We start from the raw sequence: 242,536 nt of genomic DNA, 5'->3' as shown, positions 1-242,536 counted from the left end.
TACCCTTTCTGCTTCATGCATTGGCCACCTTCTCCTCCCTGGCCCAACTCCCCAAATAAACTACTTGCACCCAGATCCTTGGTGATGTATGCTGGGGAGGAAGGTCACTCCCATTCAGGCTTATGTGTGTCAGGAATGTGGAATTTATCCTAAGAGCAGTCGGTGGGTGTACCGGGTGTATAAAGAGGGGCATGGCAGGATCTCATTTGCACCCTTGCAGAATCCCTTCTGGCTGCACTGAGGAATGAGCAGAGGGAGCCATGGGTCTGTCCAGGGTCAAGGGTACTGTGACCTAGAGGGGGCTGAAGAAGGATACCAGTGCCCAGACTAAGCAGAGGTCCCTGGGAGGGGAGGAAGAACAGGAGGCAATATGCGCCTAAGCCCACAGGAAGAGCATGGCCAGGAGCCACAAGAGGACATATGAACCTGGCCCAAGCTGTGTAGATAAAGCAGCACTAGTAAGCAAGCGACAGACTGACCCCAAAATAGGTGGGAGCTTGGTGTACCATAAAAACACTTAAAATCAGCAGAGACATAAATTACTCCAAAATAGCATCTCGGAGCCATTGGTTAACTGTGTGGGGGAGGGGGACGTGGTACTTGAACTTGTCAGATTTAAAAAGCTATGTCAGTATTGGGAATGTCATGGAACCACCAGAAGTGAGCTGAATCACTGCACAAAATGGGACTTGCAAGTCACACACATTCTGTACTAAGGTAGGAAATGCTAAGATAACCAGATATCCTTTAAAATAACTCTCCAGTGGGGACACCGCACCCTCCTCTACCTGGTTGGTGTTTGGTCCTTCCTCCTGTTCAGACTCCATGTCTGTGTCAGTACAGGCCGGCTTTGCAGCAATGGCATGAGTCTTACTGGCCTGGGATGCGCCACCTGCCAGCCATGGTGCACCGTGGCTTCTCTTTTAAGAACTGCAATGACTAAAAAAAGTCAAAGCAACATTTTCCCCACTATATTTGTGCCTTTCCAACCCTCTCTCCCTTCGTCTCATGCTCTAATTCAGAATTTGTATAATAGATTGGTCAGGAGTCTCCTGCTTAGTGATGTCAAGGGTTAGCAGAAAACCGGGCATTCTGGTCTTCTTCCAGCTGCACCATACAGGTGCTGTCTGTAAGTGGCCTCTCCCGCATGTGGCTGTTCATATTTATATTACTTAAAATGAGATGAAGTGAAAAAATCCAGTCCCCCTGTTATACCAGCTGTTTCAATGCCCACACCTGGCCAGTGGCTACCTTTCAGATAGTGATGGGACAGAACATGGCTACCACTGCGGAAAGTTCTATTGGACAGAGTCATGCTGTGTCTGAGGGAGGGAGGGAAAGGCGAGTCCAGTTGCAGCAGAGTGAGAAAGGTCCGTTTCCTGAGTGAGTGAGGAGGAGGGTTGCCTGACAAGAGCCAAGGGGGAGGCACCGGGCAGGAGGAGGCTGGAGGAGAATTCAAAGGAGTTGCTATGGTGAGCAAGAGCAGAGAGCCAGCAGGAAAAGCAGGAACTCCAGGCAGCATTGAGACTTAGAGACCTGGCATTTGTTACAACAGTCTCTGGGATGAGATGATGACAGGGGCCTGGGCCTACCCACACAATCCACTGCCCACCTCTGCACCCAGTCACCCTCCAGGACTTGCCAAGTGGTTCAGCTGGTTTAGGATTTGTGATCTCTGGTGTCATCTGTGTTTCTTATAGTTATTTACATTTGTTCCTGGAACAGTGTAAACCAAGTTACGTCCCTCAACTAGCCAGGGCCAAGACAAAGGAGCAGAAGGCTGGCTGTATTTCTCTGCCTCCCTTCCCCCCAGAGTCACCTTTCTCTGAGTCTTGCCATCCCCACAACACAGGGTAGAGCACTCCTCTTTGTCCCCTAACTCCACCCAGGCATAGGGAATGACTTGGCTCATGCAGATTATTCTGGGTATAATTGCTCTCTCCTTCCTGTGAATGCTGAATTTATCCTAACCCCAAGATCTCTCCTCCACTCCTCGCCACGTGAGCCAGATCCACGTGCTAGCCTTGGGAACTTAAGCAAATCTATCTCCTAGTCAAGACAGCCGTGTCACACAATAACTGAGGCATTCTGCAACCCTAAACACCAAGTCTGGGGATGGACAGGGGAACTGAGGCTTTCCTGCCAATGGTGGAGGTCAGAGAGGCATCTGACATTTCTAGGGGATGAAGGGCCTGTGGTTTTCTTCATCTGTCTATGAAGGAAAGGTAGGAAAACAGAATAAAAGGAAACTTATATTGATCCAGGATTGGGTTTTTGGTGCAAATTGAAAACGATGTTATTTTGTATGTTTTTGTCCGAAGGAGCCAACTGCTTGACACAAGTAAAATGTGAAATAAGGTATTACCATATGGAATAGGATATCCTGGGGGAAATTAGTTAAACTAATTTCAGGGGGGTTGCTTTAGTGGCTTGACCACATGATCAATGACCCAGGACTTTCTGTCCCTCTGCCCTGTCACCCCCTTACTGTTGAGTTCATCCTCAAAAAGAACGATCATCTATTATTCTGTCTTTACCTTGGGAGATCTTTCAGAATCCTTCTCTCTCCCATCACCCTACCCTCTAGTGCTAAAGCCAGTCACACCCTCTTCCTCTCCTGGCAAGAGCCAGGAAATGACCCCAACCAGCTTGGACTGGACTATTGAAGAGTCACTCACAATGTCCATCATCTAGGGACTGGCAGGAAAATGGCCTAAGTAAGGAGCATGGAATCTATACTGGACAGGGAAGGAAGTAGAAGGAGCAGAGTACTGAGAGGGAGAAGGGGAAGGGCCAGGGGCCTCTGGAGCTCAAAGAATGAGGCTATAATAATGGAAAGAACGGAGGATCCAAGCCTGTGGTTAGGCAAATAGAAGAATTTAGAGAAGGTTAGTCCCAAGAGAAACTGGGGCCAGGCTCTGATCAAGAGAGGTGGTAGTTAAGGTAGAATGGAGACAAAGGTCATTGGAATGAGGAAGGACAAGAGTAGGGACCAGGAGGTTGGCTGGGTCTTGGGTCAGCTTCATAGTCACCAATGTCATCGATGAGGTGGGAGGAAGGATGGGCCAGAGGATGGGCCATCTGAGTGAAAGGGTTGATGGTTGGTTGATTGGTTGAAAGTGGACATCATCAAAGAGAAGGTATAGAAGGTGGTGCAGCCAGGAGCCATAAGCCTCAGAGTTTACTCAAGATAGAGGACCGTGGCTCTGCAGGTACACTTGTGGAGCAGAGAGGACACCAAGGGAGTGGGAGAGGGATAGCATCCTCTAAGTGGGGGGGCTGTTAGGGAAGACCCAGGTCTTAAAAGAACAGGAGCTAGAGAGAACTCCATGTGCAGAGGCCACTCCCGTCTCTTTCTTCATCTCACCAGCTGGATAGACAAGCTGTCTCTGAGAAGCTCATACTCTTAACCCACAGCAAGTACAAAAGAGCCCTTCCCAAGTATCCATGAATCGCTGAAGCTCATCAGTAGCAGATGCTCCTTGGGGCCCATCTGAGACCCCTTCTCCTTTTCTTTGATAACAGAATCCCCAAAATCATTCAGGTTTCAACCTTGGGAAACATGACCATTCCGATTTAGGAGTGTCATGCTAACCCCATTCTCCTGCGGGCAGCGGTAGGCAATGCGTATGAAGGCTGGTGTGGCCACTGAAGCTTGAGAGGATCCCACTCCAAATGCAGGCACCTTAAGTCAGGACCTGATGCACCACAGAGATCTGAACGAACACTGTAGCTGGAGGTAGTGCCACGACTCTTCCCTGGCTGGGATAACAAGGCGTGGCCCTAGAATAGGCGGCACCCACAGGGGTGGAGCTGCACTCCCCTGTACCTTTGTAATCCCACCCCTTGCCTCATTTGAATGGCTTCTCCCCATAAAAGGGTTCAGCATGTGCTCCTCCCTCTCTTTCCATGGATCCCTAAGGTCAGAGGAGCCGTCACAGGACCCAAAGAAAAAGTAATTTCTCTGTCTCTGTGTGATTATTTTATGCCAGCCCAGTTCACCTGAAGTGTTTAGTTGTGGAACGTTGACAAGAGGAGTTTGTTAGGGGACTTCCAAAGGAAGAGGTCACTCCTAAGAAAGAGTCCAGAGAAGGGACAGTCTTTCTAATGCTGCACGCTCTGGATAGCAGAGCAGAATGATCCCCAGTCCTCAGATGGCCCATCCTCTGGAAAGAACTTGGATGAAGTTAACTGACTCTGATGCTACCCTACCTCGGGACTTCTGTTTTCACATTAAGTCATTTTGACTTGACTTATTTTTTAAACAATGCATTTTGAGATCCGTCCAGACAGATGGACAAACAGCATCCATGCAGAGATAGGCAAGAACCTCACTTCTGAGAGGCAGTTTTCCTGGGTTCTGGGTGGATCTTTAGTCCAGCACCTGGCAGGTCACCCCTGTCATCCTTCCCTTGGTACACTCGCCCTGGCAGCTCCTGGTGATAGATGGGCCCTGGAACATGCCCATACTGGAGTGTGTCTCAGGCATCTGCTTTTGTGTGGACCCAAAGCCTAGATCCCTTTTCTTTCTCCCCCCTGAGAGTTCTGCCAGCTTCTCCCGCAGTCCAACTAACAGAGAGTCTGTCACTCAAATGGCAGATGGGCTGGCTATCTCCAACTTTCCGAAAACCAAAAGCTTTTTTAAAATTGTGGGGGCTGGGGATGTGGCTCAAGTGGTAGCACGCTCGCCTAGCATGCGTGCGGCCTGTGTTCGATCCTCAGCACCACATACAAAGATGTTGTGTCCGCCGAAAACTGAAAAATAAATATTAAAGAAAGAAAATCTCTCTCTCTCTCTAAAAAAAAAAATTGTGGTCAATACACATAATGTAATCTTTACTGTTATAATTTAGTATACATTTCAGTAATGCCAAGCACATTCCCACTGTTGTGCAACCATCACCACTGTCTGTCATTGTCCATTTTCTGTTGTGATAACAAAATACCTGGGACTGGGTAATTTATAAAGAATACAACAACAACAACAAAAAAAAAATACAAGTTCATTTAGCTCACAGTCCTGGAGGCCGGGAAATCCAAGAACATGGCGCTGGCATCTGGTTGGATCCTGTGGATCTTCCCATGCTTCATAACATAGCAGAGGGCATCACATGACAAGACAGAGTGAGTGTGCTAGCTTGGATCACTCCTCCTCTTCTTATAAAGCCACTGATGAGATCACAGAGTCCCCACCTCTTGACTTCCTCTAACCCTAACAGTCTCCAAATACCATATGAATCTGGGGATTAGGGTGGATGTGTCTCCCACCATGAGCCCTGGGAGACACATCCAAACCGTAGCACCACACATCTCCAGATTTTTTGGGGAGCAGTACCAGGGATTGAACTCAGGGGCACTCAACCACTGAGCCACAGCCCTGTTTTGTATTTTTTTTTTTTTTTTTTAGAGGCAGGGTCTCAGTGAGTTGCTTAGCGCCTCACTATTACTTAGGCTGGCTTTGAACATGTGATCCTCCTGCCTCATCCTTCCAAGGAGGAGCTGGGATTACAGGCATGCGCCACTGCACCTGGCTCCAGATCTTTTTTTATTACCCCAAACTGCAACTTAATACCCTCTGTTCCTCTGCCCCATACCATCCTGGTACCCACAACTTCACCTTCTGCCTCTATGAATTTGACAATTTTAGGAGCCTCACATAATTGGAATTATGCAATATTTGTGCTTTTGTATCTGGGTGGGTGCTTCACTTCCAGGCTCATCTAGGTGGTAGCATATATTGTTAGAATTCAACTTCTTTTAAACGTGGAATAATAACATGCCACTGTGTGGATATTCCACATTACGTTTATCCATTCATCTGTCCACGGACATTCTGTTTCTGCTTTTTGTGGCTGTTGTGGACAAAGATGTACAAATTTCTGTTCTTGTCCCTGCTTTCAATTCTTTGGGGGACATATAGAACTGCTAGATCATATGATGATTCAATATTTCAAGTTTTTGAGGAAACAAGTGTAGTTTTTCTTTTCTTATTTCATCCACCACAGTGTCCACGTGCTCCTCACAGCATCTCCTTTTTTTAACCCCAAAGCTGAACACCTTGCCCTGGGGAGAGGACATGTCTTCCCTGAATAATGAGACACCTCCTCTCTCATTAGAGCAGAGATGAAAGCCATCAAATCCCAGCGGGACATTCTGCTAAGGAGCACAGAGGGGAAAGCAGAGGAAAGTCACGCTGAAGAGATGGGAATTGAGGCCAAGAGAGGGAGAGGAGGGGGAGGGGAGCTGGGGCGGGAAGGCTCCCTGGAGAGGTGCTCCTAGAAAGTGCCCCCAAGTTCTGGACTCCAGAGCCCAACTGCAGCTTCCCTCTTATTCTTCCATGAGATCCCATCTTCTACAGTTCCCTCTGGGCACCCACCCAACAGGCCCTCGTTGTGTGATGTATGGTTCTGGAGCATCTGTGCCTTGCAATCAAACCTCACTAAAGCCCAGCCTTACTCTGTGACACCCCCAAATGTACAGCACCTTCCCATCAATGATGCTGACGTGCTGGGGATTGTTTTGTTAAATCAGTGACGTCACATTCATCCGAATACCTCAGTCCAGCTCAAGGGCTCTAGGCCAGATGCAGAAGCCAGTGGAAGAGGCAGGATCGGGGTGATGTCACCAAGGCCGGGCACAGAGATGGTACCCTGGGATAAAGCAGGTTCAGCAAACAGGAAGAGAGACCAGAGCCAAAGAGCCAGAGGAAGCCAAGTTTGGGATCCCTGGAGGCCCCAGGAAGGGGTGCAGCAAGGACCTGGGCTCTGGCCAAAGGCTGGGAGGGGAGGGTGGCCCGGGAGCCCAGGTGTCCATCTCTGCACTGTCCCCTGCTCTTTGCAACACTCCATTTTTCTAATGGTTTCTTCTCCAATCAGATCAAGTTCCCCTCAGCGCTTTCCTCTCTCTCTGGCTTTTTCCCTACGCACCCCCATTTCCCTTGTGCCTGGAATCGTCTCCCACTTAGCATCTGCCTGTGGGTCCCTCACCTCCGTCCTCAGCTCCACCTGGTGCTCAGTTTCTCTGACTGAGAGCAAGCCCAGTGATCCTAGGTACTGCTTTGCCCAAAGTGCACCTCTGAAATCTCAAATGAAGAAAGGTCCCTGGCCACCAGTTTTCATTAAGGGAAATATGAGATGATCAATTCGAAGCCCCATGCCTGCTCCCCAATAGTGTTCGGTGAACTGCAGCTGTTAACAAATAAAGATCTGATGATAATGATGACAGGACAGAGGAAGTCAGAAGACAAGGACGCACCCAGGTTCAACAACCTGACTTTCCAATATTGAATTATAGCAAAGAAGAGTAGATTTCCTGCCATGCCCAACTTCCCCTTCCAGCTCAGTCTGAAACAAACTCCGTCCACATCCTTAGTCCTGGTTCATTGGACCAGAGTGGACATCCACCCACAGAGCCAGACTGTTGGCCACTGGTGGCCAATTGGGACTTCACTATGGAGAATGCAGATTAAGAGACAAGACTGCAAAGGGATCACATAAAAGGGGAACATAAGAGTGAAGGGGCCTCTAACTGATTGTTGATGTCCCTGGAACTGCTCTGATTCTTGCCCTACCCAGTGCTACAGTCTTTCTGGAAGATTCCATGGGTGCTGTGTCCTTATTATAAACATTGTTTGCTGGAGCTAATTTGAATAAGTGGTTCTGAGCTCACATCTCAACCCAGCCACTTCTGTGTGACAAAGAAAGTTATTTAACTTCCCTCAACCTCACTTTCCTCATCTGTAAAGGGACAGTAATGCCGACCTTATGGTGTGTCTCAATGATGAAATGAGGTAGCACAGCCTCATAACCAGCTTTTATCAAGGGGTGGCATCTTTATGTCTTACTTTTCTTTTCCCTAAGGACAGTGGGAGTGTTTGGACACAGCACTCCATTAGCTAGGCTGTGAGCTCAACCATACGCCGTACACACCACAAGTAACCGTGGCCTAAGTAAGGTAGAGGTGGCTTTCTTTCTCACGTAGAGTCTCGATAAAGATGGTCCAGGGGTGATATGGCAGCTGTAGGCAATGAATTCATCCAAGGACCCAGCTCTGGCATCTCTAGGGTGATGCTCTCAGATGCATAGTCCAAAATGGCTCCCTACCAGGACCAGATTCAAACAGAAGACTGGAAGGAGAAAAGGGGAAGGAAAGGGCATGTTCCCTATTTCAAGGCCATGACCTGTCACTTCCACTTGCAGCTCATTGGTCAGAACTAGTCATACAGTTCTACCTACCTGCAATTCAAGGTGGGAAATGCAGTTCTTTTTAATATTTTTTAGTTTTGGATGGACCTTAATTTTATTTATTTGTATATGGTGCTGAGAATCGAACCCAGTGCATCATACGTGCTAGGCAAGTGCACTACCACTGAGTCACAACCTCAGCTCCGGAAATGCAGTTCTTATTGTGTTGATCATGTTCTCTGATGAAAGCAGGGATCCACACAGTGAGGATGACCAAGAACTCCTGCCACCAATACCAAGGAAACAGGAAGAGTTGGGGCTAGGGTTGTAGCTCAGTGGTAGAGCGCTTGCCTAGCACGTGTGAGGCAATGGGTTCAATCCTCAGCATGACATAAAAATAAATAAATAAAATAAAGATATTGTGTCCATTTGAAACTTTTTTTTTTAAAGAAAGAGTTCCTGATGACATCATTTGAACATTCTGATCAAGCCATACCTGAAACCTGTGCTCCAGCCTGACCAGGCTACCATATACTTTCCCCTAATTATGTTGTTGCTTTTTTGTTTGTTCATTATTTGGTACCAGGAATTGAACCCAGGGATACTTTACCACTGAGCCACATACCCAGCCATTTTTATTTTGAGACAGGGTCTCTTTAAGTTTCTTAAGGCCTTGCTAAGTTGCTGAGGCTGAACTCGAACTTGTGATCCTGTCTCAGTCTCCAAAGCCTCTGAGATTACAGGCGTGTGCCACTGTGTCTGGCTTCTTTACTTATGTTTTTAAGAGCATAATATTTTCAGATACTGACACTAAGCAGAGGAATTAGAGTCTAAATCCCAGCTTATTTCACTGAGTTACTTTGGGCAAATTTCTTAACCTTTTTATTATTTTGCAGGGCTGGAGATTAAACCCAGGGCCTCATTCATACTAGGCAATCACTCTGCTACTGAGCTATATCCTCAGCCTTCTTAACCTCTTTAAACTCAGTTTTCTCATCTGTGCCTCTGTACCAGGGACAGGTTTCAAGATCACATTTGAGCCAGTAGGAGAATTAATGAAGAGAATATACAAGAATATCATCAGCATATAATAGGTGTTCAAAAAAGTCTTCCTTCTACTATCTATCTTTTCATCATGTGTCCGCCCAGCAAATACCAGTTGGGGCACTCAAAAACCACAGATTCTTCTAAATCACATATTCAATACAAGTTGCCATGATGTTTTGCTTTGTTTTTGGTTTTTGGTGGTAGAATGCGGACCCTGAGGTCTCAAGCAAGAGTTCAGATCCCAGCTTAAGTACTTACTAGCTGTTAGACCTCAGGCAAGTGTCTTAACCTCTCTGAGCTTTAGTTTCCTGGCCTCCCTTACAAAGTAAGAATCCATGATAATTTTTAAAAGTTTTTTAATTAAATTTTAAAATTTGTTTTAGTTATACATGACAGTAGAATATACTTTGATACACCATATATAATGGAGTATAATTTCTCATTCTTCTGATTAAACATGATGTAGAATCCCAGTCGTATAGTTATGTATGTACAAAAATAATGTCTGATTTATTCTACTCTCCTTCCTACCCCATTCCCCTCCCCTCCCCTCATTCCACTCTTCCTAATCTCAAGTAACTCTATTCTTCTGGAGCAACCCCCTCCCCCCCATTTTTTGTAAAGCACTCAGCATTGGACAGGACTTTGGACCTCAGGGCCCCGAGTGGCTACCATGGCATGAAGAAAAAGAGAAGAAGCCAAATCAGTTTGCGTTTCAAAGGAGACAAAAATCGCCATCACTATTTGGAAAACCCCCAAGAGCATAATCAAAATGACAACATAATGGAGAATTTCCAGAAAAAGCAAAGTGGAGAGCGCCATTTTCAAAACTCCTATCTGTCCCTGACCAGCCCTGTGCCCTGGGGCTAATCCCTTGCTTTGCTGTGAGTTTCCCTGTCCAAGAAGCCTGTCCTCTCCGTAACCCTCTGTGGCACCAGTACAGACCAGCAGAGGGCAGCAACGCACCAACATTGACTATGGCGTCTGCGCTGCTGTTGCCTGACCCTGGGCAAAAAAATTGTGGTGAAATAATATTCAAAGAGTCTTGGTTTTATCCTCAGAGCATAATCAGAACAAGTTCTTGCCATGATGTACAGCTGAGAAAGCAGCCCTAGAGGCATAAACTTAAAAATGTTTCATATAAACCATTGAGTGGTATGCTGGTCACACCTCGTCCTAAATGTAGACCATTTGAATCATAAGAGCACATCCCTGTGGGTCTGGGTTGCATAGCATCGATAATGCCATACCTCCTTTATGGTTCATGAAGCACGTCTGCTCCTCAATATCAGGAAATTCTCATCTCATTCTTCCCAGTTTTCAGGGGGTGGGGAACAGGCTTCTAGAAGTTGTGATACTTGGCTTTGCACTTTCTTAATCGACTCCATCTTAGAGGCTGTTTAGTGGACTCTGAGAAATATTTGCTTAATGACAACAGAACTTGGTGCTTTGCAGCAGTTTTGGTGTGATGAAGTGTTAGAAGGTTCTGGTCCACATTACTGTTCCTTGCTTTACAAAAGGAATGGAGCCTCTTTCACCGTTTCAGAACCTGCCCCAGTTATTAGCAATTCTTTATGGTGCTAGAATAGCCTTAGATTAGCAGTGGTTCTCGAGAAAAAGATTATCAGGGAATACCCTCTCCCCAACTCCAGATTCCCACACCCACAATCACAGCCCAGTCACTATTTTTGGTGGTTGTTTGATCTGCTTTTGTGCACAGTGTCTCCAACAGATTCCTGCATTCGGTAAGAGACTGTAACAGAAAACCAGGACTCAAGTGAGTTAAAGCACTTGAACTTAAGGAACATCCAGAAAACAGCAAGGTGCTCCCCACAGCCACTCAACAACATCAGCAGATTCTCTGTGTCTCATCTTCATTCTGAAGCCTTTGTCCTTGAGTGAACTCCCCACTGGCTGCAAAACGGTAACTGCATTTCCAGCCATCACACCCAAGGAAGCTAAACCCTGAGGACCACCAGACACCATCTTCCTGCTTTGCTTTACCAAAGCATTGACAATCCCCAGCCCGTTTGCTCTCGGGTCTCACTGGCCAGAAGTGGATCGTGTAGCCCTGCCTAAGCAACCGCTCACCAAGGCATTGAGATCGGCATGCAGACTTCGGACTTCTTGTTCTCTTAGACTTGACCCCAGGGTGATCCTTAATAATGTCTGGGCACATCTTTGGTCATCACAAGTTGGTGGGGGGCAGAGGCAATGCTACAGGCATCTACTGGATAGAGGCCAGGGACACTGCTAGACACCCTCCACTGCACAGGAGACCTGGCTGGGTGCACCTCTAGCACAGGTTTGGGCCTCACAGCTGCTTCTAAGAAGCACATGGCCACAGGAGAAGGAAAGATGCATCAATAGTGGGGCTCAGAGAATATGAAAGAGAGGAAAGGGAGACTGGCTTTGGGGAAGGTAGTCAGTAGGCCCTCATCTTGCTCATAATTCAGCTGTATTGCTGCTGGCTTGCTAATGCCTTTTTTTTTTTGAGGGGGGCGGTACCAGGGATTGAACTCAGGGGCACTTGATCACTGAACCACATGCCCAGCCCTATTTTGTATTTTATAAGAGACAGGGTCTCACTGAGTTGCTTAGCTCCTCACCATTGCTGAGGCTGGCTTTGAACTCATGATCCTCCTGCTTCAGCCTCCCAAGCCACTGGGATTACAGGTGTGAGCCACCAGCTCGGCTTGCTGGAAGCCTTTTTGCTACCAGAGTCCTAGGGCAGGCTCTAGGCTTCCAACAAATTATGCCTGGCCACTCACCCTAAAAATCAAGCAGAAAAGGTAACGGTGAAAATATGAAGAGAACTTTAATCAATGTGGCTACAACAGAAAGAAAAGGGGACCCACATCCTTATGTTGTGCTCAGCCCATCCTCAAGGAGCTGATGATGACTTTGAAGATTTATAGGGAGGAAAGGAGGGCAAGGGTTGGAGGTTTGCACAGCTGGAGACTTTTCGTAGCTGCCAAACAGGTGATCTCCATCAGGTGTGGTCTGGTTCATTGTGACTGGGTAATTGGCCTGGCAGGGCCCTGTCCATGATAAGAAAGTGGCTGTTGCCTGCCGGGTAGCTTCCACTCCCCACAGGATGCTCATCCATCAGGCCTTTATCCCAGAATCCAAGGTGCAAAGGACACAGGTGCAAAATGGAAGCAGAGATGCCAAGTCTTTAATCCTGCTTTTGGCCACCTAGATTCTTACATGAAATATCTTAATTTTTAATGCTGGATCCTTTTTAAAAAATCCGTGATTCAATACTATTTAGCTATCTGTCAAATTTAGGGCATGGAATTGCCCATTAGTGCTTCCTTGTGTAGATGCAGAGATGACTCCGAGTTGGAAGGGGGAGAGAATGGCCGGCTGGAAAACGTTCTTATAATATTGAGGAATGGACACAGTTCATCTACCCTCATCTGGAAAGAGATGTGCGGTCATTCCACACACTTTCACACGCAATCATTCAGTCCTCCCGACATCGGGTGGGTTAGCCCCCGACATGCAGATGGGAACGAAGGCTCACCAAGTGCCCTTCTGTCCAGGCTACTGGTAAGTCGTCCCTGGAGACTGTATTCTTCACTGCTCACTGGTGACCATCGAGCTGGAGCTGGCTCTAAAGGTCATGCAGAGGCTCGGGACAGCCCAGGTATGGTGGAGGCTAGGAGAGGGCACTAGGGATGGGCACTAGGGATGGGCACTAGGGATGTTCCTCAGTCGTAAAGTACTGAAAAAAAAAACCCTCAAGACAGTGCTTCAAGGTGCCCACTGTCCCTGTCACCCACCACATCGTGGGTGCCTTTTTAGTCTCCTTGCCTAAAGGTGAACGTAGCTAATGAACAACGCTTTGGTGATGTGGCCTAGTGGCCACGGTCCTTCCTCCTGTCTCTCTGGATCTGCTAACTTCATGCCAAGGCTACGCTTTCCAGGCTGCTACCAGCCAAGGACCGAGCACAGGGCAAGTCCTTGTGCAGCCCCTTTGCTGCCCCATCTTGGATTCCTCTTAGGGGTGCCTGCCCCCCAGGGCCTGGCCAAAACCTTCTCTGCACAGCGCTGCTGTGGGAGGCTCCGACCACCCACTGCTTCCTTCCTCCGGCTTCCCAGGTGCAGCCTGCATGGCAGTCTCGGGCTCTCCCACTCACTCCTGCTTCCACCCAGCGCTCACAGGCATTCCCTCAGTGGGTTCCTGCAAGTGGAAGCCCATCTTGACATCTGCTTTTCAGAGGATCCTGATGAATACAGAATGTGTGTTTTGTGGAATGAGATAAAGAAGTTGACAGCCACCCAAGCTCACAGCCATCTGTCGTGAAGGGAACGGGGCTTCACACTGTCATGGTGAGGATCATAGGTTCTGAAATCAGATAATGCGGGTGTGGATCCTACCCACCAGTGGAATGGCCTGTAAGAGGTTTCTTCACCCACACTGAGTCTCTGCTTCCTCATCAACGAAATCAGTGATTTTCAGCTGGAAGCCACTTTGCCCCCAGGAGACACTTGGCAATATATGGAGGCATTTTTTTTTTTGTTTGTCACAACTGGGAGAAAAGGAGGTGGCTGCTACTGATCCTGCCAAATACCCTGTGACGCACAGAGCAGCACGTGCATGGCCAGGACCCAGCCAGCTGTCTGTAGGGTGAGGCCAAAAACCCCTGGGTTCAGTGGAGACCATGATGGGACCAGCACAGAGCCACTGTGAGATCCCAGTAGGGCCGTTTGCTCAACATCTGATGTTGCCGGCTTCTCTCACTCTCCTTCTAAACCCCATGGGGGTGGACCTGCGTCTGGTATCATCAATGACTGGACCATGGAAGGTACTAAGGAAATCATTACGAATTGTTGAAATATGGATCAAATAAGAGCAGATCAAGGAGCCATAACTATCATTACCATCATTAATACCGCATTTCCAACTCCTGGCTCCAGACATGAGGATCAGTCCTCTGTATTTGTTGAATGAATGAATGAGAAATGAAAAGTCATCTAATCAAGAACCACTCACTTGTGTGCTTTGGAGAGAAATTGAAAACTCTTGACCAATAGGTCTTTTCCTTTTGCTTTGCAATGAGGAATTTGGTTTGTCAAAGAGATGGACTGAGATCTCTGCCAGCCAGGCCACGGAGCCGGGGTCTTAATCAAAGCCCTGTGGAGTTTGGGACACACATTTTGCTGGCTTAGGCAAAAAAATGAAACCGGGCCAGGCTTTGTGGGGCCATGCTGTGAAACAAGAGCTGTTTTCAGGGCCGGGGAACACGCTCTGTCCATGTTTAATTTCTTCCATCTGTCTGGTATCTGACCTGTGCTGCCCTCTCAGCCCTTGCCACATATTGTCTGCGCATGTTCCCATATAAGGTGATCTCTCTCCCTCTCCTCCCTCTCCTCCCTCTCCTCCCTCTCCCTCCCTCTCTCCCTCTCTTTCTCAGGGCTGGACAGCAACACCACTTGCTTCCTCCACCCGGTTCTCCCTCTCTGCCTTCCCTGGCAGACTCTGCTGCCCGGATGGATGGCTGCAGAGAGGGAAGGGGCAGGGGGCTGCCAAAGAATGTGGCAGGTTTATTTTTACCCAGGCTGCATTCTTTACCGGGCCTGCAGGCCCCAGCCACTTGGGGATGTCACATGTTGATAAGACAGTGGGGGTGACTGAGATCTGTGGCTCAAATCTGCAACACCCCAGGTGTGAGCCATCGTCATGGATGGGGGGGCACTCGGGGGGAGCACAGACTTCTGAGGTCATGAGACTTTCTCGTTCCCACTGCCCTGGGTCTGATTCCCAGAAGTACGAGTTTGATCCTTCCGAGAAGCAAGAGCAGGAGTTGAGACCCGTAACAATGTAAGACCATTTCTGGGTGAAACCCAACAACCACAGCAGAGTGAAGGGGATCCAGGTGTCAGGGTAAAGGTATTAGCTGTGCGACCTTGGACAAGGTGCCTGACCACTCTGACAGTTTCCTTGTCTGTTCAATACTCCCCTGGTGTTACAGTGAATCTATATTAAGTGTCTCTTTTATTCCCTGTTGTTGCAACAGTAGCTCAAATAATGCCTGGCATACAGTAGGCACTCAAATATGTACAGAACAAGTTACATGAGATTATACTTTTCAGTTCTTAGCACCCAAGAAATGATAACTGATCCAACAACAACCTACTCAAGAACAACAGAGGTTTATTAAGCACCTATTAAGTGCTAATTAATCCTTGTTAGGTGTTGGAAATACGGCAATGAACAAGACAAGATCTTGCCTTCAGGAAGTTTCTATTCCAATGGGTGAGACATATAATAAAGTAAACAAGGTTCAGAGAACGCTCAGTGCTATGAAAAAAAAAATTTAAAGAAATGTTTATCATGTGTCACAGCGCACACACATGCATGTCCATTAGACTGAAATAAAACTTTCACAAAACAATCGACATAGATCATTAGCAAAGGTAGCTGTAGTCAGGCTGCTCTGTCATCAAGAGGTGGGGGCCGGCTCTCCTTCCCTGGAATCTGGTCAGCTCTTGTGAACTTACCTTGGCCACTACAACGCAGCAGAAGCCACTCTGTGCCTGGTCTGGGCCTTGGCTTGAGGAGGCCTGGCGGCTTCCACTTTCATGCTCATGATACAAGTACAGAGCTCGGCTCAGACCATGGAATGATGGGGGATGAGAATGTTCCCTGAAACCGAAATAGCAGCCAGCACTAAGCTGGGACAGGAGGGAAGCCTGACCCCAGCAGAGTTCACAGTGGATGCCTGTGAGTGACCCCAGAAGATCCGTGAGGAGCAGAAGAGCAGCCCAGCTGAGCCTGGCTCACCCACAGACTTGGGGCTGGGGCTCAGGAAATTGTCGATTAAGTCAAAACATTTGGAGCAATTTATTAGGAAGCAAAAAACGTCTTCTCCCTTCCCTCTTTTCTTTCTTTTTTTTTTTTTTTTCAAACTAGGAATTGAACCCAGAGGTGCTCTACCATTGAGCTACGTCCCCAGACCTTTATAAAATTTTATATTTTGCCACGTTCAGTGGTACATACCTATATTCCTGGTGACTTAGGAGGCTGAGATAGGAGGATCACAAGCTCAAGACCAGACTCAGTAACTTAACAAGGCCCTAAGCAACTTAGCAAGACTCTGTTATAAAGTAAAAAAGGCTGGGAATGTGTCTTTAGTGGTTAAGTGACCCTGGGTTCAATCTCTCTCTCTCTCTCTCTCTCTCTCTCTCTCTCTCTCTCTATATATATATATATATATATATATATATATATATATACACACACACACATACATACACACACACACATACACACACACATACACACATATATACACACACACATATATATATATTTTGAGACAGGGTCTCACTAAGTTGCCCAGGTTGATTTCGAACTTGTCATACTTGCAATTCTCTGCCTCAGCCTCTTTAGTAGCTGGGATTACAGGTGTGCACCACGATGCTTGGCCTTGTTTGATTTTTAAAAATGTTAATCAAGACCCACCAAATTGATTTCCATATCCTCTAAGAGGCCAGCAAGGTGACCAATATAGAGATGGAGAATGACTGGTGGGGTGGACTTTCCTGAACCTCTTTCAGTAAGAGGTTCAGGAAAGTCCTCACTGGAAAAGAAAACTTTGAGCTGAGATCTGAATGAGCAGAAGGAGCCAGCCAGGCTAATGGAGACCTGGTGAAAGATGAAAAAACAGCAGTGCAAAGGTCCTGAGGCTGGGACAGCTTCAAGGTGTTCCTGCAACATAAAGGACGCCATTATTTGGGGAGGTGAAAGAAAACAAAGAAAGTCATGAAATTAGGTGAATGTCACCCAGTGCCTGGGACTTCAGCTGTAGGGAGTAAAGACAGTGTGGAAGGCCTGAGGTACCCTGCTTGACCTCCTGGGACCCTGTCTACCTTTTATTTTTTTTAATTGAGGTAAGATTCCTGTGACATAAAATCAACCATTTTAAAGGGAACAATTCAGTGTCATCAAATACATTCATGATATTATGTAACCATCACCTCTACTTCCAGAGGTGAAAGAAAACAAAGAAAGTAATGTTTTTGTCACCTCAAGAGGAAATTCGGCTCCCCTTAAGCACTTGTTCTGCGTTACCCCTCCACCTGTTCCCCAGAAACCACCAATCTGTTTTCTGCTCTATGAATTTGCCTACTCTACGTATTTCATGCCATGGAGTCACACAACACGTGCCCCATTGCGCCCCTTCTTTCCCTCAGCCGAGCGTCTTCAAGGATTGCGTGTGGTGTGGCCCGGTATCAATGCCTCAGTCACCTTCTACTTGGTGCACCGGCCATGACTTGTTTATCCACCCATCCACTTGCCCATCCTTTTGATTGTATAATTCCATCTATGGCCCTGTCACAGACCTTGATTTGACGTCACCAGCCCAGGAGGATGAGAAGGTCTTGGCAGCATGAAGGACAAAGCCGTTTGTGTCCTGCTGTTCTTGGCCTTTTCTTGTCCCCTCCCATCAACCTTTTCCTGCATGATCCTGAGTTTCCTGATGGCCCAAAATGCAGCTCCACTGCCGGTTACCCTTAAGTACTCCCCCTGAATTCTATAAATACACCAGACATTCAGCTGGGAAAAAGCCCTTGAAAGGCATCTGAAATGAAAATACACTTTTTTTTTCCCCCATCCTGGGCTAAGTGTTTTCTCTCCATCTTTTCCTGCTTTGACTTTGGGTATGTGTTTGGATTTCAAACCATTAGCCCGACCTGGGTAGAGACTAGGCACCTAGGCAAAGAGCAAACCAGCCAGCTGTTGACCACAGTCCTCCTGAGTGAGATCCCCTCCCCTGCTTGCTCAGGGGTCTCATTCAGTCTTTCTTCCAGACTGTGGAACCGGTTTGGAGCCAGTTTAATGGGTTAGTAAAAATGGCCTTGAAGTTCGATGGATTCCTGTCCGAATCTTAGCTCAGCCAGCTACTAGCTCTGTGGCTTTACAATTTCCCAGGCCTCAATTTCCTTAATCATAAAATGGAGGGGAAACACAGGGTCCGGGCAGGTTTGTTGTGAAGATTTACTGAGATGCTGCACAGGCGAAGGTGGTCTGATGGATTTAAGCCCACCCACTGTGATGCCTGGAACTTCAGCTACCAGAGAGAAAGGGGAAGATGTGGGGTGGATGGACTGACCTTGCAAGGCCTCATGGCCCATTGTTCTGACCACAGAACTCAGTCTTTAGAGGATCAGCCCGCCCTCCAGATCCCTGCTCTGAGTTCTTCTTCCCTCCTCTTTGTCCCAGGAGGCATCTGCATGGGTGGCCTCGGAGGAGTGCCCTTCCCCTTTGGCTGGCTGTGGGTTTCACTAAGACCAGGCAAGAGATCAGAGAGGGTGTGAGGAGGCAGGGCAGGACTGGCTACCTGCAGAGTCTCCTAGGGCTGCTCCCTCCTTTCAGGGGCTCTTTTGACCCTCTGGTGCCTGTCCCTTCTCTTCTTGCTTCAGGCTCAGGGGCAGCGATGGCTGCCTTTGTTGCTGGTCCATTGTTAGTAGCCCTATGCCCTGCCCACACCATATAAATAGTGCTTTATTAAGTTCTCCTCGGTTTCCCGGAGAGTGTCATGTCCCTGGACGGATGCCTACGGAGGTAATCAATTTTAGTCAATGACTCAAATTTTCAAGAAGAATGACATTATTTTATAATGTACTGAAATCCATTTCTGAGCCCCTGTCCTGCTAGGGTGGAGAGGAACGTAATCCCATTTATTACCACCCACCACCACACCCCCCCACACACACACACACCTTGGACACACGTTGGGAGATGCCAAGTCCCTGGGCTCTTTTGCAGTGGCAAAGCTTTGGGGCACTACTCGGTGGCCCATCCTTGTGGCTGTTTGGTCACCCATCATCCCAGGCTGCAGGCCCTTTTAGGTTGAATGTCATTGAGGTCTCCATGTCAGACCTAGGACAACAAAAGCTTCTACTAGACTGGAAGCCCCTGAACTCATGGTGTGGCCTGCTTGGAGTATTTCTGCCTTCTTAGGGGTCCCTCTGCATTTATCAAGTTGCATCCCTTTCCTGGGAAGCTTCGTAGCATCTCTCTTCTCTCTTTACCTGAAGGTCCTCCCCTCTCTCTTCTCCACCTTGAGGACAACCAGTACATTATTTCCGAAAGACAGGCTTTCACAGGCCTGCAGCTTCTGTAGAAGTGTGGAATTACTACCTGAAATACAGCTTCATGTGATTTTCCACCTGCAAAAGGCAAGGCAATGGAAATTGTTTCAAAAGATAGGGTAACAGGAATACACACAGACATTAGTATGTGGATAAATTCTGACACATGTGAAGCATTTAGCAAAGCTCCTGATATATGGTAAGCACTCAGCAAGTGATGACATGATTCTGGCTTGATCCCAGTGGCAATGTGAGGGGTACCCTGCATACCTCCAGACTGATAACCAAGGAATCAATACGAACTGCAGGTTGTCTTGACAACTGTATAGTGCCCATTAATCTCATCAGTGATTTCCAGTCTTTGCAAACCAAAGTCTATTTGCAATTACAAAAGCCATTAAAAAAAAAAAAACTATTTGACAAAGATGTAATACCAGGAATGCCCTTAAAAAGGCCTCTGGAATTGCATCCATTAATTTGAATGTTTCACATATTGTTTATCTTTTTACCTTTTAAGAAAGCACATTCTGCTACCAAACATATCCACAGGATTAAATTGCCAGGGCAGAGATGATTTAGGATATCTGTAAACCTCAATTCGGATTTCCGTTTAAATTTAATTTCTTTCATCTCCAGGTAGCCTAGACGGCAAAGGCATTAAATAACAATTAAAGGATACTGGAATAACCCACTTCTGAATTTGTTTCTGCGTTTGGGTCATTTTCCCCATGTCTTGAAAGAATGAGATATCAGAGATGAGATATCGTGGGTAGTGTGCAGAGCCACCCAGATGGGACAGCATCTTGAACACTGGCATTCGCTGAATGCTCGTGCAGGATCCAGAAATATCTCATGGTCAAGATGAAAGGTCTAAATTTAATACCAAAAACAGAAAATTGGCTTGGCTTCCCTGTACTCTGCACAGGAAAGTTCTTGTTTGGAAGTTCTGAAAGGAGAAGGGGCTGGACACATGAAGTTCATGGCATCCTCAGATTACCATGGGAAGCAGGGGGCGGGGCATATCTACTGTTGCACCAAGACCTCATCTGGCCCACAATGGAGGCTTGATGGAAGACAGAGAATTCACTGGAAGGAAATCAAAAAGGAAGAAAGTTCTCATTAATACAGATATGCCCACAATCAGAGCACATTTGTATCATTTAACTTTAAATGATACATTTCTTCTTCTTCTGAATTTTCTTATTCAGCTTTTAAGATACAACAGCTTACCCTGGCCACCTGGATGGGACACCTCATGATTTTGTTTGAACAGCATCCCTACCTCTGGTAACAAATCTGGGCCTTCCTTTGGAGGAGTCACCCTCACCCAGTATATTATCCTGGCCATCAGAATTATAGCAATTGATTCAAAAGTGGTCTGACATAACTCTCACTGGCCCTGGGAATTTGCTGGAATTACGGGACAAAAGATTTTACTTTTACAGTGATTGCTAGGCTGACAGAAAGTAGAACTGTTGCTCCTAGCAACCTATTCAGAGGAAAGTAGAGATGAGAGGCAGAGAGAAGGAGAAAGAATATAAAGATGATATCACTGAACTTCTAGATCAAGCCAAACCTGAAGGAAGTAATAACACCAGATTTCACAGTTACAGAAAAATTCTACCCCTTATCTGATTTTTTTCTTATATCAGACTAAGTCTTGAAAAGCACTGTGACCAGGAGTGATTTTGCACCCTCTAAATAACCAGAGCAGAGGTTCACAATTTTGGATAATCCTTGCAGTATCTACAGTTAAATAAGGAGGTTAGAGGGGTAGCTTCTAGCCTCTCCAAACTTTTCCACATTCTCTTCACCCTTTCTGCTACTAAAAGATGGTCAATGTTTTAAGTCCATTCTGCACAAGCAGCATTATCTTATCCGAGAGCTTCTGTTGAAAAATGGAATAAGAATTATAGTGTTTCAATAGCAAGGGAAGAGCAGGTTTCAAGCAGGTCTGTTATTACAACCAGAAAATGCTGAAGAATCCACATCTTGGTCTGGGGCTATAGCTCAGTTGATAGAGTGCTAGCCTTGCATGCACAAGGGTGTTCAATCCCCAGCACCACCACCAAAAAAAGGAAAAAAATCCATGTCTTGGGCGTTTCCCACAACATTTCCTATTTCTAGTTCTTGCAGTATCTACATAGTTAAGGAGGTTGAAAGAGGAAGTCCGTCTGACTAAGCCAATAGAATCCTTATCCATAAGAAGGTGAAGGTATATACGGGTATCCATCAACAGATATGTGGATAAACAAATGTAGTTTATCCATTCAGTGGAACATGATTTTGTCATAAAAAGTAATGAAGTGCTATGCATCCTACACTATGGAGGGGCCTTAAAAACATTATACTTAGTGAAAGAAGCCAGACACAAAAGGCCACATGTTTTATGATTGCATTTATATGAAATGTCCAGAAGAGGCAAATCTGTAGAGGCAGAAAATAAATTAGTAGTTGCTGGGGGCTGGAGAGGGGGAGTTTTTCCATTGCACACCTCGGGGTGATGGTGGGAGCGTACAGAGTTTCTGTCTAGAGTAATAAACATCTTCTGGGATTGGACAGGGGCAACGTTTGCACACCTTTGTGCACACGCTTCAAGAAACCACTGAATTTATATTCTGGGCAAATTGTGTATCTCAATAAAACTGGTTAAAAGAAGAGAACGAGTGGAGTGGAAAGGGAAGCTTTCAGAACAGCTGTCACTTGTCTAGAATTTCCCTGCATCTATTTAAAAATGTCAGATACAGTTCAGCCAAAAGGCATCACTGGGGGCTTACACAGATGACAACGTAGCACTTAAAGGAAGAATCTTCACTTGGGTGGCTGAACTTGAGATGCAGTCAGCAATGTCCCCTTTACATGGAATTGTAGCTGAGTAGACTCCCCCTACCCAGTGAATTCACTCGAGGTTTCATCTTAAATGAATCACAGGTGGTAGTAAATCTTTCTTTGACTTGTATCTGGTCCCTATAGATAGGCAGGGACCCCAGTGTGTGCAGGTCTCTCTCTTTCTCTTTTTTGCTTCAAATTGGAATAAAAATTTTTCAACTTAGGATCCCAGGAAGCATGCTGAACACCCTCACATTCTTCCCTGTGTCCCTGAGAAACCCTATTGACCATATAATCCATTTAAGTTTGAGTGCAAAGAGTGGATTCCATTGCTTACTAAAAATTTACATAGGATTGTAGACAAGTGGAGGATGACTAAAAACTGCTGGATAAGCTATTTTTTCTATTGCCTATATCTTGTAGACCTTTTAGAAGGAGCGAATCTAACCACCTCATTTTTTAAAAAAGAAAAGCAAAAAATTCAAAAATGGCTTCAGTGTTTACCTGTATCAACTCAGTCTTGACATGGTCCTTATTGAGGAAAGCATTATTTTAGTCACATTTTACAGATGGGAAAACTCAAGAGTGGTTAGGAAATTTCCCAAGGCCAACACAATGGCAGACCCAGGATTCAAACCCAGGAAGCCAGGAGTGTCTCCTAACATACTCAACATCATCAGTTAATTAGTAATCCCTTGTACAAATTTGGTATTCTTTCTCCCAGGATTATTTCGATTAAATTTTCAAGGATTTCACTGCTGCCTCCCCTAATTGGTCATGAGCATCTGTGAACTGGGAACAGTTTCAGTTTTTCTCTAAGCACCCTGCAGGATATCTTCCTTTGATAAATCCTCAATACTCAGAAAGCAGCCAGCAATGGGACCAGTCCTGGAATGTTCTGTTCCCCCTACCTGAAAAACTCTCCCTTATTCTGTCTGGACATTTTTTAATGAACTTAAACAGCTGTGTCTGACGGAAGCTTTCCCAATGGTACTGTCCCTTTGACCTTACCTCCCCAAATAAATACGGGGTCCTTCAGTGGGGGCTTTGTCATCTCTGGCTCCTTTTGTTACAGCATTTTCTAAGTTGTAGCCCATCTAATCATTTCTTTTCCTGCACCAGACCGTCGACTTCATGAAGGCAGGAGCCAGGGGAATCCTAAACTCCCTTGCATTCCCAGCAACCAGCACAGAGCAGGACATGTTAAGAAGATGCCCAATGCACATATATTTTTTTAGTTTTGGTTATTGTAAGTCTGATGCTAAATCTACAATTGGTTTCTCTTAAGATATTTGAGCAGGAAATACAGTTTTCAGGGTAGGAGGAATTTCATTTTTTCCCCTTCTCTTTAATTGCCAATGGGCATCACAAAGCACAGAGGTCTCCAGTCTAATAGGGATAAGTTCAAAATACTATTCACTAACTAAATCTCCCCTAAAACAGCCAATGCAGTTTTGGGGTCTATTTTAGTATATCTTGTAGACCCTATAGAAGACTTTCATTAGACTTACAAACCTCATCAATGATCTTGGTATAAAGATCTCCCTGCACATGGCACAGGATGTGAACCACCAAGACTGCAAGAACTATTCTGTTTCTGCATGTGCCCAAAGGAAGCCTCTCAGAGGTGAAAGGAAACTGTAAGCCATTTATTCTTGCCTTTTCTTTTCAGGCTCTCATTAAAGAAGTTACTGGATTAAAAAAAAATCAAATTCCCATATAGGCAATGTGGCCCAATAACGTGACACAGGCTGAAATCTCCATGATGAATGTGTTTTGTTTTAATCCTGCCAGACTCTCTATGGTTGTTCCTATGAATAACCTACTTTGGAAACGCTTATGTCAAAAACCTAAATTTGAAGCTGGGACCAAATGCTTCAAATCCAAATCGTCACCCTACCAGCCCTGCTTCAAAGAAGGCATCACCCAGGTTTGATGAATGAATGAATGAATGAGTGAATGAATGAAATAGCACAGGCATTCAGCATGAGTTAATCTTATCAGAGTACTTTATAAACTGCAGGACGTTCGGGAAGGTTACTGCAGGATTTCTAACTGGGCTAAGCGCCCCAAACGCCCTCTCTTCCCTGCAGTGGCTCAAACTTGGCGAACCCACTTTGCACGTGGGCCGGACACTTGTCCATCCTTTCCCGCCCGAGCCCCGCCCCCAGCGCGCGCCTCCCCCGCCCCAGCCGCCGGAAGTGACGTCCGTCACGGCCTAGCAACCGTTGCCAAGGAGCTTGTCTCTAGGAACTCGCTGGAGCCCGGGTGCCTCTTAGGGGGGTGGGGAAGTGGTTTCGTGAGGAGAATTTGAGGTAACCTCGCCAACTCGCGGTCGGAAGCTCCCCCGAACCCTGAAACGGGAGAGAACTCCCGCTCCCTTCCGGGCCCGGCGCCGCCCCTCGCCCGCCGGGGGTCGCAGCGGTTCAGTCCGCCGTCGCGGGTCGGGCCCCGCTGGGCCTCGCGGGGATGCAGGCCGCTGCCCCGCAGGCGGATCTCGGGGGCGCCCTCGGCAGCCCGGCGCAGGGCCTGGCCGGGCGCGGGTTCTTGGTCCCCTCTCCGCTGCCCGCGGCGCCGGGGACGCTGTTTCTGGGGCTCCACCAGGCGGCGGGTCAACCGGGTCGGTCCGGGCGGGTGCTGCGCCCGATGAGACGCACGCCCTGGTTTTCATTCTCCGCACGGCCCTCGGTGCCCGCGTGGGTGACACTCGTGAACCGCGCGGCCACTCGGCTTGGAGGAGCCGCAGTAATTGCGTTTGCTCATTTTGGAGCGCAGAGCCCGCCGGGCTCAGGCTGCCTGCCTGGATGCTGCGCCTTTGCCCCCCGCGAGCGAGCGGGTGGGCGACGAGGGTGGGGGAAACCCGGGAACGTCTGGCTCGTTTACCCAGAGTATTTATTTGGTTGTTGAAGGAGGAAACAAAGACTAGCCATGTCGATAATTTTCAAGTCATTAAAAATTATGCCCGCGTGAAGATTTCGGCGTGGAATTTTACTTAATGTACTTTGAACCGTGGAAAAAGTGAGCCTCCAATGTATGTATGTATGTATGTATATATATATATATATATATATATATATATATATACACATACATACATACACACACACACACACACACATATACACACTCCCTTTTTTTCCCTTTTATAGCTTAAAGGAAATCTCAAATTTATAAGCCACACGTAGGTCCTATCTGTCCTCTTTTGGCTTATTGTTATTACTCTAATTTTTAGTTTTAACTATAGTTGGTAATATCTTTATCTTTTGATGTATTTTGAAGATCCAGCTCCACACCCCCAATTAAATCCATTTCAGAACAACGTGCTTATGTCTTGAGTAAAATGGCATCTTTCCATTTCATGGTTTTTACTTATAAGGAGCACTGAAGTAACTTGTTCTTTTTAGCAGTTCATTTTGTAATTGCTAAGTTAAAGCAACTTACCTTGGTAAAGTTGTTTCAGCAATTAAGAAATCAAATATTCAATTTTTTGCAAAGTTGTGATCATTTTTCCACTAGCCTGATTTATTTTAGACTTAGTCTTCCATTTTTTTTTTCCTGACCTTAGGCCTGTGAACAAGTTCATTCAGTCTAGTGGAAGGAAGTCAGTTTTAGATACAGGGAGTGTTCACAAGAGGAATTGGACAGAAACACCACCCTCATGGAATTTACAGTTTTGCAGAAAGGAAAAATGTATACATAGAAACTAGTACAAGATAAAAGGTTACCCAGAGAGTGAAGTGCCAGGGAAGTGTGGTCTGCTTGGCAACAGGCACTGTTTGTTCTGCTGCAGAATCTAAGATAACTTGAGAAAGTTGAACTTGAATTTCATGGGCAGTGCTTGAAAGATGGTTGAGATTTGCACCCCAGGATTTGGGGAAAAGGGGGGAGCATTCTAGGTAAAGAATACATTAATTGAAGATAGAGAAGTAGAAAAACTATATAAGGAGCAATGACTATTTCAAGGGGCTGAAGTTTGAAAGGGTGAAAGTTAACAATTTGGAAATGAAGTTGGAAAAGTTAAGTAGAGCTTGGTTTTACAAGTCTTGAAGACCAAGAAGTTGGACTTTTATTTTGTATGTGAGAAGCCTACAAATGATTTGTAATGGAGAGAAGGGGAGACTAGTGACTTTCCTCATTGAAAGCAAAAGAAAATGAAGGCTTGAATTACTCAGGGTGGCAGAGTTGATGCCTACCAGGCTAAACTGATAACAGAAACCGGTGAAGAGTGCTTGGTGGATACTGACACTAAAGAGTGCGTGCTGAGGCTACAGCATGTAGCCCTCACTCAGCTTCAGTTGGTCAGAGCTAAGCATGAATGTGGGCTCAGGCAAGTCAGATCTGATTTTCAAGAGAAATTGGACATCTAGACTTCAATGTAAAAATCTCCCTATTTTAAAAATGTGAACTGCTAATAATAAAAAAATAATAATTAGAAGAATGTCTGTAACCAAATGCTAACCCCTCAATGGAAGTTGTACAGCTGTGTAGGAGATGAATGTAGGTAGGATTTATTAGTCATTTGTCCATGTTAATTCTGGTGATTATTATCATATCTGAGGCATATGCCAAAACATTTGATGTTAAAAATAGTATATACTGCAGCTTTTTAAATAAAGCCTTCAGACTCCAATTTCTTTCAACAAAATAGCCCTGAATTTATAGTGTTTTACATGCCCTGCAGAATTATACCTTTTATGTCTACTTTGTATGAACTTAATTCTGATTTTCCCCCAGAACTTTTGCTAACAATATTGAGACATTGTTTCCTCTATTTTTTACTCTTTAGTTTAATGTTATAAGACACAATTATGAGTGATCAAATCAAATTCATTGTGGACAATCTCAATAAGGAGCCTTTTAAGAAGAACTATAATTTAATCACATTTGATTCCCTGGAACCTATGCAACTTTTACAAGTTCTCAATGATGTTCTGGCTGAGATTGACCCAAAGGTAAGAGTTTTCTCTTTCTCTATAATGGAAAAGTTGGCAAGACAGACAGTTTCTGCCACTAAATAGCTGTGAGTCTTGGACAAATTACTTAACCTCTCTGGGTCTTATTTTCCATGCCTATAAAGTAATAATAAATGATCTTTAAGGTTTCTCTACCAACTTAAATTTTAAATGATTTACTTGTACCTTATTTAGAAATTGTTTCTCTGTTCTAGACATAAATAGATTTGGCCCTGGAATGAAAACACTTTTACAAAAGGTTTTATTGTATTGCAAGTTAGCTCATGTCTCTCATACACTGGTCTTTTCCACTGGAGACTTTTTTTTTTTTAAGCTTAATGTTCCTAATATGGATCCTGATCTGACTGTGTGTGCTTTCATTGAATCTGGGGGCTTCCATACTGTTTTGTGAAGAGACCAGTGTGCCTGTTATACTCTAGCAAAACAATTTTGTCAGCAAGTTTAAATATTGTTCTTTGTTAAATGTGTAACAATGACATATTTTTTAATTTCTTTATTTGTTAGCAAGTTGTTGATATCAGAGAGGAGATGCCAGAGCAGACAGCCAAACGGATGTTGAGCCTTCTTGGTATCCTTAAATACAAACCTCCGGGAAATGCCACAGACATGTAAGAATCTGCTCAAGTATTGCTTTTCTTTTTTAGTGGTGCTGGGGATTGAATCAAGGGCCTCACACATGCCAGGCAAGCTCTCTGCCACTGAGCTACATCCCTATCCCCTTTTTTTTTTTAAATATTTTTAGTTGTAGATGGACACAATACCTTTATTATTTATTTATTTTTATGTGGTACTGAAAATTGAACCTAGTGCTTCACATTTGCTAGGCAAGTGTTCTACCACTGAGCTACAACAACCCCAGACCCTCATCCCTTTTTATTTTATCTTGAGACAGGGTCTTGCTCCCTTGACCAGGCTGACCCTGAACTTACAGCAGGGATTACTGGCATGTGCCACTGTGTCCAGCCTCACATATTGCTTCTTTCATTGCTCCCAGCCATTTTTATTCATTTACTTTTTAAATTTTGAGACAGGCTATCACTAAGTTGCCAGGACTGGTCTTGAACTTGTGATTCTCCTGCTTCAGCTCTCAGAGTCATTGGGATTATAGGTGGGCACCACTGTACCCAATTATATATTGCTTTCTTAAAATCATGCTTTAATCTGACTTTCAGGTGTCACAATCAGTTATTTTAGACAATACTTGATCTCCCTGATTCAATGGCCCAAGGATGTCACTGAATTTTAAAATAGTCTTAAACCTTCTAATACCACTTTGTCATGCAAAAGTCTTAAGTGGGTCAGTTCTTTGCTCTAACCAAAAAAAGTCAGGTAGAGGCTGGGATTGTGGTTTAGCGGTAGAGCACTCCCCTAGCATGGGCAGACCCGTTCGATTCTCAGCACCACATAAAAATAAAGGCATTGTGTTGTGTCCATCTACCCAAAAAAAAAAAAAAAAAGATTCTCTAAAAAAGAAAAAAAAAAAGTCAGGTAAATCCATTATACGATTTTATCATTATCTGTCATCCTAGATAAAAAACAAACACTGCCCAGTCAATGAAGTCTGACTATGCCTATGAATAGTTTCAACACAACTTCCTTGGATACTTTGGTGATATATTGGGGGCTCAAATTTCTGAATATAAGATTAACTTCAGAATAGCCTTGAGGTTATCTTTTTAAAGTAGTTGTAGAAAACAACCAGGATGTTGTAAATCAGATTTTCAGCAAAAACTGACTCTTCCAGTTTCACTGATAAGCATTTGTGTGTGCATCTTTCTTAGGAGTACCTTCCGTCAGGGTTTAGTGATTGGAAGTAAACCTGTAATTTACCCAGTGCTCCACTGGCTTCTCCAGAGAACTAGTGAACTGAAGAAAAGAGCATATTTAGCTCGTTTTTTAATAAAACTTGAGGTACCAAATGAGTTTCTTCAGGATGAAACTGTGGCTGACACCAATAAACAGGTATGTATTACATGAATGGTATTTTGAAACTATCTGTAATGGATTTCAAGATTTGCATATTCAAATACACGTTAATTTCTCTTTAATTGTTGTCTCTGTATTTCCAGGTGGCACAAAGGTAGAACAATATCAGCTAAAGTCAGCTGCAGTCACATCTTAAAATAATGACTTTTGTACACAAATACCTTTTTAGTAATAAGAGGAGTATATGGATAGGAAGTAAAAACCCTGAAATTAAGATTTCAGAATCTGCCATGTCTACACAATATTACTTAGTAGTTGTAAGTAGACAGGATCCTGGGCTTGAAATTGCAGAGAGCTTTGTTCATCAGTAAGGTAACTATACATTTTGTCATCCAAATTTGATAGAAACAGGCTATCATAATGATTGCATCAGGATAAATGGTATAAATCGACCTTATCCTAGGCTATTTGGAACTGCTGAGCCCCTGCAAGGAGGTAGGTAAAGAAGCCACACTGCAGCCTCAAAAGATGTAAAGATAGGCTGGGAGTTTGAAGTTTCAGTGCATTTTTCTCACAGAGTTTTGTAGTAACACTGGGTTCTGGACTATGCTCTTAAAGCTCTTGATTACCGAGGATTCTGGCTAGTCTCGTTCCTGGTCCTGAGAACCAAGAGCACATTGCTGGTGAAAGACTGCAGAAAGAAACCAGTCTTTTAATCAAAAGGAGTTTGATTAAAAAAAAAAAAAAAAGGTCTCCATTTAGTGTTTTGAACTTTTATAGCAAAGCACTCATTTGGACTGACTTGTGCCAGTTTGTTATGAGTAGTTTGGCAGCCTGTCTGTCCCAGTAGATTGTGAGGTCCGGTGAGACGGGTATCATGTATTATCCATCTTTGTTTTCCCCCAGGATTCTGTGTAGTGGCTTGTGTATGTTGCTCAACATTTGGATTTAATCAAAATAATCAACTGAGTGTTTTTCTTTTTCATCCATGTTTCATTTTTTTGGGTAGACATAGTAGTCACTCAAAATAGAGTCAGTATTGATCTCTTAAGACAATAGTTATGCAGATAATGTCAGATGTCATAGTAAATGCTCAGCAGAATGAGACACCACCCCTTCTCTACTTTTTGAAGATTCCATGTAATATAGAGGAAAAACAGAAGTATAAATATTAAATATTTTCTTCTCCCTTCCACTCCCCAATTAATAAATTTGATAAGAACTAATTTCCTTAGAGGAATTTTATTCATAGTTTTTACTAAATTTGCTCAGCTAATTAATGAAAGAATGGCAATGAGGACATGTTTATTTATATATAAAATAATTTATACATTTAACTGGTCATTTAGCAAAGACTAAAAAATGCATACTTTCTTTCTGAATGAATAGTTTTAGAACAAATAATTTGTAGATATATAGGATATGAACAGTCAAGAAAAATATTATTAATTTTCTGACATTGTCCAGGAAATTATCATTTAAAAACTACTATTCACTACTATTCTTTTTTTTTTTTTGGTTTTGGGGTTTCAACCCAGGGTCTTGTACATTCTAGGCAAAGTGTTCTACCACTGATTGCACACCTGGACCCTCCAAAGTCCTATTCTTTTTTTTTTTTCTTTCTTTCTTTGTGCTACTGGCGATTGACCCCACAGGTGCTCTATCACTGAGCTATATTCCCAGCCCTTTTTATTTTTGAGACTGTCTTGCTAAATTGCCAATCCTGGCTTGAACTTGCCATCCTCCTACCTCAGCCTCTTGAATAGCTGGAATTATAGGCATGTGCCACCATACCTGGTCCCAAAGTATTATTGTTCAAAAAAATTGGATTAAGTTGTGATTTTTTTCATTTGACTATTTATTAAACACCTGTATGAATTATGCTCTGTGGTAAGTCCCAGGAGTACAAAGGTGTACATAATGGATTCTTGTCTTCCTGATTCTCACTGTCTAATGGAAGAAGACAAACAAGTAACTTGTCTGTTATAACTTTATATGCTATCTACTCTGATAGGATAGGTACAGGGCTAAAGAAGGCTGTTCTGAGAATTACGATATTTATGCTGAGACCTGCAGGATGAATCAGAGTTATTCAACTTAGGGATGAGGACATAGAGTTTCTCAGAGCGAGAGGGTGTGTAAGCTGGAAATAAGATCATGTAATGTTCTGGGGGCTGAAAAAAGATTATCATAGGTAGAGTATAAAGTGTGAGGTAGGAAAGTAACCAGAGATGAAGCCAGAGAGGTATTTATTGGCCACATTGTACAAATGTACTTTTCTGTGTCCTATATAAATGTTTGAGAATGTGTTTTTAATGTTGTTGTTTACAATGGTTTAATAATCACTACAAGTTTAAACGCTTGATTAAGAAATCCCCACTGGCTTGGTGTAATGCCTATAATCCCAGCAGTTTGGAAGGCTGAGGCAGGAGGTTTGAGTTCAAAGCCAGCCTCAGCAACTAAATGAGGCCATAAGCAACTTATATCCTGTTTCTAAATTTAAAAAGAAAGAAAGAAAAGGGATGTTGCTCAGTGGTTGAGTGCCCCTAGGTTCAGTCTCTGGCGCCATAAAAAAAAAAAAAAAGAAAGTAATCCTATTATAGAATTTATGATTTAATGACATTCTTCTTTTAGTATGAAGAGTTGATGGAAGCCTTTAAAACTTTGCATAAAGAATGTGAGCAGCTGAAAACATCTGGATTTTCTACAGCAGAAATCAGAAAGGTAAAGGAAAAAAACATAATTTTTTGGATTTGGATAATATTGGATTTTGCATTTTCATTTGTGGTTAATTCAGTATGAGTTTTAAGATTTTATGGAAACTAATGACAGCAAATGGTCAGGGTAAATTTACAGCAAGTTCTATGTACTGGTAAATCACTAGAAGGGGTTTTAAAAGATTGTTGAGTCTTTATGTGGTGGAAAATATACAGAAAAACAAAAAAAGGAAAAAAAACATCTTGTATGTATTGGGGATCACATGATACATACTTATTTATATCTTGCCTTTTAATTATTACATTGTGGATACAGTCTCTTTGTTATTTTTCTAAAAAAAATGATTTTTCATGATAAACCTATATTCCCAAATGTGGGTAACTTAACTATTTTTAGTTTTTTGTTTTCAATTTTTGCTCTTATGGATTATGCTATGATTATCTTCCACATAATGTTTTTGGCATGTCTATGATTATTTCCTTAGAATAAATTCTAGAAATGGAATTGTTTATTAAATCATATGAAAAATTTGACAACTTTTGATGCATGTTATTAATGTTCCCTAGAAAATATTTTTATATTTTCACCAAGCATTTTAAGTTCTTTCCCCAAACTATTCCCATACTGACTTGTATGGATTTTGTGCTTTTAGAATTCCTGAGTTATCAATGCCATTTTTATATTCTCATTCAGACACATTAGAAGTTGCTTCCTCAGGGAAACCTTCTCTAATTCATTAAATAGATTAGTTACCTCTATTATTTTTTTATAGCACTCATTACACTTATTAATTACTTTAATATCTGTCTTCCAATTATCTGTCTTTGATAAATATATTTTTAAGGGCTATGATGGTAAGTACTATATATCTTATTTGCCCCTATATTCCTAGTCTCTATCACAGTGCTTGGCACAGAGTAGGTTCTCAATAGGAGTTTATTGAATATTAGGAATGAAGATGAACTCAGATGTAGTAAGGGAGAAAAGACCAATAAGTACATACTTAAAATAGCATGGAAGAGTGATTGATATTCCTCTCCTGTTCTTCATTATGTCCTATGAATAAACCAAAATGTTAAAAAAACCTGGAGTTTATATATTTTAATTTCACTCATTATTACCAAAGTATTCTTAAATATATTCTTTGTAGTAAGTTTAGAAAATGTGATTAAATAAGAAATAGAAATAGAAAATAATTCACTCATAATCCCATGTTCTAGAGATAACCACTGTTGACATTTTGATAAATATATTTAAATCTTTTCCTTGATATTATACTGTACATACATACAATTTATAATTTACTTCTTTCAAGTAATGTCATATCATGACTTTTTCTCATGCCATTAAACATTCTTCTACATAATATTTAATAATTTTCATTATATAATGTAGTTTATTTAATAATTCTCAGACATTTAGATTTTTTTCAAATTTTAGATATAGTTAGTAAGAATCCTTTTTTAAAAGTCTGTGAAAAAAAACTCTGTGGCTTTTCATGAATATTTTATTAGGATAGATTCCCCAGATGTAGCATTATTGAGCTAGAAGGGATACACATTTATTTTATCTTATATTATTTTTTAGTAATAATAAAAAATAATAATAATATAATAACTGCCACCAGTAGTGAGTGAGAGTGCCCATTTTCTCAAATTTTGCCAATACTGACTAATATGTATATTTTACCTTTGGTATTATTGTATTAGTTTTTTCAGGTTTAGGAAGGATTTTTGTTTTCACTGCAAAATATTATGGAACTGGTTAAGAGGAAGGTAATTTATTTATTACTTACTTATTTTTAATTATCTTGATTTTATTCTTACTTGGAATGTATCGTCCATTCCCACATTTCTTTCTCTTTAATTTTGGATTTTTAATGTAATATTTTAAAAAGTTTAATAATCAGAGGTGATTTATTTTTAGGGAGAGAATTGGTTAGTTGGCAAAAACAGATATAATTTATGTCTTAAAATCACCATAGCCTTAAAAATAATTTTGATGGAAAATTGGCAGAATACATGGTTTGGCATTTAACAGAGCAGATGGGATGTCAGCAGCTGTTGTTCATGTATTTAGACCTGCACACTTTCCATTATAGAGGATCTTTAAAAAATCATGTGCCCATATTTGGAATCAGAACACAGATGTGTCAGTTGGCAGCTTCACCTTGCTGCGTTTTAACCTGCTTTAGTTGCTTTTCTAGATGAAAACCAAGTTGCCAAAAAAATTACCCTTCATAAAGAACCCAAGGGAAAAATAGAAATGCCCTTTGTCCAAAAGAGAATTTTTATTCCTTACTGCTCTGGTTCTAAATGATGAAAATGGTAGATGCATAATCGTATAAAAATCTTATCTCATTTCTAAGTTTTTAATGTCCTTTTTACTACTTTTTAGGATATTAGTGCAATGGAAGAAGAAAAGGATCAGCTCATTAAGAGAGTTGAACGTTTGAAGAAAAGGGTAAGGAAAGAATTAGCACTGTAGAATTTGGCCCGAAGTCCCAAGGACTGGCAAAGATTTAGGAATGCAAATAAAGATTAAGCCAGGCATGGTTGTACATCTGAGGATGAACTCAAATGACATTGAGGGAAAGGGAATCTCCGTAGGCAGTAGCCCAAAACTTTTAAGGACCTGGAGTCTAGAGCTTTGCTGTCATCTCTAGGGAGTACTGTTTACCAAAAGGAAATGATAAGTGGATGTCTGTGTCACGTGACATGCTAATTTATTTCTCAAACCTGACAGTAACATGTACTACTTATTCCCTTACTGTAGGTGGAGACAGTTCAGAATCATCAACGGATGCTTAAAATAGCAAGGCAACTTCGAGTTGAAAAAGAGAGAGAAGAATTTCTTGCACAACAGAAACAGGAACAAAAGAATCAGGTATCCACGAAAAGTTTGTATTCTCAGGATGAAAGAAATTGCTCCTTCTGGTAATTCAAATGTAAAGAGCAAAGAGTTTTAGAATTGTATTTTGTGGCACCAACAGCAACAACAATACCTCCTTTTGGGTGCTATACTTTGTATCTATATTTTTTTGGTTGATGCTTAGCTCATGTTCCAGTATTACAGAAGATTTATTATAATGTTAAGCAGTAAGATTAACTGCTCATGAAATTTACAGAATTTCTTTTTTTTTATTTTTTAATTTTTTTAATTTTTTTTTATTGTTGGTTGTTCAAAACATTACATAGTTCTTGACATATCATATTTCACACTTACAGAATTTCTAAAGGATGTCTTTAGATTCTGGGACTATAGGAACATCCTTTTTGTTCCACTGATCTACATTTTACTCTAGTGGCAAATAAGTGAATCATGAACAGGCTCAAAATCACAAGAAAAAAATAATCTGGCCAGAAAGTATTACTTTTATTTATTAAAAATCTATCTTGATGGGCTGGGGATGTGGCTCAAGCGGTAGCGCGTTCGCCTGGCATGCGTGCGGCCCGGGTTCGATCCTCAGCACCACATACCAACAAAGATGTTGTGTCCGCCGAGAACTAAAAAATAAATATTAAAAATTAAAAAAAAAATCTATCTTGAAATCTGAGTAGACTTGTACATTAAAAATATACTATAGGGGCTAATATAAAAATATATTATAGTGGTACAGCACTTGCCTAGCAAGTATGAGACACTGGGTTCAATCCTCAGCACCACATAAAAATAAATAAATAGAACAAAGATTAAAAAAAAATAATATATATATATTACAGGAGCTAGGGTTGTGGCTCAGTGGTAGAGTGCTTGCCTGGGTTTGAGTCTCAGCACCACATATAAATAAATAAAATAAAGGTACCTTTAAATCTAAAATAAATATACATTTAAAAAATATATATTCAAATCAATTTTATTTTTGACTACATTGGAAGTTTAGATATTTAGTTGTATTGGAGCTTGATTTGGCAGCATAGTACTTTCTCTGCATCAGTAATCTGCATTTTCTAAGCCTGGAATGGTTATTTAGCATTAGTTTTTGATTCTGAAATAGCAATTGTTAGCATTTCTTAGGATTAAGAAAACCTGCTATAATGAGAAAAGCCTGATGCATTTATTTCTTAACAAATATTTTTCCTTAATCCCCAAATTCAACAAATAACTAAAGAAAAACATTTAAATATTTATTTTTTAGTTACAGATGGGCACAATATCTTTACTTTTTATTTTATGTGGTGCTGAGGATTGAACCCAGTGCCTCACGCTAAGCAAGTGCTCCACCTCTGAGCCACAACTCCAGCCCTACAGAAAATTTTTCTGAAAGATTTTTTTTACATATATTTTTGGTTGTAGATGGGCACAATAACTTTATTTATTTTTATGTTGTGCTGAGGATCTAACCCAGTGCCTCACATGTGCAAGGCGCGTGCTCTACCACTGAGCCACAACCCCAGCCCTGAAAGATTAAAAAAAAAAAATTTACATGAAAAGGAATTGAGAGAACCAGTTACATTTTTTATTTAACAGTAATTTTCTTAGCTCTTAATATTTGTTCCTTTTATATTATAAGAAGTATATGTAGAGGCTGAGGCTGGGGCTCAGTGGTGGAGTACTCGCTTAGCATGCATGAGGCACTGAGTTCAATCCTCAGTACCACATAAGAATAAATAAATAAAATAAAGATGTTGTGTCCATCTACAACTAAAATCCATTTTAAAAAAGAAAGAATTATGTGTATTTCCTATTGTTTGCCTATGTGAGTGATAAGTTTTTAATACATTAAGCAAGTCATAAATCTAATTGTATTTTAAAGCTATTTCATGCAGTGCAGAGATTGCAAAGAGTACAAAACCAGCTGAAAAGTATGCGCCATGCTGCAGCAGATGCAAAGCCTGAAAGTAAGTGGAATATTATATAATATCTGTCATTATAAAATATTATTTAAAAAATATTCCTGAAAGTGGTAGATTAATGGGAATTAATTATTATCAAGTGATAGCTCAGTATTTTGGAGCATCATTTTCCAACTATAAGGTTTCATCTTTGTTTTTTTTTTATTTTTTTTTTTAAGAGAGAGTGAGGAGAGAGAGAGAGAGAGAGAGAGAGAGAGAGAGAATTTTTTTAATATTTATTTTTTAGTTCTCGGCAGACACAACATCTTTGTTTGTATGTGGTGCTGAGGATCAAACCCAGGCCGCACGCATGCCAGGCGAGCGCGCTACTGCTTGAGCCACATCCCCAGCCCAAGGTTTCATCTTTGTAAAAAAAAAAAAATTCATACCCACCCCTCAAAAAAAATAAATAAATAAAAATTGACCAGTTTTTCAGTTAGGGCAAAGAAAATGATAATGATTGGCAAGGAAAGCCCTCCAGTGTACACTTATATAAGTACTTGGAATGGATGTTATGAAAAAGATGAATGGAAAAATGGGAATGGTTGCTTTAGAACCAGGGCTATAAAGAAAAAAAAGATACTAGGCCCTTAAAACTGAGTGTTTTTCATGTTTTGGTTTGTAGAATAACAGTACCAATGATGTGGGCATTCCTGGCTCTGTTACATAGGTCTACACAAATGATACATTGTTCTGATACCCCAGATCATACCACCAAACCCATCCTAGGTACATTGAAAGTTTTTAGCTCATTAGGAGGGAGGACGCACACATTGGAAGAGTAGTACAAAGTTATCATTTGTATTTGAGAGATATTACAACATAAATATCTAGCTGATAGAGGGTTAATTCATCTTTCTATAGTAATCTATAAAATATTACAGATGCAATACGTAAAGTGTCTGTAATAAAAAGGCATATACAATTACAAGTGTTGACAAGAATGTGGAAAAATTGGGACCCTCATGTATTGCTTTGTGGGAATGCAAAATGATGCAGTGGCTTTGGGAAACAGCTTAGCAGTTCCTCAAAATGTTAAACATAAAGTTACCATATGAACCAGCATTTCCATTCTTAGGTATATACCCAAGAGAATTGAAAACACATGTCCACACAAAAACTTCAACACAAATGTTCATAGCAACATTATTCATAATAGCCAAAAAAAAAAAAGAGAGAGAGAGAGAGAGAGAAAGAAACAACCCTTATGTCCCTAAGATAATGAATGAATTAACAAAATGTGGCATATCTACACAATGGAGTATTATTCTTCCACAAAAAAAGAATGAAACGTTGATATATCCATGAAGCTTATGGCATGTATGAACCTCAAAAACATGGCTAAGTAAAAGATATCAGTCACATACATATTGTGTGAACCCATTTATATGAAGTGTCCAAAATAAGCAAATTCATAAAGACAGAAATCAAATTAGTGGCTGTCTAGAGCTCGGAGAGAGAGGAAATAACTGCTGTAGCGTTTGGAGACTTCTCTTGGAATTGATAATGTTCTAAAATTGATGGCACTTATAGTTGCACGATTGTGCTATACTGAAAGCCATTAAATCATACATTAAATGGGTGAATTTTATGGCATGTAAATTATATTTCAATAATATGGTGTTTCCCTAATTCTAGACACCAGTTTTTTCTTATTTTAGTTGTTTTTGTGGTTGGTATATATCTTAACTTTTTTTTTTTTTTTTTTTTTTGTGGTGCTGGGGATTGAACCCAAGGCCTAATGCATGTGAGGCAAGCACTCTATCAACTGAATTATATCCTCAGCCCATATATCTTACTTTTAACATGGTATTTGTAATCTACTTCATGGTATCTTACAGTTGAGACACCTAAAAATCAAGGAAAAAAGACATGCGTAATTGATATTTTAAGAAAGTAGGACAATATTTCTTATATGATGAATAGTTGATATATGTCAACTTTTTACTTTCCACATAATCTCACTCAGTGCAGTCATAAATTCTAATTCAAGCAATAACTGAAAGTAAGCATGCACTTAATTGTTGGTATCACTTGATTCTTTATTTATTTTCTATTTTTTTATAACTTTATTTAATTTATTTATTCTTTTATGTGGTTCTCGAACCCATTGCTTCACACATGCAAGGCAAGCCTTTTGGTTACCACTGAGCTATAACCCCAGCCCCTAAGTTTCTTCTGCTTTTAGGAGAATGTTAATTTTCAACACAAAAGTAAAATTTTTTTCTATAGGACAACTTATATCTTTTTTTTTTTAGAGAGAGAGAGAGAGAATTTTAATATTTATTTTTTTTAGTTTTTGGCAGACACAACATCTTTGTGTGTATGTGGTGCTGGGGATCGAACCCAGGCCTCACGCATGCCAGGCGAGCGCGCTACTGCTTGAGCCACATCCCCAGCCCCAACAACTTATATCTGTTTAGTATATGTTCTTTGATTTTGATGTAAGGTTACTTTACATCTTTATTATAAAAAATTAAGATGAATCTTCAAAAGAAATCCATTAAAGTACAGCTGTTTTAAAATTAATACCAATAAGTTTTACAAATAGTACCTATTATTGATAATACCTATTGATAATTTTTCTTTCCATTCAAAATTAAGTCTCAACTCTCAACTCCCAAATACTTAATAGAATATTTATTAAATCTGTGGATACAAAGAAAAATCATCTTTCCCATTGTTAGGAGGCCAAGTGAGAAAAAATGGCTGAAAATATAGATAGAAATGCATTATGTATGTGATATATGTATTTTGTGGGTGGATAGGGAGTGGGGATAGGAGGTTAAGGAGTTCCTGCTTTGTTTACATCTTTCTGGAAAATGGATAAGAGTTTTGTTCAGTAGCCTAGGGAAAGAATAAATTAATCAGATGTTTGTCTAATTTTGGTATTTAGTGTCTAATTTTTGTAATAACAACAAAAAATGGTTTGCAGAGTTTATTTCTATTTACTTAATTAACATAAAAATAGTTTTAGTATGACAATGTAATTTGTGATTTTGTAGCATAACAGCCATATTATAAAGCATTCACTGAAGTTAATATAACTGTACATACTATTATACACTCATGAGATTTATTACATAAGAGAAACCTATTCAGTAAATTACACAGGATCAGTGAGAAGCTTTCAGAGCATTTTTAATCTAAAAGTTTGCTGTGATCTTGGTGACTTTATATTTCTTTTCTCCAGGATATTTAAAGATAATGATTTAAAAATTTTGCATAGAAACATTTGACTAGTTTCAGCTCTATAAAAGAATTTAAATTTTAAAAAATTGTTTATTTTTTTTACCTTTATTTTATTTATTTATTTTTGTGTTTTGCTGAGGATCAAACCCAGTGTCTCACACATGCTAGGCAAGCACTCTGCCACTGAGCTACAGCCTCAGCTCAAAAACTTAAAGTTTGATGTTAACTCTGCGTTAGTATTTTAACAGCTTTATTGAGGTAAAATTAATATAACAAACTGCACACATAAAGTGTATACTTGGTAAGTTTTAATATAGGTATACATTGATGAAGATATCAACTCTTAATGAAAATAATTATCTATTACCCCCCTTTGCCTCTTTTTAATGTCTTTTGTCCTCCCCATCACCAGGCAACCATTTTTAGAAAAAAATATAATTGAAAAATTTTATGTTTTAAAAACATTTTAGCAGGCTGGGGTTGTGGCTCAGAGGTAGAGCGCTCGCCTACCATGCGTGAGGCACTGGATTCTATCCTCAGCACCACATAAAAATAAAATATTGTGTCCACCTATAACTAAAAAATAAATATTAAAAAAATTTTAGGCTTTGATTTATGCATCTCTAGTTACATGAGGTATATTTAAGAACCTGAAGATGGAGGAGCTAGTCATCTAACAACCCAGACAGCCAGAGGAACTGGAATGTAGATTTAATTGGAAACCACCTAGGAATAATTACCTGATTTTTATTATAGTGTGATTCATTAAACACTTTTCTTTCTCTCCCTTTCTTCAATCCTGAAAAAGGGGGAACGTTGAAGGCATGAATAGAAAACTTGTAAATTTGCCATTAGTGCATTTTTATATGTTTTATTGGTACAACAGAACTTAAAATATTTGAAGGTTTTGGGCCATATTTATTATGCAATTTACATACATAGATTACTTAAACAGGAAACCCAGCATTTTAAAAAGTCAAGCCAGGGGTTGGGGTTGTGACTCAGTGGTAGAGTGATTCTTGCCTAGCATGTGCAAGGCCCTGGGTTTGATCCTCAGCATCATATAAAAATAAATAAATAAATAAAATAAAGATATTTGTCCAACTACAACTAAAAAGCAAAATATTAAAAAAAAGTCGAGCCAGATTTTATAAATGTATAATAAAGATATGAAATAAACTTTATAAAGCTTTCTAGACTGGGAATTTATATAACAAATTCATTATTCACTGAAAATCCATATAGTCATACATCTGACCAAAGTAAGAAAAGTATTAACTCTTAAAAATACAATTTAAGTTGACACTTAACTGTAAACTAATACATTAAAATATAAAAGCTACCAAACCTAAAATATTAATGAATGTAGATAATTTATTTTTCTTTTCTAGATTTTATACCTATAGCAATGTCTTCATTGGTTTGAAACTGATAAATTATAATATATTAATTACTGCTAGTGATGAATTAGAATAGAAATATAAACTGCGTCAGAAGTATTACAAAAGAAAAAAAAGCATTTATAACTGCTTGTATAAAAGAGCACCTGGGTTAGATTTCATTTACATGTTAGTTCGTGGATTTCTTTTTCTGTTTTGTGGTGTTGGGAATTGAACCCTGGGCTTCCCATATGGTATGCAAGTCCTTTACCACTGAGCTACATTTCCAGCCCTGGTTCATGGATTTCTTAAAAACTTAGAAGGCAAAATATGATCCAACAATATGTCTAGTTCTGCAAATGTCATTTTTGCATATTGAGGGATATTAAAAAATTAGTTTATAAAGTTTGAAAGATCCTAATATCACACTTTTATAATTATAATTATTTGTTCTTCCATTCAGATTGTTGCTTTCATAATCATTTTAATTAGCATCAAAATATTTCAGTGACCCATCTTTTTTAAAATAATTTTTTATACCTTTATTTTTTTAAACATGTATTTTTTAGGTGTTGATGGACCTTTATTTTATTCATTTATTTATATGTGGTGCTGAGAGTCGAACCCAGGCAAGTGCTCTACCACTGAGCCACAAATCCAGCCCCACTTTATTTTTTATTTATTTGTTTTTATGTGGTACTGAAGATCAGACCCAGTGCCTTACATGTGCCAGGCAAGTGCTCTACCCCTGAGCTCCAACTGCAGCCCGGTGACCAATCTTTTAATGCACCATACTAGATATACAGAATGCTTTCAATAGATATGTCATACTGTCCAGGTCTTACATTTAAAAGTGTACAGACTATCACTATACCTACTCTTTCAGGCTGATTATTCACTAATTTTGTTTTTGAAAGGTTTAATGAAGAGACTAGAGGAGGAGATAAAATTTAACTCATATATGGTAACTGAAAAATTTCCTAAAGAAATAGAGAGCAAGAAAAAGGAATTGCATTTTTTACAAAAAGTGGTTTCAGAGCCAGCTATGGACCATTCTGATCTTCTTGAACTTGAATCTAAAGTAAGTGACAATCATCTTTTTATAGCTCCAATTTTATCTCATCCCCAGATCTGTGAAAATTAAATGAACTGCTTTCTTTAGTGTCCCAGTTAGGACTAAAGTCAACCATGCTAAGAGTTGACAGCTCTTTTGAGGAGTTGTCCTTTATGAGGAATTATAGAATGTTATGTTCCTTAATCTCCATGATGTTATAAAAACCCAGTCAACTGATAAGGAAGCTAAATAACTTCAATATGTAAATTAATACATATGAATTGACTTATGGGCTTATGTCTTGATAATATATCATTTACATGACAAATTTTAGAGTACTTTGAATATCATTAATTTTTTTTCTTTAATATTTATTTTTTAGTTTTTGGCGGACACAACATCTTTGCCAGGCGAGTGCGCTACTGCTTGAGCCACATTCCCCAGCCCGAATATCATTAATTTTTATTTCTAAACATAATATTATGGTAATTCTATACTTAAAGCTGATTTTCTTTTTTCTTTTTTTGGTTCTGGGGATTGAACTCAGGGGCACTCAACCACTGAGCCACATTCCCAGCCCTAATTTTGTATTTTATTTAGCGATAGGGTCTCACTGAGTTGCTTAGTGCCTTGCTTTTGCTAGGCTGGCTTTGAACCTGTAATCTTCCTGCCTCAGCCTCCCGAGCCACTGGGATTATAGGTGTGCACTTCCTGGCTGATTTCTTTCTTTCTTTCTTTCTTTCTTTCTTTCTTTCTTTCTTTCTTTCTTTCTTTCTTTCTTTCTTTTACTTTTCAGTGCTGAGAATTGAACTCAAGGTCTAGTACATATCAGGCAAATGCTCTATCACAGAGCTGCACTCTCAGCTCTCTAAAGCTGATATTTTTTATTAGCCTTTTTTGCCAGTCTTGGAATTACCAAACTTTCTTGAAACCTGTTATTATTTTACATTTTTATTTCCTAGAAATAAAACATTAATCAAATGTATATTTTTAAAAATTAATTAACATGAAAAGGTTTTGACTTGCTAATCTTTGAATGTGCTTAATAACCACTACAATTAAATATGTGATTCTGATCATTTTACTATTTTAATTCACTTAGAGAAATTAGATGTGCGGGTCAGATTTGGATCAAATTTAAAGTCATACAATTAACAGAATTCCAACCCTTCAAAGGATAGATATACTGAAAGCCATGTTTTTGTTTTTGTTTTTTAATGTGGTTTGGGGGATCAAACCCAGTGCCTCATGCATGCTAAGCAAGTGCTCTACCACTGAGCCACAACCCCAGCCCCATGTCTTGATTTTATTTGTTGAAGAATTATATGCTTCTATAGTATTTATTCAGTTTTATTACATTTTGAAAAGGTTTAATGGCTAGGATAGAAGATAGCTATCAAAGAATGACAGATCTAAGTGCATAAAAGGTTTTAAATGTCATACATGTCAGCTCTCAGCTGAGTTCATGAATTCCTATTAGCTTTATCATTTAATAACGACTTGAAAGTCATGATCCAGGTGAGGGGATAACTTCAGATTTTTAGAAAGCATCTTTTTAATAATAATGAATAAATATTTCATGTAAAATACTTCATGATAGTTTAGATATGAAAAGTAATCAAATTGTACAAATATATATCATGAAATATAAATGTTTCTAAAAGTAATCCTAACAATACACTCATAACATTAATGAAACTGTTTCTCCCATCAAATCACTGATGGTAAGAGCTAAAAATTCAAAGCTTTTAGCCAGATTTCACTTTGTGTAGTAACAGGGAGAGTTTTTTTCTTTGTAGGGAGAGTTTTAACATTTTTTACTTTCATACTGTTTTAGATAAATGAAATAAACACACAAATTAATCAGCTGATTGAAAAGAAGATGATGAGAAATGAGCCAATTGAAGGCAAACTCTCACTATATAGGCAACAGGTAAGACCACACTTGGACCCACTCACTGAAATCTGTAATCTTATTGGTGAACATCTTCATCAAATCCCCTGGATGTATTATCTATAGTCTTAAAGTTAGAAGGAAGAGTAAATGTTCTTTGGTCATTGTTGATCTCCAGATTATAAGTAAGAATTAGTGGGGAAGCTACAATGATACCAGTTCAAGTTTGAAATGCAGTATACCTGAAGAAGCTGTTTCCTTAGTGCCTTTTAAAAATGAAAAAGCTCTGTCACCACATTTGATATATAAATATATATATATTTTTAGTTGTTGATGGACCTTTAATTAATTAATTAATTTATTTATTTATTTATATGGGGTGCTGAGAATTGAACCTAGTGCCTCATACATGCGAGGCAATCACTGTATCACTGAGCTACAACTGCAGCCCTGATAGAGCACTTTTTGTCTTTTTTGTTTAATCTGTAAATGTGGAATTCCATTTTTAAATTAAAGCTTATATTAGGTGGTTTAAATGAAATATTTATAATCTTTAATGAGTCAAAAACAATATACTTTTCAGATTTAAAGTTAGTTTGCAAGGACTCTCCTCTTATTGTCTTCTGACTAATTTTGTTTTTCTATAAAAGCTACTGCTTGTTTGCTATAGTTTTCCCTTTGATTTTTTTACATATATTTTTAGTTGTAGATGGACACAATACCTTTATTTTATTTATTTATTTTTATATATAAAACTATATGACAGGAGAGGGAGAATCTCTAGTGCAAATCCTTTAAAAAAATTCTACTGTATTTCCTGTTTGAAAAATGACATCAGGTGATAAAAGAATATTTCTTTTTTTCTTTCTTTTTTTTTAGAGGGGGGAGACAATTTGGCTGTTGTTTTTCTTAAACTAGTATGGTCATGATTCATTAAGGAAAATCCCCCAAGAGTTGCTAGCTAATATAAAATGCTGCATTCATGGCTAAGAGCAGCCATTTGGATTAGGTTAACAAAACATAATTCTGATGAGTCAGACTTTGATTTTGAATCTGCATTTTATTTATTAGAATACTCCAAATATAATAAATGGCTTTAACCTTTCTTTTAAAAAGTCTGGATATTGAGGGGCTGAGGTTGTGGCTCGGTGGTAGAGCGCTTGCCTAGCACATTTGAGGCACTGGGTTCGATCCTCAGCACCACATAAAAATAAGTAAATAAAATAAAGGTATACATACGTGGAGTATAACTCATTTTAAAAAGAAGGTATGGATATTGAATTTGGTAAGATGACCTGTGTAATAATTCTGAAAATAAAGCATTCTTGTTTTCTTCCAGTGAAAGGGAAAACAATTGACAGTGTTAGCTTCTGTTTACTTACCTAGAATGTATTTTCATTTGCACTTGAGAAGACTTTAATGTTTTTATTAGTACATTTTTGTTTCTTTGTTGATGATGTCTGTCAGGCCTTTTGTCTTCTGAAATGTTTTTCGGTTGGTATTTGATATATATTATATGCTCATGCTAAATACATAATTGATGATGATGGGGAGTAGGAAAAGGGTACTGGTCAGGAGAAGCCAAACTAAAAATTTAGCTTGATAAGATCTAAAAGATAGGTGATTTCACAAGATAATGGAAAATTTATTATATGTCTTTTGTTCATAATAAATGCCCAATTAGGCATCCATCATTTCTCGTAAAAAAGAAGCCAAAGCTGAGGAACTGCAGGATGCCAAGGAGAAGTTAGCCAACCTAGAAAGAGAAGTATCATTAAAGACAAATCAGACCCGTGAATTTGATGGCACCGAAGTTTTGAAAGGAGATGAGGTAAGTTAAGGTATCTCATGGAACAAGGGTATGAATATTGGATTTTCTTTAAACCATTAATGTCTTTGACTTTCTTAGTTCAAATGTTGATAGTAGTTAATCTCATTTTATAAAACTTATTTAAAACTGAAAAAATAATTTGCAGTAATATTAAGACATTTCTTTATATAAAATAGGAGAAATCTTAGTGATTTTGTGAGAAAATATTCCAAGTTTTCACTTTTTTATATTGGAATTTTTTATTATAAGCATTAAATTATAAAAGACAAACAAGAGTAGTAGAAACTAGCAGGCAATATAAAAGTTCATTTTTGCTTATAAATGTATTTCCATAAAGAGTTAAGAAAATATCACTGAGTTAATATGGTCAATAATGTATATTTGGAGTTGATTGCTGTGGCACACACCTGTAATCCTAGCAGCTCTGGAGGGTGAGGTAGGAGAATCGAAAGTTCAAAGCCAGCCTCAGCAAAAAGCAAGGCACTAAGCAAGTCAGTGAGATCTCTAAATAAAATGTAAAAAATGGCTGGGGATGTGGCTCAGTGGTTAAACATCCCTGGGCTCAATCCCTAATACCAAATAAAATAATAATAATGTGTATTTGGCCAATGAGGCTGGCACAATAAAATGACCTCATAATAGATGCTTACAAGTTAAAAAACAATGCAGTTATATCTTACATTGCTGTGTACTTTAAATTTTAAACAGTGCTTTAATAGCTGCTGTTGCATTTATCCACTGTCAGACTTATAAGATTAGAAGGAAAAATAATATTGTTTATTGTTAGCTAAACTCAAGCAACAAAAATATAATTCCTCATCCTCTTTTCATAAAATTAGCTCAAGAAAAACTGAGTGAATAAAGCCAAATAGCTTGTCTTAGCTTGGTGCTTTTTTAGAAAATCATATGATGGGTCACATTTGAATTCCTAAACATTACCTGTACTCAACCAACTCTTAAAGGTTTTTGAAATTTTATGTTAACTACTAACCCTCAGCAAAAGCTACTTTGAAAAGCTGCTCATGTCCAAAGCTCATTTTTAGCTTTGGAAAGTTAATGAATTCATACTGTTAAAAATTGGCAGTGAACCTTCACTGTGCCAAACATAAATGAATTGTTTCCATGGTACCATTTTTCTCTGTGGTGTTTCTGATTGTAACCTCCTAAAATGCCTTTTGGCTTGTAGGGGAAGTACTAGATCTAGGAAAGCAACACTCGATTGAAAAATTCCTTTGGGTTTTAACATCCACTTCCAGATTGCTTTACGACATGAGAATGTTTCAAATGATACTTGGAGGATAGCAGCATGTGCTTCATGGTATCTTTGCTTTCTGTGGGGGGAGAAAAATTAATTATACAGCAATTTTGCTTTACAGGAGACGATGCTGCTTCCTAGCAGTTTTATCTTAAGAAAATCCTGCCCAGTTGACAAGAAATACTAATTGTGGCCACATTTCACATATGACATCTAGTACAGTATTAGATGTTCTTACGTGTAAATATGAAGGAAAAGAAACCAGTGTCCATTGTTAACCTTTACTTTTGAGAAATCATCTGAATAGAAGTATTTGATGAGAGATAAAAGACTACTTTTTTTTTTTAAGGGGAAGAATTACAACTTTGGAAATGGTAAGGTCAACTTAATGTTTTGAGTAATGTCTGATCGAAAACTAGAAAAGTAAATTATTTGGCAGTTACCTAAAAGAACAGAAGGTATTGGGGAACATTATGTATAGTTTTATAAAGAACAAATCTTGGTAGGCCAGTTTTATTTTCAACTTTGATAGAATGGTAGGCCATATGGACAAAAGGGAGGAAGTTTATTATACTAAAACTATGTAAGATAGCTGGACTTTACTGAGGTTTCTGATTTGGTATTACATGGCAATCACCAGAAAATCATCAATGATGTTTGGAAAAAATGCTCTGCCAGGAATCACATGCAGAATAAGAAAAAGGAGGATTAATATTTATTGAGACTTTTTACGTAAAACTCTATACTAGGTGCTTTACGTATACGTCTTTGCTTCTTGTAAGAGGTGTTTTTAGTATTTTTGTTTCACAGTTGAGTGAGGGAAATTAGAAAATTACACAGCTAATAAGTGGCCAAGCTAAGATCCAGATCTCTCCCATCTTTCTTTTGACCTTGAACAAATTATTTAATTTTTTTGTTTTTCATATGTAAAGTAGGAAAAATTGCTCTTCATTGTCTCTAGGACAATGAAATAATGGATATTAAAGCTTCTGAAAAACTCAAAGGTTCCATCAACCCAAACATCTGACATCCTTTCAAAATCACTCCTGTGGGTGGTATTATATGCCTAGAGGCAGTATGGCAGAATGGTTTAAGAGCACAGGTTCTAGAACTCAATTGTTTGAATACAGTTCCTGGCCTTGTCATTTATCAACTGGGTAACTGTTTTAAATTTCTTAATCTCTTTGTACTCAGCTGTGAAATGTGAATGTTGCTGTATATACACCTCCTAGAAGGACTACACCTCTAACACTCTTAGAACAGTGATAGGCATTTGTAAGCTCAATGTGTTGACTTCTTTTTTTTTTTTTTAAGTTGTAGTTGGACAAAATACCTTTATTTTATTTATTTATTTTTATATGGTGCTGAGGATCAAACCCAGCATCTCACATGTGCTAGGCGAGCACTCTACCACTGAGCCACAACCCCAGCCCTCAATGTGTTGACTTCTAATGTTTTTATGTTTATGTTACTCACTTGAATGAAGAATTTGAAAGTTAGAAATATAGTTTATAGCTAAACAATTGAAACCAGAGTTTCAGTTGTTAAGCTATAATTAGGAGCAGTTCAGCAGAAATAACTATGATGTGGTTTCTGTTTAGGACTAAATAATTTACACAGATCCAAGATGGAATATGATAGCACTAATTCACATTATTTTAGCAGCCATTTACTGAGCAGTTCCTATGTACTCAGTCTCGAGTATGTCCAAAACATCCTTGTTAATGGATGCACAATAATATGACTGTACCTAATGCTACAGAACTGTAATTCTAAAATGATTTAAGCAGTAAATTTATTTTATATATTATACAATCTATTCTAATTCATCCTCCCAGAATGCCTATGAAGTAAGTATTATTTCTATTTTATAAGTGAAGAAACAAAGGAATTTAATAACTTGCCCAAAGTCCCAAAGTTAGTATGCTGTAGAGATCTGAAGTAGTAGACCTGAATGCTTTTGCAGCTGTGCTACTGTACACTGTGGTACCCTGACTCCTCTAAGGCACAGTTAGAATGGATAAGGTGTGTAAGGTTCACAAGACTATGTTGTAGTTGCAATCAACTGAAAATGTTGACTTGTTAGAAACTGTGTAACAGCCATTTGTTTGGATCTAAAACTTCATTCCTTGATTTAGGAATATGACTTGTTGATAAGGATAAATTTCACAAGCCCTAGACATATTACAGTGATTTATATTCCTTTGTCATTTTTTTTCCAGAGGTCAGTGAGGAGTTTTTGAAGTTTGGTAATGAAGTTTATACATTTTTTAAAAATATTTTTAGGGCTGGGGATGTGGCTCAAGCGGTAGCGTGCTCGCCTGGCATGCGTGTGGCCCGGGTTCGATCCTCAGCACCACATACCAACAAAGATGTTGTATCCGCCGAGAACTAAAAAATAAATATTGAAAATTCTCTCTCTCTCTCTCTCTCTCTCTCTCTCTCTCTCTCTCTCTCTCTCCTCTCTCACTCTCTCTTAAAAAAAAAATATTTTTAGTTGTCAATGGACCTTTATTTATTTTATGTGGTGCTAAGAATCGAACCAAGTGCCTCACAATGCTAGGCAAGTGCTCTATCACTGAGCCACAACCCCAGCCCCAGTATATACATTTTGATACTTCCTACTGTCACTAAAGCTAATATTCTTTTTTTTTTTAGAGAGAGAGAGAGAGAGAGAGAGAGAGAGAGAGAGAGAGAAGAGAGAGAGAGAAAGAATTTTTTAATATTTGTTTTTTCAGTGGACACAACATCTTTATTTTATTTTTATGTGGTGCTGAGGATCGAACCCAGTGCCCTGCTCATGCCCGGCGAGCGTATTACCACTTGAGCCACATCCCCAGCCCTAAAGCTAATATTCTTGATGTGACATTTTACCTCCAAATTTTAGTTCTGACTGTAGATGAAAAGTGCTATACATATTTGTTCTTCACTAAACCTTTGAATTAGTAGCTCTTTGATTTTCCTTATTGATAAAAGAAGTGTCTAAAAATGCTTGTTTTTTCTCATTGTACTTTGGTGATCATTCGAACATTTTATTTTCATTGTATTGATATGCTTGAGGCAGTACTCAAGAATATGCCCAGGAATGTATTTATCTCCTATTCTGCTAATATTCTGATAAAGGAATTTCTTGAACAGTTGAAATTAAATTCTTAGTGGTAGAGATACTTTTTTTTTAACCAGTCTAGTCTATCTTGATTTTTCTTCACACTAGTGTTTGAGAAATGATAAAAAGTTTAGAGATTATGCTTTCTTAACGTAACTAAAAATTGATAATTATGAATATTTAACTTGTATTATCTTGAAGTGTTTTTTTTTTTTTTGTACCTGGGTTTGAATTTGAGGTATTTGACCACCGAGCCACATCCCCAGCCCTATTTTGTGTTTTATTTAGAGAGGGGGTCTCACTGAGTTGTTTAGTGCCTCGCTTTCTGCTAAGGCTGACTTTGAACTCCTGATCCTCCTGTCTTAGTCTCTTAAGCCACTGGGTTTACAGTCATGTGCCATCACGCCCAGCTTCTTGAAAGTTTTTATAATGGACTTTAAATATAAACTGATTAAAGATCTGATTGAGTCAGCAGTCTCAAAAATATTTGATTACTGTTGTCTCTGAGAGAAGTACACTGGCACTTTGCCCTTGATCCTAACTTATTTGTTACTGTTAATAGTTTAATAGGATTTTTTTAATATTTATTTTTTAGTTGTAGTTCAACAAAATACCTTTATTTTAATGTGGTACTGAGGATCAAACCCAGAGCCTCGCATGTACTAGGCGAGCACTCTACTGCTGAGCCACAACGCCAGCCCACTGTCAATAGTTTATATAATTAATAATAATAAAGTTTATTATATAATTACAATGTGCCAGACACCAAAGAAGAGTTCTGGCATGTACTATCTCATTTGTTTCATTGTATAATGCTGAAAGATACAATTATTATTCCAATTTTTTACAAATAAGAGAATTGAGGCACACAGAGTTTAAGCTAATTTGCTCAAGATGTTATTGCTATTATATAGTACCAGAATTTGAATTGAGGCAATCTGGCTCTGGAGCCTTTACTAATTTTTACATGATAGAAATCTAGAAAGAATAGTCAACCTGAGCCAGATGAAATTACAATTTAAAATCATCTTGGTAGGTAGGAATGCTGTTATACTTAAGCAAACAAAAGACCATTAATGGGATTATAAATATAATGTGATAGAATTGAAAGTTTGTCTGCGTGGGTCAACACAAAACCCATTAGGAATGCAGCTTTATAAAAATAAATAAAATAGCCAGGCGCAGTGGTGCATGCCTATAATCCCAGGGACTTGGGAGATTGAGGCAGGGGGAATCACAAGTTCAAGGCCAGCCCCAGAAACTTAGTGGGATCCTGTATCAAAATAAAAGTGGGAGGAGGGCTAGGGATGTGGCTAAGTGGTAAAGTCCCTCTGGGTTTAATCCTCAGTACCAAAAGCAATAACGATATATATGTGTGTATATATATGTACTACATTTAGAAAATGTTGAATCCTATTTGTGGTCAAATTATTCCTGGAATAATATTTTACATCTTTGGCTTCATGTCTTAAGAGATACATAGTCATGCCAGAGTACCAGATGAGGGTGACTAAAATGGATAAAAGTCTGAAAACTTTCATGGCAAGAAGGAAAAGATGGTGGGCAGAAAAGAGTTAATATAGCAGGCCTGGGATGCTATCCCTAGAAAATCCTTCTTGCAAGGTTGGCCCTTGGCAGATATCTGGAAACTTGGACTTTGGAATAATTCCTACCTTTCCCTGATAAGAATGGCTCTCTATGCCTAATGTGAATGAAGAATGTGGTTTATGTTGAATACCTGTTTTTCTTTGAGGAGTCTGGAATTTTGGTACAGGCTAGGCAGAGGGTACCTGCAGGATCAGCCCTGGAGGTAAAAATCCTGGACCCTAAGTCTCTAATGATCTTCTCTGGTTGGCATCATCTCACACATGCTGCTATAACTCATTGCTGGAGGAATTAAGCATTCTAATGTAATTTTGCTGGGAGAGGACTCTGGAAGCTTGCAGCTGGTTTCCTCTGAGCTTCACCCCCTAGGCCTTTTTCCTTTGCTGATTTTGCATTGTACCTTTCAGTGTAATAAATAATAACAAAGAGGGTGACTATATTTTGAGTCCTGTGAATTTTCCTAGCAAATCATTGAACCCGGGAGTGGTCTTGGGACCCCCAACACAGATGGATTAGTGGATATTCTTGTTTATGAGAAGGCAGAATTAGGATTAGTAGATGGGTATTAGAAGAAATAGTTGATTGACTGTAAGGATAATTTTCTGCCACTTAAGCTTTCTTCAGTAGTGGATCAGGCTGCTTTGGGGAAACAGATCGTTCCACTGTTTAAAATGTTCTAACAAGCTCAGCAAGGGATACATTAGAAGTAATGTGTGCATTTGAGAAGAAGAACCAGTGGGTCAATGTTTTGGCCTTTTTAATCTTAAAAAAAATCTGATTACACAAGCAGTACCTAAATAGATTATCATGATATGAAAAACAAACAATACCAGTCCTTTAATATTCTTTCTGGACAGAAACCACTGATATACACCAGTTCTGTATATCCTTTCCCTCTTTTCTCTGGAGATAGATACAGATATGTAGATAGTAGTGTTTTGTAGATTTTAAAAATACAAATAGCACTATTCTGTGTGTATTGTACAACTTGCTTTTAATAACATGTCTTAAGAGACTTCTGTGTCAGAAGTACATGAAGAAGCTGTTCAGTATCAGCTCTGGGCCCAGAACAACTATGTAAAGATCCCTGCCCCTCCCCTTTTCTCCCCTTCATTTCCTTCTTTAAGTGCTGGAGATATTAAACCAAGGGCTTTGAGCATGCAAGTGAAGTGCTCTACGATCCCCAGCCCACTACTACTTCTTTCTAAAATAACAATAAAATGTATTCTGATGTATTCTAAAGTAATTATCTCTGTTCTAATAACATAAATAGTTATAACTTCTCTTAGAATTTAAAATTCCTTCACAGTGTTGGGTGTTTTGTTTTCTACAAATATTTGGTAATTTGGGAGTGTGTGCATTTTTTTCTATTACTTTTAAATTAAAAAAAAAATCTTTGTAGTTGTAGATGGACAGAATGCCATATTTTTTTATTTTTTATTTTTATGTATGCTGAGGATTGAACCCAGTGCCTCACACATGCTAGGCAAACACTCTGCTGCTGAGCTAGAGCCCCAGCCCCTTATTACTTTAAAAAAAAAAACTTTTTTAGTTGTTGTGGATCTATATTTATTTATTTATATGTGATGCTGAGAATCAAATCCAGTGCTTCATACATGATAGGCAGGTACTCTACTTCTGAGCCACAACCCCAGCCCTTTCCTATTATTTTAATTTTGAGTGGCCAGAAATTTCTTGGGTGTTTCTTGAACAGTCTTCCATCTAGCTCAAAATTCTTTTTTTTTTAATATTTATTTTTTAGTTGTACACAATACCTTTATTTTGTTTATTTATTTTTATGTGGTGTTGAGGATGGATCCCAGGGCCTCGCGCATGCCAGGCGAGCGCTCTACTGCTGAGCCACAACCCCAGCCCCATAGCTCAAAATTCTTATTAGAGGTTTTTACATTGGACAGAGAGGTACCTGGGATCTGAAGAAGTGCCTCAATGGCAATTGGGAAGTGTTCTATACCCCTTTTCTGACTCCACCCATATCAGTTCTGCTTTTATCTGAATAATATATTAGGGTTTCAGGTAAAAATTTGCTTGAAAACAAAATTCCACTGTTAAAAAAATTTGATCTAAATGATCAATCTAGAGTCCCTTCTAGTACTAAGAAGCCATCATTTCTGGATATTTATTGTGAATCATGGCCTAAGAATGTGTGACTATCAATCTCTTTTTTATTATTATTATTAGTTGTTCAAAATATTACATAGCTCTTGACATATCATATTTCATACATTTGATTCAAGTGGGTTATGAACTCCCATTTTTTCTCTGTATACAGATTGCAGAATCACATCGGTTACACATCCACGTTTTTACATACTGCCATACTAGTGTCTGTTGTATTCTTCTGCTTTTCCTATCCTCTACTATCCCCCCTCCCCTCCCCTCCCATCTTCTCTCTCTACCCCATCTACTGTAATTCATTTCTCTCCCTTGTTTTTTTTTTCCCTTTCCCCTCATCTACCACGCGGCCTGCGCAGTGGTTTCATTAATGAGGTTCTAGGCATAAAGTTAGTTAGAAGAGATCGAAATAAAACACACAAACCAGTTACCTTATTTATATTGCTAGGTCCGAGATGGCTCACCTCTCTGGTTCCCACCTCTAGCCGCCCAGCAGGGCAGCGAGGATTACTCTGGGCTAGCAGGAGAGAGAGAGAGCGAACACGCCTGGGAGTAGCCTTTTATTTGGGGAACAAGAGATTCAGGGGAGAATTCCATCCAATGAAGGTTGAGGGGGGGCTGCACTCCAAGGTCAGGGTCAGTGATTGGGTCCCCGGGGTCAGTGGTCAGGCACACCCCCACATGGATGGGCTCTCTCATCAGGAAAGGGTCGGGAAAGCTTTGACAGAGCCAAAGCGCCTCAGGCCCTTAACGGGAGTCACCCAATCACGCGTCAGAATGGCTCCCCACACCCTCACTTCCTCTTGTATGTAATTTTGTATAACGATGAGGGTGAATATCAATCTCTATGTGTGTTTTTTTAGTCACCTGTAAGAGACACCAAACTTAAGTTTGTAAGTGAATTTGATATTAGATTCTAATTAGAATCTAGTCTACTCATGTATAGTTATTTTAGACATGTGATTGTCTCTTAGGAGTTTATAAATGCAAATTATTATTAATCCACTTAAAATAATTTCAAGTTATTAGAACAGGGTTTTAATATTAAATAATCTTAGTTTTCCATAGTTGAAGTGTTTTAAAAATATTTTACATAGGAATATCTTCAGTGTGAGAGGAGATAGAGAAACAGTATTTTAGCATACTATATAGTTAATAGTCATGATTATGGCTTGGGTCATAAGTAAAAGATTTACTGCCATCAGTATGCTTTTTTAATAATTATTTTTTAATTGTTGTAGGACACAATACCTTTATTTATGTGGTGCTGAGGATCGAACCAGGGCCTCTCATGTGCTAGGTCAGTGCTCTACCACTGAGCCACAACCCCAGCCCCATCAGTGTGCTTTTTAATGATAGCAGAAAGAGGGGCTGGGGTTGTGGCTCAGCGGTAGAGTGCTCACCTAGCATGTGCAAGGCCCTGGGTTTGAACCTCAGCACCACATAAAAATAAATAAATAAAATAAATATATTTAAAAACAAAAAGATAGCAGAAAGATTGTACCTTAAGTAACATCTCTTCCAGGAAGCACATCCTGAAAGTTTTCCCATCCCACACCCTGCCACCCTGCTCCTCCTCCTCGAATGTATTCTCATAGCATGTTCTCTTGCATGCCAATAATGCATAGCTCTCTAAAGATTGCTTGTTCAGTTTCAGCTGCCCCTAAGAAACTAGTTCATTTCCACGATGACAGGCATATATTTTGTTTACTGGTGTTTACTTAGAAACTGGGCACTTGTGTAAACTAACCTAGAGGTATAGTTTTTCTTTAGAAAAGTGATAATATTACTAATCTCTTGGCTGTTCCTATAGGCTTCAGTTGATAAGAAAAATTAATTTAAGGTAACTCTTCATTCTACCCATAATGTTTATTTCTACCCATAATGTTTATTTCATTGTATAGATAGTTATTTTTAAACTCTTGACCACAAATTTAAATTTGCCATTTAATCTGGTACCATTCAGCCAGGATTTTAATTAATTAATTTATTGATTGATTGATTGTACTGGGGATTAAACTCAGGGACACTCGACCACTGAGTCACATCCCTACCCAATTTTGTATTTTATTTAGAGACAGGGTCTCACAGAGTAGCTTAGTGCCTTGCTTTTGCTAGGCTAGCTTTGAACTCGAGATCCTCCTGCCTCAGCCTCCCAAGCAGCTGGGATTACAGGCATGTGCTACCATGACTGGCTTCAGCCAGTTTTTTTTTTTTTTTTGCTATAATTTTTGCCATTTCATAGGCAGCAATCAAAGCTTAAAGACTTTCTTGTGAAAGACAATCTGTGCCTGTTCGTCAGTGCCATATGGCAACGGATAATGTCCTAGCCTGAGATATCTCTCTGGTTTAATAATTTGAAAATATAAAATCAGCCCCAATGATGCAATATTAATACCCTTCCCAGAGCTTTCATTCAAATGAATGTAAGCCTTTTGGGTACACTTTTTTAAAGCAACAAATGAACCTCCTGTTAAGGTTCCATTGGCACTTCATACATTGGGAGGTCACTCCTGGTTTATGGTATATGGGTCTAAAAGACTCCTTGTATTTTTTCCCCTAACCTTTACAAGAAGCTCAGCTGTTGTGCAGTTATAGCTACTTGAAAAATGTGCTTGGTCAAATAATATTTATAAGCAGTTTCAGAAAGGACCAACCAATTCATTCTATAGCTACCAACAGAAATCCTAGAGCTAAATTGGAAAGATTATGAAATCTTCTTTAAATACTTCAAGGAGAAACACAATGAAGATAAGGGAATCCTGGCAAGATTTGCTGCAGCTGTCAGGTCTCAAAAAATAAGGAATCAAATTTTGACACTTGTAATTGAATCATCCACCCTTCGAAGTGAGCCCAGGAAAACCGGTGATATTTTTAGAACCTTTCAAATCACATTGTACTCTTTTAGAGTTCATAGCAGGACCCGAAGCCCCTAACATTTCCCAAGAGGTGGAACAAAACAGAATCAAATAAATTTGACTCAATTTGCTATAATAAGAGAAGTATATTATGCATGCAGTTTAAGTAATGCCATGATTTTAACCCAATATTTTAAAACTCTTCATAGTTTTTTTTGTTTGTTTGTTTGGTCTTCTGGAGTGCTAACTGCTTGGAGCAGCAGTTGAGATACCCATTAGAGATAGTAACAGCTGTGTGGTGGTGATTTGATTTATAATAGAAGTATAGAAATCTTGAATGTGTGATTGTGTTTCACAGATGGATATTCCTGGGCTACCAGTTTCATCTAAGACAGATTTCTACCAGCATATATCATATTGCTTATTATAGAGTCTCTCAAAAGAAGGAGCAATTAACTAGCTGCTTCCATATGTATGTAATTGCATTGTTCATGCTTGGCTTGCTGAGATTTTCTAATTTGAAAGTTAAAAACATAATACTAACAGGTTGGAAAAGGGTAGAATAGTATTTGTATGTGTTTATATAGCATTAATTATGATGGGTGTTTTGAAAAGATTCATTTTAACAAAAAGCAGAGTTGCTTTGAAACATTTTTCTCTTGCCTTAAAACAGATAGCAATCCAAATGATTTTTTTTTTTGAGCATGACATGAAAAGTTAGCCTTTTCAGTTTCTGCAAAGTACTAATTCAGAATATAAGAGAGACATGACAGGTGGACAAAAAGTATGGCCTTTGGGCATATTCATGCTACTCTTCGATAGCTGGTGATATCTGTAACTCTCTTATTTCCCTCAAGCCTATTCCGTAGTTTTCTATACTTAAAATAATTTGATAAAATAACTGAAAGAGATGTGACTTAATTAAAGAAAGAAAGTAGCATGGATGTTGGACTAATAGGAGTTGAGGTCAAAAGTACTCATTCTAGTCCAGTTGTTCTAACTAGAAAGTCAGAAACATTGATAAAATTAATGATTTCTCTCTAGTTTCACATAGCCTTAAAAATATTAAAAATATATATGTAGAGAGAAAGAGAGTGCCAGGTGTAGTGGTACATGTCTGTGATCTCAGCAGCTTTGGAGTCTGAGGCAGAAGGATCACAAGTTCAAGGCCAGCCTCAGCAATTTAGCAAGGCCCTAAGCAATTTAATGAGAACCTGTCTCAAAAAAACTTTGGTGGGGAATAAGACAGACATCATTACCCTAGGTACATTTATGATTGCACGAATGGTGTAACTCTACTTCATATACAACGAGAGAATTGAAAAATTCTGCTCAATTTGTGTATAATGAATCGAATAGCTTTCTATTGTCATGTATAACTGATTAGAACTAAATTTTTAAAAAAAGCTTTGGTGGGGGCTGGGATTGTGGCTTAGTGGTAGAGCACTTGCGTAGCATGTACTAGGCGCTGGGTTCGATTCTCAGCATTGCATGAAATAAATCTTAAAAAAAAAAAAGGTCCATCAACAACTAAAAAAGTATTTTAAAAAATAAATAAAATTTAAAAAAGGTTTGAGGATCTACCTCAGTGGTATTTCCAGGGGTTCAATCCCCAGAACCAAATATATGTATATACATTTATTTACATTTACATACATAAATATACGTACATATATTTATATGCATATATCTATTTTATATGTATTTATTTGTTCTTGAATAATATAAATTGCCTATGTGGTTGTCTTGTAAAATCTTCCCAGCTAATTACTTTGAATATAATCTTTAGGGAGATATTAAAGTGGAAATTTTGCAGCAGGAACAGAGATTCTTGGTTTTCACATAAATATCTGTAATGAAGTCAGTAATTCCTTTGAGTTCTCAATAAGCTTGAAAAGCATTAGGGAAGTAAGCTGCCCCATCTATTTAAAAAGGTAACCCAGATTTTAATCAATACCATTGAAAGTTCTGAAACACATTTAAGTGGATAAAAAGAGAAAGAACATCTGTCATATTCCATTTTGATCACAAAGGAGCTGATTCTGTGAAATTGGTCCTGAAACCAGAAACTAATGCTGTAACACATTAATTAATTCATTTCCAAAACCAAACGCAGAGAGATAAAAGAGCTTCACAGTTGAGTACTCTCTCAGCACCTACTGGCATAAACCAGAAAACATTAATCTTATTGATCTAAGCATCTAGAAGGATGGCTGTTCTTTCATAAATGACAAATTTAGATTATATATGTATATTGGTACAAATAATTAGTAATAGCCATTGTAATAGGCTTTTCTGCCTAGTGGCAAACTTTGTAGTTCACTTTAATGACAAATTTGTTTGATTGACAATAGGAAGCTTTTATCTTAGTGTTCCAAGGATTTATTTTTATATCTTTATTTTATTTATTTTTATGTGGTACTGAGGATCAAACCCAGTGCCTCACACATGCTAGATAAGTGTACCACTGAACTACAACCTCAGCCCCTCCAAGGATTTATTGCTTATTTCCTGTGCCTTTAAAAATTATTTTCTTTTAGTTTGCTCTTATAAGTTGCTTTCTGTGGTAATGTTTTTATGCAGTTACTGAATTAATACAGTGTATGACAGAGTCAATGCTCAAATATATTAGCTATTATTGTCACTATTATGATTATTATTGTAAATTGTTGAAATCAGCTAACAATATTTAATTTTGAATATTTGGTGAATAAATGAAGATGGTGTTTTTATTCTGAAAAAATTATTTTCTTTTAAATAATTCCTTTTAAGTTATTTAAAAATTATTCCTGTAAATATTTATTTAAAAATTCTTTTCTTTTAAAGTAAAGTTCATTAAAAATTTTTTAATTCTTTTAAAAATTATTTTTAAATTCCCTTAAAATTATTTTTAAATATTTCTTTTAAATTATTTTTAAATGTCTTTTTAAAATATTTTAAAATTTTTTATGACTAAGTAAAGAACTTCTATTTGTTTCCCCACTATCCACCTGCTGCTAGGGAGCCAACCTAGGAATCCAACCCAGAGATGTACTAGACAAGTGTTCTACCACTGAGCTACATTCCCAGCCCTAGTTTTTATTTTTCTTTTCCAAATGTTTTAAATTTTTATTTATTTAGTACTGGGAATTGATCCAGGATCTCATGGATGCTGGGCAGGTTCTTTATCACTGAAATGTGTCCCCCAGTCCCTTAGTATTTATTTTTCAGACATTATTTAACAACAAGAATAGTCAACCAATTTTTTAAAAATTAAGATGGATTAATTTGCAATAAAATAATCACCTTAAAATTTCAGACTTTTCAGCTGGGGATATAGCTCAGGTGATAGAGTGCTTGCCTTGCATGCACAAGCCCTGGGTTCCATCCCCAGCATCAAAATACAAAAAAGAAAAAAAAATTTAGACTTTTCATTTAGGGCCATGGAGGTAAATAGTTTCTGTTTAAACAGCAGAATTACATAATTGATGTTTTTACTTATATTTGACAGCACAAAAATATAAAAGTCAAACAGCTTCCTTTCCTTTGACAGTAGAGTTCATAGACTTACTTCTTAGGTCAGTATTCTGGATTTTAAAAATCAATTATATTTTGAAATATATTTACAACCACTCTGAAGAGAACACTTTTTTTTTTTTTTTTTTGGTATGGGGATTGAACCCAGGGGAATTGACCACTTAGCCACATCCCCAGCTCCCCCCTATGTTTTTTTAAATTTATTTATTTATTTATTTTTTAAAGAGAGAGAGAATGAATTTTAATATTTATGTTTTTAGTTTTCAGCGGACGCAACATCTTTGTTTGTATGTGGTGCTGAGGATCGAACCCGGGCCGCACGCATGCCAGGCCAGCACGCTACCGCTTGAGCCACATCCCCAGCCCCCGTTTTTTTAAATTTAGAGACAGGGTCTCACTAAGTTGCTTAGGGCCTTGCTAAGTTGCTGAGGCTTGTTTTGAACTCATGATCCTCCAGCCTCAGCCTCCCCAGTCACTGGAATTGCTAGTGTGTGCACCATGTCCAGCTAATAATAACACTTTTAAAATATTTCTTCTAAAGAACAATTACTATACAATGATTTTGTGGCATATTAGACTGCTTAAAGAAACAGAAAAGGTATAAAATAATGTATAAGAATTATAATCATTTGTTTATAGAAACCATCCAAATACAATATTTTCCCTAATTAATTATTTTTTCTTCTCATAATTTATGAGAAGAGATAAATTAGAAGAAGTAGAATGCACAATTCATTGGTTCTTGGTTGTAGCTGACAGCTTAAGAGTTCATGATTATAAAAATAAAGCAAAATCCTATGCTCTTTAAAGGTTTTGTCTTACTGCTTTCAAATCATGACAAAATATTCACAGCAGTTTAAAGAATGGTGAAGATTAAACATGGGGCCTACTCAAATAAAATTTAGATGAATTTTACCTATTATACTCCTAAAGTAAAAATTGTAATAAGTATGATACCGAATTACCAAATAACATTCTATAGTAAGCTGCTGGAACAAATACAACATTTGATAAATTAGTTTTCAGGTTTGGACTGGATGCAGTGGTACATGCCTATAATCCCAGCGACTTGAGAGGCTGTCACAGAAGGATCACAAGTTTGAGGCCAGCCTTGGCACCTTAGTAGGACTCCAAAAAAGATGAGTGGGGGTGTGGGTGGTGGGCTGGGACTAGGAATATAGCTCAGTGGTAAAGCACCCCTGGTTTCAAGCTCTGGTACTCAAAAAAGCAAGCAACCAACCAACCTACAGATTAGGCATAGAAATGTGTAGGCAGAACATCTTATTTTCACACTCTCAAATGTTCAACTTTTGAAAAGCAAATCAAAGAGACATAAAGGAATCTGTAATTTATGATAGCTGACCAGGCACTTAACCTGTTTTGTTTTATTTTTACCAACAATCTCTTGGTAATAGAGATTGAACCCAGGGATGCTCTCCCACTGAGCTATGTCCTCAGCCCTTTTGAGATGGGGTCTTGCTAAATTACTGAGGCTGGTCTCAAACTTGGAGTCTTCCTGCTCAGCTTCTCCAGTTGCTGGGGTTACAGGTTTGGCTACCTTACCTAGCAACTTTGATTCTGAAGTAAACTAGAATTATTTTCAGCAATCACAAACTATTGGTTTACATATAGAAATGAAGTGAACTTTTGCCATTGACTTCATATCCAGCAAACTTACTAAATTGTCTTATTAACTATAGTCATTTAAATCATTTTTAATTTCTCCCCTAAGATAACAATAGCATATGTGTTAATGAGAATTTTTTATTTCTGTCCAAACCTTATGCTTTTTATTTATTTTTCTTCTCTAGCTACTTTGGCTAGTTCTTTCAGTACAAAAACAAATGGACATATGTATATATTATATATATATTTATATTCACATATGGCTATTTCTATAACTATCTGTGTGTGTGTGTGTGTGTGTGTGTGTGTATAAACAAACTGTGGATTCTAACCAGTAAACCTATACCTCAGCATTCTTTCTAGCTTCCCCCTTTGCTAGTTTTAAAATATCATTTCTATTATTGATAAATGTGGCTTCCTTTGTCCCCACTGTATTTACTTATTTGCACCGTCGGTTAACTTTTTTGCTCAGTTTAGCCAACCTACCAATTATTCTGGCCTCACACCATGTTTCTATCCCCATCCCACTAACCCTCATCTTCCTCAGTGCCAATGTTTCCTGTGGCTCCCCACTACCCTCTGTCCTCAGCTATTGTGTCTGCTAGCCTGTGTCTCCATGTTTCTCGGCCCCCAGCCCCATCATTCCACATTGTTATCTGTTCATCATACTGATTTGTACTTCCATAACCCACCCCTTGCTCTACTGTGCCCTTGGTTACCACTCAGTGGTCCATTCCCTCCATAATTCCCAAAGCCTCTCATGTCCTTACATTCTTGATCTCTGGGCCTGCTGGCCCATGCCTGTGTATAGCTCCTGGTCCTCCTCATTGCCACCTTTCCAACCCACTACTGTTACTCCTGTGAACCAGTAGGGGAAGGAGAGGCAGTTTTTATTCTATTCTTGTATGAGTGTACAGTAGTGTGTAGTAGACATTACCAGAGGCTCAAGTGTGATTATGCTATCACTCTGGCAGCCAATGGAATGTGTACCTGTGTTTTCTTATATTTTAAAATTTTCTCAATTTTCATTGTTAATGTGATAGTGATAAAAATTTACATAAACAAAATTTCTTTGAGATCCTAAATAATTTTAAGAATATATAAAAGGTTCATGAGATTAGAAAGTTTGAGAATCACTCTTTCAGATGGGTAAGAAAAAGACAAAAACCCCAATAAAAATGTGGGCCAAAGACAAGCAAATCATTTTTTCAAAATTCCCACAGATACACAATAAACATAACTAAAAAGTGAAGTTTCCTAAAAAGAAAAATGCAAATAAAAAGCAAGATACTATTTTGCTTGATTGATTATAAAAGTATTATAAATAGCCGGTTGAAGGGCATTTTGGCAGAATATATCAGAAGTTTATGTTTCTTTTGATCATTTTTGGAAATATGTTCTATAGAAATTATTGAATATGTCTGAAGAGTGAATGTACTTATCATGGTTTGTTTCTTTTGTATACTTTTAAAAATTAAGAAGTATCCTAAAATTCAAATGATATTTAGGAGAAACTTCCAGTAGAAGAAAAGCATTGCCAATGTGTTTCCTTTCTTCTAATTAGTTCTGGGACAGTAGAGCCCTTAGCTGTTTTGATGGCCACCTATTGCTTAATTGTGTGGAACTATGATTAATCTGAACCTGACTACCCTTTCCTTAGATAGTATGTATAATGAATGTCAAATAATAACCAGTCAGATACAACACATTGAGTAATTTGTGGGTTTGTTCTTTCACCAAAAACATTTCTAGCTTTTAGCTTTTAAAAATAGTTTTGGACCACAGCAAGACAGAGAAGGGGAGATTGGCCTAGATGTTCCAGAGACGACTAGCAGATGCACAGGGTTGATTTCATTTTGGGCACTTTGCCCAGGACACTTTTAATAGAACATATAGTTACTCTAGGGATTCTGAGGCTGTGGTTATATTGGGAGTACACATTCTTTAAAAGGAAAATTTGCAAGTTATTAGACTCTTAGTACACGGGTATACTTAAAATTTTAGAGCAGTTTTTGTAATTCAGCCATTGAAAATTTACTGTGTGTGGGCTGGTTTCCTTAGTATTAAAACTGACTTACTCAGTGTTTTAACTTCCTCTAAAACACAATTCTTTCAAAGTTAAAGTCAAGTATTAAACAAAAAAAATTATCTGAACTAGAGACTGGGGGATTATTTTTATGTGAAGAATTTTTAATCTTAATATTTTTTATGGACACAATATCTTTATTTATTTATTTATTTTTATGTGGTGCTAAGGGTTAAACCCAAGGCCTCACATGTGTGAGGCAAGTGCTCTACCACTGAACTACAACCCCATCCATAATCTTACTATTTTTAAGGCGTTTCTTTGAATATTCAGGAAACATTCTAGTCTTTAAGAAAAATAAATTTTAGGGCTGGGGCTGTAGCTGAGTGGCAGAGTGCTTGCCTGGCACATGTGAGGCACTGGGTTCCATCCTTAGCACCACATAAAATAAAGACAGACTGTTCAGCTACAACTACAAAAATATAATAATAATAATAAAAGAAAAGAAAATGTTAAAAAAGAAAAACATTTTAGAAATGCTCTAATCTATTTTACTACCTTGTAACTTAGAATTACTCATCTAAGGGCTGGGGATGTGGCTCAAGCGGTAGCGCGCTCGCCTGGCATGCGTGCGGCTCAGGTTCGATCCTCAGCACCACATACAAAGATGTTGTGTCCGCTGAAAACTTAAAAAAATAAATAAATATTAAAATTCTCTCTCTCTCTAAAAAAAAAGGGAAAAACTCATTGAGTTTATTTTTTTAAAAAATTACTCATCTAATAATTATCCTTAAAAGGAAAAATGTCAACATGGTAACAGAGCTTGAATTCAACTTTGAGTGATGTTTTTTTTCCTTTTTTCCCCAAAATTTCAATAATATGTTCATCACTTTATTATTTATAATATTATTTATTAACCCCCCCCCAACCAAGTAGCTTTAAAAAGCATTGGGCATTAAAAAGGATAAGAAGAAGGGGGATATGGCTCAGTTGGTAGAGTGCTTGCCTTGCACGCACAAGGCCCTGGGTTTAATCCCCAGCACTACAAAACAACCAAATAAATAAAAGAGGAAAAGTGCTGTCTTTCAAAAAAAGAAAGAATAAGAAAATTCCCAAAGAATTATCTCATGTACAGTATTATAGTCGCTTGCTTTGGTTTTGAAGTGATTTAAATATGGTAGGCCAGGTTCTTCCTATAGTGTTTTTTTTTTAACATATATACATATTTTTTAGTTGTCTATGGACCTTTTTTTAAAAAAATTATTTATATGTGGTGCTGAGAATTGAACCCAGCACCTCAAACCTGAGAGGCAAGCACTCTACCACTGAGCCACAACCCCAACCCCCTATAGTGTTTTAATTGAGCAGTTAATCATTCCAAGTTTCCTAATAAAACTAAGTTGTTATTATATGTTTGTGACCCATGTATTGGTGAGTAAAGAAGAACAGATTTATAATACATTAAGATTATGTATAATACTTAGCTACCGGTCTACTCATTGAATTACATATTATGTTTTTTTATAGTTCAAACGATATGTCAGTAAACTTCGAAGCAAGAGTACAGTTTTCAAAAAGAAACATCAAATAATAGCTGAATTTAAAGCTGAATTTGGCCTCTTGCAGAGGACAGAAGAACTTCTTAAGCAACGTCATGAAAATATTCAACATCAAATGGTAATATGGTATTATCTTGGGCTGCTGTAAATAAAAATGTCATCTGGTTTATGGTTTACAGCTTTGTATTAAGGTCATTGTTTTTACTGGGAAGAAAACAAAATTATTAGATTTCTCTGATTAACTACAGAGGTGTCATATAAGCTGATTCATTTAATGTAGCAGTAAGCACAACACTGCTACATTAAAATATGTGTACTCACTTTAGAGTTATTAATAGGAGTTGAAGTCCAAATAGGTTTCTCTTTTGGTTAGCTAGTTAATATGAGTATAATTATCATACCAAGAGAATGGCTGTAAGATATTTATTTATCATGGCTTCTTAGGTAGAAATTTCTAAGTATGCGCTTCCAAGGAGCTTTGGAAAGAAATATTCAGAAAGGGTGCTCTACGGAATTTTGCCTGCAGGCTTATTCCTTATGTGTTTATGATGTAGTTATCAGAAAAAAAATTGAACCTGGAGTAGTAATCGGCAAAGCTGTTGTCATTGTGGATGCGAGTGCCTCTAAGTTTTCTTGGTTTGACTTTTTTTTTCCACCACAGGAAATTAGTTTCATCAGGATTCTACTTACCAGCTAACAATAGCTGGTAGAGATAAATGAACTTTCAACCAGTTGAAAGTTAGCTGACAATCTGAACTTTTCTGTTTCATGCTGTTTAATAACTGTTTCCTTCTAGAAAACTTAAACGTGAAAATTACTGTTAATCAAACATGGATTCTAACAGCACTAAAATTGGTAGTAGCAACTGCATTGTTATCACTTCAAATTATTTTCTTATTTCCATTATGGTTTGTTTGTTTGCTTTGTTGTTTTACCTAGTAATTATTTTTTAAAGGCAAACATTTGGAGATTTTCAAGTTACCTTTCTGTTATGGATGTCTAGCTCATTTCTACTAACCAGAGGACATACTTTATTATTTCAGTCCTTGGAAATTTGTTTAGTCTTGCATTATAGCCCAGCATATGATCTGCACTGGTAACTACTTTTATGTGCAGTTGAAAAGAATGTATGTTTTACAGTTGTGGGAATCATATTCTGTATATGTAAATTCCAACAAGTGTGTTAACCATGATATTCAAATCTTCCGTACTCCTTTTGATTTTTTTGTCAGCTTCTTCCATCAGTATTGAGAGAAATTTGTTAAGATCTTTAGCTATAATTATTGCTTATCTATTTCTACTTTAAGTTCTATCAGTCTTTGTTTTATAATTTTTTCTTACATTGGGTTTCCTTGAAGTAGAGCCTGAGAAGGAAATTTCTCAAGTGATTCTTCAGGGAGCACCTCCTGAAGTAAGGGAGTGGATCAGCACAAAACGGCTAACAGGGATGGGGCTGTAGCTCAGAGGCAGAGCGCTGGCCTAGCATGCATCAGGCACTGGGTTCAATTTTCAGCACCACATAAAAATAAATAAATAAAATAAAGACATGCTGTTTATCTACACCCAAATACCACACACACACACACACACACACAAAAAAAAAAAAAAAAAAAAAGCCAAGCAAGGACCAGTCTCAGTTGGTGTCAGATTCATTCTTATCCCAAGAGGAAATCAAGCAAATTGCACCATGGAGTTGATTTTACCTTGAGGCAAGGAGGCTGGCCTTTCATAGCCCCATGTCAGTCAGTCGTTGGTTTTGGTAGGGCACTCTTAAGTGAGGTGATTCCCAGTTGACTGAGTGTATACTCTGGAGAAGGAACAGCTGTGAACCATTAGCAACCAAAACTTACAACAGTTTGCAAATAAGATATGAGTGGAAAACAATATCCACTATAGCCCACCCCTTCCACTTTTGCAATCTGCTTATTTCTCACTTTAAATTTATTCCACACAAGTATACCTTCTACAAAATTCTTATTGGTGAAAATTTCTAGTAGGAAGATTAGTGGACAGATTGAAACTTTCATTGTTGTAACAGTGTTGAGAAACATACCTTTGCAAGGTGATTAGGTCGTTTATGAGGACTTTGCTTTCATGACTGGATTAATGTTGTTATTACTGGTTCACTTAGGGAATTATGCTTCCCTTCCAGACAACTTGAAGCTCTGTGGGTATAGATGTTCTTGTTCCCAGAGTAGGTATGCTTCCATTAGAAGGCTTTCAAAACTTAATGCTCTGACTACCATCTGATTACTTGGGCTCTTCGTACCAGCAAACCAGCCAGCAAAGGAAAGAGTTATATTGGCCAGACATTATAAGGTGATACAGACACTGCTAAATAATGGGGACAGAAATAAATCATTTGGCACGTATGTAATTTATTAAGACCCATCTTGTTACTGCCATACACAGTGATAGCTGTCAGTGGGCACATATACCAATCATAGCCTGATAAAGGCACAGTTCCTAGAGTCTCACACCTCCCAACGAGGAAGGACTGGGTCATCCTACCAGTAAGTCATCTAGATCAGAGGAAGTTCTAGCTGAAGGTGAGGGAAGTCTAGAACAAGTGCCTTAATCCATTTTCTACTACTCGAACAGTAGCTAAATGAGCATTGGTGAGAAAAGAGAGCCCAACATAGCTATTCTGTTCATGAGCCCATTTTTTAAGCTTTGAGTGGTCAAAGACAGAAATTGGTTGCTATCACTGGCCAAATCATCCTTTCCTTTTTGTTGTTAATTGTCTTTTCTGACACTAAAAACATTCTCTGATGGACATGTGATGAAAAGGTGATCACACTTAGTCTCTACTCCCGTAAGTCCATTCACATGCCCATTCCCTAGATGTTCTTGTCCTTAGACTTTCAACATTGCTGTCTTGCTTCTTCTAAACCAACATCATGGCCCAGAGGATACAGGTTGCATTGGGAGTTGAAGCATTTCAAGTAAATCTATCCAGATATCCTCCTTCCAGACTCAGCACCTGTCCTCTTCTCCATCAAGGCTCTGATTTGGGCATGGAATGTTTTCTTAGACTTACATAATTTGACCTTCTTTGAAATTTTACCTATCTTATAGGTATAAGTTCTGTGCCTGGTTTTCAGTTCCCTTTGCCCTTTAACAGTGGGAAATGAGGGCTTATTTAAACCTCCTAAGGAAGCTATCTGACTTTATTACTTTGCTTTAAATTACTGATTAGTGGATCTGAGCCTGTCATCTTATTTCTTCACTGTCAGTGGACCTTAGCAACAAATTCTATTGTCCTTAGTGTTACTCTTTCCCCTCAAAGGCCAGTTCACGCATCTTCATGTCAGTTCAAGTCCTCTAAGAAGCAGACACCAAAATAGGATTAGATGTTTATGGAAGGAAACACTTGTGAAGAATAAAGGGAAAGGAACAGAAAGAGAGCAGGAGAGCCTTCAGATTGTGATACAGGTACAATATCTGTGCAGGGAGAGGGAGGAGGAAAGAGAATTGGGTAGGAAGAGCCTAGTCTGTTATTTGGTCCATTTGTTGAATTCTTAACATCAGTTATGTTTCTCAGTTCTAGAATTTCCATTTGGTTCTATTTTATAGATTTCAGTTGTTTGTAATCTCCAGCTTTTATTTTCTTGAATATATTAATCATACTATTTTAAAGTACCTAATTAATTTACTTGAGCATCTATTTATATTGTTTATACTTTTCTCTTGATTTTCATTTGACCATGTTACTTTGCTTACCTACTAATTTTTATTGAATTCCAAGCATTAAATGTGATTAAAATTTCAGGGTCCTGGCTGTATTTGTCTTTTTTTTTTTCTTTTTGTGCTGGTGATTGAGTGAAGGGCCTTGCAAATGCTAAGCAAGTGCTCTACCACCTGAGCTACATCCCAGCCTTTTGTCTTCTTTGAAGAGAATTCATTTTTTTTTTTCCTGGTAGATCATCTTTATCCCTTTAGGGGTGGTTTTACTAGAACTGACATTTTTCTGGTTTTTGCTTACTCCTAAGATAGAGTCCCCAAACCTATAGCAGAAGCTTTACTCCAAGAAAGTGGTTTTTACTTGCAGAGCTTAGCTCTTACTCCTAGGTTATACCCATACTTCTAAGGAAGTAGCCCTTCTGAGACTTTACCTTGACAAGTCTTGAATTCCTACCTCCATTTCCCTAACAATGTGAAACTGTTGAAATCCTTACTCAGATCTTCAGCAATCATCTGCTGATTTCCAACTTGGTTTCTGAGAGTCTTACTCTGCTTGTGCACAGGTTAGGATTTTGGCAATGCCTAAATTGTACCAGAATTTTGGGCTAATTCTTTGTAATTCCCTTTATTCCTCTAAATCCCAGTTCTGTTGGCAGCCCAAAATTCCAACTGGACAAGGGTTCTGTCCTGCATTTATCTTCTTTATCTTTATCTTTCTTCTTTATCTTTCTCCTTGTCTTTCTATTCTGGTTCTTCCATTTTCTTGGAACCCTTGCCAGAAAGGTTTCCAAAGCAGTCATTCCATTGCAGTTTTTCTTGTGAGATCACCAGTACTTTTTCATTGCTAATTCCAATGATCAATTCTTAGTCTTTTTCTTACTTTACCTTTTAGCAATATTTGACATAGTCTGTGGGAGGCCAACCTTACGGGTGACTGAGTTACACTCCCCAGCTGGGTGCTGAGGCGCTCAGTCACAGAAATGGGTGTGTCTTGTTACAGCCCCATGGGTGAAGCTGTGCTCACCTGTTCCTTTGTAATATAACCCCATGCCCCATTTAGGATAAAATCTTCCATGGAAGTGCCTTGTGTCCCCTCCTCTTACTGTGCCCTTGGGTGTGGCCTACCCAGGTGTCAGTCAACCTGCTGACAGTGGACATCATGAAGATAGACTCAGCCCCTGAAACCTGACCTCTTGCCTCATTTGAATAGCTTCTCCTCAATAAAAGGGGTCAGCGCGTGCTCTCGCTCTCTCTCTTTCTGCGGACCCTTAAGGTCAGAGGAGCCGTCACAGCAACCCCAAAGAAAAAGGTATTTGTGTCTCTTGTGTGGTTATTTTGTGCAGCCCAGTTAGTCCAGTTTAACTAGAGTGACCCCTGAGCCTTTTAGTTGCCAGAACAGAAACCCAGCAATTGGCGCCCAACGTGGGGCGTGCCTGTCAATCTACATAAGCAAGATAATATCCATAAGCCAATCATCTTCTGCCTAATGTAACCATACTGTGAGGAAACTCTATATGTTCGTTCAGTTGCAACTGAAGGCTATTCTAACATTTTCTCCTCTTATATTAAATTTATTGTCAAAGGAGAACCCTGATGAGAAAAGAAAGGAAAAGGAAAGGCATAGAAAAAAAAATGAGTACCAAGAAAGAGAAAAGCATCCAGACATGGCCCATTCCAGTAGCTGCAGTTGTCTCCTGCTGTGTGAGCAGGCAGTCACTGTTGACTAGGTCTCTGTCACTAGGGTTCTGATCTGAGCTGGATGTGGGGAGCAAAGCAACCATGGGGCAGGAGACCTCTCTCAGAAGGGGAGAAGAATTAGGCCTTTGCACCAGTGGGGGGGTGAGGTTCTTTGCCTCACCTCTGTTGGCCCCCAAATTTTCTCCTGATGGCCCCTAGTTTTCCTAGCCGATTGCATTTTGTTTGATTTTGTCTGCATTTTCCCACGCCTGGCCAAGATCTTACTGCGGTAGCAGCTTGTTCTGTCTCTGCGACCTGCGGTTGCAGCTCGTGTACATCCTGCACTTTTTTCTGTGGCACGTGGGTGCTCCAAAGGTTTTTTAGCAGCGAACGCTAGCATTACCATCAGATCTTAAGTTAGTCTGTGTTTGGCATTTAGGTCAAGTAATTCAAGGGTTAAAAGCACTGCCGGCCGCAGGGGCTAGGACCCCATAGTGAGCTGCTTCCCCATAGTGAGCAGCAAGCAGCAGAGGCTAAAGTCTCTTGTCCCCAGTGGCTGAGTTACAGCCAATCTGATTCATAGGACAATCATGTAGTAAAAAGGTCCGTACATACTTTCTGAGTATTGACAAAAACAATAGAAAATTGAAACTTATTTCTCTCCAGGTAAACATCACATTTTCTCTCCCTTTTTCTCTCCTAGCGCAAACTTCTAGAACATAAAGGCCAAAAAAATCTCTCTCTCTTTTTTTTTTTTTTTTTTTATGTGATGCTGAGGATCAAACTCAGGTTCCAACGCCCATGCTAGGCAAGCACTCTACCGCTGAGCAACAATCCTAGCCCCCAAAAAATCTTTTATAAAGTTTTATAAAAACAATTTTAAAAAATCCACAAAAGCGCGCTTTTCATGGAGAGGACTCAACAAGATAGCCCATCAATCATCTTAATAACTGTATTTATTTAGAGTCTCTACAATTATACCCCAGTATTAAAAATTTTAACGTCACAGATTTTCCTTTTGTCTAATTCACTTACTTTCTACAATTCTGCCCACAATACTCTGCAATCCTAAGCATGCTTAACTTCTGGAGAGAACTTTCAACTTCACTAACTTTCTTTAATATTTAAATTGGAGTCCCCTTAGGAGCCAGCATTTGTCGCTTTTGTCCCGGCAGCTTAAAGACCTTTCGCCCCACGTTGGGCGCCAATTGCCGGGTTTCTGTTCTCGCAACTAAAAGGCTCAGGGGTCACTCTAGTTAAACTGGGCTAACTGGGCTGCACAAAATAACCACACAAGAGACACAAATACCTTTTTCTTTGGGGTTGCTGTGACGGCTCCTCTGACCTTAAGGGTCCGCAGAAAGAGAGAGAGCGAGAGCACGCGCTGACCCCTTTTATTGAGGAGAAGCTATTCAAATGAGGCAAGGGGTCAGGTTTCAGGGGCTGAGTCTATCTTCATGATGTCCACTGTCAGCAGGTTGACTGACACCTGGGTAGACCACACCCAAGGGCACAGTAAGAGGAGGGGACACAAGGCACTTCCATGGAAGATTCTATCCTAAATGGGGCAAGGGGTTATATTACAAAGGAACAGGTGAGCACAGCTTCACCCATGGGGCTGTAACAAGACACACCCATTTCTGTGACTGAGCGCCTCAGCACCCAGCTGGGGAGTGTAACTCAGTCACCCGTAAGGTTGGCCTCCCACAATAGTCAATCGCTACTTCTTCCTATAAAATTTTTCTTCTCTTGTCTCTAGGGTGCTCCATTCTCCAGATTTTCTCCTAAAGTTAACACTCCTGTTTCTATTCCTTTGTCACTTCCTTGTTTCCTTCAGGACTTTTCTCAGATGTCACTTCGGGAAAACTTCTCTAATCACTTTATGATTTAAGATTCCAACCCCATTCTTACCTCATACCAAATGTATTTTATTTATTTACATTGCTTATTTTTTCCACAAGTAGGCTCTGTGAGGGAAGGAATCCCCCCCTTTTTGTGCACTGCTATATTCTGGTGCCTGGAACTGTGCTTTGCACAGATAGACATATAATAAATATTGGATAAGTGACCAAATACAAGAACCACTTACCACCTGAGAATTCGTTCATTTATTAAATATTTATTGAGTATAACCTATGTTTCAGGTTCTGTACTAAATACATAGCATTATTACTATGCACCTGAAGATACCATAGTGAAGTCTAGTATAGGTTGGTAACATGGAAAGGCATGTAATTGGATGAAGTAATATTCAAAGTCATTTGAGATTGTCCTTTAGAATTCTAAACAAATTTAGTATATATAACTTTTTTGTAAAGTATGAAGTCTGCTTTACTTCATACGTAAACCAGCAAAATTTTGATACCCATTTTGTGACCTTTTTATGCCTTTCTTACAGCAAACTATTGAGGAAAAAAAAGGTATATCTGGATATAGTTATACCCAAGAAGAGCTAGAAAGGGTATCAGCACTGAAGAGTGAAGTTGATGAAATGAAAGGACGAACCTTAGATGACATGTCTGAAATGGTGATTACACTTTCTTTTTAGTTCTTTTATTTTCTTCTATTGCTAGAAAACAGATGTTTTTGTGTTTGTTTTATTTTCAGTGAAACATTCAGATTTTCTTTTCTGTACAGTGTGTTTTATATTCTTTGGTCTGTTCTTATCAGTCTCTCTCTCTTTTTTTGTTGAGGATGGGTGGTACTGGGGGTTGAACCCAGGGTGTTTTACTACTGAGTCACATTCCCAGACCTTTATTTATTTATTTATTTAAATTTTGAGACAGGGTCTCACTAAGTTCTGAGACTGGCCTTGAACTTGCTGGCCTCCTGCCTCTGGGATCACAGGGATATGACACTGTGCCTAGCTCTATTTTTGTCAATCTCTTTTGAATTTTTCCATTTTAATAAGGATGTTCAACTTCTAATAGTTTATGTATGATTTTTAGATACATATATATAGCAAAAGAATAAATTTTTTTACAAAAAAATAAGTTTTCCCAAATTATACTACCCTGCCTAATAAAATTATTTCCTTTTAATGTATGTCCTTAGTGTCTTTTCATATTCAGGGCTCTTGTTCAGTTAAAATGAACTGGCACATTTTCATCAGGCATTATAATATTGAAAGTTTTCCTTGTTGATAAATAGCTGCTGTGCCCCAAACTCTTCGAGTACCCTTGTCTACATTGGATATTCCCCTAGAATCTTCTGAATTTTACCAAAATCTAACTTGTTAAAAAACTAGCATTTAGTACAGAGGCAGCCTCCAGGGCTCTGTCCCTATGACTGGTGTCTATTCTGATTGGTCATTAGTTGTGCCATTCAGTTATTAATTATTTTTAATATCATGCTGTTCATATTTATGTATATCTTATATAACTTACAAACCATATATTTAAATAGTACAACATGATTATAGTTTGTATAGGCAACTTTGGAATGTATTTTATTCATTTAATATTTTCCCATAATGATTTACAGTCTTGATAATTTACACTTTGAATGATTAAATAGTATTCCATCTTGTTGAGGAATCAAAATTTACTAAGTCCCTTTCCCATTGTTTGGCCCTGAAGTAATTTATAGTTTTTATACTCTTTAACACTGCAACATATTTTTATGCAAGCAATATTTTCTTTTGAAATTTTTTAAAATGTTGTGTTTTTTGTTTAAATGACAGGTAAAAAAATTGAATTCCCTGGTATCTGAAAAGAAGTCAGCTTTAGCCCCAGTCATAAAAGAACTTCGACAATTGCGTCAAAAATGTCAAGTAAGGGAATATGATTTTGTGACATTTTTAATGTTCTGTCTTGTTCAGATGTACTAGGTAGACTACTGAATATTTTATTTGTGTATTATAGAAAACAAATAATAATAATAATAATAATGTTATCTTTGAAGTTTTTGGATTAATTTATGGTACTAAGTTTGTCATAAAGCTGGGAAAGGAAGAGAAGCAGGAATTTAAACTGAAATCCACAGATGCAACCAGATGAGACTTTTTCCTTTAAATCATATGCATACCATATCTGTAAATATTAAGCCACATCCTTCTATAGCCAAGTAAAGCTCAAGAGTCTGCCAACAAGTAGTGACAAATTAACTTTGAAACTCACTTTGCTGGGAGGCATGAAAAGTGATGAAACACCATTACTTGGAAGCAAATTCTAACCACTGCTTTAAAGATAAACAGGAGGGTTAGTCTTAGCCAGGTGCAGTGGAGCATACCTATAATCCCAGCTAGTTAGGAGGCTGAATCAAGAAGATCCCAAGTTCAGCCTGACCAGCCTGACAGTTTAGCAAGACCCTGTCTCAAAATTCAAAGGGCTGGCCGTGTAGCTCAGTGATAGAGGGCTCTGGGCCCACTCCCCAGAACCATAAAAAGAAAAGAAGTTAATGCCTTCCACAAATCTAGGTCAGGTGGCCTCCACCATTTTACAGTTGCAATTATTTCATCACTCTTCCTGTAGTATTGTTAAGTTTGAAGGTGAGCTGTGCTGCACATACCTGATGTGGAACTAAAAAACTCTTCTTCAGAGTTGGAGAAGCAAAATGAAAAATCATATCAACTTGAAATCACTTAGACATAATTTCCTTTTAATAGAAAATGCCAGAGTCTCAGATAGGTTTAGTGGCTTATCCAAGTAGATTAGTAGTAAGTTAGAGACTTGGGGCTTGATTCTAGCATGTGTATCATTTTATTTCAAATCTGCTTATACCATTACATACCACTGCTATCACAATGGAAGAGACAACAAGTTCCTGCTCCCTGGAGTTCATGCACTAATGGATGAGATGTAAAGAAATTCAAGGAAAACAACAGATAATCCATCTTAAGAAAAATATATAATCAGAATTATATACCTAACTGGTGAGAAAAGAAGCAGAGATGACGTGATGTCAGGGAGAAGTTTCAGAAAGATGATTTTTTAAAAATTTTTTTGTACAGGGGATTGAACCCAGGTACACTTAATCACTGAGCCACATCCCTGGCCCATTTTATATTTTTTATCCAGAGACAGGGTCTTGCTAAGTTGCTTAGGGCCTTGCTGAGTTGCTGAGGCTGATTATGGCTTGTAATCTTTCTGCCTCAGCCTTCTGAGCTCCTGGGATTACAAGCATGTGCCACCATGCCTGGCCAGAAAGAAAATTTTGAACAATCTTTTCACATTGAGAACATCAGTAGTTGTTTTCATGGATGCATTCCAATTCATTCATTTTCTTAATGGTTTCCCTAAGTAAGCAACTTAAAGACAAAAGGACTGGTTATATGTATTTCCAGTTATGATAAGATGTCTTCCTGCTAGTAAGCCAATAAATCTATTTGTAACTAGTTTTTTATTAAATCCATTTACATTTTAAATGAAGAGTTTATTGAAAGGTTACTTAGGACAATGAAGGAAGTGGACTTTCAGGGAAATCCAAGAATCAGAACCATAGTATATCTGAAACAAGTAGAGAGGCACTATAATCAGAGAACATTTTGGTTCAGGAAAGTTTCAGCAACCTCACTCAGCAGTGGTAACTTGGGGATAACGATGAATTCGATAATAATCATAATTATTAAGTACTAGCCATGTGCCATACACTGTGACATTACTCATTTAACAATCCAATAAAGTAGGGACTCCCCTTTATGCAGATGAACAAATGAAGGCACAGAGAGGTTAGGGATGTGCCCTAGGTCACATAGTTGGCAGATTGCACAGGCAAGTTCTCTTGATTTGTGGTTTTATTCTAACAATTACATTTCCAACACTATCATTAATCGATAATGGTATCTATTAATCTTTATTGTAAAATGATGAAGTTAATATTTTTTTTCTTACTTTTCCCTCCCCATACTCCTCAAGTACCTAATTTTAGTTGATTATATTACCTTTCTTAGTATTTGCTTTTGTACCTTGGATATGCTTATACTATGACTTGATTTGTTAGCTTTAAATGATGTCATTTGACAGTCCCTCACCTACTTCCAGCAATTAAAAAAATGAGAGAGCTGGGGTTGTGGCTCAGCAGTAGAGTGCTCGCCTCGTACATGCGATACCCTGAGTTCCATCCTCAGCACCACATACAAAAGTAAACAAGTGAAATAAAGGTGCTGTGTCCAACTACAACTAAAAAAAACTAAATATAAAAAAATTAGAAAACCAGCTTACTTAATTATGTCTTCCACCTTCTTTTCCCTTTTTCTTCCCTGCAGTTTTTGTTCGATCATTTCTACCTTGTCAGGGAAATAACAGTTATTTTCTGTTTTGTTACCCCAGTTTCCCCTCTGTTTTTGGCTTTAAGCCTTAATTATTAGATCCAGTAGTTCTTACCAGTCCTTGAATTATTCTTTATCTCACTTCTCTTTGATTGTCTGGACTTGTCTTCCAGAGGTCCTCAAAAAAGCCTTAGAAGAAAATGCTCCCTGATTAGTTTTTACATGAGTTTGCAGTCTACATATTTCTTCCCCACCCCCCACATTTTCATTGGGACATTATAGTTGTATTTAGTGATGGGATTTGTTGTTGCATATTCATACATGTATGTAATATAACACTATAATTTGGCCAATATCATTCTCCAGCACTTCCCCCTTCCCTACCCACCCCTTACTCCTTTTCTCTACTGATCTCCCTTTGATTTTTTGGAGATCCATCCCCACCTTTGTTTTCTTCTTTCTTCTCTAGCTTCTGCATATGGAAAGAAAACATACAACCCTTAACCTTCTGAGTTTGACTTATTTCACTTAACATGATGGTCTCTGGTTCCATTCATTTTCCTGCAAATGACAAAATTTCATTTTTCTTTATGGCTGAATTAAACTCCATTGTATATATACACCACATTTTCTTTATTTATCCCTTGATGGACACCAAGGTGCAACTTACATATTTCAACAGCAGCTTACTAGATCATGCTTTCTTTCCGTGAAGAGTTTTAAAGCATAGCTATATAGTCTTCTAGAGTTAAAGGTAGCTATCAAGAGGTCTGAGGCCAGCCTAATTTTTTTTTAGTGACTTGATCTTATCAAGAGTGTCTATTTTCCATTTGTATTCCATGTGTTCAACAGATCAGGCTTTTTTGCTATGTTATTCAAAACTTCCTGATGAATGAAGAGTTGTTGTTTAATGGACAAAAAGTCTCAGTGAAAGTTTTTCAGTTGAAAAGGGTTCTAGAGATTGATGGTGGTGATGGTTGCCCAACATTGTAAATGAACTTAATGCCACTGAACTCTGTACTTAAACATAGTGAAGATGGTAAATCTTATGTGTATTTTACTATACCCAAAAGAAAATACACCTTATTTTAAAAAAAAGTTTCCTAGTAAATTATATATTTTATTTGTATTTGTTAACCCTCTTGGCTCTTGGTAATGCTTTTTTGCCTCAGAGGCTTATTTTGCCTACTATTAAAGCAGGTATGCCAACTTTCTTATCATTAGCATTATTTGGTACATCTTTTTATATGTTCCCTTTGAGTTTTATGTGTCCTTAGTTTTGTCCTATATGTGCCTCATAAATAGCATATAACTAGATTTTTATACCTTTATTTATTTATTTATTTGTTTGTTTATTTATTTATTTATGTGGTGCTAGGGATTGAACCCAGTGCCCTATGCATGGTAGGCAAGCGCTGTACCACTGAGCCACAACCCCAGCCCCGTATAGCTAAATTTTATGTGAATGGGGTTTCTTACATCCACTTTGAGAATCTTTTAATTGGAGAACTTAGTCCCATTTGCACTTACTGGTTATTGATACATTTGGATTCTTAAAAATTCTGTTCATTCTATTTACTGTTTCAGTTTAATTTCTTTTTTTCAACCCCCCATTGTACCAATCCTATTTTGTTTCTCTTTTACATCTTTTTTTTTCTTCTACTTTGATTCTGATATGATTTACTCTTAAGTTTTTAACATCTAGTCCAGATCTAACAAAGTCAAGAGTTAGTCAGCATCTCCTAGCAATATAGGACAGCAGAGTAACTTAACACCCTCTCCTATCTTGAATGGATGTTGTTAGTCTCTGGCATTTTATTTCCTTCTTATTTCTATCTCTAAAAGTAGTTGTCATTGTTATTATAATTGCTATTTTATACAATCATTTCCTGTTTAGATTTATCCAGACCCATAGTTAGCAGTTCTCACCATTGCTGCTTATATTCTACTCCTTCCTTCTGGATCCTGTTTTCTTCTTCCTGAATTTCAGCTTTCCTTGTTTTGTATTCTTTAGTAGTTCTCTCAGTAAAGAATCACTACAACAAATAATGTAACCTTTTGGGGGGATGTTTGTGTGAATAATGGCTTGGTCAGAAAAAATATCTTTTCACTGCTTTCTCTTAATGCATTGAAGGGTCTGCTATCAGTTTATCTTTTCTTTTGGGGCCATTTTGCTCATATAATTGGTTTTAATGTCTTTATCTTTTTCTTCAATGGTGTCTAATTTTGCTACCATAATCTAAGTGTATATCTAGAATTTATTTTGTGTCTTTATTTCTGTAAAAATTGTATATAATACATTCAAATATTCTCTCCTCCCTTTTTTTCTAGTCTGTTTTCCATTTAGACATGTGTTATACATGTCTATTCTGTTCCTTATTGCTTAACCTCAGTTTCATGATTTTCATCTTTTTGTTTATGTTGCATGTTGAGTAATTTCTTCAGTTCTCTTTTCTAATTCAATATTTTTATTGTCACTGGTGTCTAATCTTAGATCTATTCTATCCACTTTAATTTCTGTGACTATGTTTTTCATTTTGATTTTTTTCAGTGTGATATTTCTAATCCTTTCTATTTGTTTTTTAAATTTTAAGCATATTTATTTAATGAGCTTATTTCTAGGATCCAAAGTTCCTGAGGTGTGATCCTACTGTAATTTATATCTTCTGATTCTTACTCCTTAATGTATTAATTGTTTGCTTACATGTTTTCTGCTTTGAGACTGTCAGCCTGCCATTAACATGATTTTGTCTCTTGAATCTTGGCAGCTAAGGTGGAATATGTGTCCCTCCAGAATGGATTTGCAGTTATTCTGCCAGGGTTTTTAGAAATAACACAAGCTTGGAGCTAATTTTGAGCTTATCTTGGGAGTTCCTAGACCATGAGGTGGGGTAAATACTAACCTCAGGCCTACCTGATTTCAGGCCTCCTTTCCTTGTCTGCTGTCTCTGCAGCACTAGAGTTGCATAATGATCAGCTTGACTATAAGACTGACCAACCAAAAAGGCTTTCATCAACTATAGCATCTTCATCTCTTCAAGAGGCCCAGCAGCTACCTAAGTAAAGAACATCTGCTGCTCCTTCTCCCACTTAGGGTGTATATGACTGTTACCCTTGAGAGTCATAGCTATAGCTGTAGGTCACTTTGATAAATGAAAGCCACAGCCCCTTTTCCCACACTATCTTTTATATTAGTCACCCCAAGTCAGATACAATTCTTTGTTGTATGGACAACAAAGGCTACACAACATTACTAATCTATGGTAAGTCTTCCATTTCCAAGGAAACTGTATTATGTGAAACCAGAGTCATTCTCAGGGACTGGTATTAACCCTTTACTTACAAGGTCCTAAGTTGAAGGCAGTTTGGATTTATTACAGGACCCTCAGTTCTAACTTCCTGCATAGGCCCAAGGTATTCTTCTGTCCTGTCTGGACATCAAAAATCATTCTATTACCAGGATTGACTCCCTTCAACTCCTTTCAACAAGAGTAGCCCTGCGTCATCTGTTGTTTACGACCCTGGTGATTCCTCTTACTTCCTTAAGAATTTAGTTCAGCTCTGTATTTAAAAGAATATGTACCTAATCAAGTACTTTTTCAATACTTTAATCATTTCTAGGTTTTGCAGCAGATTTTCAGATAATCTCCTTCAAAATATTACATTAGAATAAACATTGAAACTACTGAAAATGGCCTGAACTCAAATTCTGTCACCACCCCTTTCTTGCAGTATATCTTTGGCAAGGTATATGCCCCCCCTGAATGTTCTCCAAGCATTGTATGGGATAGTAATAGCCCTTCAAGGAACTTTTATGAGATTCACTTATTGTTAAGGGTCCAGTTCAAACACCCTAGAAAATTCTTCTGATCAGGCCCTTATCTAAGCCTTCATCCTCCCTTCTCACTACTTCCCAGACCCACTCCAGCCTAATAAACAGTTTGTAAGTTCCTTAATTGTTCTTGTTCTTTCTTCCAATCCTTCATACATAGTGTTCCTTTTTTAAAAATATCCTCTTCCCCTTGTTCACCTTTCCCCTGACTAATCTTACTAATCCTTATGCTCAGTTTCTCCAGGAAGTTGTCACATTCACTGATCCCTAAGCCTGAGCTGGGGTGTGTGAGAGTCCTCTGTGCTCCTATGCACCTTGCATTTGCCCATCAGAGCACCCAGCAGCCTGTTTACTTGTTTGAATGTTACTTGAGGGGAAGAATTTGGGGCTATTTTGTTCACTGTTTGTGTCCCAAGCTCCTAATAAAGAGCCTGGCACACAACTCACTACATGGTAGCTATTATTCTTATCAGCATTTCCATCTGTCATAATTCTCAAATGTCTGATTGTTGTATAAATAACTCTTAAGTATGCCAAGAAGCTTAGAGTTAAGTTACAAGACTGACAAGGGCACACATTGTTTCAGAGCCACATTTTAGGCCTTTGTTTTTCACTTACTCAATCATTTGCCCTTTTCATACTAGGAACTAACCCAGGAGTGTGACGAAAAGAAATCCCAGTATGATAGTTGTGCAGCAGGCCTGGAAAGCAATCGGTCCAAATTAGAACAGGTAAGAAGAGAATTTTTATTATAACAATTTAGCAAAAACTGCTATGTATGCACATTTTTACTATATCAGTGTCAGAAGATTCCCAAATCTTTATCATCATCTTCTGACCTGTCTTTCAAGCTTCAGAAGTGTTTCTTTAAACTTTATATGTACACACTGAATTTTTTCATCTATACCACTACTGCCAAAGTCCAGAGTCCATTGTCACTTGCAAGGTTTCCCACAGTAATCTTCTACCTGCCCTCCTGCTTCCACTCTTGCTTTCCTAAGTTTCATTCTCCATAGAGTAGTCAAAGAAACCTGTCTAAAATTTAAACCATCCTCCATTGGCTTCCTGTAGCACTTAAAATCTGACTTCCAGCTGGGTGCAGTGGCACACGCCTTGTAATTACAGGCTCAGGAAGCTGAGGCAGAAGGATTGCAAGTTTCAAAACTAGCCTTTGCTAGTTTTAATGAGGGCCTAAGCAACTTAGTGAGACCCCCATCTCTAAAAAAATTTTCAAATTAAAAAAGAGCTGATGATGTGGCACAGTGGTTGAGTGTCCTTGGTACCAAATAAATAAATAAATAAATAAGATCTGACTTCCAAACTGGTATACAAGGCCCCACCTGCCTCATTAACTTCATATCCATGTGCTGTGATTCTCATCCATGTGGGTAGCCACACGGGCTTTCTTCCTGAACTCCAAACAGGTCCAGCTCATTTTCACCTCCAGGCTTTTGCATGTGCTCTTCCCTCTGCCTGGGGCACTCTACCCTCACTCTTTGTTTTACTCTCTTCTTTCATCAAGCAGGTTTTAGCCTACAAATCATTTCCTCTTAAACATCTCTTAGCACCCTATACTCCTTCCCAACCTGGCCCACCCTGTCTCCATATCACATTCTACTGTTGAGTTTTCTTTGTAGCACTAATTCCCATCTACAATCACTTTCACTTCATGTTTTTGTTGTTGTTGTTGTTGTTGTTGTTGTTTACATCAGCCTATCTCCTTTACTTAAATAAGAGCAAGGACCTGTCTGGCTTATTCCCTGCTGTGTCCCCAGCACTGAGGACAGTGCTGGACGCAGTAGAACTTAATAAATGAACAACTGAATCCTCAAGTTTTGGAGTAATATGCATCATCTCTAAAAATAAAAAATAAAAACCTGTTCTGTCAGTAAAAAAAGATTTATAATTGCAGAAGAAGAAATGGCTCTCTGGTGTTTCTTTTATTGTACATTTAAAGTCATCCTTTTTTATCTGTCTTATTCTTTCAATAATGTTGCCCATTTAAACTAATTGTAGGAAGTTAGAGGACTCCGTGAAGAATGTCTTCAAGAAGAGAGTAAATACCATTATACAAATTGTATGATTAAGGTAAGACAAAGAAAGTGGATCAGAAACTTTTCTGAGTTTTTTTTTTTTTTTTTAATCAAAGATTTCCCTGAAACTTGTCTTTCTATTTAGAACCTAGAAGTTCAGCTTCGACGTGCTACTGATGAGATGAAGGCATATGTCTCTTCTGATCAACAAGAAAAAAGGAAGGCATTTAGGCAAGTGATATTTTTTTATATTGAGTTTTTAATTTCTTACTTATAGAAGTTTAATAAATAAAATAGAATTATACATATTTAGAATATTTAAATAAGCAGATGGTAAGCTATTGTTTAGGACTAAATTTTATTAAACATCTTCTGGATATTCCAGCCCTGCTACTAAATAGAAATACTTGTATTTTATTTCTTGCTTATTTGCTTTTTTTAATATGGTAAAATATGTATAATAAAATTTACTATTTTAACCATTTCGTAAGCATACAATCCCATTAGCACTTATTATATTGAAAATGCTTTGCAACCATCACTACTATATATTTTCAAAACTGATTCCTCATTGCAAACACAAACTTTTATAACCATTAAGCAAAACTCCTCATTTCCAGAAATACATATTTTTTTTAAATATTTTTTTAGTTGTAGATGGACACAGTAGCTTTATTTATTTTTATATGGTGCTGAAGATCAAATCCAGTGCCTCACACATGTGAGGCAGGCACTCTACTGCTGAGCTACAGCCCAGCCCCAAATATGTATAATTTTATAGTTGCTTTTGTGTGTGTGTGTGTGTGTGTGTGTGTGTGTGTGTGTGTGTGTGTTGGTGCTGGTGATGGAACCCAGGGCCTCACGTACAATGAGCAAGCTCTCTACCACTGAGCTACATCCCAATCCTATAGTTGCTTTTTTATAAGCATTAACATTCGTTTCTTTTTAAAGCCCCACATGGCTGGGACTCTTATCATCTGCCTGTTAATTGTGCAGTGTGATGACTGCATTTTAGCTAGAAACAATGTGATTGCAGTGTGCCAGCATTTAAAGTGAGAAGAGTGTATAAATACTACTTAGTCCTTATATGGTGATTCTTTTTGTAATCCTAGCTTGTGGCATACTTTAATAAATCAAATCATATCTTTAAAAAATTCATTTATAGTTGAATTGCCAGCTATAATAAAATTCAGTCATTGAACAACGTAAGCTTTATTTGCCCCTCATCACAATTCAAATGTTTTTGCTCTCACAATCCAATAAGATCTTGATGTTTAGGATTCACATTTATTTGAGATTATATTTAAGATTTTGATGGGGGTTGGGATGTAACTCAGTGGCAAAGTGTTGCCTTGCATTCGCAAAGCCCTGGGTTCGACCCCCAGTTCCAAAAAAGACAAAAAAAAAAAAAAAACACCAAAAAAAATAAGATTTTAAAAATTTATTTATTTTTTTTGAGTGGCATATACATTAATATTACAAAAATAAATCTAAGAAATAGTGTCTTTGCAGAGTCTGAATGTTTATATGTATATAGTACACTGGAATGCAAGCCAGACTGAAAATGTCCTATAAACAGAGCAATGTTTTTTTCTAATATATACTCTCACACATTAAACTAAAAATGTCCTCATTCAGATTCTTTTGCTGAATGCAAATTTTGCTTTATAAATCTATATGGTCAATGCTAAGATACGAGAATAGTTCTTAAAAAATAAAAAGGTTACAGAAATTAAGTTCCATTTCTTTCAGAATTATCAATATAAATAGTAAAGAAAGAAATAATTGCTCCTGAACTATCAATTTTTATTTTTATTTTTTGGTTGTGCTGGGGATTGAACCCAGGGCCTTCATGCAAGGCAAGCACTCTACCAACTGAGCTATACCCCCATTCCGCTCTCAACTATTGATTTTCTAATCATTTTTCTAGCAAGATGTTCTTTTTCATCATTAAAAAATCATTATAAACCTTCACTGTTCCCTACTTTTGCTGTGGAAAAATATTGTGCAATGATTATAGCAATATATAAGAATATTATGATATTCTTTTTTTAAGAGAGAGAAAGAGAGATTTTAATTTTTTAATATTTATTTTTTAGTTTTTGGCAAACACAACATCTTTGTTTGTATGTGGTGCTGAGGATCGAACCCGGGCCGCATGCATGCCAGGCGAGCGCACTACCGCTTGAGCCACATCCCCAGTCCAGAATATTATGATATTCTAACCCTATTAATACGTATCTAAAATATCAGCATGGACACAGCATTTTTAAAAAATATTTTTTAGTTGTCAATGGACTTTTATTTTATTTATTTATATGTGGTGCTGAGAATTGAACCCAGTGCTTCACATGTGCAAGGCAAACGATCTACCACTAAGCCACATTGTTATTCCATTTTCAAATTTTACAGTTCTTTCGGTGAGCCCCAAAGTATAAGAAATTAGCTTGGCTTTGAAAAATTGTTTGCTCTTAATGCTACTTAAGAAGGCAACATATCTTAGCTCAGGATACTGGAGAAGGAATCATAAAACTTTCTTCTAATATGGTTTTTCACTTTCTAGTTGTGTGACCTTGGACAGATCACTCTATTGTCTATAAAATGAGAGCATCATTTATAGAATCAAGTAATAGAATATACACAGCAGTGCTTTGGCAACTGTATAGCTTGATACCTAGAGAGCAAAGGCCCTGTCTGTCCTGTTTTGTACTTGAAACCCAGAGCACACCTAATACCTAATATTCTATAATATTCTCTCTCTCTCTCTCTCTCCCTCCCTCCCTCTTTTTTATTTAATCCAGGTCCTTTTTTTTTTTTTAAGTTGTAGATGGACACAATACCTTTATTTTATTTTTATGTGGTGCTGAGGATCAAACCCAGTGCCTCACACAAGCTAGGCAAGTGCTCTACCACTGAGCCACAACCCCAGACCCCCATAATTATTTCTTAAATAACTATTGGATTAATTTAGATTTTAGTATGTATATCATATTAATAAGCCTATTAATATATTGAAAAATTTTTACATAATTGGAAATGTAGGAATAATTTGAACAATTCTGAGGCCTAGAAGAATAAATAAATTATCTAAAGCAATCTGAGCTATACATTCTTGTTGAGTAATATGTCATTTATATCCTTCTAGCTGTTTTTCTTTGGCAAACTGGAAAACCAAACAGTTTGACTTAGTGTCTCATAAATTTTAAGAGTAAAATTAAGTTCATCAGGAATATATTTATTCTCTTCCACCCTCATTCCTGTGCATAAATTCTACCTTGACTTAAGCTCTGTAAGGATCTTGGGTACTTTTGATTGCCATTCTCTCTATTCTACTCACTTTTGTATCCCTTTTTTGCACAAATGCATAATGATCTTTCTCTTCATTTAGGCTGCTATATTTTCTCTTATGGTTTATTATTTCTTAGAGTCTCAATTTTGTATTGTTTACTTTTGTTAAATACAATCTATTTACATTCAAATATAAGGTCTACAGTCTCTCTTATATTCTTTGTCATTTGTTTTTTTGTCCTCTATTCTTCAATTTTTGTCCTTGACATGTCACCCACTTTATATCTTATTTTTGTCTTGTATGGTCAAGACAATTTTTTTTAATTTTTGACATTTTAAAAAATGTTTACATTAAAACTTATTTTTCTGTCATGTGCAAGATGAACAAATGAGAACTTACTTGAAATATCCAATCTCTCTAGATGATTAAAATGCCCATGCATGTTAAATATAGATAGTAAAATATGTGAATTTGTGAATTTCTTTTTGCTAAAATTCATATGAAATGCTGTCTTTTGGAAATGGAACTGTTAAACCACCTCTGAGCAGTATAGTACTATCTATACTTTTTCAGTGATGTGGAAGAGGTGGGAGGGAAGCAATTACAAAAGGTAATGTGTGCGGGGTACAGTGGCACACACCTGTAATTCCAGTGGCTCAGGAGGCTGAGACAGGAGGATTGCAAGTTCAAAGCTAGCTTCAGCAACTTAGTGAGGCCCTAAGCAATTCAGTGAGACCCTGACTCTAAATAAAATACAAAAAAGATATGGGGGTATGGGTCAGTGGTTGAATGCCCCTGAGTTCAATCCCTACTACCCCCTCCCCAGGGGGGAAAAAAAAGGAAATGTGTTAGTGTATTCATACTTAGGCGTTTTAAGACATCATTTTCCTGTATTTTTTTTTTGCATTTTGTTTTGCTGGGTAAACAGTGCATATAATGAACAAATGAGTCCAAATTTTGCAACACCTAGTCTGTAGATGTTAAAGAGGTTGCCAGTGTATGACCAAGTAGTTAGTAAAATTAGCACATTTTGTACATTTGTGTTGAAATTTATAGGAAACCTTGTCCTTTGTAAATGACTTCTGGATATGAATTTGTTCAACCATCTCTAAGCATGACATATGCTTGTGCTTGTCCACTGAACTGAAAGTAGAGAGGAAGGAAGTGAGAAGGAAAAGCTTCAAGGACAAAATGGTCATTATTAGAAGATACATCAGATTATAACCATTGCTAGGTGTGCAATTGTATTTACCAGTGCTGTGAATAATAGTATCTATGTTAAATGAATCAATGTTTAGGGTTCTTATGTATATATACATATATATACATATGTATATATAAAATATTTAGAAGTATTTGATATATTTAAAAGTAATAGAATAAAACTTTTTGTAAATAGGTTTTAAAAACTTATTTTTATTTAGCTTACAAAAGAAAAACTTATAAAAACAAAAAGTAATCATTATGAAACAATGTGCACAGAAATTTATGCTGTCCACATGGCCGCGCCTTTTTGGTGTATGTTATGCCATATTTTTTTCACAGACATTTGCTAATACATCTGTATAAACATTTTCCCCTCTATAGGCATTTAGTTTGTTTGTATGCAGATTTATTTCTATTCTAAGCACTGGAGGGAGTTTTTTTGTCATGTGATTTCCTAGAAATAGAATTGCAGAATTATATACTATTTAATGTTTAAAATGGGTATTCTTTCTCCTTCCTGCAAGCCTTGTTAAAGTATAATTTAAAATAGGTTGCCATTGTTTTAAGGGTATAATAACCAGAAAAGCACTTAACATCTTAATTCTCTTAATTACCTGTGCAATGTTTTGTCTTCTTTTTTTTTTTTTTTTCCTTGAATTACTGTTTGCTAGAACTGATTGAAGACAGGGAAACAAAAAGTATTTGAAAATGGATTTCATTCTGACTCTAGTACCCATTTTAAACTATTTTGACTAATATATTTAGATAGGTCTGTTAATTTATAATTTAGTTGTATGATTAAATCAATTGAAGTAAATTGAAACTAAATCATTATGTTGACTCCTTAGGGAACAGTATACCAAAAATATTGCTGAACAAGAAAACCTTGGAAAGGTGAGAATTATTTTTTTCTTTTTAATATATCTAACTAATTCAGGCTTTTAGTTCATGGTTATGATGTTGTTCTTTTTAAAAGGTTATAGTATAGTTTTTTTTTTTTAAGGGAAATTGTTAATTTTTTTTATAGATGAAGACCATTCCTTAGGAAGTCAGGGGCTGGAGGTGTAGTTCAGTGCTAGAGCACTTGCCTAGCATGCATGAGGCCCTGAGTTCAATTCCCAGCACAAAAACAACAACAAAAAAAAAAAAAAAAAAAAAAAAAAAAAAAAAGAAAGAAAGAAAGAAAATCCATTGTGCCTTCTTTTATTTTTATTTATTTATTTATTTATTTATTTATTTATTTATTGGTGCTGGGAATCAAATTCAGGGCCTTGTGCATGCTAGTCAAGCACTCTACCACTGAGCTACAGTCCTAACTCTACAGCAGAATTTTGGGGGGAAAAAATCATCTAGCTTTAAATAACAGTTCATAATAAGGTTCTTATTATAGTTTTCAGATTATTCTCACATTTTTCTATTTATGAAATATACATATAGTTATTCATTTATTTTATTTAATAAAGACAAAGCCTTCTATGTACTGGTTTAAGCCCTTTACAAACATTGATTCATTTAAGATAGACAACTGAAAAACCTTATGGATTAGCTATTGACAAAACAAAATACCTGAAAAAAAACTATTGGTTTCAGGCCTGTGATGAGAGTACTAGATGACAATGGCAGGGAGTCTATAGCAGAGCAAACTGCTAACCTCATGAGGAAGCAATAGAGAAAGACTAGAACTAGGTCCCACAGTCTCCTTTAAGAGCATGCCTCTGGTGTCCTACTTCCTAAAGGTTTTACCACCTCCCAATAACACTACCCTAGGGAACCAAGGCTTTAACACATGGACCGTTGGGGGAATATTCAAGATCTAAACTACAGCACCTTACTTAAAATATTCAGCTCCCAAAATTATCTGAGGACTACTAAAATAGGAGTTTATGACTGAGTCTTGTTTTCTCAGTTCTCTGAGCCATTCCTACTAAAAGAAGTGGTAGGTACTAAAGGCCTTGACCATCAGGATTAAATAACTAACCAATTAATTATTGGAATTGACTTCATATAGCAACATGGCTTTAACAACACTAACCATGTCATTCTTAGAGGAAAAAAAGACCTCTGTCAGAAGAAAGATGACCAATTATTGACTGGGGTCCTGGATAAGCCCCCTAACAACTTTATTTCTTCATGTTTAAACTGAAATAGGTAGATGAGAAACTTTTTTAAGGTCATCATCAGTGATTTTAAGCCTGTTGTACGATGAAGGCTAACCATGTTTCATAATCCCCATATCTTCTCTTTCTTTAAATATCCAATCAATGTTCAGATTTCACCACTTGTCTCTTATATGAGTCAGCATCCTAATAAGAGTTCATATATTTTTATTAGTTGATTAATTTCTTGAGTTTCTTCTTCTCTAGGGTTATTTTAGTTTCACTATTGAAAATCAAGTTTTCTTAGATTTTCTAATTATCAAGTTTGTAGCATCATCATTGTTCAGCTGCAATTTTTCTTTTACAATGCTGACCATGTATGGGTATCTAATTTCACTGTAAAAATTCTTGAGTGTGCAACATGGAAATAATTTCATTTATACACTATATATATATGTAAAATTGAAGCTTGTCCATTCTTAAAGTACAAATGAGAAAAGTATGGCTTTGTTTCAGTCTTAATGCATTTATACTGACTAGCTGTTGATCTGACTCAGTAAATTGCTCATGGAAAAATTATTTGTCCTTATTTACATTTTCTGGTCTGAATTATTATAAAATATACATGTGTCTATGATTTTACATAAAAGCTAAATTAGCTCCTAGAAACTGATAAGTAATATTCTAAAGGTGATCTTTAGAAAAACAAATGTTATAGAAAACAGTAGAGTAGTTGCTAAATAGGTAGATGTAGTCTTCATTGTTAAAAAAAATCTTATTATAGAAAATTTCAAAACTATATAAAAAGTGGAGAAAATATCCATGTATACCCATTACTTATCTTCAATAATTAAACTCCTGGCCAGTCTTGCTTTATATATAGTCTTACCCATTGCCCCCAATTTTTTCATCTGGTCATATTTTAGTATGTGTCATAAAGACTCCTTTTGAAGATAACTATAAAACATTCTCATACCAAAAATAATTTAACAATAGTTTCATAATATCCAGTAATCTATTTCAGACTTCACCAGTTTTTTTTAATATCTTTATTTTATTTATTTATTTATTTATTTATTTTTGTATGTGGTGCTGAGGATTGAACCCTGTGCCTCACACATGCCAGGCAAGCGTTCTACCACTGAGCTGCAACCTCAGCCCCTGTTTCTTTGTTTTTTTAATGGCTCATTTGTTTGAATCAAGATCTAATAAAACTCCTTGCATTGCTATGTAATCTCTTCTTCACCAATTTATTCATCCATCTTTTTTCCTTGGAGTTTGTTGGAAGAAAAAAAAAGTCTAGTCATTGGTCCTGATGAGTTTCCAACACTTTGAATTTTGCTGTGATATCAATCAGAATGTTTTTCTGTCCCCAGTATATCCTGTGAATTTTTAAATGTTTTTTGATATTTGACAAGAATACTTCATAGGTTGTGGTTCTTCTATCAGAAGGCTTTCTTCTTGTGATATAGGCAGACATTCATAATCAATTCCTAGATACATAATTCATGATGGGCAAAATGGTGGCATTCTAATTAAGTTGTTCCCTCTCCATTTAATTATATAAAGTGCAACTAATCTTTATCAACCATTTAGTTAACTTGAGGTACAGATCATATAAGAAAGGCAGAATAACGACTTGACTCACTTTTTTTTTCTTGAAGCTTGTCCATTCTTAAAGTACAAATGAGAAAAGCTTTGTTTCAGTCTTAATGCATTTATACTGACTAGCTGTCATTTTTCTGGTTTTCAAAATGATGAATTGATTTTGTTTATCATCCTTCAAAAGTATCTATGACTTCCACATTGACTATCTTTGGTATATTTCTGTTGTAATTATTATTATTATAAGTGCTCAAATTATCACCTATTTGGGCAGTGAGAGTTTCTAGAATTCAGTTTCTGAATCCTTTTGAAATAACAGTAGACTTTGATGGCTTCTTTATTTTCTGGTGTGACAAAGGTGAACCTAGAGTTCTTCTTATACATATCCTGTTCCAAACCTAGACTCAGCCATTTCTTTAAGAAGCACTTATTTGTTCTGGTTTGTGATTTGTAAATAAATGGCTAATAGCCATTTTTAATTATTACATTAATGAGAGTAAAGAAATTAAAGGATTCCTCATTTACAAGACAACTTATGAATTCTATGTGTGCAATTCCTTTATAGAATTCCTTAGGGAAAAAAAGGAATAATGTTCATGTTTAAAGACATGTTTTTGAATAAAGTTATAAACAATAATTTGTGTTTGGGATTCAGTATGATTGTGAATAATTGACTTGCATCCAAAGAGTTCATTTTAAATAATATGAAAATATTCTTTTAATTCTTTTATTTTGAAAAATATCTGAATGGATGCCAATGTGCACAGAAATGTTTGTCAAGCCTTGAATCCTATTAAAGACCCAAACTAAATTAACAAATCTAATTAAAGATTATTCTTTGATTGGAGAGGTGTGCCTCAGTGGTAGAGCACATGCTTAGCATGTGCAGGGTCCTGAGTTTGATCTCCAGCACCAAAAAAAAAAAAAAAAAAAAAAATTATTTTACCCTTCCAATGTAGTGTTCTGCTGCAAATCTTTGAGGATAGTGAGACCCCGTCTCCAAATAAAAAGTGGTAGCAGCAATTTGTCATTTAAGCAAAATGAGCCAATGACTAGGTTTTCCCCAGTTTCCATACAGTGGCATTTAAAAAACAAAGCTCCTTTATCTTAAACAAAGGTTCTAGAATAGATCTAAGTTTTCAAGGCAAACACAGATTAATTAGTAGACAGGACATTCATAGACATCCTCAGGCTAATTGAGTCTCCCCTTTTCCTTTAAAGAACAATGAAACCCAATTTAGCAAGGCCCTAAGCAACTCAGTGAGACCCTATCTCCAAATAAAAATTCAAAAAGGGCTAGGGATGTGGCTCAGTGTTTGAGCCCCCTTAGGTCAATCCCTGGTACAAAACAAAACAATTTCTTGTACTTCATAATTAAAAACAAAATAAATCTGTATTAAATGACAATAAGCTTTCAAATATATTATATACTAAAGTCAGTTGTACTCAGGAAGTTACAGGTTTCAAACATACATACAGTTGTATAGCAAATTAAATTTAATATTTCTTACACAAAATAGTATCCACATTCTGTCTTTGGTTCTTTAAATAACTTTTACAGGTTATTAGGATTTTTGACAAGGGAATTATTCCAATAATACAAAAAAGTTACAGTTTAAGTTGTATCTTAATTTAAAATCATGCTCAGAACTCTTAAAATTCTTGGTTTGCTTTAATGTCCTTTCCAAATACTTTTAAGAGGATAAAAATGTTTGTTGTAAGATACATTATGTATAACATATAAACTTAAATAGATGTATTCATATGCTAGGTATGGCATAAAAATTATGCTGGTTATATTTTAAATTTACACATTTTAAATTCTACTTTGTTTTCTCTTGCTATTTACTGTTAACTTTGCTTTCATTATCCATAGCTGAGGTGGGTAGTATTTAATAAGTGACTTGAATCTTCAGCTTAGTTTATCCTCTTATTTGGGCGAGTACCTACCACCATTCTCATTTGTCCTTAGATTAGCTAGTAGATCTACCCTGTGCTAAAAGAGGAAAAGATGAGGATGTTCCTGTGTAACCTGCTTCCATGTCTTTGCGTGTTTTTCTCTCCCTCTTGGTGATTTTCCTCATACTCCATGTCAGTGTAGATATTTCTGTCACACTGTTTCCTTATATGTACACTGTTGTTGTCTTCTCTCTGTTTGCCTCCTTCTTCCTTCCCCCATCCCTCCTCTCCTTCCTCCCTCTCACCTCACCTCCTCTCTACCACATCTTTCATTGTCTTTTGAGTTTGTGTTGACCTTCCTTTCAGTCAGCCTTCCTTAATATCCCATAATGTAGAATCTAAATTATTTTGTAATTAATTGAAAAAAATTTTTTTACTTATGTTTATAGTTTTAGAATCAACAAGTAAAACAGTTTTGGCAACTGGAATTTTCTAGTCTGTTAGTAACAAAATAAATTCTGAGAAGGATTCTGGCCTACTAAATGCTATGTTTTTTTTTTGTTGTTGTTGTCGTTGTTTTTTAAATAATCCCTATGTCTTCCCCTTAGGAATATGTATATAATTGATTAGTTTGAACATACAGAGAGCATATACTGTTTCAGGATAGAATATAACATCTAGTAATAACAGCAACATACATAATACATGATAGCTTAGCAAGTATTTTCATATATATTGACATGTGAAAAATATTATAAGGGCCAGATAATTTTATTGTCCACTAATATTAGCCATAATTGACAACTGAGAAAACAGGTTCAAAGAACTTGCTTCCTCTAGTGACAAAGCTAAAGTTAAGACTCATCTTTTGACTTCCAAAATCTGTATTCTATACCATGACACTATTCTATTTTCCTAATTCCCTTTATTTTCCCCTCTCTTTTTTTTATATTGTTCTGTTTAATATAAGGTTGTTCTACATCTACCTTAAACTTAATTAGCTTTAATAATCTCAGTTTTGACATGTTGTAGGAGAACCTTGTTCTTTAACTATTACTCATCAAATGTACAAAGCATTCCATATTCCTCTGACTTACAACAATAGAAATAAATTCCTATAACTGATATTTAATTATTCTTGATTTTTTTTAAATGATAGAAACTCCGGGAAAAACAAAAAGCTGTACGAGAAAGTCATGGTCCAAACATGAAGCAAGCAAAAATGTGGCGTGATTTTGAACAATTGATGGAATGTAAAAAACAGTGCTTTCTGAAACAACAAAGCCAAACCTCCATTGGTCAGGTAATTCAGGAGGGAGGAGAGGATCGACTGATCCTCTGAATATGTATGTCATCTTTTGGGATTTTTGTTGAAGTTACCAGAAATAAGTATAATCTCATAATGTATTTCTTTTCTTGAAAGTGATTTGTACAACATTTTGCTTTCTGATTAGCCATTCATTATTAAGTTTTCTTGGGAAATAAAATTAGGATATATTTAGGTTTCAAAGTTTTTTTAATATAAAAAAAAGACTTTTATAGTTTTGCTTAGTTTAGACGTCAATGGTGTCTTCTGAGTTTTATGAGACAGGAGACTAAGTTAACTATCTGTAAATGTAAACATATATCCATTAAGAAACATGTAGTTTTTTAAAACTGTAATAACCCCAATGGCTTAATGTTTCTCTTAATCTTTTTTTAACTTTAGAGGAATCTTTTAGGAACTAATATCTCTTGTTTTGAAGAAACATTTATCTGAAGTTCAGCAATTCCTACAGTTTCACTTCACTTTCTTTTTCTTCTGTATAATGCAAGAAAATTTAATATTTTGACTAACGTATTTGTTCTATTCATGTAATTTGAAGGCAAATAAAACTTGGTGCATATATCATGGTTATTTATTTTAAAACTGTATAGTTGTCTTGTGTCAAAATTTATTCTTTTTAATTAGGTACTCACATTCTAATACTAAAGGATTATTATTTCCACAAAAATCTATTTAAAAATTTAATATAATCTGATAGTTTGGGATGGTTATTTTATGAATAAAAATGTAGTTGTTATCATGTGCTAAAAAAATTAGCATAAGATTCCTGGTGAAATTCAAGAATTCAAAATGCTTCCAGCCTCTGGATAAGGTACTTGAAGATTTCTTTGGTTTTTCTTAAAGAAAGATAATAAATTCATATGCTTTGCTTGACTTCATTTTGATTTCAGTATATTTTTCAAAATATCTTGCCTTTAGATTTGAAAACTTAGATTTCATATTGTTAGTATGTCCATCTTAGGCCAGTTCTTTTTAACTATCCTAAAAAAAAATAAATAAAATAAATATATACATTTCTATATTGGTGTGTGTTTTGTTTCTACCCTAAGTAAAGTACATAAGCTTTGATCTCTTTGCTCCAAGTGTGCTCTGCTTTTTTAGTTATAGATGGACACAATATCTCTATTTATTTATTTTTATGTGGTGCTAAGGATTGAACCCAGTGCCTCACATGTGCAGGGCAGGTGCTCTATCACTGAGCCACAAACCCAGCCGTACTTTTTTTTTTATTGTGGTTGGATACAATATCTTTATTTATTTATTTATCTTTATGCGGTACTGAGGATCTATCCCAGGTCCTCACACATGCGAGACGATAGGTCTACCACTGAGCCACAACCCCAGCCCCATGGTCTATTTTTTTTTAATATTTATTTTTTAGTTGTGGTTGACACAATACCTTTATTTTATTTATTTTTTTTATGTGATGCTAAGGATCGAACCCAGGGCCCCACATGTGCTAGGCAAGCACTTTATTTTGAGTCACAACCCAGCAGCCCCCCAACCCAACCTGTGATCTACTTTTAATATTTGTTTGAAAGCTGCTTTTTTTAATATTTATTTTTTAGTTGGACACAATATCTTTATTTATTTATTTTTATGTGGTGCTGAGGATCGAACCCAAGGCCTCGCACATGCTAGACGACCACTCTTGCTGAGCCACAACCCCAGCCCCTCTCTTTTTTAAAATACTTTTTTTAGTTGTAGATGGACTCAATACCTTTATTTTATTTATGTATTTGTTTGTTTTATGTGGTGCTAAGGGTCGAACCCAGTGCCTCACACATGCTAGGCAAGCACTCTACCACTGAGCTACAATCCCAGCCCCAAAACCTTCTTAATTCAATTATCATTTTTGGACATTGAGATAGTATTTGTGTAGTATTGGCTACAGGCTTATTTTTTTAAGCCAGTAGAAAGTGATGTTTCAATAATCAGAATGTTAATTTCTTTGTAATATTTAAAAGACTAGATGCTGGGGCTTGGGATTGCATATAAATAAATGAATAAAATAAAAGTCCGGGGCTGGAGATGTGGCTCAAGCGGTAGCACACTTGCCTGGCATGCGTGTGGCCCGGGTTCGATCCTCAGCACCACATACCAACAAAGATGTTGTGTCCGCCGAGAACTAAAAAATAAATATTAAAAAAAAATTCTCTCTCTCTCTCTCTCTCTTTCTCTCTCTCTCTCTCTCTCTCTCTCGTCTCTCACTCTCTCTTTAAAAAAAAAAGTCCATCAACATCTAAAAAATATTTTTTAAAAAGAATAGATCCTTTTTACAGAAGTAGCGTTTCATTTTATTCCCCCAAAAGAGTCAATTCAAAAGCTTATTAAACATAGTGATTTTTTTTTGATCCCTCCTCTATCTTTGGTGATCCTCTCAAGTTTTAAAATTTTTAACAACAGATATTCCAAAGAATGCTTACAATTCTACCTATTTGATCATTACTTGCCATCTTTATATTCTACACAGAAAGAGTATGTGGATTAAACATGAAGACAGCTCCAAAATTACTTTATTAACTGAAGCAGAATATCATTATTACTTCAAGGAAAGCAAATTGAAAAGAAAACTCTGAAAGTACAAAGTTATTTATAGTTTTTATGTAACAGTGGACATTTAGTAATGCAGCTTAATGGGTTTCGTGCAGTGACTTTCCACTCTTGTGATTTGATTGGAACATTAAAGAGCTTTGACTAACTCTGACAGTTTTTGACAGCTGGCACTTATGGAAGAAGAGCTTATTACATTTTTCCTTCAGGATTAATACTCTAGCTGGCTAATTGATGAGAGCACTTAATCACTTTAGAAAATAATTTATCTTTCACATGATGGCCCAAATAAAGGAAAAAAATGTAGCCTGAGAAATCTGCCTCTATGTTCACAGATTTCCTTCTCTTAGGGCTTGGTGCTGCCAACTGTTGCCTAGGACTGACTGTGTCAACTGTGACTCAAAAGGCCATTGCTGCTTTTGCTCTCTGTTGGTTCAGGAAACAGTCCAACTTTAAAGGTTATCTTTTAAGAAGAATCTTATAGTAGGAAGGTATATTTTCTGTTAACAACTGATTCAAGGTCATGTATTTTCCAGGTCCAGAGAGTGTACCAGAGGATTTTAGAACATTGTACAAAGGCACATGAAAATCAACTCAGCAATTACAGAACAGCTGCCTTTTTCTTTAATAATTCTATCATTTTGCTTTAATTCAATAGGCAGTAATATTAAAATAAGTCATTTAATTAAACTGTCAAATAAATGCAAATAACCAGACATGGTAGTACATACCTGTAATCCTTGGGATTACTCAGGAGGCTGAGGCAGGAGGATGGCAAGTTTGAAGCCAGCCTCAGCAACTTAGTGAGACTCTGTTTCAAAATAAAAAGTAAAAAAGGACTGGGTATGTAGCTCAATGGTAGAGTGCCCTGGGTTTAATCTCTAGTACCATAAATAAATGCAAATATATTATTCTTCCTGATTATTAGCATATAGGACATGTATACATTTTTTGAAAATTTTTAATCTCTGCATCTTTCAGGTGTATTTAAGTTTTTAAATTAAGAAATACATATCTCTTTTTGATAATTTTTTTTTAAAGAGAGAGAGAGAGAATTTTTTAATATTTATTTTATTTTTTTTTAGTTTTCGGGGGACACAACATCTTTCTTTGTATGTGGTGCTGAGGATCGAACCTGGGCGGCACGCATGCCAGGTGAGCGCGCTACCGCTTGAGCCACATCCCCAGCCCTCTTTTTGATAATTTAAGGAAAAAAGGCTGGATATGTATTCTAATTGAAAACAGAAATTAGCAGAATTATCCAGAACTGAGTATAAAATATGTACAAATGGGTAACTTACCAAAACTGCCTTTACAAAGGCAAAGTTTATATTGAAAAATGACTTTGTATGGAGGTGTGTGTCTTGCAGAAACTTTATATAAAACATTCACTCAATGTTAGTAACTGACGAATGTGAATAAAAAGACTTGTTTCCGCAAAGAGTTCTAGATGCTTACATCATTCCTCTTGCTTGACCTGAAGGAGTCTAGCCCTAGGAAGTGGGTGAGATGGCACCCTGATGATTAAATGACCTTAATCTTGATTGTATCAGTAGTCTCTCCCATTGTTGTAGGGTGGTGAGATTTAGATTGTATATACAGGTCCTTCTTTTTTAGATAATCCATGGCAGCAGAAGAATAAAGTATGTCTTTAGTAAATATGTAATTGTGGGCTGGGATTGTAGCCCAGTGGTCGAGAGCTTGCCTAGCATGTGAGAGGTCCTGGGTTCAATTCTCAGTACCACATATTAATAAATAAAATAAAGGTCCATTGGCAACTAAAAATATATATTTAATATATACATGTACATATAATTTTTTCTCCACTCAGACTAGCTTAGCTCTTCCTTCCCTTCCTTTTTTTTATTTATTTTTTTAGTTGTAGATGGACACAATACCTTTATTTTGTTTATTTATTTTTATGTGGTACTGAGAATCCAACCCAGTGCTTCACACGTGCTAGGCAAGTACTCTACCTCTGAGCCATAACCCCAGCCCTCCTTCCCTTCCTTTCAATGACAGCAATTTAATTAGAGCTGTTTCGTGTGTGGCCCCCTAGCATGAGGCGAGTATTTTGTCTGGAGAGATTGGAGAGGGATCATTAAAAGTTATCTATGTGTTTTTGATCTTTGACTATCCTGTCTTAAGACGTCTTAAAAGAGAAAGTTGACTATAATTATGGTTTAGTCCTACAACCTTGCAAAAGAAGTCAAAATAAGGATCAAGGAAGCATTTTTTAGAGTCTTGGACAACCACATACTTTCTGCTCCCATGCTCCCTCTTTTGGCAAACTGGAAGTACTTTCTTGGCAAACTGATAATTTCACAATTTTCTTTCTAGAATTGCCGAGAGGCTTGAGTCACCACTCTTGGGTTTACTGCTATGGAAAATCACTATTCAGAACAAAGGAAGAAATTAAAGATTTCTGTTTTTCAGTGAAAGTCTGAGCTTGCACCTTAGTTCAGGGCCTAACAGTAGGTTCCTGGCAAGGCTACTGCTTAATACCACACATGATAACCTGGTATATGATGTAGAATTTTGGAGCTTCAAAGGATCCGAAGAATGATTCATGTAATTGTTTATTAGATGTGGACCTTTGAGAGGTTTCTCTCACCTCTCTCCAGCAGAAAATCAGTTCTGTAGTGCTTGTGGCAAATTGCTTTCTAGCCTCAGAGAAACCACAGTGCAGCTCATTCCTCATGAGGGAGCCTGTTCCGTTGTTAAAGAGCACACACAGCCTGAATGGTGCTTGGTCTGAAAGTGAAGCAAACTTACAGAGGAAGAACTTTGTTAAAACTTCAATAGGTAGGGCTGGGGATGTGGCTCAAGCGGTAGCGCGCTCGCCTGGCATGTGTGCCGCCCAGGTTCCATCCTCAGCACCACATACAAACAAAGATGTTGTGTCCGCTGAAAACTAAAAAATAAATATTAAAAATTCTCTCTCTCTCTCTCTCTCTCTCTCTCTCTCTCTCTCTCTCTCTTTCACCCTCTCAAAAAAAAAGAAAAAAACTTCAATATGTAAAGCAGGACTTAACAAATTTTATTTTCTGAAGCTCTGAATGATGATGATGATGATAAATAAGAAAGCAACTGGCTCGTTATTAAGCATTCAGTGTGTACCAGGCACAGTGATAAGTGCTTTATGTGCATGACCCAATGGAAATATCACAACCTATGAGGAAAGTACAATTATTTCCATTTTACAGATGAGGAAACTAAAGCACAGAGTCTATACTGGGTGTATATTTGCAAAAAGGTAATGCTCACTTATGATCTATAATATAGCATGAAATTATTTTAGTGCTTAGAATAACTTTTTTTAATTTATTTTTCAGTTTTCGGTGGACACGACATCTTTATTTTATTTTTATGTGGTGTTGAGGATCAAACCCAGTGCCCCACGCGTGCCAGGCGAGCACGCTACCGCTTGAGCCACATCCCCAGCCCCTAGAATAACTTTTGAAAAATGTGTTCGCTGGGCTGGGGCTGTGGCTTAGTGGTAGAGTGCTTGCCTAGCATGTGTGAGGCTCTGGGTTTGAATCTCACCACCTCATAAAAATAAATAAATAAAACAAAAGTATCTATCTACAACTATAAAAAATAAAAATAAAAAATGTGTTTGCTTACTGTAGCTAAAGAACAAACTGTACTAAATGATTAAAATAAGCACTACCACCCAGATAAGTAAGTTATACTGAAAATGAATGACAAATAAATGCATACAAGAAATGAGTTTTAATACAGGGCAAACTGAAGCCTTATAAGTTATTGTTTAAATCTCTGTGAAACAAAATTCAAAGTAGATCAAGTACTTAGGCATTAGACTACAAACACTGTGCCTAATAGAAGAAAAAGTGGGCCCAAATCTACATCATGTCAGCTTAAGATCTGACTTCCTTACTAAGACCCCAAAGGCACAAGAAATAGAGTCAACAAATGGGATGGAATCAAACTAAAAAGCTGATTCATAACAAAGGAAACAAGAATGTGACAAGAGAGCCTGCAGAATGGGAGAAAATATTTACCACCTCTACCTCAGATAGAGCATTAATCTAGGATATATAAAGAACTCAAAAAACTTAATAGCAAACAAACAATTAATAAATGGGCAAAGGAACTGAACAGGCACTTCACAAAATAAATATGATCAGTCAAAAATACATGAAAAAGGGCTGGGGATGTGGCTCAAGCGGTAGCGCGCTCGCCTGGCATGCGTGCGGCCCGGGTTCGATCCTCAGCACCACATACAAACAAAGATGTTGTGTCCGCCAATAACTAAAAAATAAATATGAAAATTCTCTCTCTCTCTCTCTCTCTCCTCTCTCTTTCTCTTTAAAAAGAAAAAAAATACATGAAAAAATGTTCAACATCTCTATCAGAGAAATGCAAATTAAAACCAAACTGAGATTTCATCTAATTCCAGAATGGCAAGTATCAAGAATACAAGCAACAATAAATGTTGATGAGGACGTGGGGGAAAAGGTATACTCAATACAATGCTGGTGGGACTGCAAATTGGTGCAACCATTATGGAAATTCTTCAGAATTTTAGTATGGAGATTCTTCAGAAAACTTGGAATGGAACCATTTGACCTAGCTATCCCACTCCTCAGTTTATTCCCAAAGGACTTAAAATCAGCATACTACAGTAATGAAGCCATATCAATGTGTACAGCAGCTCAATTCACAATAGCTAAACTATGGAATCAACCTAGGTGCCCTTCAACAGATGAATGGATAAAGAAAATGTGGCATGTATATATTTGACCTTAAAGAAGAATGACATTATGGCATTTGCTGGTAAATGGAGAGATCTGGAGAATATCATGCTAAGTGAAATAAGCCAATCCCCCAAAACCAAAGGCTGAATGTTTTCTCTGATATGCAGATGCTAATTCACAATAAGTGGGTAGGTAGGAAAGAATAGAAGTACTTTGGATTAGACAAAGAAGAATGAAGGAAAAGGAGAGGAATGGGAATAGAATAATAGAATGAATTGGACATTACTATCCTATGTGCATATATGATTACGTGACCAATGTAACTCTGCATCACATAAAACCAGAAGAATGAGAAGTTGTACTCCATATATGTATAATATATCAAAATACATTCTACTGTCATGTATAATAAGAACAAAAAATAATTAAAAATCTCTGTGAAAGTGTTAAAATTATGCCTTCTCTGTATGAATCCAGTTTTTCACTCTATGAACAATGCTACAGTGAAACGTGAAGATGGGAATGCAATAAGAGGGGAGGAGCTATGTGCTAACCTCTTGATCTATATAGTTGTTCCCCCTTATCCACAGTTTCTCTTTTTGAGGCTTTAGTTACCTTCAGCCAGCTGCAGTCTGAAAATAATAAATGGGAAATTCCAAAAAGAATTCATAAGTTTCAAATAACTTTTAATATAGTCTTATTTCTAGAATTGTTCTATTTTTAGTTACTGTTGTTAATCTCTTGTTAACTTCATCATGAGTATGTATGTATAGGAAAAAATATAGTATACTGAATATAGGGTTTAGTACTACCCTTGATTTCAGGACCCCAGTAGGGATTGCTCTTCTGATTTAATGTGCTAGACTTTCTGAAAAGCTAGACTTTCCAAAAAGGCACAGTGGAAGTATAAGATACGGCCCCTATCATTAACTGGACTTAAAATACATTAAATAATAGTAAACATATCAAATGTAATAATCCAAGTGCTGAATAGGTCAATCAAAATAATAACCCAGGTGCTGTAGGTCAATCAAAACTTGGATCTAGGCTGGCCCAATGGTGTGTGCCTGTAGTCCTAGCATTTGGAAGGGTGAAAGGGGAGGATCACTTGAGCCTAGGATTAAGACCAGCCTGGGCAACACTGTGGAACCCTTTCATCAAAATACAGGGATCAGCTGGGCATGGTGGCACATGCCTGTAATCCCAGCGGCTTGGGAGGCGGAGGATCGTGAGTTCAAAACCAGCCTCAGCAATTTAGCAAGGCACTAAGCAACTCAGTGAGACCCTGTCTCTAAAAAAAAAAAATACAAAAATTGGGCTGGGGATGTAGCTCAGTTGTTGAGTGCCCCTGAGTTCAATCACCAGTACAAAAAAAAAAAAAAAAAAATTACAGGGACCTAAGGAAGACCAGAAAATCAAGGAAAAGTGAAGGAGGCTTCATCAAAGAGGAATTAATCTGGTCCTGGAAGGATGTAGTGAATGGGAGGGAGCACAGGAGTAAAAGCAAGTATTTACTGCCTACCTCTCCCATCTCCAGCTATATTTGAAACCTGCTGAACAGGAAAGGAATGGCTGCTACTTTGAAGGAGCAGAAAATCTAGTTATCAAGATGAGGAACATAACCAACTTTAAAGCAGTTGCAATGCTGGATTATCCTGCAAGCAAAAGGTTCACCCCAGATTTCTGGAAGTATTTGCTATTTCAGAAATCAAAGACATTTTTATTAGAAAAAAGTAGAACTCTATTACTGTCATACTCAATTTATGGCCTAGTTTTTGTTTCATGATAATAGTATAGAGGGGCATTGTAATATTTTCAAAGTTTATTATTTCTGAAGTCTCAATTCAGAATTCAAAAAGGAAGAAAGCAATTTAGGCTGGAGCAGTTCAACAGCTGGAGGAAGAAGTGTACAAAGTTAAAATGCTTCTATAGGTATGCACAGAATTGGGCAGAGAGGGAACAAGGACTCATTGGGAACATGTAAAACCTTAAAAAAAAAAAAAAAGCCCTGAAGTATGAAACAGACCAGACTAGAGGAATAAGGACAAGTTGCTTAAAAGGGAGTTGGATATCAAAGTGCCGAAGGTTTCTAGTGGATTGCAATTGTGAATCGTGTGTTTGTGTGTTGGTATATAATGATCAGTCTTCCTCACTGCTCTTGTTCCCATGCAGACCATTGATGAAATGGGAGCCACACTACATTTAGAAAATGACAAATGATCATCCCCATGGAAGACTACTGTCATGAACTTAATTTGGGTTATTTTTTGTGATAGGAGTACGGTATAAACAGTAAGCCAGTTAGGTGTTTTATTGTATTTCACAGGATTTTTTTTACACTAATTCAAAAACTCAGCATTTTAATCTCTGACTTAGTTTCTTTTTTTTTAAAGAACTTTATTTTATTTGTTTATTTTTTTTATGTGGTGCTTAGAATTGAACCCAGTGCCTCACACATGCTAGGGAAGGGCTCTACCACTGAACCCCAACCCCAGCCCTCTGACTTAGTTTTTAACTTGATACCATCATCTATATCATCGCTTTTTTGTTACATGTTATATTTTTACATTTGTGGAAAAGATTTGATAATTCCAAGGAATTTAGCTGAGGAACAGAATATTTAAAAGTGATATTTCTGTTGAGAGACATTTATAAATTTATATGATTTCCTATATTATAAAAAATGTGAGGAAACAATTCAAAGCTGGTGTTTCACTTGGTTTCTTTTTCTTCATAGTGGGAAAAGAGCTTTTACTGTGATAATTGCCAGGTTGTCAAGGAGAGCCTCAGTCCTCAGAAACCCACTTGCCGTTGACTTGGCCATGTCAAACAAATGTTCAGCTTTTATTCTGACACTTCTTGAAGAATTTGATTGAAACTATATATGTCCAGATAACACTCAGCAAAGTGCCCTTCTTGCATTTGTTTCAAGATATATTTGGAAACAAGAGAGATGACCTTGGACTCAGCTGCTTTTCCAATTTAGGACTTCTCTCTGGGTCTACTGAATAATATTCCCCAACATTGAAAATTCAACAAATGGAAAAACATTTCAGTTACCCTATGCCATAAGTTCTGTGTTAGAGGACTTTTTCCTCCCAGCAATATGTTCTGCCTCTAAAAGAAATGATATATTTAGCCCACAAACTAGTTCTATATTAGTTTTCTAACTATCTACTTCAGAATACATTTAGGAACACATTTGCCTTTCATCAGAGTGTCTTTTTGTAATCTAAATTGAGCTGTCCTTGCTTTTTAAAATATTTTAGCCTCTAAAAAATAAAAAACCAACAGTTAACCCTTTTCCTTTGCCTTCTGACATTCAAAATTTGGTTTGAAGCCAGAGTTCATTGTAGCTTGATGTAAGATCTAAAAGAGGACTTTGGAGGCACTGATATCCCCTTCTAAGGTTTTTGCCACCTGTCCAGATGACAATAGAAGTCCTGTGAGTCCAACCTCAAGCTTGAATGCCAGAATTAGCTTTCAGTTGTATCTACATTTAGCCCATGGATGACTTTAACTCTCATTTAAGTGACATCCTTTCAGTTATCGTTTTGCATATTATGGAGGTTTAAGCAGTTCCATTTTTAATTTGTTGACACCATCCCAGGACAAGACTTAGGTAACTTTTCAATAAGGCAGCTTTCATTTTAAGCAAGTAAATAAGAATTATAGTTTGATTATTGTCCTATATATATATTTCCAGGAATAGTAACATTTCCCATTTTATGTGGTTTCCTTTGATGTTAGAAGCAATCAGCATTTATAGAGATGATTATGTTGTTAGCAACATCGTCTTCAGCATGCACAATATATTAATTCCTAATAAAGTGCTGTTACACATGTGCACACACATACCACATGTGAATAAATAAATATACCAAATTATAATACTTTAAAGGAGAGATTGTTTTTAAGAATTCCTTGTTGCTTTATTTGGAATCAAGTATTACGTCATTTGGTAGCCACAGTGTGAATGATCTTGAGCAAATAGTCAAAAGAGTTTTTAAAATTAGTACCACCTAAGATAATTTTAAAGATAACCTGCCCCCCCCCCCCGGGCATGATGGTACACGCCTGTAATCCCAGGGGATCAGGAGGCTGAGGCAGGAGGAACGTGAGTTCAAAGCCAGCTTCAGCAACTTAGACCCTAAGCAATTCAGCGAGACTGTCTCTGATAAAATATAAAAAGGGGCTGGGGATGTGGCTCAGTGGTTAAACGCCCCTGAGTACGAAAAAAAAAAAAAAGATGACCTGTCCCATCAGATGACAGATTGCTCTTAAATTTTTAATTATTGTAAGTTATTGAATAAGTATTACTTTGTAGTTCTCTACCTCAAAAACTGGTGACTTTCATTTTTAATCTGACATTTACTCCTATATAAAAACAGGTTTTGCGTGGGTGTGGTTGTTCTGTGTACATTTCCATTATTTTATTGATGTTGAACTATAGCAATTGCTAAAGTTACCACACTGCCCTAATTAAGTAAATAAGAGCTCATAGTACCCAAGCTGATTTATTTTACAGGGTAAGCAGTAAAGTTTGCTTTTCCTGGTGCAAGAGATTCCTCCAACTGCATAACTGTTGAACTGTGATTTTAAAGATATGGAAGAGAAAGCCAAGCATGGTAGTGCACGCCTGTGATCCCAGCGGTCGGGATGCTGAGGCAGGAAGATCATAAATTCAAAGCCAGCCTTAGCAACATTGAGGCACTAAGTAATTCAGTGAGACCCTATCTCTAAATGAAATACAAAGTAGGGCTGGGGAATGTGGATCAGTGGCCAAGTGCTCCTGAGTTCAATCCCTGGTACATCCCACCCCCCAAAAAAGTGTTTATTTAAAATTTAATATTACCAAATTGCCCTCCAAATTCTAGTATTCAGCTCCCATTAATTATTTTTTTTGAGAGAGAGAATTTTAATATTTTTTTATTTTTAGTTTTCGGCGGACACAACATCTTTATTTGTATGTGGTGCTGAGGATCGAACCCGGGCCCCACGCATGCCAGGCGACTGCGCTACCGCTTGAGCCACATCCCCAGCCCAGCTCCCATTAATTATGACAGCACTTCATTTGCTGTCCCCTTGCGTGGACTCCATATATTAGCTTTACAATATCCTTGGCAGTGTAATGGATTTAAAGAATTGTTTTAGGGTTGGGGTGTGGCTCAAGCAGTGGCGCAGTCGCCTGGCATGCATGGGGCGCTGGGTTCGATCCTCAGCACCAAATAAAAATAAAATAAAGATGTTGTGTCCACCAAAAACTAAAAAATAAATATTAAAAAATTCTCTCTCTCTCTCTTAAAAAAAAAGAATTGTTGTAATTAATTTTTTTAAAGTTTTGAGTGAAGTTGAGTTTTTCATTGCCCATTTTTAATTTATACTAGATTTTTCTCTAACTGAAAAGGAAGTCCTTAACAATCATTGTAGAAAGTTTGAATGATGAAGACGATAAAGTCATCTATAGTCTCACCCAGACATTGTCATTGATTACATATTTGCTTCTTCCTGGTCTTCTTTTTATGATATATGTCGTTATTTTTAACAAATAATGAAAACGAGTTTATTTCTTAATATGCATTTTTTAAAATGATATTAAGAGGCTCCTAGGCAGCTCAGTAGTGGAGCATGTGCCCAGCGTGCATGAAGCCCTGGGTTTGATCTGCAGCACCAAAAAATAAAAAATAAAAGAGAGAGAGATTATAATTCAGCTACTTGGAGTACTACTTTGACCTCTTTTACTCAAGGTGCTATATAAATATTCAGTGAACTGAGTTCCCCTCTGCCAAGCCTTTGAGATCAGCTAGTGGAAAAAACATTAACATTCTTTCCTTGAGACTGTCCTGTCACTACTAGATCTCAAGCTGGATGAGATTTCCTAGGAACTAATAGGTCTCTTAGTGGTAAAGATGAAGGTCTGTAATCCCTAGTGGCATGGAAGAGAGAGGAAGCTTGTACCTTAAAACACACACACAGCACACACAAACATTTCCTATTAAATACGGATGTATTTACATAGATATTACATAATATACATATATAAAATTATATACACATACATAGTCAAAACAGGAGGTGAGATTAGTGAGCGAAAACAAAACACACACAAAATGTGGTAAACACCTACGGAACCATAAAATGACTGGACAGGGGATCAGCCCTTCCTGTGTGGTGATCATGTTTCCTTATCTGGTTCTCCTTTTGGACTGTAAGAGCATGGAATCAGGATTGGTTTCTATTCGTTGGTGTATTCCCTATGCCTACTTAGACAGTTAGGCTACTTTGGTCAATAAAAACTAGTTGAATGAAGAATGAAAGAACGAAGGTAAAAGGATATGGCCTTGAGTAAATCACTTGATTACTCCTGACTTCACTGTCTTTCAATGAGCACTTCAAAGAATTATTGCATAAAGTCAGGCAATATATGAAGATGGGGAGACCTTTCCAAGCAGATTGTCTTCTCAGTCTTCTTTTTTTAGTTGTTGATGGAGCTTTATTTTTATTTATTTGTTTATTTATATGTGGTGCTGAGAATTGAACCCAGGGCCTCACACATGCTAGGCAAGTGCTCTACCACTGAACTACAGCCCCAGCCCTCCTTAGTATTTTTATACAGCTAAGCACCATTCTCATTCAGGTACCTGTCAAGAAGATCTTACCATATGCCAATTGACTATTATTTTCTTGCTTACCTAGATAGAGAATGAAGCAAATAAAAGGCAGTTTCATCACTGCAAATAATCATCCCCAGTCTTTATAGTGTATCCTAGATGGAAACACATTTTTGTCCTCTTACACAGAGGCAGCCCATGATCTTGTCACACAATTTACTAGAGAACAATTTAAGGGATCCTGATTGTAGTGGTAAAATTTGATATTGGTAGTGTATCTATGGACTTTGATATCTTAGTCACTGCCTTTTTCTCAGTGTCCAGCAGTCTAATAGTAGAGTACCCTCCAGGATAAAGTTATAAAAAATGGATGTTACCATGTCTTTAAGACACTTAGAAACACATCTGTATGATTATTGTTTAAAGTAGAAATAACAAAGAAAATCAGATGGCACATGTATGGAATAGTCAGTAGCTATTTCTAGAGTGGACATTTTATAAATAATTGTAATGAACATTTGTCCTTTTTAGTATATCTTAAATTGTCAGTTGGAAGAAATGGTTATACTTTGAAGTTAATGTATAAATTTCTTTAAATTTATCACATTTTAAGTTTGTCAAAAGAGGAAGCTAATGTAATATAAAACCAGTTAAAATAAGGTTACATTTGAGGCTGGGCTGCAGCTCAGTGGTAGAGCACTTGCCTAGCATGTGTGAGGTACTAGGTTTGATCCTCAGCACCACATATGAATTAAAAAAAAAAAAAGAGGATACATTTGAAATATAAAGTAGCATCATCTTATAGATTTTAGGATACCTTATCTAGTTGCCCAGGTCCAAAAAATCAAATTTACTTTAAAATTAGTTTTATAAAAACTTGAAATAGGGGGCTGGAGTTGTGGCTCAGAAGTAGAGTGCTTGCCTAGCATGTGTGAGGCACTGAGTTCAATCCTTAGTACCACATAAAAAATAAAATAAAGGCATTCTGTCCACCTACAACTTAAAAAAAAAAAAAAACGTGAAATAGGGCTGGGGTTGAAGCTCAGTGGTAGAATGCTTGCGGCACATATGAGGCACTGGATTCAATCCTCAGTACCACATAAAAATAAATAAAATAAAGGTATTATGTCCATCTACAACTTAAAAAAAAAAAACTTGAAGTAAGTAGAAACATTTTTTTCTTCCTTAATGTAATATCATAAAAATGATAGACTAGCATTTCTTTTTTTCCATTTGTAACAAAAAGAATTACATAATCAGGCAGAAATCAGGAAGTAAAAATTATTACAAAATTAAAGTAAGTGGTCTATTTTCACTGCTCCACCCAGAATAAAAGAATAAAGATAAACATAGCAAGATTATCAAATTTGAGAATTCTTTCCATGTAAATTATATATTAATAAAAATTTCATTTAAATTAAGGTTTTAATTCAATGTTGTCCTTTTAAATTTTAAGTTTAAATTATAGCAAATACAAAATTTGTCATCTTAACCATTTTTAGCCATATATACATTGTACAGATCTTCAGAACTTTCTCATCTTGCAAAAGTGAAATTTTATATCCATTAAACAACTCCTCATTTTCCTCTCCCCAGTGCAAGTCTTCCACCTTTCCATCTTCTGCCTCTATGATTTTGTCTACTTGAGGCACCTCATGTAAGTGGAATCATTGTTTTTTTCTTTTTTGTGATTGACTTATTTCACTTAGCATAAATCAAAATTTATCCACATGGTAGGCTGTGATAGGATTTCTTTCCTTTTTTAGGCTGAACTCTATCCTTTTTAATTTCATTTTTATGGTATAATCTATTTATTCCACTCTTAAACATTTTTACATTCAGTCCCCAGCACCAAAAAAAATTGTTTACAGCTATTGTCTATTTTAATGTCCCAGATCATGATTACATACAGAATGATGGAAAAGCAAGTTAAAATGCACATTTGGCTTTCCAAACTCTTAGCAAGAAATAGAGGTTTATAAAATGATCGAACAATCTAGGACTTCCTCAGTAGGGGGGAAGAACAATATGTGATGCTACATCAGTTATCAGGTCTTAAAGGCCTTTTTTGTTGGATTTGTTCCTGCATGCATAGAATATACCAATATAATTTGGCCAATATCATTCTCCTGTATTTCCTTTTCTACTTCTTTCCCCTCCCCTGGGTTCTTAAGGGCCTTTTTGTAAACCCTTTTTATTAAAGATTTTCAGTTGTTTTTCTAGAGATGTATAACTTTTTTTGAAGTACCTTGTAATATGGCTCTTTCTTTCTAACCTCTTCAGGTTGAGTTAGCTGTATGTCTTCCCTATTTGTGAATAACATTCTTCCCCTAGAGATGTATAACTTTTTTTGAAGTACCTTGTAATATGGCTCTTTCTTTCTAACCTCTTGAGGTTGAGTTAGCTGTATGTCTTCCCTATTTGTGAATAACATTCTTCCCCTATTCTGTCATCGCAACAGCCTCATGTTCCACAGTTCATTAAGAGACTGCAAATGTCAACTAATTTTTAAAAAGCATAGAATTCATTTTCAGTCCTCCTACCTTAATTTTTTTGGGGGGTGGGTACTGAGAATTGAACTCAGAAGCACTTGATCACATCCTCAGCCCTGTTTTTTTGTATTTCATTTATAATAGATAGGGTCTCACTGAGTTGCTTAGAGCTCAATGTTGCTGAGGCTGGCTTTGAACTCTCAATCCTCCTGCCTCAGCCTCCTGCCTCAGCCTCCTGAGCCGCTGGGATTACAGGCATGCACCACCACACTTGGCCTCCTACATTAATTTTTTAAACAGCTTTATGAGACAATTCACATACCATGCAATTCAACCATTTAAACTTTAAACTTCAGTGGTTTTTAAAATATCCCCAGTGTTATGCAATCATCACTACTTTCACTTTTAGAACGTTTTTCCACCACCAAAAAGAAAGCCCACAGTCACTCCCCACTTCTCCCATGTCCCCTAGCCTTAGGTAACCACTAACGTACTTTCATTCTCTATAGATCTGCCTATTCATCTAAATGGAATTGTGTAACATGTAACCTTTTGTGTCTAGCTTTTTTCACTTACACCTTTTTCAAGATCATGTTCATTTCTTTTTTAAAAAAATGTGGCTAAATAAGCTGGTCATGTTGACATATATCTGTAACCCCAGCTACTTGAAAGGCTGAAGCAAGAAGGGAGGCTGAAGCATGAGGATCTCCTGGGCAACTTAACAAGACTCTGTCTTAAAATAAATTAAAAAAAAAAAGGGAGCTGGGGACATAGCTCAGTTTTAGAACCCCCACCCCCAGGTTTAATCCCATACCAAGGTATAGGGAGTGGTAAAGTTAGCTGTGCATATAATATAATGCACATAACATAAAAGTGCCCATCTTAACTACTTTTAAATGTTATATTTCAGTAGTGTGAAATAGTGTAAATATCATTATACATCAAAGCTCCATAATTTTTCATCTTGCAAAACTGAAACTCTATAGCCATAAAATAACAATTCCCCATTTCCTCCTCCTGTATGCCTCTTAACCATCATTCACCTTTTTGTATGAATTTTATTACTCAAGTACCTCATATAAGTAGAATTGTGCAGTACTTTTTTTTTGTAACTAGCTTATTTCACTTAGCATAATGACCTCAAGAACCCTTGCCATCCATGCTGTAAGACATGTCAGAATTTCCTTCCTACTCCATTCCTTTTTATGTCTGAATATACCATTGTATAGCTGCCACACTAAATTTTGTTTATCTTTTCAACAGTTGACAGGCATTTGAGTTGTTTCCACTTTTTGACTACTATGAATAATGCTGCTGTGAACATTCATGTACAAGTTTTTGTGTGGACATGTTTTCAGTTCTCTCAGTTATACACCTAGGAGTGGAATTACTGAGTCATATGGTAACTCCACGGTTAACTTTTTAAAGAACTGGGAAACTTTCAAAGCTCTTATATTCTCACAAGCAAAGTATGAAGGTTCCAATTTCTTCACATAATTGCCACCACTTGTTATTATCCATTGCTTTGTTATAGCTAACCTAGTAGGTGAAATAGTATCTCATTATGGTTTCGACTTATATTTCCCTGAAAATTGCTAACTTTTCTGTGCTTCTTGGCCACTTACATACCTTCTTTGGAGAAATGTCTATTCAGATCCTTTGCCCATTATTTTAATTTAATTCTTTGTCTTTTATTATTGAGTCATTAGAGTTCTTAAAATATATTCTGTATACGAGCTCCTTATCAAACATGATTAATAAATATTTATCTTTTTCTTTTTGCTCCTGTCCCCACTCAGGGATTTTTTCATATTTTTACTTGGTACACCATAGTTGTACATAATAGTGGGATTTGATGCTATGTATTTTGTTCGTGCTCACAAATATAACAATATAATTTGGGCATATGTTTCCCCAGTATTTCCCCTTCCCTCACCTCTTCCCTCCCCTCTTGTCCTTTCCTCTACTGTTTTCCCTTTGATTTTCATATCCGCCCTTTTCTTTTTCCTCTCTGGCTTCCACATCTGAGAGAAAACATGTGACTCTCTTCTGAATTTGGCTTATTTCACTTAACATGGTGTCCTCAACTTCCATCCATTTTCCTGCAAATGACATAATTTCATTCTTTTTACGGTTGAATAAAACTCCATTGTGTATATAGTGTATATATACCACATTTCAAAACAGCTAGGCTGGTTCTTTTGTGTGTGTGTGTGAGTGTGTGGTGCTGGGGATTGAACCCAGGGCCTTGTGCATGTGAGGCAAGCGCTCTACCAACTGAGCTATATCCCCAGCCCTATGCTGACTGTCATTCTTTATTTCTCCTATTCTTGGGTCTCCTGTTTCTCCATGGTTTCCTTTGAAGCAAAAAGATTTTTTAATTTTATTGGGGTACAAATGATCTATTTTTTTTCTTTCTTTCTTTTTTTTTTTTTTTTTTTTTTTTGCTTTTGGTGTTATAACCCAAGGGTACAATGGTTTACTTCTAAGAGCTTTTAGTAGTTTTAGCTGTTCTATTTGGGCCTGTGATCTATTTGAGTTCATTTTTTGTGTATGATGTAAGACAGAGATCCAGCTTCATTCTTTTGTTTGTGGAGACCCATTTGTCACAGCACTGTTTGTAGAAAGACCATTCTTCGCGCTGTTGAATTATCTTGACTCACTTGTCCAAATCAATTCACCATAATTGTGAGAATTTATTTCTGGATTTCCAGTTCTGTCCTGTTGTTGTCTATATCTATCTGTATGCCAGCATCACATACTTCTTAATTTTGGAAAAAGTTTTGATATCAGGAAGATTGACTTTGTTCAATTTTTGACTTTGATCCTCCTTTTCAAGATTTTTTGGCTATTTCGGGTCCTATGCATTTCTATGTGAGTTTTAATATCAACTTCTACAGAATGATAAAGATTGCTTTGACTGCGTAGATCATCTTGGGGAATATTACCATCTTAACAATTTAAGTATCCCAATCCGGGGAATGTCTTTGTATTTGTCTTTTATTTCTTCCAACAATTTTGTAGTTTTCAGAGTTCAAGACTTCTTTTTTATGGGGGGGAAGGGCACAAGGAATTGAACCCAGAGTCACCTTACTACTGAGCTACATCTGCAGTGCTTTTTAGTCTGAGACAGGTTCTCACTCAGCTGCCAAAGCTAACCTTGAACTTGGCAATCCTCCTGCCTCAGCCTCCCACATCACTGGAATTAAGGCATGTGACTCTGCTCCTGGTTTTTGCTTCTTTTGTTAATTTTTTAAAAACTATTTTATTTCCTTTGAAGCTACTATAGATAGAATTGTTCTCTTAATTTCTTTTCCAGGTTGTCCATTGCTGATATACCAAAATATGGCCGGCGGGGGGGTATTGATCTTTTACCTTGGAACCTTACTTAATCCATTTATTAGTTCCAATAGTTTTTAATGAATTCCTTAGGACTTTCTTTATGAAAACTCATGTCAACTACAAATAGAAATAGATTTACTTCTTTCTTTCCAATATGGAGGCCTTTTGTTTCTTTTTTCTTGCCTAATTGCCCTGGCTAATTGTCCTTGCAGTACAATGTTGAAAACAAGTGATCCTGATCTTCAGGAGAAAGTATTAAATCTTTCACTATTAAGTATGAAATTAGGTTTCTAGTGGATGCCTTTGTCAGATTGGGGACACTCCCTTCTATTCCTTGTCTGTTGAGTCTCTTTCTCATAAAACAGTGTTGCATTTTGTTCAGAGTTTTTTCTGTATCTATTAGAAGATCATGTGGGGCTTGTAGTTTATTCCATTATTATGGTGTGTGTGTGTGTGTGTGTGTGTGTGTGTGTGTGCGCGCGCACGCGCATTGGTTTTCAGATGTTAAACTACCCTGTTAGTCATGAGATAAATAACAATTGGTTATGGTGAATAATTATTTTTATATGTTGCTGGATTATGTTTGCTAGTATTGTATTGAGAATTTTTTGCTTCAGTCTTCCTAAGAGGCATTGGTTTGTAGTTTTCTTATTATGTTTTTGGTTTCCTACCTTATTTTTTATTCTATCCTGTTCCTTTTAAACATTGGCTTACATAGAATGATTATATTTCTCACTCTTTTATACATCTTTTTTTTATTGAACTCTTATTCTATTCCAGATACTATTTCAGGCACTTAAGATCCCCTATAGGAAAAACAAAGTCCTTTACTCTTATGGAGCTTGTATTCTAGTGAAGTAAGACACTAAAAAAAAAATAAGGAAGAAAAATGTCACAGTACTAAATTAGTCTCTTGCTCACTTTAGATGAGATATACAGGGAAAGTTTCTCTGAAAATATGTCATTTAAACCAAGATATAAGAGATGAGAAGGAGCCAGTCATGGACAGATATGATGAGCCTACCAGACTGAGCACACTACTAGTACAGAGTCTACCAGGTCAGAAGAAGCTCTTTGTGTCTGAAGACCAGCAAGATGCCCAATATGTCCAAGGACACAGTTGTCAGAAGAATGATCTAAGCTCAGATGGGAGAAATATGCAGGGTACAAAATATGAAAGATTTTGAAGTTAGGGTAAGGAAATTGTATTTTATTCTTAAAGTACTGAGAAGACCTTGAAAACTATTAAGCAAGGAATATAACATGATCTAATTTGAATTTGAATTTTAAAAGAGCATTAATTAGCCTGGGGCAGTGGCACATGCCGGTAATCCCAGTGACTAAGTAGGCTGAGGCAGGAGAATTGCAAGTTCATACCCAGCCTCCAGCAATTTGGCAAGGCCCTAAGCAACTTAGTGAGACCTTGGTCTCAAAATAAAAAATAAAACAGGGCTGGTGATGTGGCTCAGTGTTTAAGAGCCCCTGGGTTTAATCCCTGTTACAAAAAAAATTTTAAAAAAAGAGAGCATTAGTTATTGAGTCACAAACAAATTGTAGAATTGTATAGGAGTTGCAGAATGGAAATGAGAAGGCCATTGTAGAAAGATGAGATATCACGATGGCTTAGATGAAGACAGTGCCAGTAAGAATGGAAAACAGTGGACAGTATGTGGTTTGGAAATAGAATCTGTAAGATGTTCTGCAGATGGTGGGGGTGGGGGTGTCAGGGAAAGGGACATCAAGAATGACTCTCAGAGGGCTGGGGTTTTGGCTCAGCAGTAGAGCACTCATCTAGCACATGAAAGGCCCTGGGTTCCATCTTCAGCACCACATAAAAATAAACAAATAAATAAAATAAAGGTATTGTGTCCAACTACAACTAAAAATAAATATTTTAAAAAAGGATGACTTTCAGAGACTGAGACAGAAGGATCACGAGTTCAAAGCCAGCCTCAGCAACTTAGAGAGGCTCTTAAGCAACTCAGCAAGACCCTGTCTCTTAAAAAAAAAAAAAATATATATATATATATATATATATATAAAAGGGCTGAGGATGTGGCTCTGTGGTTAAGTGCCCCTGGGTTCATCCCCAGTACCCCCCCCAAAAAATGGATTTCAGATCTTGTTATATATTCAGTTAAAAAAAAATTGAAGGTGGGCTGGAGCTGTAGTTCAGTGGTAGAATACTTGCCTAGCATGTGTGAGGCTCTGGATTTGATCCTCAGCACCACATAAAAATAAATAAAATAAAGATATTGTGTCCAACTACAACTAAAAAATAAATATTTTTTTAAAAACTGGAGGCAAAAGCAGACTTAGGTAGGGTGGCTCAAACCATGAATTCTGCTTGTCCATGTTTAGTTTGAAGTACCTTTTGGGTATCCAGAGGAATTGTCAGATAGGAACTACATCTAGGAATCTGGCATTCCAGGGAGAGGTCAGAACTGAAGATAAAGATAAAGATAAAGATAAAGATTCAGGAATCAATAGCATGTGGGTCTCTCCACCCCTTCCCACCCACAGCCCTTCATCCCTGGATACTTGCAGTTTCCCCTCACCAGACTTTCCTTTATTTATTTCGTCACAGCTTCATATTTCCTCAGAGCAGGCAGTTTTTTTCCATGGTGTCATTCTCTGGGAACCTTTCCAATATGGAACTTGCCCACACCAAGACTAAAAACCTTTCATTTGTTCTTTTTCATTCACATATTAAAATGTGCAGTTACCCAGAGGATGAATAGGTTCGGGGAAATTGGACTTTGTAGACGTCAAGGACCTTATGAAACTGCTTTGGATTTGGATTGCTAAGTGGTGAGGTCAATGCAGCCTGAAAAGAAAGTGGAAAAGGAAAATGGTACAGAAAAGGGCTTGTTACTACTCTTTAAGACACAAAGGATTTGTTGGTATCTTTTGCAGGGACGCTGTAGTTTAAGAGAGAAGTCATGAAGAAGTTCTAGGGACGGCCTTCACATGGAAGTCACCATTGTGATCATCTGATTAAAAATTGTGTAGGGGAGGCTGGGGATATAGCTCAGTTGGTAGAGCGCTTGCTTCAAATGCACAAGGTCCTGGGTCAATCCCCAGTACTAAACAAAATAAAACAAAACAACAACAACAACAAAAAAAAAAACATTGTGCAGATGTAAGATTATAGTACAGGTTGCAGGACAGGATAAATATATTATGCAGTTTTGCCCCAGTTTATTTAAAATTTTATAGATCCAAAAACTAGATCATAGGACCTGGAATATTTTATCTGGTCCCCAAGCTACCCGATTTCCTGTTATCAAGGGATCTCAGATACTCAGTTGGTAGTCAGATTTCGTTACAGTGATCCTGGAAAGTAGCTGCAGACCTGAATATTTTTACTTCTTAGAATGTAAGTATGAGCAGAATACAACAGACACTAGTATGGCAATATGTAAATCAATGGATGTGTAACCAATGTGATTCTGCAATCTGTATACGGGGTAAAAATGGGAGTTCATAACCCACTTGAATCAAAGTGTGAAATATGATATATCAAGAACTATGTAATGTTTTGAACAACCAATAAAAAAAAGAAAAAAAAGAATGTAAGTATGATCTGTCACAGCTAGAAAATTGTGTCTCCGTTCTGATTTGCATGATACTATGCAAATATCACCAAGTTCTTGGGTGGAGGGTAGAAGGTCTTCTGTCAGGACCTTGCAAACTAACACTCCATTTGTTGATACACACTCTTTAGTCTGATTAGAAGCTAATTGAGTTATTTACAGTGTTCTTGGGTCGGCCATGGTGGGGGTGGGATGCAAGAGCACCAGGTACCATGTATAAAAAGACTCAAGGATGGGTGGAAGGCAGGCCAGTAGTGGGGGGCTCCTAGTGCCTCAGCTACATGTCTTTCATGTTGTACCTGCCTGTAGGTGGTAGAGCTTATTGTTCTCAGATTCTTAGTAGGAGTCTTACAGACTTTAACTGAATTTTCTCTAATTTATTTACCATGTTGGTATGGTATATGTATGTATATGTGTGTGTGTATGTGTATATAGCACCAGGGAAGGACAATCAGGGGCATAGATTAATTTTACTTTAGATCTAGTATAAATTTGGAGGTTAGTCAACTAAACCCAACCCTGAGCCAACTTGTAGTCCAGATTTTATTTTTTAATTTTTTTATCTTTGGTACTAGGGATTGAACCCAGGGGTGATTAACCACTGAGCCACATCCCCAACCCTTTTTCATTTTGAGTCCAGGTTTTGCTACACTGGTTAGGGCCTCACTAAGTTGCTGAGGCTGGCCTGGAACTTGTGATCCTTCTGCCTCAGCCTCCTGAGTTACTAGGGTTCCAGGTGTGCACCACTGTGCCCAGCTGGTAGCTCAGATTTTAAAGAGCACTAACCTGTCCTCCCAAGTGCCATCAGTCCTCCCTTTCATCCTATTTTGTCATCTTCAGACCCTCGTGATGATGTCGTATCACCTTCCCCCATTCACATTGTGAGGCCATTGACTTTGTCAGCTGCTGTTTCCTGCCCCCTGCCTAAGATGATGCAGGATCCACAGTGCAGCTCTTACCACTCTGGACCCTTCAGGGAGGCACCTAACAACATCAACCTAATGTCTACACCCACTTAACACACTTAAAATACTTAAGACCCCACAGTATCATTTGAAGCCAAATCACTCCATTCCTCTCTTTTTTTTTTAAAGAGAGAGAGTGAGAGAGAGAGAGAGAGAGAGAGAGAGAGAGAGAGAGAGAGAGAGAGAATTTTTAATATTTATTTATTTTTTAGTTATCGGCGGACACAACATCTTTGTTGGTATGTGGTGCTGAGGATCGAACCCGGGCCGCACGCATGCCAGGCGAGCACGCTACCGCTTGAGCCACATCCCCAGCCCCCATTCCTCTCTTTTTATACTTTAAAGAAAACAGAGAGACACCCTCTCGTGGTCTGAGAGTCACAAAATTGGGGTGGCAAGAAATGAGAGTGGCCGTACAGAGGCCCCCTCATGTGCAGGGGCAGCAGAGCTGTAGGCAGTGTGGAGTTTCTGGGCATCCGTGCAGAGCTGTGGGTGCTGATGGTGCTGGTCCTGAGGGCTCAGCAGCTGTTCGATATAAGCCAGCTCAATATCTTGGCAGAGACTTTGGGGTCTCTATGGGCTTTGCTCCAATTCCAGGCTCTCAGAAGAATGGTAAGGGGAGGGAGAACAGAGGAGATGAATGAGAGAAAAACTAGAAAAAGGGTTGTGTTGATACTAGAAAAAAATGAAAGCTGTCCGGGAGTTTATGTTTGCATGGTAGAATACAAATACCTTGACCTGGTGCTGTTTAGCATCCTTCTCTGACTACCTTCCAAAATCTCACACACACACACACCAGACACAGCAACGCAAAACCCTGGTCTGGAAAATCTTTCCACTGGAGCATCAGCAGCATGCCTTGTGATGACAGGTTTAATGGTTTTATATCTCTGCATTCCACTGAGACCACCTACCAAGAGGCCACAGCCCACTGACCTGCCTAGCCAAGGCCTGAGACTAAGCTGGAACACCAAGGGCAGAGCCAGGAGTTGGGAGAGTTGCCTTCTGCTCTGGCTGATTCACACTGACTTGCTGTGTGACTTCATTCATGTTGCTTGCCCTCTCTATAATTCTGAATTGCAAATTATAAAATAGAACTGATGGTTCTAACTCTTAGAAACCTCCCTAGAACAGAGTAAATTATGGTCGTCAAGTGCTTGTGCTTCTATGAAGTAAGAAACTCAAGAAATCCAGTGTTTTTATCTTTTTTCTCATTGAGATAGGATTTCAGATACTAAAAGCCTATGCTAGTCATTAGTAGACACTTCACCAGAAAGAAAGCATAGAAAGCAAAGGGACCCACAAAAGAGGGAGAGCCTATGGTAATTTTGGCCAGCAACCTGAATCAGAGGGTGCAGATGACATTTTTCTGTCTTCTAATTCCTCTTTCCAATCTGATCTCTTTCTGAGACACTGGTTGGGTGGGCCACAGGATGAAACAAAAACCATCAGAGTTGCTCTAGTCTGCCTGTTGGCAGTACGTGGATCAGGGCAGAAAAGAGCAGCCTATTTTATTATTTTTTTGTTTGACCATTTGAAGGAAGCCATAAACTATGTAATCCCAGCAGCTGGGGAGGCCGAGGCACAAGGGTCACAAGTTCAAAGCCAGCCTATGTAACTTAGCAAGGCCCTGTCTGAAAATTAAAAAAAATAAAAAGGGCCAGGGATGTGGCTCAGTGGTTAAGTACCTTTGGGTTCAATCCCTGGTACAAAAAAGACAAAACAAACAACAACAACAAAAAACAGCATAAATGTATTAGCGTACATTTCTACAGATCAGAAACCCAAATTGGGTCTTCCAGGTGAAAGACAAGGTGTTGTTGACCTGGCTATATTCCTTCCAGAGGTTCTAGGAGAGGCCACCTGCAATTCCTTGGCTTGTGGCCCCTCCCTCCATCTTCAAAGCATTGTTGCTCCAGCCTGTCTCTGTCACATTTCCTCTCTTATCTGACCTCCTGCTGCCCTGTGTGAGGACTCTTGGTTAAACTGGGATCCAGCCCTGCCTTTGTTGGGTTTCTGAGGACTTCTCATGAAAGGGAGGTGTAGTCATCACTGGAGCTGACAGCCACTGGGGCAAATACATAGGCTGGTCTGTGGAACTTTCCTTAGAACAGGAGGCAACAGAACATTACAGGCCTTTTGACACCCCTCCCCACGAAAGGGTTGACAAGCCCAGAAAGGATCAAGTCCAGAAATAAAAAGAAGAGGGCCCTGATATGCCTGGATTATAAGAAACTCCTGACAAGGGTAAGAGCAGCATCAGGCTGAGGGGACGTAACAGCAGTCTGGTTGACAATGCTCCCCTCTGCCTTGACTTCAGCCTCACTTCACCAAAGCCCGTTGCGCTTTCCATCCCTTCATGCCTTTATTTTTAGTTTGGGGTATTTTCTATTGTTTGAAGGTTGCCTTGCAACCCGTTTGCCTTGAGGCTTTAAACAATATAGAGTTTCTTCGCTGAGCAGCAACAGTAGCCAAGAGAGACTGAATATAAACTTTTAAGTCCATTTTCTCAGAGTTTGTACATCAGCAATGGCTTTAAACGGAGTAGCTCACGCCCCCAGCTTGCCTGTCCCTGGGGGAGGGGAGAGGGTGGCTGATGGGGAACATGTTGTGTTCTCTTATCTTCCACGCTAGTGGAAGGGGATAAGCACCAGAATAGGAAAACAAAATATCTAGCTATTAATATACTCTAGTCCTCCAGCACATGGACTGGATCTGTTTATTTGTGAAAGGCAAGGGTGCTTCTCCCTGACCTCTTGGAGCTCTGCCGCCAGCTGGGCGGGAAATGGTGGAGGTGATACCGTCCATAAGGTGAAGGGAATAGAACCAGAGCCGAGTGTCCCATGGAAAAGAGAACTCTTCAGATTTGTGTCAAGAAAAGTGGCTTTTCTGGCTCAACCTGCCTCAAGCCCCAGCCACCCCATTCAGGGAATTACCAAAGAAAGCAAGCACGAACTAAGAGGATTTACCATGAGAGAGTGGCCCAGCCCCACTCCCACCACACAGGTGTCTCCACCACGTTCTTTGTGTGCAACCCAGGGAACCAGAGAACTGGGCAACCTCCCCAGAAGAGAGAACATACAGGTTCCTCAAGACAACCACTTATTTGGCAGTGAGCAAGGCTAAAAATGGAATGCTTCCCGGCCCCAGAGGACAGGGGGACAGAGGAAAGCAACCCTGTGCAGCTCCGATCCCGGGTCCTACCTCAGCCCCTTCGTAGTCTGAGTGAAGGAGTGCTGGGTGGCAATAGTTTTCTAGATGGTTAGTTAATGATAAGCCTTCAGCTGGGAACAGCCAGAAGGGGGAGATTTTGTCTGGGGTGGGGAGCATGCCCATGCCTCTTGAGCCTGCTGTGTCACGACAGAGGTTCCACAGCACACTTTGACTGCCTAAAGAGATCTGTCACCCACCAGGGTCAGGCCGCCTCAGGTCCCTGAGACTGTGTGACCAACCAGAAGCCCCAGCTTAAGCACTGGGAAAAGAGAGCAGCGTTGGCAAGTCCGGCCCTCTCCAAGAGCAAACAGGGACAAAGGTCCTTGTACTTACAGCTGCTTCTCCCATCCTGCCTGCTGTGTCACATGCCCCAGTTTGTCCTGGTGTTGCTGCATTAGGCAGAAACCTGCCATCTCTGTGCCTGCAGGGACACCCACTATCCCAGGTCCGTTCCCAGGCGGGATACCTGAGCAGCAGCGAAGGCTTTGGCATCCAATAGCTTTGAAACAGAAGCTGCCGTGTCTTCACCTGTTCAGTTGGGAGCCAGATGTCATGAGCTATCATCAAAGAATGCACGAGAGGAAAGAATTTGAATAAAAGCTGGCTCCCCTACCTGTCTGAAAAAAGCGGGGCTCCCTGTGTAAACCCCAGCTCGACAGGCATTCTCAGAATTTGAGCAAACTCCCTTTGTGATTATTTCTTATACTACATTTTATTGTCACCCAGTGTGTTTGAATTTGTCTCTGCTCCAGCAGGTCTGGAAACCCATTGGGTTTCTGTGTGAGAATTCAAACAAGCGGAGGCCATGGAGTTTGCCAAGTGTCGCCGGGCCCGGCACCAACTTGACAGGATAGAGGGCAGGAGAAAGAAGGCTTGGACGTAATGAATCATTGAGGCTCTGGCCCACAGCCTTCCTCCTGGGATTAGTATCAGGAGCGTCGTGGTTGTTTTTCCTTCTTTGTACCTAAGAATGGCCTTCAGCCCCAACTGACGGGGCTGGGGCTGTCGATGCTGACTTCACTGACTTCCATACAGAGCACTCCATGTGATGATCTTGTTTAATTTCTGCCTGAAACCCATGAGGTAGAATCAGCACTGACCCACTTATAGGTGAGGACCAAGGCTCAGAGAAGTCTGAGTTGATCTGCTTTGTGTATCTGCAGTTGTGACTTGCTAGCACCCTGTTCTAAAAGGACAAAAGGAAAGAATATGAGGACAATGTCTCTGTGGGCTGCAGTTATGCACAGTCTTCTTAGAGTCTGGGAAAGGGGAAATACTGGGGAATGATATTGGCCAAGTTATACTGTTATATCTTGTGCATAAGATGTAATAATGAATCTCACCATTATGAACAATTATAGTGCATCAAAAAAATATGGATAAAATGAAGGTAGTTTAGAGTTTTAAAAAATAAAGTTTATTACTTTCATTTGAAAAAAAAAAAAAAGAGGCAGCAGTAGCAGCAGCAGCTAGGCCCTCTTGATTTATACTCCACAGGCCGTCGGAGGAAGTTGTTTAGCTTCTCAGGTGATAGATGAGGGCTGGGTCCCTTCTGTTTGCAGAACGTGCGTTGAAGGGTAAGTCAGGACAGCATCTCTCCTCTGGTCCCCATCAGGGACTCCGCAGGCTGAGTGCTGTGGCTGTGTTTATATCATTATTTTTAAGGCACTGGTACCAGGGCTGCAGCTCTAAGCCCTCTCTTCCTCTAGCCACCCTCCATGTGGAAAGAAGCCAAATGGGAGCATTTCCCCAACCATTTCCCCTCAGGGCAGCTGGTACCAACTTGAAACCTAAGACATGCAACACTACAGCCCAGCTGAAATCTGGTCAAACCATGCTTTTGTAGACACAGCAGGAAGCTATTCCGTGGCCTGGTGTCAAGAACCCCCTCAGGGCCCAGGGGTGCTCTGTGTCCCTGGTTTGCCCGGAGGAGTCACCTGGCTAGTGAAGCATCTCAGCACTTGCTCTCAGACTGAGACTGTAGTCAGCAGCTTACTGGAAGAGAGGAAAAAGGATTCCTGAGATTTTAGTGTGTTATTCAGAGTCTTTTCTGGGAAAGCCTCTCTGGAAAAGGAGGATAGTAGAGGAGTTTCTAGGGAATGGAAACAGCCCCCTCTATTTGCAACTGTGACAGCAGAGCGTCAATTCAATGTGCTATCCCAGCCCAACCAGCTACCGGCTGCCTTCAGAGCAGCTATGCTGCCCTCATCTTGGGGAACTCTTCTATGGATGTGCAGTGCTGGTGAGGGACCCCTGGCTTTCCTGGCTGTCCCACAGGCCCCAGGACCCACAATCCAATGCCCCCAAATAGTGCCGGAGTTTGATTCCATCCTGCCGGCCACCTAGGCTGCATACCTCAGCCTTGCCCACACTGTTTCTGAGTTACGTCCACTGGCAGCGGGCACCAGCTCTCATTCCCCATGACCTGATATCCCCTGGTTAATAAACAGCTCACATAAAGACACCACACAGTGTAGCAAGAGGCAGAGAAAGACTGCGGCTCCCTGAACGTGAGCCAGGAAGCCCTGGACTTGGCCCAGGAACTCAGTGGCTGTTTCTGTTCTCTGCCCTTTGGTAGCCTTCCTCAGGGTTATGAAGCAGGGGGAAGCTTGGGTCCCCACCCGAAACCATAGTAGACGGCATGTCTGTGAGGTATTTATTAATCAGTGGGAGATTGCTGCGGACCTTCCTGGCGGAGTATCAGTCCTCTTTGCTAAAGGAGGCCAAAGTTCTGCACTTCATTTCTTCAAATCTGTTTCTGCAAGAGCCTTAGGTTCCTGCTAATTCAAACCTCAATCTCCTATCTTCCCACTTGCTGGTCTCTATGAGCTGCCCAGGTGGCACTCTTCCTACCCACATCCCCCCAATCTCCTGTACCATTTTATCTCCTGGGTTTGTAGATGTCCTTGAGATGTCCTTGTAGAAGGAAACAGGAGTGTGTACCAGACAGTCCCGTCCTTGTTTCTTTGGTTTGAATCCAACCCCACAAGGGGAGCTGGAGCCCTCTCCCTGGGCCTGCCCATTGTCAAGGTCCTGGTCACCTTTGAAGCCTCCTGCAGGGATCCCCTTTGCCAACGGAGCCTTTTCTAAAGCTCAGCAGCATGACATTTTGGACTTGGAAATCCCTAGACAAATATGTCTCACTTAATCCTCCCCAAGTTGGCCCCCAGTGGAGGTACTGGCTTAGCCAAATTTATCAGATACCTCTGGTCCCTGTAGCAAACATTCCCTTTGTTCCAGGCATTGTGTTTGGGCCTGAGCATACAGGGCAAACAAGGTAAAGTCCCTGTCCTTGAGAAGCAACCAAACTGTTGGAAGAGACACACAGAAAACAGAGGGTCCCCCTCATTCTAGATGCCTCAGACCCAACTCTTGACTTACCCAGCCTCTCCACATCCCTCCTTTCTCACCTTTTACCAGCTCTGCAACTTCAGATTATTTGCTCACTCTGAACCTCAAGTTCCTCATCTGAAAAGTGGAGTTATTAGTCTACTTCATTCCTAGGGGCAATGTGAGGATTCAATGAAATGTATTTGTAAGGAATGCAGCAGGAACAGGCATGTAGCAGAGCCTGGCACATAGGACTGAGTCAGTGTTGGCCGTTACTATTTTCTCCTGAGTATAACATTTGCCAGGAAGAGTGGTAGAATCAGGCAGAACCAGACTGGGATCCCGGTTCTCCCATGTACTAACAACTAACTGTATGTTTTTGGCCAAAATAATCTCTCCAAATATCAATTCCATGAGTAATGATGATTTGTTCCCAACAATAAATTAGTTTAGCTGAGCTCAGTGGCACACACATGTAAGCAACTCAAGAGGCTTAGGCAGGAGGATCATAAGTTGGAGGCCAGCCTCAGCAACTTTTTGAGACCCTGTCTCAAAAATAAAAATAAAAAGCCCTGGGGGTATATAGCTTAGTAAAAGAGTACTTGCCTAGCAGGTGTGAGGTACTAGATTCCAACTCCAGCACTGAAAAGAAATTAGTTAATATATGTGAAAGTACCTAACACACAGCAAGAGTTCCACACATGCAGCCTCCAGGAATTCCCAAAGGCTCTGAAGACCCTAAAGTTTCAGAGGGGCTGAAGAGACGGAAAGAAGCCAGTGCCTCCCTTAGCAAATGTCCCCCATTCTCTTGGTTACTCCTCGGAGCCTGACCCTCCCTGATTTGGTTCTCATTCTCCCAGAGAAGCACATTCCCTGATAAACTGTTCCCTCCTCTGTCCTCTGTGCCTCTGTACTAAGTGCCAGGAGGCCCTGGTGCTGTCCACACTCAGTCATCGCCCGCCTGGGATGGGCATTCGGCTCCCCTAATCACTCACCACAGCTCAACCGCCCGCTCCTCACCACCCCCACCTTATTCCCCCAGCTCCTTAATCAAATTAAGGGAAAGAAGAGGGTTTAGATAGGGTTACTAAATATATTTCTGTTCAGGGGACAGAGAAAAAGAGAAGAGTTTGGAGGAGGAGGTAGGGTGTGAAATTCCTTAATGGAATGTGCCCCTAGAGCCTCCTCTCCCTAGAATAAGCGAGAAACACCAAGGGGGCAGAGTTTGCCCTGTGTCAGAGTCGCACATACATTCTCTCCTGGGGAGAGATACAGCTGGTGGCAGAGAGCCTGCTTCCCAGAGAGGTCTGCCGAGGGCACTGGGCCTCGTGATCTGGGCTGACCCTGGTCTATATATTTCACAGGACACCCTGGCTCCAAGGGGGTGACTCGGCCCTCTGTGGAGCAGGACACCAAGGCAGGGGCTCTTCACAGCTGGGGGTCATAGTTTACCCTGCTGTATCCTCCCCACACCACCAGATTCTAGAACTTTTGGAAATATTTACTGTTTAAAAACTTTAAAGTGCTTACTGCAGAAATCTTTGAAAAGATACTGAAAGTATAAAAGAGAAAACAAAAAGAACCTATAATTCACAGCCTAACCACTGGTAGTATTTTGAGGTTTGTCCTTTAGTCCTTTAAAGGTTTTGAAACACACTCATATGTATTCTTGCAAAAGTGTGTACGTTGGAAAGTTGATTATATGTATGTGCATTGTTTGTAGCTTGCTTTTATATTTAGTTTATTATTTTTGGTTCCAGTTCATCAGAAGTTCTTCTGAAATATTTTAAAATAGCATAAATTGGGATTTGTCCCATATTTAAAAATTAGACACGACTGTTATGAGATGATCATTGCTCATGTTTTCTGGCCTTCTAAGCCAGGAACTCTGCTAAATACTTCATACACACTGTCCCTTTTAATCCTCAGAGCAACTCTCCAAGGCAGATACTGATAAACTCATTTTATAGATAAGGATAATGAGGCTCAGAGAGGTGAAAGAAGTTGTCCTCAGTCCCTCAGAACTGAAAATGCCTCCAGGATTTCACAACATGGACACATAACGTCATTGGAGCATAATGTCTACACCAATGGTCATTTTTAATGACTACATAATATTTTCCAGTATGGCTTTATCATGATGAACCAGGCTCTTTTTGTTAGACACTTAAATTGGATTTTATTAAGCTGTTTTTGTTGTTGTTGATGTTATTTTTAGAACTATTATAATGATCATTGTTGCTTAAAATCACCTTGGTTCACACATCTCTCATTATTTCTTTTTTTTAATAAATTTATTCTAATTTGTTATCTATGACAGCAGAATGCATTATAATTCATATTACACATGTAGAGCACAGTTTTTTGTATCTCTGGTTGTATTCAAAGTATAAATTCACACCATTAGGTGTCTTCTCATTATTTCTTTAGCATCATTTCCTGGAAGTGAAATTACTGAGTCATCCTTTTAAAAGTCTTGTTACATGTTACCAAGTGACTTCCAGAAAGCCAACATGCACTCCCACCAGCAGGTGAAGAGAGGGCCCTCTTTAAAACAATTCCATTGGGTAGGTGGACATTCTGCCTTTGACTCAATTTACATTTTCTTGATAACTAGCGAGGCTGAACTTTTCTTTCTTGTGTTTATTAGTCAGTTGTAAATCCATGAGTAATTATCTCAGCAATTTTGTCATTCCTGCTGACTCTGCCTCTCCCATCCCCCCATCTCTCTCCCTTTCTCTCTTTCCCTTCCCTCCCCTTCCTCTTCCCTTCCTCTCTCCCTTCAATCTCTTCCAGCTACTTTAGGAGTGCATTATTTGGGGGAGGAATGTTTTCTGATCCACATACCCAACAGAGGCAGAACTTCAGTCTTTTTATTTTATTTTATTTTCAGTTTTTGGCGGACACACCATCTTTATTTTATTTTATGTGGTGCTGAGGATCGAACCCAGTGCCCCGCGCATGCCAGGTGAGCGCATTACCGCTTGAGCCACATCCCAGCCCAGAACTTCAGTCTTAATGAGAAGGTGTATCCCTCTTTTGGTCACCTATCCCAGTCATCCCCAGCCATGCCATGTGGCTCCTGCAGCATTGCCCCACCTCAGAGGAAAGGTCAGAGCTCAAGGTTTGCCATCCGCCAAACTGAGGCTCAAATCTGCCACCTCAGGCCATTCTGGAGAGAGGAGAGTTTTGCTCAGGAAGTAACCAGCGGCAGCCAGCAGGCCCATGCCCTCCACTTTCTCTTCCCAGGAAACTTTACTTCCTGTGGTTCTCTAGGGAGGCGAGAGAATGATGGGACCTGAAGAAGGGCCTGGCTTTCCTTAATGAGGTTCTAACAGGTCCCCATCTTTGAGGAGTCCTGTGATCCTTGCTAGAGAGGAATATGCCCTCATATCCCATGGGTTGCATGATTCCCTTCTACCTGGAGCATCGGAAGGGCAGGCGGTGCCACCCAGAGCTGAGCAGGTGCTAACTGGGTAGTCCTGGGCACACTCGACTTCCCCTCTTCAGGCTCCAGCTGCATACCCAGCTAGAGTGTGTCCCTTTCTTTGGGTGGGGCTTTGAACTAGACTTATCCTGTCCTACCTGCTGCTGCTCCTGGGCCACCTAAGGCCTCCTTCACATCAGGGTGCACCTCCCACTGTCTTTGGAGAACTTGAGACTCCCCCCTTCTGTGGCCTCTCTTCAGCTAAGTTCCAGTTAAAAATTGGACCCCCACCTTCCTTTCCTTCTCTTCCACTTAGCATCTTCCTCCTGGGCCTGTGGCCCAGGTGCTGGAAACTCAGTTCCATCAGATTTTTCCCCTGGTAGTAGCAGAGTGGACCTGAGATCCCGGCAGGCTGGGCAAGTGAAAGGTGGAAGTCTGGCCTCAGGACTGGACACTGAGTCCTCTCCTCAGCCTTTAACATGAACCCTGTGTGTCTTTATATCAAGACAGCAGCTTCCACGGGATTCCCGATTTTCAGTCCTATTTTTAAAGCCCTCACTCTATTATTCTAGCATGTCCTGGCTCCAGAAATGACAGTGTTGGCACTTGTGACTGTTGTAACATGGATCAGAAAGACTACTCAGGACAGTAGAGCTGCCGTAGTGATGAACATCTGGGCCCATTCTCTGACAGAGGAAGGGTAATGATTAGGGGAACAAAGATGTCGATGCAGCAGTTCTGACCCCTACAGGGGCCATACAGGATAAAGACAGCTGAAGGGCCAAGAAGTGGTGGCCACAGCACAGTGTGAATTCAGAGGAGAGAACTCTGACAGACCCGAAGCTAGGGGAAAGCCTTTGCCGAGGCAGCCACTGCAGCAGGTCCTTGAAGGCAAAATGTAAGACTGGGAAAGTGGCCTCATATAAGAGACTGTCCCCACACAGCAGGACCACAGAGGCAGAGATGCAGCTGGCTGTTTAGAAATCTATGGATCCTTCTAGCTGCTGCAGAACATACTTACAGGGTATAGAATCAGGCAGGCTTCTGCCAGAGAAACAGGACCAGTGTGGAGACAGAGAAAGAGATTTATTGCAAAGATTGGCCTCTGTGGTCCTGGGGACTGGCCAGGAAAATCTGAATTCCCTCAGGCAGACCATCAGGAGGGTCAGGCTGGAGCCGCTCAGGCAGGAAGTGAGGTGTGTCTGCAGGTAGAATTCCTTCTCCAGGGAAGACTCCATTCTGCCCTTGATGTCTTTCAGCTGATTCTGGAATAAACTCCATAAAGTCAACTGATTATGAACATTAATCATCTGCAACCTACACAGAAACAACTAGATTAGTCTCCAAGGTTGGAGACTGTAGCCAAGCCAAGTGGACCATCAGAGGTGCTGGTGAAAATGGCAGTGGAAAGAGATAAGGAGGTCAACAGGGTTTTCTAGAACACAAGACTCATGCCACTTGAGGTGTGTGAAATGATGGCACACTTTAACAGAATGAGCAGAGACTGGTAACACTAGTACATCTTCATGTATTTATGCAGTTGTTGTATTTTTATTGTTTTGATTGTGTATGTGTGTATGTGTACACCAGGGATTGAACTTAGGAACACTCAACCACTGAGCCACATCCCCAGCCCTATTTTGTATTTTATTTAGAGACAGGGTCTCATTGAGTTGCTTAGAGCCTCAATTTTGCTGAGGCTGGCTTTGATCCTCCTGCCTCAGCTTCCTGAGCCGCAGGCGTGTGCCACCATGCCCGACTATTGTTTTGATTTTTTTTTTAATAGTTGTAGATGTACAACAGGCCTTTATTTGATTTATTTTTTTTATGTTGTGCTGAGAATCAAACACAGTGCCTACATATGCTAGGCAAGTACTCTGCCATTGAGCTACAGCCCTAGCCCTATTGTTTTGGTTTTTATAATCATTTTCTGTATAAGATAAGAGATCCTGGTTTTCTATTTATTTATTTATTTTTGGTACCAGGCATTTGGTACCAGGGGTGCTTAACCACTGAGCCATATCTCCAGCCCTTTTTATTTTTTATTTTGAGACAGGGACTTGATAAGTTTCTTAAGGTCTTGCTAATTTGCTGAGGCTGGCTTTGAATTTGCGATCATCCTGCCTCAGCCTCCTGAGCTGCTGGGATGAAAGGCATGGGCCACCATGCCCAGCTCTTTTTTTTTTTTTTTTTATCATATTCAAATGTTTCCTTTTAAAATATATTTAAGCTTTAAAATATGTACTGATGGAAATAAAAATCATGCATAAATAACAGAAAGGAGGTATTTGGGTATGCAAAAGTCACCAGGCAACAAGTACAGGAGGGAGTGAAGCTGAGGAAGCTCAGTCACAGCCAGGCAAGGACCTGAGAGGACTGAAGAAATGTCTTTGACTTTCAAATCCAGGTATGGTAAATAGGGGTCTATTTTACTGTTTTTCTTTACTTTTGTTATTTTTTAAGGAAAAGCCTAAGGTCCTAAGCCAGTAGTGTGAATGAGATAAGCCAAGGTGGGGAAAGATGATGGGCAAGGAGGGTCCCGTCAGTGTCTTGAGACAGTTCTGTGGAGGCAGAGCCCGTTATCTTTGCCTGTTCCCAAATTTTCCAGCTGGGGTCTCTCTGGGAGAACCTAAGGCAGTTCAGGATAGGTCAGCACATGGACTCGGGTCCCAGCCTGCCCTGCTTCCAGCTGACACAGCATGGCTGTGCATTTGGCCTGAGAACTTGGCCTGAGAGAAGACTGGGGGGTTTTGGAACCTTTTTTTCTGTTCTCTCTCTTCAACTCTGTCCATCATTGAAACTAGCAGGTAAGGATAAGAGGGCAAGAATGTTTACAGATCTCTGTACCTCCTCCCATACCTGCCCCACTTCCCCACAGCCTAAGGTGAGCCTCCGCACACCAACAGGTCAAACCTTGGTCTGAAGGGGCATGAATGAGATGCAGGTGGGAGGCCACGGTCCAGCCACCCCAGGTAAAAGATGAGGCAGGAGTCACCAGCTCAGGGTTCGCAGTAAGCCAGTTGGTCCTAAGAGACTGTAAGGAAAAGAAAGAGACTTCACCTGTCTGATCTGGTATGGAGAGTAGAAGGAAGGTTTGCGCAAGCGCTCCATCCTCCATGATGCCATAAATGATTTGCTCATGCAGCTGGGCCTCTCCCCTTAAGAGCTCAGTGCTAACCAATCCTTGGTGCCACAAGGAACACTGAGGATTAAGAGAACCAGAGGAAGTTTCCACAGAAGATTTAGATTCTGTGCACATGGGCCTAGGAGAGCCAGTTTCATCACATTCTGTGGCCCCAAGAGCAGATTGACAGAATGAGGTCGACAGACTCCTTCTGACAGTTAAATCTCACTCCCTAGACGAAAGAGGAAGAATATAAGACACAAGCTGCAATGCTTCCCAGTTTTAGAAGGTAAAACTATCCAGCCCAGCCTGGCACAGTTGGCACACACCTGGAATCCCAGCGACTGGGAGGCTGAGGCAGGAAGATTACAAGTCTGAGGCTCAACCTTGGCAACTTAGCGAGGCCCTGTCTCAAAATAAAAAAGGTTTGGGATGTAGCTCAGTGGGAGAGCACCACTGGGTTCAATCCTGAGTACCAGAAAAGGAAAAAAAAAAAAAAAAAAAGCGCAGGACCTGAGGTGGTTCAGGTAGTGGGAAGTCAGGCCTTGCCCAGAGCCCTGCTTTATCTGGACTCACCCTCAGAGGCCTAACTGTGCCAGGGCCTGGAGTGCCTAGAACAGCTGGAGTTTAAGTGCACCAAAAGGGGAGGTGAGGCTTCAGGGCAAGGGAGGACAGTGTCGAGAGCAAGGCGGGGCTTTCCTGTTGGTGAAAATGTAAAGTGGCGTGCGCTATGGAAAATAGTTTGGAGGTGCCTCAAAAAGTTAAAATAGAATTACCATATGATCCAGCAATCCCACTTCTGGGCATATACCCAAAATAATTGAAAACAAGATCTCAAAGAGATATCTGCACTCCGTGTTCATCACAGCGTTATTCATAATAGCTGAGAGGTAGAAGCAGCCTGAGTGCCTATTGACAGATGCAGGGATAAAGAAAATGGGGTCTACATACATGATGGAATAATATTTGGCCTTAAAGAAGGAAAGTCTATCATGGGCTACAACATGAATGAAACCTGAGGACATTTTTCTAAGTGAGAGCCAATCACAAAAAGATAAATATTGCATGATTCCACACAGGAGGTATCTAAAGTCATTAAACTCTTAGAAACAAAGCAGAATGGTGGTTGCCAGGGGCTACCACCCTGGAGAGGGGTAGAGGAGGGAAGTTGTTCAGTGGGTGTAGAGTTTCATTTTCATAAGATGAACAAGTTCTAGAGATCAGTTGTATAACAATGTGCATACAGTTAATGCTACTAGACTGAACACATAAAAATGGTAAAAAAATTTTTTTGTAGTACTGGAAATTGAGCCCAAGGTCCCTCAACTACTCAGCCACTGAGCCACATCCCCAACCTTTTTTACTTTTTATTTAGATACAGGGACTCACTAAGTTGCTTAGGGCCTTTCTAAGTTGTTGAGGCTGACTTTGAACCTGAGATCTTCCTACCTCAGCCTCAAGAGCTGGGATTACAGGCATGTGCCACCATGCTGGCTGACAACAATTTTTGAAAAAGGAAATGAACCCAATTATGCATGTGCCGGAGGCTGGCTCAATAATGAATTGTGGGGTGGAAGCCCGTCTCCTGTGTAAGTGTACCCGACATTTGTGACGTGGCAGGCAAAACACCAAAACCAAAACAAAACAAAAAAACAACCCTTTAGAATCCATTAAATTGCCAACAAAGTACAACATACATGATCTAGTGTACAACTGTCCCTACAGTAATTCTTGGGCAAATTAAAGTTTTAAAATGATTGAAGTGGACCAGAGGAAAGGTTTATATGCAGATTTCTGGGAATTCACATCACTCCTTTTTTTTTTAAGTTGCTGATGGACCTTTAGTTTATTTATTGATTATATGTGGTGCTGAGAATCGAACCCAGTGCCTCTCACATGCTAGGCAAGAGCTCTACTCCTGAGCCACAACCCCAGCCCCCACACCAGTCTATCTTTAAGATAACTATGAACTATTCCTAATGGAGAATGGGGAAGATGTAGGGGCATAAGACATTCCCACTGATCTTCAGATTTTCCTTGATTCTTTCTACTATTAAGCCTCCATCAAAAGCCTGATAACTGAGAGATTGTCATCAGCTAATATCCCCTCAGCACTGGCCTTCACAGTCTGAAGGACACTGACAATCCCATAAAGAACAATTCTCCACACTGCAAATCAGGAGGGCCATTTGCAGGTACCAGGGCATCTTCTTCTTTTAGAAGAAGGCTTAGCAATTTTGGAAGCAGAGGAAATGATAAACAGAACTAAATATCTTTTGGGGAAGAAAGTTAAAGTGAAATCTTTGATTTGATTTTGATTTTATGTGGGAAACCAAACAAATACAGACAGTAGAGGGAAAAGCAGTAAGCAATGAGAACTTCAGCCTTTTCAGTGTTTTACTTGTTTATTTGAAATATACATGTAACTTAAAGCATTAGAAGTCACTAGAGCTACATGTTTCTATTTTTTTTTTTTAATATTTATTTTTTAGTTATCGGTGGACACAACATCTTTGTTTTGTATGTGGTGCTGAGCATCGAACCCGGGCCGCACGCATGCCAGGCGAGCGCGCTACCGCTTGAGCCACATCCCCAGCCCTACATGTTTCTATTTGAATAAACTTTAAAAAAAAAAAAAAAACTCCTAACGGACCAAGGAACTAAGCATATCTTCTCTCGAATTGCTAGAGAAAGCAAAAGGCGTGAACAATACTCAGAGAATTGGTGAGGCCTACATAAAACTTGAAAACTGCCAAATAATACTGTTTCCAAAATCATCTGTGGATATTTGTAGTAAAACTATGTCTGAATGATAAACCCCCACTGAGAATGGAGAGAGGGGCTGGGGCCTGGCTTAGTGGAAAGCACTGGGTGGCACACTGAGGTGAGGCCCTGGGTCCATCCCCAGCACTGAGACATGCAGGGAACTCCAGTTGAACCAACCATGTTTTATTTCTTAATTGGTGTGTATATGGATATTATATTTTCTTGCACTTCTTTCTATGACTGAAATGTCTCTTAAAAAAAAAAAGGCTGGGGATACGGCTCAGTTGGTATAGTGCTTGCCTTATATGCATAAGGCCCTGGGTTCAATCCCCAGCACCACAAAAAAAAAAAAAGAGAGAGAGAGAGAGAGCAAAGAATAGGGAGTCTAAGGAGTCTCTATAATGTTAATGGATATGCTGGTTAACTAGCCTGAAAGTCAGCATGGCACCAAGGCCTCTCTACTCCAGGCACATGCTGAGCCCCTCACATGCAGGTTCTCATCTAACCTCACGAAGACATGAGACAGAGTCTACTATCCGCTTCCAATGAGTGAAGAAGTGGGGACAAGGGCTTGCCAAAGATCGTAGTCACTACCCACTGGTGCCAGTTTCTGAATCTGCTTCCCCATAATCTCCAAAAGGTGATGTTTTGAAAACCTCTGATAATACTGAATCTGGCAGCTGGAAGAACAAGGAAAATCACAAAATAAAAATCTCTGTACGTGGGGGGGAGTCCTCGCTGAGGAGACTCATCAAGCCTAAAGCCTGAGTCTCATTAGCTAATGCACTAAGCCCTTTCCTTCCCTTCCCATCCCACTTTCTTTTTAATTGACATTTAGTTGCCTGAAGTCAGATTTCTTCCAATCCCTGTGCTCTGGGCCCCTAATCTTGAGGGACCAAGGAACTAAGCATATCTTCTCTCGCATTGCTACCAACCTCTCATCAAGTCATTATTCCTTGGCACAATGGGCTCCGTGTCTGCCTTGCTTTATTTCCCTTTCTGCGTGTATACTGCTTTAACTGGGCAGTCACAATGCCTCACTCCCGTTGTCGTAGCTTGGGGGGTAGGTAATCAAACTCTCCACTTTAACTTGGGTGAGATGAGGTCAGCAAGATGTGTGGCATTGAGACGGCACCCCACGAAGGAAAATGATTCTTGGCTGCGGCTCACCTTGTTTTGGGCCTTGTTTGCGTTGCTGTGCAGTTGTAATGGAAAACGAATAAAAATAAAAATCCTGGGGCCCTTTTTGGCCAGCACTTGGGAAGTTAATCCCATTGGCCTGGCAGAATTCCAGATCAGGTCCCTGCATTCTGCTGGCAGAAGCTGCCTTGTGCGGTTTGCCGAGGATGTGACTCTGCCTTGCTTCTTTCCCAGATCCATGTGCTGTCAGGGAACAGCTGGTCCTGCCCCACCCTGGACAAGGGGCTGCATTTAAGCAGGATTCAGAAGGCTCTCTCCCCTGGCCATCTCTGGGAGAAGGCAGAGATCTGGGATCAGGAAATTAAACTGTTATCTGCTACAATTAAAAGCTATATGTGTATCTGTCTGAAGGCTTTTGCACTGTCCCAGAGCCAGATTCCTAGGTTGGAAAGGCTTTTCAGAAGTCACCTAATGTCTTCCCCATATAATCCTTCCCTTTGTTTTGTGACATTTTATTAGACAAATTTAAAGTGTTTCCATATCTGAAGTGCTTTGAACTTCATCTCCCTCCACACCTATATGCTTTTGTGTTTCTTTGTTTTCTTGAGGTCCTGGGGATTGACCCCGGTGCTTTATCACTGGGCTGCAGCCCCAGACCTTTTTATCTTTCATCCTGAGGCAGGGTTTTGCTCAGTTACCCAGGCTGGCCTTAAACTTGAAATCCCGTTGCCTCTGCCTGGGTTAACAGTTGAGCACCACCACACCAGGGCCCAATATGCTTTTTTTTTTTTTTTAAAGAGAGAGTGAGAGAGGGGGAGAGAGAGAGAGAGAGAGAATTTTAATATTTATTTTTTAGTTATCGGTGGACACAACATCTTTGTTTTGTATGTGGTGTTGAGGATCGAACCCGGGCCGCACTCATGCCAGGCGAGCACGCTACCGCTTGAGCCACATCCCCAGCCCCCCAATATGCTTTTGTTGCTTCTTTTAATTGTTTTACATATTTTTCCCCTCATGTTTAGGGCTTATTCCCATATGAAATGTATTGCATTTCACGATGTGAGGAAGGAATCCAAACTAATTCTTCTTCAGACAAATGAACTTCTATTCCTAAGAACATGTATCGAATAGTAATTTCTAATTGTGTAACTACAGCAAATGACAACCTGAGAATCAGTTTTTAGTAACTGGAAAAAATAAGAATGATAATGATACCTACCAGACAGGCTTGTCCCAAGGATGGAATGAGACAGCATCCGAGCCCTGAGCATGCTGCACGCATGGTAAATACACGTCTGTTATCTTATGTCTTCCTTTTTGTCTCTTCCTTTTTATCTGAATTAGCCTTATTTTTTTCCCATGGAACTTTTACATATCATTAAAATCAAGCTTTGTTGGAATGTTCCAAAGATTGTCTATCTCAGGTTTTATATTGGGAAGCTGTTAAGTAAAAAGGTTTGGGGACAAGTAAGAGGAGATAAGGCAGTTTTCTGGAGAGGACCCCACATACCAACACATGTTTGTGAATACTGTGCTGTGATTGCAACCCCCCACCCCCAGGTCAGAGAATCAATCCTGTCACTGGCTCTTCGTCCATGGCCTCATATTGCACTGCTCCCCCACCACTGCCATGTCAGACTTTTGGGAGAAATCTGACTTTTGAGGACAAAACTGTATGTGTGGGTTGTTTAATTTGGGGGGTGAGGGTGGGGGTAGGAGTTGACCGTGAATTTGCTGCATTCCAGGAAGAGGGAGGACTCTGCTCTCCTCTGATGAGTCATGGAAGAGAAACGTCTAATGTTTGCAAACAGCTCCAGCCAAGCCTCCACTTTCTGGTGCTCCACCCATCTCCCATCAATGCAGATTGGACCCACCTGAGAAGATTTATATGTTTAAACTGGAAGGCCAAACAAGAGGCCATGGGTCACCATTTGAGACAGGAAATAGCTAAGAGAAGGGGAACAGGTGTCTTGTGTCTCTGGACTCCAGCTTGTGAGATGTCGGACAGGACCTTAGAATAGGACAGGACCTTAGAATAGGTGGATCCGTCTCCCAATCAGGACCTGCTCTGGGTGGTGCAAGAAGATCAGGTGAAAGAACAGGACTATCCCAAGGGCCTGCGCCTGCAGAGGATCTCCAGTCAACCCACGTCTGCAGAGGGCTGTGGATCAAGAGGAGCCACGCTGGGATAAGAAGCCAAGGGGGTTGCAGAAAAGAAGGCAAGGGCTGGGGGTAAGGGCAAATCTTGCAGTTGAGGAAACCTGAGGTCTACTGCCTTAGAGAATGGTGAAGGACCAGCGAGCTGGAGAGGGCTGTGAAGCAGGCAGGGAGAGTGTGCTGGGAGCCACCGCCCCTCAGCCAAGGCAGACTGCCGGAGCCAGATGGGGCTCATGATGCATCCTCCCAGATGGAACGGATCAAGCATGTCAGACACACTTCTCAGGATACACAGTGTTCCCCTCCTTCCCCCTCACCGAAATGGGGAGAGAATCACAAGGTGACTTGGGAGGGCAGCCAGTCTCCTGGGACCTCTTAGGAACTATCAGGTAGCTGCAGCCGGATCACAATAGGCGACGTAAACATGCCTCCACCACTGCCCCCCACCTTTTCTATTATGGGACATCAAGGGATCGAGCTGGTCAGCCTTGGGAACAAAGGTCCCGTTCTAGGAATTTGTCCACCGCAACCCTATCCGCTGCCTGCTCCATCCTTGGGTTCCTGCCAGACTGAAACTCTACCTGCTCACTGATGCTTCCAGGGGGAGCAGCGCCTGGCACCCGGCTGGGCAGGGAGAGAGATCAGAAAGGCTCATTTCAAATTGAGATGGCATTTAATCACTCATTTTCCTACCAAGCTCAGGAGGCCATGTCATCTCTGCATTTTAAGCTTTTCACTGTTTAAGGTCTAAGCACCTTGGGGAGGTGGGTGAGGAAGCTGAGCAGTGAAGAAAAACTTTTAAAATGTTTCCACAAAAAATCAAAGAACAAACCGACTGGAGGGGAAAATAGCTGCTATATTTAAACTACATTATCCCATCGGGGAGCTACGGTCTTGAAAACCATTCCACAGTACTTTGTTTGGCACTGCTATATAGGTTTCTTTCTTCTTTTATTTTTTATGTTTTTCTTTTTAAGATGGTAACTTTTTTTTTTTTTTTTTTTTTTTTTTTTTAGTGATTGCAAAGAAAGTAAAGGGCTTCCTTAGTTACTTTGGTAGATATTCATTGCCTGCCTGCTACATGCCTGGCACTGTGCTAGGTGCTGGGAACACAAATGAGGGAAGACTAGTGGCCCTCAGTGCAAATAATTATCATGCACTCATCAGTCATGTTTTATTGTCTCCTAAGTACACATGATTCCTGTTCTCCCGGGATTTATAATCTTGTGGAAGAAAAAAACAATATGAAAAAAGGAAAGCGTATTTATTACATGTGTGTTTACCCATTTGCTATTCCTTTTGCCCCCAATGCTGCTGCTCTTGACCCTAGATATTCAAGTGGCTCTATATTACTCATGCATCACTTCTTAGAGGAAGGTACCATCCACTGTCTCTTCCTTGTCACTCACACAGGGGAGTCCATGGTTCAGTCAAGTGGAGACATCAGGTTGGCCACTGGGTATGAGTCCGGATGTGGAAATGTGTATGCCATCAATATTTATGCAGGGGTTAAAGCAATGGTTGTAAGAAAAGAGTGTAGACAGGGAAGACTGCCAAGTCCTACGCCCTGGGACACCCCACATGTAAAGGGGAGGCACAAGAGAAGAAGGTTGGAAGGGAGTAGCCAGAGAAGTAGAAGGAAGACCTGAGTTCTCATCCTGGAGGTGAGTACTATGTAAAGTGCCATGCGAGACCCAGAAGCCCCTAGTTTCTGGGGTGATGAGGTTGGAAGTGCTGGAAAGGCCACAATCAGGGAAGGCTTCATCTTGAAGGGTGATGGAGGTTCACCAAACAGATCCATGCTGAAGAAACAGCCTGAGCAGAGGTTCAGAGGAACAGATAATGGTTCACTGTGCCAGGAGCTTAGGAATGGAGGGGTGATTATGGTGAATGTATGGCAGATACAAAGGCCAATTGCAATGGAAGAATCCAGGGCATCTCTAAACAGGTGTCCACAGTGCTGTGCTGGTTATGTTGGCTTCCTCCAAAGCAGTTAGATCTTTACATTTTCTCAGTGAAGCGTTTATTTATTTATGTATTTATTTACTTACTTTTATAGCCCTAACATTTGCAGGCCCAACATTTTCGGCAACAGGATTTTCCTGTGAGGCCTTGCTTGCCAGGGTGTGGTGGGGCCTGAACCAGCAGCATCCATATCACCTGGCAACTTGTTACAGATGCAAAATCTCATGCTCACCCTTGACCTACCAAATGAGAATTCAGAGGCAAATCCCACCAATCTGTTTCTCATGCCCTCTTGGTGATGCTGAGGCCTTGACAACTGTTTTAGGGAATCACTTTCCCTTTTCTGGGTCATACAAATCAGATGGAGCTTCCAGGGGTGGCCAAAGGACCCAGAGGAAATCTGAAGTCTTTCTCTACATTAGAATTGCTAAACCAGTAAATTGTAAACTGGAGAAGCCTGGGGCCTTATATTGCCTCCACCTGGAGGGGCAGAGTCAAAAGTTGTAGATTCTCAGTGACTCTGAGCACATGATCAAGCTGCTGTGAGGTACTTACTCCCAGTAAGTCCTTTTTCATATAAGCATCAGCTAAGAGAGTTTTGAACATTCATAGAAAGGATGCCTATTGATGTAGGGACCCAAATTGGGGGGGGCAGGTGAAAGAAAGGAGGGAAATTCTGGAAAAAAAACTTCCTGTTGAGTTTGGCAGATTCTTAGATGTTAAGTTTGTGCGTACATAGAAACAGTGGTGATCACAAGGTGCTAGTATGTGTTCAGTAACACAAGCTGCGCCAAAGAGAACACATTTCCGCAAGAAAATCCCCAGAATGGGGATCTGGAGACTATGGTAGATAAGGTATCCAGAGGTTTGTCCTTTTATTAAGTTCTAATGGATAAAGTAGAGAACCATCGACTCCATGGACTCCATGCTCATATAACATGACCTTGAGTCAAGCCAACTACCTTAGATGGTCAACCAAAGGAAGCGTTCCTGCACTGGGTAACAAAACATTGTGGGGATAAGGAAGCAGAGAGCCTTTTAAGATTTCTGCTCTCCTGACTTTGGGATCTGTGGTCAAGATGATTTTATAACAATTGAACACTTAAGTCCAGTTGATCGATTATTTTCTTTTTTTAATATTTATTTTTTAGTTGTAGTTGGACACAATATCTTTATTTTATTTACATGGTGCTGAGGATTGAACCCAGGGCCTAGCTCGTGCTAGGTAAGCGCTCTACTGCTGAGCCACAACCCAGCCCCTGATTGGTTATTTTCAATCTGGAATGAATGTCTAGAAAGTTCTGTTGGATAGAGACATAGGAATCATGCTTATCTAATTTGTGTGTAATGCAAATCTTGGATGTATAAACTAAAACACTGCTTGAAGTTGAAGACTCCAAAAGGCCAGAACAGGCCAAAATGAGCATGAGAACATTCTATTATAATCTGAGTTCAATGTCTGGGTTAAAGCAACCAACAGTGCCAGTACAAGATAAGCAGATTTGACATGATTACAGTTTGTATGTAAAGGACTCTATTTAAGTTGGTTGTTACACAAATCAACAATGTGTAAGGGTAAGGACCCAGAACAAAGGTGGGCAGTGGAAACTTCACTGCAAGACCATGCCTGGACTTTTGTGTTCAGTCTTGGACATCATCTCCAGAACTGGAGACAAAGACCAGGGGATGTACACTTGCAGTTTAGGAAGACAGTCCAGGGGCCGAGTTGCTCTTTTTAGTTAGGAAAAGAGGCTTTTAAGTGAAATAGATATCTTGAATTACTCAAAGGAATCTCACACAGAAGAGGGATTAAACTTGTTCAGAGTAGTTTCAGAGGGCTAAACAAGAACCACTGTAAAGAAGTTAGCTAGAGGGAGATGGAGTCAGCCGCAAATTAGACTGCTTTAACGATTAGAGCTGTCCAAATATGGAACAGACTACCTTTTGCAATCTCCATCTCTTTACAGGAGGGCTGTAGAGGGTTGAGAAGTTGTCTGGGGCCTCTTGCAAGTCACTCTTTCTACTGGCCTTTTCTGTCTGACTAGCTTTTTTTTTTTTTTTCTGACTAGCTTTTAAAACCAACCTGCCTTTTACCAGCTAATGTTCTCTTTTATTAATACCTTTGAAGTTCTTTGATCAAGACCATTCATCTTTCTGAATCACAGTTTCTCTTCTTTTTCTTTCCCTGTCCTAAATTGATTGAACATGGATGCAATCTTTGCTGGAAAATAGTCTTTTTTTTTTTAGTTGTTTTATATGGTGCTGAGGATCAAACCCAGTGCCTCATGCATGCAAGGCAAGCGCTCAACTGTTAAGCTCTAGCCCCAGTTTGTTGACAAGAAGCAAGTATAACACAATGCATTAAATAAACTGGGAACAAGCTTATTTCTACATAAGAGAAACTAGATATTTCTGCTTTTGGGGGGCTGGGTTTATGATCAATTTTGGTAAATAACCTATATATAATACATTTCAGAGATGCCAACAGGTTGAGGAACTAAAGTCATAATTGGTATGATAATGTACATGGGACCGATCATGGGCTAAAATTACACTGTTTCAGTTTAAGGGAGTATCCCAGATTCCAGTAAATAAAAAGCTTGCAAAGAATAGTCTAGGAGAGTGAAGAAATACACTAATAGTATCAATGTGGATGAATACCTTTTCCATCCCTGAGAAACCTATAATGCAGTCTAATCTTGTTTCATCTCTTTAAACCTGACTAACCTTCACAGCCATTCTCATGGGGCAAGTAGTTCAGAGGCCTTCCAGTCCCCCGCCCCTTCCACAAATGGAAATCAATGAATTTGAGTTCAGCAAACCCTCCTTTGCAAGTCGCTATGGATTGGAGGTGGCAGGAGTCTCATTCATTCCAACAGCAGGCATTCAATAAGTGATGAGCATATACTAGGGTCTGCTGTGTACTGAGGATGGACAAGGTAGACAAATTCTGTTCTCACAGAGCTTGTATCCTGATGTTCCACGAGATGCTAGGAGGCAAACAGTAAACAGAAAGTACAATATCGGAGATAAAAGCTGTGGAAGAAAAAAAAACCTGAATAATGTGATATGCGGAGGGTAGACATTTTAGATAGCTGGCAAAGGCATCTCTGAGGAGTGGACTTGTAAACTGAGATTGGAATGATAAACTGGAAGGCGGTATGGAAGACTGAGGGGAAGAGCATTCTACACATAGAATGGTGCCAGAAGCATTTACAATCCCAAGCAGAGATGGGGTCACAGAATAGAGATCCAAGGCTTAAAATATTCTCTAGGCTGAGAGAGGTAACAGTCCTTCTGCCTGCAAGTACTTCTGTCGGTGTTGAAAGAAATGAGGTCTAGAAGAACTGGTAAGTAATGGTGCAGAGCTAGTCTCAGAGGAACCAGCAGCCCTCCATTACCACACCCCCACCACGCAGTCACCTGCCCTTCCTGAAGAGGCTGTGACCTAACCAGTTTCTACCTTACTTCTCCTAGGGAGTGCATTGCTATACACTAGAATTTTGTTTGTTTCGGGTAGGGTTTTGTTGGTCCTTTTCCAAGTATCAATCAAAACTGCATGCCAGCCTCCACTCCTCGGAAATAATTAAATGAAATGACGTGCCTGCTTTTTTCAGCTGGGTAATGCACTGTGATTTGCATCTGCTGAAGGAATCTATCTGAGGCCCTGAGGCTGAGCCATGTGGGACAACTAAAGTGGTTTTTTGTTCATGTGGATGGTGCCCTATTGCTAAACACACAAGTGCACTAAATGCTTTATTCTGCAACCTATTCTCTTCACAAAGCTGCTCCTCTCTGAGACAGAAAAATGTTCACGAGTTCAATGCAAAGTTCTTTTCCCCGGTTAACCATGATTTCTTGTTAAGTATGGTTTCCTTACATTGGCAAAATTCCTTTTATCTTGCTGTGACTTAGGCTTTGTACAGACTTTCCCAATGGAGCAAATTATCGGTGGCTCATGAATAGGTTTTGGATTAAAGAGTCTTTTTCTCCCAATGGAGGAAGGGGGAAACCTCTTTTACTGAAAAGAGCCTTCATCTTAACGCCAGAGCCAAGCACCTTCTAGCACCAGTCTAGCTCCTACAATAGCATAACCTGTGAGTTCGATGCAGACAAGTATCAAAGGCAGTGTTGGCTATGAAAAATGAAATAAAACCTCCTCCCCCAGAGTGGGGTTCCCTCAGTCAGGGCACAGAATCCGCAGGGGAAGGAAGGGCTGGTGTTGGCGTGCGATGGAGCTCTCGGCTGGGGTGTGTGATGAGGTGTTCCCGAGGCGACAGATGAGGGATGTTGGCTGTGTGGGAAGGGAACTGCGGAATTCCTCCCCTTGGATCGTGAGGGGGGGTTCTGAAAGAGGCAGATTAGGATGCGGAGAGCGCGGCCCAGGCTGCCGAGGGCGAGGAGACGAGCCAAGGACACCGGTCCGGGCGCGCTTCGGGGACGCCCGGCGTGGACTGCGTCCCCTCGCCTTCCCAGCCACCCTCGGGCCAGCCAGTTCTCTCGGGGCGGTGGGTCCAGAGAACCCAACCCGTACCCTTACACCCCGCCTGCAGATTGACGGAAACCGGGGACCACCCTAGCAAGACCACCCTCGCAAGACCCCGGCCGCAGTGGGCAATAAGCGGCCGCAGCGCGCGGCCTCGATCCGGGTTCCTGGGGGCGGCGCGCAAGAGGGGGCGGGGCCTGCGCGGCGGCGTGGGCGCGCGGGAGGGGGGGAAGCCGCGGGAAGGGGGCGGAGCTGCGCCGCCCGCGCCGCGCTGGGCGCTCTTGGCCAATGAGCGGCGTCCACATGCCGCGGCGGCGGCGAGAGGGGAGGCAGCGGCCGATAAATGCTATTAGAGCAGCCGCCGCGGAGCCGTCCCCGACGCCACCTCCTTCTCCTCCGCCGCAGTTTCCTCCGCTGCTGTCGGGGTGAGGAACTGAGGGGCCCGCGCGAGCGCGCCGCGCATCTCTCCGCAGGCTCGGCTCCCGCGCTCCATTCCGCCTCGAAGGGTCGGCCGGGCGCCCCCTCCTCCGGCCCGGGCGGTGCCGCGAATCACTTGGCAAAGCGGGGAGGGGGCTCGGGGCCGCGGCCTGCACCCCCTGCGTGCGGCTGAGGGCCAAGGAGGCCCTCCCTTCTGACGAGGAGAGGGAGCGTCGGGAGCCCCCCACTCGCCCGGCGAGGTCCGGGGCGGGTGCCGGAGAGGGCCGCCCGCGAGAGGGGCGGTTGTCTGGGGGAGGGGGCTCGGGGTGATTCAGCGCCCGGCGAGGCGGAAGCGGCCAGAGGAGGAGGAGGAGGAGGGGAGAGGCAGTCCGCTCCTGGGCGCTCGGGGTGGCACGAGCCCGCGGCCCGAGTGCGAGGCGGAGGCGAGGAGGCCGCGGGGACAGGAGGCCAGGCCGGCCAGGCCCCCGCAGCCATGGAGAACGCGCACACAAAGACGGTGGAGGAGGTGCTGGGTCATTTCGGCGTCAACGAGAGCACGGGGCTGAGTCTGGAGCAGGTCAAGAAGCTCAAGGAGAGATGGGGCTCCAACGGTAGGTGCCCGGCACCTCGGCTGCCGGACCCGCGCGGAACGGCGCGGGCCCGAGAGCCGGGAAGATGGCTGACTGGGCTCCACCTCGTGGGTCTCGGCTCCGCGCCCGCCGACGGCTGCGGGCGGCCCGCGCTGGCCCCGCGGGAGAGCAGCTGTGGGCAGGGGCCGGGCCTCGCGTCGACCTCCAGGGTCTCGAGCCCTTGACCTTCCCCGCGCGCAGACTGCTTGGCAGCGTCTGGTCGCCAGCAGCTGGCTCTGGTGGAGGGAGGGAAGGACGAGCCTCTTGCAGTGGGGTTGAGCTCTGCGAGGCATTTTCTTGTCCCCTGCCGATTTTTGAGGCGTCGGTGTAGTTGAGAAGCCCTCTGATCGTTCTTGTGATACCCAAAGTTACACATCTGGCAGAAGTGATGACCTAGCTGAAATGGCTCCTTATCTCAGGAGCTCTGAATGATTTTACGAGCCAGACCTAAGGCCATTGATGACAAGTTCTGCATATTTTCCTGGGGTATCATTTTGGAGTGCTTTATTGGGGAGGGTGAATCCTTGGTCCGTTTTCCAGAGACATTGATGCTTAAAATTTTAGCAATTCTTTTTAGAAAGAGCGCTAATTTGTTTTTTCTCCTCTCTACACGTTGCTTGGTGAATTTCTACATTCTACAGAGTTGCCGGCCGAAGAAGGTGAGTAATCTTAATGTGTTATTTGTGTGTGTGCGCGTGCGTGCACTGATTTTAAGATGACAGTTATGACAAATATGTTTGTTTCTAACAGGAAAAACCTTGCTGGAACTTGTGATTGAGCAGTTTGAAGACTTACTAGTTAGAATATTGTTACTGGCAGCATGTATATCTTTTGTGAGTATGAAAAAATTATTTTCTCTGCTCCCTGAAAACTGAAAATATTCCATTAGGTAAACTAGAAAACAAATTATGTCTATTAGGTAAAATCATTTGTAGAATTAAGCTGTGTTTCCATATTTAAAAACAAAATAATCTAGATATTCTTACTTCTAAACAAAACACTTGAAGCTAATCATATTTGGAAAATTGATGCCTGACATTTACAGTGTGGGAAGAAATTATTGCCAAACCTGTAGGGTCTTTACAAAGTCTTAGTGTTTATCAGCTTTAAGTAACAAAAAGTTTTTCATTGACAGGCCTTTTTTTTTGTTTCTTCAATTTGTTTATCATGTTGTAAGATCATACTAAGATGATGTTGGACTCTTTGTAGGCTGTAAATAGAACTTAACAAAAGGAATATTCCAGTTGCTTTCCCTTCCTGGTAGTGGCAAGGTGACAGTTGTTCTTGACAGTGACAAGAATGATGACGGCAATGATGGCACCACTGTTGACCAAATTTGGTCACTGACCTTCAGGGTGCTGTATTTATCTAAATTGGACCCCTGTCTTGAGTGATTCCTAGGTTGAGATAACAAGGTTCAGTATAGTTCTAAATCTTAAAAGGAAAAAACTCAGCATAGTGTGTTTTTTCTCTTCTATGTGGCTTGCCTGAGTTCTGTATAGTTGCTAAGAAACTGGTGAAATGCAAAGAACTACAGCAGAAAAAAGGTGATGGAAGTGGCAAGGATTTATCTAGGTTATTAAATTTTTTTCTGTTCAGTATTTTATATTGCATTTTTGGGGGGAGACCGTAGACTTGGTAGTTTTCCTAAAAATGGTCATGAGTAAGACACATGTTCCTAATCCTGACGGCATGAGATGACTTTTGTTCTTAAAAATACTTTATTCTTAAAAAAAAAAAAAAAATGCTGGGAAGTGAAAATTACCCAGTGCAATACTTTCAGGCTTTGCAAAACTGACACTGCTTCAAGGTTTCATTTTTGTATATTTATACGTGCACAAGTCCTAGGGATCTACCTCAGCATTTATGACAACCATACCATGACTTGAGAACTGAATAGAGCAGTGGGTGTTTTTTTTTTGTTCATTTATTTAGTTCAAGTGAGGAAAGGATTAATTTTATACCCTGCCCCCCCTTTTTTTAAAGGTAGATAGTGGCAGTGAGAAGTGATCTTTGGAGTAATTGTGTACATAAATTCTGCCATGAGACTTTAATATGTTAGCCAAGTGGTGTGTAGCCATTAATAATTCAGTCCCAAAGAATCTTTCCTGTGGTTTTCATTGAATAAAATTGAGAGTCCTAGCAAACCATCCAGTACTGAATTTTTATTACCGTGGGGCAAAATAAGTGAAATATTTGAGGGTAGTTTTAAGATTTGTGCTGGTCACATAATTTTTAAAGAACCTCAGCTTTGGCTGTTAAATCTGGTGTCCAGTAAGATCATTGTGATCAAGTTAATAGCTCGAGTACATAAGCCAAAGATAAAACACTCTTACTGAACTGTTGTATGTATTTTAACTTGAAGCAGTGTTGGAAATGATGCTGTTGTGACAATAAACATTTGTTTTTCTTGTAGGGTCTCTTCAGTGGCCAGTTTGAGTGACTTTATGTTAACATGTAGAATTGATGTGTTTTTTAAATGTTGTTTGAAGTAATTAAGACTTTTTAGTTTGAGCATTTTCAAATGGATTTTAAAATACTAAAATTTTGTTTTAAGATAGGACATTGTCTTTTAGAGCTACGCTTTGGAGTTGAAATTTGAGTTCCTTTTTGGTATAACTACTTGGAATTATTTTGTTTTATATTATGGATTGCTAAGTAGCAAAAATGCTTAGGAATTAGTTTTACTATAGAATTCACCTAATTTGCTTTAGTTTATTTCATCAAGAAATTACTGTAGAAAGCCGGGTTTTGTTGATTGATTGATTTTGTGTGTGTGTGTGTGTGTGTGTGAGAGAGAGAGAGAGATGGGGGGGGTTGGGATTGGGACTACTGCTATATTGTACTTGACCTTTTGTTCCTTGTTTTTTTTTTTTTAATAGCATTTAGGTAGCACTGTGTCATAGCTCTTTTTGTTTTAAATATCCTTATTTATTTATTTTTATGTGGGTGCTGAGTATCAAACCACTTGCTCTACCACTGAGCTACATCTTGCAAAAAAGAAGAGCACAAAAAATCTTGTAGTCATTGATTTCTTGTTGGCTCACCAGGAAAAACATGGTAGAATATTTCAAGTTCTTTTATGAAAATGAGTAGTCAGTTCTCAGTAGAAATTTCTCAATTTGTCATACATAATAAATCATTGGGTCCTGCTAGGTTAAAAGGCATATTTGTAATTTATTTCAAATATCAAACTAAGTAGTAAACCGTTAACTATAGTTAATATTTTGCTGCAGCAGAAAGTAGGAAACTGCATTAAAGTGGCCCATAGGGATAGTTGAACCTTTTTTTTGGTACCAGAGATTGAACTCAGGGGCATTTGACTACTGAGTTACATCCCCAGCCCTATTTTGTATTTTACTTAGAGACAGGGTCTCACTGAGTTGCTTAGTGCCTTGCAGTTGCTGAGGCTGGCTTTGAACTCTCAATATTCCTGCCTCAGCTTCCCGAGCTGCTGGGATTACAGGTATGGGCCATTATGCTCAGCAGTTGAAACAATTTTTAATATTCACCAAAATACTTTTCTTTAAATAAGGTCACTTTTGATTGGAAGAAGTTAACTCTACTTCTCCCTTTGCATATGAACATTAGAAATTTCTCAATTTGGCATTCAAAACTGTCATTTCATTTTATGTTTCCGTCCTCTTGTGTTACTGACTTTGCCCTAAATACAACACATCACATGGCTGTTGAACTGGAGTGCCTGCCCACCTCTTCCTCTCTTTTCACTGTTGAGTACCTGCTGTAGACATTGAAGATACAGCAGTGAACAAAATGGACAAAGTTTCTTACCTGGAGAGTAGTACTGCTGAGAAAGGAAAACATGGGGGCTCTGGATAAGGGAGAACCAGTTTTTAAATAGGGTGGTCAGCTAAGTTCTCTAGGAAGGTGACTTTGATAAAAAACCTGAGAAATTGTATATTTGGGCCATATTGGTCTCACTGTCCAAATCATATAAAGTCACCTTTCTTTGGTGACAGTTTGCGTAGGTTTCTCCACCTTTAGCCCCCATTCCTATCCCAGCTATGTAGATTAACCTTAATGATGTGTGTGTTTTCCGGGTCACAATTGCTCAGATGACTTTGTTCCTCTGGCATTTTCAAAATGTATGGGATCTGTTTGCTTTGGTTTTTCTCAGTGATACATTCAGGAAGTATTTATATTATATAATTTATTTTTTTCCCTGTTCTGTTTCTTTAAATATGGTATGACAGGCAATTTGCTGATTTTATTTTATTTAACTGCTGCCTTCCCCACCCCCTCACCCCTACTTGGGGCCCAAGCCCAAGCCTCATACATGCTTGCAAGTGGTCTGCTTCTGAGCCATATTCCCCAGCCCTGGAGCTTTTCTTAAAATACAGTTTGGAAGATGAAATTTTTTTTAAAAAAATTGGGGCATATATTTATGGTGTACTTTGTGTGTGTGTGTGTGTGTGGCGCGTGCGCGCTACTAGAGATTAAACCTAGGGGCTTTTACCACTATTTTGTGTTCTGTTATTTTATTTTTTATTGTTTTTGTGTTATTTTATGACAGGGTTTTGCTAAGTTTCTAAGGCTGGATCCAAATTTGCAATCTTCCTATCTCAGCCTCTCTGGTAGCTAAGGTTATAGGCTGCATCACCGTGCTGGCCAAGTATTCTAGGGAAAAAGAATTTATTCCTAAGTCTGAGAACATTGAAGAATGGTTTTTACATAGATTTGAATCTAGATTGGAAGAGAATGAGTTCTACTTCATGGGTTTTTTTGGTTTGGGTTTTTTGTTTGTTTGTTTGTTTTGGTAGTTATAGATGGACAGCATGCCCTATTTTATTTATTTTTATGTGGTGCTGAGGATTGAACCCAGTGCCTAGGCAAGTGTTCTGCCATTGAGCTACAGCCCCAGCCCCTACTGTTTTTTGTTGTTTTAAGTCTGAAAGAATTTTTGTTTCCCATGTACTGGTAACCCTTTGTACCACTTTTATAAAAATCATTTTTAAAAGTGTTTGATTCTCTTAGTGTGTGTGTGTTACTGTTACTGGGTGTTGAACCTAGGACCTTGAGTATGCTGGGCAGGTATGCTGTACTACTAAGGTATATGCCCAAACCTCTTTTTGTTTTTTATCTTGAGACATGCACTTGCTGAGTTGCCCAGGCTGGTCTTGAACTTGTGATTTTCCTCCTCAGCCTCTTGAGTAGCTAGGATTACATGTTTGTGCTACTACACCATCCATTTTTTCTTCATAAAAGTTGTTGATGTGCTGGGCTGGGCTTGTGGCTCGGCGGTAGAGCGCTCGCCTGGCACATGTGAGGCCCTGGGTTCGATCCTCAGCACCACATAAAAATAAAAGTGTTGTGTCCAAGTGCAAATTAAAAAAATAAAATATTTTAAAAAGTTGTTGTGAGTTCTACATTTATTGAAAAAGCATTTAAATGTTCAGAAGCACAGTGTACATTTGAGGATACAACGATCAAAATGATCGTTCTTTAAAAAAAAAGAATTTTTTTTTTTTTTGTCGGTGGACACAATCTTTATTATTTTTTTAATGTGCTGAGGATTGAACCCAGTGCCCCATGCATGCTAGGCGAGCGCTCTACCTCTGAGCCACAACCCCAGCCCAAATATACCTTTTTTTGTTTGTGTGGTGCTGGGGATTGAACCCAGGGCCTTGTGCATGTGAGGCAAGTACTCTACCAACTGGGCTATATCCCAGCCCCTCATTCTTTCTTTTTTGAGGGGATGGGATGTTAGACATCGAACTCAGGGACTCTTAGCTCTACCACTGAGCTGTACTGCCAGCCCCGCCTCTTACTCTTTTTTTTTTTTTTTTAATATTTATTTTTTTAGTTCTCGGCGGACACAACATCTTTGTTGGTATGTGGTGCTGAGGATCGAACCCGGGCCGCACGCATGCCAGGCGAGCGCGCTACCGCTTGAGCCACATCCCCAGCCCCTAGAGAGAATTTTTTTTTAATATTTTTTAGTTCTCGGCGGACACAATATCTTTGTTTGTATGTGGTGCTGAGCATCGAACCTGGGCCGCACGCATGCCAGGCTAGCGTGCTACCGCTTGAGCCACATCCCCAGCCCCTGCCTCTTATTTTTTTATGGTCTTGTTTAGAGCTTGGCCTATTATCCCAACTTTAAGATAACTGAATCACAACATCATGACTTATCACCCAATTCACAGTTGAACACACCTTAACTTGGATTAAAATTTGCTTTGTTCCTTATACATCCTATTAGTTCCATTTTTCAGTGATGGTCGTCAGTCCAAGGCCTTGAGCAGGCTAGGCAAGTGTTCTAACACTGAGAAATAAACCTTGTCTCACAGATTAGTCTTGTGGATAACTATTAAGATACTGTATCCTAACTTGTTATGGGTAATTGGTGATGGGTGTGGTGGGGCATGACTGTAATCCCAGTCATGACTTGGGGGGTCTGAAGCAGGTTTGCAAGTTGGAAGCCAGCCATTGAGACCCTGTCTCAAAAAATAAGGGTTGGTGATGTAGCTCAGTTGTTGAATGCCCCTGGATTTGATCCCTAGTATCAAAAAAAGAAGTGTAGTTGAGTGTTCATTAGCAAGTGGGTTATTTCAAATATAGTTGGCATATTTGAAACCTAAACTCTCTTGAAAATGTTAAAAGATAGGTACTAAGTGCAGAGTTCAGAGGAAAGAAGAAATGGTTTATGCCTAAAATTACACTACAGTAGCCTTTTCTTCTACTTTCTTTTGCAATTGTTTATGAAGTGTTACTTTTTTGCTCTCTTGAGTTCATAATACTGCCAGGTTTGTACTAGTAAATATATATATATCGAACATCAACTATGTACCAGAGGCTCTTCACAAGAAAAAGGAAATACAGATAATTTATATTCATCCAACCTGTTCTTTATTATCATTATCATTATATATTTTTATTGTTGTTGAGAGACCTTTACTTATTTACGTGCAGTGTTGAGAATTGAACCCAGTGCCTCACTCATGCCAGGCAAATATGCTACCGCAGAGTCCCAGCCCCAACCCCCCAACATGTGCTTCAGATTTTTCTCTTATCAGTTGAAAAACCCATGAGACTATTATATTCCATTAATTAGGGTTCCTATATTCACCAAGGACCATATTTTACAAGAATACACATTTTTTGAAAAGTGGAAGTTTGTTTTTATTGTCCTGTCACTACTTGCCTTCATCCTTTGCTCCAGCTTTTAAAGGATGTTGCTTAAAGTTTGTCCCCCAGGCTTGACTGCCAAGAAGGAAATTCATACCCACTTTAACAAGGTGTGAAGCTTATCTTACAGTTGCTAATGCCTCACTGACCTTTTGGAAAGGCCCTAGTCACTCTTCATGTTGAGCAAGTTTTCTCCCCTAAGAGCTGATTAAATGTATTATTTCTCTCATGCTCTTTTGTGCAAATGTTTTGAGAGGCTAGTATCAGCAGCTGTGATCCAATAACTATCAAAATTCCTGACTTCCTAGAGAAGTTTTCATTCCAGCATGAGGCCTGGACTTAACACTAGGAATGCCCTGTTGAAAGTATGCTGTGGCATTTATCATCCTCACTCTGGTTTTCTGCCTACTCTAGTTCACTGGCTGTCAGTAGAGATTGGCATGTGTAGAACCTGGGTCCTGGTACTTCTTGTTTTATTTTTCCCTGCACAGATTGATCTGTTAATTCGCCATTCCTCTATTAGAAAATTCATATTTGGCCTTAGAGATAGGGTCTCACCTGAGTTGCTTAGGACCTCGCTGTTGCTCACTATCCTCCTTCTTCAGCCTCCCCTGGAGCCACTGGGATTACAGATGCGCACCACTATGCCCAGTTAAAAAGTGGGCTTTCGTTGTTTACTAGATCTTTTTTTTATTTTATTTTGAGACATGGTCTTGCTGAGTTACCAAGGGCCTTAAGTTGCTGAGGTTGGTGGAATTTGTGATCCTCTTGCTTTAGCCTCCTGAGTTGCTGAGATAACAGGTGTGCACCACTGCACCTGGCCTAAATAGATCTTTTAAAGACTTTCTTTAAAATATGCATATTTTAAGGTTTTTTTCGCTTTTTTAAAATTGTCACCAGGCTTTGTAATCCCCGTGGCTTGGGAGGCTGAGGCAGGAGGATCAAGAGTTCAAAGCCAGTCTCAGCAATTTAGCGAGGCACTAAGCAACTCAGTGAGACTCTGTCTCTAATAAGATACAACATAGGGTTGGGGACGTGGTTCAGTGGTTGCGTGTCCCTGAGTTCAATCCCTGATACCAAAAAAAAAAAAAAAAAAAAAGCGTGTCAGGGATCCAGCTAAAGGTTTTGCTTGCTAGGAAAACCATATGCTGCTGAGCTACATCCCCAGCCCTTTTTATTTTTTATTTTGAGACAGGATCTCACTAAAGCTCCCCAGACTGGCTGGGAGCTTGGGATCCTCCTGGTCAGCTGCCTTGGTAGCTGGGATTATGGGCATGTGCTATTATGCCCTGCTTATTAAGCAATATTATTATTACTTTTTAAAAGCCAGCTTTCCAAATTGGATCATTAAGACTATCAGGTTTTCACAGAAATTCAGTTGGCATCTCAGGACATGATCCTAGTGAAATATTTACCCGTTTTTATCACTCTTTACCATGTTCTTTATTACTAAGGTTCATTGTGTTGGATTTTTTTTTTTTAAATCACTTTCATAGTAGCTTGATTATGATACAAGGTGGCTATTAACTTGTAGTTCTTAACAAGGTTTGGTTGCATGAACTAAAAGTTTAATCTTCTGTTCCTTCCTGGGGGCAGTGTTCTGTGTCCAGTTACAACTTTCTGGAATTTTGTCATCTCTGAAGTGTTATGTTGTTATACTAAATCATATGGATAATCTTCAAAATACATTCCCACAGAACAACTTTGTAGTAATTCTGAAGTGAATACTACTGAAAATAAGTGGAATTAGCAGTTTATATACTCTAAATTTGAGTCAGTAGCAAAATTGTTTTTACTATGAATTTACATTATGTCTGATGTTATTTGATATAAGTAATAGTCAATTAACTGTTAAAGGTATGGTTAAGAAGTTGTATAGTTTCAGGGAAGGGTACTGGGGATTGAACCCAGGGGTACTTATCCACTGAGCCACATCCCTAGCCCTTTTTATGTTTTGTTTTGAGACAGGGTCTTGCTAAGTTTTGCTGAACTTATGATCCTTCTGCCTCAGCTTTCTGAGCCACTGGGATTACAGACGTGCACTACCACGCCTACATAAGAAGTTTTGATTCCCAAAATTGCTATTAACAAAATTTAAGCTGATTGTTTTTATCATTACATCTTGTGGCGATTTTGTAGGAAAAGAGGGTTAGTCTATCATTCTTTTAGTGCCAGCTACTTTTGTTGTAAAAGTGACACTAAGCCTAAAAACACATTAACAGTTCTAACATATGCCATTTATCTTCTAGGTTTTGGCTTGGTTTGAAGAAGGAGAAGAAACAATTACAGCCTTTGTAGAACCTTTCGTGATTCTACTTATATTAGTAGCCAATGCAATTGTGGGTGTTTGGCAGGTAAGCAAAAACTACTGCAGTGCTAAATTTTAGCAATTTATGTAAGTTATTTCAAACTGCACAAATCTTTTATCTTTTTCCTAATATATTGAGTAAAAAATGTCTGTAGAAAGTTTATATGATTTTTCATTTGTTTAATGATAGATTTTAGACCTGTCATGGATGTCTGTTTTGCTATTAAAATTGCTCAACCTTCTTGGTAACAAGGAATTAAGAACATGGATGAGAAGCCAGGTGTGGTGGCACATGCCTATTGTCCCCAGCACTTGGGAGGCTAAGCCCAGAGGATTACTTGAGACCAGCCTGAACAATATAGCAAGACCATGTCTCAAAAGAAGGAAAATGGATGAGAGGAGCTACTTAAGGAAACCAGGAAATATGAGGACCAAAATCTGTCTTTATTTTTCCTAGTTGTTTCCTGTGATAAACTTTATAAACTCAATGTCATCTTTGTTCTCCTTGGATTTTTAGGCGATTTTAGCTATAAAAATTATTTGAACCCTAAATTGTTTTAAGTATTGGGCTTTGGGGCTTTCGATGGATGTAGTCAACCTTTTTGAGGATTAAAATAGAGTATGCCTGTCACTTTTAAAGAGAAAGCATCTTATACATGTAGTCCTGTTGGAATTATAAACTTAATTTTTATTAATAAATATATGATGGGCTCATGGAAGCATAGCTTATTTTTTAAGAAATTGTGTTGGGCATTGAATCCAGAGCCTTACACAGGCCACTCGAGCAAGCACTCTACCACTGAGCTACATCTCCAGTACCTAAAAGAAAATTTTGTGTATGTTTCTTTTTTCTTTATTTTACTTATTTGTTTACAGTGGTGTTAAGGATTTAACCCAAGGCCTCATGCATGCTAAGCTGTGAGCTACACCAGATCCTCTCATTTTTATTAAGTGATTTATACCATTTATTATGATAGTTACTTCATACACATTCCCATTTATTTCATCCTTAAAGTTATATTACTTGGCAGATCATATTCCTATTTGACAGAAGGGACACTGAGGTTCCCATACACATATTAATAGAAATTCTTGGATTTGAACCCAAGCCCAGGCGGATGTGATCTGAATTCCAAAATGAAATTTTTTTATGAAAGTTTCATAAGACTTTTAGTTTGTCTTTATTTTAAAACAGAGTTTTAAAATAGTTTTCTCATGTTTCCATAGTATCCTAGGTGGTGTGAGCAATACTAAAAGGTGCTTGCCTTCTGGAAATAAATTATTGTTAGGTAGTATTGAGGAACCTGTCATTTCTGACCAGTGTCATCAAAGAAGGTGGTGATGACAAGCAGTTAGGAACTGTTACGGAGTTTTGCAGGTGGAGGCTGGGGAGATGATTTCAGCAAAGGAGAATGAGAATGGTACCAGATTTGTTTGAAGAATGACAGGCCTATTTGGATTTGAGTAGGAGATGTAAATGGAGCGAGATGGAGATTATAAACTTTGTAGAACTGGGGGAAACCTTAGAAGTACTGTAAGTTATCCTTTTGGTAGTTGTGTTTGTATTTCTCTAAGTCTACTGTTTTCTGGGGTAACTGGTTTAAATCTGTCATTGTTTCCCTTTCAGATTCTCTACACTCTAAATATTCCTTTTAATAGTTTGAATTGAGTAGGGGAAGGAGATGTTATTTAGGTGATTTTAATTGTCATCTTTGTCTTCTGGGTTTGAGAGATGTAGTTTATCTAATTTCAATGGACTTTTGTAGTTTTAGTAGGAGCAAACTATAGTGCTTGTGGAACATTTCCTTAACCTTGACTAATCCAGTTTAATTCTCCCTAACAAGATCTTGAGAAGGTGAAACTGTATAATTCATAACTTTAGGGGGTTGGACACAGTGGTACACACCTGTAACACTAGCTATTTGGGAAGCTGAAGCAGGAAGATTGCAAGTTTGAGGCCAGCCTCAGCAGTTTAGCAAGACTTTGTCTCCAAATAGAAAGGGGTGTTGGGAGACTGAGACAGGAGGATCGTGAGTTCAAAGCCAGCCTGAGCAACAGCAAGGTGCTAAGCAACTCAGTGAGACCCTGTCTCTAAATAAAATACAAAATAGGGCTGGGGATTTGGCTCAGTAGTCATTGCCCCTGCATTCATTCCCTGGTACCACCCTGCCCCCCCCCCCCCAAAAAAAAAAAGGGCTGGGGATACGCTGGGTGGTAGAGTTGCCCTGGTTTTAATGCCTAGTACAGGGGTGGGGGGACTTTGTTTCAAAATTGACTAACTGAATAGCGACAATATTCCAAATTTATTCTTCATCCAATATTAGAAACATTAGAATTTAAATTATAGTAGTTACATTGATTATGGTTAAATATTCTAATATTTAGCAGTGTGATGATGAAATTCTAGCAGTTCATTGGTCTTTAATTTCTTAGGGTTTGTGACATAACTTGATTTTTAAAAATTCATCACTGCATTTATAAGGTGCCAAAACTTTTGTCTAAGCATTTTACATAAAGCTTAATTCTCACAACACTTCCTTGAGGTAGTTGTTTTACAGGTAGTAAAACCTGTGTGTTGTAAAATTTATTTACAATCACATAGCTGTTGAGTGAAACAGCCTGGATTAAACCTAGGCAACCTGACTTTAGACTGTTCTGCCATATAGCTTTTCATGTGACACAGGGTTGATATAAATGGTATGGGTACATGTGGCTGGAGTTGAAGGCTGTGTGCTTAGGAACAGCAGGTTTTGTAACCTCTTTTCCTCATTATAGTTTGTTCCCTTACCCTTCTTGGGGTGTTTATCTTTTCATTTTTAATCCAAAATCATAAGTGCCCTTGTAAAACAATTGGCATCATAAAATATGAATTTTTTAATACAAACTTCATTAGTTTATTATTTAATTATTAAGATTTAGATTAAAATTTTAATTCCTGGCCTAGAAATAATACTTGCAGTGGCAGGCAAGTGTTTACTACACTTATCTTTTGTTTTGTTTTATTTAGGAAAGAAATGCTGAGAATGCAATTGAAGCCCTTAAGGAATATGAGCCTGAAATGGGCAAAGTGTATCGACAGGACAGAAAGAGTGTGCAGAGGATTAAAGCTAAAGACATAGTTCCTGGTGATATCGTAGAAATTGCTGGTGAGTCAAGTTTGTCGTGTTTTTTTTTTTTTTTTTTTTTTTCTCTAGGTTGTATATCTGAATGTGGTCTTTTTCTAAAGGCCATTAATTATTCTTGGGGCTAGGGCTATAGCTCATTGGCAAAGTGCTTGCCTAGCATGTGTGAGGTACTGGGTTTGATCTTCAGCACCACATAAAAATTAACAAATAAAATAAAGGGCTTCTGTCCATCTACAACTACAAAGAAATAAAATAAAATAATTGTTTCACGTATCAGGTATCAGTTATATTACATTTTAGTGCCATCGAAACATTCTGTTCTTTTTTCTTCTTTTTTTTTAAATTTATTTTTTTTTTTAGTTTTAGGCGGACACAATATCTTTATTTTTATTTCTTATTTAATTATTTTTAATATTTATTTTTTAGTTTTCGGCGTACACAACATCTTTGTTTATATGTGGTGCTGAGGATCGAACCCAGGCCACACGCATGCCAGGCGAGGGCGCTACCGCTTGAGCCACATCCCAGTCCCTTTATTTTGTTTTTATGTGGTGCTGAGAATCGAACCCAGTGCCTCATGCATGGTAGGCGAGCGCTACCACTTGAGCCACATCACCAGCCCTCCTCCTTTTTCTTTACTGGGGATTAAAACCAGGGACTCTACCACTGGACTACTCGAGTCCTTTTTTATTATTTTGAAATGGGGTCTTGTTAAATTGCTGAGGCTGAACTTGAACTTATGATCCTCCTGCCCTCGGCTTCCTAAGTCACTGGGATTACAGGCCTGACCCCAGAAACATTCTGTTTTCTATAAGATTATTTCAAAGTGTTTAACTACTTCCTTTCATATTGTTGGTAAGGCTTTTTTTTTTGGTCTTTTGAGATGGGGTCTTGCTATGTTGCCATGGCTGGTCTCAAATTCCTGGTTTCAAGTGATATCCCCTTCTTCAGCCTCCTGGGTGGTTAGGACTATAGGCATGGCCATCATGCCCAGCAGAAGTGTTTTGTTTTTAAATATGTTTTACTAGTTTAGATACATCCTAGTTGCTAAAGAAGTAATACTTAAATGTTGATTTGACAATTATAGTGAGCAGTTCATTGGGATACTATATAAGGACCTCATGGTTTATTTCTGTTTTTGATTTTTGGCACAAACATTAAGTCATACTTTTTTAACTATCAAATTGAGTTAAAGGCAATGTCATTTACCCTGAAAGCCATTCTCAGAAACTTTTATATCATTCTGAGCTAGTGGTCTTGGCCTGGATTGTAGGGATTCGCTTCAGAGTGTACCACAATGTACTGAATGTCCCACAACCTCAGAGGGGTCTAGTTCTCAACGCTCCAGATCAATACCATGTATTCAAATAGCTCAGAATCACGTTTTCCCTAGAATCAACTCATTTAGGTTTTTTGTCTTAAAAACATTTTATGTTTGCAATTGTGTCAAAATAAATTTTTTTTTCTTTTTTTTTTAAGAGAGAGGAGAGGGGGAGGGAGAGGGAGAGAGAGAGAGAATTTATTATTTATTTTAGTCCTCGGCGGACACAACATCTTTGTTTGTATGTGGTGCTGAGGATCGAACCCGGGCCGGATGCATGCCAGGCGAGCGCGCTACCACTTGAGCCACATCCCCAGCCCCAAAAATAAAAAGTTTTAAGATGGAGAATTAACACATAGCCTTCCCTTAGGTTCTCCTAAGTTTAATATTCTATTATAGGTGCTTTTTCAGTGTATATGTACATAGGCTTTCTGTTTGAGAATGTATCACAGATCTGATGCCCCTTTACTCCTAACTACTTTAGTGTTTATTTTATAAAATGTACGTTCCCTTATCAACCGCAATGCAATTATGGAAATTGAGACAATACTATTATCTATAGGCCTTATTGAAAATTACTAGTTGTTACTTTCTTAAAAATTTTTTTTTTCTTTAGTTGTAAATGAACACAATGACTTTAATTATTTTTATGTGGTGCTGAGGATTGAACCCAGTGCCTCACACATGCTAGGTGAGCACTCTTATCACTGAGCCCACAACCCCAGCCCCAGTTGTTACTTTAAAAAAAAAAAATTGTGAGGTGGGGAATTAATTGGTCAGAATGGTAGCAGGGTTCAATAGCACACACGTATAATCCCAGCTGCTCAGGAGCCTGAGGCAGGAGGATTGCAAATTTGAGGCCAGCCTGGGCAGGTTAACAAGACCCTGTGTCAAAAAATAGAAAGCCCTAGGGATGTAGCTTAGTGATAAAGTGCTAGCTTAATGTTCCTGAGGCCTTGGGTTCAATCTTCAATACCACTGGGGGGAGGGGGAGAAGCAAGAAAATAGGTCAAAATGAGGAACGTTAGACACAGAGAAGCTATTTTAGTAATCGAGGTAAGAAATAATGAGGGCAAGACATAACTAGGGCAGCAGCCTTAAGAATAATGTAAGATGTTAGGAGTTTATGAATGTGGTTCTTAAACAGGCATGTACATGGGAATCATTTGGGGCTACTCTTTACCAGGTCTCAACCCAAAATATTAATGAAATGTCCCTTTAGTGTGGAATTGTAGTCGTGTATTTTGAAAGTGAGCCTCTGATTTAAATGCAAAGGAACAGGTTTGGATCACTAAGTGGATATAGAATCAAAGGTGTTGGTAGGATTTCTTCTACCACGCGGCCTGCGCAGTTGTTTCATTAATGAGGTTCTAGGCATTAAGTTAGTTAGAAGAGATCAAAATAAAACACACAAACCAGTACCTTATTTTACATTGCTAGGTCCGAGACGGCTCGCCTCCCTGGTTCCCGCCTCTAGCCGCCCAGCAGGGCAGCGAGGATTACTCTGGGCTAGCAGGAGAGAGAGAGAGCGAACACGCCTGGGAGTAGCCTTTTATTTGGGGAACAAGAGATTTAGGGGAGAATTCCATCCAATGAAGGTTGGGGGGGGGCTGCACTCCAAGGTCAGGGTCAGTGATTGGGTCTCCGGGGTCAGTGGTCATGCACACCCCCACACGGATGGGCTCTCTCATCAGGAAAGGGTCGGGAAAGCTCCGACACAGCCAGAGCGCCTCAGGCCCTTAACGGGAGTCACCCAATCACGTGTCAGAATGGCTCTCCACATTTCTAGTTTAGATGATTGGATCAGAGTAACTGAGGGAGACTGACAGGAAAATAATTGTCATTCCATAAACATATGGTAGGTTGGGTTCCAGGTGGCCTTGCCTACATATGTATATACAGTTGTTTGGCTTCAATTGCCATTTCTCCAGCTTCATCTGGGATACATTCTCAGCCTGTCAAATTGAGAATATTTTAATGTATTTGGTCTACTATTTCAGTGTATTGAGTCTCCATTAAGACTATAGCCAGCTTCTTTTCTGCCTTGATGGTTTTGGTTTCTTTTTTCCTCTGAATCCTGTTTCTTGCTGGGCTTTGCCTTCTTGGTAGGGCATTCTATTTTTTTTTTTTTTTTTTTAAGAGAGAGGGAGAGAGAGAGAGAGAATTTTAATATTTATTTTTTAGTTATCGGTGGACACAACATCTTTTTTGTATGTGGTGCTGAGGATCGAACCCGGGCTGCACGCATGCCAGGCGAGCGCGCTACCACTTGAGCCACATCCCCAGCCCCTTTGGTAGGGCATTCTAACCACCTAGTGGACTGAGACAATCTTGGGGTCTTTTGGATTCTTCCCTCTCTTATCATCTTATTTGACACTGAGACCATTGGCTCTACTGACCTCAGAGCACAAGTCCATGAACTGTCTCCTTGGTTATCACACTAGTCTGGCTGTTGTCTCACACTGTAACTATCCTAGGGAGGCTCTGGCTTCCCTTGTTGACTTCTTCCATTCCATCTTCCACCCAACAGTCAGTGGTTTCTTAAAGGGCATGTCATCTGTTCATCAATCCTTAGATGGCTTCCCTATTGGCTTCCCTATTGCTCTTGAAATATAAAATTCTTTCTTTGACTTAATAGAACTTGCATGTCCCTGCTTCTGTGAATTCATCTTATGCAGTTTGTTTATGCTCCAGGCATACAGGCTTTTTCAGTACCACCAGATTTTCCTTACCTTTTTTGGAAAGTTTGATAAATCCTACAGACTTTATTCACTTGTCCAGTGCATTGATCACATAGTGGAGAAGCTTTGGTTATAACCCTGATCTGACTTTCTGCACACTGTATATTTCCATTTTTTTGTATTATATATATTGCATTTGACAGTTTAGGAACGACAGATAATGGTTGATCCATAGTGTGTGTTCTGAGATAAGTTGCTGAAACTGATCTAGAACTTGTGATCCTCCTGTCTTAGCCTCTAGAGTCACTGGGTGTGCACCACTGCACCAGCCTATTTTATCTGTTTTTAATGGTATAGTTCTGTGCCATTAAGTATGTTCATACTGTCATACCGCTATCACCACCATCCATCTCCATTAGTTTTTCATCATCCCTCAACCTAAAAACCATATATCCATTAAAAACTCATTTCCCATTCTCTTCTCCCTTGGCTCCTGACAATTATTTCCTGTCTTTTAATATTAAAAACAAATTAAACTCAAAAAGCCAAGTTGAATATTCAAAAAAGATGAGTTTTAAATTCCTTGTCCTTCATCTCAGGTGAATATAATCTGCTACAGGCAATACATACATTAAAATTCATTTCCCTTTCACCAGTTTCTGAATCCTTAATGGGAAGTGTCACCTTGACAGTTGACACCTTCTTGTTGGCTATGTCTTACGTTCTCTAAAATCAGAAGTAGAGGGTAGGTTCAGTTAATGGGAACATGCTTATTTTATTTCGCAGCTTACTGTACAGAATAGATCATTGCCATCTGTGCATGTGGTCAGTAATAGCTGAACTTAAAATGAATGGATACTGTAATAACTTTGCAAATGATTTTTTAACCTTCAGTCACTGCAAATAAATAACTATTCACCTTTTGTAGTTGAAAAATGAGTCTTTGTGGCTTATTTCCTTTGCCTTCAACTACTTATTAAATGATATATAGTGTACTTGGTAAATCTATACATAGCGTAGGTATCAATCATTTCAGTTATACCCAGGTCACCATTTTTTAAAATGGCTTTACTGAGACAATAGCATGTCATTAGTTTACTCTTAAAGTACACAGTTAATGCCGAGTGCTGTGGCACATGCCTATAATCCCAGCAGCTCAGGGTGTTGAGGCAAGAAGATCTCAAGTTCAAAGCCAGCCTGAGCAAGGTACTAAGCGACGCAGTGAGACTCTGTCTCTAAATAAAATACAAAAAAAATAAAGCTGGGGATGTGGCTCAGTGCCCCTGAGTTCCATCCCTGGTACCCACCCCACCCCCTGTCAAAAAAAAATATACAGTTAAGTGTGGTCACAGAGTCTGTAATCATCACTGTCTAATTGTGGAACATTTTCATCCTCTGGCTATTATGTATTATTTTTCTTTGTATTTAACCTAATAATTCAGTTCTTGGAAAGCGTAGAAGTGAATTTCATTCGGATTTTTTTTTCTTAAAGTTTTATTGTCACCAGGTATGGTGGCACACACCTGTAATTGTAGCTGCTTGGAAGGCTAAGGCATGGTTTAAAATTTGAGGCCAGCATGGACAACTTACCAAGACCCTGTCCCCCAAAAGAGGGAAAAGTCTTACTAAGTCTACCTAAACTGAAAGAATAAATGGCATAAATTGAGCTTTTATAATTTAAAATATATAATAGTTTTATGCTTTTATTTAAACTATAAATTGGGCATGAAAAGGTAATTATATATTGGAACAATGGAAAGTATTGTAAAATATTTGGAAATTGAAAATGTACTGACTTGTGTTCCTGATGCTTTCAGACAGGAACAGAGCTTTTTGTCATTTAGAATGTTGAGTTTCATCTCCTGTCTCTAAGTGATAAAGTTCTTTTTGCCATCTGTTGGAAGATATCTGATAGGATGATTCAGTTGAGTTTTTGGAAGGTTAGGCTGGATTGGTTTTTGGGGGGAGATGTGGAAAGCATTAAGGAAATTAAATTTAGATGTTGCTATTACTAGTTAATAACCTTTCCAAGGAGAAGTTGTCTTAAGTATGAATTACAACTAGGGTTCACATAAGCATTTGTGTCTAGAACACAGGATCCAAATAACATTGATTTGGCAAATAAATATTTGGGAATAATGACTCATGTATTCATCTTCTAAAGCCACAGTAGTCTTACATTATCTTAATGCCAAGAAAATAGTTCTCTAGATGGATGGAAACCAAAAATAGTAAAATTGCATATGATCTTAAGAAGTGAATGTCAGTATTCTAAAACTTTGTGTTACTTGCTGATATTATAAAAGTGAATCAAGTGAGAGCAAAAAATGTCCCAATTTTAGCATTTGGGGATTATTTATTGATTTTTTAAGGGCATTGTTTTCTGGATTGTTTAAAACAAAACTTCATGTATCTTGGTAACCTGGGGTTGACAGATAGCACAAGAACATAAATATTCTCAGATGACTTTGGTCCTGTAGTGTACTTTGGACTGACTCCTGTTTTTGATTATGTAAGTGATAGAAATGACACAATCTTAAATAAAATTGTATTTGCTTTAGAGCTGTAAGAAATTTATATTCCCTAAAGTGAAGATGAAATGTTGGGCTGTAGTGCCAACAATTTTAAAATATATTCAAGTATAGAATAATTCTTAAACGGGCTGGGGATGTGGCTCAAGCGGTAGTGCGCTCGCCTGGCATGCGTGCGGCCCGGGTTCGATTCTCCAGCACCACATACAAACAAAGATGTTGTGTCCGCCAATAACTAATAAATAAATAAATATTTAAAAAAAGAATAATTCTTAAACTTCACTAATACTTAAAGGAAGGTATGTTTCACTTTTAATAGTAAACTTGCAATATTGAAATTTGGTAACCGCACATGAAATGGCTTTTCCAATCAGTTGTCAGTTGCGTAAAAGGCAAAGTTGTGAAATAGGTAACTCAATATGTGTAAGAAAATCTAGATTATCTGAATTCTGCATGACATTGGACAAAGCTGATTGACCTCTTTACGAATCAGGTAATTACAGTGGACTCTTCAAGAGAGTGTTCTGGCTCTAGAATATATCTGATTCTAATAGTTTGATCATGAGGCTTGGACTGATTTCACTGTTGGGATTGGAGCAGAGTCTGGCTTTGAACATTCAGCAAATATTTAATCCACATCTGCTGAGCTCCCAGATGCTATAGAACAGAAGGTTGACAAAGATTGTTTTTGGGGCTGGGATTGTGGCTTAGTGGTAGAGTGCTTGCGTAGCATGCATGAGGCACTGGGTTCGATCCCCAGCACCACATAAAATAAACAAATAAAATAAAAGTATTGTGGCCATCTACAACTAAAAAATATATTTAAAAAAAAAAGATGGTTTTTGAAAAGGACCAGCTAGTAAATATTTGAGGATTTTTGTCTCACATGTTCCATATCCAGTCTGTTTGGCAAAATTTTTTTAAATTTAAACTATCTTTTAAAAATGTAAAAATGAGGGCTGTGCTTGTGAGTCAGTGGAAAAGCACTTGCCTAGCATGTGTAAGGCACTAGGTTTGATCCTCAGCACCACAAAAAAATAAATAAATAAATATAATGAAAAATGTAAAAATGAGAACTTAAGACATAGTGGGGGGTGCAGGTTTAGTTGCACATGCCTGTAATCCCAGCAACATGGGAGGCTTAAGGCAGGAGGATCATAAGTTTAAGGCCAGCCTTGATAACTTAGTGAGACCCTGTTTCAAAATAAAAAATGTGGAGGCTGGGGATATAACTTAGTTGGAAGAGTGCTTGCCTTGCATGCACAAAGCCCTAGGTTCAATCCCTAGCACCACAAAAAAATACATACAAAAAGTGGTGTGGTTTTCAACATAGCATAGAGTGTAGAATACTTGCCTGGCATGTGTGAGGCACTGGGTTTATAACTAATACTTCAGAGGGGAAAAATGTGCCTTAAGATTTAGCCAGCAGTTTGGCATGTTTAGAGCAACACTTTTCTAACTTCAGATGCAGAGAAATCACCTGATAAGGTAGCATCACAATGAACAGTTTTGTTCTTAAATAATAAACAGAATCGGAAGCAAAGAGGTATGACCAAGTAAGGTTTTGAGCATGTTTATTCTGGTTCGTTTTCTTCCCTCCTTGTGCAGAATTATTTCATGGTGAGAAGGATGAGAGAACAAGGGCTCTTTAGAGATGCAGATTGAAATATCTGTATCCAGATAAAACAGAAAATAATTATTTTTTGTGAATCCTGGAAGCTACATCTGTTTTTAAAACAGAATAATTCTTTATCTGAAGAACTTGTATAGGGGCTGGAGTTGTAGCTCAGCAGTAGAGTGCTTGCCTAGCACGTGCAAGGCACTAGGTTCAATTCTCAACACCACATAAAAAATAAATAAATAAAATAAAGGTATTGTGTTCAACAACAACTAAAAAAAAAATTTAAAAAAGAACGTGGGGGTGGGGGCTGTAGTAGAGCATTTGCCTAGCATGTGTGAGACACTGGGTTCTATCCTAAGCACCATATAAAATAAATAAATAAAATAAAGGTCCATCTACAACTAAAAAAAAAAAAAACAATTTTTTTTAAAGCAGTTTTTTTTTTTTATTTTAATATTTATTTTTTAGTTCTTGGCGGACACAACATCTTTGTATGTGGTGCTGAGGATCGAACCCGGGCCGCACACATGCCAGGCAAGGGCGCTACCGCTTGAGCCACATCCCCAGCCCTAAAAAAAAAGATTTTAAAAAACTTGTTTAAAGCAGAATAGCAAAATGAAAACAAATCAATGCAGGTATTTAGAAGTAGAGAGTTTTGAGACCTAAGGTCCTTCAGCAGTGTTAGGATATTAAAAACTCAGAAATGAGGCACTCTCAGAGGTCTCTCTAGCCATCAGACCATGATGGACCAGTCGATCTTGAAACCTGACCTGATTTCATGGGGCTGGCATTTCCTGATTTCCTGTAATTATCTCCTCTCCCTTCCCATGACTCAATGGTAGTCACAGTACCAGTAAGTGTCAGCCTTTCCATTCTTTCCATTGAGATTAGGATTTTGGAAAAGTGGAAGAAAACTACATGGTTTGGGATTCAGTTTTCCTAAGTTTATTAAAGACGATCACTTTCGAAAACCAAGCAAAGCGCTCAACATTGCCAGAGCTGGGACCATTGCAAGGTTGAGAGTTGTAGGGGAGATGGCAGGAATCTGAATTTGGTGGAAACCATAGCCATTTATAGGGAATTCTTCTATGAATTAAAGCATTTTTCACAAAAGTATTTGTCCTATAGCACTGTAATGGAAGAGTTAGAAACACCAGATGGCCTTGAAAATGGAGACTGATTTGAACCTGTAGTGTGGTTGTACAGTACTGGGACCTTGAAAAGTGCCTCACTAATAAAATGAGAAGGAGATAATGGCATGCTTCTTGTGAGCAGTTGAGAGGTTGAAGTAGTGACTTATGCAGCCTTTACAACAAGTACTTGGTATAATAGCAGTGTTCTCGGGCTGGGGTTGTGGCTCAGTGGTAGAGCGCCTGCCTTACACATGTGACGCACTGGATTTGATCCTTAGCACCACATATAAATAAATAAAGGCATTATGTTCATCTACAAAAAGAATGATCTAGCCAGGTGCCGTGGTACATGCCTGTGATCCCAGCAGCTTGGGAGGCTGAGGCAGGAGGGTCGCAAATTCAAAGCCAGCCTCAGCAACTTAGCCAAGACCCTGTCTCAGAAAAAAGCTGGGGATATGTGGCTCAGTGGGTAAGTACCCCTGGGTTCAATTCCCAACACCAAAAAAATGATCCAGAAGGTAACTACTGTTAACAGTGATGCATATTTGTTGAATAACCTTTTTAAAGCATGTTTTACTTTTGTAGTTTAAAAAAGAAAAAATCATATTGGGAGGTATGCCACATGTTGTACACTCTAACCTTAGGTGGCCCATGGCTGCCTCTACCACATATATTCATGGTTATCATGCTGTTTTTTATTTCTCTAGTATTTAGGAACATGCCTGCATAGAACCAGCCAAGCCAATTTTAAAATCAGTTTTATTTTAAAGAATTCCTTTTGATTTAAAATGTACCCTTTTTAAAAATTATTTTTAGTCTCACTGTAGAACTTAACTGTTAAGTATTAGTAAACCTTATTTAACCCAACTAAGTCTCAGATCTCTTGGGCCCTGATTTTTTATTGTTTGTTGATTTGTGACATAGTTCAACTTGATAGAAGTCTCTTGATGTTTGTATATTAAAGGAAATGTGTGCTGCAAGCATTTTGTTTATTGACAAGTATTTTACTTAGCAATGTACCCAACACACAGTGAGTGGTAGGAATTAGGGAATCATTGGTGGCCCATAGACTCTGCCTTCATGGAGCTTTTGGTCTCTTGATATAGGTACACCAGAACATAGTGTTGAGTATCAGGAAGGGATGTTCTTTGTGGCCCATCCTAAGGGATAACCAGCCTAATTTGAGAGTTCAGGGAAATCCTTGCTCTGTAGGGGAGAAAAGAGAGGGTGTGTGAGTACCCAGAAAGCACCATGAGGAACTGAATTGTGTTTGAAGTTCAGAGAGGAGAGAGTGGTGAGGGGTAGGCAGCAGTTGGTCATGTTATAATCTGTGGTGGGAGACTAACTTATATTTCAAGTCTTGTAAGAAGAAGCACTTAAAACACAGGAGAGTAGTTTCACATTGGTTTTTTACTTTTGGAACTAGGTATTGAACCCCAGGAGTACTCTACCACCGAGCTACCTGCCCAGCCTTTTTATTATAATTTATTTTATTTTTTTTTTAAAGAGAGAGTTTTTTAATATTTATTTTTTAGTCTTTGGCGGACACAACATCTTTTGTTTGTATGTGGTGCTGAGGATTGAACCCGGGCAGCACGCATGCCAGGCAATCGTGCTACCGCTTGAGCCACATCCCCAGCCCCTATTATTATTATTTTTAGACAGGTTCTCCTTTAATTGCTTTGGGCCTTGCTAAATTGCTGAGGCTGACCTCAAACTTGTGATCTCCTGTCTCAGCCTTCCGAGGTGCTGAAATTATAGAAGTGTGACACCACACCTGGCTACATTGGCACTTTTAAAAAGAGAATGCTACCCACCAAATGAGATTGGGGCAAATGTAATCTATACTGTGGTGCTCTATAATGTTATTCCTGCTCACCCAAGGCCTGGAAGTAATAAGCAAGTAGTGAAAATGCAAGTCATAGTTAAATGTGTAAGGATAATTTATTTCGTTATGACTTGCTTTTCCTAGAGCCATTTAAACTTAAAAACAATAGTGAAATATTTTTTAAAAAGATAAAGAAAAAAATGGGGCTGGGGTTGTGGCTCAGCGGTAGAGCCCTCGCCTATCACATGCAAGGCACTGGTTTCGATCCTCAGCACCACATAAAAATAAATAGAATAAAGATATTGTGTCCAACTATAACTAAATTATTTTTTTTTTAAATAATAGTGGAGGGAAGGATTGGGGCTCAGTGGTAGAATGCTTGTCTAGGATGTGCAAGGCCCTGGGTTCAATCCCCAGCCTCACCTCCCCCCCCAAAAAAAAAAAAAAAACATTTAGGGAACAATTTCTGATCTTATATAGTTTTTTTTTTTTTTAAGAGAAAGAATTTTAATATTTAATATTTATTTTTTAGTTTTCGGCGGACACAACATCTTTCTTTGTATGTGGTGCTGAGGATCGAACCCGGGCCGCACGCATGCCAGGCGAGCGCACTACCGCTTGAGCCACATCCCCAGCCCTAGTTTTTTTTTCTTATAAAAGAGTTGAATAATTCTATTTTCCACTGGAAATTATACATAAATGTTTAATAAAGATTTTTTGAGTGCTGCTTATTTTATTTTTTTAGAGAGAGAATTTTCTTTTTTAATATTTAATTTTTAGTCTCGGCGGACACAACATCCCTGTTTGTATGTGGTGCTGAGGATCGAACTCGGGCTGCACGCATGCCAGGCGAGCGCAACACCGCTTGAGCCACATCCCCAGCCCAGAGTGCTGCTTATTTTAAACATTGGTGTTTATATTTTACATAAGTGATGCAAATAGTGTTTCTCATGGCTTATGAACACCTTTGGTTCAGTTCTAAAATGTGACAAAGTAATAATTTCCTTTAAGCAAATTATACTCTTGGTAACCCTAACCTAGAGTGTACTCTGAGGATTTTTGTTTAAAGTGGAAACCTTTATTGTGTTGGCAAAGAAAAGAGGTATGAACTGAGGGAGCAAGATAGCTGAGTTTAAAAAGTGTTACAGGAAGGTAGTTTAATAACAGATATTCTTTTATTATACCTCCCTTCATCCAAAGAAACAGAAAAACAATTTTGGAGGAAAAACTTGCATAGCTTTCTCTTGGCAAGAGGAAGAATTTTCCACTACCGCTTGCCCTGAGGGCATTGACATGCCCCATCAGGGAAATATTACTGGATGTGATCATCAGAACAATACTGCCTGTTCCTCAGGCACAAACCCTCTGTCTATAATTCACAGAACAAAAGGAAATTGTTGTCTTTGAAAAGTATTCCATGGGTCCTTCCTAGATCTTTTAACTCCTTAAGAAAACCTGCTTCCTAATGGTCAGACCATTCTAAATAGATTTACCAACAGAAAGAGTGAAGCAGAGCCCCACAGCACAGTTAACTGAAGTGTTGGATTAGTTGAGCAAGAAGATTGAAAAACCTGTTTAGGGGGTGGCTGGAGTGTGGCTCAGTGGCAGAGCACTTGCCTAGCATGTGTGAGGCACTGGGTTCAATTCTCAGCGCTGCATAAAATAAATAAATAAAGATATTGTGTTCATCTACAGCTAAAAATATATATAAACTATTCAGGTTCATGCTGCTTTGGCACCTTTCTACAAAGAGGTCAGCTTCTAATGGAAATAGCAATCTATAATTTTTAAGTAGTAGTTTCCCAAATGCTGAGAAGTCAGATGTTCTAAGAGTAGAGCTAATGTCCTAGTACAGTGGAAGCAGCATACAGTAGAGGCTGTTCTAAACACACCTGAAATCGAGTACTTCACACATCTCTGATCCTATGGTTTTGTGCTTTTCCCTTGTGTTAATTTTTCTAGTGATTTTTGGAAAAATTTAAAATGTGTGAGGTCCTAGGTCCTACTCCAAATGCATTGAAAAGGGAGCCCTAGCCAGGTGTGGTGGTACACCTGTAATCCCAGCAGTCCAGAGACTGAGGCATGAGGATTGTGAGTTCAAAGCCAGCACCAGCAATTTAGGGAGGCCCTAAGCAACTTAGCTATTTGGCAAAACCCTGCCTCAAAATTTTTTTGCGGGGGTGGGGGTGTGTGAATCATAGGACTGGAGATACTGCAGAACCACAACCCCAGTCCTCCCCCCCCCCCTTTAAGAGAATTTTGTTAATTTGACAGGGCTGACCTCCAATTTAAGATCATTCTGCCTGGGAGGGCTGGGGTTGTGGCTCAGTGGTAGAGCGCTTGCCTGGCATGTGTGAAGCAGTTCTCAGCACCATATATGATTAATAAATAAAGGTATTATGTTCATCTACAACTTAAAAAATAAATCTTCTACCTTAGGTTCCTGAGTACTCGATTTCAGGTGTGTGCTGCTGAGCCCCCCATTGACTTTCAGTCACTAAATTTTAATTGCCTTTTGTGCTTGGGTACTGGGGATTTAGCCCAGGGGCACTTTATCACTGAACCAAACCACATCCCCAGCCTTTTTGAGTCAGGGTTTTCCTAAATTGCTTAGGCTAGTCTGGAACTTTAGCCCTACTTCAGCCTCCTAAATAGCTGGGATTACAGGCCCATGCCATGCCCATCTTAATTGCCATTCTAATTAGAATGGCAGTTGTGAGATGGAAAAAAGGTTGAGAAGAATTGAAGGCAATTTTTAAGGGTTTTCCCCATCTTTTGTTCTTTTAACATGTGAGGCATTCATTTCTCAATATTGGGTCAAAGTTAAATGTGTACAATATAACTTTGTATACAGCAAAGAAAGACACTGTTTGTATATTTAACCCAACCTTTAGAGGAAGACTAGATGGTTAATTTATAACATCAATATAAGTATTTTTCATGCAGCAAATGTGATATTGGTCCCACCCTAATAGATAATATGACCGTATGTATTACCCTGGAAATTTAACTTTGGTATTTATTGCCTCAAAAAAAAAATGTTTTCTGTTTGTCTAAACCTCTGCTCTTAGGGGTAGGGACACAGCTCAGTTGGTAGAGTGCTTGCCTTGCATGCACTAGGCCTTGGGTTCAATCCTTAGCAACACACACACACACACCAAAAAAAAAAAAAAACACAACTCCGCTCTTACACTGAAATTCAGCAAAACAAGCCCAGCACTTCCTTTTGCATCCTCTTATAGTTGGCCCCTAATTTGCATACTAGCTTTGCTGGTCTTAAATGTATCAGGGGCTGGGGTTGAGGCTCAGTGGTAGAGTGCTCGCCTAGCATGCATGAGGTACACTGGGTTCAATCCTCAGCACCACCTAAAAATAAAATAAAGATATTGTATCCACCAAAAAATAATTTTAAAAAAGTACATTAAAAAATGTGTCATGTATATGAGAGCCTGAACTAAGGATTATATGTCAAAATATTTTTGGCTTGAGAAGAGCACAGTTTCTCCTGTGTCAATTGCTTTGTTTTGGTGCTGGGCATGGAACCCAGGACCTCATCTGTGCTAGCTGTTTCTTTATCCATTAGATGTGTACCCTTCATCATAGCATGCACAGAATTTTAAATTTTCTAAAATGAAAGGTTCTGGTTTATTCATTTGGAATATTGCTCTTCGTTGCATAAGCATTTCCAGCAGGAATTTCACCTCAACGTATGTGTCCCTGCAGTCAAATGCTAGGATGATCTTTGCCTCTTGAGATTATGTATTACTCTTTCTGTGCCATTTTGCGATCACATTGCCTACTGCAAAGTTGTTTCATGCACTAAAGGTAAAAAAGCGAATCATATTCTTAAAAACTCTGAAGTGTAAATTTGAAACTAAATTGTAGATTTAACAAGTCTAGTGTTTACCTTTTTTCTCTTCAAAATTTATTTCTTAAACAGGACGACTATTTTGTTTACATATAACCAGTGACAATAATAATTCAATATATAGAATAAGTCTAGAAAAATGAAGTTTTGACTTTAGAATAAATCTCCCTAGAATTACAAATGATATTTTAATTTTTAGTTTTTACATTAATACTTATAAAACCACGCCGGTTTCAGAAAGTCATGGAAAGCTGTTTTATACTTCTGGGATGTTGGTACTAGGGGTGGAATCCTAGTACCTAGGGCCTGTGCCACTCTACCACTGAGCTGCACTCCCAGCCCCCTACATTCCACTACCCACCTCCGCCAACATGCTAGGGATGGAACCCAGGCTGCATCCCAGCCCTTATTTTTTATTTTGAGAGAAAATCTTGCCCAGTTGCTGAAGTTGGCCTAGAATTTGAGATGCTCCAGCCTCCGGGGATTAAGATATGGTCCCTTTAAAGAGTTATTAAAGGAATTCTTTAGCCCAGGAAAGAAAGTTCAGTTGACTAAAAGATCTTTTTCAAGTTATGCAAAAGTTTTATTAATTTGTGATAATACACTTTTCAAAAGGTACCAGAGCAAATAAGGTGAGAAAGTCTCCTCTACCCATGCCCCAGTGTTTCCAGTTTGTTAACACCTTCCCAGAGGTATTTTCTTATGCCACTGGCAGCCCCATACACATCACTCACATCTAAGATATACTCAGTGTGCAGTGTGTCTTAGAGGAAGTTTTCACATTATTGTTAGTAGAGTCTATTACCAAAAGACTGTGCTGTGAATTAAACACGTGCTCTGTGAGCAGTGTCAGTAGGGTAAATTCCTGTAGGAGAATTAGGGTAAAAGGGGTATGGTAATGCATGCCTATAATCCCAGCCACTCAGGAGGCTAAAGAGGAGGACTACCCTGTCTCGAAATAGAAAAAAGGACTGGGGATATATATGGCTCTGGTGGCTTCATCTGGGTTTAATCCCCGGTATGGGAGAGGAATGGAGTTATGGGGTAAAAATGTTGTGCTTTGCAGTTTGGGTATATATTGCCAGTTTGCCTGCCAAATTTTGCAGCCTTCCTCTTTGACCAGTAGCACACATACAGGGTGATCACAAAGTCTGGAAGGGAGTTGTAAATACCAGATGTGCCTGTTGATATTACATGAGTGTTTCCCACATTAACAGTTTTTGTTTATTAGATTCATAGTTAAAAGTAGTGTCTGTACAGATTTTTTTTAAATTTAAAAATTTTTTTTGTAGTTGTAGATGGACAGGATGCCTTTATTTTATTTGTGCTTCACACATGCTAGGCAAGCTCTCTACTGCTGAGCTACAGCCCCAGCCCTGTACTCTTTTTTTTTTTTTTGTACTGAGGATTGAACTCAGGGACACTCGACCACTGAGTTACATCCCCAGCCCTATTTTGTATTCTATTTAGAGATAGGGTCTTGCTGAGTTGCTTAGTGCTTCACCTTTGCAGAGGCTGGCTTTGAACTCACGATCCTCCTGCCTCAGCCTCCCAAGCTGCTAGAATTATAGGCATGCACCACTGTGCCCGGCTCCAGATTTATTTTTGAATTATCTTATGTGAGGTTAATTGAGCATCTTTTTGGAAAACCATCTGTTTCCTGTTCATAATAATGTAACTGTTCTTGATGAACTGAATCAGAAGATATAGGAAGCCTAAGAAAATACCTTACTTATTACACAGCGAAAGCTTGGTGGCCTATATGAGCATGTATGTAGCCAAACTTTTTTTTTTTTTTTTTAATCTGGAGATAGATTGATTGATTGGGGGTGGGGTGGGGAACTAGGTCTTACTGAGTTCCTTAGCTCCTCTCAAGTTTCTGTGAACTTGCGATCCTCATCTAGGGATATTGTACCACTAAGCTGCATCCCCAGCCCTTATTTATTTTAAGACAGGGTCTTGCTAAGTTGCCCAGGCTGGCCTTAGCACTCTGCCTCAGCCTCAGAGTGCTACTGTCACAGTTTTTATGAACTTGAGATAGGTTGATCATTTGTTTCTTTTAATGACTTTTATATTTTGTACTGTATATAAACTATTTTCTTTAAGAATTATGTTTGATTTGAAGTAAAATTATAATATGGTTATAATTTTAACTGTGGCAAAACTTGCTCACTTTATCTCTTCCTTCCCTTAGTTGGTGACAAAGTTCCTGCTGATATAAGATTGACTTCCATCAAATCAACAACTTTGAGAGTTGACCAGTCAATTCTCACTGGTAAGTATTAGCATATTGGAAAGTCACTGACATTGCTCAATCCTCTCATTTCCCATGCTAATAGAGTTAGCTCTTGCCCACTGTCCCTTACGATGGTATTTCACCCTAATTCTCTCTTCTTTGATATTTGTTTTCTTAGGGCTTTGACTTTTTTTTTTTTTTTTTTTTGCGGGGGGGGGGGGGACCAGGGATTGAACTCAGGGGCATTTGACCACTGAGCCACATCCCCAGCCCTATTTTGTATTTTATTTAGAGACAGGATTTCACAGTTGCTTAGCACCTCGCTGTTACTCAGGCTGGTTTTGAATCTCCATCCTCCTGTCTCAGCCTTCTGAGCTTCGGGATTACAGGTGTGCCCGGCTACAAAAAAACAGTTTTAGTTTTAAAATAAAATCAATTTTACTTTTTAAAAAAGGTTACAAATTCCTCATTAATTGAGAGTAATGATCTGAGATGTTGAAGTTTCCCTATTTTGTGGAAAGTGACTGATTCAATGCTGAGATGTTTTTTCCCGTTGGAGGAGTACTAATCTTGCATCTACATACTTTGCAATAAGCAAAGGTACAATTAATAACTGTGAGCCAAAAAAGGCAACTATTTAGCTACCTGGAGTTTGCATTCCTAGGTTTGTGATTTTTTTTTTTTTTAACATTTTCCTTTCTTTGTGTGATAAAGGCACAATTTAGGGTGGAGGGTTCCAATTAACTGGAAGTAAGGTTGTCAGAAGATTAACTCTGAAAACAATGCTAACCTGAATTAAATAGCTAGTAAATATAAAATCTAAAGGCTACCAAGAGTTATCTGATTATCAGTTTTTAAAAGCAACTAATGTCATAGATACCATGAATGAGTAACCTAGGCTCCTAATTTTAATTGTTTTGTTACATGAATAGCTTATCTAAACTCCCATTAGCAGCAACAAGCTGCAAGCCATTTAAGCCATAAAATGTTAAGGAAATGATTGGGTTGAAGGCCTGAAATTCTCAGGGTGGGTCTCCCTTAACAGTTGCTGTTTTAAAATGCTTCAGAGTGTCTTGTTAAATAATCTATAATACTATAGTTTTAGGCCAAATGAGGAACCATATCTTTTGTCAGATTCATAATAGTGTATAGGGTAGTAAATTAATTCCACTAGTTATTCCAGAAAATAAATATGATTGGGATTTTATTTCAAAATTTAGCTCCTTTATTTTGAAATTAAAATTACTTTATCTTCACATTCTTTATTCTGGAATTTCCATTTCTAAATTATCATAGTTTGCCCCTTTTTAATGGATTGGACCTTATGTTCCTTTTCCCAAGTTGATAATATCCCTAAAATGGAAATGGGTTGGCATGGATGAGGGTTCCCGGGTTCTGGGGGTGCCAGATCTAACTGTATCTTCTGTCTCACAACCTGCTTAGGTGAGTCTGTTTCAGTTATTAAGCACACCGACCCTGTCCCTGACCCACGGGCTGTCAACCAAGATAAAAAGAATATGCTGTTTTCTGTGAGTACCCTATCATATTCCTCCGGGGAGGTGGGGAGAGTTGGTGGTGCTGCAGATTGAAACCATGGCCTCACACATGCTGAGCACCCACTGTGCCACTGAGCTACATCTTTTCCCTCTGTTTTTTATTTTATTTTATTTTATGTACTGGGGATTGAGTCACTGAGCCACATCCCTAGCCATTTTTCCTTTGACACAGGGTCTCACTGAGTTGCTTAGGGCCTCACTAAACTGTCCAGGCTGGCCTCCAACTTACAGTCTCCTGCCTCAGCTTCCCTAGCTGCTGGGATTATAGGTATGCACCACAACATCTGGCTCAAATGTATTTTTACCTGGAGACATACCTGGACTTTTAAAGATCCATGGATGTTGTTTTTCACTGGCTGCCTTCAATGGCTTTAGAAAATATTGGGTATTATTCCAGAGGATAATTACACTCTTATGGTTAGTCTCAGCTGTCAGAAAACATCAATAATAGTGCTTTGGGTGTAGTCAGTGGTAGAGCACATGCTTTGCATGTAAGAGGCCCTGACTTCAATCTATCACCAAAAAAAGAAAAAAAAAATCCAATGATAACCCAGTTGTGGAATGTTGTCTTTTGTTTTGATTGGCAAGTTTTGAGGGAAGAAAAAAAGATTAGGTCAAACATGGTGAAATTCTATAAACATAATTGAAAAAGTAGGTTTGTTTGGAGAAGCCTTAGCCTGCAGAGAGTGTTTTCAGAATGGTGTAGGTGCTGCTGCTGTTCTTTCTGGCTCACAAAGAAAAGGTGTGTGTTTGCAGAAAGTACAAACAGGCAAACCTTTCAGTCTAGGTGACAGGTAGGTGAATGTTAATTGTACTATTTAATTCTTAAATACCATAGAAATGCAGGGATTTTGGTTGTGGAATCTAGAGTGATATTTCAAATGATGGAATTTTATGTGTTGTAAAATAATGAATTATAGTCAAAGTAAGCCATATCATTTCAATGCTAGGAATTAAAGTGAAATAGGGAGAGGACACTGACACTTGAATTTGTTGACTTTTGAATTCTGGTGCTTAAGTACAGCTCCTCCAGATAGCCTGTGGGGCTGGTTGCCCTTCTTGTCATAGCTGACAAAAGTAGGAGAGCCTGAGCTGTTGGAGTTGGAAATGAAGAAAGCATAGAGTTAAGAGTTGTGGAGGGGGCTGGGAATGTGGCTCAAGCGGTAGCGCACTCGCCTGGCATGCATGCAGCCCGGGTTCGATCCTCAGCACCACGTACAAACAAAGATGTTGTGTCCGCAGAGAACTAAAAAATAAATATTAAAAAAAAAAAAAAAAAAGAGTTGTGGAGTTTGAGAACCTGGGAACACGGAATGGTTGGAGTGCTGCCATGCCCAAGGCCAGCAAACTAGGCTGCATCTTGTGAACAGAGATCCAGTGGGTCAGCACATTGCTGCTCTGGGTTAAGTAGGCACTGCCTGGAATCCAGGCCAGGTTTGGGGAAGTACCTTGGTGCCTTCAAGAGGCATTGCTCACTCACAGTTGAGAAGGCCTAGTAGAACATGGTGAGAGAATCTGGGGGTCATGGTCAAAATCCAGGGTCTGGGTTAATTGATCAGTATTTAATTTGGAATGTGACCAGTTCTCTACTTCTCCCTAGGGTACAAACATTGCTGCTGGGAAAGCCATGGGAGTGGTGGTGGCAACTGGAGTCAACACTGAAATTGGCAAAATCCGGGATGAAATGGTTGCAACAGAACAGGAGAGAACACCCCTTCAGCAGAAACTGGATGAGTTTGGGGAACAGCTTTCCAAAGTCATTTCCCTTATTTGCATTGCAGTCTGGATCATAAATATTGGGCACTTTAATGACCCAGTTCACGGTGGCTCCTGGATCAGAGGTGCTATCTACTACTTTAAGATTGCAGTGGCCCTGGCTGTTGCAGCCATCCCTGAAGGTCTGCCTGCTGTCATCACCACCTGCCTGGCTCTTGGAACTCGCAGAATGGCAAAGAAGAATGCCATTGTCCGAAGCCTCCCTTCTGTGGAAACTCTTGGTTGTACTTCTGTTATCTGCTCAGACAAGACTGGCACACTTACAACAAACCAGATGTCAGTCTGCAGGGTAAGGGTGTCCTTTAAGACTCTTTTCTATAGTGGTTCTGTGCTCATCCTGACAATATACCTCATGCCATCAGAACCTTTGCTTTCTGATTTCTACCATTCTGTGGGTTGTGTGGAAGGTCTAAGCCCAATCTGTAAATACTTGGGAGGAAATGAAACTGTCTTTTGAAATATGGGATGTCTAAGTAGCTGCTAACTTTTATGGAGATAATGGAGACTTCTTGATTTCCCATCCTCTGCCTCTTGGCATCTGAATATTAACAGATATATAGAGGAAGCTATTAGTTAACCTCCTACCTGAAGTCCTAATGGCTGTTTCCGTAAAACATTAAATAAAGCATGCTTTCTTCCTGAGCAGTAAATAGTTGTTTTATGACTTGCTTCATTTCGTAGGCATATCCTTCCTTTCTTATATTGTTTGATCATCATTCAGGGTAAGATAAGAAACCATTTAAATATGCCCTTATTGAAAAAATAAGAGCTGAAGAAATAAAACAACTTGGTATGAGTATTTTGCTAAAGGTACAAATGACCCATACAAATGTAGACTGTACGCATGTTAAAAGTTTTTATTGGGCTAATTAATAAGCAGGAGATCTGTAAAATTGGCTGTAAGAAGGAAATTAAGAAAGTAAACAAAATATGGATTTCTAGGCTTGATGGCAGAATTGGTTAGTGTTATAGGGAAGTAAAATCACATTACCCTTTATAGGATACAAATCTGCACCTGAATGGACTTGTTACATAATGCCTTTGTATGACATTGAAATATAAGAGTTGTCCTCTTGACCTTATCTCTGAGTTTAAGAGAAAGAAACATATATACATGGGCTTGTGTGTGTGTGTGTGTGTGTGTTTAACATCAAGCCCTATGAATGTTTATCTTGCCAATTTTGAATTCCTTGTGAATTTTAGATATGGTCCCACCCCCAACCCCCAATATTGAGAGGTCCAAACCCAGGTTTAGAATTGATGGTCAGATTCTTAAAGAGCTTTTAAGTTTTCCTTGGTTCTCTTTGGGGCGGTAGATTGGTGTGGTTAGTTCATTTTTCTTAGAACTGAAAGGTTGGAGAATTTGTCAGAAGCTAGTTTTGTTATACTAATTGTTTGAGACAAAGAAATGGAAATTGTATTTACAATTTAGTTTCCCCCAAATAAATTTAGCCCTGAAATTTTAATTCCTCAGAATAGTTGTTACATCCATGAAAGAAACTGATGTATATGAATTTATTTGAACTAATGTAATGAAATTGTTTTTCAGTTTCCTAGTTTATTGTTGTTATTGTTGTTGCTCTTATCTTCTTTTATTCTTCCTCAGATTATTTTTTATTTACAGTAGAGGGAAAGGGCTGTCTTTTCTGAGTTGTGTTCTACCTCCCAGCAGAAACCTGATGTAGAATTTGTATTCTGCACAACGTTTGCAGAGGTGTTATGTAACTACCCTTGACTTAAGACAATTCCACCCTGCAGATTCTAAATGGTTTACTTGGTCACAGTCTGAATGCCCAAGCGCATTTCTAAAGTTAGGTGGTGTGGATTAGAATTTCGAGTGTCTTCTAGAATATATTAAACTCTGTTATAAATCCAAGGAATTTCACTTCCCTTCACCCAATACACCCTACAGCTCCGTCACTAACCCCTTTTTTATTTTATTTACTTATTTATTTATTGGGGGGCGTTGGTACCAGGGATTGATCTCGGGGCACTCAACCACTGAGCCACATCCCCAGCCCATTTTATATTTTATTTAGAGACAGGGTTTTACTTAGCACCTTGCTTTTGCTGAGGCTTGCTTTGAACTCAGATCCTCCTGCCTCAGCCTCCCGAACTACTGGAATTACAGGCTTGCATCACCGAGCCCACCCTATCCCTTTTAAAAAAAAATTGAGACAGGGTCTTACTAACTTGCTTTAAGTACCTGAGGCAGGCCTTGAACTTGGATCCTCCTGCCTCAGCCTTCTGAGTTGTTGGTATTGCAGGCATGCCAAGTGGAATTTCAAATGGAGTATCATTAAGAAATAGCATGAGGGCTGGGAATATATCAGTTGGTAGAGTGCTTGCCTTGCATGCACAAGGCCTTGGGTTCCATCCCCAGCACCATAAAAAGGAAAAAAACAATAACAGCAGCAAAAAAACCATGGTATGTAGTAATGATGCCCCATTGTTTTGATTTCTATTTAGTGCAGTTAATTTGTTTTCATATGTGACATTATTTAAATGTTTGACAGTCCTGCTCGAGAAAGTAGAAAGAAAACTAAGGCTGAGAAGTTAAGTGACAGGTCTGAGAGTGACCCAACTTTTATAATAAAAGGCAAAGTTGAATTTTCTTGTAGGAAAAATGGGTTAATTAAACCTGGCCCACTTAGTAATTGGGTATATAAAATGCCAAATATCATTGGGGAAAACAATTTTTTTAATAGAGTTGGGGGTTGATGCTGTTAAAGTATTTTTGACAAACTTTGTTTATTAGATGGTCTGTGTGTTCGAAAAAATATGGCAGGAGCTGGGACAGCATGCTATGCCTGACCTTGGTTATAAATCTTTTTGACAGAGTAGTTATAAACTCGTGACAAATTATTTGAACTAGAATCTTTGCTCTAGAGTTATCACTGTTTTGAATTCCATTTTATGTGTGGATTTTTAAAAATTTTTATTTTTAAATCACCTTGTGATGTCTTTCTTACTCATAGCTTTTTAGTTCCGTTTCAGTGATGTTTTATTTCTGAGTCTGCCTTTGGAATTTAAAAGTATCTGCTGTATAAGAAGTAAATCTTGTGGGACAAAATAAGTTATTTTAAAAATTAGCTGATTTTTTTTCTCATTAAATGTGAATCTTCTTTCTTTTTTAGTTCTGGGGATTGAACCCATGGGTGTTTTCCACAAAGCTACATCCCCAACCCTTTTTATTTTAAGACAGAGTTTAGGGCTGGGGATATAGCTCAGTTGATAGAGTGCTTGCTTTGCATGTACAAGGTCCTAGATTCAATCCCCAAGCACCACTTAAAAAAAAAAAAAAAAAGACAGGGATTAACTAAGCCTTAAACTTGAAATCCTCCTTCCTCAACCTCTTGTGTCACTAGGAATACAGCTCAGAAAAACCAATCTTTTTTCTTTTTTGTATAGTTGAGATGTGTTTTTGTTTCTTTGGAATTTGTGGGAGTTTGTTTTAGAAAGGTTTATGGTTTCAGTTTGTAATGAAACTACAAGTCTAAATCTTATTCTTGTAAATTGGGCTTCTGAATTATATTTTGGAAGCAAACCAAGAAAAAATTTTATGTAAGAAAGTAGCTCACGTCACTTGATTCCTCCATAATATTAAGAATTTTCTGGCCCTTGGGTGGAGCTCTGTTGTGCAGCACTTGCCTAGTATGCATGCTGAGCATTGGGGGAACAGGGGAGGGGGAGCAGTGCTTTGCTTGAGCCAGCCTCCATCTGTATTGTCAAGAGGACACAGTTCATTCAGCCCTGTTGGCTCCTTACTATATACATCTAGTTATATACCTTCATAGAAAATGAGCTATTACCATAATAAAGTGAGTGGGAAGGTACATAGAAGCACTTTGTCTTATTTTACTCAGGGAATGTTTATGCAACTCTTGAAATGTGAGTTTATTCTTTGTAAGCTTTCATGCTTTGCTCTAAATACAGACTACCTAATATTACTTTTGTCAGATCAGGCTGTAACAACTTTCTCAGTCAGCCAGTTGAAATTTGGAATTCTGAACATTCTAAAGAAGAACTCAAGTTGGTAGAATTGACCTTTTGCTGACCCATAGTCTTTATCTTAGGTTTTTGTCTGTCGTCTGTATTTGTTACCACTGCTGCAAATTAATGATTTAGCATCTCATTGATGCTGTTTCTCAGAGTGGTAGGTGAGAGTGGGGTGGGATGAATGAGGTAGGTTAAAATTATTAAATGAGAAGGTTTTGGTTTGTTTGTTTTTGCATTGAACTGCCAAAGATCAATTTTTTTAATTTGTTTTTTAGTTGTAGTTGGACATAATACCTTTATTTATTTATTTTTATGTGGTGCTGAGGGTTGAACACAGGGCCTCCCATTTGCTAGGTGAGCTCCCTACATCTGAGTATCTGAGCCACAACCCCAGCCCCCAAAGATCTTTTTTTTTTTTTTTTTTTTTTTAAGTTGGACACAATACCTTTATTTCACTCGTTCATTTTTTATGTGGTGCTGAGGATCGAACCCAGGGTCTCATGCATGCAACACGAGCTCTCTACTGCTGAGCCACAACCCAGTCCCCCAAAGATCAATTTTTTAAGCAGGACTTTTTTTATCTGTTAAATAACGTTATGCTTTTTACCCCTATAGATGTTCATTCTGGACAGAGTTGAAGGTGACAGTTGTTCGCTCAATGAGTTTACCATAACCGGATCAACATATGCACCCATCGGAGAAGTGTGAGTGACCCATCCTGCTTTTCACATATAAGATCTGTTTGGCACTGTGCTGTTTGTGTTGGTTTGCTAAGATAGGGCTGGGGGGATAACTCGGTGGTAGAGCACTTGCCTGGCATGTACTAGGCTGTGTTCAATTCCCAGCACCACAAAAAATAAACAAAAAACTGAGGCGGCATTCTGAATGTGGTGTAAGGCAGTGTTCCAAAAAAAAAAAAAAAATGTATATATATATATATATATATATATATATATATATATATATATATATAGCACATTTGGTGAAAGACAAAAGTTATAAGCCAGTCATCTTTTTCATCTTTATTTAGCTCCCTTTAAAAGCTCAAAATTTCAAGTGGGGTTTTTATTCTTCATTGATACCAGTGGTGGAGTTTAATTGATAAAGAATTTCTTTTACTGATTTCCCATTAACAGAGATACAGAGATGCATTCTTTTGGGGTGAGGGTAATATTGGGGATTAAACCCAGGAATGCTTTGCCACTGAGCCACATCCACAGTTTCACTTTTTATATTGAGACATAGTCTCACTAAGTTGCTGTGACTGGCTTTGAACTTGTTATCTTCCTGCCTCAGCCTCCTGAGTTACTAGGATTACAGGCCTGTGCCCAGCATCGGCATCACATTTCAAAGAGCCATCAAATTCTTTTGAATGCATTCAAGTCTGTGGTCTCAGAAATTCTATTTTCATTATTAATTTTGGGGAGGGGTATCAGCAGAGATGACACTGATCCAAGAATGTTTTCTTGTTTGTTAGGCATAAAGATGATAAACCAGTGAAATGTCATCAATATGATGGTCTTGTAGAATTAGCAACAATTTGTGCTCTTTGTAATGACTCTGCTTTGGATTATAATGAGGTAAGAATCTTAGTGAGAAACTAGAACCTGGAGTTTCCTTGTGGGTGGTTAGAATGAAAATCCAGCCTTCCTCCCTTTTGAAGGCTTTATTTATTTCCCCTTTCCATTCAAGAGCCTGTTTGTCAGGCATGACCAGCCAAAAAAAAGCTGAGCATCTTTTCCTAGAGTCTTATGATTGAGTGTTGCAGTTCCTTGACTAAGAATTGTGGTGTGTGTGATGATCTTGGCTGTTGACACCAGTTACTGTAAATGAATAAAACCCAGGTTAGAAAGAATTTTTCCTGAGAGCCTGGTGTATTGATTTTGCTTAAGATAGATAAACATATGTCCTTGATTTAGCCAACAGAAAAACTTTTATCATATAGTAAGGTAAATCCTTTGCTTTTTATCTGCATCAGAGACAAATGTTTGCTGTTCAGAATAATAAACAATGGCCTGAAATTATAAATACTATTTGAAAACTCTGAATACCGTGACTAGTGGTTTCATATATTTAAAGGAAATGAAAAGGCAATAAGATAATGTGTACCTATACTTCAAATGTGTTTTTTAAATATCTGGGTCTAGAGCAAGGTAAAAACAGCCTTTAGAGTAATGATGCAAGAGAGGACATGTGCTATGAAAAAATACGAAAGAGAAATTTACCTGTTTGCTGCTTCTCCCTTTTCACTTTCTGTGTTCTTAATCATTACAGGCAAAAGGTGTGTACGAAAAAGTTGGAGAAGCTACGGAGACTGCTCTCACTTGCCTGGTAGAGAAGATGAATGTATTTGATACTGAATTGAAGGGTCTTTCTAAAATAGAACGTGCAAATGCCTGCAACTCGGTTAGTATTTGGCCATCAGTTGTACCATATGTACTTAGTTCATTCGCTCTCTTGAACAACTCATTATACCTTCTTTCTTTAAATATGCAACTTTTCTGTCCCTATGTTTGATCAGGTAAAACAATTTTGTTATCTATTGGACCAAGAAAATAAAAGCAATCAGTAGATAACCAGGGGCAATCTTCTGTGTTCATGAGATGCCTTCTCCCAGGATGCTGTGAATGGGCTGTCTTTGCTTCCAGCAAAAGCCTCCTGCCATCTCTCTTGTTTCAGTATCCAGCTCTTAGATAATCATCTTTAGCAAGGGGAAAATAATAGAATGTTTTTTATCTTAGAACTTTCCTTTAACCTTATTTTCGCATCAGCATCCCACTTTCTTTTCTTACACAGTAGAACTTCTTGAGGAAGAGCTGTTTTTATGTACTAATTCTGTGTCATTCTGTTTTCTTGAGTCCACTTTAAACAAGCTCTTGTCTCTACTAGCACATAAACATCTAGCTGGATGTACTGGCGCAAGCCTATAATCCCAGTAACCTGGGAGGCTGAGGCAGGAAGATCACAGGTTTTGAGGTCAGCCTAGGCAAATTTAGGGAGACCCTGTCTCAAAAAATAAAAAGGACTGGGGATGTAGCTCAGTGGTAGAATGGCCCCGGGTTCAATCCCCGCTGTTTCCCTGCCACCCCACCCCCCACCCCCCATTGGTATCGTAAAAAAAAAGACAACTGTCAGTTACCTATGATCTTGTGCTAAATCCAGTGGTTACATTATTTATGTAAAGCACATGAAGCAAGGATTTGTGAAAGTGTGAAGTGAAACAGAAGTCTACAGTAGCTCAGGAGACTGAGGCAGCTGGAGTGTGAGTTCAAAACCAGCCTCAGCAAAAGCAAGCCACTAAGCAACTTAGCAAGACCCTGTCTCTAAAATATGAAATAGGGCTGGGGGTGTGGCTCGGTGGTTGAGTTGCCCCTGAGTTCAATCCTCAGTAACAGCAGCCTGGCCACCCCCCCCCCCAAGAAAAAAAGTTTACAATAAGAATTAGAGGGGTTTTTTGTTTGTTTGTTTGTTTGTTTTAAAGAGAGAGAGAGAGAGAGAATTTTTAATATTTATTTTTTAGTTCTTGGCAGACACAACATCTTTGTTGGTATGTGGTGCTGAGGATCGAACCCGGGCTGCACGCATGCCAGGCGAGCGCACTACCGCTTGAGCCACATTCCCAGCCCCACGAATTAGAGGTTTTAATGCAATTATCTTACTGATCAGTTTAATAATAAGCAAATGGAAATAACAGTAGTAATGCAAGAGATTTGAACAATAGTAGATGTTACCAAATCTGTATTTCTGTTATGCTGCTACTTGTGCTTCTCAAATGCACATGGATCATTCACCTGAGTAGATGGTACTGCTGGTCCATAGAATGAAGCAAGACTCAGCAAATTCCCAAGGAATGGGTCAAAAAGGAAAAGCCATAGTGGAAATTAGAGGGGATTTTATTGTTATCAGTACAGGGGATTGAACCCGGAGACATTGTACTACTGAGCTACATTCTTGGCCCATTTTGTTTTTAATTTTGAGACAGTTTCTCTCTGAGTTTCGCTAGCTGGCCTTGAGGTTGAAATCCTCTTTTGTTAGTCTCCTGAGAAGCTGGATTGCAATTGTGTGCCACCAACCCACCTAAAATCTAGGTAGGATGTTTTGAACTAAATATCCATAACACCATTCTAAAGCATTGTTCAAGGGAAATTTATTAAATATGTAGATTAGAAAAGAAATATTAAAAATCAATGATAAAAACTTTTTTAAACATTTTTTAATATCTCAACCTTATTTATTTATTTATTTTTATGTGGTGCTGAGGATCGAACCCAGTGCCTCTCATGCCCCAGGCGAGCACTCTACGACTGAGCTACAACCCCAGCCCCTAAAAATCTTCTATCTTAAGAAAGTAAAAGTATCTAGCACTGAGCTACCACTGGGGCTGCAGCTCAGTGGTAGAGCACTTGTCTTACATGTGTGAGGCACTGGGTTCGATTCTCAGTACCACATATAAATAAGTGAATAAAATAAAGGTCCATCAACAACTAGAAAATACATATTAAAAATATCTTTATCTACAACTAGGGGAAAAAAAGTAAAATAATAAAGTCAAAAATCAGTTGTGGGGGGCTGGGGATGTGGCTCAAGCAGTAGCGCGCTCGCCTGGCATGCGTGCGGCCCGGGTTCGATCCTCAGCACCATATACCAACAAAGATGTTGTGTCCGCCGAGAACTAAAAAATAATAAAAAAAATTCTCTCTCTCTCTCTCTCTCTCTCTCTCTCTCTCTCCTCTCTCACTCTCTCTTTAAAAAAAAAAATCAGTTGTGGGAGCTGAGCATGGTGATGCATGCCTGTAATATCAGCAACTCAGGATGTTGAGTCAAGAGGATCCCAAATTTGAGGCTAGCCTCAGAGCTTAGAGAGACCCTATCTCAAAATAAAAATAGGGTGGCGATGGAGCTCAGTCTCTAGTCCAAAAAAAGAAAGCAACCAGTTAACAGGGCTAGGATATAGCTTAGTTTGGTAGATAATGTACTTTTAGATTATACAAGGCCCTGGTTCAATCCTCAGCACCCAAAAAAAGTGAATTATTAACTTCATCAATAAGTTTATTAGAGGTGGGATGCGGCTCAGCGGAAGGGTGCTCCCAGGTTCAGTCCTCAACACTGATGGGGAGAATTCAACCGAAGAAATTCACCCAGTCCTTCAGGGACACAACTTCTTAAGTGGACACAAGAAAATTTCAATGATGGTTTAAAAGAAGCTGTAATTTAAAATCTGCCTCCACAATGAACACAGTATGCCCAATTCTATTAAACATTTAAGGAAGGGCTGGGTCATGGCTCATTGGTAGAGTGCTTGCACTAGGTTCAATTCTCAGCACCACATACAAATAAATAAAAAATACAAAGGTCCATCAACAACTAAAAATACATTTAAGGGGCTGGGGCTGTAGTTCAGTGGTAAAGCGCTTGCCTTGCATATGTGGGGCACTAGGTTTGATCCTCAGCACCACATAAAACTAAAGATACTGTGTGTTTATCTACAACTAAATAAATATTTTTTAAAAAATAAAAATACATAAGGAAGAAATAATACAAGTTTTACATAGACTTCAATAAGGGGAAGGGAAAAAATATTTATTGACTCACTTGATGATGTCAGCATAATTCTGTTATCAGAGGTCTGTTGGAGTGGTAGAGAACATGGGCGTTCTTGAGTGGTGAACAAAGGAGTGGCCTCCCAGGTCCTGTCCTTCTGTCTTCAAGCAGGCCTCATTCAGCCAGCATTATCATGGCCAAGGCCAGTAGCAAGGATGGAGACCTACAGTGACTGAAACTGAGCCTCGTAAGGGTCCTAGTCAGGAGCTGCTGCCCCAGGGTGCCATGCTAATCTCTTCTGTTGTAGTACTGTTCTTAAGTTTCTGTGGTCTCACAAATTTAGTGAGGCTAGACTTGAGTAAAAACAGTCTGCAGTGGCTACCAGCACTGGGATCTCCTCAGCCCCAGACTGGTCATTCTGCATGTCACTGCTCAGACCAAGATCCAGAAGGGACTAGATGTAAAGGACAATCCCCTTCTGTCCCATCCTGACTAATGTGATGAATAACTGCTTGGATGAGAGTCAGCATATAGACAAGCTGCAGTAGTAATGGAAGCTGTGCTGATGGGTTGAGAACACCATGTTGTGTGGTGGTAGAGCAGCAGCATGAGGCCAAGAGCAAGCTGAGGAGACTGAGGAATGGCAACGGCAGAAGCCAGGGGGTGTGTATTGGAGAAGGGAGAGCCTCCAGCAGGAATAGCAGAAACTTCAGGATAGAAGTCCGGCCCAATTGCATTTGGTTCCCATCCCAGTAAGCCAACGCCCAGTCCCAGGCTGTACTGCAGCTGTTTCTGAGAGGCCAGTTGCTTAGGTAGCAGAGCTGTGGTTAACCCCAGCGCCTTGCTCCCTGTACCAGTGTGGAAACCAGCTATCTGCTTTCCAGACCCTGCACAGGCGTGAGATAGATCTTCCTTTGGGTCCTCTAGCCCAATGGCCAGCGAAGAACTAGTCCTGTGTAACCGCTGTCTTCTGCCTGCAGTTGGATTTCTGTGTAATCGGGCTCTGCTAGAAGTTTCTCTTTTGGGGACAAACAAGATCTCACTATGTTGCCCAGGCTAATCTTTAACTCTTGAGCTCAAGTGGCCTTTTGAATAGTTGGGATTATAGGTGTATACCACCTTGCCTGGTCAGGTACACCTCTCCTAGATGTCAGGCTTGTCATCACCAGGTGGCTGGCTGCTGATTGGTACTTGAGACCTTTGTAGAACTTTGGTCTGTAGGGTTCCCTGGTAGAATTTGGAGAAATTAGGATAGGGGATAGTTACCAGAGAGAGGTAAAAAGCCTGCCTGCCTGCCTGCCTGCTTTCTTTCTTTTCTTTTTTTTTCTTTCTTTTCTTTCTTTCTTTAGAAAGCAAGCTGTATAAAGGAAAGACTCGCTTCTACTAAATGGTCAGTTATAGGTACATTTATTAAGCGTTTGCAAGTCACCCTTTTATTCCTAGCAAACCAGATCAATCAAAATGCAGTGTGTTAGGGAAGACTAGGGCAACACCACCCTGAGGGATCCACTTGTTCTCCAAGGATCTCACAGAAGCATTTCAGTGACCACATAGAGTCTGAGGCATTGAAGAACAGTCTGACCCCCTGCAGGCAGGTGACACAGCCTGCCTGCCTGGTGGCCTCCCACCCCAGCACCCGTTTTTCCTTTGCATCATTTTGCTGCCTCCCCAGAATTAAGCTGTCTCTACTGAAGTGTAGTGTCTGTCTCAGTTGGCAAGTACTTGAGTGACAAATATCCTCATAGCTGTGAAAGCCTGGGGCAGCTCCGCAGCATCCTTTCTCTGCTTGTGTGGCTGGTATGAAACTGGGACTGTCCAATCTCAGACCTCAGTTAAAACCATTGCTTGGCAGCTTAGGTAAGCAAGCAGGCAGGTCCTTTCAAAGCCAGACATGAGAGTGGTATTGCTACGACTATCAAGGCCACCCAAAAACTTGGCTTCACATGCAGGTTTACAGCTCTTTGACTCTAGACCCCTCACTACACCTGCTCAGTAAGGAGAAGCAAGTGGCACCATGGAACTGAAAGGTGGTACCTTAGCCACCAGGGTGACCGGCACAAGTACAAGCAGGACTGCCCCTTTAATCATCTGTCAGGTGGAACAGCTTGGCAAAGGGACCAGAAGTGATCGCGGTGCTGCTCACTTGCTGCAAAGTCCTCACGTTCCCCTTCCCAACTCAGAGAAGAGCCTGTCAATTAAGAGATCAAGGCCAGCTGTTTGCCCTCTTGGCGAGGACTGCCACCCTTGACCAGCTCCACAGTGCAAGAATTCACTTTGGTCTTTATTCCTCTACCAGGACCTTTTCCTTGTGTGGATCCACCACTTGCTCAGAGTCACGGCATGTTTCTAGAGCCATTGTTGATATAAATGCTTAAAGCACACAACATACACAGGATCCGGGTGCAGGATTCAGTGCTTACACCTTTTCCTTTGCCACTTATGGCAGCTCAATGGCTGGTAGGGTGATCTTGACACTCCTAGCCCAGGTAGGCTAGCTCAACACTCTGGTTGTAGGGCAACTTCCTAGATGAGATGCTGAGGTTCTTGGGGATTTCCATAATTAATAAGTGTGTATCTGATAGGGGGGAAAGCCATATAATTCATCATATAACCAAAAAATGGTGGAAGGCCATAATCTCCTTGGATGAAAAAAAAACACTTGATAAAATTTTGTCTCATCAGTTCAGTTGGGCATGTCTTTAGGAGTCGGGTGTTTAGGCAGAGCCTGTGCTGGTGTGCTCAGTGGCAACAGAGCCACTGAGGATCTCTATTCAGGCTGTCGTAGACTATGCAACAGACAAGAAAAAAAATCAGAAAAGCAGAAATATGTAATTGCAGCTAAGAGTGTAGAGCTCAAGGTCCTCAGTCCTGTCTAAAGCTGACCAGTTGGCATTGTGGCTTCCTCCCTCCTTAAAACAATACTCTACTTGGCCCTTAGGACTCCAGGCTCCTCCCTCCCACCGGCTCTGGCTGTCTTCCATGTCCCACCAGGAGTAGGAGGCCCCACATCTGGTCTTCGGCTCTCTCTGGTCCTATAAGTTTAAATACTATCAATGTGCTAAAGTCTCATTGTGGCTGCCAGCTGCCTAACACTATTTAGAATGCATAAGGCTAACAATCGTTTGTTGAGGTGCCACAGCATTGCCATCGCTGCAGAGCGTGGTGGGCAGACCTGCCTCTGCCTCCAGTGCATTGCCTAGTCATGTCATTGCACTAAAGGATCTGCAGGGACTCCGGTCTATGAGCTGTCTCCATCAGTCCTTCCTTATGTTGCAGCTGCACTGGCCCTCAGAACACACCAGGCTGCATGTTGTCTAATGGAGCTTCGACATTGCCACCACCTGGCTTACTCTGGGACTTTTTTTGGGTTTGCTCCCATTGCCACCTTCTAGAGCTTCTAGACACAATTTTCTATCCCCTTCTCTGTCTTAATTTTTTTTTCCAGCATAGCTCTAGAGTGTAAAATTAAAATTTACTACCTCCAAGACTAGGGGGCAGGGTTAAATCTATTCAGTGCCATCCCCTGGCATTTTGTCGAGTGGCACGTGGAAGCTGTGCAGAGATGGTCATCATCAGCAGTCTCTGTTCTCCTTATAGGTCATTAAACAGCTGATGAAAAAGGAATTCACTCTCGAGTTTTCACGCGATAGAAAATCAATGTCAGTTTATTGTACACCAAACAAACCAAGCCGGACATCCATGAGCAAGATGTTTGTGAAGGCAAGTATAAAGGTTGTAGTTGACGTATTCTTTTCAGAGTAAAGATCCTGGAGAGCCAGCAAGTGAAACTGTTGATGTAAATCTGTTAACATCTCCAGGGTGCTCCTGAAGGTGTCATCGACAGGTGCACCCACATTCGAGTTGGGAGTACGAAGGTTCCCATGACTCCTGGAGTCAAACAGAAGATCATGTCTGTCATTCGGGAGTGGGGAAGTGGCAGCGACACTCTGCGGTGCCTGGCCCTGGCCACTCATGACAACCCTCTGCGAAGAGAAGAGATGCACTTGGAGGACTCTGCCAACTTCATTAAGTATGAGGTAGCTGATGGTCTCCTCCCACACCTGCAGGGCATGTGTCCAGACTCTGCTGTTTCTGGTAGGAGGTTGGGTGATCTCACCAGGGACAGGGTGTGGCGGTTGGTTTTTCCACAGGCCACACACAGTCACCCTTAATGATTTAAGTTGTTGCTCTGAAGATAGGTAGTTAGCAATTAAGTAAAAGTCTGTTGCTTTCAAGGTGGAATAATCAAGATGAGCTTAAATAAGCTTATAAATTTACTTTTTAAATTTACATAAACTTTAAAAAACATTAATGGGGGATTGTTTTAAAATAATTCATTACATATTGAAAGTTGAGGGAATTTTTTCCACTTTTCTCCTCAGACTGGAATACTCTATCAGAAAAGTGACATCCTAAACCTCTGAATAGAAGGAACAAGCTTTGGTACTATGGGCCACCGAAGTGGCCAGTCTCAAAATGCTCTTATCAGTATGTTTTTTCCCCATTTCAGAATATTTTTATAAGAGTTTAAAGAATGATTTGGTAACAAGGGTGTTTAGTGACTTTTTTTCCCCCTCTTTCTCTCATAAGAAAATAATGGGCTAGGGATATAGCTCAGTGGTAGTTAGTTCAGCCTGTGGGCAACACAAGTCCTGTTTTAATTCATTGTGGCTCTCTTGCTTCAGACCAATCTGACCTTCGTGGGCTGCGTGGGCATGCTAGATCCTCCCAGAATTGAAGTGGCCTCCTCTGTGAAGCTGTGCCGGCAAGCGGGAATCCGTGTTATCATGATCACAGGGGACAACAAGGGCACTGCTGTGGCCATCTGTCGCCGCATTGGCATCTTTGGCCAGGATGAGGATGTGACAGCAAAGGCTTTTACAGGCCGGGAGTTTGATGAACTCAACCCCCCAGCCCAAAGAGACGCCTGCTTGAATGCCCGCTGCTTTGCTAGAGTGGAGCCTTCCCACAAGTCCAAGATCGTGGAGTTTCTTCAGTCCTTCGATGAAATTACAGCCATGGTGAGTGAGTGCGCATGGACAAAGGCTTCCCATGGAACAAGTCCTGCAGATCCTGATTTTGATCATTAAAATTTTAGTCACAGCTCCCTGATGTGGAATTTCTTTTGTTCTGATCTCCAGGCAATTTCTCTGAAATGCTAGCAGTTCATCAGTAGTTGGCAAGTTGTAAAGTCCTAGAGTATTTAAGACCCAGGAAGGCCTTTTAAACCAGAGGGACTGTTTGGTGATATCGTTGTCTTAGTTAAGGGTCCACAGTGTTTGCATCTTGCTGGGTGTAATGGCATAGTGCATGTGATCCCAGTGACTTAGAATGCTAAAGTAGGAGGATCCATTTTCAAGGCCAATCTCAGCAACTTAATGAGGCCCGAAGCAACTTAATAAGACCCTAAGCAACTTAATAAGACCCTATCTCAAAATAGAAAGGGCTGGGGATATAGCTCAGTGGTGTCTCTGGGTTCAATCCCTAGTACCAAAAAAAAGATGCATCTTATCAACTCAAACATGGTTTTTTGGGGGATATAATGGACCAGTGGTCTGTCACCAGTATTGGATAACCCCACTGTAAATTAGCTTTGCTAATGACTGTGCTTTCCATTTTGTTTTGTTTTTGAGATGCTGGGGATTGAACCCAGGGTCGTACACATGCTAGGCAAATGCACTGCTGCTGACATACCACTCCATCCCTTGCTGGCCTGGAACTTACCATCCTCCTACCTTAAGCCTCCCAAGTAGTTGAGATTATAGGCCTCTGCCACTATGCCAGACTTATGACTTCACTTTCTAAAAACAGTAATTTTGGTTTTGAAATGATCTCCTCCCTCCCCAACAGGTAACTACTATTTTGAAATTGGAGTTTAGTAAAAGTATGAAAAGCAGACATGGGAATGAGAAAATATATATGTATACATCTATATCTATCTATATATTAATCTATAGAGTATTCAGTGTTTTTGCATGTCTTTGAATTTTATAAGAAATCTGCACTTTTTCTTGAATTTTACCCATGTGGATTCATCTTGACTACCATATAAGTTGTATTTTTGGTTTTGGTGTAAATTTCAAGTTCCCTTTGTTTCATTTCTCTCTGAGGTCTCTGGTAAAGTTTTCGACACCAACTTATAATAGAGGAATTCTACAATTTTTCACCTAGAGACCCACTGATGTCCCTTTTACCTGATCAGTGAGCCTTTGCCCTGAGGTATGAATGTCACACAGCAGGTGTCCCAACCAACCATGGGTTTCCCTTTCAGACTGGCGATGGTGTGAATGATGCTCCTGCTCTAAAGAAAGCTGAGATTGGCATTGCCATGGGCTCTGGCACTGCAGTGGCTAAAACTGCCTCTGAAATGGTCCTGGCGGATGACAACTTCTCTACCATCGTCGCTGCTGTGGAAGAGGGACGGGCCATCTACAACAACATGAAGCAGTTCATTCGCTACCTCATCTCCTCGAATGTAGGGGAAGTCGTCTGGTGGGTCCTGACAGTACTGCTGAGCTCTTTTATCCACTGTGAAGTTCATGATGAGCAGTTCTCTCAGTGTGCTCTCTGCACGGTGGCTGCTTTGGTCTTTGTGCCTGAGTTGGGGGCAGGAGGAAGAAACACAGACCCCTTAACCAGACAAAGTTCTTTTTTCTCTAAAAGTTACCTTTAATACAAAATTGGGGTGTCATTGATGTTCTGTGGTTGCCTAAGTTTATTGCAGGTGATCCTTGTTGCTGTCTGTTGTGGGTTGCATGGAGGAGGTGAGGGGTGATGGTGCTATTTAAAGTTCCCCAAAGTCACTGAGGTCTTTGTCTTCTCTTCCTTGGGGACAGTATTTTCCTGACAGCAGCCCTTGGGTTTCCTGAGGCTTTAATTCCTGTCCAACTGCTCTGGGTCAACCTGGTGACCGATGGCTTGCCTGCCACTGCACTAGGGTTCAACCCTCCTGACCTGGACATCATGAATAAACCACCCCGGAACCCAAAGGAGCCACTTATCAGTGGGTGGCTGTTTTTCCGTTACCTGGCTATTGGCTGTGAGTATAGTTTTTATATTGATTTTTAAACAAAATGTTTATGGGTCAATGTTTTGTAAATTTATCCCTTTAGAGCATCTGTTTCCTATTTCCATATTAGGGTAGCAAAAAATGAAGGGTGTCCTCTTTCAGTTCGTAGATAATTAGCACCAAGGGATGAAACTGAATCCCCACTTCCATAAGAAAGAGAAAAGGGATGACTGCACATCACCAACTCCTGGTGCAGGCAAGGCTATTGTATATAACATCTCTCTGTAGAACTCATGTTCTTGACCAGGGCTTCGTCCTCTTCCCCAGGTCATAGGTTAGGGAAGTAAGGCCCAGAAAGATGAGGCCACTTCCTTAAGATCCCACGGGAGCTGGGTGCAGTAATCCCCGCAACTCAGGAGGCTGAGGCAGGAGGATCCCGAGTTCAAAGCCAGCCTCAGCAAAAGTGAGGCACTAAGCAACTCAGTGAGACCCTGACTTTAAATAAGATAAGGGTTGGGGATGTGGCTCAGTGGTCGAGTGCCCCTGAGTTCAATCCCTAGTACCAAAAAGCAAAAAACAAAACCTCACAGCAAGGTATTTAGTTTTAATGACACATTCAAAATTCAAAAAGCACATGGGCCTAAGGAGGAAGGATTCTCAGCCATTCAGTTCTCTCCAGCCTTAACAGTTTGTCACGGACTGTGTTCTTTTCCATAGACTCCAGCAGACAAGCAGTCCCCTTTGCTTTAATAAAAATGACAGTATGCTGTACTTGCCTGCATGGGGGACTTTGCTTTGCCCTCTTCCCATCTGGAGCAGCTGCATCTTTTTTTTTTTTTTTTTTTTTTTTAATTGGGGGGTGCAGTTCAGGGATTGAACTCAAGGGCAGGGACACTCAAACACAGAGCACATCCTCAGCCCTAGTTTTATTTAATTTATAAAGACAGGGTATCACTGAGTTGGTTAGTGCCTCACTTTTTTGTTGATACTGGCTTTGAACTCATGATCCTCCTGCTTCAGCCTCCTGAGCCTCTGGGATTACAGGTGTGCACCACTGTGCCTAGCTGCATCTTTCTTGTATCCAGCTGCCTTAGTGCTCCATGTGATTCTTGGGTTATGCATATGTGCACTTGTGATTTTTGGTGGATCTTACCATGAGGTTCACCTGAAGTCTGTTCTGTTGCTTCCTTGAAATGAACTCCCTGAATTCAGAGGTACCAAGAGAATGCCCCAGAGTGTGCTGGGGTCTGCTCTTCTGAGAGAGTTCCCGTGGCAAGGTTCTGCTAGGCCTTTAATGGGACAAATAAGTCATCTACTAGACAGCATCAGATTGCCCAGAAGTTACAGTTTGACCTGGTCCCCCAGAGCTGTGGCTTTATGTAGACTACGTGCCTGCAGACTTAAAGCACACACTCTTGAGAAGGTGCACTGAGTGTGGAGGTTGGAGAGCTCAGTGAGGACCTTTCCCCACAAATTCTGGAGGGAACGTTGCGTAGCTCTTCTGTACAGTAAACACCATGTCCTTCCTGAACCCTGTGGTCCAGCTGCTCTGGCTGCTGGCTGCAAGCAGTTTAGAGGAGCGGCAAGAGCTCAGTATCCACGTGTATCCATGTCTTTCACTGCCGTTCTCATGGGGATTGGCCCACGCAGCATCGCCTGCAGCAAGTAGTGCAGGCTGCGGCCTGGGTACCAGCATCCTGTGTGTTCCCAGGTTACGTTGGCGCTGCTACCGTGGGTGCTGCTGCCTGGTGGTTCATCGCTGCTGATGGTGGTCCAAGAGTGTCCTTCTACCAGCTGGTATTTGGTCCCCTTTCTTTGTGTACCTGCCATGTGAGGCGGTGTGGGCCCTTGGTCTTTCTCTGATTTGCGTGTGTGTTGAATCATCCTAAGGCTCAAAAGCAAACGTTTATATTTGAGATGATTCTGAGGGACCAGGGCTTCTCTGGGAGATGGGTGAACCCCTTGGCTGTTCTGGCCTTGGCGTGGGATTGGTGCCTGGACTTTATTTAGAGAGATTTGGCTGCTGGATTTTGTGGGGGGTGGGGGTGGGTGACGTGTGCTGGGGATCAAACCCAGGGCCTTGGCATGCGAGGCAAGCACCTACCAACTGAGCTACATCCCCTGCCCAGCTGATTGGAATTTGATTGGACTTTTGCAGAGTCATTTCCTCCAGTGTAAGGAGGACAACCCAGACTTCGAAGGAGTGGATTGTGCAATCTTTGAGTCCCCATACCCAATGACAATGGCGCTGTCTGTTCTAGTAACCATAGAGATGTGTAATGCTCTCAACAGGTTAGTATTTGTAGTAGCAGAAGTGAGAGCTCTGACCACCAGAGCACTAGGGCTTCTGTCATGGTCGATGGAGGGTCACAGGAAAGTTCTCCCCTCCCACAGAGAAGAGAACAAGCAGCACTAGTTTTAAAAGCCTAAGCTGTTGTCACCTCCAGGAAGTAGTGGGAGTGCTCAGCCACGTGTTTCAGAGCTCTTCTTTAAAAGAAACAGGAGGCCAGAAATAGCATCAGGACATGAATGCCAGCACCCACGGGGGGAGCGCTCGCCCTTCAGCATTAAGGCAAATGGTATCATCCAATTAGCCAGTGCCAAAAATGGAAATTTCTAAATAGCCCAAGAGTCCAGGGCAGTGAAGACGGCTGTGAGCCTGCAGAGATAGGATCTGCTGTCCCGAAGCCTAGGTATAAAATTGGCAGTTTGTCCTATATCTGAATATTGTCTTCCTTGACTTTACCACAATGGAAACTTGTCCCTAGAATCAGGTCAGGGGCTGACACCAAGGTAGCATCCACCTTACTGAAGTGTAGTTGGGTGTGGTATCTGGTTGCCACTGACACACACCTTTGAGGTGAGTTCACCTCCCTGTTCTCATTCTTCAGTTTGTCTGAAAACCAGTCCTTGCTAAGGATGCCCCCTTGGGAGAACATCTGGCTTGTGGGCTCCATCTGCCTGTCTATGTCACTCCACTTCCTGATCCTCTATGTGGAACCCCTGCCAGTAAGTGATTGTGGGACCCCAGGCTGGTGGCTGGCACCACCTGTCTGGCAAGTTTGAAGTTTGACGAGGCGGCTTCGTTTCAGCTTATCTTCCAGATCACACCGCTGAATCTCACGCAGTGGCTGATGGTGCTGAAAATCTCCTTGCCTGTGATTCTCATGGATGAGACACTCAAGTTTGTAGCCCGTAACTACCTGGAACCTGGTAAAGAGTGTGTGCAACCTACCACCAAATCCTGCTCGTTCTCGGCATGCACCGATGGGATTTCCTGGCCGTTCGTGCTGCTCATAATGCCCCTGGTGGTCTGGGTCTATAGCACAGACACTAACTTTAGTGATATGTTCTGGTCTTGACTGACAGCTCTACATACAGAAGATGTTTAACTTAATCGATTTTTTATTGTTTAAAGCAACTGTCTATTTCTGCTGAATTTTCACATGAACATATTGGCTGGTGAAGGAGGTTTCATACTCTAGATTTTTGTTTTGCTTTTTCTGACTCCAGTGGGGCAAGATTTTCCTTTTTTTATACACATAATTAAAGTGTCCATTGACATGTACAGAGAACTAACACTATTTTATGCAAATATTTTTTTGTAGATGAAAAAGCATGTACAGTGTTCTGTTTAATACTCATCCTTGTATAAAAATAGTTGAGCCAGCAGACATTGTCAGCAAATTAATTGGCAGCAGACTTTAGGAAATGAATGTGTGTTTTAAAAAAAAAAAAACAAAACCAACTAAATAGCATGTGTTGTGTTTTTTGCATGATTACCTGGATTTAATTTGATATCACAGTCTAATTTTTATTCATAAGCCAATTTTTCTGCACTGAGCAGAGTCCTGCTACCTCAGTCAGTATTTTTTGGTTTGCCACTTCCCGCACCCTCTCCATTCACCCCCACCCTGCCCCATCCCCCGTCCCGCTCGGCTTCTTCTGTAGGGTCTTGATGGTTCTGTTTACATCAGTCTTCATGAGAGGTATGCCTGTCTCGCTTGTGCAGAAAACATTGTTCCAGATTCAATCAACTGGGTTTATGTCCCTTCACATAGTTTTTAAAGTTATTTATTTAAATGTCTAATGTATTTTATTGTAACGGACATTGTTTTGCCAACATTGCCTAGATCTCAATGGCACTTCACAATCTAGTTCAAAAGAGAAAAATAAAACATTTTAAATGGACAGAAAATAACTGTCTTGTTCTTAACTCTTAAATTGTTCCCCTCGAACTATGATAGTCTACCTTCCTCTGAAGTTCTTAGCACAGAACCTCGGTTTAGCATGCTTGAGGGAAAGTGGGGTCCTGTTCTGCTGCATAGGTAGTTGGGGAATTTATTTTTTGATGTATAGGCACAGGTTGTCATCTAATATACATTTTATGCAAGTCTCTGCTGGCCTCATTTAAGGAACATAGGGCAAGCGTGTGTGCGCGGTGTGTGCGTGTGTGTGTGTGTGTGTGTGTTTTGTAAAATATGTAAATAGCACATGACCAAATGAACATATTGTATAGAACTATTTTTATTTGAATGTGGCACTAATCACCACCATTACTCTGACCAATGTTTGAGCATGTTCGAGATCAGTCTCACCAACAGTGTATGAGTCATTAACAGTCCTAACTGTGATGTTTTCCTCCAATGCCTTCCAACATCCATCAACTAACGTGAGTATTTTCTTTTCTGGAACTTGGATGCTTTAGCCTAAAGGTGACTGACTGCCACCAAACTACTATTGAGGTAGTCTTCGATAGTGTGCTGCATGGCAGCTCCCACCTGGTGGGTACGGGAGCTGCCGGAGGCACAGGAGACTTAGGTGCAGTACCAGCTGACTACAGAGGTGACACGAATGCCAACATGCTGCTTGGATCAGGGCTCCCGTAAGGTGCAGGGAGGGCCTACACCAGCCAGAATGGGGTGTGATGAGGCACAGTGGCACACACTTGTAATCCCGGCTGCTCAAGAGGTGGAGGCAGGAGGATCACAAGTTCCAGGCCAGCCTCAGCAACTTGGTGAAAACCTGTCTCAAAATAAAACAGGACTGGGGATGTGGCCCAGTGGTAGAGTGACTGGGTCTAATCTCCTATATCTAGAAATTAAAATTTTAACTAAAAAGATGTGAGGGGGCTTTGGGTCTTTATCAGCTGCAGGAAGTCACCCCCGAACGTGCTCCTTGTTCGTTGAAAGCAGACGCTGGCAGCATGGCGACTGACAGAGTGAACAGGGCGTCAGTAGGTCTGTCTTAAGTAGGCCACCTTCTCTTGCCTATCTGGGTCACATCCTTTGTGGCTAGGCTTGTCTTAGCTCCAAGGGTGTGTTCATGCAGTTGCAGGCCCGGCTCTGCTCAGTCCGGCAGGCCTGACCATCATTAGCCAGAGTGAGGAGGCCTGTGGCAGCTTCCCCTTCCTGTGAGACCCTGACTCTTCTCAAGAAGGTCCTCGGCTTCTGGTCACTGACATGGCCAGAGGTGATGCAGATGGAGTTAGGAGAATGTGTGGGTGTCGAGCAGAAGGTGCTGGGTTCAGAGGCCCACCTGTGTGGACATTCTAAAAGCACCGTCCCCTTCAGGCACACCAGAGGCTTTCAGAGCTGCTTACAGGGAGCTGTGACTCTCAGGAGCCAAGGCAGGTTTGCCCACCAGAGAATGTTGGGAAAGTTTTGCCATTTTGGACATTATGGATGACAAGAGGATTCAAGTAAATCAAATGGAAGGGTGGCGTCTGACCTGCAGATCCAAAGAGGACATCACAGAGTTTGCTGGGTGGTGCGCTGTGCAGTGGAAACCAAACAACCAAATAGTTGACTTTTCCTTGATTTAGCAGACTTGACCCAAACAAGTTGAGTGGTGTGGGCTACCATAGGAGCCACAGATACCCCAGGCTGCTCTGGGCCAGCCATTGCCTTGTGGTTTCAGCTTCAAGCACCTCCTGGCTCTCAGCTGAACTAAAAAGACCAGGGCATCACCATGACCACGGGCGCAGGCCTCCGCCGGTGCCCTGCCCTGTCTTCACCCAGCACCCTCACAAGGGAAAGTAGTAAGTGGACAGCAGTGTCCTTGTAAGCTCCCGTGTTCCTGGGGTCAGCTCTTCCCCAAAACCTGACTCTACATTCTTTTTGGAGCACCAGTGGGCTGCTGGCCCTGTTCCCAAAAGATGAGCATCTCACAGGTGCCCTCAATGGGTGCCAGTCCAGCTGCTCATTCTCAAAATGCAGGCAGGCCATTCCAGAGGAAACTGTTGAGAGCCAGGGGAACCTGAGCAGCCTCTTCAGTGGCTAAAGGAGGTGGCCAGACCTTAGGAGTGTCTGCCCATAGCCCAGGCACATGGTGTCCAGAAGTCATGGTCACCCAGCTCTTGTCAATACCAACACCCTGAAGCCCACAAGGAGGGAAGTCTGGGGACTTTACCGAGGGACTGGTGATAAGCAACCAAGGCACAACAGCGTATTTCAGCACTGGCAGAGCTGGGCCCCAGCTCTGGCCACCCTTGGGAGGGAGGGAGGAAGGGGGGCAGGGTGGGAAGGCCTCAAGCTGCTGTCGCATGGCTCACCCCCTCTCCATCTGCCTCACCTCTGCATGGCTGACCAAGACCTTCCTCTGGCCTGTCTCACTGCTTTCACACCTGAAATGGTTTAAGTTTTTGCCTCATAGGATTCATTCTGAGTCAGGTGTCCTTTGCTGTGTAGGCAGATGACACAAGGGCACTGTCATTGAGCCAGTGCTTTTAGATGTGACCCAGTGTGGGCAGTGCCTTGGGGACAGTTAACCAGAAAAGCTGTTCTTGAAATACTGGAGATAAGGTTGTCGCTATAGGTCTCTCAGATAGTTGTTCTAACATTTCCTCCTCATGTTTCATGAAGCTGATTTCCTCTCTCTTTCCTTTTCAGCAATACTGGAGTAACCGCTTCCTAAACCATTTTGCAGAAATGTAAGGGTGTTCGGTTGCGTGCATGTGCGTCTTTAGCAACACATCTACCAGCCCTCTGCATGATTGATGTTGGGGAAAAAGAAAAGTAGAAAAAGTTCCCAACTCGTGTGTGATGTGGAGGAAATGTGTATTACCAGTGGGGTTTTTAGCTTTTAAATCAAAATAATGTAAATGTACAATTTAGCCTAATCAGAAAGCCTCTTCAGAGAAGTTTGGTTTCTTTGCTGCAAGAACAGTGAGGTTCTGAAAACCTTATCTAACAACTTAGAAGCAATCAGCCAAGTCTCCACATTTCTCTGTGCAAAATGTCATAGCTTATATAAATGTACAATATTAAATTATGATGCATGCCTTCAGTTGTAAGTAGCCAGATTTCTCTACAGTGACCTTGAAAATGCTACTTTTTAATTGGCCCTGTACAGTTTGCTTATTTATAAATTCATTTAAAAAAAAACACTATATTGAATGGTTAAAATGTAGGCCTCCAGTTCATAACTTCAGTTATTTTTGAGTGTGCAGAAAGCTGTTTCACACTGTATTAAATGTAACTTATTTAATGAAATCAGAAGCAGTAAACAGATGTTGGTGCAATACAAATATTGTGATGCATTTACCTTAATAAAATGCTAAGCGTCAGTTTATCCCAACGCATGTTTGACTAGACTGTAAATAGAGATCAGTTTGCTTCACTCTGTGCTGTAAAAGCGTTGCACAGACATGGTTTCAGGTAAATAAATCTATTCTACATTAAATTCTCAGTGTGATATTGATGTTCTGTAGGAGGGCAGAGACGGGGATCCAGGCCTTGTGTGGACACAGAGGCCGGAACTACTTGGACTTGGCTTTGTGGGCAGGCTAGCAGAGCAGAAGGTCCATGTGTATGAAGTATTTCTGTAAGAGGGAGGCCTGCTCTGGCTCTTGCTCTTGCTCTACAAGGGCCTGAAAACCAAGTGTGCCTCACAGAAACAGGCCTCACTTCAGTTATTTTTGAGTGTGCAGAAAGCTGTTTCACACTATTAAATGTAACTTATTTAATGAAATCAGAAGCAATAGACAGGTGTTGGTGCAATACAAATATTGTGATGCATTTATTTATCTTAATAAAATGCTCAGCATCAGTTTATTCCAACTGTATGTTAAAGCCCTGGGTTAAATCCCTAGTGTGAAAGCTGAGCCAGGCAACTGGGAAGACTTGGGCAGGAGAATCACAAGTTCAAGGTGAGCCTCAGCAATTTAGTGAGACACTAAACGACTTAGTGAGAGACCCTGTCTCAAAAAGGGCTGGGGATGTGGCTCAGTGTAAAGTGCCCATGGGTTCAATCCCTAGTACCAAGAAGAAAGAGCTAAGACCCAACTTTAAATACAGCCACCTGGAAAAGTCGGCAGACTGGAACCACCAAATGCAAAATGTGAGATGTCACATTACCTCCTGTTGACTGACTAGAAAGAGACAAAGTGTGACCAGAAATGCTACTGGAATTCATCAATTTAATAATTAGTTGGAGCCAGGGGTATTAGTAGAGTGCTTGCCTTGCATGCAGAAGGCCCTGGGTTCAATCTCCAACACCACAAAAAAGTAAAATAATTAGTGCTTATATGCCAGGGGTGGGTTTGGGGTAGGGCTCTTTCTAATTCCCTTTTATCATTTGGAAAATAGTAGGACCAGGCATGGTGGTGCACATCTGTAACCCCAGCTATTCAGGAGGCTGAGGCCGAAGAATCTCAAGTTTTGAGGCCAGCCTGTGTGTATAGGGAAACCCTGTCTCAAAAAGGGTTAGTAGAGAACTTGCCCAGCATATGTGAAGCCCTGGGTTAAATCCCTAGTACTCCTGCCCCTGCCCCGCAAAAGGACATAAATTAAAAATATATATATATAATTCTTGCCAGTTGTACTGATAAAGGAAAACATTTGATAAAATTTGGCATTCATTCTTAAACAAAAATTGTATCCATAATTATCATTTATTATAACAACCTGGGGCTGGGGTTGTGACTCAGTGGTAAAGTGCTTGCCTGCATGTATGGGGTTCAATCCCTAGCACCACATTTTAAAATGAAAAACACTGACTGAAACATTTGGAAGTGTCCAACCACCATTCTAGAGATAAATGTCTCAAAAATGAATAAAAGCAACCAAGGGTCCTGTTGGATAAATGGAAATATCCTAGAAACTCAGAGGAGCTGATGCCTCAGTGTGAGTGGGAAAGGTAATGGTGCATATAAGACAAGACTACACCCTCAAAAGATAAGTAGTTAGATGGCCTAAGGGAAAACTTGGCTAGCTTATAGGTGTGGAATGATGTTCTACTCCACAGTCAAAAGTCACAAGATAGCTGCCCATCGACTGAAAAATTCAGGTCTGCTAGTACCAAGGCCATGGTGCATACAGCATCCTGAGGTGGTTGCTGGGACTGTGAACAGTCGACAGCCACTGTAGAGAATAGCCGGGTATTAGGCATGGACTCATGGGCCACACAGCACAGCATTTGCAGAGGGAGATCAGCAACAGCAGGAGAGGTAAAGTGAGCAGCTCTCCATGACAGTGGGTCAGCTCTCTGTGCAGGAGCCACATCTGCAATTCCAGTTACTGGGGAGGCTGAGGCAGAAGGATGGCAAGTTTGATGCCAGCCTCAGCAACTTAGATCCTTTCTAAAAATAAAATGGATAAGTAGTGAAGCACCCAAGTTCAATCCCCAGAACTGGGGGGGGGGGCACAAAAAACGTCCTCAGGTGCATGTCTGCAGGGTGGGCCCTCGGGCTCTCCTGGTTCCCCCTGAGTCCGAGGACACCACCGTTCTCCAGTGAGAAGCTCGGATTCCAGGGGCAACACAACCGTGCCCTGAGAACACTGTAGCACTGCCCTGGGGCCACTCCAGAGGGACCTGGGAGCCAACCAAGAAAGCTCCTGAGAGCCAAAGGTGGAACCACCTGACCGCAAAAGAAAGCCCTTTGGAGCTCAGCCCTGACTGCAAGCGCCCTGGGGAAACACAGGGGAGCCACCGCCCTCAAGGAGGCGCTAACCCGCCCTTACCGCTGTGCAGTGTCTTCCTCCCAAAAAGCACACGCAGTGTGGACGGGGAGAAGCGGCTTCACGGTGGAGACAGGCGGGCAGCACCCAGCCATGGTCTGAGCAGACGCCTGTGGTCTGAAGAGCACAGCCCCTCTGTAGCCGCCTCCCTAACACGACCCTGCATGGCCACCAGGAAAACAGCTGACAATCCCCCAAGAAGCCCCTGAGCAATCAGTGCCGAACAGAGGGGTGCGAGGAGAGGACAGCCACTGATGTGGCCCAGGCACCCAGCAAAGCAAAAGTGCAATGGCTGGTGGGACAAGGGACAGGGGGGCCCAGGAGCTGTCCAGTGAGGTCCCGAGGCTGTCTCTCCCTCCTGGCAGACAGCAGGGCGGGGGAAGACCACTGCGACCACCCTGGCCCCCAGCACAGCCTCCAGCCCGGTCCTGAGAATAACTCCTGAACCCAAAGCGCCCAGGCCTTGGAGGGGTTCACTCCCCGAGGTGGGGCTTCGCCCAAGCCCACGGGAAGGTCCGGTCCCCTGGCGGACAGCCGAGGGGAGGCTGCCGCAGTGGGGGCCTGACCGAGTCAGGGCTCGCGGGGACAGCCGCCCGCCCTGGAAGGCCCAGGAAGGGCCCTCCTGCCCGCTGAATCCTGATGGGAATTTGCCCAAAGAAGAAGGGCGGGAGCACAGGGAGGCCGGCTCTAAACAGGCCCCAGCGCCACCCGAGCCAGGAGCCCGCAAGCCGAGGAAGGGCCCAGCGCAGAGTGGACCCTGGGCTCCGAGACAGAGAGCACGGCCAGCCTGACACTGTCACCATGACCACAATCCTGAGAAGAGCCATTTAGAAGTGGCTGTTGGAAAGCAGAGGTCCCCTTCATCCTCAGCCACCTCCATGGCTTGGGCCCAAGGGAGGCAGAACATCGCGGCAGAAAGGGGCAGCCAGGGCGGGGAGATGGAGGGAGAGCAGAGCAGCCGGGGACAAGAGCTCCAGGGCCACCTGGCCGCCCACAGCCACGGCCCCGCGTTAATCCATCAAGTGACCAACCCATTGACAGGTCCCAACTCTCACGATCTAACCTTCTCACCTCTGGACGTGGCTGCGTAGCCCAGTGAATTCGTGAGTTTCTGGGGGGACATCTCATATCCAAACCCTAAGAGCTCGGGGCCAGAGACCCCGGACAAATGAAAACAGCCCGTGGTCCCTCAGCTTGTTCACTGTGTGAAGGGCCACTGTGCTCCAGCTGAGGCAGAGGGTGACAATTAGGCAAAATGGTGGGGCATGGCCCCAGTGCAGCTCAGGAGACCAGCTCAGAGCTGCAGCACACCTGGGGGCGTTGCTCACACCTGTCGCTGTAGAGTGGTGTGACAGCACCCACAAGCACCTCCCACACACAAGACAGGAATGTCCCAGCAATGAACGTGACCTCTGCATAGCCTGGGAAAGCCATGCCAAAACATGTCCCTAACAGCACAGCCCATGACAATCACAAGCCAGACTGGAAACGAGTGTCTGACAGTAGCAGAGGGGCTACAGCAATGATCCCACCCACAGATGGGACCCTGCAGCACGGTCACAACAAACATGAAGGAAGGGCACGCTGGCCTCACGCAGAAAGCTGCCATGTGACCAGCGGGGCAAGAGCACAGGGCTGTTTTCCCAGAGAAGCCAGAGCCCGGCCCACTCCAGGGAGGACACGGGAAGCACGTGTTCCTGTGACTCTCACCAGTCTCTGTGTCTTTGTGACCAAGTGGGTTTTTATAGAACATATGACACAGACATGCTGCATTTCACAAAAATTAGGATGCGTTAGCAGGTGATCTGGGTGGTGAGATTGTAGCCATTTCTTCACTTTTTTAAGTGATAAAATGTGACAAGAAATTCACCATCGTTCCCATTTCTTCAGAGAGCTACTCAGGGCGTAGAAGTAAGTACCTTCACATGTTCAAGGACCAGCCACCCCCAGCCTGGCACTACCCAAGCTGAACTTCACAGGTTCCCCCTCCTCCCCCAGCCCCAGTAACCTCAGAAGCGGGACAGTTGGATCAGATGGTCATCCTAAGAATTGGACTCATGTAAATGGAATCATGTCATTTATCCTGTGTCTGGCTTCTTTCATTTAGAAAAATTCCTCAATGGGGCTGGGGATGTGGCTCAAGCGGTAGCGCACTCGCCTGGCATGTTTGGGGTGCTGGGCTCAATCCTCAGCACCACATAAAAATAAAGATATTGTGTCCACTGAAAACTAAAATAAATATTAAAAAAATCTCTCTTCCCCCTCCTCTCTCTCAAAAAAAAAAAAAGAAGAAAGAAAAAAGAAAAAGGGCTGGGATTGTGGCTCAGTGGCAGAACACTTGCCTAGCATGTGTGAGGCACTGGGTTCGATTCTCAGCACCACATATAAAAAAAATAGACAAATAAAGGTCCATCAATAACAAATAAAATATTTTAAAAAAGAGAAAAATTCCTCAAAGTACATCTATGTTGTAGCTGTGTCAAAATTTCCAATTTCCCCCTTTTTCCCCCCAGTACTGGGTATTGAACCAGCAGCTCTTAACTTTTTATTTATTTTGAGACAGGATCTCGCTAAATTTTGAGACTGTCCTCAAACTTGCAATCCTCCTGCTTCAGCCTCACAAGTCACTTAGATTACAGGTGAGCACCACCCTGCCCAGCCAATTTCCTCCCTTTTAAAGCTGAATACTATTCCACTGTCTGGCCCAGCCACACTCTGCTTACCCATATACACTCATAGGTAGATACTTGGTGGCTTGTACCTTTGGGCTACTGTAAACACTGCTGCTATGAGCACAGCTGGACAAGCATCTGCTCAAGTCCTTGCTTCCATTTCTTTTGGGTGTTTACTCAGAAGTGGGACAGTTGAATCAGATGGTCATACTGTTTATATTTATGAACCATCAGGCTCATTTCCACAGGGGTCACACCATCTCAAGTTCCCACCAGCAATGCTCAGTTATAATGTATTCTATTTTTAAATTTTCTCTCTCTGTGCTGAGGAACCACCCAGGGCCTCACGCATGCTGAGTACATGCTCAACCGCTGAACTCGGCCCTTGTGTTTTCTTTCCTTGGCTGCTGGGGGACCAGACTTGCAGGCTTCGGCTTATTCTTGGCTTAGTTGGTGCTGTGTGGTTGGTGACAGTGACATGTTCTGCTCTGCCAAAGATTAGCAACCTCCTTCACAATCTGGAAAAACCCCACATACTGGCTGGTGAGGCCCAGGTGAGCCCAGGGCAGGTCTATGGAGCTTGCCCAGGCCTGGAGACCTCTAGGTGCCCCAAGAGGGGAGGTGGCAGTTCAGGCCCCACCTGCTGCCCTGGGGCAGGGAGGCTCCTTGGGAAGTGGAAAACCTGAGTCAGGCACTTACCTCAACAGCGTTCACAGTGCCAGGCGCTCCTGGTGACCTGTGGCTACCACCTTCACAGAGGCCGCAGCGAGGTGCATGTCCAGCCCAGCTTCTGCCTGTGGTCAGTGGACAACGCAGCTCCTGCGCACAAGCCTGAGCAGAGGCTCCAGAAAGCTGACCACGGCAGTTTGCAGCAAGCTCTGGGGGTGGCTCCACCAGGCCTGGGCCTGCCCCAGGTGAGCCAGTGCAGGCTGGGAAGCCACAGGTGAGGCCCATGGAGGCCAACTCCTCCCACCACAGGCTGCAGGGCAGAGCCCCAGGTGTGGCTCCTGGGACCCTGGAACTCCCCTTCCCCAGGTGTCTCAGTATTTGGTCCAGGGAAGCCCTGTAGAGAACAGGAGGCCAGGCTGGGAAGTAATGGATGATGCAGGCTCAGGACCCCAGGCCTACCCCTGGGTTTAAACCAAGGTCTGGTGCTGGATGACAATCTGCATCACTGACACGTGCGCTTTGAGGGTTATAGGTTTGGGCAGAAACTGCCCTCATTCTTTGAGAATTTAGAAGCAGGAATGTGGCTGGCTCCCCATCGGCCCTGTGTAGGGACCAAACCTGCCAGGTCGTTGGCGCCCAGCAGGGCTCATAAGTGGAGAGGACTGTGAAGGGCAGGGAGTGTTCTTGGCCTGCCTTTGTGCTTAGTGGAGACCTTCAGAAGGAAGAGCAGGTGCGCTTCAGATACCACCAAGCCATTACCAGGGACCTGGGGTCAGGGGATCCCACCTGATGGAGCTGAGGGCGCCATGCTCAACATCTCCAGAGTTCACTGAAGCCTCAGCCAGGGAGCAAACAAGGAAGCTCAGGCTGCACAGCTAAATGCCTGGTGGCCCACTGGCCAGAGCTCCTGGAACCCAGCACGGCCTTGGAGCAATCTGAAAGGAAGGGAGATGACAGGACACAAAGACACCTCATGCTGATGCATGAAACTACCTCAAGATTCCTGTGGTGACCATGGCATTGTGGGGTAGTCCCTCCTTAGACTGCTTGGTCTCCCAGGAAGTGGCTCAATGTGACAGCCACAGCTTCACAGCTGTCAATGTGACAGCTGGGCTTCCAGCCCTTGAAGTTTTCTGTGAGAAAGTTGGTAGTGACAGGGCCAAGCTCAATCCCCACCCCCATACCCCCACTCTGTACTGGGGAATGAATCCAGGGGTGCTCTATCACTGAGCTAGACCCCTAAATCTTTTTGAGACAGGGTCTTACTAAGTGGCCCAGGCTGACCTTGACCTTGGGATTATCCTGCCTGTTTCTCAAGATCACAGTCATGCAATGCAGTGCCCACCCCATCCCAATCTTTGATTTGGACCTGGAGTGTGTTCTTAGCCCCGCAGCCACAGCTGCCACCCCCTCCCCCAAGTCACAAGCCAGTGCTGGAGCTGCGGAGCCATGAGGAAGCCAGCTGTGGTGCTGCCAGGATGGAGGCCGAGGCCTGCAGACGTCAGGTCACAGGGACCCAGAGGCTCCTGGCAGAGCTGAGGGACCTGCCGAGGAAAGGGGCCCAGGCCCCAAGGCACATTCTGTGCACACAGGAACCTTGCCTGACCTGCAGAAACAGGACTGCAGACGGAGCCTGGCTTCCTCCATCTGCAATGGCAGAGGTTTCACTGTTTCTCTCAAAGCCCTGACTGGTCACAGGGCTGACAGAGCACCCAGGCTTCGGGCAGCACCTTCTCCTGGCTGTGCATTTCCTCCAGCTGCCCACCGGGCTCATCAGAAATGGCTCAGGTCGAGCGGCCCAGCACAGACCTTGAGCCTCCCAACAAAGGCCACTTTCACAGTTACTGTGCCCATTTTAAACTTTTCACTTACATCAAATTCACATTTTAGCCAGGTGTGGTGGCAAATGCTTGTAATACCAGCAATTATAGAGGCTGAGGCAGGATTTGCAAATTTGAGGTCAACCTCAGCAATTTAGAACATTCAGCAACTTAGCAAAACCCAGCCCCCAAAAAAAGGGGATATAGCTTGGTAGAGTACCCATGGGTTTAATCCCCAGTTTAAAAAAAAAATCCAAATTCGCATTTAAAAACACTTTAGATAGGTTACTTTCTTTCAGTACTGGAGACTGAACCTAGGTACTCTCTGCCACTTTAGTACTTTTTAAAAAATGTTTATTTTGAGACAGATTCTAAGTTGCCCAGGCTTGCCTTGAACTTGAGATCCTCCTGCCTCAGCTTACCAAGTGTCTGGAATTAGAGGCACGTACCATCATGCCCAGCCTAATTTTTTTCTTTTCTTTTTTTTTTTTTTTGGTACCAGGGATTGAACTTAGGGGCTCTCAGTCACTGAGCCACATGCCCAGTCCTATTTTGTATTTTATTTAGAGACAGTGCCTCACTGTTGCTAAGGCTGGATTTGAACTTGCGATCCTCCTGTCTTAGTCTCCTGAGCCATTGGGATTACAGATATGCGCCACTGCATCTGGCCTAATTTTGTTTTAACGAGAATTTGGGACTAGGGGTCTGACACCTCCCGGGGACCCAAGTGAAGGAGCCAGACTGACCATGTGAAGTTTGGCTGAAGACTCTCAGGCCCAGGGAAACTTAGTAACCAAAAATGCAAACAGATGAACCAGATGAGCTCACTGAGGTTTCAGCCCTCCTGGTTCCCAATACTAGGGGAGAAAGGGAATCTATTTATGGCAAATGATTCTGGATTAGTAAATTCTGATCAAGAGGCCAAAAGAGTTAAGAGCCTGTAAAAAGGCTTCCATTCCAACCACCCCACACCATGACTGTATGAACCAGTTTTATTACTCCACTGCCCGGGTGCACCCTGGTCATGCTCTTGTCACACCTGCTTTTCAGACCAAGGCAAGGTGCCAGCTCAGCAAATAGGAAAGCTGTTCTGCAAAACAACAACTGCCAGCTAAAGGCATCACCACCACTGCAGAAGGAAGCAAGTCACCAGGGGAGCATGGGCAGCACAGGACAATGACTTCTGGGACCAGGAAACTCTCTCTGATAGGGCCAGACCATGCTACTGTCCTTGGGAGATGACACTCTTCCTCTCGGAGGGTGGGTCACTCCTTCAAACCCATCCATGTCAAAGACAAAATGCTCCATTATTCCAGCTTCTGGATTCAGCAATGAAACATCAAAAGTGCTCTGACCAAAGCCCCAGCATGAGCACGCCTTCGTCCTCCCTGGTAGAGCAGGGGAGGATGGAGACACATGGAAGACTGGCCAGCCCCACTGTTAAACAAAGTCCCAACTAGAACTCGGGAGCGAGGGGCAGAAGGCCCAGCTGCAGGCACACAGAGTCACTGTTTTCTTGGAAGCAGCTCCTCCAGCTCCTTCGGTCCAGGCGGGCAGCCGGTGCCCCTCACTGCATGCCGAACCACTGCTCCTGGTCGGCCCACTGGGCCGCCTCACTGTCGCTGCCCTCTAGGTCCCCCTCTTCCCCACTTCCTTCCATGTCATCCACATCTTCCTCCTGAGTTGCATCTGTGGGACTCTCCTCCTTCTCCATCTTCTGCATTCCCTCTAGAGACTTCTGGTCATTGGGGTCCAAACTAGGGGACAACAAAACAAAGGAGAGGCCTGAATCTCTGCCTTCTTCCAGCAGAATGACTCGTCACCTAGCTGGCTGGGAGGTGAAATGAGCAGAACAACTGCCAGAACCTGGTGTCTCCCAACAACCCGGGGTCCCAAGGCTGGACTGAGGGCTTTCAACACCAGAAGTGAAAAAAGGGAAAATCTTTTCCTAATTTTTGGAATTCTCAAAAGATTTTGATTTTTTTTTTCTCCACAAGTTTCTTAAACTTTTTCATACCTATCCCCCTAGCATTCTGCCAGAGGCGGCTACCAGACACAGCAATGAAAAAGTGGCAAACATTAACAGAAAATCTCAATGTAATTTCTTAAAAGTAGGGGGTTTTTGAGCTGCAGGGTTACAGAGTTATTCTTCTGTGAGAACAACTGCTCTGTGCTCTTATGACACAGTGACATATCAGCATTTCAGTTGTCAAGTAAAAACACTGTGGCATGCCATGAATAGATGTCAAGCTCCTAAGATTAGACCACAGGACCAAGGCTACCTCTACGCAGGCATGTGCATATCGCAGCCAAGAATTTACATGTGCCAAACCCCCAAAGTGCAAAGCCTCTAGAACATTCATTTATTTGACTTCTAGGGAATGTTTCCTCTTGACTTTGTAACCATCAACGGCCTAGCCAATTCACCTCTAATCAAAGTCTGGCTTCGTTTTTTTTTTTTTTTTTTTTTTCATTTGCTTTTATGCTTCCAAAAAGCAGCTAAATCAAATGTTGGAATCCCATTTCTATTTACATAAATGCAGGCTGATTTCTAACATCTCTTCTCTGAAACCTTCAATTCTCCTGCCCTCTGGCCTCCACCCAACCTTCTATAGACTGCTAGGAAAGCATGAGTGGTGATATCACCAGTGTGCACATGAGGAGAGAGTCCGGAATTAAGCAATCCCAGTGGTCACTGGCCAGGCACACAAGTGCTGTTCAACTGTCCTCTGCATGAGGGAATGGATGTATGTGACCAGACTCAATTACAGACATTCCCTCACTGTGACCCTTCGGACACACAGACTCCCTCAAATAAATCACATCAGTGATTTCTCCCTCAAAGAAATCACATCAGTGACCACTATATATTTATTATTTACTATGTGCCAGGCACAGTGCCAAGAGCTTTACCTGGAATAATCATTTAATCCTCATTTAATACCCAATAAGGTAGAGAAAAGGACATGTTAGTTACTTACCCAAGATGACAGTGGTGAAGAAGCATTCAAGTTCTTGACTACTAAAGCAGGTAGGAACATGGGAAAGTACTTACAATACTTTGATTGGAAAATGCAGAATATAAAATATATTCTAGGTATAAGAACAGATGCCACAGTGGTATGGGCTCTTTAATGTTGTTAATATACTTTAAGTTTTTCACAAGGGTTGAATTCACAAATTTAACTCTTCTGCCATTACAATTATTATTCTGCTTTCCACAGTGGGCAGTGTGTTTGTATTTCTAGAACTCCAGCTACACAGTTCCCTGCCTTTCCTCCCCTTTTCGTTACCTGCCCCACCAGAGGCTGAGTGCCTACCTGAGCGCTATACTGTACTGGTCCATTGCTTCCTGATACTCATTGACAGCTACAAGGAAATCTCCTAGGATCCGATGCAGGACACAGTCACTCTGATTAGCCAGTGCATTCCTCAGCAAGGCAATTCCATCTTCATATTTCTGTTCTCTACCTGAAAAGAAAAAGAGCCTAGCTGTCTTCATCAAAATTTGAAAACATACGTCCAGCTCAACTCTATACATGTAACCACAACCATCACAATCTGATAGTTTCTTTGTAGCCATCCTCAGAATTTCTAACAGTGTGACACAAACTGAGAGCAAATGCAACTGAATTCCTATTTCATTAGGAAATTTGTGGCTTGGGTTCTGATTTTTCAAAGGTACTCTTAATCCAAAATAAAAAGCCAAGCTGCTTTTTATTTTGATTTGCTAGATTGACCCAAATCCAGGAGTCATCATAAATCAGGACAAAAGACATACCCCCATTTCTCACCATGTGATGCCTTACTACTATATCAGGAGTCTGCCAGCAAGAAAGCCAATGAACCCAAATCAACATTTTCATTAAAAAAAAAAAAAAATTCTCATAAGAGAATCCAGATAGCTCAAAAACAATTCAAACTGGGCTGGGGATGTGGCTCAAACGGTAGCGCGCTCGCCTGGCATGCATGCGGCCCGGTTCGATCCTCAGCACCACATACAAACAAAGATGTTGTGACCGCCAAATAGTAAAAAAATAAATATTAAAAAAAAATTCTCTCTCTCTCTCTTAAAAAAAAAAAAAAAAACAACAATTCAAACTAAAACCAGCCCAAATTAGCTCAGGACAACTAAAATCAGATGAAAGCAAGCTGAACAGGTACTAACCAATTTAGACCATTCAAGCCAAATCACTTGGTTGTGTGCTAAACCAATTCAAGCAGCCTCAGACCTGCTGCAAAAGGCACACACATCTATCTGGTCATCTGTAACCAGCTGGGAATGGAGAGTGCAACTAACATTTGGTTTTATAGAAGTGAATGTTGAGGGGCTGAATGTTGAGGCTCAGTGGTGGAGCACTTGCCTTGTATGTGTGAGGCACTGGGTTTGATCCTCAGCACCACATAAAAATAAAATAAAGGTATTGTGTCCACCTAAAACTTAAAAAAAAAAAAAAAAAAGGAAATGAATGTTGAATGGGCAAAATAGAAGACATACTTACTAAGTAGTTCTGCTTTTTTCACCACAGCTTTAATGTAATCCGGCCTTTGGGTCAGGGCTTTATCTAACAAAGTTTTGGCTTTCTCCTGTGTCACTGGGTCTTCTAGACAAACGGTGGCTAAAAGGGTAAGGGTCTGTGCATTTGCGCCTAGAGTTTTGTAAACATTGTTAGCCATTACCATTGCTTCTCGAATACTGTTAGAGGTTAAGTAACATTCGATGAGACCTTAAAAAATAAAACACACAAAGAAGTTCAATCATATTACCTTAAAAAATAAAACACACAAAGAAGTTCAATAAGCCAAACTTCCATTCTGTTCCAAATGGCAAACCTTCCAAGTTTTAGACAAAGGGCAGGCCCGCAGAAAACTGATGGTGAGATTAGACTGGAGGATGTGCTGATGGAATAGCTAAGGAGCGCTCTAACCAGAGCACTTGATAGATGTGGAAAAAGCCTGCCCTGAAAATGCACCTTCAGTTAGTGAAAGAAACAAGCATGCATAAGGAAACTGCAGCGTGTGGGCAGAACATCTGAACACTGAAGAACAAATGTGACACTAATCATTACTCTGTTGTGTGGCCAGAAGATTAAAGTAGTGAGAGATAATGTTTCCAATGAAACTCAAGGTTCTACTGCCTTAAGCCATTACTCTCTGGCTATGTTCAATCACCTGCAGACCTATATTTAAGAGGGAGGGTAAAAAGTGAATGTCCTATTTTATCAATTAAAGAACCTACTATCAAGCCACATGGGGAGAAAGGCAGACTCTGACTTGAAACACAGAAGTTATCTCCAAAGGCACTTGCTGAGGGCCTTCTCACATTAGGTGGAAAGCACTTAATCAGACAGACCCAATATACTAAGGTTGGCAGCTCCTTTCACTTTTCACACCCACAGCGATGCCCTATGGAGCCACTTCAAGAAAACTCAACTCTTTGTGCCAAGAAGTTGAGAACAGGGAAAGAACTTTTTGGCACAAAGCACTCATCAAAAACAGAAAAACAGCTTAAACCCAAAACCCACACAATCACTGGCAGATTTTCTCCGAAAACTCCTCCACCCTAGCAGCATTTATAACATTCGTGCACACTTTTCCACACATTATGGTTACTTAACCAGAAATTACCTAACTCTAAAGGGCAACATGTTAGGTTCCAAATACAGCTGTTTGCAACTACTTATTGAGTATTGAAACTTCAGAAGGAAATGGAAAGAGCCAGGTCTAGTGGTACATGCTTATAAATCCCAACTACTCAGGAGGCTGAGGCTGAAGGATTTCAAGTTGGAGGCAGCTTGAGCTAACAAGACCCTATCTCAAGGGCTGGGGATGTGGCTCAAGCAGTAGCGCACTCGCCTGGCATGTGTGCGGCCCGGGTTCGATCCTCAGCAGCACATACAAAGATGTTGTGTCCGCCGATAATTAAAAAATAAATATTAAACTTCATTTCTCTCTCTAAAAAAAAAAAAAAAAAGAAAAAAGAAAAAAAGACCCTATCTCAAAAATAAAAATGGCTAGGAATGTAACTCAGTGGTACAGCACTGGCCTAAAATGCCTGAGAGGCCCTTTATTCAATCCCAGCCCTGGTGGGGGGGTTGGGGGGGGATGCACCTCACTAAACAAGGGCATGCACCAGCAAAGGGAGAAAGCTCCACTGGAGATGGCCAGAAGGCATAACCAGTTACCGAGATCCAAATCTTCCAAAGAGTAGCCTGAGAAGCCTCGCTGGCCCTCTGGGGAAATCTGATGCCCCCAGATGCTCTAACTAGCTCCATCCAGGCACTGGGGTACTGGGATAATCCAAAGGCATTCCTGTACTTGGGCAAAACAGGGGTGCTGCAGAAAGGAGCTGGTGTGACCAATACAGCTTAGAGGGAAGTTATAGTTTCAGGTTTAAGAATTTAATCTGGGGCTGGGGATGTGGCTCAAGCGGTAGCGCGCTCGCCTGGCATGCGTGCAGCCCGGGTTTGATCCTTAGCACCACATACAAACAAAGATGTTGTGTCCGCTGAAAACTAAAAAATAAATATTAAAAAATTCTCTCTCTCTTAAAAAAAAAAAAAAAAGAATTTAATCTGAAAACAGAGACTTGGTTTTCTGCAGTTTCTTTAAGAACAAAGGCAATTTCCATTCCCCCAACACATTTACAATAAGCATAGCTCTCTGGCTATATAAGCAGATTTGTTCTTTCCTCCAACTTTCAAATTTGAACTCATCTTCCTGTTAAGATCAAATCACTCCTAGACTCCTAGGTTTATTTTTAAATTCTTACAAAAATATGTTTTAGAGGAACTGCATCTTGTAAGATCTATTTTAACGTCTGTGACTGAGTCACCAAATGTTACTGAGGCTGGCACAGTTTCTTTGAGCTCCTAGGGTCAGTTCACATGAACTTAAAACATTATATAACAACAACAAAAAAGCTGAACCCCAATCAGGCCCACTCTGAAGGTCACAATGGACAACTAGTTCCCACAGCCAACATTGTCTCATGGATATGGTGTTACTCTATCAGTAACATTTGTGGTCCAAGATAAGGTAAGATGACTATGAAAATAAAGACATAACTGAGCAATTTAGCATAGGGCCTGGCAGAGATTCTCATTAACGACTGGGCTACATCTGAAGGGGAAAAAAAAGGACAAAAATCTATCCCAAGTATCCCCTCACCAAAAACCAGAAAAAAAGACAGAGAGATGGGGCTGGGTTTGTGGCTCAGAGCTATAGCGCTTGCCTAGCATGTGTGAGGCACTGGGTTCAATCCCCAGCACCACATAAAAACACTAAACAGGGGGCTGGGGTTATGGCTCAGTGGCAGAGCACTTCTCTAGCGTGTGCAAGGCCCTGGGTTCGATCCTCAGCACCACATTAAAATAAATAAAACAAAAATATTGTGTCCAATTACAACTAAAAAATAAATATTAAAAACAACAACAACAACAACAACAACAACAAAAAACCCAACACTAAACGGGTTGGGGATATGGCTCAGTTGGTAGAATGCTTGTCTTACATGCACAAAGCCTCAGCACCACAAACAAACAAACAAACTAAACAGAATAAAGGCATTATATCCATCTAAAATTAAACATATATTAAAATAAAAAGGTGGGGAGAATTCATTCTAGAAAATGCAGGGTGAAAAACCCAGTGACACCCCTAATTAATGTAAAATGCCTAATGCATGATTCCCAAATCTGTCTGCACATTAATACCACCTGGGATCTTCAAAAAATACCATCAGCTAATTCACAGCCCATGTTCTCATCTATGTTGGAGTGACATGGCAGCTTGATTTTTAAAAGATTCCTCAGATGACTCTAATACATAAGAGTTTAGAACTGTGGGCCTGATAAAACCTTCCACCTGAGTGCAGCTGCCATGGCTTCGAATCCCCACTAGTCATGATGATCTTACCTTCGTAACAATCTAAGCGACAAGGTGAGAGCCGTATGGCCTCCCGAAAATGGATTATTGCTTCTTGGACTCTGCCCATGTTCCTAAGTGCTGCTCCTTTAAGTAGCAAAGCTTGCACACTGTTACTGTTCAGCTGAATGGCCTTGGCTCCCAAGTAGAGGGCTCGGGAGTAGCGTTTGCTATAGAAGCTATGACACCTGGAGGAAAAAAAAAACAAGAAATTACCTGAGAGGGACCATAAAGAAGTTTCATGCACAAATCAGAAGGCCCTATATATGATCCTCATTATAAACCACACTTATAGTTATAAGCTATGATGTTAGTGAAAACAAAAAATATATATATATAGATTTATATTTCTTATTTAATATTTAATTTCTTATTTATTTTTAAGGGGGAAAAGCTTAACAAGGAAGGAAAAAAACAGAAAAGAATCTGATGATCCGGATTCCTGTTATGAGCTGAAAGACATTCAGAGAATCTGTAAAGCCAGGTAAATAACAATACAGGTTTTATTTATTTACTTTTTTGTAGGGAGCAGTGCTGGGGATTGAACCCAGGGCCTCACACTTGCTAGAGAAGCACTCTACCACTGAGCTACATTCCCAACCATGAGGTAAATAACAATGGAGGTCGTCCTGAGTAATGCCCAGGACTAAAACATGAGGCATTCACTGTGTCATTTAATGTTTACCCCTAGAAGTAGGGTAGGAAGTTATTAGCCCATTTTCTAACTGAGGGGAAAAAAAAAACCCAGAGAGGTCAATATGCATCTAAAATCACATGTCACAGGCCAGGGATGAAACTCAGTGGTAAAGTACTTGCCTAGCACACCATAGATTTAGGTTCAATCCTTATATATCACAAAACAAAATCAAATGTCATGATTTGATTCAGGCCTGATTATCTCCCTTCCCCTTTTTTTTTTTTGGTGATAACTGGGGATTAAATCCAGGAACTTTACATGCTAGGCCACTGAGCTATACCCCAGCCCTTTATATTTTTTATTTTGTTCTTGGAATCCTCCTACCTCAACCTCTTGAGTCCCAGGATTACTAGGCATATGTCACTGGGGACAGCCTGATTATCTCTTAAACTAGTGCTTTCAATTCATATACCTACAATCTCTTTAAAGAATCTACTGAAGGGCTGGGGATGTGGCTCAAGCGGTATCGCGCTCGCCTGGCATGCGTGCAGCCCGGGTTCGATCCTCAGCACCACATACAAACAAAGATGTTGTGTCCACCGAGAACTAAGAAAAAATAAATAAATATTTAAAAAAAAAAAAAAAAAAGAATCTACTGAAAACCAGGGAGAAAAGGGAATGCACAAACATACCCAGAGACCACCCAGGGTTCTGCATGCTGATCAGAAATATTGAAAAGACGGCAGCCAAGGTTCTCCACATCCTCTAGCCGCCCTTCTCGTGCCAGGAGGTAGCCATATACATCCATCCCTAAAAAAGGAGGACAGGATGAGAAGAGGCCCTTTAATCTAATCAAAGAAGTCATTAAAAAGGAGTAGGATCTAACAAGCAGACCCACACTGAGGTTCCAGCTGCTCTAGGGTCTGAGCTCTTTCCATCATCATGGACTCCTCCACAACCACTTCCCTACAAAATGACTATTAAAAAGGAAAACTCATCCAAAATAAAAAAGGCAAAGAAGCAGAAGGATATATCTCACAATTTGAAAGCCTGTTATTTTCAGGAACTGTTTATCCCTATTTCTGTGGTGTGATATACAGCTCTCCTAATGAATAACCAGAAAGGGCCCAAAAAAGGCATCAAATAAATGCTCCCTCTGAGCTCTACTATGCTGAAAAAGTCAGTCTCACAAAAAGTTGGCCTACTCCAGAAAAAGCTTGTAGTTCATTCTAGAATGCAGTTCATTAAAGATCCCCACCCCTCCTTACTCCTGCATCATTGTGCTCCCCTGATCCCACTTCGTTCTCACTCGCAGTCTATAAAAAAGGGCCTAGACTTGCTGTCACCCATACCCATCTCTTGCCACCATTCTTCTGTTATCCCTTCAGATTCCCATTAAAATTTCCTTTCAAGCCAAAATTATAGCAATACTTCCTCTGGCTCAAAGTCTTGGGTTTATGCTTCTGACTCTAAGCTGCCAACTACTGCCAGACTAATTTTTCTAAAGCCCATTTTCATCACGGGCATAGGCAGATTAGAGAACAGGAATAAACACCAGGCAGGAGGGAGGCTTAGACAAACAAATTCATCCTTCTGTATCTGTTCCCTCATCTACTTGCTTGTGAAAATTCCCCTCCCTCCTCTTATTAAGAGTTTGCCATACTGGCCAGGCACAGTGGCACACGCCTGAAATCAGCTGCTTGGGATGCGAAAAGAGAAGGATCACAAGTCCAAGGCCAGCCTCAGCAACTTGGTGATAGTGAGACTGTCTCAAAAAAAAAGGTGGGAGGGGCTGGGGGTGTGGCTCAAGCGGTAGCGCGCTCGCCTGGCATGCGTGCGGCCCGGGTTCGATCCTCAGCACCACATACCAACAAAGATGTTGTGTCCGCCGCCAAGAACTAAAAAAATAAATAAATATTAAAAATTCTCAATCTCTCTCTCCTCTCTCACTCTAATTAAAAAAAAAAAAAAAAAAAAGATTTAAAAAAAAAAAAGGTGGGAGAGGCAGGGATAGGGATGAAGCCTCAGTGGTAAAATACTCCTGGAATCAATTCCCAGAACCAAAAAGAAAAAAAAAAAAGGTCTGTAAGGCTGCTTATTGTTACAAGGCATATTTTTCTAATGGTCTCTCTGGGGCCTTACAAACAGACGTCAGCCTATCTAGCTGATCATATTTCTCACTATTCCTGAGCACGCACTCACTGCCAGTCACCTCACCTGACAGCCAGTTTTTCAAAGGCCCGATGCCTTCTTCCGTCAGCTGCAATCTTCCTTCAGATCAATGGTTTTCCTATTGTCTGCTCCTAATCCTTTTCTTACTCTCTTTTAATTATGCTACAGAAACAGTACAACTAAATTCCCTAACATGATATTATGGTTCTTGGGATGCCATCCAAATCAAGCACATCATAAATTTATAATTCATAAGAAAGAGCTATGACTCTCTCCAAAAGGGGAAAAAAAAAAAAAAAAAGCCAAGTAATGTCTGTGAGGAGACTGTACTTGAATTCAAGCAAAAATAACTGCTTAAAATGAATCACCAAAATGTTAAAAAGATGTGCCAGGAACTTAAAAAATAAATAAATAAAGAGTAAAAGACCGATGTAATAAGCCTCAAAAAAATTTTCCCTGAAAAACAGTACCTGTTCATGCCACGTTTCTTGCCTATCTTCTGATCTGCCCCTCTATAGACACTCTCATCTTGCCCCAAGAATTACTCACCTTTTATCAGATAAGGATCCAGCATTTGTGCCTGTTCAAACTTGAGGACAGAGTTTTTATTGTCTCCAACTCTGAAGTACAGATCTGCCAAGCTTCCTAGTAGGTCCACATTATCTCGCAATAAGGACTTTTTCTCCAATGAACTTAAAAGATATTAAACAGTGAATCTTAAAATTAGACCCTTAATTGCTTAATCAGGGGAACTGGCACAGAGACACTACTTTTTTTTTCTGTATGCAAGAAAGCTTTCATAAAACTTTGAATATACACAATAAAGCAGACACTACTCACTACCTAGAAAGAAATTCCTTGTTGCAGTTTTTCAATGGACAACATACACTACATGGATCTGAATGCAATGTCATTCACAAGTGACAGCTATTTATTACTCAACTGGATGGCTTTGCATAATACAAAAACTCCCATCTCTTGTTCTTGGACTATATCCAAATAGAAGGAAAAGCCCAGTCCTAAGGGGACAATCTAGATTAGATGCTGCAATAAACCATGTTTCCAGGGAGATCAAAAAGGTTTTCTTCTAGGTTTAAGCATGACACAAAATGGCAGTTTGCTCTTTACCTTTGCATATAGATCTGAACTTAGTCCAACTGTACATTTTTATAGGTTTCCAACAGGGATTATTTTATTTCCAACTAACAAAGCCCAAGGACAACTGCTACAAACCAAGAAATAAGCACTTCATTTTTCTGTTTTACTAATTTAAACACATCAGACTTCCAGATGAGGAAAGGGCCTCATGAACAGGGAATTAATGCTGTGGTTCTTACCAGATGGTATTGATTGCTCTTGAGTTGTCACCAGTGTGCACAAAAGCATATGCTTTGATCCACACAGAGAGCCAGTCCAAGTTAGGCACAGTTTGGATCACATTCATAGTCATTGATGCCACCTCTGCACCTTTTACAGAAAGGGATAGCAAACCTAACCCAGCAGAAAACAGGAAAAAAGTGGTGAGACAATGCCCTCTTCCACAGTGCAAGAAACAGTCTACAACTTCCCTACGCTGGAAGCACCCCTTCCCCATCTAATAAAGATACACAAGGGGGCCAGAGTTGCAGCTCAGTGGTAGAGCGCTTGCCTAGCATGAATGAGGCACTGGGTTCGTTCCCTGGCATCACATAAAAATAAACAAATAAAATAAAGGTATTGTGTCCATCTAAAACTAAAAAAATAAAAAAAAAAAATACACTAGGGGATGGAGGTGTAACTCAGTGATAGAGTGCTTGTCTAGTACAAGCAAGGTCCTGGATTAGACCTCCAGCACTAAAAAACAAAACAAAACAAAAAAAACAACATAACAATAACAACAACAAAAAACACATATGACAGAAATACAATAACTTATTATTTTCAGTGCTGGGGCTCAAACCCAAGGCCTTGAGCATGCTAAGCATGTGCTTTACAACTGAGCTACATCCCTAGCCCCAGAAGATTGCTTAATATTTCTTGACAGAAGCAGGGCATGGTGGCACACATCTGGGAGACTGAGGCAGGAGAATCGCAAGCTCAAGACCAGCCCCAGGAACTTAGTAAGACCCTATCTCAAAATAAATAAACAAATAATTTTTTTCCTTGATTGAATATGCGATGATGTAGGAAATTTTTTTTTAAAGAGAGAGTGAGAGAGGAGAGAGAGAGAGAGAGAATTTTTAATATTTATTTTTTAGTTCTCGGCGGACACAACTTCTTTGTTGGTATGTGGTGCTGAGGATGGAACCCGGGCCGCATGCATGCCAGGCAAGTGCGCTACCGCTTGAGCCACATCCCCAGCCCAATGTAGGGAATTTTTTAAAAACTCTATTCTGCCAGGCATGGTGACTTATACCTGATCCCACTAACTAGGGAGTCTGACCCAGGAGGATTACAAGTTATTATAAGCAGGCCAAACCTCACTAAGATAGTGAGACCCTGTCTTAAAAAATAAAAAAAAGGAGGGTTAGAGTTGTGGCTTAGTGACAGAGTGCTTGCCTAGTGAGGCACTGGGTTCCATTCTCAGCACTGCATATAAATAAATGAATAAAATAAAGGTTTATCAACATCTTAAAAAAATTAAAAAAAAAAAAAAAGGACAGAGACTATATAGATCAGTAGTACAGTGTCACTGAGTTCAACCCCAGTATCATTAAAAACAAACAAAAACTATTCTAACATATCGGGAACCACTATCTTTGACAGTTGACACTCCAGGAAAACAGGCAGAAAATTAACTGTACCTAGAATGGCATCAAGAGCTAATGGGCACTGCCGCAGTACTTCCTTATAGCTGGTGACTGAAGGGCGCTCCTGACCAGCCTTCCTGTACAGGTTTGCCAGCATCATGTTTATCTGTATAATCAAAAATAAAGAACAATAAGATAATATTGTATTGCAAAAAAAAATCTCACCATCAAAAAGTTCTGATTTTTATTACTAGCTACTACTCTACTTTTTACTGGAAAAATCTACCTAGAGCTCTGTGCAAAGAAAGAAAGACCAATCCTGGGCTGGGTTGTAGCTCAATGCTAGAGTGCCTGCCTTGCACGCGTGAGGCCCTGGGTTCGATCCTGAGCACCACGTAAAAATAAAGATGTTGTGTCCATCTACAACTAAAAAAATTTAAAAAAAAAATACCAACCCTATTCTTCAAAGCAAAGAATAAATTACATTACTATCCTTGCTTTTTCTAAGTCCTCCCATTCCTAAAAGGAAAAAGTCACATTACCCTCTCATTTACCTAACTAAAACGTCCAGTAATATCTAGACCAAAGATGCTGCCTCTAGAAATGGAAATGACATTCATTTGATAAACTCCAGAATTCTATGTTACCTTAATTCATTCTTGAACTATCCAAGAAGTGTTTACATTCAAATACTTTAAATTCAATTAATACTGAGACATAAGAAAGCAAAGAACTCTTGGCATAACTAGTTAAAAAGGATCAGATGAATTTTTCCCCAAAAGGAAATGGCAGATACAGAGGTAAAATACTTTTTTTTTTTTTTAATATTTAATTTTTAGTTTTCGGCGGACACAACACCTTTGTTTGTACGTGGTGCTGAGGATCGAACCCGGGCCGCACGCATGCCAGGCAAGCGCGCTACCGCTTGAGCCACATCCCCAGCCCACTTGTCTTCTTTTTGACAATTACACTAGTGACTAGAATCTGGCCTTTCTAACAAAGCTTTTACCCTTAAATACTGACTTGCCAAAATCATGTTACAAAAATTCAACTCAAACTGACCTATAGAAATTACCATGATCTAGTGAATAGCTACACTATTTAAATCCAGTGCAGACATCTGCATTTTAACACAATTTAAATAAGTAAGTAAAGCTTTCTTAGCGTAATCCTTCCTGAGAACACAACAAAGAAAATCTAAAAGTGACAAACAATGTGGAAATTACAGGAAAGGGATAAATGATCTTAATAGTACAAAGAAAAAACCCACTGTTTCAATTTAAACACAACACTGTGTTGGGCAGATCATTAACCTAAGGAAGCAGTCAATGTGAAGACAGACACAAGAAAAAAGTCAATCCCCCAATATCTTCAATTATCTGTGACTTGGCATGCCAGGTATTTACTCAAAAGTGCTCTGAAGAACATCTGTTTCAATTACAGACCTACAATGTATAAAACATCCCAGAATAGTATGAATCCACACTAATCCAAATGATGAAATAATAAAACACTCGAAATAAAATTATTTTTTTTGGCTTCAGATATTTCATTTTAGGCTATTTTGAATATGCAAAGGAAGGTACTTAAAGGAAAACTCCAGTATTAGTGCCAATACTTCAAAAGAATAAAAGGTTAAATTTAAGATTCTTCCCGACTGCTTGATATTAACAAACTGATGAGCCATTTGTCTCAACAAATATCAAAATTTCCTTTAAACTACTTAACTGTCACTCAAAAGAACAAGTTTTAAGTGCTACTGAGAGGAAAAGTCAATTTTTAAAACGGGTCCTTACTTGGGAAAATGGTAAAGACACATTCCACCAGTTCTAAACCCAAGTAGTCATTATTTCCTAAAAATTGAGGAATTGTGTATTGGTATGCTTACTCTTAAAAGTTGAAGATTTGCCAAGATAGAATAATCTAACACTGGAATTTTCCTTTAAGTGTGAGGGAATGTGTGGTGGTGTTTACCATACATTAACAGATGTTCATTTAGACGTATTTTGACTCACTTCCTTGTCCTTTACACAGACTGAGGAGCCAGTTAACTCCCTAACGGACAAGAAAGAAAAACTGTAAATATCATAGGTTTATTTTTGAGGCACATGTTTGCTTGCTCCTGGCTACAAGAGCTCTACTGTACTCCTAACAAATACAGACTCCTCTAGACCCTCTTAAAATAATGATTGCAAACATCAAGCATTGGATGCCATAAAGTCAAATTTCTTTGCCATTACTGATTTCCAAAAATGTCCCCAAACACCAAGTCAATAAGGAGATTACAATGCATTTCTGATAAGGAATAGTGTTGTTCAAAGTTTATAATCAAAATAGCTTCTTCCAAAAGGCCTTGAGTACAGCAGCAGACGCTTCCTCATACATGCAAGAAATTAATTCTGAGGTAGGAAAAAACTCACAGAATACTAAAATGAAATTTAATATATAGCATCCAAACCTATTAAGAGACAAATTGGTCCATAATATACTTCTAGGTATTTGGATTTCTTTTTTTTTTTTTTTTTTTTTGGTATTGAATTGAACCCAGGGATACTCTACCACTGAGCTACATCCCCAGCCCTCTTTGAGACAGGATCTCACTAAGTTGCCATGGATCTTCCTAAGTTGCTGAGGCTGATCTAGAACTTGTGATCCTCCTGCCTTATACTCCAGAGTAACCAGGATTACACGCAGACAACATTACACCCAGCTACTTCCAAGTTGTTGAGGGTTTTGTTTGTTTTTGTTTTTTTAAATTTTTAGTTGTAGATGGACACAATACTTTATATTTATTTTTATGTGGTGCTGAAGATCAAACCCAGCACCTCACACATGCCAGGCAAGCACTCTGCCACTGAGCCACAACCCCATCTATTTATTTATTTTTTATAGTCCTGAGGATTAAACCCTGTGCTTCACACTTGCTAAGTGAGCACTCTACCACTGAGCCACAACCCCAGCCCCATGAGGAAATATCTTAATTTTAAAACAGATTGGGGATGCAGATCAGTGGTATGGTATTTGCCTATTATGTGTGAGGCCCTAGAGTATGATCCGTAATACGTAAAACTAAATAAATAAAATTCAGAAAAATAGAGCTGGGAATGGAGTTCAGTGGTAGAACACAAGCTTAGCATGCTCGAGGACCTGGGTTTAAACCCCAGCAACAAAAAACAACAAATAAACAAAAAACCTCCAGAAATAACCAATTTAAAATAGTAAATAATCTTTAATGTCAGGAGAAACTTAAACATGTTCTCATCAAGTTGGGTTGTCTGGAAAATGCAGCAACACTTAAGATGTACTAATTTAACTACACCAGGTTTCTACTGTTTAGATTCCTGGTCTTCAGGTGCAGGAGGATATGCAGACTTTTTTTTTTTTTTTTTTTTGGTGGTGGTGATACTGGAGATTGAACCCAGGGGAGTTCTCATCACTGAGTTACAACTCCAGGCTTTCAGTGCTTTTTAATTTTGAGACAGGGTCTTCGTAAGTTGCTGAAGCTGGCCTCAAACTTGCCACCCTTTTGCCTCAGCTTCCAAAGCAGCTGGGACTACAGGCCTAGGCCACTGTGCCTAGCTGTACACAGAATACTTATTAAATTCCTCATTGTTAAACACAAATTGCACAAAAAATTTTTTCAATTAAGTAAGGACAGGTGATAACCTGGGATATTAAATTCTAGCCAGATATGGTGGCACACGCCCATAATTTCAGAGACTTAGGAGGCTGAGGCAAGAGGATCACAAGTTCTAAGCCCATCTCAGCAACTCAGTGAGATCTTTTCTCAAAATAAAAAATAACAGTTGAGAATATAGCTCAGTGGCAAAGTGCTCCTGGGTTCAATCCCCAGTACCAAACAAAAAAATTCTGACATGAATTAAATACTCAGAGCAAGGATTCACACTGTTCTTCTAAAGGGGGCTTCAAAAAATTTGATAAAGACACCCAATATTCTCTACATAACAGTAATTTTTTAAAATATTTATTTTTTAATTGTAGTTGGATACAATAACTTTATTTTATTTATTTTTATGTGGTACTGAGGATAGAACCCAGGGCCTCGCACATGCTAGGCGAGTGCTCTACCATTGAGCTACAACCCCAGCCCAACAGAACAGTATTTTTAGTTAAGTCAGGTATGGTGGTGCATACCTATAATGCCAGCGGCTCAGGAGGCTGAGGCAGGAGGATCGCAAGTTTAAAGTCAATCTCAGCAAAAGCGAGGTGCTGAGTAACTCAGTGAGACCCTGTCTCTAAATAAAATACAAAATAGGGCTGGGAATGTGGCTCAGGGGTCAAATGTCCCTGAGTTCAATTCTTGGTTACCCATCCCCCACCCCCAAAAATGTATTTTTAAGGTTGGCGTTGTAGCTCAGTGGTGGAATGCTTGTTTCATATGCATAAAGCCCTGGGTTCAATCCTCAGCACCACATAAAGATGTATCCATCTACAATTACATAAAAAAATTTAAAAAAGTATTTTTAGGGCTGGAGATGTAGCTAAACGGTAGAACACTTGTCTTATATGCACAAAGCATTGGTTTATGGCAGGTGTGATGGCACATGCCTGTAATCCCAGCAACTTGGGAGGCTAAGGCAGGAGGGCTGCAAGTTCAACACAAGCAACTTAGCAAGATGCTGTCTCAAATTAAAAAAAATAAATAAAAAGGGATGGGGATGTGGCTAAGTGGTTAAGTACCCCTGGGTTCAATCCCTAGTACCAAAAAAAAAAAAAAAAAGGTATTTTTATATACATGAACTCAATTCACAATTCAGTTGTCACAAAAATTAACAGATTTTTATTATCCTATTTTATAAATAAGGTTAAAAAAAAAAAAGAAGACCAGAGATTGTTAATTTGCCCAACCTTAAATTGTATGTAAGTCACATGTGCCCTAGATGCAAAAAAGACACCAGATCTCTGACTTCAGCTAAAGGTACACTCTTCACTATAACATGCTGCCAAATCAAACACAAACATATATTGCACACTTATGTACAATTTGAAAATGAAAGAATAAAATCATTCCCACTATCAAATGGATACATCTATGGAATACAAAAAATGAAGTTCTAAAAAAAGTGGTTTTGCCACCTGGAAGCATTTTGCAAATCATTCTTCCCCACAGAAACAAATACCAAAGAATATATACTCATAACATTGTCCAGCTGTTATTACTCATCAGCTGAATTTTCAGGTCTCTTAAGAAGGTCATTCACCTCTAAATCTCTACTTCATTAACAGCGGAAGAAAGTGAGACAGTTATGAGTACAATGTTCAGACGACCTTCCTAAAGAACAGAGAAAACATGGAAGAGAAGGGAGGGCTGCAGAGGAAGAATCCCGTAACAATCTGCTAATTGAACTTACTTTGGGAGTTCTTTGTCTTGAAGGGATCCCATCAAGTATAGCAATGGCATCTTTGTCTTGTTTTAGCATTGTATAACATTCAGCCATTTTATATTTCACTTCAATTTCAGATGGAAGACACTAGGAGACAATGAAAAACCAATTCTTGAAAATATGGTCTCAAGCCAGGTGCAGCAACACACACTTATAATTGCAGCAACTTGGGAGGCTGAGGGAGGAGGATCACAAGTTTCAGGAAAGCCTCAGCAAATTAGCAAGACTCTGTATCAAAATTTAAAAAAAAAAAAAAAAAAAAAAAGGCAAAAGGTCTGGGGATGTAGCTCAGCGGTAAAGCATCCCCGGATTCAATCACTAAGGACAAAAAAAGAAAAAAAGTTAGTGATTGCCAGGGGGCTGGGGACTGGGGCTGGGGAGAAGGGTAAGAATGTGAGAATGTAGAATGAATGCCAAGAGGCATGAGCTTTCTTTCTATAGTGATGAAAATGTCTGGAGTTAGATAGTACTTGTGATTATACTAAAACTCACTGAATCGTATACATTTAAAAGGATGAAATAACAGCATGTGAGTTACATCTTAATTTTTAAAAACTTCCATGAAGATACAATGTATTAAGTTATATGAAAAGTGAAAGTTTAGCATAGCCTGTGATCCCAGGCACTTAGGCGGGGGAAGCAGAAAAGATCACAAGTTTGAGAACAGCCTGGGCAACTGAGTAAGAAAACAAAGGGGAAGGGAGAGGAGGGGTGAGAATGAATGGAGGCCTAGGAGAGGTGGCTCAGTGGCAGAGAGCTTGTTTAGCATACATGAAGTACTGTATTCAATCACCAGTACCAACAAAAAACAGCAACAAGCCAGGCATGGTGGTTCATGTCTGTAATCTCAGCAACTCAGGAGGCTGAAGTAAGAGTACTGCAAGTTCAAGATGAGCCTCAGAAACTTAGCGAGGCCCTAAGCAATTCAGCAAGACCCTGTCTCAAAAAAATAAAAATAAAAATAAAAAAGGGCTGGGGATGTTGCTCAGTGGTAAAGTGCCCCTGCAATCTCTAGTATACACGCACACAAAAGAGGTTTAGCATCATACTTGGCAAATGGAATACTCTACATATTAACTATTTTTATGAATGATTCTATCTGGGTAATATACATGACTTCCATTTAGTGTCAGAAAATAAAAGAAAATCCTGCAATCAGCTCATCATTAATAATAGAAAGCAAAGATTTTACATAAAGATAAATAAAACCAGATGAAGGGGCTGGGGTTGTGGCTCAGTGGTAGAGCACTCGCCTAGCACATGGGATGCCCTGGGTTCGATCCTCAGCACCACATAAAAACAAACAAAATAAAGGTATTGTGTACAACGAAAAAATAAATATTTAAAAAAAAAAAAAAAAGATGAAGCTGAACAGGTTAAAAAAAATTAATTTTTCTTTCTAATGTGAAAAAATTGAAAGCAGAAAAACAGTGACTGATAATTTCACTTATAATTCACCTAACATTTTATGTATACTAAGAAATTTAAAAACAGATTCAAACTAAAAAGCAAAATGTCAAAAAGAAAAAAAAAAGAACTGTGTCACATTAGATTGAGTTGAGAGAAGTGATGGGAGGAGAGGGGAGGGGAGGGGAAGGGGGGAAAGGAAGGACAGCAGAATAAAATACACATTATTACTGCTGTATGTATATACGTGACTGCATGACCAATGTGATTCTGCAACCTGTACACTCAGAAAAATGAGAAATTATAACCCATCTGATTCAACTGTATGATATGTCAAGATCATTGTACTGTCATGTATAACTAAACAATAAAAACAAAATTAAAACAATAAAACAAAAAAATGAAAAAAAAATAATAAAGTTAGGCATAATTTCACCTTTAAAAAAAAAGCAAAATGTTTTCTTTCCCTAGTTTTCCACTTAAATTTATTTCCTTCATACACAAAATATTTTCAAGCTCATTATCCACATATATTTGAAAACATATATCAGGATGTATTTATGTATCTCTAAATTCTCACCTTCAAATAAAAATAGTATTGACATATTGCTTCAAACCTTATTTTACTAGTACATAGTCATTTTCAAATCAGCACATATACTTTAACCTCATTTGTCTTTTTTCAATAATTCATCATTCTACTTCATGAAATCTGAACCTGCTTATAAGCACTTTTGTTTCCAGTTTCTTCTTATAAACAATACTGCATCCCTGAAAACCTTTTGTGAATTTGTTATTAGGATTAATTCCTAGCAATGGAATAATATGGTCAAATGGTGAAGACACTGCAATTTTATTGCTTAAATTTATTTAACTATCAAGCAACCAAAACTGCCAGAAATTTTTAAATTCCCATAAATTTCACTGTGTTCTCACACAGGCCTAACAACTGAATGACATTTTACAAGCTGCATTTTCATTAAAATCACAAAACACCTTACATTTTAAGCTCTGTTTCTATAAAAGGGAAGAATGATGCATAACTTTGTTTATGCGGTTTACATTTTAGATTCATCCACAAGAATTTTGCTCTTGTCCTTTAATGCTTGGTCGGGTAGGTTCCTACATCTAAGTAGTTTTTCATCTTTGTCTCGCTGTTCAGTTTCCTTTTGAATTACTTTTTATTTTATCATCTTCTTAATCTAGTCAGTCATCTTCTGAATTACCTGTCTTGGGGCTGACAGTGTAGCTCAGTGGCAGACGATATGCTTAGCATACATGAGGTGTCAGGTTCAATTCCCAGCACAGCCCCCTTCCCCAACCCTGGAAAAACAAAGAAAAAACTCACAACTCTATCTTAAATTACCTGACTTTGTGGAGTAGAAGCAGAATTTCCAGTTGAAGGTCTCACTTTTGAAGTTTTACTTAGGGCTTTCTTTTGCTGTAAAGCCATAGCATACTTACTTACAGCATTTCGATATTCCTTATCATGAAAGAGAGAATCCGAATGATACACCAAAAGCTGATACTTCTGAGATGGGGAGAACAACTCACTAGAAAACAAAGAAAGTACACCCCCTACGTGGGTTATTTTGAAATATTAGAAAGAGCACCTTAGTGTTCATATAAGTCTAGCACAAAGCTTTGAATAATGGCAGTTTAAAACATTTTAATACACCTTAAGGGCTTGTCCCTAAACTGAGAGGCATGAGAAGTAAACTCTATATTACTATAACCAACAAATCTAGGATACTGCCTTAAATTGCTGGGGGTTTTTTGTTTTGTTTTAGAGAGAGAGAGAGAATTTTTTTTAATATTTATTTTTCAGCTTTCGGTGGACACAACATCTTTGTTTGTATGTGGTGCTGAGGATCGAACCCGGGCCGCATGCATGCCAGGCGAGCGTGCTACCACTTGAGCCACATTCCCAGCCCTAAATTGCTGTTTTAATGTAACTAAAATTATTCTTTATTTAATATAAATGCAATGATATCTATAAAAACCGAATACAGATATACCAAAAAAAAAAAAACGTATCTTTTCCTCCCCTTTTTTGCTCCAAACCCTTTCAACAGTCTGATATATATTCATCCACAAGCTCCTAACATCAAGTTTTAAGGATAATACTAACAAAGGAGAGCAATCACAATGACAACTAATACTACCAAAGAAGGGCTAAAGACCTGGAAAAGAGAAACTTCACCCCTTCTTCCTAGGAAGGGGATGAATAAAGAGAATTGGACTCAAAACTCTTGAAATACTGAAGAAAATATCAGTCTGAGAATAGAATGAAACAGCCAATGGGACAGAGTGGGACAGAACAAGGACTGACTATGTTTGATAAAGTCTTTTTATTTTTATTTATTTATTTTTTTTAAGGTGGACACAATATCTTTGTTTTTATGTGGTGCTGAGAATCGAACCCAGTGCCTCACGCATGTTAGGAGAGCGTGCTACCACTTGAGCCACATCCCCAGCCCCAAAGTCTTTTTAATTTTACATGCAAAAGTAAACTTTTAAGACTTTGGGTGTAGTTCACTGGTAAAGCATTTGTCTAGCATGTGTGAGGTTCTAGGTTTGATCCCTAACACCACAGAACAAATAAATTAAAAAGGAAGAGTAAACTTTACTTACACTAAAAGCATCCTTTTTTTTTTCTTTCCTCTCTCTCTTTTTGCACGATACTGGGGATTGAATCCAGAGACATTCTATCACTGACGTACACCCCAGTCCTTTTTACTTTTTGACCCAGGGTCTAAGTTGCCCAGGCTGGCCCCAAACTTTGAATCTTCTTGCCTCAGCTTCCTGAGCTTCTGGGATTACTGGCATGCGCCACCATGCCTGCTCAATAGAAGCATTCTTATCTCCTTAAGTCTCAGGAATTTAAAGACAATTAAAGGAACTGGTATGTTTCAAAACTATTTCTTTAACCTTCAATATGTTCACAAGTATTATAACTGTCTGGCTACCATTCTCTTGCTTTTTATAGTGCTGAAGATCAAATGAACCCAGGACCTCTTTATGTCAGGCAAGCAGTAGCTGCACCCCTAACCCCAACCTCCTTTTTTAGGGAGGGTGGGGAGTGGATATTGAACCCCAGAGCACTTAACCACTTAGCCACATTCCCAGCGTCCCCTTTTTAAATATTTTTTAGTTGTCAATTAATCTTTTATTTATTTTTATGCGGTGCTGAGGATTGAACCCAGGGACTCAAGCATGCTGGCAAGTGCTTTACCACTGATCCACAACCCTAGCCCCCTCAGCCTTTTTTTGTATTTTATTTAAACAGTGTCTCACTGAGTTGCTCAGGGCCTTGCTAAGTTGCTGAGGCTGGCTTTGAACTCACGATTCTCCTGACTCCTTCCACACCTCCTTCTCAAGATAAATTTACACTTTTGTGTGTGTATGTGTGTGTGTGGTGCTGGGAATTGAACCCAGGGCCTTGTGCATGCAAAGCAAGCACTCTACAATTAAGCTATATCCTCAGCCCAAATTTACACCCTTTTGACAGATAAAAGCCATAACTGCTTAAAATGAAAGGACAGAGTCAAAGAACTTTGTATACAGTTAATATGCCAACAAACCAAGGTATATCAAGAACAGGTACCAGAGGATGGGGCTGTGGCTCAGTGGTGGAGTGCTTGCCTAACCATGTGTGAGGCACTGGGTTTGATCCTCAGCACCGCATAAAAAAATAAATAAATAAAATAAAGGTATTATATCAAAACTACAACTGAAAAATGTTTTTTAAAAAAAGAACAGGGGGCTGGGGATGTGGCTCAAGCGGTAGCACGCTCGCCTGGCATGCGTGCGGCCCGGGTTCGATCCTCAGCACCACATACCAACAAAAGATGTTGTGTCCGCCGAGAACTAAAAAATAAATATTAAAAATTCTCTCTCTCTCTTCTCTCACTCTCTCTTAAAAAAAAAAAAAGAGATCTTGTTGACTCTGATTCAAATGACTTAAAAGTAAATAAATAAAAGGAAGCTTATCAAATAAATAAATAATAATATTTAGAAAAAAAAAAAAAGAACAGGGGCTGGGGATGTGGCTCAAGCGGTAGCGTGCTCGCCTGGCATGCATGCGGCCCAGGTTCGATCCTCAGCACCACATACCAACAAAGATGTTGTGTCCGCCGAGAACTAAAAAATAATAAATATTAAAAAATTTTCTCTCTCTCTCTCCCCCTCTCTCCTCTAAAAAAAAAAAAAAAAAAAGATTCTTTCAACATCAAAACAAATTAAACTTATAAAAAAAAAAAAAAAAACAGGTATTGGGCTGGGGATGTGGCTCAAGCAGTAGCGCGCTCGCCTGACATGCGTGCGGCCCGGGTTCGATCCTCAGCACCACATACAAAGATGTTGTGTCCGCAAAAAATTTAAAAATAAACATTAAAAAATTCTCTCTCTCTCTCTCTCTCTTAAAAAAAAAAAAAAAAAGAACAGGTATCACAGATTAGTGACTGCCAGGGTAAAACAGATGGGGGAATGATTGCTAAGAGATTTCTTTTGGAGATGATGAAATGTTTGGAATTAGTGGTACAACTATGAATACCCTAAAACCCAAAGAACTTTTTTTTGTGTTTTTTGTTTTGTTTTGTAGTATTTTGTTTTTCAGTTGTAGTTGGACACAATACTTTTTTTATGTGGTGCAGAGGATCGAACCCAGCACCCCACATGTGCTAGGCAAGCACTTTACCGCTGAGCCACAACCTCAATCCCCAGAACTGTTCTCTTTAAAATTAATTCTATGATATGTGGATTAAAACTTTGAAAAAAAAAAAAGGGGGGGAGGTACTGGAGATGTAGTTCACTGGTAGAGTGCTTGCCTAGCATGCACAAGGCCTGGAGATTCCCAACAATGCCCCTGCCCCCTACCCCCAAAAAAGGATAGCAGGCTAAACACTAGATACACAGTTATAAGGAAAATTCGAGGAGGACTGCAGTTGTAGCTCAGGAGAGTGTTTGCCTAGCACGTGTGAGGCAGTGGGTTCAATCCTCAGCATCACATTAAAATAAAGGTGCTGTGCCCATCTACTATATATACGTATTTATACATGAAAGAAAATTCAAAGAGTAAAAGGGATAGTTCAGATGACTTAAGAGCTTTTCCAACACCCAGATTCAATGTATTCAATGAGCAATAACTATTTTTTTGTATTCAGTGATAATCATTTGATAAATATTACTACATCCACAGGAAGCATTCAGATACTTACATAACACACTTGCCTATTACACACTTACACATACACACACACACAATCTCTGGAATGATACATGGAAAACCTAATAGGAGAAGAAAAACGGTGGCAGGGAGGTTCAAGACTCAGAGATTGATCTGCACACAAATTCTCTACTGATTAATTTTTTTTCAGTGTATGTATTGCCTATTCAATGAATTTCAAAATATAATAATGATAAAAGATCAGAACTTAAACATTTGCTGAAACTAAGAACTGCCAATCTAACCTAATGTGAAAAAGCTCAGGCTAACTAAACTTAATCTAGCCAAATCACCAAACTGCTTCAAACTATCCTGTCACATCATCAATAACCAAGAGTAATGTAAAGTGTGTTAATCCCCAATAGTGGAAACTTGATGCTCTGAGAAATCACTCAGAACCAAGTAAAAGTCTCCAGAATAAACACAGAAGGCAACAGAGGCCAGTGTTCCTCACTGTCAACACTAAGTGGATGGCAGTAAAGGATGATTTTACCACTGAGGCCCAAAGTGCACTAGTGGAAGTGAAATAGGGCCCAGCCACTGCACTGCAGGCACTTTACAGCCCTTTCCTCTCTGACCTGGACCACCTTCTAGAACAGGCCAAACACAAAAGGGTGCAGAGTCGATTTCATTATAATGCTATAAGGAGGCAGCAGACTGTGGGGGTCAGAATGGAGACTTCTGTACCTACTAGATGTGTGAACTTGATCAAAGTACTTCACTTCCCTATCTCCATATGCATGTCCTTAGCACATCAGCACAGAGCTATGACATGGGCGCTGTGCTTCTTCAAAATAGGGCAACTATACTTTTGGGGTCAGAGTGGCTAAGAGGGTATCTGAGCTGAAACCTAAAAGAGGAGGCAGCCCTGAGGTGAGGATTCCAAACAGCAAGTACAAGAGGCCGACTTGAGAGCCTACTTGTGCGGTCCAGCACCAGAAAACAGAGCCCAGGAGGCCAGGGCACTGGGGAAGAGATGGGATGGGGAAGGCAGCTGGCTGGGAGCAATAAGGGGCGGAAGCTCAAGGATGAACCCTGTGCTTCACCTAAGACTTAATACACGGCAGCGAAAAAGGAAGGGGACGCTGCTCTCACAGCTCCCAATTCCTTAAAATTAGGCGCCACTCCCCTGCCCCATCAACGAAACCTCCCGTTTCCAAGGTTAAGAGAGCGGGCCCTGCGGGGGAAAATACCCATCTCAGATGTAGGACAAGGACATAAAAACTAGGGCACTGGGTCAGAGCGGCAGCGAGCGAAAACCCGTTCTTGGGAAAGAGCCGGGAGGGGAGGATTCAGCCCAGCGATGTGACAATCGCTTTATCCTGCAACAGACGCCTCAGGAAAGCCTTCGCTCCCAACTTGTGGGAAAGCGCCGCCAGCGTGGACCTCGGCCTCCGCCTTCCATTCTCCGGAGCCAGCGCTCGCCACATCCTCGGCGGAAGCGCACCGCGGCGCCGGCCCCCGGGACACTACTCGCGTTCCCGCGTCGGCTGTCAGCGGAGGCCGCGGCTGACCGAGGATCCGCGGCCACTCCTTCCCGCCAGAATACCGCCTCGGCCCCGGCTCCCAAACCGCCGCCGCTCTCCTCAGCCCAGGCCGCTCCCCGCCTCAACTCACGGGTTGTTATTACTCATTGTAAGTAGCAAGCTGCTGAGAAGCCGCACGTTGGAGTGCAGCCCCGCGGCCGCCATGTCCCGCACATGATCTATCACATTCATTCTGCCCGGCAAAACCGCAGGTAGTTGCGGCTGTAGCGGCGCGAAAAGCCGGCAGACAATTTTTCCTTTTCGAAGACTCCAAAATGGCGGCGCCGCCGGGGTCCATCGGGTCCACACGCGGCACCGCCCCCAAGGAAATAGGTAACTGCGGAGGTGCCTGAGTAAAAAGCAGCTCAGAGGCATGCTACTCCCGGGACCTGGGAGGTAGGAGGGTTCGTTGTTTTTACGCAAAATTACATCATCGTCCTAAACTGCAAACTTTGCGGTGGGCGTACAATGGGACGAAAGGCACCTCAGTAAGGATATTGAAGTGAGTCTGGGGGAGTCTGTGTATCTCCGAAATTTAAAATATTTTGGCATTCATCATAATAAAAGCAAATGGAGTGCGGGAAAACTTTGGAATAGGCGCCAAGGGCGGACCTAACTGCTTTTGCAGTCGCGCGTGCGCACCAGCAGAAGGCGCCACACCCCCTCCGCCCGCCACACCCCCGAGACTTTTGTGTGTCTGACAGTTTCAGGCTTCTCGCCTTGAATCCAGAGCCTGGTACCCGGTGAAATGACTCACTGGATTAGTGTGAATAAAATATAGGCCCAAGCATGAGTTGGTAGCCCTTTTAACCAGAGTTTGTCTCATACAGTTAACATTTCACAAAAAGTTTTGCACTAGTGATTGCATCGGATGCTCATAAACAAGCCACAGAGTTGAAACAGACATTCCCTCTTCGCAGATGAAGAAACCAAAGATGCCTGCATGAATTTTGGGCTAAGGTTTGTTAAATGGTTGGACTTGGAGTGAGATGTTCTGACTTCAGATTCCTAAATTACACAGTAGCTAAACCTACTGCTTCGAAAACTCAAGTGTATATAAGGACCAAGTAGGTAATTGAATGAGGCCCCTTATTTCAATTTTTTAAAAATCGGAATTTTTTTCACTATTGCTACCTGCGTTCAACTATAATGGTTTGTCACCCATTTCTTGAAGGAAACACATATCTTAGTCTATATTTCATTTGATTCCAAAGAAACAGATGCAAAGAAACACATGTATCCATTGGGTGCACACTTATAATCCCAGAGACTCCGAGGCTGAGGCAGGTGGATCACACGTTCCAGGCCAACATGGGCAATTTAGCAAGACCCTGTCTCAAAATAAAAATAAAATGAATGTAAAGGAGTCCGGGGTGTAGCTCAGAGGTAGTATGTCACAGAGTTCAATCCCCAGTACTGTGCAAAAAGAAGAAGAAAAAGAAATACAGTGGCTGGGGTTGGGGCTCAGTGGTAGAGTGCTTGCCTAGCATGTGGTAGGCACTGGGTTCTATTCTCAGCACCAAATATAAATAAATAAATAAAGGTCCATTAACAACTAAAAAAAAATTTTTTTTAAATACATATACAGGGTTGGGGCTGTAGCTCAGTGGCAAAGCGCTTGCCTAGCATTTGTGAGGTACTGGATTAGATCCTCAGCACCACATAAAAATTAACAAATAAAATAAAGGCATTCTGTCCATCTACAACTATAAAATTTTTTTTAAAGAGAAAGGAAGAGAGAGAGAGAGAGAATTTTATATTTATTTTTTAGTTTTTGGCGGACACAACATCTTTTTTGGTATGTGGTGCTGAGGATCAAACCGGGCCACACGCATGCCAGGCGAGCGCGCTACCACTTGAGCCACATCCCCAGCCCAGAAATTTTAAAAAATACTTATACAGGGCTGGGGTTGTGGCTCAGTGGTAGAGTGCTCGCCTCTCATGTGTGGATTTGGTCCTCAGCACCGCATAAAAAAAATAAAGATATTGTGTCCATCTACAACTAAAAAATAAAAATTAAAAAAAAAACATACAGGGATGGTGCTGAGGTTGTGGCTCAGTAGTAGAGCACTTGCCTATCATGTGTGAGGCACTGGGTTCAGTTCTCAGTACCACATGTCAATGAATAAAGGTCCATCTGTTGAGAGCCACAGCCAAAGGGACCCCAGCAAACTTCCAGCTGCCAGCAAACTTCCAGCTGCCGGCTGATGATTGGTTCATAGCGCCCCAGCAACATCTAGCTGATTGGCTCCTCTGCGGTGATGTTCATTGGGCTGTTTCCCTGCCCTTCAGACTGCCAGCTGATGATTGGTTCACAGCCACCCCCAGCAACATCTAGCTGATTGGCTCCTCTGCGGTGATGTTCATTGGGCTGTTTCCCTGCCCTTCAGACTGCCAGCTGATGATTGGCTCACAGTGGCCCCAGCAACATCTAGCTGATTGGCTCCTCCACGGAGCTGCTCATTGGGGGACTTCTTTGGCTCCGCCCATGCAACCCAGCCAATTGGCCTCAAGAGCAGGAGGATTGTGGGAGGTGGAGAAGTTTGTGTGGGGGTGAGAGGCTTGTGGGAAGCCAGTGGTGGCAGTTGGGCTCTGAGGGTTTTTTCCTGAGGAGCTGTTTTGTTTGGCATTTGTAGTTCTAAAAATAAAGTTAGTTTCTTTTGACAAGTGGCTCCTGAATTGTGCCCAGCCAGACTGCGGCATCCATCAACAACTAATAAAATATTTTTTAAAAATGAAGGTCTTGCTAAATTGCCTCAGCTGATCTTTTTTTTTTTTTTTTTTTTTTTAAAGAGAGAGTGAGAGAGAGAATTTTTAATGTTTATTTTTCAGTTGGCGGACACAACACCTTTGTTGGTATGTGGTGCTGAGGATCGAACCCAGGCCGCACGCATCCCAGGCGAGCGCCTACCACTTGAGCCACATCCCCAGCCCCCTCAGCTGATCTTGAACTTACAATCCTCCTGCCTCAGCCCCTCAAGTAGCTGGGATTACCAGCCAGCTGGAGTATCCCTTTTCTAAAGGGGCAGCAGCAAATCAACTTCATTTTTCAGTCTCTTGGTCTCATGTGGAAATGACCCATATCTTTTGACTTTTCAAGAGAAGTCATAATCATGGAAAAGTGTAATTTAGCTTACATGGTGGTATGTGTCACTGGGGATTTCGCTCAGCACCTTTTTGATACCGCTGTTGACTGGTGACGAGTCCTTGCTTCCCCGATGTTGAAGAATAACACCAAAGAAGCACGCCGAGGCAAGGTCAGAGTAGAAATTAGAAGTTTATTAAAGGACAGCAGAAAAGACTTCTCCCGGAGGAAGAAGGGGACCCAAGAGGTGGAATCCGAGGAAGGGCTGTTGTCTCCCCTTTTTATAGTTTTGGTGATGGAATGTAGGTTGAAAGGCCCGAGGGGTGGGACACTTCTTTGTGATGGGCTATCTTTAAGTTTGCTGGGGGCTGTTCATTAACACTTCTTTGAGGTGGACTTTAGCCTAGGGCCTTTTCGGGACTTCGTCATCATTCCATGAATTGTCCTGTGTTTTCCCTGAGTCATTCCCAGCATGGCCTCCATTTTAGATTTCACTCGGTATTAGACCCGATTTACCTAACTACACTGACTACCTAACTTTAAATCTGGCTTCATTTTGATCTACCAGTGGCCACAGGCTACTCCATGAGGGCAGTTGGGAGAGGAAGTCAACAAAGAAACAAAATTTGCTGGAGGGGCTGTAGCTGTGGCTCAGTCATAGAACCCTCACCTAGTATGGTGAGGCAGTGGGTTTGAGCCTCAGCACCATATAAAAATAAATTCAAGATATTGTGTCCATCTATAAGTAAAAAAAATAATAATAATAAAAAGATTCTCTGGAGAGCAGCCTAGGCCAGAATCTCCAAGTTATTCCAACCCTTTGTCCGTCCCCACACATTCAAAGGCAAACCAGGTTAGAGACACTGTAAACTCACACACCAGACACACTCTGAGCCTTGATAGAATAATGAAAAAATGGCTTTGGCAGAACCCAACATTCCTGACCCGAAGGACAGGTGATTAGGAGCCACCTAGGCTGTGAATCCTGTCACCTGAGTCCTGTAGAATGGCAGCTTGCACTAAGTGCCTTTATTTAGCTGACAGGTATCCATTATCCTCCAGAAAGAAAGAAAGAGACAAAAAGATGCATCTCAGAAAGATGTGGGTTGTGGAGGAGCACCCATCTGAAACCGGTCTTGAAAATCTGGATCAGGTCTCCATTCCCCTGGTGTTGAAGATTGAACTGAGAAACACCAAGGCAAGAGCAAAAAGTTTTATATAAATAGAACAGAGAGAGGGAGGGGCAGGGAAGGGACAGAGGGAAAGAGGGAGAGTCCTCTGGAGAGGAGGGGGTCCAGATCTGGTGCCCCAGGGAGTAGGGGTGTCCTACTCCTTTTATAGATTTTAGGTTTCCTTTCTTCTCATGTCCCAGATGGAAAAGTCCACATAATCTCTGACTCCATTTACATGAAAGATCCAGGAGAGATAAGCCCACAGGGACAGAAAGTAGATTAGTAACCATTGGCTCTTGCCATGGCTGGCTTCTGGCTTTGGCACTTCACTTTTCCTGGGGGGTCCCACCAGCAGGAGGTCAGAAAGGAAAACCAGCAGCAGAGGATGAGAGGGAATAGCCAATGGTGTGGGACAAAAGGAGAGGGTGGTGTGCTGGAGGCCAAATGAAGGCTCTGGGTCCAAAAAGGAGGAGTAGCCAGTCATGCCCTACAGGGCAGAGGTCAAGGAAGGGGAGAGTGGCCCTAGGATCTAGCAACACGGAGGTCACTGGTAACCTCGACAATGACATTTTTGGTAGAGAGGTGGTCAAGATGGGAGGAGACACAGCTGAGACAGAACAGATGGATAACTCCTTTGAGTTTTGCTGCAGAGTGGTGCCTCTTCACTAAGGGTGATCATTTCCCCCAGGGGACATTTTTTTTTTTAAGGCTAAGGAACATGGGTCTCTACAGATAGAGCTTCTTTTTTTTTTTTTTTTTTTTTTTTTAAGAGAGAGTGAGAGAGGAGAGAGAGAGAGAGAGAGAGAGAGAGAGAGAGAGAGAGAGAGAGAGAGAGAATTTTTAATATTTATTTTATTTTTTTAGTTCTCGGGGGACACAACATTTTGTTGGTATGTGGTGGTGAGGATTGAAGCCGGGCCGCACGCATGCCAGACGAGCGCGCTACCGCTTGAGCCACATTCCCAGCCCCCCCCCCCCCCAGGGGACATTTGACAATGTCTTGTTA

At 40.3% G+C, this 242,536-nt stretch overlaps 4 protein-coding genes and 1 long non-coding RNA gene across 13 annotated transcripts; 2 read left to right on the top strand and 3 right to left on the bottom strand.

Annotated features, from left to right (window-relative positions):
• Window positions 1-15,450: 15,450 nt before the first annotated feature.
• On the bottom strand, window positions 15,451-125,406 carry LOC308644061 (uncharacterized protein). 2 transcript variants are annotated; one of them, XM_081284754.1, is made up of 6 exons: window positions 124,879-125,406; window positions 123,939-123,996; window positions 122,335-123,641; window positions 116,599-116,671; window positions 97,793-97,872; window positions 15,451-15,885 (listed from the first exon to the last, which is right to left on the bottom strand). In XM_081284754.1, the coding sequence occupies exons 3-6, from the start codon at window positions 122,412-122,414 to the stop codon at window positions 15,648-15,650; spliced, it is 471 nt and encodes a 156-aa protein (XP_081140880.1). In that variant the 5' UTR covers window positions 122,415-123,641; window positions 123,939-123,996; window positions 124,879-125,406; the 3' UTR covers window positions 15,451-15,647. The 2 variants fall into 2 exon arrangements, 1 of the variants encoding a protein (XP_081140880.1); XR_014020889.1 differs by lacking the exons at window positions 15,451-15,885; window positions 116,599-116,671 and having other exon boundaries at window positions 97,791-97,872; window positions 124,879-125,403.
• On the top strand, window positions 24,369-95,527 carry IFT81 (intraflagellar transport 81). Of its 4 annotated transcripts, none has more exons than XM_081284750.1 (19): window positions 24,370-24,481; window positions 26,953-27,118; window positions 27,644-27,747; window positions 28,921-29,101; window positions 31,700-31,789; window positions 34,181-34,246; window positions 34,559-34,669; window positions 36,540-36,624; window positions 42,107-42,270; window positions 44,081-44,176; window positions 45,822-45,968; window positions 65,621-65,770; window positions 73,412-73,540; window positions 74,696-74,785; window positions 81,698-81,784; window positions 83,070-83,141; window positions 83,232-83,317; window positions 88,430-88,475; window positions 94,341-95,527. In XM_081284750.1, exons 2-19 carry the CDS (start codon window positions 26,975-26,977, stop codon window positions 94,521-94,523), a joined length of 2,031 nt encoding a protein of 676 aa, XP_081140876.1. In that variant the 5' UTR covers window positions 24,370-24,481; window positions 26,953-26,974; the 3' UTR covers window positions 94,524-95,527. The 4 variants fall into 4 exon arrangements, with proteins under 4 accessions (XP_081140878.1, XP_081140876.1, XP_081140879.1 ...); XM_081284751.1 differs by lacking the exon at window positions 24,370-24,481 and adding an exon at window positions 24,503-24,862; XM_081284752.1 differs by lacking the exon at window positions 88,430-88,475 and having other exon boundaries at window positions 24,369-24,481; window positions 94,341-94,524.
• A 4,423-nt stretch (window positions 125,407-129,829) lies between the features above and the next one.
• On the bottom strand, window positions 129,830-132,436 carry LOC308645018. Its single transcript, XR_014021134.1, has 3 exons — window positions 132,212-132,436; window positions 131,672-131,792; window positions 129,830-130,023 (listed from the first exon to the last, which is right to left on the bottom strand). It is a non-coding gene; the product is annotated as an uncharacterized lncRNA (long non-coding RNA).
• A 12,323-nt stretch (window positions 132,437-144,759) lies between these two features.
• On the top strand, window positions 144,760-202,807 carry ATP2A2 (ATPase sarcoplasmic/endoplasmic reticulum Ca2+ transporting 2). 2 transcript variants are annotated; one of them, XM_081284746.1, is made up of 21 exons: window positions 144,762-145,424; window positions 146,084-146,101; window positions 146,193-146,275; window positions 154,841-154,945; window positions 157,907-158,045; window positions 175,202-175,282; window positions 176,687-176,772; window positions 178,400-178,864; window positions 183,190-183,278; window positions 184,052-184,154; window positions 184,849-184,980; window positions 191,713-191,835; window positions 191,934-192,152; window positions 192,801-193,136; window positions 194,387-194,607; window positions 194,952-195,154; window positions 196,836-196,921; window positions 197,283-197,416; window positions 198,016-198,133; window positions 198,217-198,337; window positions 202,015-202,807. In XM_081284746.1, the coding sequence occupies exons 1-21, from the start codon at window positions 145,307-145,309 to the stop codon at window positions 202,026-202,028; spliced, it is 2,994 nt and encodes a 997-aa protein (XP_081140872.1). In that variant the 5' UTR covers window positions 144,762-145,306; the 3' UTR covers window positions 202,029-202,807. The 2 variants fall into 2 exon arrangements, with proteins under 2 accessions (XP_081140871.1, XP_081140872.1); XM_081284745.1 differs by lacking the exon at window positions 202,015-202,807 and having other exon boundaries at window positions 144,760-145,424; window positions 198,217-201,849.
• Window positions 202,808-211,218: 8,411 nt separating this feature from the next.
• Window positions 211,219-237,566, bottom strand: ANAPC7 (anaphase promoting complex subunit 7). Of its 4 annotated transcripts, none has more exons than XM_081285661.1 (11): window positions 237,365-237,566; window positions 231,887-232,073; window positions 229,081-229,200; window positions 223,763-223,874; window positions 222,317-222,470; window positions 221,529-221,671; window positions 219,500-219,617; window positions 218,162-218,358; window positions 214,747-214,893; window positions 213,565-213,715; window positions 211,219-212,001 (listed from the first exon to the last, which is right to left on the bottom strand). In XM_081285661.1, the coding sequence occupies exons 1-11, from the start codon at window positions 237,463-237,465 to the stop codon at window positions 211,812-211,814; spliced, it is 1,620 nt and encodes a 539-aa protein (XP_081141787.1). In that variant the 5' UTR covers window positions 237,466-237,566; the 3' UTR covers window positions 211,219-211,811. The 4 variants fall into 4 exon arrangements, with proteins under 4 accessions (XP_081141787.1, XP_081141786.1, XP_081141788.1 ...); XM_081285660.1 differs by having other exon boundaries at window positions 214,747-214,971; window positions 237,365-237,565; XM_081285662.1 differs by lacking the exon at window positions 214,747-214,893.
• Between the last annotated feature and the right edge of the window lie 4,970 nt (window positions 237,567-242,536).

This window comes from Spermophilus citellus (assembly GCF_964194105.1).
Source record: "Spermophilus citellus genome assembly, chromosome: 3".
NCBI lineage: Eukaryota > Metazoa > Chordata > Mammalia > Rodentia > Sciuridae > Spermophilus > Spermophilus citellus.
This window is presented reverse-complemented; position numbering and strand designations above follow the sequence as displayed.

Bases quoted from the DNA above. Each gene is read 5' to 3' on its own strand.
- IFT81 (XM_081284750.1), top strand. From the start codon at position 26,975: ATGAGTGATCAAATCAAATTCATTGTGGACAATCTCAATAAGGAGCCT. The intron at 44,177-45,821 runs GTAAGACCACAC...ATGCCCAATTAG, and splicing joins TCTCACTATATAGGCAACAG to GCATCCATCATTTCTCGTAA. The intron at 81,785-83,069 runs GTAAGAAGAGAA...AACTAATTGTAG, and splicing joins ATCGGTCCAAATTAGAACAG to GAAGTTAGAGGACTCCGTGA.
- ANAPC7 (XM_081285660.1), bottom strand. From the start codon at position 237,465: ATGAATGTGATAGATCATGTGCGGGACATGGCGGCCGCGGGGCTGCAC. The intron at 214,972-218,161 runs GTAAGATCATCA...TTATTTTTTAAG, and splicing joins TCGCTTAGATTGTTACGAAG to GTCTCATCGAATGTTACTTA. The intron at 212,002-213,564 runs GTAGGCACTCAG...GTTGTCCCCTAG, and splicing joins CAGTACAGTATAGCGCTCAG to TTTGGACCCCAATGACCAGA.
- LOC308644061 (XM_081284754.1), bottom strand. From the start codon at position 122,414: ATGGCAGGTTTCTGCCTAATGCAGCAACACCAGGACAAACTGGGGCAT. The intron at 97,873-116,598 runs GTACTTCAAACT...ATTTTGAAACAG, and splicing joins TTCCTCTGGATACCCAAAAG to AGTCTCACTAAGTTGCTGAG. The intron at 15,886-97,792 runs GTATGTACTACC...TTTCGGTTTCAG, and splicing joins AGTAATCCCAAGGATTACAG to GGAACATTCTCATCCCCCAT.
- ATP2A2 (XM_081284745.1), top strand. From the start codon at position 145,307: ATGGAGAACGCGCACACAAAGACGGTGGAGGAGGTGCTGGGTCATTTC. The intron at 195,155-196,835 runs GTGAGTATAGTT...GTGTGTTCCCAG, and splicing joins CCGTTACCTGGCTATTGGCT to GTTACGTTGGCGCTGCTACC. The intron at 196,922-197,282 runs GTATTTGGTCCC...GGACTTTTGCAG, and splicing joins GAGTGTCCTTCTACCAGCTG to AGTCATTTCCTCCAGTGTAA.